Source organism: Geotrypetes seraphini, chromosome 6 (assembly GCF_902459505.1).
Source record: "Geotrypetes seraphini chromosome 6, aGeoSer1.1, whole genome shotgun sequence".
NCBI lineage: Eukaryota > Metazoa > Chordata > Amphibia > Gymnophiona > Dermophiidae > Geotrypetes > Geotrypetes seraphini.
In genome coordinates, this window is record NC_047089.1 from 13427582 (window position 1) to 13715939 (window position 288358).

General features: G+C 43.0%; 2 protein-coding genes across 2 annotated transcripts; both read left to right on the plus strand.

Moving 5' to 3' along the window:
• Positions 1-10279: 10279 nt before the first annotated feature.
• DGAT2 (diacylglycerol O-acyltransferase 2) lies at positions 10280-70227 on the plus strand. Its single transcript, XM_033950127.1, has 8 exons — positions 10280-10430; positions 23458-23586; positions 35036-35143; positions 44235-44305; positions 51905-52109; positions 57681-57855; positions 62964-63166; positions 67797-70227. The coding sequence occupies exons 1-8, from the start codon at positions 10391-10393 to the stop codon at positions 67949-67951; spliced, it is 1086 nt and encodes a 361-aa protein (XP_033806018.1). The 5' UTR covers positions 10280-10390; the 3' UTR covers positions 67952-70227.
• An 18258-nt stretch (positions 70228-88485) lies between these two features.
• On the plus strand, positions 88486-225260 carry UVRAG (UV radiation resistance associated). The gene is made up of 15 exons (XM_033948900.1): positions 88486-89072; positions 98062-98179; positions 110005-110039; positions 112505-112666; positions 125065-125139; positions 136218-136303; positions 144867-144972; positions 157693-157819; positions 172461-172545; positions 172835-172922; positions 182492-182552; positions 192477-192642; positions 204382-204460; positions 213189-213280; positions 221211-225260. Exons 1-15 carry the CDS (start codon positions 88950-88952, stop codon positions 221908-221910), a joined length of 2103 nt encoding a protein of 700 aa, XP_033804791.1. The 5' UTR covers positions 88486-88949; the 3' UTR covers positions 221911-225260.
• The last annotated feature ends 63098 nt before the right edge of the window (positions 225261-288358 follow it).

The window sequence follows — 288358 nt, forward strand, 5'->3', positions numbered from 1 at the left end:
GGAAATTGCAATATTGTTAATTACCTAAGAACAGTAAAATGGTCACATTAAGAGCACAAGTTAAAAACATAAGACTAGGCTTACTGGGTCAGACCAATGGTCCATCAAGCCCAGTAGCCTGTTCTCAGGGTGGCCAATCCAGGTCCCTAGTACCCGGCCAAAACTCAAAGAGTAGCAACATTCCATACAGAACCTCAAAGAATAGCAAGATTCCGGAACCCCAAAGAGTAACAAGATTCTAGAATCCTAAAGGGTAGCAACATTCCATGCTCCCGATCCAGGGCAAGCAATGGCTTCCCCCATGACTACGGACATTTCCTCCAGGAACTTGTCCAAACCTTTCTTAAAACCAGCTACACTATCCGCTTTTACCACATCCTCTGGGAACACGTTCCAGAGCTGAACTATTCTCCGAGTGAAAAAAAAAAAAATTTCCTCCTATTGGTTTTAAACAGCACAAACTGAATTGACGATACCGCATGCTTTCTGCATTTATTTGTAAAGATCTGATTTTTTTTCTTTAAAGTAGAATCACCTAAGGAGTTATTTAGAATTGTAAAAGGACTCCCAGGTTTACCACTTGTATAGCACTATTCATTATTCCTGCTAAGCTGAGCAAGAGTTCTCCAACTGCACTGTTGTCAACATGGAGGGGGTGGGGGGAGTGCGGTGCTTCAATATTATATTTTCATCAGTTAGGGACAGGCAAGTTCCCTACAGCGCCCTCCATTGGCAGGACTGTATGTGGAAGACTCCTGCTTAGCGTAGAGCAGTGGTCTCCAACTCAAACCCTTTGCAGGGCCACATTTTGGATTTGTATGTACTTGGAGGGGCTCAGGAAAAAAAAAAATAGTTAATGTCTTAGTAAAGAAATGAGAGTGAACAAAAAAGAAGAAACAAAGCCTCAACATTCTATAAGAAAAACAGCAAAAAGAGGCACTGGAGACGTCACATCCAGCGAGAGAATACAAGTCTTTTATTATGTTGAAGTCATTAAAATGTATAAAAAACAAATGAAATCCCTAAAGAAATGACAATTTTGCATGAGGTAAAACTCTTTATAGTTTATAAATCTTTCCTTTTTTCCAAGTATTAATAACAATATTGTCATTTATAGCTAAAGAGACAGATGATCAAGAAACTGTTTTATTTCACTTTTGTGATTATGATAAACATACCGAAGGCCTCAAAATAGGACCTGGCAAGTTTTAGACCACTGGGGGCTCTCAATCTAAAGTGCGTGGGTGGATGGGTGGGTGTGGGGGGTCGGTGGGTTGTACCTGGGACGATGGAGGGTCACAAGGAGCTGCAATGCAAACTGAACCCAGTTCCCCAAGAATCTCAGCTGACTGTGCCAATCATTATGCTACTCTTTCACTCCAGCAAAAACCAAGAAAAAACAGCAGACGATATGGACAAGATGCAGGCTGTGTTTATTATATCACTCCAGGCCATTTAGAAAATTCGGCAATTTCACAAAAGGGAGAATCTGATAAATTAGACTCCTATTTTTGTAAAAAAAAAAAAAAAAAAAAATTATTGGCTTTAAAAGAGTTTAGGGAGTTAGTGATGCTTACATAGACAATTTTTAGCTTAACTGTGGAAGTTGATAATCCTAACTGGGCAGAGGTAGAGTCAATGGAGATGACAGAAAATGTACTGATTACTATCATGGAAGTATTTTAAAATTGGTTAAAGAGCGCTCACACCAGGGGCATAGCCATGAGGTGGGCCTGACCCACCCAGTATGGGCTCAGGCCCGCCTACCCAGTAGCCGCAGGCATGGGCTGAGGGAGGGGGAGGGAAAGAAAGAGAGAGGCTGTACAGGCTGAGGGGAGGTGGGAAGGGAGGGAAAGGCCCACCCAAAATTGGCTGTATGGCTACATCACTGGCCCACATAACTTTTTATGTTCCTTAGATCCAGTTCCTGTATGGTTATTTCATAACTGTTCAGGATCTAAGTTATCTTGCATTTTGGTAATGATTAATGCCTCATGTGCATTTGGTAATGATTAATGGCTTTATGTGCATTTAAAAGAAGCTGTGGTTATGCCTACCCTGAAGGAGGAAGGTCTGGATGAGAATATTTTGGCAAATTATCATCCTGTTTCATTGTTTGAAATTTGCAGTTCATGGCTAAGCTGATAGAAAAAGTGGCTGCCTCAATTGATAATGTTTTTGGAAGAATATGAATATTTGGATAAGGTGCAGGCAGGATTTCAGAATAATAGCGGTACTGAACCTAAGTTGGTATCAGTGATAGATTATACTTCTTTTTGGATGGATAAGAATGTTTTTCTTCATATGACACTTCATTTATCCTAATCTAAGGCTTGGCTTTATATACAGAGTCATCATTCTAAGAAAGCTCGACTCGGTTTACAATAGTTAATTTACCAGCTAAAAACCATAAGAAATAGAGGCTGAATTTCAGAAAAAATAATTTTCAAAATGTTTAACAAATAAAGTGGTTTTTAAAGATTTACGAAAAATTGAAGCGAACCAGAACTCCTTAAAAGAAGCGGAAGATCATTCCAAAGTCGAGAAAACTTAAAAATCAAAGATTGGCTAAAACTCTCGACTCCTTTAATCCCTTCCCTTTGCATCCGATTTGACTGAATGTGCAATGTTAAGCATTATCCCAGATAACCCTAACTGGATTTGACCTTTTCTTACAGAGGGGTCTTTCTGTGGGGCTCCTTTTATGAAGGTGAGCTAGCCGACTTAGCGTACGCGAAGGGCTCCTTTTATCAAGCCGCGCTAGCAGGGTTGACAAGCGTTTCATCAAGCGTTAACCCTCACGCTGGCCTAAACACTGCCTGCTCAAGGGAGGCGTTAGCGGCTAGAGCGGCTGGCGGTTTAGCGTGCAGTATTACGCGTGTTAAACCGCTAGCGCAGCTTGATAAAAGGAGCCCTAAATGCTAAGGCGTCCATAGCGCCAAATTGGTTAGTACACCTTAATGAAGGTGACAGGTCAAAAGCGCGCAACGACAACCCAGCGCAGACAACTGAGCGCAAGGCGGAAGCGCACCGAAGAAAAACTGTATTTTAAGGGGCTCCGACGGGGGGTATTGGTGGGGAACCCCCCCACTTTACTTAACAGTGATCGCACCGGCGTTGTGGGGGGTTTGGGGGGTTGTAACCCCCCACATTATACTGAAAACTTCACTTTTTCCCTAAAATAGAGTGAAAAAGTGAAGTTTCCAGTAAATGAGGGGGGTTACAACCCCCCAAACCCCCCACAACGCCGGCGCGATCTCTATTAAGTAAAGTGGGGGGGTTCCCCACCAATACCCCCCGTCGGAGCTCCTTAAAATACTGTTTTTCTTCGGTGCGCTTCCGCCTTGCGCTCAGTTGTCTGTGCTGGGTTGTCGGCGCGCCTTTGTCGTCACGCGCTTTTGTCTATGAACCCTTAATGAAAGGACCCCTATGTTTGACATAAAGCTGGTTGGGCTCAAAACTACCTATGAAATGGGGTGTACCCTAGGAATCACTTTTGTCCTTGTCCCTTTTTAATGTGTATCTTCAATCTTTAGAGAATTTAATCTGAAACTATGATAATTAACATTTTTTATGCACACTGATTAAATTCAATTGTTGTTCCCATTAGAAAGAAGTTAAAATTCTGTAATCATTCCGTTAAATAACTGTCTGGCTAAACTGGATAATTGGCTAAAATACAATATAATCTTTATTTTTATACCACCAATAGAAGTTCACAGCGGTTTACAGCCATTAAACCTAGTGGCCTTGTGGTTAATGTGAGTAAAATAACTTGTTTGGGTATTGATAACGTCTCTCCAGCTGACTTAAGGATGCTACTCTGGGTCACATATTGGTTTGGCAGCAATGTGTGAGGGGTTTAGGGGGTCACATTAGGGCACGATGGGATTGGGAATCAAATTTCAAGTTTAATTAAATTCTGATATACTGACCATCGGCATGCACCTGGCCGGTTTGCAAATAATAAAATAATGTTAAAATAAATTTTAGAAGGGGGGTAGGAGGAGAAAATGTGAACATTCAATACAGATTACAAATACGAACATGAGCTGAGGGCAAAGAGAGAGGAAAGTTAATAATTACATCATTGAAACAAATTAATTAGGGGGTCACATTAGGGCACGATGGGATTGGGAATCATCATTTGTCTTGCGGAAAGCTCATTTCAAATTAAAAAGACAGTACCGGCCACCCTTTTGTTGTCTTGTGGATTATTTTAATGTCTTATACAGTGGTGCCTCACACAACGAACTTAATTCGTTCCAGGAGCAAGTTTGTTATGCGAAAAGTTCGTTATGTGAAACGCGTTTTCCCATAACAATACATGTTAAAAAAAATAATTCGTTCTGCAGCATAAAATATGCTAAGATGACATAAAAAAAGATAAATTTGTCAAAATGGTGAAAATGGTGGTCTTGCTGAGGCCAAACTCGTTGACGAGGTCACACTGTTTTACCCCACATTCACTCCTTCTAATTATTTCCCGTTTCATTTCAACAGAAATCACCTTCCTGCTTTTTTTAGAAGCCATGATATATAAAAAATATTGAGTTTATCTTAAAAGGACGACTGTATACAGTGAGAGAGGGCAGTTAAGCGCAGTGACTAACGACTGCCTGCAGTGCCTGCGCGGAAGGATGCAATACATCGGCAGCTCGGGCGACTTCGTTGTGTGAAACGAAGTTCGTTGTGTGAAATGAAGTTCGTTGTGTGAAGTTCGTTGTGTGAAACGAAGTTCGTTGTGTGAATCAAGATATGAAGTTCGTTGTGTGCAGCGTTCGTTGTGTGAGGCGTTCGTTATGCGAGGCACCACTGTATATGGGTTTGCATGCAAACTTGGTAGCGCATCAATCGCTCGTCCAAAATCGGCCAACAATCCAGTCGGTATTACCGATTATCTTTACTACATCCAGGCCTAAACGCTAAGAATCCTATTCTATACCTATGGGCTTCCTAGTATTTAGCATGCACTGTTTGACCTAATTTGCATGCTCTTTGCAGTAGTTTGTCACCCATATTATCTCCTACGCAATAGGTTCTCAAAATTGGCCCCGGTATACATTACTAATAATAATAACTTTTGCAATGTATGTGTGCCTTGGTGTCAGCTGAAGGATCTCTCAGTGGCATCCAGCAGTCGAGCACATGCAATACAGTAACTGTTGCAACTGTCCTTATTTTTTTTTTGCAACAGAAGCCAAACAGTCCCTGGCAATTTCCCAGGAATTAGCACACCATCTGCTTATACGAGTGACTATTAGTCAGGTCTGGAACTGGAGAAAGACAAGCCAAAAGTCCTATATACAAATCTCATTAAACATACAGTCAAACCTTAGAGAGCGAGTAACGTGGTTTGCGAGTGTTTCGCAAGACGAGCAAAACCTTTTTATCAAATTTTAACTAAATAAACGAGCGTCGTCTTGTAGTACGAGCACGTATACGCGTGCCATGTCAAAACATACGCACAATATACGCGTCGCATCTCAGATCGCATTGCTGAGCAAGGCTGAACGTAATACAAGCCCCCCCGCAGTTCAAGTGCGCACAACATACGCGCATCTCATGCTGAATGTAATAAAAGCATCGCGCCCAATTTACCCGCCGTGTAGTGACTGTGCAAAACAAGCGAGGTCTTGCAATACAAGTACGTGTTCAAGTTTTTGGGTTGGGGAACTTCCATTATTATTCTGAGCTTCCATTATTTCCTATGGGTAAATTCGCTTTATATACGAGTGCTTTGGCTTTCGAGCATGCTTCCGGAACAAATTTTGCTTGCAAACCAAGGTTTTATTGTGTTTGTATAGATAGATAGATTGATAAGTTCTTAAGCATACCAGCCCATGGGCATTTGGGCCATTAATCAATTGTACATTGATGATGCATTCCTGGACTTCTCAGATATCAATAAGTCCTATGGTTTGGACTCTACACATCATTATGAATGGTTGCAACTGAAACATTGCTTGAGCGCCCATTTTAGGAAAAACAGTTTGTCCTCGGAATTACCTACTGTAATTACATGGGCTACCCTGATTGCTTCAAAATCTGGACAAGCGTCATCCTGGTACAAATTGTTACACAAACAGAAATATACTCCACCTTTGACATTAGAACCTAACGGATGTAGCGGTATATAAGAAATAAATTACATTACATTACATTATATGGAATATGGGCACAGGAAGCCCTGGTATCGGAAGACGAGTTCAATTGGGAAGAGACTTGGTTATCTTCCTTCAAAGCTTTGAAATCCTCTAATATGTTACATTCTGTTCTCTTCCTATATCACCGAGCATACTGGACACCTCTCAAATTGTCTAAAGTTGGGCCTTCTTTGTCGAATAAATGTTGGTCATGTGCTACTGAAGTGGGTACCCTAGCTCATATGATATATTATTGTAATCAGTTGTTGCCATTTTGGTCTGAAGTGTGGGATACAATTAGGCAGATATTACATTTAAATGAAGACTTATCTATTGCCATTATTATCTATGGGTCAAGTGCCCTGAAGAGTTGTATATTAGATAAGTATGAAGCTAGATTACTCAAATGCCTAACTCTTATTGCAATCAAAACTATCTTATCACATTGGAAGGATTTTTCATCTATACATTATAACTATTGGTGGAATACTGTATGCTTGGTTTCTAAATACGAACTAATTGCTGCTGAAAAAACTAATTCATGCTCTACTTATCACAAAGTATGGTCTTCTGTACTGGACTATTGCAAATCGGTTTAATAAGTCAATGTTGTGTACAGGACCAAGTGAACCTATGACTTGGTGTTTAGATGATCACTCAAATTTAGCCTATCTTTCGATGATTGTTACACTTTTATGCCTGCATGATTGTACTACTGCAATGCATAATTTGTTGTTATTGGTTTGCTGTTTTTGTAATATTTACAAACTTTAATAAAAAAGATTGAACTTAAAAAAAAGCATACCAGCCCATGGGAATGCCCAGGCCAATTCTTGTTGTAAACCGCCTAGAACTGAAAGGTATTGGCGGGATAGATGACACCAATGTAATGTAATGTAATAAGCATGTCTGTAGCCCCATTTTAGACAGGTCGTAGAGGAAGAAATTGAGACACAGGTCAGCACATCTCAATTTTCACCTGTATTTTAGAACAGAGTCTGCCGATGTAGTCTGCCCTAGAACCCCTTCGTTGTCAGGTTATTATATTTTGCAATTACAGTGTTCCCCTGCGAATTCGCAGTTCACGAATCGCAGTCTTGCGAATTCGCGGTCTGCTCCGACCGCCGTATCCTGTAGTAATGCTGGGCTATAACCAATCAGGAGCTGTCAAAGCAGCTCCTGATTGGTGTAGCTTGACTTTACTACAGGAAGAGGAAGTGGTGTCAAAGTCCCTCCTCGTGGGGCCACAATCCAGTCGGGTTTTCAGGATTTCGCCATGAACATGCATAAGATCTATTTGCACGCACCGCTTTCATTGTATGCTAATAGATCTCATGCATATTCATGGGGGAAATCCTGAAAACCTAACTGGATTGCGGCCCTTGAGGAGGGACTTTGACACCCCTGCATTAGAGCTTAAGATGTAAATGGGATGAAATTAAGTTTGCAGCATGTTAGAACTGCAGCATCAATGATATCTATGGCTGGGGTAGAATTATGGAATGCCCTGCCTGGTATCTTGCGATTCTGAATTGGGAGGATGAATTTTAAGAAAATGCAATTATTTGCTAATGCCTTTCTATGCTAATGCCTATTCCATCTGATAACTTCCTCTTTAGATTTCACTGACAGTAATATATGATTTAAAGCCTGTCTATATTTTTGAATTGATTGAATTAGACTTGTTTTGCATGCAAAAGTGAATTGGTTTGGCTACTAACTTTGGAATTGATCATTTGATCTGACGTTTGTTTATTTTTTTTTATTTGGTGAATTTTGTTTTGACTTGATATAATGATATTTTAATTTTGGGGGGGGGATGTTTATGAGGTTGTTGAGACATGTCTACGTTATATGTGGAAATCGTAGGGAAACAAGATTTTATGTATGTGATATGGAAACCGCATGAAGCATAGAAATTTTCTATTAAATAAATTCATGTTTTCCTTTCAGCTCTTTCCTCCATTTATTTATTTTCTTTTAACTCAAATTATACCCTCCTCACCCTCAAATCTCCCTTTTTTTTTACTTTCACCTTGAAAGTATCTGTCTCCTTCTTAACCCATCTCAATCTGTCTCCTTCTTAACCCATCTCCCCATTCTTACCCTCTCCTCAGTCCTCTCGTTCCATCTTACTCATTCCTCCCATTTCGACCCGCTGTACTCTCTTCCCTCCCCAACCATCATCATCCTTTCTGTCTCTCTCCTCCAATCATTAGCACCAGTTCCTCCTATGTCACTCTTATTTTGCATTACCTTAATCATATTTGAGTTCACAAACAGAACACCTGAAGGGGCATTTTTGATAGAACCTCTAAGTCTGAATTTGGACATATCCTGCTAAACCTCCAAATTCAGGAGTAGAGAGACATCCATTTTCAAACAGGATGTCCAAATTTTTTTTTTTTTTAAATCACCAAAGACATCTACTTTATAACATTTTATTGAAGAAATGCAACAAATACACAATAATACAACACAGCAAAATAGTCATTACATTTAAATTGACCATATTAACTTATAATAAATGTTTATCATTCCTTCAAAATAAATTTTGCATGCCTCTCACTTCCATTATATGCAAATCTCTCTCATGCATATTCATTAGGGCTAGGCTGAAAACCCGATTGGTCTGGTGGTCCTCCAGGACAGGGTTGGGAACCACTGATCTAGACTGTCAAGACAGTTATTTGCCATTTTCGACCAGAAAAACGTCCAAGTAAAAAACGTATGTATGGACTTATTTAGGGCTCGTTTACTAAGGTGCCCTAGCGTTTTTAGCGCACACAGGAAATTACTGCGCGCTACACTTCTAGAACTAACGCCAGCTCAATGCTGGCATTAAGGTATTGCCAGAGGTTGCGATAAGAGCAGATAGCGTAGCTCAGGGCTGCCCAAGTCCGGTCCTCGAGATCTACTGGCAGGCCAGGTTTTCAGGATATCCACAATGAATATGTATGAGAGAGAGATCTGCATACCAAGAAGGCAGTGCAGGCAAATCTCTCTCCTGCATATTCATTGTGGATATCCTGAAAACCTGGCCTGCCAGTAGATCTCAAGGACCGGACTTGGGCAGTCCTGGCGTAGCTAGTTTTAAGAAAGGTTTGGACAAATTCCTGGAGGAAAAGTCCATAGTCTGTTATTGAAAAAAACATAAGGGATGTCACTGGTTGCCCTGGATCGGTAGCATGGAATATTGCTACTCGTTGGGTTTTGGCCAGGTACTAGTGATCTGGATTGGCCACCGTGAGAACGGGCTACTGGGCTTGATGGACCATTGGTCTGACCCAGTATGGCTGTTATGTTCTAATGTGTGCCAAGTATAAGACAATCAAGCCATTGTGACATCACTGCTGAAGTTGGCTCTGAGGCACTGTGGAATGAGGCATTATGACATCACAATCTCAGCTCTGGAATGCTGCTCTCTTTGGGGTTCCAAAATTTTGCTATTCTTTGAGATGCTGGAATGTTGCTACTCTTTGGGTTTGGGCCAGGTACTAGTGATCTGGATTGGCCACCGTGAGAACGGGCTACTGGGCTTGATGGACCATTGGTCTGACCCAGTAAGGCTGTTCTTATCTGTCCCTTCTGCACCCCAGCAAGGCATATAGTGAGGCATTTTTTCTCTCCCCTGCCTACTTTTTCCACCTCCCCTTTGCACCTTGTCTAGCTCCTCCCCCTATCTATAGGCGCCAACATTTCAAAATGATCGGGGGGGGGGGGCAGATGCAATACACATTATTAGACATCCCTGGGCCTGGGCAAAATGAAAGGGGTACTTGACACCCACAGAGCTGCGACTTCTATGCCGGGGGGGGGGGCATTATCTCACTTTTTTCTTTTTCTTTTGCATTTTGAGCTATTTTCCTCTTTCGCAGCGCATATTGAATGCTCGAGGCGTCTGGTGCGCGGGGGCAGTCTGGAGCCCGAAAGCCCCCCCCCCCCGAAACGAAGCGTTCAGCCCAAACCATTTGGCCCTGGAAACGGGGGAGAAGAAGCTTCAAACTACGACAACAAACGAAGAGAAAGCACCTGGCCTTCTCCTAAGCTCAGGCTCACGCGCCGCCGCCCCCTTCGCAGCGCCCGCCCTTCCTCCCTCGAGCCGCCCCCCTCCCCTCCCCCCTCCGGCGGCTCTATAAGTGCGGGGCTGACAGGCGAGCGCCCTTCACCTGGCTGCCGGGGTAGAGAGGGCGCGAGGCGAGCGCGCCAGCCCCAGAGCCCGCCCGGCGCGAGCGCTTCTAGCCATGAAGACTCTCATTGCCGCCTATTCGGGGGTCCTGCGAGGTGAGTGAGGCCTTTCTGGTCGGTAGGACTTTTTCCTGTGCGATGGAGGAGGGGGAGGGTGACAAAAAAAAAAATAAATCCTGCTCTTTTACTGTGTGGGGGGTTGTGCACTTGGAGGGGGGGGGGGACGCTCAAGAGCCCAGGTTAGTGTTACGGAATGCATGGCTGCATGGCTTGAAAATTATCTTTTCTGTTATGGGGGGGGGGGGGGGTGAGAAAAAAAAATTCTGCTCTTCTCCTGTGTGTGTGTGTGTGGGGGGGGGGGGTTGTGCACTTTCACCTGTTATGGGATGCATGGCTTGAAAATCATCTTTTCTGTTATGGGGGGGGGGTGAGAAAAAAATTCTGCTCTTCTCCTGTGTGTGTGTGTGTTGGGGGGGGGGGTTGTGCACTTGGGGGGATGCACAGGAGCCTGGGTCAGTGTTATGGGATGCATGGCTTGAAAATCATCTTTTCTCTTATTTTGGGGGGGGGGTGAGAAAAAAATTCTGCTCTTCTCCTGTGTGTGTGGGGGGGGGGGGTTGTGCACTTGGGGGGACGCACAGGAGCCTGGGTCAGTGTTATGGGATGCATGGCTTGAAAATCATGTTTTCTGTTATGGGGGGGAGTTATCGGTGCTTTTTAAGTTGGGGGTGAGCGTGCATGGCTAGGGTGCTCTCTGCTACCCCCCCCAAAAAAAAAAAAAGCTAGAATCTGATTCCAACCCAATGGATCCAGGGAAGAGGAACTATTGCTCTCAATGTGCACCTTGAGTTTCTAAACCAGGGGTCTCCAACTCCGACCCTTTGCGGGGCCACACTTTGGATTTGTCGGTTCTTGAAGGGCCGCAGAAAAAAATAGTTAATGTCTTATTAAAGAAATGACAATTTTGCATGAGGTAAAACGCTTTATAGTTTATAAAGCTTGCCTTTTGGCTACGGGCTGCTTTTACAAAGCTGCGCTAGCGGTTTTAGCGCACACTAGACGCTAACGCCAACATTGAGCCGACATTAGTTCTAGCCACGTAGCGCGGGTTTAGCGCAAGCTAAAATACTGCATGCGCTAAAAATGCTATCGCAGCTTTGTAAAAGGAGCCCTAAGTCTTAATAATATTGTCATTTATAGTTAGAGACATATGATGAAGAAACTGCTTTATTTTACTTTTGTGTTTATGCTAAACATACCGAGGGCCTCAAAATAGTACCTGGCGGGCTGCATGTGACCCCCGGGCCGCAAGTTTGAGACCGCTGACCTACGCTATCCGCTCTTACCACATCCCCTGGCAATGCGTTCCAGAGCTTAACTATGCTCTGAGTGAAAAAAAAATGTCCTTTGACGTGTTCCACAATTTTATTTTTTAGAATTATATATTAAAAGGAAATGAAATGACATAAAATGAAAAATTGTCTTTATAGTTTATAAAGCTTTCCTTTTGGCTAAGGGCTCCTTTTACAAAGCAGCGCACGCGCTATACGTTGACGCCAGCATTGAGCTGGCGTTAGTTCTAGCCGCAAGTGGTGTGCCGCGAGTTTGAGACCACTATTTTAAAAGGTCTAAAATCAAATGAGGAGCAAAGAAGAGATTCATTTGCGCTATGGGTGTAACTTGAGTTCAAAATTTGCAGTCTTTTGCTTGTTTTGATAATTGCATTGTGCTAAAGAACATTTCATTTTGGCTTTTCGGAGGATGCAGTACCTAGAGGCAACTTACGGCGATGAGCATGGAAATTTTTGGACCAGGATAGTGGTACCCAAAACAATGAATTCTGTATTTCCTACATTATTATTATTTTTTTATTGTACAGAATAGTAGTTTGGTGTAGACACTTCAGTTGCAAATGTGATTCTTTTCTTTTATGGCTCTTGTATTCTCTCTTTTTGCATCAAGTCTTGCCAATTGGGACTTGGCTTGTGCAAATGAATACAAGATCAGCCCCTGCGTGTTTGTATGGCTTCTGTTTTGGCTTAGCAGTATCCTAAATTGCGTTTTCAATTTATATACTGGGATTGGCATTGGGTGCTGTTAGTTATACAGAGGGTTGTTTTGTTTTGTGCTTCTTTTGTTTCCATCACTCTTATTTAGATCCTTTATTCCATTAAAAGCCCTTGATCCTGGGGTTAGTACTTTCTGGAAAACTGCAATTATGGTTCTCAAATCTGACCACTAGGTGTCACTGTGCAATGATTGATTCCTTCCTCTTCAGGGATTATTAACCTTGTTTCCACAGTATCCCCAACTTCTTGGATGATGGAGGGCATATTTAACCTAGGAATTGACACTATAACTTGAATAGTTTAGTTGCCTTGAAAACTAGATATATTTTGGTATTTTTAAATATAGAAAAATAAAGGTCAAAATCACATGAGGCAGAATTCAACATGTGTTTGCTTTAGACCCCACTATATGGTTCTTTCGCACACAGTGGATCTAGTGGAAATTTTGATATGACATATCAAGAGCATGCATTAAATTTGACCTCGTAATAAGTTAAATCTAATCAAATTCTGATATTAAATATACAGAATCTATAGTATTTTTTTCACAAAACTAATTTGAATACATTTTTTTTTTTTTTTTTTTTAAGTCTGCCAAACAAAATTAACAAGCAAACCTTTTGAGAGATGTTCGTTCCCTTGTATTAGAGAATGACACAGGGACATATTTTTCCCAGTCCCTAAAGGAACTCATTTTCCCATCCTGTCCCCATGAGTTCTTTTCCTGTCCCTGTCCAGTTCCTGCAAACTCTGTCCTCATCTGCATGAGTCTCAAACACTTTAAAATCCTAAGTAGCAACATTCTAGAGCTCAGCTTGTGATGTCATAATGCCTCATTCCACCAATGCCTAAGCTCTGTCCTCATCTGCATGAGTCTCAAACACTTTAAAATCCTAAGTAGCAACATTCTGGAGCTCAGCTTGTGACGTCATAATGCCTCATTCCACCAATGCCTAAGCTCTGTCCTCATCTGCACGAGTCTCAAACACTTTAAAATCCTAAGTAGCAACATTCTGGAGCTCAGCTTGTGACATCATAATGTCTCATTCCACCAATGCCTAAGCTCCGTCCTCATCTGCACAAGCCTTAAACTCTTTAAAATCCTAAGTAGCAATATTCAAGAGCTCAGCTTGTGACGTCATAATGCCTCATTCCACCAATGCCTAAGCTCTGTCCTCATCTGCACAAGCCTTAAACTCTTTAAAATCCTAAGTAGCAATATTCAAGAGCTCAGCTTGTGACGTCATAATGCCTCATTCCACCAATGCCTAAGCTCTGTCCTCATCTGCACAAGCCTTAAACTCTTTAAAATCCTAAGTAGCAATATTCTAGAGCTCAGCTTGTGATGTCATAATGCCTCATTCCACCAATGCCTAAGCTCTGTCCTCATCTGTATAAGCCTCAAACACTTTCAAATCATAAGTGCTCGAGGCTTGTGCGGTTAAGGCAGAGTTTATAGGAATGGTACGGGGACAGGATGGGGAAAAATTTGTCCCTGTCATTCTCTACCTTGTATGTCATTTATGCCTTCCTGACCAGTTATAGGAACTACAGCAAATTCTGCTTTTTAAAGCCAGTCTTTTTGCTAATACTGTATTAAACTTCTGTGAAGCCAATAGACAAGTATGTCCAGTTACATACCTCTTTATGTCCTCAACTGTAGAATTCAGAATGATTGACTGATTTGATATTTAAAAAGTTCTGCTAAAGGGCTATTTAAAATTTTTCTGGAGCAAGAGCTGATTAAGTCCCCCTTTTTTTTTTTTTTTTTTTAAGTTCAAAGATTTTAATATACAATAAGTACAATGAGGAAAATGTCCCTATTACTGTTATGCTTCACGGCTTAATTTATATTAGTCTGTTTCATGTGGATCTGCTCTGTTGCTATGTATATGCAAAGTACTGATTTCTTTGCACGTGGAGTAGCCCTAACCAGCATGAGTCACAGCATGCATTTTATTAGGTACATTAGTTTATATGTAGTGACACTAGTGTTCTGGTGTTTGCTATATGTAAGCAGCTCACGTGTACATTGGTGAGATTTCTTCACAAGAATGTGTGCTTTTGCATGAGGAAACAGTGGACTCTAATGCAAGGGTGATGGCTTGGCTTGTTGCCTTGGTAATTGTATGCTTCCACTTCAGCCTTCCCCCCTGGCCTTTCTCCCTCCTTCATTTTTGAAAAGATAATCACTGAATGTCTAGTAAGTGGCACATCTGTTTAGCGGAGTAGCCTAATGGCTGGGGAGCTGATTTGTTTCCAACTCCAGCTTATGACCCTGGGCATGTCACTTACCACATACTCGAATATAAACCGAGATTTTGGGGCCTCAAAAACAGGGCTCTCAGTTTATATTCGGGTCAGTGCTGACCCTCCTCCTCCCAAACCTGTTGCAGGTTTCTGCCAGGCCTGCCATGAGACCTGGTGGTCCAGCGGTGGCCGGACCAGGAGGGACCCTCCTGCATCCTATCCTGTCCAAGCCAATCTCCCTGCCGCCGCCCCTGTGTACCTTTTATTATCCCTGGTGGTCGAGCGGTGAACCACAGCAGAAGCGACCTTCTTTACTCTTGCCCGTGCAGAGCTGCTACCTGATTGGCTGCCGTGAGAACTTGAGGCAACCTATCGCCTAGCAGCTCTACATGGGCAGGAGTGAAGGAAGGTCGCTCTTGCTGCGATTCACCGCTGGACCACCACGGATACTAAAAGTGTGCGGGGCAGGCGGGAGGGAGGTAAAAATTCTTAGAATCGGCTGGGACAGGAAGCAGGAAGGATCCCTCTGATCCTGGTCACCTCTAGAGCACCAGATCTCGCGGCAGGCCTGGTAGAAGCCTGCAAGTCATTGGGAGGTAGGGGGGGGACAAGGTACAGAACCTGGGAAGGAGGGGGGCTAGATGCAGAGCCTGGCAGAGCAGTGACTGGGGGGGGAACAGGGTGCAGTGCTAGGCAAGTTTATATGAGAGTCAACCAGTTTCCTTTTTTTTTTTTTCTTTTTTTTTTGGGGGGGGGAAGGTTACCTCTGTTTATATTAGAGTATATATGATAACCCTTGCTGCCAAGTTGCCTCAAATACAAAAACGGAGTCGGGTAGGGACAGAAAGCCTGTATATATTACGTAAACCAACTTGGTTGTACTAAAGAAAGGCGGTATATCAAAACGCAATAGCCTTGCTCTTTTTACCCTACAGCATATGCAGGGGCTAGTTAACGGTGGTTAGCCTTTGTTGAACCCTTGAGCAGCGTGGAGCAGCCGTGGTTTGACCAACTGACTGGCGGTTGCCTACAGAATGCGCATCCACTAACCTCGTGCTCAGTTGAAGCAATCGTTAAGAGCTTCCGAGGTCAAGGACACCAAGCATCAGCGAGGATCAGACGGGCCTCGCACTCAAGTCTGGTGCTCTGCAAACAAAAGTCTGGTTTTCAGGGTTATCTAACAAATGGTTAAGTGGCTTATTAATGCAGTTCTTCAACTATTTGTTGTGACTGTCCTGACAACCACTTGCTGTATTTTCAGAAGCCCCCCCCCCCCCCCTTCCGCTTTCCAGCAATGACATCTGATTTCTGTAAATAGCAATGCTGTATATTCAATGCATGTACAATGACCGTGGGACTTGTCCCAGGAGTCGCTTTTATAATCTATTCAGCCGGAAAAACATAAGGCACAGCAGCATGAGGCCATATATTCATTGGGGATATACTGAAAAACTGAATCCAGGATAAGTTTGGGAAGTTATGAGCTAGATTTTAAGACACAGGTGTCAAAGTCGGTCCTCGAGGGCCAGAATCCAGTTGGGTTTTCAGGATTTCCCCAATGAATCTGCACGAGATCTATTTGCATGCACTGCTTTCAATGCATATTCATTGGGGAAATCCAGAAAACCCGACTGGATTCCGGCCCTCGAGGACCGACTTTGACACCCCTGTTTTAAGAAATGGGGGCTCTCGTTATCGCCCTACTGGGACAGACCGAAGGTCCATTAAGCCCAGTATCCTGTTCCCAACAGTGGTCAATATAGGTCCCGAGCACCTAGCTAGATCCCAAGCAGCAAATCGGATTTCATGCTGCTTATCCTAGGAATAAGCAGTGGATTTCCCCAAGCCGTCTCAATGGCCTATGGACTTCTCTTTTAGGAAACTATTTATAACCTTTTTTTTACCACATTCTCTGGCAACGAATTCCAGAGTTTAATTACACGTTGAGTGAAGAAATATTTTCTCCAGTTTGTTTTAAATCTTCTTACTTAGTATCTTCATTGCATATCCCCCTAGTCCTAGAAAGAGTAAACGAGCGATTCACATCTACCCTTTCCACGCCACTCATCATGTTATAGACCTGTATCACAAGGGTGCCCACACTTTTTTTTGGCTTGCGAGCTACTTTTAAAATGACCAAGTCAAAATGATCTACCAACAATAAAATTTAAAAAAAAAACACAAAGCACACTGTACGCAAAGAAAATGTTAATTATCATTTGTATTCCGGGGGGGGGGGGGGGGGGGGGGGTTCAGAGGTCAAGGCAAATGACTTTAAAATATGCAATGTTACCTGAGTAACAACTATACAAAAATAGACAAATATACCCCCTCCCCTTTTGCTAAACTGCAATAGCGGTTTTTAGCGCAGGGAGCTGTGCTGAATGCCCCTCGCAGCTCCCGACGCTCATAGGTTCCCTGAGCTAAATACCACTATTGCGGTTTAGTAAAAGGGGGCCATAGTGCAAAATATTGGCAGCAGATATAAATTCTCAAAACAGACGCATTTTGATCACTAAATTGAAATAAAATCCTACCCTTTTTTGTCTGGTGATTTCATGAGTCTCTGGTTGCACTTCTTCTGACTGTAAATCCAATATTTCTTTTTTTTCTGCCTTTCTTTCTTTCTGCCCCTGCCCCTCTTTATTTCTGTCTTTCTCTCTCTCTGCCCCTCCCAAGCCACCACGCCAATTTCTCCCTGCTTCCCCGAGCCAGGCCTGGCACGTACAAGCGCCGGACCCACAAGCCTTCACCTCTGACGTCAGTTCTGATGTCGGAGAGGAAGTTTCAGGCCAGCCAGGCCAATCAAAGTGGAATCGGGGGTTGTATGCCATTGGAAAAGCCATGAATTTATTTTTTTCCTTGCAATTTTAAAGACAAACCTGTAACAAGAAAATGCCAGAGCCATGAAATAAAAAGCACCATTTCTTGTGCTTTCAAGTTGAGCCAACCAGGGTCCAGGTAAAACCATACAATACTAATTTTAAGAGACTAGAGTATTTGAGGAGGCAAATAAGGAACCGTGACTGGGGTCCAGTGGGCTGGAGCGATGCCCACTTGTTCCTGCCCCTCGTGGCTCTTAAGCTCTGACCAAAAAATGGTTGCTACAACCTTTAGTGGCTATCTTGCAAGTTCTAGTTTGGTGTTTTGTTTTGTTTTTTTAATTTAATATACTGCAAATATAAAACCAAAGTTAAAATCTAAATAGTTTACAATGTAATAAATATATAGAAAGGGGAGGGGCGACAAAAGAAAAAGAATAAATCAATACATAGTAATAACTATTTCTTCTATATTGCCATAATCTTACGACTTCTAGGCGGTTCACAGTGAAGAGAGCTGGACAGTCAGCGAATTACAGAATACAAATGGCGAGGATGATATAGTACAGTCTGTGAATTACAGATTACAATTAGTAAAATACAATACGATACAATACAGTTAGTACAGTACATGTATTTCTCAAGTTATCAGCATGGAGTTAATCGTTTAGAACTGGTAACTGATTAGGAGATAAATCTTTCCGAAATGCGACATAGGTCAGCCTAATGTGTCAAGTTTTGAGAATTTTTATCTGCTGTCTACATTTTGCACTATGGCCCCTTTTTACTAAACCGCAATAGCGGTTTTTAGCGCAGGGAGCCTATGAGCATCGAGAGCAGTGCAGGGCATTCAGCGCAGCTCCCTGCGCTAAAAACCGCTATCGTGGTTTAGGAAAAAGGGAGGGGGTATATTTGTCTATTTTTGTATAGTTATTACTGAGGTGACGTTGCATTTTTTTTTAAAGTCATCTGCCTTGACCTCTTTGAAAAAAGCCCGGAATATAAATAATTAACACGGTGTGCTTTGTGTTTTTTTAAATTTTATTGTTGGTAGATCATCTTGACTTGGTCATTTTAAAAGTAGCTCGCAAGCCCAAAAAGTGTGGGCACCCCTGTGCTATGCCACGCACACTTCCCCACTCTTTTTGCAAAGTCTGCTTTTTCTAAGCTGTCTAAATCCATACAGCATGAACTTTTCTTGTAGCTTTGGTCTTTGACTCAAGCAGGAGTTCAGCCTCTCCAGCTTGCTGAACTCCTGGAGCCTTGCATGTTTAGCTTGGATCAGCAGTTCGGGCTGAAAAGTTTACTTTTATGTTAAGTGTTTTTTAATTTTGTAAACATGCTTTCAAACTTCCGTAATGCCAAACCTTTGATAGCTGCTAATTTACTTCAGCCTACAGTAGGCATACACTGGGCTGTTAATTATGGAGGACCCGGTACAGTAAATTGAACTACACAACATGCCTTAGTTCTATAAGCTTGACTACACAATTTCACGGTTTTAATCTATAACCTGTGCATTGTCAGTTACTTGAGTAACTTAATTATGGCAAATTATTGGCAACTGCACTAATTAGTAGTTACACTTGTCTGCTCTTAGTTGGGATGCCACAAATTGTGCATGCAACTTCATGGGGGTGGGGGACTTGGGAGGGGCATGCCTAGCGCTTGTACACGTGGTTTATAGAACACTATTGGTTACACCTCTAACCGATAGCAGCTAGGTGGGAGCATTTACAGCAGCCTTTCAGCTAGTGCAGAGGTAGGCGATTCCAGTCTTCGAGAGCCACCGGCAGGTCAGGTTTTCAGGATATCCACAATGAATATGCATGAGAGATTTGCATCTCAAGGAGGCAGTGCATGCAAATCCATCTTGTGTGTGTGTGTGTCCGCCATGCCCCTTGTTTAAAAGCAGACTGAAAACCCACCTTTCTGATATAGCTTTCAATCCATAACCCTACTCCCCACTGCCCTCCAACCCAGCCAGAAGATTAACCGATCCCCTCAACTGTATTCATGACATGTTTGTCTTGTCTGTTTAGACCAGGGGTGTCCAACCTTTTGGCTTCCCTGGGCCGCATTGGCAGAAAAATTGTTTCTGGGGCCGCACAAACGTTGCAGCAAGACAGAGGAGGGAGCCGGTAAGACGGTAAACACCCGGGGGCAGCAGAGGAAAACACTATCGTCCTTGACTGGGGCCACACAAAATACTTCACGGGGCCGCATGTGGCCCTCGGGCCACAGGTTGGATACCCCTGGTTTAGAGTAAGCTCTTTCGAGCGGGGACTATCTTCTTTGACTCTGTACAGGGCTGCGTCCGTCTGGTAGCACTATAGAAATGGTAATAGTAGAAACTTAGGACTTGTATGACAAGTCATTATAGAAAAGAATATAATTGCCAATAGAATCACTTAGCATGCATCATGCTAGTACCATTAGGTGATTATGAGAATTAGCCCCCCGTTATAAAATGACCACAGCAAAAACAGCTTCCTATCTTGGGTTTTAGCTCATAAAACCACTTCTACGTTGCATCTGATCTTAGTTTAACCCTATAATTGGCAGATGGTGAAACGGCTGCTTTACGTAACTTGATGCTGAGCGAGACCAAACCGTGCCAAGGAACGGTCGTTGGGGCGATGCAGATCTCCCGTAAGAGCCGTAGAAATCAACGTTGCTTCTGAGCAGCAAGGCCAAATAAAGGGTTAAAATGTGGGAAAAAAAATCAGTCGTCGAACAAGCGGTGTGCCCTCGGCCAGTCTTTATTAGTATCCTAATTGGCTTTCTCTATCCAGTTGGGGCTAGATTTTTAACTAGTGCTGAGAAACCGCTGAGCGCTCTTCTATAAACAGGACTTACAAAAAAGGGGTCCTTTTACTAAGGCGTGCTAGCCGTTTTAGCGCACGCTAACGGTGGAACTCCCTGACACAACACATTAAAAACGAAAAAGATATCCTTTCTTTTAAAAAAATCCTTAAACGCACCGTTTTAAAGATGCTTTTAACATTTAAAATAGAGAATGACACGGTGACAAAATTCATCACCGTCCCCGTCCCCGCGGATAACCGCGGGAAATAATCCCATGTCATTTTCTAGTGTCTATTTCAACCTCGGTCCTTCTACACCAGCATTCTTCAAAGCAAAGCTTGCGGGTCAGTGGTTGTGCCCAATTATACTCTGATTCTTCCCTCTCTCCTTAAAGAATGACATGAACATGTGTTTCCCGCGGGGACGGGAACGGTGATGAATTTTGTCACCGTGTCATTCTCTAATTTAAAATTCTTCTGACTTAAGATACTTAAACTTTTAACTACCCTGCTTCCTTTTGTTTTTCCCTTATTTGTTTTTCTTGATATAACAGATGTAACTTTTTACCCCCTTCCCTTCCAATTAAAGTCTGTCCTGTCTTAATTTTAATGTTCATGAATTGTATATTTTTATTATCTTACTCTATTTTATAATTATGTACATCGCTTTGTAATCAGATTTAGCGATTCATCAAATACTAATAAACCTTGAACGTGTTGGCGTTTAGCGTGCGCTTAGTAAAAGGACCCCCCGAAGTTAGGCATATAGAATGGTGCATCCTCTTGCGCCAACTGAAATGTGTAAATCCTTGCGCCTAAATTAGGTGGGGTTACCCCTTCTGCAACTACGAGCCAAAATCTAAGAAACGCACCCAGTCCGCCTGTGACCTCGCTTCCACACCCCGCTCTAGACTCGCATGTAACCTTCTTAAAGTTAAAACTAAAACTAAGTAGCGCCACTAATGGCTCATTAAGATTCCAATTGATGTTAATTGGCTCATTCAATTAAATTGCACCTACCCAAATTTGCGCACATTCGCTCTCTATAGAATTCAAGGGTTGCCGTCCAGTTCCTTTTTAATGAAACTTATTTTTGCTGAGTTAACAGTGCTTGAGAGACCCTGTGGAGTGTGGCTCGTCTTGAGTGCTGGAGGCTCCCGGAGGCCTTTGTGCCATAGAGTTGAGCTCAAATGTTCGTGGAGCCTGCTGGAGCGGACCGTCCTCCCTCTTCTTGGGATCCCTTGTTCTGTGCGTGTTGTCGCCTGTTTCTATGGCGTTTGTGATGTCACACAGAATTGGAATACTACCAGACTGGTGAAGCAAGAGTAGACTTGACTGAATGTCTAGTTTAGTGAAACAGAGATTTGGGGGGAAAGGACGTGCCCCCAAAAAGTCATGAATCCTAACCTCTAAAACATGTCGGGCAATGCCTGTGAAGACTACTTCTGATGTATAGATCTGAGTTTTTAGAACTGTTCGCAGAAGTGAGGCTTCATCTACCATGCAAGTATTGGACTTGATAATCTTGTGAGGGCAAAGAATTCGTAAGTACAACAGGGTCCAGTTGCTAGTGGTCTTCCAAAACATCTGCTGACCACCCTTTCACACATTTTTATTTATGGTTTGTGTAGAATACTGTACTGCCTTTCACTAGCAAATAGCAAAGCAGTTCACAGTAAACTCTATAAAAAAACAGGACAGAAGTAGCAATCCTTCAAATATAAGATAAAATGTTTAGTAATCTGCATATAAACAAATGTGCATGCACTTAAAAAAACTTTTTGTGTAGGATGTTGTTGCTGCTATTGGAGGGAGAAATTGATCTGTGTCTCAACTGGTCGCGTGTGAGCTTTATAATGAATTTTATTTAAGATACGGTTTAGCTCGCAATATCTTAAAAATCCATGCAGGTCGCATCACACACACCACATTACAATTTTAAAACTAAAAATCAGTCCATCAAATAAGTAAAATAAGCATAAAATCAAAATGTCCTTTACAAAAGCAGCAATTGAAATTCAGGACAAATGATTATATGGCAGCCGGAACACTCCAGCTTTCATCGACAGGCTATTGAGTCCTTATTCAACATTGCAACCTTTACGACCTTCCCAACAAAAATCTTCCCTCGATTTCCCCCCCCCTCCCCCGCTTGGCCACGTATTTTACGGCCTTCCCAACAAAACTCCATGGGGGAAAAGCAGTTCCAACAGCTGCAGCATAGTATTTCCCTTATCTGCTTCCCAATTTTACAAAAAAATTGTAAATGTATGCACAGACATACATGTCTATTTTGTTTGTGCATATGAGAGACAACACAGACACCGGGGGGGGGGAAGAGTGGTGCAGTGGTTGGAACTACAGCCTCTACATCCTGAGGTTGTGGGTTCGAATCAAATCCACGCTGCTCCTTGTAACCCTGGGCAAGTAACTTAATCCCCCCCCCCATTGCCCCAGGTACATTAGACAGATTGTGAGCCCACCAGGACAGACGGGGAAAAATGCTTGAGTACTGAGTAAATTAAAGAAAATTGAATGAATAAATAAGTGTGAATATCTAGAGCAGTGTTTTTCAACCTTTTTACACCTATGGACCGGCAGAAATAAAAAAAAATTATTCTGTGGACCAGCATCGGTCCGTGGACCGGCGGTTGAAGAACACTGGGCTAAGTCGTGGGCCAGACCCCGCCCATCTCTACCCAATCTCCACCCCAGAACCCACCCCCCATAATAGTACGAATTGCACCTTGCACGTCCCTTGCCTCATCTGGAAGCCTTCCCTCTGACATCAGAGAGAAGGCTTCCAATTCAGGCGCAGGATGCCCGTAGGAGCCACGGCCCGTGACTTTGTGCACAGTTAGGAAGAGGGAGCTGGCTCGAAGATAACGCCGCATCGATCGCACTGTGGACCGGCGGTTGAAGAACACTGTTTTGGGCTTGATGCATGTGCTGGCCCTGTGGACCGGCACTGGTCCATGGACCGGTGGTTGAATACTGATCTAAAGGACTTTTGAGTTCTCTGCATGCTTTACCCACATCTTACTAAACCAGCTAGGAAGCCTGGCAGCCTCTCGCATCAAACCACCTAGTATTTGAGCCACTGCGGTTTTGAAATCTAGCACTGATGTGTAAAGCACACGTATACTAACTCTCTCTTCTGGATTTTTTTTGGCAGGCACCGGTGCAAGTTTCCTGTCTGCTCTGAAAGAAATACCATCTCTTCCATGGCTGTCCAAGTCCCAAATACAGAAGCAACTACAGATTATCTCGGTTTTGCAATGGGTTCTTAGTTTTCTTGCTATGGGTAAGTCGTTTCAGTGAAGTCTGACTTGAACATTGTCATCCTGAATCTGACAATCTCTGGAACTACGTCTGTATTCTGTGCCGAGTGAAATGATGTACTGTAATTGGGTGGTGGTGTAGGTTTCAAGGTTTTATTAAAGTTTGATTTAATCGCTTATCTAATTTCTAAGCGAGTTTATAATATATATATAAAAAAGAGCATGAACATACTAAAAATGCCATTAATAATACCATTAATACTTATAAAAAGAAAGCAATTACAAAAAATCAACTAATTGGCATATTAAAAAGGGATAAACAAGACAGGAGACAAAAGGAAATAAGGTTAGAAATACAACTTGGATGAGTTAAAGGATACTGTAAAAATTTAAATCAGATGTTAAGCTACTTTAAATAAATGACTCTTGAGTAGGCTTTTGAAACGTTTGAGATTAGCTTCTTCTCTAACAAGAGCTGGTAGGATATTCCAGAGTTGAGGGGCTTCGACTGAGAAAATGTCAGGCCTTTTGATTCCTATTATATGATGGGAGGGGACTGTCAGCAATTTACGATTAGATCTAAGACTGCGGGGTGGCTCATACGAGAAGATATTTATCAATAAATTGGGGCAATTTAGAATGAATTGTTTTAAATGTTATGAGAGAGATTTTGTAAGAAATTCTTTGATTAATTGGCAGCCAATGGACATTTTGAAGTAGGGGGGGGCATAACATGGTCGTATTTTCTAGATTTTGTTAATTTTATTGCAGCATTTTGAATTATTTGTAAGTTTTAATTCTTTCTGGGTAAATAAAGCTATTACAGTAATCTAATTTCGTAATGATTAATGAATGTACCAGAATGTTAATAGGTTTTGTGTTTAAGAATTTAGAGACTGAGCGATTATCAGTCGCAGCTTGAAAAAACATGATTTAATTACAGAACTTGTATGGTTATGGAAGGTTAGTTTTTTATCAAGCTATGGGGGGGCGGGGGTGGTTGGGGGGGTTGCCAGCACTCATCCTCCTCTTTGCCTCTTCTGCTCCTTCCCCAACCCCCGTATCTAATGTTTGGGGTGTGAGCAGCAACCCCCAAACTGCTTCTCTCACCACTCTCCCTGGGCAGTGATGAATTCAGCCCCACAGTAGGTGTGTCAATCTGACGGTGCCCATCGGAGTGACGACACAACCTACTGTGTGGCTGAATGATCGACTGTCCACGGAGAGCTGCCGTTACAGGTAAGCGACTTCTGTGTGTCGGCCCTTCCTCTGACATCACTTCCTGGACCTGTGTCTAGGAAGTGACATCGGAGGAAGAGCCGACGTTGGTGCGAGCAGCGGGTTTGGGTTGCTGCTCACACACCAAATGTTAGAGGTATAAGAGAAGGGGGCGGGTGCGCAGCAGGAAGGGGTGGGGAAGGAGCAGATGAGGGTGGGGGAGGGGCATGGGACTGTCGTGCTTGCTTGAACTAATTGAAAATGAAGATGGATGAGGATTTAATAAAGTATGGAGCCCATTGACTGCATTTGTTAACATACAAATATAGAGATATCTTATTCTTAGATTTCCTTACACATCCAGGGTGAGGGGAGGGGAAAGTATTTGGAAGAGTTTAAAAATATTTAAATATAATATTGTAATAAATAATATGATTTAATATATTAATAATTGGGCAGAGGGGGGAAGTGGATGTTTTCTTTAATAATGTGTGTAATATGGTGTATTTTATGCAATCTGTTATATTAATTGTAATACACTGTCAAAGCTTGAAAATTAATAAGGAATTAAAAAAAAAAAGAAAATGAGGATGGCAATGAGTATGGGGGAAACTCCTCAGCCACAGGTGTCGGCCGTATACAGAGAGGGATAAGTTGGTTCCTGTGTCTGCTACAGGTCCAAAACCTGATACTGGAGGGTTTTTTTTGTCTTTTTGGCATATGCATTCCCTTTCTGATAAGGGCCTTCCTAGAATCCTGTGCTACGAGATGACTGAATGCATCATATTGGAAGCTGAACTGTGCAGCAACAAGCGTGTTAGGATAGCCCTGTCAAGAGTTCATGCCTTCCCATATTGCACCCAATACTTAAAAAAAAAAAAATAAAAAAATTCTGATCCCAGAATCTGCATGTGGGAACAGCCCCTCCATTTGTAATTGGGGGTAAAGAAATGATCTAAGATGACAATGTCAGGTTGTGGTACTTCTCCTTAATTGTGGCTGATTTAAAAAAAAAATAAGTTTTCCGGCTGTAGAGATTAATTACCTGCTCTACCAAGAACATAAGAATAGCCATACTGGGTCAGACCAATGGTCCATCAAGCCCATTAGCCTGTTCTCACGGTGGCTAATCCAGGTCACTAGTACCTGGCCAAAACCCAAGGTGTAGCAATATTCCATGCTACCGATCCAGGGCAAGCAGTGGCTTCCCCTGTGTCTTTCTCAATAGCAGACTATGGACTTTTCCTCCAGGAACCTGTCCAAACCTTTCTTAAAACCAGCTACGCTATCCGCTCTTACCACAACCTCTGTCGATGGCGCTTCATTGAATTAAGAGGTATTTGTGTTAGAAGCTAGTTCTGGGGATGTATGTGCAAAGATGGACAGCATAGTTTTAATGGGTAGCAAAATTTTTAAACTTCACTTGTTTTTAGACCAGTGTTTCTCAAGTCGGTCCCGGAGTACCTACTTGCCACTCGTCTTTTCAGGATATCCACAATGAATAGGCATGAAAGAAATTTGCATATGATTTGAGGCAATATATGCAAATCAAGTTTATGCATATTCACTGTGGATGTCCTGAAAACCTGACTGTCAAGGGGGGGTACTCCAGGACCGACTTGAGAAACACTGTTTTAGACCACTGTGGGTCAATATTAATAATAATCAATAATTATTATTAATAATTTATATGCCGCCATACTGGGGAGGTTCTAAGCGGCTCACAGCATGAGAAAACCAGTACATACATACATTTTTTCAATAAGAATCTCAATAAAATACAATAAAAGGCAGTAAATAACATTTCATTTTAATTCTTTATTCATTTTTACATCTTATAACAAGTGTCAAACATTTGAACACATACAATATCCCTTGTATATCATAATCAATTCATATTAATATTTAAACCCTCCCTCCCAATTCTTTCATATATAATTCTGTACATGTACTATAATATATATTTATTCTATTAAATTAAACATAACATTTCAATAAAAAATTGATCAAGACAAAAATGTAAACCATGTAGGTAAACATAAGAATAGAATGCAAACATGGTTGAAATAAGAGAAAATGTAAAACCATTACGATGTCAGCCTATTAAATAATTGAAATCTAAATAAGAAGCTTCTAACATCATTTTTCTGAGCCATGTGTTCATTTTAGCGGCCTGAAAAGAGTTTTCTTAAAAAACCTCTTATAACGGCAAGATTTTATAGAAGGATAAGTAAGTAACTGCACTCTCCGTGTATTTTTATTAAAATGACTCCAAGAAAAATGAGAGGACATAACCTGGTGACAAATGCGACTTTGTAACAAATACAAGAAAATTTAAACAATACCCTAGACCAGTGGTCTCAAATACGCGGCACGGGGGGCCACATGCGGCCCGCCAGGTACTATTTTGAGGCCCTCAGTATATTTATCATAATCACAAAAGTAAAATAAAACAGTTTATCCCAGGACAAGCAGGCAGCATATTCTTAACGTATGGGTGACGTCACCGACGGAGCCCCGGTACGGACCTTTTTAACTAGAAAGTTCTAGTTGGCCGCACCGCGCATGCGCGAGTGCCTTCCCGCCCGACGGAGGAGTGCGTGGTCCCCAGTTTCTTCGTTTCCGCGGAGCGAAGAAGTCATGTATTTCAACGGCCGCTGGCATATTTTTTCCGAATTTCTTCTTTTCCCTTTGGATTACTTATTTTTCCTTTAAAAAAAAAAAAAACTCATCGAGTTTTCTTTATTTTTTCGAGCCGGCCCCGGCGGGGCCTGTTGTCACCATACAGGCCTCCGGCTTTGATTTTGCGGAGGCCGTGTTTCCCTTCATGCCCCCTCAACCGGGTTTTAAGAAGTGCCAGCGGTGTGCACGCCCGATCTCTCTCACAGACCCACACAATTGGTGCCTCCAGTGCCTGGGTCCAGAGCATCGGGCTGACACCTGCACCCGCTGTGCTAAGCTTAAAAAGCGCACTTTGAAAAATAGGCAGATCCAGCAAAATATTTTGTTTGGTAATGGATCTGCCATGGAACCTGCCGCGACGTCGACGGCACCCCAAAAGTCGGCACCGACGACGTCGACACCACCGGACCCTTCCTCGGGGTCGTTGGGCCCAGGTAAGCCGGCTAAGAAGCCTTCCACTTCCCTCGAGCGCCCTCCTGCCACGGTTGCGACACCGGCCCTTCAGGCACCACACCGGCCCCGCAAACGCTCCGCTCCGATCTCGGTGAGTGCCTCATCGGCCTCATCGCCGGAGCGTAGAGCGGCACCTAAGGTACCGAAGAAGAAAAAAGCGGTACCGATGCCTCCCCTGGACGACCGCATTGCGGCCATACTCCAAACACAGTTACAGGAGCAGCTGCAACAACAACTCCAACAACTGTTGCCGGCGTTGCTGGCACCGCACCTTCCGGTACAGGACCGGTCCGAACCTCGCACTGTCCCATCGGTGTCGACCCCCTCGGTACCGATTAATACCTCCATGCCGGTGCTCTTGGCCGAAACACCTACAGTGCATACCCGTGCTACTGCCGACCCTGTCCGGTCCCAGGAACGACATCTGTTTTCCTCACCCGGTACCACCTCGGTGCGCTCAGGCAAATCTCTCTCAAAAGACCCGCCATGCCGAGCCCTCCACGCCAATGTCCAAACGTACGCACCCCGACGTTAGGGACCCAGACTTGTGGGAAGACTCCCCTCACGGTACCGAAGAGGACGCTTCGTCAACCGACTAAGAACCCTCCATGACCGACACCATCTCCAAACCAGAGCAATCCTCTTTCTCTAAATTCCTTAGGGAGATGTCAGCAGCTCTTTCCATCCCCTTAGAGTCCGACTCTAAGAAGTCTCAGGCTTTCCTCGATGCCCTAGACTTTGAGCAACCTCCCAAGGAATTTCTAAAGTTGCCCGTCCACGACATCTTACGGGAAACTTTCTATAAGAACTGGGAGACTCCCCTCACTGTTCCCGGAGCCCCTCGTAAATTGGATAGCTTGTACCGGGTTATCCCAATCCCAGGGTTTGACAAACCTCAATTGCCCCACGAGTCCCTCCTGGTGGAATCTACTTTGAAAAAATCTCAGGGTTCCAGTGTATATGCCTCCACCCTCCTGGCAGAGAGGGAAAAACCATGAATAAATTTGGTAAGCACCTTTTCCAAAATGCCATGCTAGCCAATAGAGCCAACAACTACACCTTCCACTTCTCCTTCTACATGAAGCATCTGGTGCAACAGCTCTCCTCCTTACAGAAATATCTTCCTGAACGTAAGGTCCCTCTGTTCCAGCAACAAATTTCCAGCCTCCTCCAACTCAGGAAATTTATGGTTCGCTCCATCTACGACTCATTTGAGCTGACCTCTCGCGCCTCTGCCATGGCGGTGGCCATGCGCCGTTTGGCATGGCTGAGAGTTTCTGACCTAGACATTAACCACCAGGACCGCCTGGCTAACGCACCTTGTCTGGGCGATGAACTCTTCGGAGAGTCCCTGGACTCAACAACCCAGAAACTCTCAGCACATGAGACCAGGTGGGACACTCTGATCAAATCTAAAAAGAAGACTCCACCTGCTCGTCCCTACAGACAACAGTCTTCTTACCAGCGTAGGTTCTCGGCCAGACCTCTCAACCCGCCTCAACAACAGTCTCGCCGTCCTCGCCACCAACATCAGACTCGGGCTCGCCCACAGACTCAACCTGCCAAGCCGCCTCTTTCATCTAAGCCGTCTCAACCCTTTTGACTCTTTTCTCCAGAGCATAGCCATTCTCCCACCATCGCTGCCTCTCCCTCAACCTATCGGAGGACGTCTTCAGCTTTTCCTCAGCCGTTGGGAGGTCATCACTTCGGACCAGTGGGTCCTCAACATCATTCGCCACGGCTACTCTCTCAACTTCCAGACTCTTCCACCAGACCATCCTCCCGTTGAGTCTGCTTCTCACTCCTCCCAAACTCCCCTCCTCCTGAGGGAGGTCCAATCCCTCCTTCTCCTCAATGCCATCGAAGAGGTACCTCCGGACCAAAGGGGTCAGGGATTCTACTCCCGCTACTTCCTGGTTCCCAAAAAAACAGGAGACCTTCGTCCCATCCTCGATCTCAGGGACCTCAACAAGTGTCTAGTCAAAGAGAAGTTCAGAATGCTCTCCCTAGCCACGCTTTACCCTCTTCTCTCCCACCATGACTGGCTATGCTCCCTAGACCTCAAGGAGGCCTACACTCACATCCCAATCCATCCGACTTCACGTCGCTATCTACGGTTCCAGATACAGCACCATCACTATCAGTACAAAGTGCTACCCTTTGGCCTCGCATCATCGCCCAGAGTGTTCACCAAGTGCCTTATTGTGGTGGCGGCCTTCCTCAGGTCTCACGACCTTCAGGTGTTCCCCTACTTGGACGATTGGCTGGTGAAAGCACCTACGTCTCCGCTTGTACTACAAGCCACTCATCACACCATCTCGTTTCTCCATCTCTTGGGTTTCGAGATCAACTACCCCAAGTCGCATCTACTTCCCACACAGCGACTTCAGTTCATTGGAGCAGTTCTCGACACCACTCTAATGAGGGCATTTCTCCCCTCCGACCGCCATCGAACTCTGCTCCACCTCTGCTGTCAGGTGCTCCTTCATCACTCCATCCCAGCTCGACAGATGATGATCCTCCTGGGCCACATGGCCTCGACGGTCCATGTACTTCCTCTGGCGCGACTCCACCTCAGGACACCTCAGTGGACTCTGGCCAACCAATGGTCACAGACCACCGATCCTCTTTCTCATCCCATCTCTGTGACATCGTCTCTTCGGCAATCTCTTCAATGGTGGTTGAACTCCTCCAATCTTTCCAGGGGTCTACTCTTTCATCTACCCCCTCACTCCATGATCATAACCACAGATGCCTCCCCTTATGCGTGGGGAGCCCACCTGGGAGATCTTCGCACCCAGGGACTCTGGACCCCCTCAGGAGCGTCAGCATCACATCAATTTCCTGGAACTCAGAGCCATGTTCTATGCTCTCAAAGCCTTCCAGCACCTTCTCTACCCTCAGGTCCTTCTCCTGTGCACAGACAACCAAGTCGCCATGTACTACATAAACAAGCAAGGCGGCACCGGATCTCCCCTCCTCTGTCAGGAGGCCACCCGCATCTGGACCTGGGCCACGGCCCACAGTCTCTTCCTCAAGGCTGTCTATATCCAGGGCGAACAGAATTCCCTGGCCAACAATCTCAGCCGCATCCTTCAACCTCACGAGTGGACCCTGGACCCTCCCATGCTCCGCTCCATCTTTGCTCGCTGGGGCACTCCGCAAGTGGACCTCTTTGCAGCTCCTCACAACCATCAGCTGCCCCAGTTCTGTTCCAGACTCTTCTCCCCTCATCGTCTAGCCCCGGATGCATTCCTGCTCGACTGGACGGATCGGTTCCTATATGCCTTTCCTCCGCTACCTCTGATGTTGCGGACGTTGTCCAAACTCCGCAGGGACAGAGCCACCATGATTCTCATCGCTCCTCGGTGGCCTCGCCAACACTGGTTCTCCCTCCTGCTTCAGCTCAACTCCAGGGAGCCCATTCCTCTTCCTGTGTTTCCTACTCTACTTACACAGCAGCATCAGTCTCTACTACATCCCAATCTGTCCTCGCTCCACCTGACAGCTTGGTTTCTCTCAGGCTGACCTCTCCAGAGAATCTGTCTCAGCCTGTCTGTCGTATTTTGGATGCTTCCAGGAAACCGGCCACCCTCCAATGTTACCATCAGAAGTGGACCCGGTTCTCCTCTTGGTGTCTCCTTCATCATCATGATCCCACCTCATTGGCGGTGGAAACTGTACTGGACTATTTGCTCTCTCTCTCCGACGCTGGCCTCAAGTCGACCTCAATCAGAGTCCACCTCAGTGCCATCACTGCGTTTCATGAGCCTATCCTCGGAAAACCTCTTACGGCTCATCCCCTGGTTTCCCGGTTCATGAGAGGCCTCTTCAATGTCAAACCACCTCTGAAGCCTCCTCCAGTCGTCTGGGACCTGAATGTGGTTCTGTCAGCCCTCATGAAACCTCCGTTTGAGCCTCTTGCTACAACTTCACTCAAATTTCTTACGTGGAAGGTGCTTTTCCTCATTGCCATCACCTCTGCCAGGAGGGTTAGTGAGCTGCATGCACTAGTTGCCGACCCACCTTTCACTGTTTTTCACCATGACAAGGTGGTTCTGCGTACCCATCCTAAATTTCTGCCTAAGGTGGTCTCGGACTTCCACCTCAACCAGTCCATTGTATTGCCTGTCTTCTTCCCTAAGCCCCATTCCCATCCTGGGGAACAGGCGTTACACACGCTGGATTGTAAGCGTGCCCTTGCATACTACCTTGATCGTACCAGGGCTCACCGCTCGTCTCCTCAGCTCTTTCTGACCTTCGATCCTAACCGTCTAGGTCGTCCTGTCTCTAAACGGACGCTTTCCAACTGGCTTACTGCCTGCATTGCGTTCTGTTATGCTCGGGCCGGTCTCTCACTGGAAGGTGCTGTCACGGCCCACAGGGTCAGAGCTATGGCTGCTTCTGTGGCTTTCCTCCGCTCCACGCCCATCGAAGAAATCTGCAAGGCTGCCACTTGGTCCTCAGTTCACACGTTCACTACTCACTACTGTCTGGATGCCTTCTCCAGACGGGATGGACACTTCGGCCAATCTGTGTTACAAAATTTATTTTCCTAATGGCCAACCATCCCTCCTCCCTCTCTGTTAGCTTGGAGGTCACCCATACGTTAAGAATATGCTGCCTGCTTGTCCTGGGATAAAGCACAGTTACTTACCGTAACAGGTGTTATCCAGGGACAGCAGGCAGATATTCTTACGTCCCACCCTCCTCCCCGGGTTGGCTTCTTAGCTGGCTTATCTTAACTGGGGACCACGCACTCCTCCGTCAGGCGGGAAGGCACTCGCGCATGCGCGGTGCGGCCAACTAGAACTTTCTAGTTAAAAAGGTCCGTACACGGGCTCCGTCGGTGACGTCACCCATACGTTAAGAATATCTGCCTGCTGTCCCTGGATAACACCTGTTACGGTAAGTAACTGTGCTTTCTTGATCATATGTCTCTTTAGCTATAAATGACAATATTATTATTGGAGACTTGGCCAAAAGGAAAGATTTATACTCTATGAAGAGTCTTACCTCATGCAAAGTTGTCATTTCTTTAATAAGATATTAACTATTTTTTCTGCGGCCCTCCAAGTACCTACAAAGCCAAAATGTGGCCCTTCAGAGGGTTTGAGTTTGAGACCACTGCCCTAGACCAGTGTTCTTCAACCACCGGTCCTTGGACCGGTGCCGGTGTGCAAAAATCTCCCGGTTCGCGAAGGACCAGCATGTCCCCCCCCCCCCCCCCCCCACAAGCACCAAGTTAAAAAAGTGGTTCACTGCAAATGCCTTGTAGACCACCCAGGCAAAAACACCAGTGCAGCCATCCTCCAAGCAGCGCCGGGGCCGCCAATGGGGAGCTTGCACGTACTTGGTGCAGTGACCGATGGGCAACTCTGGGTCAAAGGCCATTGGAGAGCTGGAGGTGGGCCAAGTGGCGAGTCCGCTGCCTAAAGGCATCCGCTGTGCATGCACAGAAAGCCACCGCCTCTCCGGCCTGCGCTCTCCTCTCGGTCCTCCCGCTGCCAGACCCAGCCAAAAAGGGATGAAGGTCCCACTGCTGCAACACGTGGCATAGAACCGGAGCAGCAAGACAGAGCGCGAGACGCGACCTCCAGAGCCCCTGGGTAGGCAGAGGAGAAGCCTCCTAATAGGAAAAGTCACTCTCCCTTGGCAGTCCAGTAGCGGCACCCAAGTCCACACCAGCACTCCTCAACCGCCGGTTCTCAAAACAATTCCTCCATTTCTGCCGGTCCATAGGTACAAAAAGGTTGGACAACACTGCTCTAGACTCCACTGGTAGCCAGTGCAGTTTATGATAGAAGGGAGTGATATGCTTTTTTTTTTTTTTTTTTAATACCAAAGATGAGGCGAACATGAAGCAGAAATATAATGTTACATGGAGAAGGTTGGATGGCTTTTTTTTTTTTTTAATGAGGATTGTAATGAGCAGAGGCCATCCTTTTGTGCTTTTTTTAGTTATGCAAAATCAAAGTCCAGTGATTGTTTTCAGTGTTTTTGTATTTTTATTTGACTTGGTTGAAACTGAGGGCAAAAGCATATTAAAAGGCTGGTAGATATCGCTAATCGGAGCACCCTGTATAACAGTGGTCTCAAACTCAAATCCTTTGCAGGGCCACATTTTGGATTTGAAGGTACTTGGAGGGCCTCTGAAAAAATAGTTCATGTGTTATTAAATAATTGACAATTTTGCATGAGGTAAAACTCTTTATAGTTTATAAATCTTTCCTTTTGGCTAAGTCTTAATAATAATATTGTCATTTATAGCTAAAGACATATGATCACGAAACTGTTATTTTACTTTTGTGATTATGATAGACATACTGAAGGCCTCAAAATAGTACCTGGTGGGCCGCATGTGGCCCCCCGGGCCGCGTGTTTGAGACCACTGCTGCCCCCCATCACATCTCCTCTACTGCAAGGAAATTGTTAAAACTGGAGTGATCTAGAAATTAACATAGAAACCCTTCTTTTAGAAACCAAACCTATGCCAGCTGAGACCCCCCCAGGTATTGCAAAGGTGGGTTGCTTACTAATGTGTCATCAACTGGTAACATTTTATTATTTTTATTTTATTTTATTTTTTTATTTTATTTTATTTATTTTTATTTTATTTTTATTTTATTTTATTGGAGTTTCTATACCGTTTAAAACTAAACGGTTTACATAATTTACATACATAATTTTAAAAACAAACATGATAAAATCAACATACAAAAATCCCCAGAAATCATGCCAACAAAATACCATAGCTTACATAGTAAAGATCATGAATAATTCAACTCTGCCAGAAAGGAAAATTTTGGGCTGGAAAAAGGCATCTGCAAATAACTGCATCTCAAGTAGTTTTCTAAACATGCCCTTTTCACGGCAATTTCGTATCTGACCCACCAAGGAGTTCATATCTTAACTGCTGCACAACAAAAAATCATTTTCCTAGTCTCGACAAGCCTTGGATTCACAGTAAAGCTAGATTCGCAGAGCGCAATGATCTGTAAATCAGGTGTAGGTGGGATTAAAAGTATCTGCATTTTGTTCCTTGAAAAACATGTATCTGTGCCAGCGACCTCTGTTTACTATATTAGACTTCTAATAGAGCTTCTCTCCCCACCACAGGTATCACTTCCACGATAATTCTTTTGTACGTATTTTGCACGGACTGTTGGCTGATTGCAGCACTCTACCTTGCGTGGCTGGTGTTCGACTGGAATACTCCAACAAAAGGTTAGGTTTGTTTCCTTGTCGACATTTTAGCCTGTGTGGCTCACTGATTAGAGCTGCTGCCTCTGTACCCAGAGGTTGCGAGATCAAATCCCGGCACTGCTCCATGTAACCCTGGGCAAGTCACTTAATTCTCCAATGCCTACTGCTTTGAACGTAAGCTTTGAAAATGCCAAAGCCACAAAAAGGGTGATATACGTCCCTCCTTTTCCCCTCAAATTCTGCATCAGGGAGGCAATAGGCGCATGCCTTTTTATTATCTTTCATATAAAGTGCAAAAATTAAGCCATTAACAGTCTAAGGTCATACTTCTAAAAAAAAAAAAAGCATTGCCGGGGTCTATTTCTACCTGGTTTGGTCTTGAGCCAGTTGAGTTTGAAACTATATTTGGAAAGGGGGATGAGATTCGATATACTGCCTCTCTGTGGTCACAATCGGTAGTTTACATATTATATACAGGTTTAGATATCTTGCACCTGTGGCACAGTGGAGGGTTAAGTGACTTGCTCAATCGCAAGGTGCTGCAGTGGGAATCTTTCTGATTGTACAGGAACCCCTGCGAATGTTGAAAAACCGCGAATATGGTATTTAGCTGGGGAGGCAGGAGAGGGCAGCCGGAGTGCCGGCAAGTTGAAGGAAGTCACTCCTCTTCCTCTTCCTGCACTGAAGTCGGGCCTCAACCAATCAGGAGCTGCATGTCAAAGCAGCTCCTGATTGGCGATGTCCAACTTTAGTGCAGGAAGAGTCAGTCGGAGTATACCGCAAGTAATTTCCTTCACTTTCCTGCCTCTCCGGCTGCTCTCTCCTGCCCGGTCATTCGCGGTCGGAAAATACCGCGAATGACTGCGACCGTGAATGACCAGGGGAGCACTGCACTACTATTCATTCAGTCATGTCTGACCCTCGGATACTCTAGAGACCAGTCCTCGCCATGCTTCCCCGTTTTCCATGGCTTCATTCAGTTGCTTGATGATCATTCCCATGTCTGAATGCAGTGACCTTGATACCTACGAGATATTTAGCCTGTAAATAACCTCTATCCTGTATTAGAAACTCTGATCTCCTGACCAGATTTTAAGAGTATTACTTCCCATATCTGCCTTGTCAGCTCTTCTCTGAGTAAACAGCTGTAAAGAGATTTTTTCCCCATCTGTATTTCTTTAGACCCTTGCTTTGTCCTCTCCTCCTATACACCCTACTTTTTTTTTTAAACACTTTCTTTAGAAGCCCATTTTTTTTTTTTACACTTTTCTTGCAAATATAAAGCAGGTATTTACACTTGCTTGATCATTCGGTGTGCACTAGCTTCGCCCTTTTGCTCGCCCATCAACTAAAAATTGGATTCTTATTGGTAAACCTTGACAGGGGAAATTCTATATAACGAACTTATATTTAGGCCTTTACTCCATGCAGGAAAACGGGCACCTACTTACCTTTATAGACTACTAGTATAATAGGTGAAATGTGCTTATTCAGTTACATGATTTTATTAACTCAAACGGCATATAATGTAATACAGCCTTAATGAAAGGGGCTATTATCTCACTGACTCCAAAGTATACGGTGTATATACCATATACCTCCACACCTCAATCATTCAAATTTTTCAAGGCCATTCAATCCTCGGCGAGGCCACCTCCCCACTCAATGTATATTCATAGTGGGTGGCTTTACACCTCAAATCGTTATTGGATCCTTTATACTTCTATGTCTTTCATTTTATTTTAAATGTTCCGTTAATTTTCTTGTTTCCTTATAAAATGAAAGACATAGAAGTATAAAGGATCCAATAACGATTTGAGGTGTAAAGCCACCCACTATGAATATACATTGAGTGGGGAGGTGGCCTCGCCGAGGATTGAATGGCCTTGAAAAATTTGAATGATTGAGGTGTGGAGGTATATGGTATATACACCGTATACTTTGGAGTCAGTTTTTCAGTTACATGAACACACGAGTCGGCCATAAAGGTGGTTTAGGTTACATGCATGTGTCCCACTCAGATCTACCTGGAAAATACATACTTTGTAAAATATGCACATCTGCATTCAAAGTACTTGGGGTGGAATTTGTGCATACATGCACATCTGCAGTCAAAGTACTTGGGGGGGGAATTTGTGCATACATGCACATCTGCAGTCAAAGTACTTGGGGGGGGAATTTGTGCATACATGCACATCTGCAGTCAAAGTACTTGGGGGGGAATTCGTGCATACATGCACATCTGCAGTCAAAGTACTTGGGGGGGAATTTGTGCATACATGCACATCTGCAGTCAAAGTACTTGGGGTGGGAATTTGTGCATACATGCACATCTGCAGTCAAAGTACTTGGGGTGGGAATTTGTGCATACATGCACATCTGCAGTCAAAGTACTTGGGGTGGGAATTTGTGCATACATGCACATCTGCAGTCAAAGTACTTGGGGTGGGAATTTGTGCATACATGCACATCTGCAGTCAAAGTACTTGGGGTGGGAATTTGTGCATACATGCACATCTGCAGTCAAAGTACTTGGGGTGGGAATTTGTGCATACATGCACATCTGCAGTCAAAGTACTTGGGGTGGGAATTTGTGCATACATGCACATCTGCAGTCAAAGTACTTGGGGTGGGAATTTGTGCATACATGCACATCTGCAGTCAAAGTACTTGGGGTGGGAATTTGTGCATACATGCACATCTGCAGTCAAAGTACTTGGGGTGGGAATTTGTGCATACATGCACATCTGCAGTCAAAGTACTTGGGGTGGGAATTTGTGCATACATGCACATCTGCAGTCAAAGTACTTGGGGTGGGAATTTGTGCATACATGCACATCTGCAGTCAAAGTACTTGGGGTGGGAATTTGTGCATACATGCACATCTGCAGTCAAAGTACTTGGGGTGGGAATTTGTGCATACATGCACATCTGCAGTCAAAGTACTTGGGTGGAATTCGTGCACCCTCGTTTATTGACAGACTCTTGATCCCATATGAAACTTTGTGATCATCACAACAATATCCTCTTAACAGTCCCCTCTGACAATTATTCTACAATACAACACGCAAGACTATTTATTCAGCCGTTGCACCCACATTATGGAACGCCCTCCCTATTGCCTTGCGACAGGAAACAACTCCAATAGCTTCAACTCCAGCCTTAAAACTTTTTTCTTTAAAGATGCCTATGAGATTTAGATATAGGGTCAAACGCATACGAGACTAGGACAAAAGGCATATTCCAGACACTCCCCTTCTCCCTTTCATTCTTGCCATTTCCCTCTCTTTATTTTTAAATGTAATCCCACTCATTTCCCTTTTGTACCATGTCTCGTCAGTAGTATCTTGTGGTTGGTATTTTCATTTCCCTGTTTTACTTAAATTTTAAGTTTTTGTACGATAACGCTTCAAGTTTGTCAAGCCTCAAACTTGAAACTTGATATGCCTTTATTCTAAACGCAAATGTCATAAGTGTTTTTCTACTGAAACATCTTTGCACTGGAATAAATTTGATAACTTCCTTAGTGATTACACAAACCACTCTTTGCCTCGTGCTTTCCCCCTTCTAAGCACAGGCATCAAAAGATGTACTAAGCCATGTCTAAGTGTGAACCATTAGGAATAATTGGTTATTGATCTGAAAGAGATGTTCTGCTAATGTTAACTGAGGAATGTAACTTTTTTTTTATAATGGCTTATCTTAAGTTCAAATGGACGTATTCACCTATTTTGAGTTTTCTGTGAAGACATAGGCGTCTGTCAGTTTCTGCTCCATGTCTTGGGATTTACTATGACTTAAAACTTTTTTATAGTGCTGAAAGGCGTATGCAGCGCTGTACTTAATAATATTTAATATACAGACAGATATCTCAGAGTTGGACTTTCTGGTAGAAGGAATGATACAGTGGTTATCAGTGTTCCCTCTAAGCGGGCGGGTGTTGTGAGCAAACTTTTTTCACTGTGAGCTAAAAATATCGGACGCCAGCAAGTTATGAGCCAAATAAATATGTTGCTTTCTACCACAGAACTTCCTTACGTTTGTATGGAATCTATCCCCTTTCAACTTTAGAGAGTGCCCTCTCGTTCTCCCTGCCTTAGCTACTAAGTCTATTCCCTTCAGTACCTTGAATGTTTCTATCATGTCCCCTCTCAATCTCCTCTGCTCAAGGGAGAAGAGGCCCAGTTTCTCTAATCTTTCGCTGTACGGCAACTCCTCCAGCCCCTTAACCATTTTAGTTGCTCTTCTCTGGATCCTTTCGAGTAGTACCGTGTCCTTCTTAAAGTACCAGTGCTGGACGCAGTACTCCAGGTGAGGGCGTACCATGGCCCGGTACAGCAGCATGATAACCTTCTCTGTCTCTTCAGTCCAGCATCTGCCCCTTCCATTCACTGTCTGTCTTTCCCTGCCATCTCTCCTCCTGCCCCCCCCCCCCAATTTGGTCTAGCATCCATCATCTTCCTTCTGTTCCCCTCATGGTCTGGCATCTCTATCCTTCCCTCCCCCCTGTGGTTTTTAGCATATCTCTCTTCTCATTTCCTCCACTCAGATCTGATCATTCTCTGCTCTCTCTTCCCTTTTCTTCTCTGGTCTTCCTTCTCTATTTTCTGCCTCCATCTAAATTAAATTCTTTCTTACTATTTAGTCCCGTTTCCCTCTTTTCACTGTGTCTACACACAGCTTGTCACCCCTTTCCCTCACCCCTCCATTATCTTACTATTTTCTTCCCCCTTTATTTATCTCCTCCTTCCATCCAGTATGTGTTCTTTCCCCACTTCCATTCAGCATCTGCTCTCCCTTCTCAACTGACATCCATCTGCCTTCTGCTCTCTCTCCCTTCTTCTCACTTCCATCATCTGTCCCCTTCTCTCTCTCTCTCATCTCCTCCATTCCATCATCTGCCCCTTCTCTCTCTCTCTCTCCCCCCCCCCCCAACTTCCATCATCTGCCCCCCTTCCCCTCACCTTTGTGGGTCACTTTCGTTCCCCTGAGGGTGGCTCAAGTCACAGGGGAAGCTTTGGCCGAGCAGAACCGCTTGATTGACAGTGGAACTTACTTGATTGATGTCGATGCTGGGGCCCGTTGCCGTTTGAAGGAAAAAAAAAAAGGTGGAAAAAAGGAACCTGTAAAGGCGAGAGGAAGGGAAACCTCCAGGACAGCTGCTTTTTGCCCTCCTTCAGCGGCCCAAGAGTTCAGACCAGCAGCGGCAGCTCTGTATGCTTTTAACTTCGGCACAGAGCTGCCCCTAATCAATAGTTTAGCGCGGTTTCATGAGGCAGCCTCGGGGCCTTTGATAGCCGGCCCGCTTCGATGATGCGATGTGGGCCGGCCTAGCAAAGGCCCCGAGGCTGCCTTATGAAACCGCGCTAAACTATTGATTAGGGGCAGCTCTGTGCCGAAGTTAAAAGCATACACAGCTGCCGCTGCTGGTCTGGAGGTGCGGAGACAAGGCAGGAGGCAAACGCGGTGGAAGGCAGGAGTCCCGGCGAAGGCAGGAGTCCCGGCACAGCGACTGCAACAGGAAGTTGCAAGTCAGCTGACGCCGGCCTTTCGTTGCGGCGGGGACCGAATCCTTCGCGGACCGGCAAGATTTTGTTTGCGGACCGGCGGTTGAAGAACTGTGCTCTACACTGTGTGCGCTGTGACGAGAAACTTGTGCGCTGCGAGGTAATATTTTGTGCGTCAGCGCACCCCAGCGCAGCTTAGCGGGAACACTGAAAGGTATCTACAATGAGTGGGAATTAAGAGTTGAAAGCGGCTTCAGACAAGAGCTTTTTAGCTTGGATTTGAATACCGCTAGAGACAAAGCAGGGCCGTGGATTGTTGGGAGCAATCTTGGGTGGAATTAAAGTTGATTTTTGATACTGGAATCAGAATAGTTTTGGGGATTTTTTTTGGGGGGAGGGAGGGTGTCTAACTTCAAATATGTTTGTAGTTCTAAAAAAAATATCCTATGTTTTGTAAATTTTTTTTTTTTTACTGTTTATCATAGGAGTCAGAGTCATAAGGTAGAAAAGCAGAGTTACTGGGAGTCATTTTTGAAAGTTTGGTGTACAAATGCTACATCCTACTCTTCAAAAAATACATAAAACCAATATAACACAACCAGACATGTCCCAAACTATCCACTCCTTAGCAAATTAGAAAATGTTCAGACTATTCCTTATGTACCGTATTTTCACGCAAATAACGCGCACCCGTATAAAACGCGCACACGGGTATAGCGCGCAGAAATCACGATGATATGTACAAAAACTTTGGTATACCGCGCTCACGGGTATACCGCGCATGCTGCCCGACGCTCCTTTCGCCCGCCCTAACTTTCCGACTCTCCGTTCACCCCCCCTGACTTCCGTGCACTGTCCCCCCTTGAAGGTCTGTCCCCATCCTGAAAGCCTGATGCCCCCCCCCCGACGTCCGATACATCCCTCCCCCCCGAAGGACCGCCGACTCCCCAACAATATCGGGCCAGGAGGGAGCCCAAATCCTCCTGGCCACGGCGACCCCCTAACCCCACCCCGCACTACATTACGGGCAGGAGGGATCCCAAGCCCTCCTACCCTCGACGCAAACCCCCCTCCCTCCAACGACTGTCCCCCCCAAGAACCTCCGCCCGCTCCCCCAGCCGACCCGCGACCCCCCTGGCGACCCCCACGACCCCCCCACCCCCCTTCCCCGTACCTTTGGTAGTTGGCCGGACAGACGGGAGCCAAACCCGCCTGTCCGGCAGGCAGCCAACGAAGGAATGAGGCCGGATTGGCCCATCCATCCTAAAGCTCCGCCTACTGGTGGGGCCTAAGGCGCGTGGGCCAATCAGAATAGGCCCTGGAGCCTTAGGTCCCACCTGGGGGCGCGGCCTGAGGCACATGGTCGGGTTGGGCCCATGTGCCTCAGGCCGCGCCCCCAGGTGGGACTTAAGGCTCCAGGGCCTATTCTGATTGGCCCACGCGCCTTAGGCCCCACCAGTAGGCGGAGCTTTAGGATGGATGGGCCAATCCGGCCTCATTCCTTCGTTGGCTGCCTGCCGGACAGGCGGGTTTGGCTCCCGTCTGTCCGGCCAACTACCAAAGGTACGGGGAAGGGGGGTGGGGGGGTCGTGGGGGTCGCCAGGGGGATCGCGGGTCGGCTGGGGGGCGGTCGGAGGTTCTTGGGGGGGGGGCGGTCGTTGGGGGGGGGGGGGGTTTGCGTCGAGGGCAGGAGGGCCTGGGATCCCTCCTGCCCGTAATGTAGTGCGGGGTGGGGTTAGGGGGTCGCCGTGGCCAGGAGGGTTTGGGCTCCCTTCTGGCCCGATATTGTCGGGAAGTCGGCGGTCCTTCGGGGTGGGGGTGCGAGTGGTCCTGCCGGGGGGGGGGATGTATCGGACGCGGGGAGTCGGCCGGGCAAGAGGGCTTGGGCTCCCTCTTGCTCCGATCGTGGATGCGGGTGCGGGTGGGAGCGCGTGCGAGCGGTCGTTCGGGGTGGGGGTGCGAGTGGTCCTGCCGGGGGGGGGGGATGTATCGGACGTCGGGGAGTCGGCCGGGCAAGAGGGCTTGGGCTCCCTCTTGCTCCGATCGTGGGTGCGGGTGGGAGCGCGTGCGAGCGGTCGTTCGGGGTGGGGGTGCGAGTGGTCCTGCCGGGGGGGGGGGGATGTATCGGACGTCGGGGAGTCGGCCGGGCAAGAGGGCTTGGGCTCCCTCTTGCTCCGATCGTGGGTGCGGGTGGGAGCGCGTGCGAGCGGTCGTTCGGGGTGGGGGTGCGAGCGGTCCTGCTGGGGGGGGTGAATCGGGCGTCGGGCGGGGTGGGAACTATGTTTTAAAACTTTTGTATACCGCGCTCACGCATATAACGCGCGAGGGGTATGCGCGGTAGGTAAAAACGCGTATAACGCGCGCGTTATATGCGTGAAAATACGGTACTTCTTATTATCATAGTTCTTATGTAATCCACCTTGAACTGCAAGGTAATAGCAGAATAGAAATCACTAATGTAATGTAATCCCTACGTTAAGATCAGAGCCAAATGCGTTTACCTGCTGGGGAGCAGGTATAAAAAGGATTCAGCCGACGTATGTGTAGGTGTACGGTAGTTCATAACCTCTGCATGCAATATATAACGCAGCCCACCCGCCCCCAGATTTTTAGCGGATGCCCTACGGCAGGGGGTCCCAAAGTCCCTCCTTGAGGACCGTAATCCAGTCGGGTTTTCAGGATTTCCCCAATGAATATGCATGAGATCTATGTGCATGCACTGCTTTCAAAGCATATTCATTGGGGAAATCCTGGAAACCCGACTGGATTGCAACCCTCAAGGAGGGACTTTTGAGATCCCTGCCCTACGGCGACAAGAGGGCATCCGCGAGAAATTTCATAGTGACACTAGGAAAGTACTTCTTCACCGAAAGGATGGTTGACCGTTGGAATGATCTTCCACGTCAGGTAGTTGAGGCCAGTAACGTGACTGACTTTAACCCTTTCAGGACCATAAGGATCGTAGGCCAATTTTTGTGGTTTTTGACGACATTTTTATGGTAAAAAGGGCTTGCAGATGCCAAAAAATTGATTTTTTTTTTTTTGTGAAATATCATTATTTTTATTTAAAAAATCACACTTCTGGCTTATGGACAGTGTGGCAAGTGAATCTTCTCGTCAATCTGGCAACGACGCTAATGAATGAATGTCGGAACCAGTTTGTTTACATAAAGGCAGTATCATATGGAATCCGTACATATCAAATTTAGAACTGTAGACTATCCCAATCAAAATTTATAGGATTTTAAAGTTATGGGACAAATATGTCCCTTGGTCCTGAAAGGGTTAAGAACAAATGGGATCAACACGTGGCCTCACTTCAAAGAAGAACTTAGGGGGGAGGGTTATTTGAGTGGGCAGACTTGTTGGGCCGAAGGCTGTCCTATGCTTCCTCTCATGACTGATTTTGTTTGATAGTACACTAGGAACTATTTTAATTAGTACTTTTAAAAACGGTTCAAAAGTGACTTCGTACCATAATTGTGCCTCTCGTGTGTTGTGCTTAGAATGAGAAGCAGATCAGATGTGCGTTACAATTTCTAATCTCAGTCTGGTTTTCATGCGCATGTTCTTCTGTAATCCTTTGACTCTTAATATTTAAACAGGCGGAAGGAGGTCTATGTGGGTTCGTAACTGGGCAGTGTGGAGGTACTACAGAGACTACTTTCCCATACGAGTGAGTACTGATCCCCACGCATTTAATTTTTTTGACGGCACGTCTTTTCAGAAGGCGCGTCGCATTCACTGGCAGCAAGAACGGCAAAAGTTGTACAGTATGGAAAATGGCTGTAACCTTTTCAGGATAAACGCTATAGTTCTATGATTTTAGAATCTATGCTCTATAAGACTAGGCTAGGTGTACCAACCTCCTTTTTTTTTTCCCTTTGATTGTCAAACTTTGACAGTGCAAGACAATTAACTGAACATAAAACACTGCATAAAACCCACTATTAAATACACAAGTAATACATAAAACAATCTTTCTCCCACCCTCCTCCCAATTATTAATACAATAAGACATATGATGTGATTACAATATTACAATTAAGTAATTTAAATCCTCAAAATACATTTCCCTCCCCCCCACTCACCCACCCTGGATGTGTAAGGAAATCTAAGAAAAGGAAAGATACATGACCCTTATTGCGAGGTAACAAATGTAGTCGACCTCCTGATCATTTTGGGAAGGTGGACAAAAACTTAGTTTATGATGCAGATCTATAGGTAGTTCTGTGGTGGGCAACCTTAGTCTTTGGGCAGGGGGCTGCAACCTGTTTGGGTTTTCAGAATTTCTCCCGTGAATATGGATGAGATCTTTTTGTCAGTGGCACAATGAGGATGAGAAGCACCCGGGGCAGTGTCATGTCTCGTTCCTCTGACTCTGCCTGCCAGGCGCGCCCCCCCCCTTCCCTTCCCCTATACCTCTAGTTGAAGCTGTTGCTCACAGCGGTCAACAAAGTGCTCCTTATGACCCCCATCAATCCTCCACCTGATGTCACTTCCTGTGTGGGGCACCCCGAAGTGACGGCGGGAGAGTCGACAGGGTCGCATGGAGCATGTTGACTGCCGCAAACAACTTCGGCTAGAGCAGGGGTGTCAAATGTCTTGTCTCCAAGGGCCGCAATCCAGTCAGGGTTTCAGGATTTCCCCAATGAATATGCATGAGATCCATTAGCATACAATGAAAGCAGTGCGTGCAAATAGATCTCATGCATATTCATTGGGGAAATCCTGAAACCCTGACTGGATTGCTGCCCTCGAAGGCAGACATTTTGACACCCTTAAACTAGAGGTATGGTGGAATAGGAAGAGGAGGAGGGGTGCCGGTGCCCTCACCAATAAGGCACCCTGGGCAGACTGCCTCCCGCCTCCTCCCCCACTATACCACTGCTCTTTTTGCATACAATGGAGGGCAGTGCCTGCAAATCTCATCCATAGTCATTGGGGAAATCCTGAAGTCTTGACTGGATTGCGGCCTTCAAGGACTGAGGTTGCCCACCCCTTCTCTAATTTGTGAAGCAAGTACGTCTGTTAGGTGCACCAGTTTAGAAAGAGAAAGCGTTGCATCTTTCCCTTCCAAAACTACACATATACATCTGACTGCACAAAATTCACGAACACTCGTATGGTTCATACCCTTGAAAAGGCAAAGATATGTGCTAAATTAATGCTTTTTTTTTTTTTTGTGCGAGTACTTCCACCTGCGAACACGGTTCTGTTAAGCTAAGCATCCACGTGTTTCTGGAGTGTGGAACTAGCATACAAATGGAACTGGGTTATGAGAGATGAGAGCATGTGTAGAACATCTGAGATAGGACTGTTTCTGTGTTTGTTATGGTGACTATATAACGTGACTTTTAATGATATCTTAAAACTTTTGGCTGCTTTATAAGTACAGTAACAGGGGCAGGATCTGAGCCTCTTTTTGTTGACAGGCTAAAGTGTTTGAGGGAATTTTGACTAGGTCACCCCAGACCTTTTATTGAACCTTTCTGGCCTGGATTTGAGAAGAGTGCTTCATAAACCCCTCCTGGTCAGCATACATAATTGAACACAACTTTCAGGCTTGTAGTTGGTTATATACAATTTTAAAATCCAGATTTTCAAAGAGCTGAAAAGGAAATTCAGTGGAAAATGCTTACCATGCAGAACGACTTGCTCATTAAAGATTTTATGCAGGTAGGCGCCATGCCAGTGGGAGACAGGTGTCTCTTTCCTTGTAGCCCCAGTTGGATAACATGCACACGCAAAGAGACTTTGGTCTTCCAACCATCTCCCGTGTGTGCACAGCAGTGATGTCAGTTTGGCCAGGCTGATGTTGCAGGTAGGAGCCTGGATTCATTGCTTTGAACTTTGTCTCTTGAGATTCTCTGGCTAGAATGAGCAGAGCTTAGGTGTGGATGCTTCTTAGGGTCAGCCATCTAATCCCGGTACATTTGCTTATCTCTTTACTGCCATTCAGATAATAAATCTGCAAGAGGTAGAAGTTTTGAAGAAGATAGTAGTAGTCAAAACTTGTGCTCTAGAATGGCCCCAAATAGCTGAACACAAACTAATTCCTGAGTTATGATAGCTGGTTTTATTTATAACCTGCTTAAACATACATGCAATAAAATGAACACAACAATCGTGATACAGAAGAGAATTTTAATGAAAAGTATCCTACTGAAATAGCTCTTATTTTGGAGTGGTCTAACTGTCCCAAATTTTTACTTCAGGCAAATGCTTTAAAGAAATGCATTTTAAAGTAATTTCCTAAATTGTAACATTCTTACACAGTCTAATTATTGCTAATGTACTATTCCACAAAAGTGAGCCTGCGACAGGAAAAGGATGATGTATTTCCTTCATGAAGATTAGATGTGCTAGATTTAGGAGAAATAAGGTAGCAACTTTGGGACAGCAGGTAATACAGATGCTTAAAGGTTTGTACATACAGTGGTACCTCGGATTACGAGCATAATCCGTTCCAGGAGCATGCTCGTAATCCAAAATGCTCGTTTATCAAAACAAAGTTCCCCATAGACAATAGTGGCAACAGCAACGATTGGTTCCAGAACCCGGGGTCTGTACCTGTCGGGGCCGGGTGCTGCAGCGCCGTCTCCTCCGTCTGCCTCCTCCATCCGTCATCGGAAGAAGAACCCGACAGTGCCGCTTCGGGGGGGGGGGGGATGCCAGCCGCCGAGGACCCCACAGTGCCGCTTCGGGGGGGATGCCAGCCGCCGGAGAACCTTGCAGTGCCTTCAGAGGGTTGCCTCCATCCGCCGGCCAGCCCTCCACATCAGATGCCCCTCGCATGCTGGAGAGCCCCACCTGAGCCCACACAGCCGAGCGCCGCCCCACCCACCACGCATGACACGCACAACGCTGATGATTGATCGACGCTGTGCGCGTCACACGCAATGCACAGGAGGGACAGCACCCGGCCGCGCAGGCCCAGACAGAGGTCCTCCAACCTGCGGAAGGCTGGCCGGAAGAGGAATCCCCTGTAAGTGCTCGTTGATAGGGGCAGTGCTCGGTTTGCAAGTCAAGTTTGCTGAGTTTGGGTCGTCTTGCAAAAAACTCGCAAACCGGATTACTCGCAAACTGAGGTACCACTGTATTTCTGCCTGGTAAATTACCAACATTTATTTGGGAGAGGGCACACAAGTGGCAGAAATAAATCAATAGTGTGCATGTTGATAGTGAGCAGATAAGCATGTACGTGGCCACACACTTCTAATGATTTCTGTAGCACTGCACTGTACATTAATGTGTAATAGACCAGTGTTTTTCAACCTTTTTTGGGCAAAGGCACACTTGTTTCATGAAAAAAATCACGAGGCACACCACCATTAGAAAACGTTAAAAAATTTAACTCTGTACCTATATTGACTATATATAAAGTAATTCTCTTGAATAGGAATCAAATAAACACAAAGAAAGTATTTTATAATTACTTTATTATGAAATATTAAGTAAACAGAATAGTGAAAAATTATAAAATACTTTATTCAGTGCGAAACCTGGGCCTGTTTGGCTGAACACAAAGCTGATATTCTGGCTGGAATCTAAGAAAGACACACACGTAGCTCTTCGTCAACAGCTCTCAGTCCCTCTCTGTATTTGGTTTTTATAGCATACAAAAATAGACAAATATACCCTCCATCCTTTTTATTAAACCACAATAGCAGTTTTTAGCGCAGGGAGCTGCGCTGAATGCCCAGCGCTGCTCTTGACGCTCATAGGCTCCCTGCGCTAAAAACCACTATTGCAGTTTAGTAAAAGGTGACCATATTGTAAAATATAGACAGCAGATATAAATTCAGAACTGTGCATAGTAAGTGAAGGGAAGTTTTCATCTCTGGGAATTTACCCAGTTAACTTAAGTTATTTGGGCAAATTCCTTTGAAAACTGTGGTAATACTGCTTCCACTTTGCTAAATTTAAAATAAAATCATTTTTCCAACCTTGTCTGGTGATTTCTGGTTGCACTTTCTTCTTCTGACTGTGCATCCAATCTTTCTTCCCTTCTATCAGCCTGTATGCTTTCTCTCCTCCACACCTCATTCCCTCCCCCAACTTTTTCTTCCTCTCTCCCTGACCTTTCTTTCTTTTTTTCTGTTTCTCTTCTTTCCTTCTGTTTCCCTGCCTGCCCCCTTTCTTTCTTTCTCCCTGCCATTCCCCAAGCCACTGCCATCGGGGAACAGGACCCACCAATGGATAACAGGCCCCAAAGCCGACGCCGACGCATGCTCTCCCTGATGTCAATTCTGCAATCGGAGAGGAAGTTCCGCCCAGCCAGGCAGCGATTGGCTGGCCCGAACTTCCTCTCCGACTGCAGAATTGACGTCGGGGAGAAGAAGACTTATCGGCTCGATAGATTAGATCGCCAAGACAAAGTGAGTCCTGGGTGATCGACTCACTTTGCCTTGGCGAGCTACTGGCGCCCCTGCCTCGGGCCCCCTGTCAGCTCCAGGCCCCTGAATGCAGGACTGGTAGTACTGCCCTGATGGCGGCCCTGCGGCACACCAGGCAACATCTCGCGGCACACTAGTGTGCCGCGGAACAGCGGTTGAAAAACCCTGTAATAGACAATCCCTGCTCAATAGAACTCTCCCGCCAAAATTCAAATTCATGACCAACACACGTCCCTGTTCTCAATCGGGTCAGCCCAACAAACGTTCCCGCCCAAAATTCAAATTTCTCAACCCACAGATTGCCCTGTTCTCAATCAGGTCCGTGAACCGACTATACTGTAAATAAAGACATTGCAGACCTCGGGCTACCCTGAAGAAAGCCACAGCGTGGCTGAAACGTCTGTTCTTTCTACACGGATGTGGCAAGACCCGGAAACCTGCTGCAATCATGACGCCAGGCATGGAAGCTTAAGAGAAACCTGCTCAATAGAGCTTACAATCTAATTTAAAACAAACGAGAGATGGGGGGTTAAGGAATTTCTCACAGAGGGAATGATGGAACAAGACATGGGTACTTAAGTGAGTGTTGAAATATCAGCTGAGCATAGTAAATCTTGTATTCTTGCTGGAGTCGTGCTATTAGGTCATATTCACGCATGAAGAATTGTTATGGTTGAGGTATGTTATACTTCTGATTTCTAGGAGTGGGAGTCGCAGCGTGAAACGGCTCTTATGCTTCATTCTTTGACACCCTCCCCCCTACAAGATCAGTCATAGTTAAGCATTATGCCATTCATTAGATAAACTGTGAATTGTTCATATGTTATGAGGGTTGATTTTCATAGACCGTGGCTTGAGAAATCCCAGGTTACCATGGCAACTAGAAATTGACTTCTGGTGCCTGGGATTTTTCTGGCCCTCTGAAATCCTTTTTTTTTGCCACTCCTGCTGCAACCAGAGCAGGAGCTCATTCTCCCAGCCCGAAGCCAGTGAATGAGCTCCTGCAATGAACAACTTGGACTCTTTCAGCCACATAGTACCAGTAGAAAGAAGCTCCTGCCAGAACTCCCGGGGTCTGAAGATGGTTTGGGCTTTCAGCAACCATATACAGTGAAATCTTGGGTTTGCGAGCATAATTTGTTCCAGAAGCATGTTTGTAATCCAAAGCACTCGTATATCAAAGCGAATTTCCCCCATAGGAAATAATGGAAACTCAGAGACGATTTGTTCCACAACCCCAAAACTTTAATACAAAATTATATACGTACTTGTATTGCAAGACCTCGCTCATTTAGAACAGTCGCTACACTCCCGCAGCGTCAGTGTGGTGATGTGAACAGTACTATTGCTATTTACTACTATTTATTATTTCTAAAGCGCTGAAAAGTGTAAGCAGTGCTGTACATTTTAACATACAAATAAGACTACACTCCTGCAGCGTCATCAGCTCTGTTGTGATGCGACACGTATACTGTATGTACTTGTATTGCAAGACATCGCTTGTATATCAAGTTAAAATTTAATAAAATGTTTTGCTTGTCTTGCAAAACACTTGCATACCAAGTTACTTGCAATCCAAGGTTTTACTGCATGTTGTCTTATATAATCTAATCTTCGGTTTATATACCGGGTCATCTGCCAGTGGAACTCAACTCGGTTTACATATAATTAAGACTAGAGTACATAGCAGAAAACATAAGAGAAGAAAGAACTAATTAAAACCATAAAGTACATAAAAGCATAAGAAAAATAACTTATTTCATTGAGGCTATAGTTGAACCATTTAAAAATTGCAAAAACGACAAAAGTTTTTCAGGAATTTACAAAATTGCAGCTGGTCTAAAAGCCTAATAGAGTCTGGAAGTTCATTCCAGATCTCTACAAACTTGAAAACAAAAGATCGACTGAGCTTCCCAGCAGATTTAATTCCCTTAAAGCAGGGGTGTCAAAGTCCCTCCTCGAGGGCCGCAATCCAGTCGGGTTTTCAGGATTTCCCCAATGAATATGCATGAGATCTATTAGCATACAATGAAAGCAGTGCATGCAAATAGATCTCATGCGTATTCATTGGGGAAATCCTGAAAACCCGACTGGATTGCGGCCCTCGAGGAGGGACTTTGACACCCCTGCCTTAAAGGAAGGGAAGGCTAACATATCTTTATGTGTTTCTCAAATGGCAAAGTCTAAGGCTAGGGTGTCCAACCTGCGGCCCAAGGGCCGCATGTGGCCCTGTGAAGTATTTTGTGCGGCCCCGGTCGAGAGCGATGCAGTGTTTTCCTGTGCTGCCCCCAAGGTGTTTACCATCTTGCCGGTTCCCTCCTCTGTCTTGCTGCAGAGTTTGCGCTTTTGTGCGGCCCCCAGAAAATTTTTTTTCGGCCAATGCGGCCCAGGGAAGCCGAAAGGTTGGACAACCCTGGTCTAAGGATATTCCAACATAAGGGGATAAAAGATCAAATATTCCATAGAGAAGCTTGAAGATTATGCGTGCGCATTTAAACCGGATCCTAAAGCGAACTGGGAGCCAGTGAAGCTTTATCAACAAAGGGGGAACATGATCACACTTGTTTCCCAAAAATGAGCTTAGCTGCAGTATTCTGTATTAACTGAAGTCTGCTTAATGCACAGATAAACTGAGCTACAATAATCTAGCTGAGAAAGCCCAGTGGATAGTACCAATACTGAGAAATGTTCTTGATGGAATAGTGATCTGACCTTCCTCAACATGCGCAGACTAAAAAAACTTGTTAAAAGGCATTTATCTGTTCATGAAATGTAAGTGATGAATCCAAGACGACACCCAGGACTCAAATGTGTGATCTTTTTAATCAAAAGGACATAAGCTTGAAAATGCCGCAATGCTTTTTTTTGTTTTTCAGTTGGTTAAAACGCACAACCTGCTTCCTAGTAGGAATTACATCTTTGGTTACCATCCTCATGGAATTATGTGTTTGGGTGCATTTTGCAACTTTGGTACTGAAGCCACTGGGTTTGCCAAGAAGTTTCCTGGCATCAGACCTCATCTTGCAACGTTGGCAGGGAATTTCAGAGTACCTGTTCTTAGAGACTACTTGATGTCAGGAGGTAAGGATACAGATTGCTCTGATCCCTTTTGGCCTGCCTCAGCCTCTCTCAGTCAGGGTGACTAAGAAACCAAAGACTATAGTTTACCAGCTACTAAACTGAAGAATTATGGGTAGTTTGCTATGAGATTAAGTGCTTCCCATCTTCTATTTTTGGTGGTTCAACACTCGCAAGCATATATATTTTTTTAAAAAAAATATTGGGTGGAGATGACATGCAAAAATCAATTCCAAGAAAAGATGGGATAACCATAGCACAGAGGTAGGCAATTCCGGTCCTCAAGAGCTGGAGCCAGGTCAGGTTTTCAGGATATCCACAATGGATTTGCATGCACTGCCTCCTTGAGATGCAAATCTATCTCATGCATATTTATTGTGGATATCCTGAAAACCTGACCTGGCTCCGGCTCTCAAGGACTGGCATTGCCTACCCCTGGCATAGCAGATTCTTTGATACCAGGGTAAGGGTAAAGCCTGAGACGGAGGCTTTCTAGTTTTGCATTGGGGACAGGTAGATGGGTTTTGCAGTGCTTATAACACCATGACTGCTCGTCTGCATTGGTGTCACTTCCCTCCTATTTCTGCCCCTTCTGTTTGGGTATAGTGCCAAGCTAGGAACTCCAAATTAGAGAATGTGACATGGGGACAATTTTTTTTTTTCCCCCGTCCCCACAGGAACTCATTGTCCTGTCCCAGAATTCTTTTCCTATCCCTGCCCCATTTCTGCTGCAAGCTCTGTCCATCTGCACAAGCCTCAAACACTTTAAAATCATACGTGCTCGAGGCTTGTGCAGTTAAGGTAGAGCATAAGGAATGGGACGGGAAAACTGAGTTGTGTGGGGATGTGGAAAAATTTGTCCCCATGTCAATTCTCTACTCCAAATCCCAGTCCCGTGTACATCACTACCACCCAAGTCTCAAACCCAGCCACTATATAGAATCTTCTTACCAAACCATCTAATGGGTCCTGAAATCTTGTTTTGCATGTGGACCTTCAAAAAGACTTGGGTCGGCCATAGAAAAGGAGCAGAAGAAAGGTGTAAATCTGTTCAGCAATTTTCTCTACATGAAAAAGTAATGTTGCACTGAGTTTGAGGTCTTTAATATTTGAGGGGAGGTTGCAAGTCACTGTCTGCTATAAAGGACTCTTATGTCTTCATTCTATATAGCTCAGATCCCTAAAAGATGCCAACAGGTGTCTTCTGAAGTATTGTGTTAAAAGTGCATTGGCATCGTGTTTAGATAAAAACATCAAACCAAATTTTGAGGTCTCCAAGTGGAACATAATTGTCATCGATTTGACAAGACTTGATTGTGAAACTAGAGCCTCTTAGAAGGCCCTAAGATTATACAGTGACCATAAACCATTTGGCCACCTGTTTGTGGGTGGGCACACCGCCTAGATTCTCACGTGGGTTCTTTACTGTGGTCCAGAGATCCTGCTGTAAACGGCTTGGACCCACATTGACTGCACTTAAGAGATTGGAAGGCTCCAGCGACCAGTCAAAGGTTACTTTTTAAATGCAGCTCTGTCTTGTTAAAAGCTGTAAACTGAGACACTCTTTGAGTCCCCACAGAAAACAGAACACAGTCCAGGATGTTTGTCTTGAGTGGGGATCTGTCAGTGACCAGACTAATTTTTTTAGGATTTTCTCATGGCATGCACTTCCTTCCCCCCCCCCCCCCACAGTATTTATAGCCTTGCTAAACTAGGGCATGTGAGGTAGCTTGTTTAAAACAGCAAAAAAAATAAAAATCCAATTGTCTTCTGTGCACTTAACACTTGCTGACCTTTATTTAATCTAGCAGGCTTTTCTGTGGTTTTGGTCTTCTAGTTTGGCTGGAAACACTCATCACTGTTTGCATGCTTGTTTTTGTAGACTACCCAGGGCCTTGTTTTTTTAAAGGCTAACCTACACTGTAAGCCTTTGGGCAGTGAAATACCTGCTGCACTCAACACAACCGAGCTCGGCTCTGTTTTTAAAAAACATTTAAAAGATTTAAATTTAATTATTTGATCAACCGGTAGGTAACAAGATGGTGGTCCATTCTTAAAGTGCCAAAGTAACATAGATCATGGCAGACAAAGACTTAAATGTTCCATCCAGTTTGCCCAACAAGATAAAAATACCTACATCGTGAGCTGTCCCTGACATTTTCACAGCAGATTGTAGAAGTCTCTCTTGGCTCTGGCCTTACTTCCCAACCGGATTTGCCAATTCAGCATGGCTCAGTTGTTGGATTTCATTCTCTTTCCATAAAAATCACTAGTTTTGTCTTGCACATTCTTAATTATATTACCCATTTTTGTCTCCCCCGCCACAGGAGGGCAGTCCAGTCATCCACCACCCTCTTCAAAATCTTCTGCAGGGGTACTGTTCAGAATTGTACTTGTGAAATACCTCACGTGGGCAACTTTTCAACCTTTTTAAAATAGGTGTGCAATGTGGGTTGGTTGGTGTTCTTGTTTTTTGTTTTGTTTTTTAGGGAATGTCAGTTCCCTGTAAATAACCACCAATGGCACAATTCAACATAAATTAACCAAAAAGCCCCTTTTTTGTTTGCCTTCTACCTTCATGCTGATTGACTTCACTAGGTGTAAATGAGCCATTTCTCTGGGATTTTGGATACATTTTAGGAAGCAACCGCAAGCAATAAGATTTCTGGTTTATAACCTAAATCAGGGGTGCCCACACTTTTTGGGCTTGCGAGCTACTTTTAAAATGACCAAGTCAAAATGATCTACCAACAATAAAAAAATTTTAAAACCCCCACAAAGCACACTGAAAGGCAGAGAAAATGTTAATTATCATTCATATTCCGGGTTTTTTTCAAAGAGGTCAAGGCAGATGACTCTATGCAATGTCATCTCAATAACAACCATACAAAAATAGACAAATATACCACCTCCCTTTTTATTAAACCACATAGCAGTTTTTAGCGCAGGGAGTTGCGCTGAATGCCCCACGCTGCTCTCGACGCTCATAGGCTCCCTGCGCTAAAAACCGCTATTGTGGTTTAGTAAAAGGGAGCCATAGTGCAAAATATAGACAGCAGATATAAATTCTCAAAACAGACACATTTTGATCACTAAATTGAAAATAAAATCATTTTTCCTACTTTTGTTTGATGATTTCATGAGTCTCTGGTTGCACTTTCTTCTTCTGACTTCTTCTCACTTCACTCTGGCTGCACTTCTTCTGACATCTTCTGATTTCAGCCCACTCCTTCTTTCAGCCTCCTATATGCTTTCTCTCTTCCATACCTCATTCTCTCCCCCAACTTTTTCTTTCTTTCTCCCTGCCTCCTGTTCTTTCTTTCTCTCTCTCTCTCCATGCCCACTTTCTTTCTGTCTCCCTGCTTGCCCCCTTTGTTTCTTTCTCCCTTCCCTCCCCCAAGCCACTAGGTTTGCTGTCGCCACCGGGGAACAGGCCTCCAAGCCACCGCCCCCCAAGCTCTGCATGCAGAAGCCTTGCACTGACCAGCATTCTGCTCCCCTTCAATTCTTACATCGGAGAGGAAGTTCTGGGCCAGCCAGGCAGCGATTGGCTGGCCCAGAAATTCCTCTCCGATGTAAGAATTGATGTCGGGGAGAGGAATGCTGGTCAGCGTTAGGCTTCTGCAGGCCCAAATCTCTGGATCCCCAGGGCCGAGGAAAAGAAAAGAAAAAAAGCCAGTCTTCCATGAGAGCCGTTCCAGTCTCTTTTTAGCACAACACTCAACTTCCCATTTTCAGGCTCAAGACGTCAGAGCAGCAGCAGCAGCTCCGGCATTTTTGGGCAGAGCACCTCCTGCTCCCGACCGCCTTTCTCCAGTCTGGCTTGTCAATTCCGCCAGGGGCAGCCGGCGCTCAGCTCTCAAGGGTCGTGACTTCCCTAGACCTCCCTCCCGCCTTCTCCCGAAGGAAGTGACTTCCTCCCCCAGTCGGAAGATGCAGTCGGGCAGGAAGGGCGCAGCAAGAATGAGTGTGCGTGGGGAACCTTGGGGAGATTCCGGTGGGGAACCTTGGGGAGAGGAAGGCTGATCGGCCGGCCGATTGGAACGGCAACACGAGATCGACTGGCGTTGCCTTCCCGATCGACCGGTCGATCGCGATCGACGTGTTGGGCACCCCTGACCTAAATGCATACAAGCAGTCCTGGGCTAAGAACGAGTTCTACTTTTTTTAAACAGTTAAGCTGAATTTGTATGTTACTCAGATCCTGTACAGTACAGTCTATAAAACATTAAAGAAATAGTCCTCAAAATAAAGTACTGTAGTTAATCTTCTATACCGCCATAACCGGATAATTTCTAGGTGGTTTACACTGAAGAAGGCTGGACAATCGGCAAAATAAGAAATATTTTGTACTTTTTAAACTAATTCGTAAATACAATACAAACTTTTACTTAAAATACAATTCATTAATGATAATTCACATTAGGAAATGAATCTATTAAAACAACGTCATCTTAATTACTTTCCGAAATGTACAGTGGGACGATATGGCTTGACAGATACATTTGCCCAACCAAGACTGCTGCTTACCTGCTTGAAATGCAAGGGTCTTATCCGAAAAAGTCTTGTATCTACAACCATTAATTTACACCTTTTTCATCCCACTGTTCCCTCTCATCACTACATCCAACATTTCTCCCTCATCTCTTCCCCATGCATCTCTACCTCACACCTCTCCCACCACCATGTCAAATATTGTTGTCCTTCCCTATGCCCAACAATTCACCTCTTCATTTCCCCATGTACACATCATTCCCTCTCCACTTCAGCATCTTTCCCTCTTCCTCTATTCTTCCATGCTATGTCTCAAGTTCATGCTCCCTCCCTTCTGTGTTCCAACGTGACCCTCTTTCTCCCTTCCTTCCTGCCGTGCTGTGTCCCAAATTTGTGCTTCCCTGCCTTCTGCAGGTGTTTAAACCTCATCTGGCTAGTTCCCTCCACCCAGTCACACTTGTCTTCACAAAGCCACAACCATGGCTGTCCCAGGAGCCATCCTTCTGACTTCAGAGGGAAGGCTTCCGGGTCAGCCAGAAGTGCAGCTGGGAGGAGGGAGCCAGCTAGATGAGGTAAACACTTGAGGGAGGCATGAATTTGGGACACAGCACAGCGGGAGGGAAGGATGATGAGTCGCACTGGGACATGGAAGAGAGGAAGAAGGGCACACTGGCACAGGAAGGAAGAAGACCCCAGTCATATATACGACATACGTTAACTCAGTCTGCCTCTACTGGCATTGGGGTTGATATTAAGCTATGAACTGGGTGATACGAGTTCAGCATTTAAACCTGGTTGAACTTGTTACCCTGATCGATTGTGTATTATTCAAAGCACAGGACTTCAAAGCTCGTCAGTTCTACTCATGTTTTAGTAGACAGAACAGCATGCCTCATGGTCCAGAGAATAAAACTGGTTCACACATCAAAAGTGGATTAATGTGTGCATGAAAGCATCATCCATCCTTCCCAGCCTCTCAGCTTAACACCTTTTGACTTCTTGACTCTTTTTTTTTTTTTTTTTTTTTTTTACATACTGCATTAACCTATAACTCATTGCTTCACTTCTTCATACATTTAGGTATATGTCCTGTGAATCGTGACAGTATCGACTACATCCTCTCTAGAAATGGTACTGGAAATGCTGTGGTGATTGTTGTTGGAGGAGCTGCCGAGTCACTGGATTGCAAACCAGGGAAGAATTCTGTCACTTTAAAAAACAGAAAAGGATTTGTGAAGCTGGCTCTACGACATGGGTAAGAAGCATGCGCCTTGGCTTTACTATCTTTCAAGGACAGTATAGATAAAACAAATTTGTTACAAATGCATTCTCGTTTATATGCTGCATGTTTTTAAACTAAAGTATTGGCTTACTGTACTTTATTTGTAAACAAGTGAGATAGAAACATAGAAAGATGACGGCAGAAAAGGGCTACAGCCCACCAAGTCTGCCCACTCTACTGACCCACCCCATTAAGTCTGAGTGCTAATGACCCAGCTCCTTAACTTGACCCTCGCAGGGATCCCACGTGGATGTCCCATTTATTCTTAAAGTCGAGCACGCTGGTGGCTCTGATCACCTGCTCCGGAAGTTTGTTCCACTGATCCACCACCCTTTCTGTGAAGAAATACTTCCTGGTGTCACCACCAAATTTCCCTCCTGAGTTTGAGCGGGTGCCCCCTTGTGACCGAGGGTCCCTTGGGAAAGAATGTCATTTTCCACCTCGACACGACCTGTGACGTACTTAAATGTCTCTATCATGTCACCCCTTTCCCTGCGCTCTTCTAGAGTATAGAGCTGCAATTTGCCCAGTCTTTCTTCGTATGAGAGACCCTTGAGTCCGGAGACCATCCTAGTGGCCATCCGCTGGACCGACTCAGCTCGAAGCACTTCTTTACGGTAATGTGGCTTCCAGAATTGCACACAGTATTCCAGATGAGGTGTCACCATGGTTCTGTAAAGTGGCATTATGACTTCAGGTTTGCGGCTAACGAAGCTTCTATTGATACATCCCATCATTTGCCTTGCCTTGGATGAGGCCTTCTCTACCTGTTTGGCAGCCTTCATGTCTGCACTGATGATTACTCCCAAGTCCCGTTCTTCTGAAGTCCTAGCTAGTGTTTCTCCATTCAAGGTGTATGTTCTGCATGGATTTCTGCTGCCGAGATGCATGACCTTACACTTCTTAGCATTGAAGCCCAGCTGCCATATCGAGGACCAGTTTTCCAACGTGATCAGATCATGCGTCATGCTATCCTTGAGGTTGCTTTCGCTTACTGTATTACACAGTTTGGCATCGTCGGCAAACAGTGCTACTTTACCCTGAAGCCCTCGGGTCAAGTCCCTTATGAATATGTTGAAAAGGGATGGTCCCAGGACTGAGCCTTGCGGCACTCCGCTGGTCACCTCCGAAGTCTCAGAGAGGGTGCTGTTGACCATCACCCTCTGAAGTCTTCCACTCAGCCAATCATTGACCCATGCAGTTAGTTTCTCACCTAACCCCATCGATTTCATCTTGTTTAATAGTCTACGGTGTGGGACACTGTCAAAAGCTTTACTGAAATCCAAGTACACTATGTCCAGAGACTCTCCCGAGTCTAATCTTTGGAAGCTTTAGAGCCAGGAGAATCCCTGAACAACTTAATTTGCTGAAAATTTAAGGCACGAGGCAGCCTACAAGATAATGTTTTGCCATCAGCTCCCTCTCCTTGTGCCATTTGGACTGGGAATGGATGTAAATCTAATTTGCTGTCTCCAGTAAGTTCTAGAAATTTTATAGTTTAGATCAGGGGTGTCCAACCTTTTGGCTTCCCTGGACTGCATTGGCTGGAAAAAAATGTTTCTGGGGCTGAGCAAATGTGCAAACACTGCAGCAAGACAGAGGAGGGAGCCGGCAAGATGGTAAAACACCTAGGGGGCAGCAGAGGAAAATGCTGCATCGCCCTTGACCGGAGCCGCACAAAATACTTCATGGGGCCGCATGCGGCCCTCGGACCGCAGGTTGTACACCCCTGGTTTAGATGGTCAGGGCAGAGGCCTTTTAACTCTGCTAATGATCCCTCTTGGGAGTGGCCAGGTGCATGAACAACATGTCCTAAAAGCCAACAACTTTTGATCTCAGTGTTTAGCAATGCATTTCTGTATATAGCATCAAAAAAAATCACATATGGTAATTGATTTGGTTTAATTTTTTTATACAGACACTCATCACTTAACGACCAAGCTCTGTCCCTAGGACTAGAAGTAAACTGGTGAATAAGCAAGGAGCCGCCGCTTATTCATCCATTCCCAGTACAATATAGTACTTGCCCACATCTCCCCAGCCTGTGCAACATCTTTCTTTCCCTCCCTCAGACCTTGCAGCATCTTTCTTTCTTTCCCTCCCCCATCCCATGCAGCATCTTTCTTTCTCTCCCTTTCTAGGGCTCCTGTGGGGAGTGTACTTTTTTTGTTTCTCTGTTCAGCTGCACTTCTGTCTCATCAAAGGCTGTCAGCAGCTCTCCTTAACACACTACTTCTGACACGTTTTGCATCCGAAGGCTTCCGGGTCAGCCACCGGCAGCATGTAGGGAGAGCTGCTGGTGGCCTTTGAAGAGACAGAGCAGTGTGGCTGAATGGAGAGAAAAAAAAAGGTACACTTCTGTTGGAGCCCTGGAAAAATAAATTTTCATCCCCTGGTTGGAGAGCTGGTCATAAATCCGTGCAGTCGTTAAACAGGTAGGTCGTTAATTGAGGTTGATCTGTAGGGTTTTTTTAGTTTTGTTTGAAGGTTGGGTCAGTTTCCCTCCCCACCCACAAAATATTTTTATTTTTATAAGATAATTAACAAGGTATACAAGAAACACATATCAAAGATAAAGCAACAATAAAACAATATTACTATTCAAATCATGGGTGGTATATACAAAGCAAAACAAAACCAAGCTAAACAATAATAAATAAATAAATAAATTTTCCAAACAAGTAAATAAGTAAACAAATAAATATACATGTATATGTATATACATAGGCATATATAGTAGGGTCAGTACAAATTATCATTGAAGGTATATATGTGAGCTTGTACTAAGATTTTCCAGAAGCATTACATATTGACTTGATCTAAAAAAAAAAATTAATGAAAGCCGCTGGAGTGTACGTGCAGTAGTCACGTGCGTGTGTGGGCAGAAGCTTATCTGACGCAACTTCTGGTTGCGTTGGAGGAGAAGCTTCCGCCCACATAAGCGACTGCTTTTAACAAGTCTGAAACCTTAAAACGCGCCGAGAAGGTAAGAGGGAGGGAGATGCATAGACCGCGCGAGGGGTGCCGAAGGACAGTGAGGTGGCGAGAGGGAAGGGTGGATGCTGCGGGGACGGGGGACTGGGCGGTGAAGGGGATGGTGGTGCAGTGATGGGGACAGATTTTTTTTCCCCCCTGTCATTCTCTAATTCTAATCACTTCCACGCATACTTTGCACATAAGTGTTTAATGCCTTATTTGTGGAATTAATTTCTATTGAAAAAATGAATTAGGAGTATAGTCCAGGAAGTTCCACTAATGTACATTGTTGTATATGGTTCTTAAGGCCTTGTTTTTGTATTGAGGGTTCTTCTAGCTTCCTAAAAGTTTAGTAGGGAATAGGTGTTTTTGTTTTGGTTTTTTTTGTTTTAATTCTTTATTCATTTTGAAGACTTACAGCAAGCGTACAGGAATATATCATTAGTAACAACAATAACACTTGTAATTCTCATAATTATAAAAACATAAATTATATCCCGTCCCACCCACCTTCTTTCAAATATTATAATCAATTATATCATAAATATAATACAAACATATATAATTTAGTGAAATTTCCAGAAAAACTCCCCCCCAATGTGTACATATATTCATCCAAGGAAAATGATGTTTACTCGTTACAATATCGTTCCAAAGGCCCCCAGATCTTTATAAAATTATTATAGTTCCCTTTCTGTATTGCAATTGCTCTTTCCATCTTAAAAATATGGCATACCGAATTCCACCAAAATGTATAATTAAGATTAGTATAATTTTTCCAGTTATTGGTAATATGCTGAATAGCAACCCCAGTCAAGATTAATAATAGTTTAAGTGTTGATATTTGACTTTTTTCCCTCATAGACATGCCAAACAGAATAGTATTATACGATAATTCAACATAGTTTTCTGTGTGTTCCCCCTCCCCCCCTCGTGTGTATGTTGGAGGTATTCTATTCTAGTGGTATGTAACTTGAGATTTTCAGTCCTGCCAACAGCCTTTTAGCTTCTGATTGCTTTTCTCCAATAGATTAAAATGTCAGTGTCTTTCTACGAGGGTAAGACTTAAAAAGGTGAATTAAATGATCTAGCCATACAATAGCGTCGGTGTATGTAATTGATTTTGCGGTGAACATCATAAGATGTTATATAAAACCATGGTTTGAGCAGTGAAAGGTTACTTTTCATGGATTGCTACCTTTCTTTGATAATTTGCAGTTGTCTTTCAGTATTCCATGAAAAGTAAACTTGAATGCCATACACAGGATCTTTTGTATTTTATAAACAGACCTATCTGCTTTTGTTCTGATGGAACTTATGGACAGTATGTATTACACTTGTCTGTCTGTCCTCTCCATCATTTTCGGGGACTGGAAAGGCTTAAAACAATACCTCGTGGGCAGCACAGGTTCTTGTTCCGGGTTTTTAAAAAATTTTTTACCCTAGATTTCTAAAACTGGAACGCTTGAGCAAAAACAGGATATGACCAGCTCCCCGGTGCAAGAGCATTGAGCAGTTGTCTGCGGCCTGAATTCCCAGGTATTAGACAACCTGGAGTACTGCTGCCTATTCCCCAGGAGGTGGGGTGTTTAAGGACGGCTTTGTCAACCTGTTCTGGAGGGCTCGCAGCCATGGTCAGGATACCTTTAACATTTAAAACCAGCTTTCTGGGTGCTGATCACCCCCAATATTGAGCAAAATGACCGATTCCAGACCCTCCCTTCAGTGTTTCATTCCTGAGGAGGATATTGTAGGTGCTTGGCCACTGCGTATGGATATATGGAGCTATGCTGATCTTCCAATGCGAGTAAATACAACAGGTGCTTGAAGCAGCCCAATAGTGGGTGAAATGTAGACTGTTGGGTACTTTTCCCATGGGGCTTTATGTGAAAACTGTATAAGATCTTCTGTTTATCACCTGCATAGCTTGCAGATCTGAAGTCTCTCATTGTACTGTAGAAATAAAACATTAACTAGGTTAAAACTGGTGAATTTTAGGAACATGGGGAAGCTGTATCCAATCATGACTAAATATTTAAAGGGGATGAAACCGTCTGTCATTTGTGCAAGAAAATTATGTGCCTTTTTTTTTTTTTTTTTGCTAGGGCTGATTTGGTTCCTGTGTACTCGTTTGGTGAAAATGAGGTTTATAAGCAGGTGACTTTTGAAGAGGGCTCCTGGGGTCGCTGGGTACAGAGAAAATTCCAGAAATACATTGGATTCGCTCCGTGTGTGTTTCATGGCTGTGGCATCTTCTCACCTAACAGCTGGGGTTTAGTACCTTATTCTAGACCCATCAATACAGTTGGTAAGTAAGGACTCCTAGGCAGGCACCATTTTCGACTAGTACAGGGGTGTCAAAGTCCCTCCTCGAGGGCCGGAATCCAGTCGGGTTTTCTGGATTTCCCCAATGAATATGCATTGAAAGCAGTGCATGCAAATAGATCTCATGCAGATTCATTGGGGAAATCCTGAAAACCCGACTGGATTCTGGCCCTCGAGGACCGACTTTGACACCTGTGGACTAGTATAATGCTTCTAAATGCACATAATTTCATTAAAACATTTTGCACTGTTCAAAGACTTGGGAAGTCTTGCAAGACACCTTTGCTTTTTCATCTTCAAAAATTTTCCTGAAAAAAAAATTATAAAAGACGGCACTGTTTAAGATAACTAACGTAATAAATGGCAGCAGATTAAAGACCTCAATGGACCGTCTAGTCCAGGGGTAGGGAACTCCGGTCCTCGAGAGCCGTATTCCAGTCGGGTTTTCAAGATTTCCCCAATGAATATGCATTGAAAGCAGTGCATGCAAATAGATCTCATGCATATTCATTGGGGAAATCCTGAAAAACCTTTCAATGCATATTCATTGGGGAAATCCTGAAAACCCAACTGGAATACTACCCCTGGTCTAGTCTGCCCAACAGTTATGCTCGTGATCAATTCATAATTAAATCAACAATGAATGTGATCAAATACTTGGGCAAAAAGAAACATAAATTTTCACATGTAGCGTCAGAGGCCAAAAAAGAGTGGCAACAAAACAGTATTGGGATCAGACAAGAAAATATCTGTCCCAATACGTCAGGGGTAGGCAATTCCAGTGACACAGTACAGACAAGTCTTCATCTTTCTGGTTCTAGAAAGGATTTGAGATGAATTTGTCGGCTTTTCCACCAAGTCTGAAGAGTGTCTGTGCTTTATTCCCTTTGAAACGTGCCCCGTGAATTTTTGCACTTTTTTTTTTTGGCTTATCTAGACTTCATAAAGAAATGACAGTATGTTAATCATTTGGAACTCATTCAAGGTGGTTGACATTAAGAAATTAGTGATGTATATGTTTGGCAAGGAAATGTGTTGTGAAAGATTAATTTCATACTCAAAATAAACCCATTCATATTCCCAAAGCATTAACTCGTATGGTAGAGGTTCTTTTCTCAGAATTTGCTGTATAGCGACTGTTAATACTGTTTCAATAATAATCTATGAAAGTTACTGTGCCAAAAGTGGGAGAAGACAGAGGAGTATGTGGGATCTTCAACAACAACAACGGAGAAAAAAATATTAAAGCAGCTCGTCGCTGTGCTAGAGAAATTTTGCTGTCACAAGTTTTGAGCCCATCACAGGCGTAAACTCCGCTCACAAAATACCATGCATATCTCACAAGAGAACATCCCCCCCCTAGTGCGCATGATGCCAAAAATAAACAAAACCTTAGCTGTGGGTTGAATTCTTCAAACATTCCCCAAAGAACAATGCTGATGCCGTCACGCTTTTCGGCCCTCTGTTTGGGGGGGTTTTTGTTTTTTCAAACTCCATCTTTATAAGCCTAACTAAGAAAAACCTCTATAGACTTCAGCTAATTCAGAACGCCGCGGCTAAGCTCATTTTCGCAAGAGGCAAGTTCGACCACGTCTCTCCACTTCTGTCCAAGCTTCACTGGCTTCCAGTACATTCCAGAGTCCTCTTTAAATGCGCCTGCTTAGCGTTCAAGATCCTACACGGCATCCTTCCTCCCGTTATTCCACTCCTTTGGAACGCCTCAAACCCTAACGCCTCCAGATCCTCCCAAAAACTGAAACTTATCATTCCCCTCTACAAAAGGTATATCCCGCGCAGGAAAACTAGGAACGTCTCTCCCCTTTAGAACCACAGAACTCTGGAACAACCTCACCTCCCCGCTCAAATTCAAACTCCCTCCAACTCTTCCGCAAACAACCTGAAAACTTGGGCTCTTTTCAAAAATCTAACACCTCCCGCTATCTGGTACCTTGACCCCTCTCTACCCTCTTAGTTCCTTTCCTATCGCCCTTCTTCTTCTGGGAGTTCCTTTCTATCCTAATTCTGTAAACCGTGCCGCGCTCCACGCTTGCGGAGATGACGCGTTATACAAACATAAGGTTTAGTTTAGTTTCTTCAGCTCAATTTTCCAACGCAAATTTTACATAATCTCCCAACACGAGTCTTGTTTCGCCGGCTGCATCCGGGGGAAATTGCTGCTCGATGCACTAATGGCTCATAGCAAGCACCGCGTTTTAAGAAATGCCAGTTTAATCCCTTTCCGATGTTCCTGCTCGTTTCTGGTGTGCAAACTCGAGCTGAATTACCGTATTCTTTCAAAAACACACCGGTCAATCCGCTGATTCAACCCTTTGGGCCAAATAGTATCCCATCCAAAGACCCACTTCTGCTCAAACTGATATAGTTTTCTTTAAGGGCTCCTTTTACTAAGGTGCATTAGGACCTTAATGCACCTTAGTAAAATGGCATTATTCTAGAAGCATACCATACAGTTTAGCGCGTAATAATTTTTTGCATGTGCTAAATGCTAGCGCACCTTAGTAAAAGGAGACCTAAATCTCTCCGTCGCTGAGAAGCTGCAATGTGGTCACCGGACAACGAAAATCTTTAAAGGCATATTTGGTAAGAATACAATGTCTTGTCAAAGCATCCACTTCCCGCTGATGATCAGTGTTGTGCCTATGTTCAAACAATCTTGTCTTCAAGGGTCTAGAGGCGTGACCAATGTAACACACATTACATGGACACCTTTGAAAATCTCATCGTGCAAGATATTTCTTAATTTGGGCGTTCTACTGCTTGTGGCCTAATGCAAGAGGGGGTTGAAGCTAAAATTTCTGAACAGAAGACACTAAGGGCCTCTTTTACTAAGGTATGCTAGCGGTTTTTAGCGTGTGTGCTAAACGCTAACGCCTCCATAGAGCTTGCGTTAGTATTTTTCATTTAGCGTGTGCTAAAAACGCTAACGCACCTTAGTAAAAGGAGCCCTAAGTTTGAAATTTGACTTTTCACTACTATGAATCAGGGCCGTGGAGTCTGAGTCGGAGGAAATTTTGGGTACCTGGAGTCGGAGTCAGAAGTACAAAAAACTGAGGAGTCGGAGTCGGAACATTTATCTACAGACTCCATTTTTGAACTTGGCATACCAATCACGAGCAATTCTTTCAGCTATAGCACCCACTATATACACAGCACAAATGTTGCGAGCATCTTCTGCGGCCTTAGAACCTTGATTAAAAGCAAAAAGAAGGTGGTGTCGAAAATGCTCATTTCTCTCAACTTGACATTCCATTTTAACGATCTGAAAATTAACCAGTGCTGTGGAGTCGGAGGAAATTTCAGGTACCTGGAGTCGGAATCTGAAGTACAAAAAACTGAGGAGTCAGTCGGAACATTTATCTACCGACTCCACAGCCCTGCTATGAATGTCATCTACTGTATTGAGGTGTCCATGTAATTTGTGTTGCATTGGTCACGCCTGTAGATCCTTGAAGACGAGATTTGTTTGTTCGTAGGTACAACATTGATCATCAGGAAGTGGATGTTTTGACAAGACATTGTATTCTTACCAAACATGCCTTGCTGCGAGTCGTTGGTGCATTGAATAACAATGTCCCCTGATGCAACCAGTATTCGCTGGCGAAACAAGATTCTTGTTGGGAGACTATATAAAACTTTGTGTTGGAAAATTGAGCTGAAGTTTGTTTTTTTAAAAATCAGCGTGTTTAGAAGCGTGATATCGGCATTGAACTTGGGGTAAGCAAACGGGGCAATTGCCCTGGGCCCCCATGTCACTGAGAACCCTAAACCTGCCTGAAGTTAAAAGAAATACAAGCTGCAAGCGAGCTTTTGGGGATCCCATCATGACTAGCAGGAGACTTGGGCTCTTAGGCTTGTACCTGTTTACCTCACTAGTCTACCATTCTTGACTACATTAGTTAGCTATTAGCAAGCTAGTATAATGCTTCCAAATGCATATAGTTTCATTAAATAACATTCCACACTTGTTTTCAAGCTCCAAAGAACTGGAAGAGTCTTGCCCCTTTGCTTTTTCAGCTTTTATAATTTTTAAAGGAAAATTTTGAAAATGGCACTGTTTAGAGATTAGTATTATACTGAGATTATCCTAAATTTGAGGATGAAATGTAATTCCCAAATATAGATATCTTGGTCTCTTTGAATTATATAGTGCTACTACTGTCGCGTTCAAAGTGATTTACAAGTATGATTGTACTGTATTGTCCTCATTTGTGTCTATATAGCTGTGAAAACAGATTTTCCTTTGGCCTTAGTCAGCTCTTAACATGTATACGTATTCTGCTGAGAAGGTTTTTATAATTGGCCTCCAGCAGGAAACACTAGGATGCCCTTCTGTAAGTGTATTCAATCTCTCCCTTGTGCCCCCTCCCAACATTATCCCACAATACAATTTAGGCTGTGGCTTCAGAAATAATACCACAGATTTGAAATATTCCTTGGCGTAAAACATAGCAATTTTTGTCACCAATAGGTTTATGTCATATAAACATGTGGAGAGTAACAGATTAATAGAAACCTCCTTCTAGAAAGATGACTGGAGCATGTACAAAGTCTGAATAACATATATATATATATTTTTTTATTTTTTTTTTCAGTTGGGGAGCCAATCACCATTCCTAAAATGGAAAACCCAAGCCAGAAAGAAGTGGATCTGTATCACAGCATGTACGTGAACTCTTTGGTCAAACTCTTCGACAAGTACAAGACGAAGTTTGGCCTTCTTGAAACTGAGATCCTGGAAGTCAACTAAAGGACATGTCAACAGCGGTTTACTGGCAGCTCTTCAGGAACTAGAATCTTTTTTAAAAAAAAAAAGATTTAGTCCTCTTGTAAACTTTCCTTTGGATATGAGCAGTGAAAAATATTCAACTAGCTGGACCTATTACACTGAATGTATCCTCTGTGAACCGACATTCCAAGGCAACGAGAGGGGAATATCCCATGTTGCATATTTTAAAACTATCCCTCCCCCACTTCTGAAAGCAAGTTTAGAATTTTTGTTTTTTCAGAAACCTTGCTAGAACAACTGCTCTGGAAGAACTTGTAGACGGCACATATTTATGACTAAATAAAGCACTTATTCAATGTGGTTGTGGTTTTCCCTACAAGAACTGCCTTCAAGAAGAATTTGTAGGTTTAGAATTACCTGTCTTTCAATTTTCTAAGTATTAATGCGGGAGGGAGATAACTTTTTTTTTTTTTTTAATTGTACTAGAAATCTTAATGCTTTTCTGTTCCCTTGTCTTGCTTGCAGGATAATAGGAGGTGCCTTATCCTTTTTTTTTTTACTTTTTTTTCTCAAAAGATCAGTTTTATCAACTGGTCTTTCTGCAAACAATTCTCCTTTTTAATGTTGCTCACTGTGGTGGAATCACTTTGCACTTTGTTTCTGAAGGAACTGTCTGTGCCACTGGAAGCAACTGAGCTCTTTCTGTGGTCCATATGTGAAGATGCAGGGGGTGAACATTAAGCCAGAGGCTGTATTCTCCTTGTACAGTAACTTATTGACAAGAGTATTGGAGGGGCTAGAGCTGGCAATACCTATGTGCAACTTTCCACAGCTGCTCAGTGATTAGTAATTGAACAGCAGGTTAGTCTTTTTCCTTTTGAAAAAAATTCTACTAAGCTGCGCTAGCGTTTTTAGCGCGCACTGCAGATAAGCTTGCGCTAACCCTGCTGTGGTAGCGTTTTTAGCGCGCACTGCAGATAAGCTTGCGCTAATTCTGCTGTGGTAGCGTTTTTAGCACGCACTGCAGATAAGCTTGCGCTAACCCTGCTGTGGTAGCGTTTTTAGCGCGCACTGCAGATAAGCTTGCGCTAACCCTGCAGTACGCGCCAAAAACTAACACCAGCTCAATGGTGGCGTTAGCGTCTAGTGCGTACAGCAATGTAGCGTGCACTAAAACCGCTAGCGCAGCTTAGTAAAAGGAGCCCTGTTATTTCATGTTCCCCCCCCCCCAAAAAAAAAAAAAAATTAAAAAAAATGTAGACAGCAAAGGGAAAGAGTTTGGTAGGAAAAACTGCACATTATCCCTCCAAAAAAAAAAAATCTTTTAGGGAATAAGGTTTTCACATTGCTGGTGCACATGTAAGGCTTGAAAAGGGAAGCGGACATTCTCGTTCGCATGTCAGTTATTACTGTATCCTGGACCTGGGGTTAGTAGCACAAGGGCTTTTTTTTCTCTAACAGAAAAGCTCCCTTTTAAAGCACAAGCAATGCAATGTTGGTGGACTGCCCCATATTTTTAATAATTTTTTAATATGTGGGTCGGAAACCACAAAGTATGTAGCCAACATAATGCTCACGTCATATTTTTTTTCTCCCCATTTTTGTTTTCCTATGAATTTTATATATTGTGCTTTTTTCATGCTCTCTACTTATCGACTGTTTAGAACAGGGATGGGCAACTCCAGTCCTCGAGGGCCTGAATCCAGTCGGGTTTTCAGAATTTCCCCAATGAATAGGCATTGAAAGCAGTGCATATTCATTGAGGAAATCCTGAAAACCCCCCTGGATTCCGGCCCTCGAGGACCGGAATTGCCCACCCCTGGTAGAGAAGATGTTAATGTATGGATTTGGACACTGAAAAGTGTTGAGGGTGAAGTGGATGTGGTACGCCGCTTGCAATACTTGGGCAAAAATTGATAGTATTGGGAGGTGCAATTTTTATTTGAATATGAGGAGACGTGAAACGTGTAGACTAGATAATACTTCTGTATTAAAATCTTCCAGATGAATGTAAAATGGGCTTCCTGCACAAGCTATACATTTTTGACTTTACCATTTGTGAAATGTTTACATGAATATGTATAGTGCTTAAACGATTATAGATAATCTAACTGCAGATCTTGGTACCTGCATGTATAATTTTACCTGTTCAACATTTTGTGTCTTATCTACACTGTGCCTTTGCAGCCCTGTTTTGTTTTGTTTTTCCTGTGGAAGAAAAAAAGAACCATTTCAGAATTAAATTGTACCATGTCTTTTTGCACACATTTATGAAAATAAATGTCTATTAAAATGGGCTTGTTGCTTGGTATCTACTTTAATGTAATTGGAGGTATCACCTGTCATAGGCATGCATTACATTAGTCTACAAAAAACTATTTCCCTCACCTCGTCCCCATTTTTGTAGGAACGCTGTTCTGAATCGGGATGAAGTCAGCACACTGACTTCCCAGCCCCTGTGACAGAATACTGAATCATTCCCTCTCCCCCTTCCTTGTCACAAATTAACCCTTACCTTATTTATGTAGTCCTTATATGGAAAGATACATCAGCGGACAGGCATTGACTATGTGCTGAGTTTGAGGGTGATCACAATGTAAATGCATGTAACTTTGTATCCACCAATCTTTAGATATGTGAACAAGGGAGTTACCCTGATGTAATTAGCATAGAAACACAATAAAAAGGCTCAGCGCTCTCTACAAGAGAACGTCTCCGCCCAACTCGAACCCTGTGTGTGCTGTGTCATCCCTACACATTTTGACTGGTTAATGAAGATCCTTATTTTAGTGGTGAACATTTAACTTGTAGGGAAAATGCCTCCGTTGACAGTCCAGCTTATGAGGAAACAGCATCACAGAAATGGTCCTTGTCGCTCGGTATTTCTAAGCAATTCTTGAAATTGTAATCCAACTCCCTTTTAGAGACCTGATCCAGAAAGTCAACTGGACAGCATTTAACGTGGCAGTTTCTGATTATAAAACTGCCACAGAGCTGATCTTTAATTGAAGATGGTCGTCGGCACAGATCTATTTGCATCGCTAATTTCAAAAATAATCTCAACACAACTGAACATCTTTCTGTTACCAACTTGCAATACCATAGATGCATACTTGATGCTTGACTTAATGTAGTTTGATTAGCTTTCAAGGTACTTTTTTCCTTTTTATGTTTTGGTTTCTACATATCTTGAAGAGTGGACTAACCTGGCCACCACACCATTTTACTCAAGCTAAAACTAACCAATAAGCACTTAAACCTGCCAAAGTCTGGCGTAAAATGCTCACACCCAAATTGAGTCTAATCCAGACATTTCTGTTCCACTTAACTAGATCAAGGTGGATTACATTAAGATCAGATAACAAAATATATTTTTTTAAACATTATATAATTACTGATAAGTTTTCTGTTTTTTTCCTTATCCCATAAGTAACTGCTTTTGTAAAAGAGAGAACGGTGCATATCTCTAATTTCACACAGTAACAGATTTCAAAGCTGCAGACCAACACCTGGTAACTTCCTCACTGAGGTGTTTTATAACAAGTTGAAGCTGAAGGAAGTGTCCAATTTTGCTAGATCTTAAATTTCTGAGTGCAACATATAAGCTTGTCTGACAGCAGTTGTGAGCAAAACCCTGTAGCATCTTAAACAGAGTTGTATTCAAAATATAAATTCTAGTGAGATTTGGGAAGGAAGATTCAAATACTAACAATAAAAACAAGATGAGATCTTACCAAGTTTTTTTTTGGTCTGGTAACCCCCTTAATATTCACCAATATTAATCAAATGGGCCAAATTCCATAAAGAATTCGAGACGCATCTCCATTAAAGTCTAAACTTTATCATAGGTCCGCTCGGGAAACAGGCTAGAGCGAAAAAAACACCAGTCTTGTCTTCTACCAGTCAAGTGACTATTGTAATCCTTTCCGTGTTTAAAGCTGAATGTCTTACAAAATCCAGTTCACCAGGTCACACCAAATAATCTCAAGAGCCCCTGCAGGCCCAAGCTGTGTCAGGAGAAAACCTCTCACATTACATTATTAAACTATTTGGCCTGGTTTTTTGGCTAGAGACTTTTTCTCCCTCGATGAAGAGTAGGGCGTTTTTTCTCTATAGCCTGTTTCCGGAGCGGACCTATGATTTTAAAAAAAAAAAAAGTTTAGGAGATGTGTTTAACCCTTTCAGGACCAAGGGACATATTTGTCCCATAACTTTAAAATCCTATAAATTTTGATTGGGATAGTCTACAGTTCTAAATTTGATATGTACGGATTCCATATGATACTGCCTTTATGTAAACAAACTGGTTCCGACATTCATTCATTAGCGTCGTTGCCAGATTGACGAGAAGATTCACTTGCCACACTGTCCATAAGCCAGAAGTGTGATTTTTTAAATAAAAATAATGATATTTCACAAAAAAAAAAATCAATTTTTTGGCATCTGCAAGCCCTTTTTACCATAAAAATGTCGTCAAAACCACAAAAATTGGCCTACGATCCTTATGGTCCTGAAAGGGTTAAGTCTTGGTTCATTTATGGAAGTTGAGGCCCATTTGTGAATAATGAAGGGGTTACCGAACACAATGTTAGTTTTAAAAATGAATATTCTGCTTTTGACTGGCAGTCGGTACAGCTTTTATAGGCAATCGGTTTCTGCAACCCCCCAGTAGTAATTTCACAGCTGCATTTTGAATTTGACTTGTTGAAGAATTCTAGAAACGCAAGCCTAAATCCAGGAGCACCCCAATCTACCCATGCCCTGGCCACACATTCTTTGGAGTTGCGTATGAGAAGTAAGCTACTTGGGCCTCATTTTCAAAGCACTTAGACACACAAAGTACCACAGGTTAAGAAGGATATGGTGTTACTCGAGAGAGTTCAGAGGAGAGCGACACGACTGATTAAGGGGATGGAAAACCTTTCATACGCTGAGAGATTGGAGAAACTGGGTCTCTTTTCCCTGGAGAAGAGAAGACTTAGTGGGGATATGTTAGAGACTTACAAGATCATGAAGGGCATAGAGAGAGTAAAGAGGGACAGATTCTTCAAACTTTCAGAACATAAAAAAACAAGAGGGCATTCGGAAAAGTTGGAAGGGGACAGATTCAAAACAAATGCTAGGAAGTTCTTCTTTACCCAACGTGTGGTGGACACCTGGAATGCGCTTCCAGAGGACGTTATAGGGCAGCGAACGGTACTGGGGTTTAAGAAAGGATTGGACAATTTCCTGCTGGAAAAGGGGATAGAGGGGTATAGATAAAAGATTACTGCACAGGTCCTGGACCTGATGGGCCGCCGCGTGAGCGGACTGCTGGGCGCGATGGACCTTAGGTCTGACCCAGCGGAGGCATTTCTTATGTTCTTATGTTCTTAAGTGCTTTGAAAATGAATCTCCTGGGCTTATAGAATAGGGGTGTACAACACATTGTGGGTAACTGACTGTCAGTGAGGTGATATTACTAAGTGCTATTATCTAATTACATGCCCAGAATTGCTGACTTAACATTTGGTGACGTAAACAGAATCTGGTAAGATACGCCTCCTGTTTTTCCCACAACTAGCTGCATTTTACTTTGAATAGTGTGGCCCAGTGGTTAAAGTTGTGGAGGGGCATAATCGAAAGGGATGTCTAAGTCCATTTACATCCATCTCGCAAGTCGTCCAAAGTAAAAAAAAAAAAACAGCTTAAAACATTTTCAAAAAATACATCCAACTTTTTTTTTCGTTTCAAAAAATCGTCTAATTATACATCCTGCCGATCTGATCGTCCATCTTTATATCACATTTCCGTCCAACTTTCCAGTTCAATAATTTTTATTAAGTATTTTAAAGGATACAAGAATCATTTAAAGTACATAGAAACAAATTAAAGCTTTCTGTATATAAAATATATAAATCTATGTTTAACTGTATAGGAGCAACTTTCCATCCAAGTCCAAAACGCCTAGAACAAGCCCTGTTGGATGTGGGAGGGGTCTGCAAAGTGATGGACTGAACACCCAGACATGCCACCTAAATAGTGGGGTACCTTACAGGGCACTGCTGTGAACTTCACAAAAAGGGTGCCATGTCTTCTTCTCACTACAGCTCCCTTATAGGTCACGGTGATCCTCCCCCTGCCCAAACCACCTCCAGAATCCCTTAGACCAGGGGTCTCAAAGTCCCTCCTTGAGGGCCGCAATCCAGTCGGGTTTTCAGGAATATGCATGAGATCTATGTGCATGCACTGCTTTCAATGCATATTCATTGGGGAAATCCTGAAAACCTGACTGGATTGCGGCCTTCAAAGAGGGACTTTGAGATCCCTGCCCTAGACCCACTTATCTACTACCCTAATAGCCCTTATGGCTGCAGGAGCCACTTATATGCCAGTAAAAAAGGGTTTTGGGGGTGTATAGGGGAGTGCACATGTTTTAAGTATCAATGCAGTGATTACAGAGGCTTGTGGGCATGGGTCCTTCTCTCTATCGGTCCCTAACCCACCCCCAAGATGATTTAAGCCGCCTCTGTGCTGGACTGCTAGGCTTTCCTATGCCCGGCTGCCAGGTGATGATGGTCTGGAGACTGAATTTTAAAGGTGTGATTAATATTTTATTGGGGGGGGGGGTCAGTGATCACTGGGGCAGTGTGTGGGGATCTTTTAGTATCTGCAGTGTTTATCCGGTGACTTTAGGTGGGTTTTTGTGACTTAGGCCATGTTTTACGTGGTCTAAGTCACAACATCCAAGTTCCGTCAATCGTGGGCTGTATAACTTTTGTTATACATGCTGTACGACTAAGTCTAAGCCAGCCCACATCCCGCCCACGAAACTCCTCCCAAAACGCCCCGTTTAGCTTTGGTCATTCAGCGGCACTATGAAGGCCTAGGTCATTTAGAAATAGGTCCAAAACCCGTTTTTAGTATCGGCACTTGGATGTTTTTGAGAAATGTTCATCCAAGTGCCGACTTAGGCCGGTTTTTGGACGTATTTCTCTTTTGATTATGAGCCCCATAGTTTGCACCCTGAGGCTACTCCTTGTGAGCTCGGGCAAGTCGCCTAATCTCCACCTTGCCCCAGGTACATTAGATTGTGAGCCCACCAGGACAGATGGGGAAGAATGCTTAAGTACCTGAATAAATTCATGTAAACAGTTCTGAGCTACCTTGGGAGAATAGTGTGAAAGGCCTCTGGTAACTAGAGCTGGCATTGTGATGTCATAATGACTCATTCCACCAATGCTTAACCTTTTCCTATCGTGTGTCCCGGATGACGGGACATTCCAAAAAATGTCGTTGCCATTGTATGTCCCATGGCATGGGACATACAGTACACCTTCTACCTATCATTTGTCCCATCTATTGGGCCATTGTGTTTACAATAGCCGTGAATGATAACGGTGAATAATACAAAACTTTGCTAAAATAATTACAATTGGAACCAGCGTAATGTACAATTTATTACGATAGGAAAAGGTTAAGAGCCAACCTCATCAATGATGTCACAATGGCTTGATTGTCCTTTACTTGGCTCACTTTTAATACCTTTTGATTTCTAGAGTGGCACAGTGAGAGGTTGTTAATGGTTTAAGGCAGTGGTTCCAACTGTGTCCTGGGGAAGAGAGAGTGGGGAGAAGACGCTGATTTATAAATTGACAATTGTACAGAATATTTTTTCTTTTTATACTTTAATATAATAAGTTGTGTGGATGGAATCAGGTGGTTTGCAGGGATGGGGACTGAGCTTACGGGGATTAGTCCAATAAAATGATATTTTCTTATTTCTCATTATTTTATTTTTATTTGTTAATTTGTAAAGTGGTGATTGTTATGTATCAGTTTTTTTTCAAATTTACATCTACTGTCTTTATATTTTGCACAGTATTAGAGGACATGTATTACTGGTGTTGTGGTGTTGCATTGTGTGCAGAGTCTGGTTTCTTGGCGGTTCAGTTTAACTTTTGTCTACATATTTCTATTTTTAGTTTGTGATTATTCCATATTGGGCGAGGGTATATCTGTCTGTGTGTATGAAAGGGACATGGCTTTCTGATAGCATCGACTGTACAGGATCAATTGATTGTGCAGTTTAGTTTTACAATGTATGTGTTGGTGTTCTAGTGCTCACTGTAGTGTTTAAGATGCTGCCTTTTCCTAGGTACACTCTTGGTGTGCGATATGCAGATTGTTACTAAAAATCATATTTTTCATATAGATTGGGGGGGGGGAGTGTCAAAAAATGATGGGCCCCGGGTGTCACATATGCTTAGGTACGCCACTGAAGGAACCCTAAATGTTTACAAGTAAACTCAGTATAGAATTCAGCTCTTGCAAAATACTGCAGCTAGACTGAGTGGGCTAAAACAACTTGACAGACAAACTCCTGCACTATCTTTCTTTCTTTATTCAATTTTCTATACCATTCTCCCAGGGGAGCTTAGAACAGTTTACATGAATTTATTCAGGCACTCAAGCATTTTTACCTGTCTGTCCTGGTGGGCTCACAATCTATCTAATGTACCTGGGGCAATGGGGGGATTAAGTGACTTGCCCAGGGTCACAAGGAGCAGTGAGATTTGAACCCACAACCTCAGGGTGCTGAGGCTGTAGCTTTAACCACTGTGCCACATTCTATATGATATGCTCTGGCTACCAGCAGAATATAGGATCAAATTCAAAATTTGCTTGCATTATTTTTAAGGCACTGCTTGGTCAAAGTTCATCATCATTAAGCAAGCTGTCTTCTAGTTCATAACGTAGGCACCATGAGACTTCACAAAAGCTAAATCTTACTCTACCCATCATTAAAATCTGTCAAACGATAAAAGAGTTCACGAACACACCTTTCAATACCTGGGTGCTAAAATCTGGACTGATCCCGAGAGAGGTGGTGGAGAGTAAAACTGTGACAGAGTTCAAAGTAGCGTGGGATGAACACAGAAGATTTAGAATCAGAAAATAATATTAAAGATTGAACTAGGCCAGTTACTGGGCAGACTTGCAGGTCTGTGTCTGTGCATGGCCGTTTGGAGGAGGATGGGCAGGGGAGGGCTTCAATGGCTGGGAGGGTGTAGACGGGCTGGAGTAAGTCTTAACAGAGATTTCGGCAGTTGGAACCCAAGCACAGTACCGGGTAAAGATTTGGATTCTCGCCCAGAAATAGCTAAGAAGAAAAAAAAAAAAAATTAAATTGAATCAGGTTGGGCAGACTGGATGGACCATTCGGGTCTTTATCTGCCGTCATCTACTATGTTACTATGTTACTATGATCTTCCAATGGTGATTAGAACTATGCCTACCTATTGCATATTTTGTAAATTACTGAAAACCTCTCTCTTTTGAGCAATGGGCTTCACTCAAACCGTGATGTTGAGCAATATTATTTATACTTTTAATTATTTTTGTTCTTAATCAACCTTTGTCAATTTCTGTAATCCACTTTGAATCCAGTAGGAGATATAGTGGTATATAAGACACCATTAGCATTAGCAAGTATGGATTCTGGCCCTTCCTTTTGCTGCTGTTTGCTGTATTACAAACAGTTGGTATAATTAAGAGGTGAGGTAAAAGGCTATTAGAACTAAAGTATCCACACAAAACAGCAAACAGTATAACCGCCTATTAGTTACATGGAAGGCACAGAGCAGGAAGGAAAATACAAAAAGAAGCTTGCCATAGAGGCAAAAACTCATAACCTTTCTAGGTACATTTGGAAGGGAGAAGCTTTTGTGAGAGCAGATTGGACAATTAGATGATCAAGGGACAAAGGGGCACTCAGCTGAAATACTAAGGGTTGTTTGTTTTTGCTGCAGGTTCAGAATGGTAGCTGTGACCTTTAGTGATATTCTCACAAGAGTACAACTAGAGGTCGTGGCTGCCATTTTGAAGACAGTCAGCACAGCAGCAACTGGCAATTGCTGCCACCATTGCTACCATACCCCACCCTACCCTAAGCCACCAGGGCAACTTTCAGGTAGGTGTAGAGGTGATCTTCATGAGGGATGCTCTCCAGGGTGTGGGGGCCTTTCAAGAAGGATATAGATAGTCTTAGGGATTCTTTAGGGAGAGGGGGGGGGGGTGGATTTGGATATAAATGTTCAATGCAGCTCACTACAGACAGCATATATGAACACCGTGGGCTGTAAGTGTATTTCCTAATCGCTGCTAACGTGTGCATTAATTACAGTGCTAATGGTGAAAGACAAGACATTTGATCCACATCATATCTTGCCAAATTGGTGGTGTGAAAGTAGTAAAATAGTGGTTGAAAGCCAGTTGCACTGTTCGGGTTTAGGGGTTGCAAAATTTGGTACCTGTGTCGGGGTGTAAGGTCGGTGAGGCTGCTCCAGTCTTGGGAAGGTCTTTTTTTGGGCTGCATGGGTTTGCGGCGGTTTTCCCGTGATGGAGCTTTGTTCCGGCATTTTATATATTCTTCTTGTCTAGTGCCTGCTTCACGGTTTAGGAATGGCCAAACTAATTGCAATTATGATCCAAACATGTAAACAGAAGCAATCCGGATAATCAGCGTCCTAGTGTATTACCTTTACATACTGAATCGGAGAACAAGTAGCATTTGCTGCCATCACATGGCAGTTCATGGTATAACAAGCACACGCAACACAAAATGGTGAACTTCCAACATGACACAAATGTGTTGTATTTATTTATTAATTTTCTATCCCGTTTCCCCCCCAAAGAGCTCAGAACGGGTTACAGTTGACTCCACCTATGTGCATGTCGGTTAAGCGCACACTTCGGTTACCCGCACCCTACCACCACAGTCCCGGTTTTTTTAACATTAAAGTCAATGGACGTAAACTCCGGATATTTGCAATTCAGATAAACACACCATCCGCTCATGCGCGCTGATGCCATAGGTCTCCCCTCTATTATTTCACGTTACGTTCACTCCGCTTAGATGCAATCACGTTCTGACTGGGAATGGCTAGGCTTTACACAGCAGCTTAAGCGCTGAGACAGCTGGGAAAGGGAGTGCTCTGCTTCCACTCAAGCTGTAGGGCTTAGCTTTCCTGTACTTTAGGCTCCAGCAGCCCACGTGCCATATTTAAACTGAGCGGGCTTAGCTACAGCCTCCCCCACCCCTATTCCTATTAAGCGCACACTCCATTTAAGCGAACATGGTGACCCAGTCCGAGGGGCGTGCACTTAAGCGGAGTCAAGGATCTCCCGTATGAAGAACGGCTAAATAAATTACAGCTATACTCGCTCGAGGAGCGCAGAGAGAGGGGAGACATGATCGAGACGTTCAAGTATCTCACGGGCCGCATCGAGGCTGAGGAAGATATCTTCTTTTTCAAGGGTCCCACGGCAACAAGAGGGCATCCGTTGAAAATCAGGGGCGGGAAACTACGAGGTGACACCAGGAAATTCTTTTTCACTGAAAGGGTGGTTGATCGCTGGAATAGTCTTCCACTGCAGGTGATTGAGGCCAGCAGCGTGCCTGATCTATTAAAAATGAAACAATTAGTAAGACGACTAGAAAGGATCTGGAATAAAACGGGAGAAATATCAGACCGGGACAATTGGAGATCCAACATAAAGAACTTCAAACAATTGATAAAAGAAAAATGAAAAGCATTCTACTCATCCAAAATTAATACATCCAATACAAGTTCGAAAGGAATCAACACTAAAGAACTGTTCAACTTGGTAACTAATTTATTTGACACCACACGCCACAATCAATCCATGTACGATACGAAACTACTGTCAGCAAACGATCTAGCACAGCATTTTGATTCAAAAATTATAAACCTAAGAAACAACTGTTCGACAAACAACATACGCGCACATCCAATAACCAAAATACACGGAAATGAAATACCAGAGGACATGATTTGGAACTCCTTTCGGGATCTAGAATGGAATAATTTCATCAAACTCTATAACAAGTATACTAAATCACACTGCATTCTAGATCCCTGTCCCCCTAACATTATGAAAGCATCCCCATTAGACTTTAAACTAACACTGTGGAACTATCTGACCGATAATTTTAAAAATGGAAAATTCCTAACTAATAACGGTCACATTATAATCACCCCAATTCCAAAAAATCATAAACAATCCTTAACATCAGTAACCAACTATAGACCGATAGCATCCATTCCATTCTTCGTAACAATAATGGAAGGTCTAGTACATATCCAGTTGATGGACTACCTCGATCAGTTCTCTCTACTACATGAAACCCAATCTGGCTTCAGACCTCTCTTTAGCACCGAGACAGTAATTGCGGCGACCCTAGATTACTTACGCTCCTTATTTAGCAAGGGCCATAACGCCCTAATCAAGCAATTTGACATGAGCTCGGCCTTTGACTTGGTGGGTCATGAGAAATTGCTACAATGCTTAGACACAATCGGCATCAGAGGAGAGATATTTGACTGGTTCTGAGGATTCCTTATGTCCCGCACCTATCAAGTATGTTTCAATCACAACCTCTCTAATACCTGGAGAAACCCATCTGGCATTCCACAAGGGTCACCATTATCCCCACTGCTCTTCAACGTTTACATGTCATCACTAGGCATGCAGCTGGCCCAGTGGGGTATAAAATTATTCAGTTATGCAGATGACTTTACAATCATTATCCCGTTCACTACTTCTCCCTCAGAAACTACCTACATGGCAACAGAAGCATTAAACTTGATGGAATAATGGACAACAGAATTCAGACTGAAGCTTAATTCAGAAAAAACTAAATTCTTCGTAGCCTCGCCACACCCACCTGTTGCTACAACACCACTATGCATCAACAAACTCAGCTACCCTATTCAACCTACAATGAAGGTTCTGGGGGTAATACTGGACCAAGGCCTAACCATGAAAGACCAAGTGGACTCCCTAGTCAGAAAGGATTTCTTTACTCTTTGGAAACTTAGATCCATTAAAGCATACTTCGATGCTTCATCATTCAGAATTCTGGTACAATCCCTAATACTAAGCCATCTCGATTATTGAAACATTGCCCATCTGGCAATCTCCCAGAAGAACATGCAGAGACTGCAATTGGTACAAAATGCAACTAACAAACACACGGATCATTACCCAAAATATCCAACCCACAAAATTATCAATCAAGAAGAAAAGGGGGTATAAAGGATAAGTAATACAAAAATTATTTTAATAAATTTTATCTTTGTTTTTATTTTGTACTTGACTTCGTTTGTGAAATGATCTATTGTTACTAATAATCCACACTTACCATATAAAACCTTATTTTAAGCATACACTTTTACCCTAATGTATAAATAAATTCATCAAATTTAATTTAATTTGATTTAAGAGGCTGAAGTATCATAATGAATGCATTATTCTCAGTACAGAGATCTCTTATAACTTAGATGTTATTTCAAGTCTTCATCCTGAATGCATGTGATGTAATCATTTACTTCAAACCTCCTTCCTACCTTTAAAGATTTTTATTTTTTATATATATTTAATCGGTTAATTAAATTAGAAAATTGTCAACTAACTAACTAAGAGTGCATAATTTAATTTCATAACTTAAAATAACTTTATTAAGCATATCAAAATTTTTAATGTTAGTTAGTTGACAGTTTTCTATGCTGGGATGTGAGTGAACTTGCATCTTATCATAGGTTTCTTTGTGTATCTTCTATAATAATTAAGACCTGAAAAGTTACCTCTTGTGACTCTCTGCCTGAGAGAGAGAGAACTGGACTTTAAACAGATCTGGATTCCATCACATAAAGGAAACCTTTGCTGCCAACCTAATTTACAGCTGGACCAGTGGCTGATGAACTCTTGTTCTTGTACCAAGGGAATTCATATCTTTCGTGCTGAGAAGAATAATTCTGTCTCCCGGGCTAAGGCCTAATTGGATTGTGAGAATAAGGAACTTATCTATCTTATCAGCTGGGGTTAGATAAAAGTATTCCATTTGTTGTATAGGATAAAGGATTTGTATAGCTACTCTTGGTGATAAACTGTAATAGATTGCTGCTAATCAGGAATTATTATTATAAAGAATTATTTAGAGTGTAAGAATTAGTTTTACTCATTTATCTAGTAAGTGTGGTGTGATAATTATGTACTGAGTTTCATATATGTATTCGGATATTTTGTGAACAATAATTAGTTATTGCTACTGGCTTATGAACTATATTTTTCTATTTTTATAATAAAAGTATTTCTCATTAGCCTGGGTTTCTGTGTCGTGTAAGTAAGCAAAGCTAGCTGAACCTGGATGAGATATTATAGTCTTCCCTAGAAAACTAACAGGCATGTATTTGTTTATGTAACTGATTAGTACAACCATAAATCTTTCTACAGTAAACCGCATAGAACTTCACGGCCCTAAGGTATATAAACTGTTATTATTATTATTTACGTCAGTAAAATCCGGACCCCCTAGACCCGCCCTCCAGTTCCACCTATCCCCGCCCTAGCTCCGCCCTCAGCTCCAGCCCCAGTCCCGCCTCCTGTTGCCTTTTCCTTTCAAAACCCAAAGTGCCAGGTTTTGAAAAGCCGTCCGGATCCCCAGACATGTCCTCAAAAGAATGACATGTCTGGGGAAATCCAGATGTCTGGTAACCCTAGTTACGGGCTCATATGCTAACTGGTTAGCATGTGTGGTAATGAAACTGCCTACTCTCTGCCCCCAGACCACTAATGAACGTCTGCAGCTTAGTTAGTTTCACTTTTGATTGAAACCAATTTAGCTGTGATTCCATGTCCTTAAACGCTACAGCAGAGGTGTCCAACCTTTTGGCTGAAAAAAAATGTTTCTGGGGCCGCACAAACGTGTAAACGCTGCAGCAAGACATAGGAGGGAGCCAGCAAGACGGTTAAACAATCGAGAGCAGCAGAGGAAAACACTGCATTGCCCTCGACCGGGGCCGCACAAAATACTTCACAGTGCTGCAGGTTGGACACCCCTGCGCTACAGCATAACTCTCTTCACCCTGATGGATTTAAAAACGAGATTGTTTTTTGATCACTTGGGAATCTACTTCATTATTTAATCTTCCTGTTGTTTCAATTAGAAGTAACATTAAATCATAGGAACATTTTGTAAGAATTAAATCCTACCAAGTTATAAAATTCATATTAAACATAAGAACATAAGCATCGCCTCTGCCGGGTCAGACCAGAGGTCCATCGTGCCCAGCAGTCCGCTCACACAGCAGCCCCCCAGGTCCAAGACCTGCAAGTGATCCTTTACCTAAATCTTTTATTCTCTAATCATTTAATATCCTGTATAGTAACCCTCTATCTATACCCTTCAATCCCCTTCTCCTTCAGGAAATCATCCAATCCCTTTTTGAAACCCAATATCGTACTCTGTCCTGTCACCTCTTCTGGAAGCGCATTCCAGGTGTCCACCACCCTCTGAGTGAAGAAGAACTTCCCAGCATTTGTTCTGAATCTGTCTCCTTTCAATTTTTCTGAATGCCCTCTTGTTTTTGTTGACCCCGCTAGTCTGAAGAATCTGTCCCTCTCCACCGTCTCTGTGCCTTTCATGATCGTATAAGTCTCTATCATGTCCCCTCTAGGTCTCCGCTTTTCCAGGTACTTATCTCACAACACAGTAACGTGGATATTATAGCGAGTAGTCCATCATTCGTGCTGCAATTAAAGGCTCTACAGAGCTCCGTTTTGGAGGGAAACCTCCTTCCTTGGGAGTGGTGGCACTGAAACGTCTCAAAGTTGTTACGGGAAGCTTGGAGACACAGAAAGTTGAGCTGAATCCCAAGTAGAAAATGGCACTTCGGCCTCTTTTTTTTTCCAGCAGTTTTAGAAAGTATGCATATACTGTATGGGTATATAATGTGCCCTGCATGAGGTACAAACAATTTTAACTGAGTCAATTTCACTTGCAGTGCAGGGTCAAATGACAATTTTCAATCATACAATCAACACAAAAACATTAATTTTTCTAAAATTCCAAAAAAGTGAGTGAGTATTAAAAAAAACAACATATATCCAATAATATTCATATATTAAATGTATGGCTCCTCATAAATTCATAAACCGTGAGAGAAATGTTTTTTCCTGACAATATTCCTTCACATTGTCAGTGGGTAAATCAGCTCAAATCAGTCATTAATGTAGAGACAGTACTTTTCCCTACCAAGTTTCATCATGAGTCATATTATTATGACCAAAAAGATAGTTTCCTGATAGCAAACAGGAGAAAGCAGTGTTACTGCAGCTGTGCAGAATAATGAGATCTTCATTGCTATTTAGGGTTACCACATGGCTCCAGGAAAAGGAGAATGGATCGAGACGTTCGGGTTTTACTTCCATTGAAAGCGGGTGCCTGGTGGTCACCGGTCGCGCCCAGCCTGACTTTGGTGGCCCGAATGTTGGATGACTGGTGGGCCCTTTATAAACTCACAGCAATGAAATATCAGAGATTGGGACGATTCTCCAGGAATTGGACGCGTTTTAAATTTTGGTGCTGAATTTTACTCAGGTACAATTACATAAAGTGGGAGGCATCGATTCTCCTCTCTGTCTGAAATGTGGCCGAGATCCCAATACCTTTGCTCACTCTTTTTGGGACTGTTGGACCGTACAAGCTTTTTGGCAGTCCATCGTCCATTATCTTCAGAGCTTATTTTTGGGTCCCCTTTCAGGCACTGTAGAACACAGTTCTTCAACCGCCGGTCCACAGACCGGTGCCGGTCCACAGAAAATTCTTGCCGGTCTGCACAGGACCGGCGAGATCAACATCTTCAATTTCCTGCCAGTCCGCGCAGGACCGGCAAGATCGATGAGCTGTAGTCTGCGCAGGGCCGGAGAGATAATGGGGAGCCTCAGACAGTGTGCTTTTCCCCTCCCAGCGGCTCTCCTTACTTACCAGCGCAGAGATTCAGGAAGGCAGCCTTGGGGCTTTTGCTGAGTCACGGCTGCCTCTGATGATGCAACTTCCGCTTTCCCCAGAGGCAGTGCGACCCAACAAAGGACCCGAGGCTGCCTTCCTGAATCGCTGCGCTGGCAAGTAAGGAGAGTTGCTGGGAGGGGAGAAAAATAGAAGCTGGGAAGCTGCTGGGCAAGGAGAAAAAGGGACAGCTGCTACTGGACCTAGAGAGGGATGAGAGATGCTGCTGGGAGGGGAGGAGGGAAAGGAGTCTGGGAAGCTGCTGGGCAAGGGGAAAAAGGGACAGCTGCTACTGGACCTGGAGAGGGATAAGGAGAGATGCTGTTGGGAGGGGAGGAGGGAAAGGAGTCTGGGAAGCTGCTGGGCAAGGGGAAAAAAGGGTCAGCTGCTACTGGACCTGGAAAGAGATAAGGAGAGATGCTGCTGGGAGGGGAGGAGGGAAAGGGAAGGGAAGAGAGTTACTGCTGGACAGGGGGATGAGGGAAGGGAGAAGAAAAAAGGAAGGAAACAGCTGGCAGGGAGATTAGAGGAGGGGAAGGGGAGAGACAGTAAGGAGATGGGAAGGGGGGTCAGCAGAGAAATTGAAAGGGACAAAGATGCTAGATCTGGTGTAGGAGAGATAAAATTGAAGAGAGCAGTGAAGCTGAAATGAATCAAGTAAAAAGGAGAGAGGAGCATAGGCTGGATGGAAAGGGGAGAAGGGCATAGAAAGAAGACAAATACCATATAGAAGGAGGAGAGGTCAGACAGTAGATGGAAGGGGCAGATGCTGGATGGAAGGGGCAGATGCTGGATTGAAGAGACAGAGAGGGCAGACGCTGGAAGGAAGAGAGTGAAAAGAAGATGAAAGCAGAAATCAGAGACAACAAAAGGTAGAAACAAATAATTTTATTTCTATTTTGTGATTAGAATATATCAGATTTGAAATATATATCCTGCTAGAGCTGGTGTTAGACATAACTGAAGACTGCAAAGTCCAGGCAGTGGCTTAGGGCTCTCTCTGACCAGGGGGGCAGTTGCCCTAGTTGCACTCCCCTAACCCTATTCCTGCTATGTGTGACTGCGGTATTCTGTTAGCATGATATTTCTGTGTAGCATTCTGTAATAATTTGGCTTATTCAGTTTTCTTGATAGTAGAGGGGATATACGTGAAGGGGAGGGGAGACAGGGGTTTTGTTGATCCTTGCTCTGTATTATTTGTATTTATAAAATGACAATTGTACAGAATATTGTTTCTTTTTATACTTTAATGAAATACATTCAGTATAAAATCATAACTGAGGCTTGTGCAGATGGGATCAGATGGTTTGCGAGGACCGAGCTCCCGGAGACGGGGCAGAAATGGGGTTTTTAAATTTCAATCCTAGTAGTTTGCCGGTCCACAAAATAATTTTTTTTTTCCCGCTGGTCCATAGGTATAAAAAGGTTGAAGAACACTGCTGTAGAGAACTTGGTTTTAGATCTTCCTGGGATTTTCCGCAGCCTTCCCAAGGTGGGTCCCCAATGGTGTTGTAAGGTGTGTCTCCTTGCTCGTAAGTGCATTTTGAAATCTTGGACTGTTTCTGAGCCTCCCTCTTATTGGACTTGGAGATCTCTGGTACATACTTTGGCTGCCTGGGAGGCTGAGAGGCGTCTGGTCGCCCTCGACGGCGGCGCACCTACCTGCAAATTTGGGGTGCCTATTTGGATTCTTTACCTCCTAGAGGTCGTAGCCTCCTTTTGAATTCTCTTGCTTAGCTTTACTAGTGTTCCTTGTGCTTGCTTCCCTGGTCAATCACTGCCTATCTCTCCTTCTTTTGTTTGTTTGTTTTGGGGGGGTTTCCTCTTGATACAGCCCATGGGCCTCAAGAGTACGGGCCTTTGGCATTTGAGAAACTTTTGTTTATGTATATTGCTGGTGGGGGAGCCCGGAGGGGTAGTTGCTTTGGGTGGGGGGTTGGGTTTGCTCTTTGACTTGTTTATGAAAATTGAGTATTGCTGGATGTTGATTCCTTTGTTCTTGTTCTGTTTCTTGCTGTTTTTTTTTTAAATCACATTCGCAATAAAACTGATTTGAACATAAATTTTGGTGCTGATCACATTCTTTGTGAATTTGGGGTGGGGGTTGGGGTTCTTGGTAATAGTTTTCAGCTAGATTATGATGTTAGATAGTAGTTTCAGGTATATTGTGTTTGTTCTGGGTTCATTGGCGACATTGTCTTCTTGTATTGTTTCTGCTTGCTTTATGATGCTATGAGATGTGTTTTGCCTGACACATCAATAAAACTATTCTTTTTTTTAAGAAAGCAATGGAAGTAAGGAAGACAGACTGAGACATCTGGGTTTTACTTCCATTGAAAGCAACATGTTTCTTTCCTTTCCCCACTCAAAGCTGTAACTTTAAAAGATAGCTTGGATGATTGTTTTTTTTGTACAAGGGTTTCCCCCCTCCCCCCATTTCTACGTTGTGTGCCCGTTAACTTCAAATTCTTTACTTAAAAAAAATGTGAAAACAATTCAGAAGAGTGGACGCACCTGCCCAAAATGACCACTTTGCTTATTATTATTTGCAATTTAAACACACGCCGGCTCAATAAGAACGTGTCTACTAAATAAATTTCTGTCCAAACAGATGGATAAGAACTTTACAAAAACCTTGTTCCCCATGTTTAATGCTTCTGAAATATAGCTTTCAATCCTTAACCCTACTACTCTGCCCTCCAACCCAGCCCGCTGATTAACCATTCCCCTTAACTGTATCCATGACATCCTGTTTGTCTGTCCTGCCTGTTTAGATTGTAAGCTCTTTGGAGCAGGGATGGTCTTCTTTGTGACTCTGTACAGCGCTGCGTGCATCTGGTAGTGCTATAGAAATAATTCATAGTAGTGTGAAGAGTTTCAGTCTTTGGGAAGCAGAGCTGAGACTGTGATGTCATAACGCCTCATTCCACCAATAAGAGCCAACCTCATCAGTGATGTCACAATGGCTGGATTGTCCTGTACTCCCCCCTGCCCTCCAACCCAGCCAGCTGATTAACCATTCCCCTTAACTGTATCCATGACATCCTGTTTGTCTGTCTTGCATGTTTAGATTGTAAGCTCTTTGGAGCAGGGACCGTCTTCTTTGTGACTCTGTACAGTGCTGCGTGCGTCTGGTAGCGCTATAGAAATAATTCATAGTACTAGTGTGAAGAGTTTTAGTCTTTGGGAAGCAGAGCTGAGACTGTGATGTCATAATGCCTCATTCCACCAATAAGAGCCAACCTCATCAGTGATGTCACAATGGCTCGATTGTCCTGGACTCCCCTCTGCCCTCCAACCCAGCCAGCAGATTAACTGTTCCCCTTGATATCCTGTTTGGCTGTTTAGATTGTAAGCTCTTTAGAGCAGGGACTGTCTTCTTTGTGACTCTGTACAGCGCTGTGTACATCTGGTAGCGCTATAGAAATAATAGTAGTAAATCAGTCCCCTGGAATGCAACAGGCACATGACGCGCAGCACTTCACGTGACAATCTCTCTCTCCCCTACTTTGCATGTCCTAGACGTGTTTTTTTAATGATAACCAATCAGGAGCCGCAGCACTCACGTTCGCCCCGCCCCATTTCGGAGCCGTCGCCACTGAAATGCCTCGTGGGGGCTGGTCCGCCCGCCGATGGCTTCTGTTGCCATTTCTCAATCCCCACCCCCTAAGCTTTGTCGTTCGTTTGACAGGCCCGCGCACTTTGCGTTTCCCTCCCTCCCCTCGCTCCAACCCCGGCACGAGCAACCTCGGAGACCAATCGGCAGCCGCGACTCCCGGCCTCGTCGAGCGCGGACCAATCGGAAGGCAGCGGCGCGCCGGCGCGTGCGCAGTAACAATGCGGTACTATTATGGACCCTTTAGATTTCCATCTGCGCTTGTGGTGCGCGCGTCGGGGTTTCTCCGAGCGTAACAACAGCAACAAATTAGCGGCGGTTTGAAAGCAACCAACAAACAATTGTGCCCCTCCCCCACTCTCTCTCTCTCTTTTTTTTTCCCCTACGCCGGAGGTTCTCTGGTTTCTGACGTCAGGCCGCGCGCGGGCGCCGACCACTTTGTCAGCGGCCGGAGTCTCGTGCCGGGCGGGTAACGGCTGTCGCGCGTCAGCTGCTCCCTTGGATTAGAGGGCGGGAAGCGCCGTCGCCAACTCGGCAGCCGCTTTGGGGGGATGAGTTCCGCGGCTGCCGGCGGTAGAGACGGTATGGCGGCGGGCTCGGCTCCCGGGGTGGCCGTGGCGACGGCGCCCGGCTCGGCGGCTCGAGCTCTTCACGTCGAGCTGCCCTCGCAGCAGGTAAGGCGACGCATGAACGGGGGGGGGGGGGGGGGGGGCGGGGGGGGGTAGCTCTTGTCAGTCCAGCGTTTCTCCTGAGTTAGGGCTACAGCCTCAGAACCCTGAGGTTGTGGGTTCAAATCCCACGCTGCTCCTTGTGACACCCTAGGCAAGCCAGGTACATTAATAGATTGTGAACCAACAGGACAGACAGGGGGAAAATGCTTTAAAAATGCCTGTACATAAACCGCTTTGAGTGTGGTTGTAAAACTAGAAAAAGTGCTATATAATCCCTTTCCCTGATGTCATAATGCCTGGCAGAAACCCAAAGAGTAGCAACATTCCAGAACTCGTATTGTGATGTCATAATGCTTCATTCCCCCAATGCCTAAGAGCCAACCTCAGCAGTGATGTCACAATGGCTCACTTCTGATGTACTGGAGGAGAGTCTGGCACAGTGGTTAGAGCTACAGCCTCAGCACCCTGAGGTTGTGGGTTCAAATCCCACACTGCTCCTTGTGACACCCTAGGCAAGCCAGGTACATTAATAGATTGTGAACCAACAGGACAGACAGGGGGAAAATGCTTTAAAAGTGCCTGTACATAAACCGCTTTGAGTGTGGTTGTAAAACTAGAAAAAGTGCTATATAATCCCTTTCCCTGATGTCATAATGCCTGGCAGAAACCCAAAGAGTAGCAACATTCCAGAACTCGTATTGTGATGTCATAATGCCTCATTCCACCAATGCCTAAGAGCCAACCTCAGCAGTGATGTCACAATGGCTCACTTCTGATGTACTGGAGGAGAGTCTGGCACAGTGGTTAGAGCTACAGCCTCAGCACCCTGAGGTTGTGGGTTCAAATCCCACACTGCTCCTTGTGACACCCTAGGCAAGCCAGGTACATTAATAGATTGTGAACCAACAGGACAGACAGGGGGAAAATGCTTTAAAAATGCCTGTACATAAACCGCTTTGAGTGTGGTTGTAAAACTAGAAAAAGTGCTATATAATCCCTTTCCCTGATGTCATAATGCCTGGCAGAAACCCAAAGAGTAGCAACATTCCAGAACTCGTATTGTGATGTCATAATGCTTCATTCCCCCAATGCCTAAGAGCCAACCTCAGCAGTGATGTCACAATGGCTCACTTCTGATGTACTGGAGGAGAGTCTGGCACAGTGGTTAGAGCTACAGCCTCAGCACCCTGAGGTTGTGGGTTCAAATCCCACACTGCTCCTTGTGACACCCTAGGCAAGCCAGGTACATTAATAGATTGTGAACCAACAGGACAGACAGGGGGAAAATGCTTTAAAAGTGCCTGTACATAAACCGCTTTGAGTGTGGTTGTAAAACTAGAAAAAGTGCTATATAATCCCTTTCCCTGATGTCATAATGCCTGGCAGAAACCCAAAGAGTAGCAACATTCCAGAACTCGTATTGTGATGTCATAATGCCTCATTCCACCAATGCCTAAGAGCCAACCTCAGCAGTGATGTCACAATGGCTCACTTCTGATGTACTGGAGGAGAGTCTGGCACAGTGGTTAGAGCTACAGCCTCAGCACCCTGAGGTTGTGGGTTCAAATCCCACACTGCTCCTTGTGACACCCTAGGCAAGCCAGGTACATTAATAGATTGTGAACCAACAGGACAGACAGGGGGAAAATGCTTTAAAAATGCCTGTACATAAACCGCTTTGAGTGTGGTTGTAAAACTAGAAAAAGTGCTATATAATCCCTTTCCCTGATGTCATAATGCCTGGCAGAAACCCAAAGAGTAGCAACATTCCAGAACTCGTATTGTGATGTCATAATGCTTCATTCCCCCAATGCCTAAGAGCCAACCTCAGCAGTGATGTCACAATGGCTCACTTCTGATGTACTGGAGGAGAGTCTGGCACAGTGGTTAGAGCTACAGCCTCAGCACCCTGAGGTTGTGGGTTCAAATCCCACACTGCTCCTTGTGACACCCTAGGCAAGCCAGGTACATTAATAGATTGTGAACCAACAGGACAGACAGGGGGAAAATGCTTTAAAAGTGCCTGTACATAAACCGCTTTGAGTGTGGTTGTAAAACTAGAAAAAGTGCTATATAATCCCTTTCCCTGATGTCATAATGCCTGGCAGAAACCCAAAGAGTAGCAACATTCCAGAACTCGTATTGTGATGTCATAATGCCTCATTCCACCAATGCCTAAGAGCCAACCTCAGCAGTGATGTCACAATGGCTCACTTCTGATGTACTGGAGGAGAGTCTGGCACAGTGGTTAGAGCTACAGCCTCAGCACCCTGAGGTTGTGGGTTCAAATCCCACACTGCTCCTTGTGACACCCTAGGCAAGCCAGGTATATTAATAGATTGTGAACCAACAGGACAGACAGGGGGAAAATGCTTTAAAAATGCCTGTACATAAACCGCTTTGATTGTAAAACTTTGATTGTAAAACTTTGATTGTAAAACTAGAAAAAGTGCTATATAATCCCTTTCCCTGATGTCATAATGCCTGGCAGAAACCCAAAGAGTAGCAACATTCCAGAACTTGTATTGTGATGTCATAATGCCTCATTCCACCAATGCCTAAGAGCCAACCTCAGCAGTGATGTCACAATGGGTTGACTGACCTATACTTGGCTCACTTCTGATGTTGAACTGGAGGAGAGTCTGGCACAGTGGTTAAAGCTACAGCCTCAGCACCCTGAGGTTGTGGGTTCAAATCCCACAGGAAATTCTACTTTACGGAGAGGGTGGTGGATGCCTGGAATGCGCTCCCGAGAGAGGTGGTGGAGAGTAAAACTGTGACTGAGTTCAAAGAAGCGTGGGATGAACACAGAAGATTTAGAATCAGAAAATAATATTAAAGATTGAACTAGGCCAGTTACTGGGCAGACTTGTACGGTCTGCGTCTATGTATGGCCGTTTGGAGGAGGATGGGCAGGGGAGGGCTTCAATGGCTGGGAGGGTGTAGATGGGCTGGAGTAAGTCTTAACAGAGAATTCGGCAGTTGGAACCCAAGCACAGTACCGGGAAAAGCTTTGGATTCTCGCCCAGAAATAGCTAAGAAGAAAAAAAAAAAAAAATTTAAATTGAATCAGGTTGGGCAGACTGGATGGACCATTCGGGTCTTTATCTGCCGCCATCTACTATGTTACTATGTAGTAGTAGTAGTAAAAACAAGTGGAATTGTCCAATAAGAAAAGGTGCAATAAATAAAGGTGTCTTTCAACTCATCTGGTTCGGTTTATTAAAGTATATGTTGTTTTGCATTGTTTAAAGAAACTTTTATATGTAATTTGCTGTTTCTTTTTAATATTTTGAATGTTTTTAATGTTTTTACTACCACATATTTTCATTTTATTATTATAGTGTTTATATGTTTCTATATGTGTTTATATGATTTTATACATTGTCTATAGACTCCTGACGCAGGCCGTAGGGCCGAAACATGTACATGTCGGGTCGAGTATTTTTGGAAGAATAAAGAATAACCTGATTATCCAGATGAGTTGAAAGACATCTTTATTTATTGCACCTTTTCTTATTGGACAATTCCACTTGTTTTTACTATTCTGTTTCCTGTGGATTTGTTTCCCCTGTGTTTTGCGTTGCACTATGTTACTGTGTGACACCCTAGGCAAGCCAGGTACATTAATAAATAGAGTGTGAGCCCACCAGGACAGAGAGGGAAAATGCTTGAAGTACCTGTACGTAAACCGCTTTGAGTGCGGTTGTAAAACTAGAAAAAGTGCTATATAATCCCTTTCCCTGATGTCATAATGCCTGGCAGAAACCCAAAGTGTAGCAACATTCCAGAGCTCGTATTGTGATGTCATAATGCCTCATTCCCCCAATGCCTAAGGGCCAACCTCAGCAGTGATGTCACAATGGCTTGACTGACCTATACTTGGCTCACTTCTGATGTTCTGGAGGAGAGTCTGGCACAGTGGTTAGAGCTACAGCCTCAGCACCCTGAGGTTGTGGGTTCAAATCCCATGCTGCTCCTCTTGACCCTTGGGAAGTCACTTAATCCCCCTATTGCCCTAGATACATTAATAGAGTGTGAGCCCACCAGGACAGAGAGGGAAAATGCTTGAAGTACCTGTATGTCAACTGCTTTGAGTGTGGTTGTATAACTACAAAAAGGCCGTATACAAGTTCCAGTCCCTTTTCTTGATGTCATAATGCCTGACAGAAACCCAAATACTAGTAACATTCCAGAGCTCATATTGTGATGTCATAATGCTATGATTTGCATTATTCTTTGCAATTGCATCACCTTGAATTTGTCACATTAAATTTAATCTGTCATTTGGATGCCCAATTCTCCAATATCATAAGGTCTTTCTTCAATTTTTCACTCTGTGCACTTTATTAGGACTTTTTGTAGTTTGTTTATTTATTTAATTTATGGTATAGAAGTAAACTTGTGGAGATGTTTTTTGATTATTGAATAGTTTTGTGCCATCTGCAAATTTAATTACCTCACTTGTTGACCCAATTTTCAGATCATTTATAAATAAGTAGTACCGGTCCCAGTACAGAATCCTGCAGCACTTCACTTGAGAAAATGGCTAACCATAACCTGTGTTAACATAGTGATGTCCTGTGTGTGTTTTATGCCACACATCATTTAGTGTTTTGGTCTCATTAAACTAAAAAGCATGTGGCTTTTCTTCAGGGAGTTCTTGCCACGTTCACTTTCATGTGATGTTTTAAAGTAATCTTAACTGTTAAACATTCAGCATTGTCTGGAGCAGACTTGTCCAACCATTTTCTATCAGGAGCTACATTTTATATTTTGTAACATTCAGAGGACCAAAATACGCATGTGCAAACAAACTGTCTAAGAATCACACACTCTGAGAACACACAGAACAAAATTTGAATTATACTTTATTTATTTATACAAATGTGTACACCCATTCTAGATGGTGGACTCGGGGAGAAATATATTCCTTCCACCTCCTCCTCCCACACCCTTGTGCATTAAGCTTAATACCTATTGTTGTCAGGGATGCCAAAGCTCCACCAGCCAAAAAAAAACTCCCTATTGAGCTGCTCCTGTCATCAGCAGCTGGAAGCACCCCACCAACTTTCACCAGGAAGAGGGGAGCAACTCGGCAGGGAATTCTTTTTACTGATGAAGCTTTGGAATCCCTGCTAGCCATATAATGGGTTTAATGCAGGTTTGGAGAAATATGATTATGTAAGTCTACTGCTAATACCAGGAGAAAAGCCATCAGAATATATAGAGGAGGAAGATACCAAGGATCATGTAACATAGTAGATGACGGCAGATAAAGACCCGAACAGTCCATCCAGTCTGCCCAACCTGATTCAATTTAAATTTTTTTCTTCTTAGCTATTTCTGGGCAAGAATCCAAAGCTCTACCCAGTACTGTGCTTGGGTTCCTACTGCCGAAATCTCTGTTAAAACCTACTCCAGCCCATATAAAACAGGATTGAACTTTGTACACAACCAAAGTCAGGGACCTTCAGACTTGCAGCCTTTTTTTCCTTCTTAGAATAACTTGTGGCTGGGAATAATTCATCTGCTGCAATCTATTCAACTGTTGTACAAGGAAATTAGATTCTTTCCATAATGAAAATTTTAATACTTGGCGTTATATGATTTTACTAGTCTTATAGCCCGTTACATAAACGGGTGCTAGATTATATATGTGTGTGTGTCTGTCTTTATTTCTTTCTTTCTCTCTCTCTCTTTCTCCTTAGCCGCTTTCTGTATTTCTGTCTTTCTTTTTCTGTCTTTCTTTTTTCTCTGCTGTCCACCCATTCTCCCTTCCTTTTACCTTTCCTGTGTCCACCACCACCCCTTCACTGCTCCCCTTAACCAGCAACAGCCTTTCTCCCTTTTTTTAATCTCACCCCTGTCCAGCAGCACCTCTTTCCTGTCCCCCTGTCCAGCAGTAAGCCTCCTTTTCTTTTTTCCCCCCGTCTCTTCCCCGTCCATCAGCACCTCTTTCCTGCTCCCACGTCCAGCAGTAGGCCTCTCTTCCTAAAAAAAGCCTCCCCCGACAAAGCGCTCCCTCCCTTCCCCCCTCCCTGAACCCCAAAAAATGGCAGAAGGAATGCAGACTCCCTCCTACCATCAGCGCTCCCACCCCATAGCGCTCTAAAATATGGCTGGAGGGATGCCGACTTCCTCCTGCCATCGGGCCAACTCCTTTCCCCCCCCCCCCAAAAAAAAAACAAACAACAACACAGGAGGGATGCCCACTCCCTCCTGCCACTTGACGTGGACCCCCCGCTTTCCCTCCCCTTACCTCTAAAAGTTGGGAGCAGGAAGGGTGCTCAGTCCCTCTTGCTCCTCTGACGAACTGCGGGCCTTAGGTCCCGCCCCAGTTCATCATGTGCTTTCTGCCCTCCGCCGACAGCCGCGGCGGCCTGCAGGCGCCGACAGCCGTGGCGGCCAACAGCCTCCGCGCCACCTGAAGCCAATAAAACCCTAAGCCGCGCATGCGCACTCCTACCTGCGGGTCCTACAGTGCACGGAAAACGGGAGCACGCAGTTATGAGTGCGCATGTGCGGCTTAGGCTTTTATTATATTAGATGTTGCCAAACATTTTCCTCCTCTTGCAGGTATGTCAAGTTAAGATTCATTAAGAGATCCAGAGATAAAATCTGGGGAAAAAATGAAATACATATTAAAATGTTCACTTTTTACCCCCACCTGCCTCTTGTTCCCTCACCTGATTGCTGGGATGCCTGCCTCTCTTCCAGGTGTTCTGCCTCCCAGCCACAATGTTTGCATTGATCCTCCATCCCTGCCACAAAGATTTGATGGCTCCTTCTTCCCTGCCATGAGAGCCCCGTGAAGTCCTCCAGTGAAATCGTTGCTTCTCTGCCACGACTGGTCACCACAACATTGAGCTGTGCTTTACTGGAAATTGGTTCATATTATTAGGTTTTGTGAGACTTAATACCGTGGGACCAGCCTCATTTTCTGGAATCCTGCGGCTCAAGTTCCTGGCAAGACTAGTCACAGTATGGAAGCAAGGATCCCATTGTAGGACTTTAGAGCTTCTGTCGGCCAAGTTCTGGGCCGTGGATTTAACAAGCTTGGTGTAGAGTGTCATCCAGAGGTCTCTAGTTTTTCAAAATAATCTTAGATCTCACATTGACTTTCTAGGCTACTGGAGGATTTTCCAGATCAAGGCAATTTCTTGGTTGTGCCAAACTGTTTCCAATTTATAGTGATGAACCTGAAAGCACACCAGAAGATATTCAAATATACTAAACTTTTAGCATTTCTCCAGCCTGTAGCTTTGGATAACTTTCAGTAGCTCTGTGCTTAGCATGTTTAGACTTTTGCTTTATATTCACTTCAAATGACAGAAATTGCTTGATTCTTCTTGTAAGCTAACATACCATGATAGGTCACAGCTGGACTCTATTTAATTTCTTATGGACCTTTGTTAAGGCAGCTTTTAGAAATGGAATTACTGTACTTTGGGTTTGTTATGTTAAAACATGTGAAGACTTCTCAGAAATTTTTAGTTTTCTATTCTTAAATACTGTTTGAATATTTTTATAGCTGTTTGTTCACATTGAAAGTGTAACTTATTCAAGGATTCAAATTGGCGGTTTTAAGATTGTCTGGAAACATTGGATAATTGCAGGTATCAGAACTTTAAATGATGTAATTACTAATGGTAAGCTGCTGGATTTTACACAATTGCAACATAAATTTGGGCTTCACAAATCGCAATTTTTTCGTTAGTTGCAATTGAAGCAGGCCATTCAGGCAGGGTTCCCTGAATGGAAAAATTTGAATAATCAACCTAGCATAGAATTTTTATGTTTTCAGGCGGACTTTCTGGGACATCAGGCCGCACACTGGTATAAAACTATTAGTGAATTGGTTAAAAAAAAGCCTAAAAATACTCTTAGGGATATTTGGAGCATTGAGATTAAGCATGATATTTCAGCATCTCAATGGCCACAAATTTGGTCTTGGAGAATGAGATGTACAATGTCAGCATCTATGAAACAAACTTGGTTTTTTTTGTTACATAGAGCTTTTTGGACCCCAGTTAGATTGCAAAAGTTAAATAGTTCTTTGTCTAATAGATGCTGGCATTGTAATCTGGATATAGGGACTTTAGATCATCTTTTGTTCTATTGTCCCCATATCTTAGCCTTTTGGAACTCAATCTGGGATCAAGTAAATTGTTTATTGGAAAATCACGTAGCATTAACTTATGATACTGTACTTTTTGGTATGTCTATGAGAAAAAAGAGTCAGATATCAATGTGTAATAACAAACTTTTATTGATTTTGACCGGAGTAGCCATTCAACATATTACTAATAACTGGAAAGAGCATAGTAGGCTCAATTTTAAATTTTGGTGGAATTCAGTTTGCCACATATACAGAATGGAAAGATCAATAGCGGTACAGAATGGAAATTATAAAAACTTCATTAAAATTTGGGAACCATTAACGTCCTTTTGTCATGATTGATGCCATTTTCCTAATATTTCTATATTTAATATGTAAGATAAGGGTGGGGTGGGGGAGGGTTTCTATTACATGAAAAATAAAAATTACTAAAAGGATTTCAGGATGGGAGAGGGAGGGTTATATTTACAACTAAGTTATAATGATAAGATGTACAAGTGGTTAAATCTATGTTATTGTGTTGCAATTTTTGTACACTTGATGAAAGTTTTAAAATGAATAAAGAATTATAAAAAAAGAAAGTGTAACTTGCAAATTAATGAAATAACACCTTTAATACACTCTGAATTGTATTTTTTTAGAGAGCAGAAAGTAAAACAATGTATGTGGTTGTGAAGTCTTTAGTGAGGATATGCATTTTATGACTGTTTGTGTTTTGCTTGGGTGAGAGTGATACATTAAGATGGATATGTTCATATACTGTGCTAATTTCTCAAGCCCAATGGATATAGGTGTATAATTTTACTAACCATTAAAGCCTGATTAAGATAAATACTATTGTCTAATGTTCATTGTATATTTATTTTTTAGCGCCGCCTTCGTCACCTGCGTAACATTGCAGCACGAAATATTATTAATAAGAATGGTTATCAACTCCTTGATACTTACTACACGCTTCACCTCTGTGATGATAGAAAGATATATAAAGGTAGGTGCAAAGTTTAATGGTTAGGCATTTCTCATAGTAACATAGTAGATGACGGCAGATAAAGACCCGAATGGTCCATCCAGTCTGCCCAACCTGATTCAATTTAAATTTTTACATTTTTTCTTCTTAGCTATTTCTGGGCAAGAATCCAAAGCTCTACCCGGTACTGTGCTTGGGTTCCTACTGCTGAAATCTCTGTTAAAACCTACTCCAGCCCATCTACACCCTCCCAGCCACTGAAGCCCTCCCCAGCCCATTCCCCCACCAAATGGTCATACACAGACACAGACCTTGCAAGTCTGCCCAGTACTGGCCTTAGTTCAATTTTTAATATTATTTTCTGATTCTAGATCCTCTGTGCTCATCCCACGCTTCTTTGAACTCAGTCACCTCTCCACCACCTCTCTCATGAGCGCATTCCAGGCATCCACCACCCTCTCCGTAAAGTAGAATTTCCTAACATTGCCTTTGAATCTACCACCCCTCAACCTCAAATTATGTCCTCTGGTTTTACCATTTTCCTTTCTCTGGAAAATATTTTGTTCTATGTTAATACCCTTCAAGTATTTGAATGTCTGAATCATATCTCCCCTTTATCCCAGGACAAGCAGGCATGATATTCTCACATGTGGGTGACGTCATCTACGGAGCCCCAGCGCGGACAGCTTTTCAAGCAAACTTGCTAGAAGTTTCAAGTTTGCACACTGCACCACGCACGTGCATGCCTTCTCGCCCACTAGAGGGCGCATCCCACCTCGTGGTCCTCAGTTCAATTTTTTCCGCGGAGCCAGAAAGCCCTGTGGATCTGAGCTCCAGTTGTATTGCCTTCTAGCTGCCGCGTTTCGTGGTTTTCTTTGATTTTTGATCGATTCGCGGTGCTGCTTTCTTTTTTCCTTTCGTAAAAAAAAAAAAAAAAAAAATTTTATTTTTCGTTAGGCTCCGGGGGCTCCCGGCAGCCGTGGCCGCGGGACGTCGGTCGTTCCCGGCCTTCTTTTTCGTTGATGTCCCGTCCTGTTACGGGATTTAAGAAGTGCAGCCGGTGTGAGAGGTTACTTTCCATCACTGACCCTCACCGGTGGTGCATTGTCTGTCTTGGGCCGGATCATCCGACAGCTTCGTGTGATCGCTGTGCGACTTTTCAAAACAGAGCCCTCCGTCGCCGTAAGGCCAGAATGGCGGAATTGTTCGCCGTGGACGCGCCGCCCAAGGCCTCGACGTCGGCCTCGGCCTCGGCCCCGGCCTTGACCTCGGCCTCGGCGTCCTCGGGGGCCTCGGCTTCGCCTCGGCCCTCGTCTTCGAAGGCGTCTTCAGGAAAACCTGCTTCGGGTAAGTCCTCTGTTCCATCCCCTTCAGCAAAGAAGCCGTCCTCTACTCCGGCTAAGGCGGGTGGGTCGACCCCGGCCCCGCCTCGGACCTCGACTTCGCACACCCCGAGGGAATACTCGAGACCGAGGTCGCCCTCCAGGGAGTGTGCTCCGGACTCGGAACTCCCCACCTTCGTGGGGATTCCGGCCTTCCAGGATCTCCTTCGAGCCCTGATTTCATCCGAGCTGTCGGGGGCCCTGGAAGTGTTGCAGCGGGCTGCAGTTCCGGCTGCCTCGACCTCGGCCGGGGCGCCCTCGGCCTCGGAGGCTCCGGCCTCGGCTCCCTCGACCTCGGGAGCCCCGGCCTCGGTGACCTCGGTCTCGGGTACTGTGGCCCCCTTAACCTTGGTCCCGGCCCTGCCCTCGACCTCGACCTCGGGGGGGCCGCCTGAGCGGAGTGTGAGGCCCAAGGAAAAGTTGCGCAGAGTGCGCCGTATTTCCTCCTCCTCCTCGGGCTCTTCCCGGGACGCCTCGCCCTCGACGCGACCTCGGACGGGGCGCCGATCGAGGAAGTCTAAGCGGCCGCGGGGCTCGCCTCGGAGGCACGATCGTTCCTCGCCGCTCGGGGGCGAGGCGCTGCAGGTGTCGGAGTTACGCCTCGACAATCCGAGGCTCCTCCGTTCACCTCATGGGAAGTCTTCCCGTGCTGCCTCGCCGAGGAAGGGGGAGAGTGTCCCCCGGACCCCGGGGTCCTCACCCAAGGTTTCTGCGAGGCGGAGAATTTCTCCTTCCCCCTCGAGGGCCTTGGAGAGGGGATCCTGGGACTCGGGGTCAGTAAGGGATCCTCATTATTCCCATGAGGCCTCTCCCCTCTCCTCGGTGGGGAGGTCGAGAACCCCGTCTCCCCCGGCCAGGCCGTCCTCTTTTACATCCTTTGTTCAGGACATGGCCCGAGCCCTGGGGTTAGACCTGATGGTCGGTTCTCAATATTCCAAAGAATTTTTGGAGGAGCAGGACCTTCCCACTCCCCCTAGAGAGGTGCCTAGGCTCCCCCTCAACAGAGTCCTTCTACAGACCTGGTTGAAGAACTTGTCGAACCCTCTTACAGTCACGTCTGTGCCTTCAAAAATGGAAGCGAAGTATAGGACGGTGCCCCCTAAAGGGTTCGAAAAGGCGCAGCTCTCCCACCAGTCTCTTCTGGTGGAGTCTGCCCTTAAGAAATCACAGCCCTCACGGGTTTCTGCGGCGGTTCCACCCGGCAGGGAGGGGCGGACCCTGGACAAGTTTGGCCGTCGCCTCTATTCAAATTCCCTGATGGCCACCAGGGTTCTAAATTATGCCTTCACCTTTTCCTCCTATTTGCGTGGCATGGTGAAGGACCTTCCTCAATATCGGGACTCCTTACCGGACTCCCAAAGGGCAGGATTCGATAAGTTTATGTCCAACCTGTCTCAATTGCGGTTGTACCTATTTCATGCGGTGTACGACGCATTTGAGCTGGTTTCGAGGGTGTCGGCCTTCGCAGTGGCCATGCGCCGCCTGGCCTGGCTTCGCACCCTCGACATGGACCCAAACCTGCAGGAACGTCTTGCAGACTTGCCTTGTGTGGGGTCCGAGTTATTTGACGAGTCCTTAGATGCGGCGACCAAGCGGTTGTCTGAGCAGGAGCGCTCGTTAGCATCCCTGGTCCGCCCCAAACCTAGGCCCCCGCCGCAGAAACCTTTCCGTCCTCCGCCGCGCCGATATCCTCAGAAGTCGACCCCGGCTTTTTCGAGGCCACCTCCGAGGCGTCCGTCTCAGAGAGGCAGAGGGGGACAGACCCAAGCCCCGGCGCAGGGTCCTTCTAAGCCTGCGCCTTCCTTTTGACGGGCTGAGCGGACGGGGCGGGTTCCCCTCCGCGAAATCACAGGAATCCCTTCCTATCGGGGGGCGTCTTCAGTTCTTCCGGGAGGCATGGACCGAGATAACCTCAGACGCTTGGGTGCTCCGGATCGTCTCCGAGGGCTACTCGCTCAACTTTGTGTCCTCGCCACCGGACCATCCCCCAAGTCTAGCCTCTTGCAACCGATCGCAGCTACCGACCCTTCTGGCCGAGGCCAGGTCCCTATTGGTGCTTCGGGCGGTCGAACCGGTCCCCAAGGACCAGCGGGGTACGGGGTTTTACTCCCGTTACTTTTTGGTCCCCAAAAAGACCGGGGACCTGCGCCCCATACTGGACCTCAGGAAGCTCAACAAATTCCTGGTCCGGGAGAAGTTTCGAATGCTGTCTCTCCCGGTTTTATATCTCCTCTTGGAGGAAGGGGACTGGATGTGCTCCCTCGACTTGAAGGAAGCATATACCCATGTTCCGGTGCACCCCGCCTTCCGAAGATTTTTACGATTCTAGGTGGGGGACCTACACCTCCAGTACAGGGTCCTACCCTTCGGCCTGGCCATGTCCCCACGAGTCTTCACGAAGTGCATGGTGGTGGTTGCGGCAGCCCTGAGGTCTCGTGGGCTTCATGTGTTCCCTTACCTGGACGATTGGCTCATCAAAGCCCCGACCAGGGAGGGGGTTATCTCAGCGACCCGACAGTCTATTGCCTTCCTGCAAAGCCTCGGGTTCGAGATAAACTTTCCGAAATCCCAGTTGAGCCCGGCTCAGTCTCTTCAATTTATAGGTGCGGTGCTGGACACGGTGCACCTGCGCTCCTACCTCCCGCCCCAACGGTTGGAAGCCTTGGTGCGGATGGGCCGTCAGGTCTCTCAACTGTCGGTGGTGTCGGCCCAGCGCATGATGATGCTGCTCGGTCATATGGCATCGACGGTTCACGTCACTCCGTTTGCAAGGCTGCATCTGAGGATTCCTCAGTGGACCCTCGCTTCCCAGTGGCGTCAGGAGTACGATCCGGTGTCTCGCCTCATTTCGGTGACTCCGCTTTTGCGGAAGTCGCTGCGTTGGTGGACAGACTCTTCAAATCTGTCCATGGGTCTACTGTTTCTCACCCCTCCTTTTCGCAAGGTTCTGACCACAGACTCCTCGGAGTACGCGTGGGGAGCCCACCTCGACGGTCTTCGCACGCAGGGCCTGTGGTCTACCGAGGACCGTCGGTGTCACATCAACGTGCTAGAGCTTCGGGCCATCTTTCTAGCACTTCGAGCTTTCGTTCACATATTGCAGAATCAGGTTGTCCTCGTCCGCACGGACAATCAAGTGGCAATGTACTATGTGAACAAGCAGGGTGGAACGGGGTCTTGGCCCCTCTGCTCGGAGGCTCTTCGCCTTTGGGAGTGGGCGGTCTCCCGGAACATCTTCCTTCGGGCGGTCTACATCCAAGGAGAACTGAATTGTCTGGCAGACAAACTCAGTCGACTTCTGCAACCGCACGAGTGGACTCTACACTCCGCAGTTCTGCGCGAGGTTTTCGCTCGCTGGGGAACGCCACAGGTGGATCTGTTTGCCTCTCCGGAGACCCACAAACTGCCCCTGTATTGTTCTCGGATGTACTCACGGGACCGTCTGGAGGCCGATGCCTTTCTTCTAGATTGGGAGGGGAGGTTCCTGTATGCGTTCCCTCCCTTTCCTCTGATCATGCGAACGTTAGTACATCTCAAATCGTCCACGGCCACGATGATTCTCATTGCACCTCGGTGGCCGCGTCAGCACTGGTTCTCCCTGCTGCTTCAGCTCAGTGCCAGGGAGCCTCTTCTTCTGCCTGTGTTTCCTTCTCTGCTGTCTCAGAGTCAAGGATCCATGTTACATCCCAATCTGCAGTCATTGCACCTGACAGCTTGGTTTCTTGCTCCCTAATTCCTCCGGATCTGTCTCAATCGGTGCGGGAGGTGTTGGAAGCCTCTCGCAAGATTTCGACGAGGCTTTGTTATTCGCAGAAATGGACCAGGTTTTCCACCTGGTGTTCGTCTTTTCACCTGGATCCGATATCGGTTCCGGTTTCCTCAGTTTTGGACTATTTATTCCATCTGTCGCACTCTGGCCTGAAAACCACTTCGGTGCGTGTTCATCTTAGTGCGATTTCTGCTTTCCACCAACATCTGGATGGACGCCCTCTGTCGCTCCATCCTTTGGTAACACGCTTCATGAAAGGGTTACTCAGGGTTTGTCCCCCTCTTAAGCCTCCTTCTGTCGTGTGGAATTTGAATGTGGTCTTAGCTCAACTGATGAAACCCCCTTTTGAGCCACTCAACGAGTCTCTCTTGAAATTTCTGACTTGGAAGGTGGTGTTTCTGATTGCCCTCACCTCCGCTAGGCGGATTGGGGAGTTGCAAGCCTTGGTTGCGGACCCTCCTTTCACTGTCTTCCATCATGACAAGGTGGTTCTCCGCACCCATCCTAAGTTTGTACCTAAGGTTGTTTCTGATTTCCACCTCAATCAGTCCATTGTCCTTCCTGTGTTCTTTCCTAAGCCCCACTCCCATCCTGGCGAGACGGCGCTTCACACGCTTGACTGTAAGAGGGCGTTGGCATATTACCTTCAACGCACCAGGTCTCATCGGAAGGTTCCTCAATTGTTTTTGTCCTTCGATCCCAATCGATTAGGGCATCCAGTTTCCAAGCGCACTCTGTCTAACTGGTTGGCTGCTTGCATTTCCTTTTGCTATGCTAAGGCTGGACTTCCGCCCCCGGGTCGAGTCACGGGGCATAAGGTCCGAGCGATGGCAGCTTCGATAGCTTTCCTCCGATCCACTCCTATGGAGGACATATGTAAAGCTGCCACTTGGTCTTCGGTTCATACATTCACCTCTCATTACTGTCTGGACACTTTATCCAGGAGTGACGGCCGGTTTGGCCAGTCAGTTTTGCAAAATCTGTTTTCCTAAATTGCCATCCTCCCACCTGCCCTTTTTTTTTGGTTGGCTTGGAGGTCACCCACATGTGAGAATATCATGCCTGCTTGTCCTGGGATAAAGCACAGTTACTTACCGTAACAGGTGTTATCCAGGGACAGCAGGCATATATTCTCACAACCCGCCCGCCTCCCCGGGGATGGCTTCTTTGCTAGTTATGGAACTGAGGACCACGAGGTGGGATGCGCCCTCTAGTGGGCGAGAAGGCATGCACGTGCGTGGTGCAGTGTGCAAACTTGAAACTTCTAGCAAGTTTGCTTGAAAAGCTGTCCGCGCTGGGGCTCCGTAGATGACGTCACCCACATGTGAGAATATATGCCTGCTGTCCCTGGATAACACCTGTTACGGTAAGTAACTGTGCTGTCCCTCCTTTTCTCTAGGATATACATATTCAGGGCTTCCAGTCTCTCCTCATACGTCTTCTGGCGCAAGCCTCCTATCATTTTTGTCGCCTTCCTCTGGACCGCTTCAAGTCTTCTTACGTCCTTTACCAGATACGGTCTCCAAAACTGAACATAATACTCCAAGAACATGGCCTTACTAATGACCTGTACAGGGGCATCAACACCTTCTTCCTTCTACTGGCTACATACAGCCCAGCATCCTTCTGGCAGCCACTGCCTTGTCACATTGTTTTTTCGCCTTTAGATCTTCGGACACTATCACCCCAAGGTCCCTCTCGTCCATGCATATCAGCTTCTCACCCCCCTGCATATACGGTTCCTTCCGATTATTAATCCCCAAATGCATTACTCTGCATTGAATTTTAGTTGCCAGGCATTAGACCATTCCTTTAACTTTTGCAGATCCTTTTTCATATTTTCCATTCCCTCTTTCAAGTCTACTCTGTTACAATTCTTGGTATCATCTGCAAAAAGGCACACTTTTCCTTCTAACCCTTCAGCAATGCCACTTACAAACATATTGAACAGGATTGGCCCCAGCACTGAACCCTGAGGGACTCCACTACTCACCTTTCCTTTCTCTGAGTGACTTCCATTAACCACCACCCTCTGGCGTCTGTCTGACAGCCAGTTTCTGACCCAGTTCACCATTTTGGGTCCTAACTTCAGCCTTTCAAGTTCGTTCAACAGCCTCCTATGAGGAACTGTATCAAAGGCTTTGCTGAAAACCAAGTAAATTACATCTAGCATATGTCCTCGATCCAGCTCTCTGGTCACCCAATCAAAAAATTCAATCAGGTTCGTTTGGCACGATTTACCTTTTGTAAAGCCATGTTGCCTCGGATCCTGTAACTCATTAGATTCAAGGAAGCACACTATCCTTTTTTTCAGCAATTTTCCAACAACTGAAGTGAGGCTCACCGGCCTGTAGTTTCCTGCTTCATCCCTGTGACCATTTTTATGAATAGGGACCACATCCGCTCTCTTCCAATTCCCAGGAATAGAAACATAGAAACATAGAAAGATGACGGCAGAAAAGGGCTACAGCCCATCAAGTCTGCCCACTCCATTTACCCACCCTATTAAGTCTGAGTGCTAATGACCTAGTTCCTTAACTCGACCGTCTTAGGGATCCCACGTGGATGTCCCATTTATTCTTAAAGTCGAGCACACTGGTGGCCTTGATCACCTGCACTGGAAGTTTGTTCCAGTGATCTACCACCCTTTCTGTGAAGAAATACTTCCTGATGTCACCACTAAATTTCCCTCCTCTGAGTTTGAGCGGGTGCCCCCTTGTGACCGAGGGTCCCTTGGGAAAGAATATATCGTTTTCCACCTCTACACGACCTGTGACGTACTTGAATGTCTCAATCATGTCACCCCTTTCCCTGCGCTCCTCTAGGGTATAGAGCTGCAGTTTGCCCAGTCTTTCTTCGTATGAGAGACCCTTGAGTCCGGCGACCATCCTAGTGGCCATCCGCTGGACCGACTCAGCTCGAAGCACATCTTTCCGGTAATGTGGCCTCCAGAACTGCACACAGTATTCCAGATGAGGTCTCACCATGGTTCTGTAGAGTGGCATTATGACTTCAGGTTTACGGCTGATGAAGCTTCTATTGATACATCCCATCATTTGCCTTGCCTTGGATGAGGCCTTCTCTACTTGTTTAGCAGTCTTCATGTCTGCGCTGATGATCACTCCCAAGTCCCGTTCTTCTGAAGTCCCGTCTCCAGAGATTTGTTGAACAAATCTTTAATAGGACTCGCCAGAACCTCTCTGAGCTCCCTTAGTATCCTGGGATGGATCCCGTCTGGTTCCATCGCTTTGTCCACCTTCAGTTTTTCAAGTTGCTCATAAACACCCTCCTCCGTGAACGGCACAGAATCTACTCATTTTCTCGTGTAACTTTGCCAGTCAATCTCGGTCCTTCTCCAGGATTTTCTTCTGTGAACACAGAACAGAAGTATTTGTTTAGCACATTTGCTTTTTCCTCATCACTCTCCATATATCGGTTCCCAGCATTTTTTAGTTTAGCAATTCCATTTTTCATCTTCCTCCTTTCACTAATATATCTGAAAAAAATTTTGTCTCCTTTTTTTTACATTTTTAGCCATTTCTTCTTCCGCCTGTGCTTTCGCCAGATGTATCCCTCTCTTGGCTTCTTTCAGTTTCACCCTGTAGTCCTTTCTGCACTCCTCTTCTTAGGTTTTTTTTATATTTCACGAACGCCAACTCTTTTGCCTTTATTTTCTCCGCCACTAGTTTGGAAAACCATATTGGCTTCCTTTTTCTCTTGTTTTTATTGATTTTCTTCACATAAAGGTCCGTAGCCATTTTTATCGCTCCTTTCAGCTTAGACCACTGTCTTTCCACTTCTCTTATGTCCTCCCATCCTAACAGCTCTTTCTTCAGGTACTCTCCCATTGCATTAAAGTCCGTACGTTTGAAATCTAGGACTTTAAGTAATGTGCGGCCGCTCTCCACTTTAGCCGTTATATCAAACCAAACCGTTTGATGATCGCTACTTCCCAGATGAGCACCCATTCGAACATTAGAGATACTCTCTCCATTTGTGAGGACCAGATCCAATATCGCTTTTTCCCTTGTGGGTTCCATCACCATTTGTCTGAGCAGAGCCTCTTGAAAGGCATCCACAATCTCCCTACTTCTTTCCGATTCCGCTGACGGAGCATTCCAGTTCGCATCCAGCAGGTTGAAATCTCCCAACAGCAGAACCTCCTCTTTCCTTCCAAACTTTTGGATATCCACAATCAGATCCTTATCAATTTTCTGCGATTGAGTCGGCGGTATGTAAACTACACCCACGTAGATAGAAGTTCCATCTTCTCTTTTCAGAGCGATCCATATCGCTTCTTCCTTTCCCCAGGTCCCTTGCATTTCGGTCGCTTGGATATTGATCTTTACATAGAGAGCTACTGTTCAGCCACTTATTTCTGTCAGATGGGATGATCAGTGACTCGGAAAAGCACACAGACAATATAAAAGCATAGACAATAACCCTTTTATTTATATATATATATATATATATATATATATATATATATATATATATATATATATATATATATGAATAAAATAGCTTCACCATGATCCCAGGCAACTACCATCCTTCACAATTGGGAATCCCTGCAATTGATAGGTGGGTGGACCAAAGGAGAGACTGTCCCATGGTTGTAACGTCTTGGATTCTAATGTTAGGGGCAAAGCCCCGTTCTTATATAGGGTGAAAACTGCTGAGTTCATAGTTATCCAAGCAGATCCTGAAGTAACCAGCGTCCTTCTTCTGTTCTTTGTTTTGGCAACACCCAGGTCACTGAGGTCAGGATAGCAGATAAGCAGACTTGTTGCAGAAACCAGCTGTCTTCACTCGGACACCTGGTCAACCTGGTTTTACTGTCCTTTGTTCTTTGTTTTGGCAACACCCAGGTCACTGAGGTCAGGATAGCAGATAAGAAGATTTGAGGAGACATATGTAATGTAATGTAATTTATTTCTTATATACCGCTACATCCGTTAGGTTCTAAGCGGTTTGAAGAAAATATACATTAAGATTATAAATGAGAAGTAAGAAGGTACTTAAAAAATTCCCTTACTGTCCCGAAGGCTCACAATCTAACTATCACGTAGTATGCTGAGTTTCAGTTACCCCCTGGCCATAGGCATAACAGCTACTCCTCCACCTTTATGACCATCTCTGTCCTTCCTAAAAAGATTATATCCCGGTATGTTTGCATCCCATCCATGTGATTCACTGAACCATGGCTCTGTGATAGCAACAATATCTAGATCTGTCTCTAACATCAGGGCTTGCAGATCATGAATTTTGTTGCTTAGACTGCGAGCATTTGTGGTCATCGCTTTCCAGCTATTTTTCAGCGATAATCTCCTTTTTCGTATGGATTTTTGTGTCGTTTCACTTTCCGTTGCAATACTAAGAAATGAGTTGCTGATATTGCTTATGTTGCAGCCTTTACTACTATCGCATCTTTTCTTTTGCCGGGGGTGGTCTCTATAATTGTCCTTCGTACATACACCACCCCCACCTTCTAGTTTAAATGCCTAGAAAAATATTGTCTAAATTTCTCTGCAAGGTTTCTTTTTCCTGCTGTAGTAATATGTAGCCCATCAGCGCAATATAGCTTCTTGTCCTTCCATGTATTTCCCCATCCTCCTATGTACCTGAAGCTTTCTTGATGACACCAGGCTCTGAGCCATCTATTAAAGTCCTCTGTGTTTTTCACTCTTTGCTCTCCCTTTCCATATGCAGGCAGTATTTCAGAAAAAGCTAAAGTCTTTACAAAAGGTTTCACGCCCTCACCAAGCTCCCGAAAAGCTTTCTGTGCTGCAAGTGTGGAGTTGTTGGCCAGGTCATTTGTTCCCAGATGGATAACAACATCAGTGTTAAAATCCTTAGTTTCTTCCTTAATTATAGTCAGTATTTGCCTGGAACTCCTGGTAGCTGAGGATCCTGGAAGACATTTCACTATTTTGGTCTCCTCGCCCTGTGTTCCAAGGTTAATGCCTCTGTCCTTATCTGCACAAGCCTCAAACACTTTAAAATCATAAGTGTTTAAGGCTTGTGTGGTTAAGGCAGAGCTTGCAGGAACGGGACAGCAACAAAACTCGCAGGGACGGGGAAATTGAGTTCTGCGGAGACTAGGCAAATTTGTCCCCATGTAATTCTCTACTTGGGTGCATAGGGAGAGGTATGGCCAGTAGGAAAAAAATAGTTTCGATGTCCCTGTATAAGACTCTGGTGAGACCTCATTAAGAATATTGTGTGCAATTCTGGAGACAGCATCTTCAAAAAGATATGATAAGGATGGAGTTGGTCTAGAGGAAGGCTACTAAAAGGGTGCGTGGTCTTATCATAGGGCGTATGGGGACAGATTTAAAGATCACTTTGGAGGATGAAGTTAAGATGTGATAGGCTCAGGAGTAATCTAAGGAAATAATTGTTCAGAAAGGGTGGTAGATGTGTGGAACAATCTCCTGGAAGAGGTGGTGGAGACATGTCTAAATTCAAGAAAACATGGGATCTCTTAGAGAGAGGAAGAGATAAATGGTTACTGTGGATGGGCAGATTGGATGGGCCATTTGGCCTTTATCAGCCATCATGTTTCTATGTTCATTAGGGATATCCTGAAAAACCTGGCCTGCACTCAAGGCTTACTTTATATTCTTAATGTTTGTGTTTATAAATGAAAAATTAATAATTATTCTATTTTCCTTCATCTTATTTATTTTTAGAGTTTTACAGAAGTGAAGTGGTCAAAGATTCTCTGGTGAGTTTTCAGTCTCTAGCACTGTTTATAGTTCAGGTTTAATTTGGTTTTTATACTGTTGTAAGTTCTCATTTCAGACATTTTTGCAGATTACAAAAATTTAAGCTCCTTGTAATGTAATGTAATTTATTTCTTATATACCGCTACATCCGTTAGGTTCTAAGCGGTTTACAGAAAATATACATTAAGATTAGAAATAAGAAAGGTACTTGAAAAATTCCCTTACTGTCCCGAAGGCTCACAATCTAACTAAAGTACCTGGAGGGTAATAGAGAAGTGAAAAGTAGAGTTAGAGGAAAAATAAAAATAAAATAAACATTTTAACAAGACAGCATTGATCTAAATACTTTGGAAGGTAGAAGAGAGGAGAGAAAGGAATAGAAGCAGAAGGGGGAGCCATTGAACAGTAGAATTCTGGAGAAATTTAAATGATAGAAATAGAACAAAACAAAGACAAAAGGCAAAACAATAGATAAGATTAAAGATAAATCATAAGCTGGAAAGAAAAATAAAATAAAACTTTGTCTTCAATCCCGACCATGTGCCTCAGGCCGCGCCCCCAGGTGGGACCTAAGGTTCCAGGGCCTATTCTGATTGGCCCACGCGCCTTAGGCCCCACCAGTAGGCGGAGCTTTGGGACGGATGGGCCAATCCGGCCTCATTCCGTCGTTGGCTGCCTGCCGGACAGGCGGGTTTGGCTCCCGTCTGTCCGGCCAACTACCAAAGGTACGGGGAAGGGGGGTGGGGGTGTCGTGGGGGTCGGCCAGGGGGGTCGCGGGTCGGCTGGGGGGGGCGGTCGGAGGTTCTTGGGGGGGGCGGTCGTTGGAGGGAGGGGGGTTTGCGTCGAGGGCAGGAGGGCCTGGGATCCCTCCTGCCCGTAATGTAGTGCGGGGTGGGGGTAGGGGGTCGCTGTGGCCAGGAGGGTTTGGGCTCCCTCCTGGCCCGATATTGTCGGGGAGTCGGCCGGGCAAGAGGGCTTGGGCTCCCTCTTGCTCCGATCGCGGGTGCGGGTGGGAGCGCGTGCGAGCGGTCGTTCGGGGTGGGGGTGCGAGCGGTCCTGCTGGGGGGGTGAATCGGGCGTCGGGCGGAGTGGGAACTATGTAGAAAAACTTTTGTATCTCGTGGGCTCTTATTAGACTCTCTGCTGTGTCTTCCAGAAGGGAGGATATTTAGTGGGCAAGCCATAAGCTTCTAATAAAATCATTTATGAGGGGGCGGTCGGAGGTTATTGGGGGGGGGGGGCGGTCGTTGGAGGGAGGGGGGTTTGCGTCGAGGGCAGGAGGGCCTGGGATCCCTCCTGCCCGTAATGTAGTGCGGGGTGGGGGTAGGGGGTCGCCGTGGCCAGGAGGGTTTGGGCTCCCTTCTGGCCCGATATTGTCGGGGAGTCTGCGGTCCTTCTGGGTGGGGGTGCGAGTGGTCCTGCCGGGGGGGGGGCAGGGCAGGGCGGGTAAACGGAGAGTCGGGACAGCGCACGGAGAGTCAGGGAGGGCGAAAGGAGAGTCGGGGTGGCCAGAGGAGAGTCGGGGCGGGCGAAAGGAGAGTCGGGGTGGCCAGAGGAGAGTCGGGGCGGGCGAAAGGACAGTCGGGCAGCATGCGCGTTATACCCGTGTGCGCGTTATACACGGGTGCGCGTTATCTGCGTGAAAATACGGTAATTTTGGAGTTCCTCAAACCCCGCCTTCTGTTGTCTTTTTCTATAGGGCTGTCGCCAGCTTTGGTACGAATTGAAGAGGGCAGCAGAGACGGTAGGAGGCGTTGAAAAGCTGATTGATGTCTTCTGCAGAATGCTCATAAGCAGGCATGGACAACCTTATGGTTTAGTATACTATTCCTATCTACTAGAAAAGATATTCTACTGGAAAAGATAATCTCTTTTTGTGATTCAATTTATTGGACAAGTATCCATACTTTTTGCTTGTGTTTTAAATAATTTCATTTTGCTCCCCTAAGTTTCCAGCCTCCTCCTGTTAGGCTACAGTTTCATAAATATTCATTTGCAGCTGACTTTTGTTTTTTCTTACCTACTTTCATATCCTCCTTTCAACTCGTTTAAATGATTGCAGCCAAGAACCACAAATGATCTCTCAAAAAAGCTAATTTTGTGATTCTTTGATTTAGTTTTTACCTATAAGCAAATTATTAAATGTACTTGCATAAACTCTTTTGATTAACAGGAAAAATTTGATTTGTTGTCCCTTGGATTTTGTTTTACTCTTAACTGTTGAAAAATATTCCTTGTATATTAACTATTTCATTCCTTTGTCTGTTTTGTCTTCCTGAAAAAATACAAAAGTTTTCCCAGTTTGAAACATCCCCATTCTGAAAATGTCTTAAGTTTTTTTACTTTGTTCTACTATATTAAGCTGGTTTATCTGGGTATCCAGTCTCCAGCTCTGCTTCATGTAAATTGTAGAAGGTTGACACTGTATATTATAGCTAACGTTTTGCTTATTTAAAATCTACAGAATCCAACGTGGAGAAGTCTTGATTTTGGAATAATGCCTGATCGACTAGATACCTCAGTATCATGTTTTGTAATAAGGATTTGGGGTGGAAAGAAGGATCTCTATCAAATGCTGATTGAGTGGAAAGTAAATCTAGATGGACTAAAGTATTTGGGGCAACAGGTAAAGTAGTTTTGTATAATGAACAATTCATTGTTTGTTTTTTGGTCCCCCCCCCCACACACCTTTCCTTAGGACAAGGTTTCTCAGTTCATTCCTGGAATACCCCATTGCCAGTCATGTTTTCAGAATATCCACAATGAATATTCATAAACCAAAGAGGCAATGCACACAATCTCATATATTTTCCTTATGGATATCCTGAAAACCTGACTAGCTTGGTGCATCCTGAGGACTGGATTGAGAAGCACTGTTCTAGCTGGGGTGCCCTTATAGCAGGAATGAATGTCTGCCTTTCTGTCCTAGAATAGCACCACTCCACTATTCTACATCTTGTTGACTCTCAAAAACAGGATATTACAATTTTGGCTTTGACCCTGCAGAAAACGCTGGTTAAAAAGAAAGTGTTTAGCATTGATTTGGTCCAGCATTACCGTACATACGTGCTACAGTGTACTTTGCAGTAGTATAAGTCTTAGTATTTATTTTATTAACTGTTTGATCTCTTAAATTTTAGAAGAATCAAAAAAAAAAACCCAACCCCAAAATACTATAAATGCCTCAAACTACCACCTTATTTTTAATGGTTTTATCTGTGGTTTATATACTGCCCAAACTGTTTCCAGTGGCATAAGTTCAAATGCTAGGCTCCCAAGAATTTGCTGATACCCCTCATTGTGTGAGGAGAGGGGACTAGATTTCCTTTCCTTCCCCTAATAAAGCCTTACTCTTCTATTGAGACTAGCAGGGGGTGAGCATAGTAAATACCGAACTTACCTCTAACAGTGTTACTGTTGCTTCCAAAAATACCTTCCATTAACCATTTCCACTTGACTGTCCCATCTGGTGGGCCATTGTGATTTGCTTCCACTCTGTGGGCCAGTTTACACTAGGTTATTGTGATCACATTACTGTTCTATGGCAGCATATGTGGCAGGAGTGGACAATGTGCAAGATCTTCTTCACCCAGAGAGTGGTAGAAAACTGGAACGCTCTTCCCGAGGCTGTTATAGGGGAAAACACCCTCCAGGGATTCAAGACAAAGTTATACAAGTTCCTGCTGAACCAGAACGTACGCAGGTAAGGCTAGACTCAGTTAGGACCGGTCTTTGACATAAGGGCCGCCGCGTGAGCGGACCTCTGGACATGATGGACCACTGGTCTGACCCAGCAGTAGCAATTCTTATGTTCTCATCCAGAAGACCTTGGATCTTGGGGAGTGGTCACCATTAGAGAATGACACAGGGACGGGTTCCCATAGACTAACCTCATTTGCCGCTTGCACTCTGTCCACTCCTGCCACATGTGCCGCTGAGAATGTTAAGAGATGGGCTTCTGCCCATCGAAAAAGCATCTGGGCTTTCAAGTGTAGAGGAGCACTCTTGGTGGCCCCTGGTAATTGACATAGGCAAAACTGGAAGTTACATCAAGAAGGGACTTGTTGGCAGAAGGAAGACCTCAGAGCAGACCTCTGAAGATTTTTCAGTTTGGGGGCGGTTTTACCTGAAGGAGCCAGCTGTGCCGATAATGAAAAATCTTCAGAGGCCTGTTCATCAACTTCCTTCTGCCAATGAGTCCCTCTTTGATGTAACTTCGGTTTGTTTTCCAGAGCCGTTTTTGCTTTATGAAGCACTTATATAATTTGTGATTTGGTATTGCTTTATTGGCATTGACTAACTTCATCCTGGACTCCTGATGCAGGCTCACTCGCCAAAACACGGCCTGTGTCATATAGATCAGTGTTCTTCAACCTTTTTACACCCGTGGACCGGCAGAAATAAAAGAATTATTTTGTGGACCGGCAAATTAATAGGACTAAAATTAAAAAACCCCATTTACGCTCCATTTCCGTGAGCTCGGTCCCCGCAAACCATCTGATCCCATCTGCACAAGCTGCAATTATGATTTTATATTGAACGTATTTTATTAAAGTATAAAAAGAAACAATATTCTGAACAATTGTGATTTTATAAATACAAATATACAGAGCGTGGCTTGGACGCGAATGCTGACGGTTGGGTGAAGGAGAAGCTCCGTACAAACAAGCTTATTTTACAGAAATTACTACAAAAAAGAAATCAGCAAACATTAACAGAAGATGACATCTAAAAAACAAAACAAGTGCGATTCAGAAGCTAGTGGATCCGGTATCAGCAGCAGCAATAAAAGATCAAAACCAGAGCCAAATAATACACCTTCAAAAGTTCCGTTGCCATCGGATGAAAGCCCCGACGTCATGGAAGAATTGAGACAAATCAAAGAAATAGTATTAGACAGCAACAAAAAACTAAAAAAAGCAATTGAAGATGCTGCACTTCTTACCAAAAGAGTGGATATAGTTGAAAACAGAATAAATGACCTGGAAAACAATACAGAGCAACTGAATACAGACATGAGAAAATCTAAAATAATATGGAAAGAAGTTGAAGAAATTAAAAGAGACTTGGAAGACAGCCGAAATCGAGAAAGAAGAAATAATTTAAGGATCATCGGGATTCCGGAAGGGGTAGAAAAAAATGACCCTATAACATTCCTGGAACAATTTCTACCTAAAATATTACCTTTAAAATTCAAAGCTGCATTAGAAATTGAAAGAGCACACAGAATACCAACACAAAATAAAAACCTTCAATCAAGACCAAGAACTTTAATATTTAAACTTTTGAGACACCAACAAGCAGTAGAAATCTGCCAACTTGCAAAGGAAAACAAAAACCTCAAATGTCAGGATGCAAGAATCCACATTGTCCCTGACTTTGCAAAAGAGACTGCAATGCGAAGAAAACAATTCCTGGACATGAGACCCCAACTGCGAGCTCTAGGGGCTAGATATGGCCTTCTTTATCCAGCAGTAATGAAAATTACCATTGCTAACAAAACTCAAAACTTTTCAGATCCTACAAAACTTCAAGATTTCATCGATCAATGTGAACAGCCAATGACCTCTTAAACAAGAACTTATTATCGAATAATATATTTGTGTTTATATTTATATTTATATTTAAATTAATAAACATAAAGATTAAATATGAAATACAGATATAAAGTTCGATACAGAAACAGAACTTTTAACTTCAACTGAAAGGAATTGGAAGAACATGGAATTGTGATTTGAACTGCAGGAACATTCTAAACAACGAAAGGGAAAAAAATCTTCAGCACATGTTTAAAGATATATACAAAAACTTACATGTGGAACTCTGAGCCAGGAAGTATTCCGATGGTGAGACTGTGGAATTGCGCAGTATTGGACTTTTATTTACTCATGACCTTACATTAAGAGAGTCGCTGATTGGATAAGGAAAGCAAGGGGCGTCAAAATTAAAAAAGGCACCAATCGCTTTGACAAATGTAGGATATTGAGTAAAACGAATTCGTATTGGATAAAAGTAAAATTTCCTTTCAATGAATAAACTTCCGGTTACTTTGCGTTTCAAAGCACACAGGACAGGAGTCCATGTCGGAAGGAACCGACATGTTGTCTTGTCATGCTGCTGGGAGACGAGATACGAGCGAACTTGAGACAAACGGAGGATTGGGTCAATGACAAAGAAGGGAGATGGATGCAAATTGAAAATTGTCGGAGATAGCAATGGACATGAACAGCTTGGGACGCAAAATGGGACAGGAGGTTTGTGAAAACTGAGAATAATTTCCTGAAGTGCTTTTGATTAAACCCCTCCACATCTTAAGTCAAAAAAAAAAAAAAAAAAAAAAAACCATAGAATTTCAATTAGATACCTTTATTGAATTCATAGGAAATTCTACCTACATCTTCCTTTGATAAAGTATGGCACTGAGTTGTCTCGAGTGATACCACCGGAATGATATTTGTTTGTTGAGCCTTTTTGCAGGACCGGGACGCGATTTTTTTGGCGACGGCCATGACAGTGACAGACACTCAGAAATGTTATGGCCACGGCTTGCACTGAAGGCCGCGCGACGGTTTTGTAAAGAGAGGGAATGCTCTTCTGGATGTGATAGTTTCCTACTCTTTGATTTGATATTCTAAAAGTGCAACTAATAACTATTTTGAAGGGAAAAGATTAAAGTTAATCTCCTGAAGGTTGGACTGAGGAGATGTCTACTCATCCTTTGTGACTGCCTTCAAACATATACCTAAGCCTTAAAAATATAAGTTATAATATTTTAAATACAATTATTCATCATTTTGAATTAATTTATATCTAACTGAACTTGTGATTTACATTGTTGTCATATGTAATAATTTCCTTAAAGAATAGGGAAAGAATATAATTCATACTTAATATTTAAAAATGAAAACATTTCTTGACACCACTTAGAATTTACTGTTAGAAAACATTTACTTTATTATACAATACAAACCAAAACATAATAATAAACTTAAAAAAAAAAAATAAATAAATAAATTATACATTGGGAATTTATAATAGAATAAAATAAATTAAAACATCTCTAAAGGGAGAAATATAATTAAAAAAAAAAAGATAAAATAAATAATAATGGTAGTAAATATAGTTATATATTGTAATAGCTTGTAGGAGTTATATACACCTAACCTCAATATGCGTATCCAAGTGGTCATATTAAAATGGGGAGGGAAGGGAGGGAAGGGAAGGGGGAAATATAATGGAGAATGGGGTAAAGAAGAAAAAGGGGATATTCTAAAATATTTTAAATACTGGGAAAAAAAAATTAAGGAAAACAAATCATATAATTTTAAGGAAAATATATCAAAAATGCATAAATGGATCTTAAAATAATATCCTTAAACGTTAATGGTCTAAATCATATGATAAAAAAGAAAAAAGCACTATTATTTTTAAAAAGGCAAGATGCGGATTTATGCTTTATACAAGAGACCCACCTCTCAAATATTGAATCTAGTAAACTACAAGGAGGTTGGGTCAAACATTGTTTTTTCTCACCAGCTACAAAGAAAAAAGCAGGAGTTGCTATTCTGGTAAATAAAAAATGTAATGCTACATTCAAATTAAAGGCAACAGATATTAATGGAAGATGGATAATTGTGGAAATGAATATGGGAAATACTACCATGACGTTGTTTAATATATACGCCCCTAATTCGAACCAAAATGAATTTTTAAAAACTCTTCAACAACTGATATTACCACTGGCTACTTCAAATCTAATAGTAGCTGGGGATTTTAATGCTGTTATGGATCCTCTATTGGACAAAAACCCAAGTAGATATATGAAATCAATGGGATTAGATAATTTAATACAAACTTGTGATTTAATAGATATTTGGCGAATACTTCGTTTTAATGGACGGGAATTTTCATTCTGTTCTCATGTTCACAATTCCTTTTCAAGAATAGATTATATATTTATATCAAAACACCTAGCACATCAAGTAACAAAAGCTGCCATTGATCCAATTATTTTATCAGATCATGGTGGGGTATGGATTGAAATTAAAATCACAGATCAAAATACAAATAGAACAATATGGAAGTTTGATAATACATTGCTTGCTGATCCAATATTCTGTGAAAATTTTCAAATAAAAATGAAAGATTTTTTTCAAATAAATGATAAAGATGAGATCTCTAGAGAAATATTATGGGATGCATTTAAAGCATCAATAAGAGGACAAATTATTTCTTATTCGGCTTATCTTAATAAACAAAATAGAAAACAATACTCTAATTTAGAAAAAGAAATTAAAAATTTAGAATTAAAATTAATAGGAAAATGGGAATATTCTACACAACAAGAATTGTTAAAACTCAAAGGTAAATACAATGAAATATCATCAAAAATGATAAGGAAAGATTTATTTTCTCAGCAGGCGTTGTATTATGGAAACTCAAATAAGTCGGGAAGAATACTGGCAAATTATCTAAAAGTGAAAAAAAAGAAAACAAAAATAATTGCTATAAAAGATGAAAATGGTGAAACACTTACACAAATTGAACCAATCTTAAAACAATTTCTAAAATTCTATAAATCTCTTTATTCTTCCGAGACTTATTTAAATAAAGAAAAGGAAGGTTTAGAATTCTTGAAACTATTAGAGGGTCCAAAAGTTCCTGAACATATAAAACGAAGTATGGAAGAACCAATATCAATAAAAGAATTAGAAACAGCTTTGAAATCCCTTAGAGTTGGATCCGCTCCAGGTGGTGATGGTTATACAGTGGAATTTTATAAAACATTTCAAAACTCTTTATTACCCTATTTATTAAATCTTTTTCAATATCAACTTAATAAAGGTTGTACAAATGGCACTATGGCAGAATCACTAACAATAGTTTTGCCAAAGCCAAATAAAGATCCCACTTTGGTATCGAACTATAGACCAATTTCTTTAATAAATGTAGATGGAAAATTATTAGCAAAAATCCTTGCGTTAAGATTGGCTAAAGCTCTCCCACATATTATAAGTATGTCTCAAACAGGATTTGTTGCTCAAAGACATTCATCTCATAACACTAGATTAGCATTCCATATGTTATACTTAACAAAGAAAATGAATGAGCCCACTTTTGCTGTTTCTTTAGATGCAGAAAAGGCTTTTGATAGAATAGAATGGACATTTATGTATCAAGCAATGGAATGGTTTGGTATAGGTCCTGGATTCACACAAATGATACAAACATTATATAGCTCCCCTTCTGCTAGATTATACATTAATAATACATTTTCAGAAAAATTTAATCTACAAAGAGGAGTCAGACAAGGTTGTCCTTTGTCTCCTTTACTGTTTGATATAGTTTTAGAACCCTTAATATTAGCAATCCAACAAGTGAAGGAGATACAAGGTATAACTCATTCAGATAAAGAATACAAAATATCAGCTTATGCTGATGATTTACTATTATATTTGAGGAATCCAGAATCTACCATTCCATATTTACTTGAACTAATAGAAAAATTCGGAAAATTTTCAGGATATAAAATAAACTGGAATAAATCAGAAATACTTCCATTAAATATACATTGTACAAAAAGTTTATTTAATTCATTCTCTTTTGTTTGGAAGGAAGATGCTATTAAATATCTTGGAATTTGGATTACAAAAAATTTAGAAGATACAATGAAAATTAATGAAAAAAATTTATTACAAAAAGTGACAGAGATGTGTGAGCAATGGAACCCTTTACACTTATCTTGGTGGGGAAGAATACAAACTGTTAAAATGATGATATTACCTATAGTCTGTTACCAAATGGGAATGATACCAGTTTTCTTCCAAAATTCTTTTTATAAAAAATTAAATAAGATATTAACAAAATTTATTTGGCTTGGAAAAAACCCCAGAATTGCATTAGTGTCATTGCAAAGACCAATTGCGGAGGGAGGGGTAAATTTTCCCAACTTTTATAGGTATCATCAAGCCTATATTTTACGTCAAGGTATGTATTGGATCCTCCCAGAGCCCACTGTAAATATTCCAGATTGGTATTGGCTAGAATGGAGACTTATGTTTCCATTACGTCTTAGTCATGTAGTTAGTATCAAGATGCCAAGGCTATACAAAGAACATAAAATATTCATGGATACATGGAAAACTTTAAGATATATAAGTAATCTAACTCCTATTCCAATTAGTAAATCAACAACTCAAACGATTTGGTTAAACCCCAAGATCAAAATAGGCGGTTTCAAAATAATCTGGAAAAACTGGATGATAGCAGGTATTCGTATTCTAGACGACATAATAAAAAATGGTAAAATGCTGGAGTTTTCACAATTGCAACATAAATTTGATCTTAATAAAACACAATATTTTAGATGGTTGCAATTGAAGCAATCCATTCAGGTAGGGTTCCCTGAATGGAAAAATCTTACTAATTATCACAGCTTGGAATTCTTGTGTTTCCAGATAAATTCAATAGGACATGAAGCTGCACAGTGGTATAAATTAATATCCGGATATATAAATAAAAAACCAAAAAATGGTCTTAGAGACATTTGGAGCATTGAGATAAAGCACCAAATTAGTGCATCTCAATGGCCACGAATTTGGTCTTGGAGGTTAAAATGTACGGTGTCAGCATCTATGAGACAAACTTGGTTTTTTCTTTTACATAGAGCTTTATGGACCCCTACACGTTTACATAGAATTGATAGCTCTAAATCTAATAGATGCTGGCACTGTCATGTTGAAATTGGGACATTAGACCATCTTTTATTCTTTTGTCCATTCATATTAACATTCTGGAAATCAATTTGGCCTCAAATAAATAGGATGTTGGAAAACCCAGTAGCCTTGACATATGATACTATATTATTTGGAACAACAATGAGAACAAAAAGTCAAATAACATCAAATAATAATAAACTTTTGTTTATTTTAACTGGAATAGCAATACAACAAATCACATTTAATTGGAAAAGACATGACAGATTAAATTACACTTTCTGGTGGAATTCTGTTTGTCATATATATAAAATGGAGCTTACCATAGCAACACAAAAAGGATATATTAATAAATTTCAAAAGATATGGAGACCATTAACAGATTTTTGTAATGAATGATTAACTTTTCCCATGAAAAAAAAAAAAAATTGATTGGAGGGGAATGGGGAGGGATTTTGTTTTTGATTTTTACACACTATGTCAATGTTGAATGAATTTACAATAAAGTTGTTTTTAAATATTATTGATTGAAAGGGAGGGAGGGAGGGGGGATTATTGCGTTCAAGAGAAATTATATAGATTTAGATTTACTGCATAATATTATAAATTTTGTATAAAATTAATTTTCTAAAAAATGTTAAACTGGATGATGATAGGTGTGTTTATCAAGTGTGTATATTTAAGTTTCTAATAAGTTTATATGAAACACTTGTTGTAACAAAAGAAAATGAATAAAGATTATAAAATAAAAAAAAAAAAAATACACTTCTCCCTCCAAAAAAAAAAAAAAAATATACAGAGCACGGACCAACAAAACCCCTGTCTCCCCTCCCCTTTACATATATCCCCTCTACTATCAAGAAAACTGAACAAGCCAAGTTCATAGAAATATCATGCTAACAGAATACTGCAGTCCCCAGTTATGTCTCTAGCAGGATATATATTTCAAATCTGATATATTCTAATCACAAAATAGAAATAAAATTCTTTGTTTCTACCTTTTGTTGTCTCTGGTTTCTGCTTTCATCTTCTTTTCACTCTCTTCCTTCCAGCGTCTGCCCTCTCTGTCTCTTCAATCTAGCATCAGCCCCTTCCATCTACTGTCTGACTTCTTCCCCTTCCATATGGTATTTGTCTTCTTTCTATGCCCCTCTCTCCTTTTTACACGATTCACTCCAGCTTCACTGCTCTCTTCATTTTTATCTCTCCTACACCAGATCTAGCATCTTTGTCCCTCTCAATTTCTCTGCTGACCCTCCCTTCCCATCTTATTCCTATCTCTCCCTTTCCCCTCCTCTAATCTCCCTGCAAGCTGTTTCATTCCTTTTTTCTTCTCCCTTCCCTCCTCCCCCTGTCCAGCAGTAACTCTCTTCCTTTTCCTTTCCCTCCTCCCCTCCCAGCAGCATCTCTCCTCCCTCCCTCTCCAGGTCCAGTAGCAGCTGTCCCTTTTTCCCCCTTACCCAGCAGCTTCCCAGACTCCTTTCCCTCCCCCCTCCCAGCAGCATCTCTCCTTCTCCCTCTCCAGGTCCAGTAGCAGCTGTCCCTTTTTCCCCCTTACCCAGCAGCTTCCCAGACTCCTTTCCCTCCCCCCTCCCAGCAGCATCTCTCCTCCCTCTCCAGGTCCAGTAGCAGCTGTCCCTTTTCCCCCCTTACCCAGCAGCTTCCCAGACTCCTTTCCCTCCCCCCTCCCAGCAGCATCTCTCCTTCTCCTTTTTGCATGGAGGATCCTGATCGCTTTACTCTTACGGTCTGGCTCTAGAGCACAAAGGGTATTCAGATGTAGTCATTGCCACCCTTCTCAAGTCCAAGAAGTCGACTACAGTTTTCGCCAACGCTAAGGCGTGGAAGACTTTCCAACACTGGTGCTCTCAGGATCTTAATGTGGTTCTACGGAGGCTCACTAAGGCTTCGTTGAAGCTGCTCGAAGAAGTATCTACTGGATTTAACAATCAACGCTCTTTTTCTGGTGGCTGTGACATCAGCAAGGCAAGTTCGGAGCTTCAAGCTCTCTCTTGTGTAGAGAGTCTTTCCTGAAAATCTCAAACACTGGAGTTTCTCTGTGCACTGTCCCTTTTCTGCCAAAAGTGGTTTTGATGTTCCATGTCAATCAAGAGGTCCGCTTACCTGCATTCTAGTCCTTTGGTTCTGAGAGACAGGACCGGATTTTGAAGAAGTTGGACAGAAGAAGAGTTCTTCGGTATTTTGAGGTCACCAATGATTTTAGGCTTTCTGGCCATCTGTTTGTGTTGACCCAATCGACCAAGCAAGGCGCACCAGCTTTCAAAGCCATGATTTCCAGATGGATCTGTAAGGCCTTTTCGCCAACTTATCTGTGGGAAATGGTCTCCTGTTTCCCTCAAGGCGTATTCCAACAAGAGTGTAGCTTAATCATGGTCCGAAGCTAGGGCAGTCTCTAAGGAGATTTGTAGGGTGGCAACTTATAATAATAATAATAATAACTTTATTTTTGTATACCGCCATACCCCGAAGAGTTCTAGGCGGTTCACATTAGTTAGACAGAGATTATAAGTGGTTACATATCAAATTGATCATAGAGTTTAGTTCTGTGAATGTGTCCACTGTACATACATTTGCCAAATTTTACATGGCAGTTTTTTCTTAATAACATACCAATCAGTATGGTACCCTCAATTAAAATTCTTGGGGTACTTATAGATGATAAACTAACCTACCACAAACATGTTTCTTCTACTGTTAAAAATTGTTTTATTAAATTACGGCAGATAAGATCTATCGCCAAATTTCTTAACACATCATCTTTAAAGATATTAATCCACTCCTTCATCATAGCAAAAATCGACTACTGCAACGCCTTACTTATAAACATTACCCAAAAAGAAAAAAGAAGACTTCAAATTATCCAAAACACGGCCATAAAACTAATTTACAACGCTAAAAAATTAGATCACGTAACCCCATTATTAATAGATGCACATTGGCTACCTATTAGTCATAGGATCCTGTATAAACTTATGTTTCTAATCTTTAAGACCTTAGCATCCAATGAACCGCAATTTATATCTAAATCATTAATCCCTTATAAAACCCAACGATCTCTGCGTTCATCTGACCAAAGCTTATTAACTGTACCTTCTTTAAAAATTATAGGGACGAGAAGAGCAGATATGTTCACTGTTGCGGGACCACAATGGTGGAACACCCTCCCTCAGTATATTAGAACAGAACGCGATATTGTAACATTCAAAAACTTTTTAAAAACTTATCTATTTAAGGATGCTTTTAACCTCTAGAATCTTTTTATCTGTTTAATTAATGCTTACGAAGTGTGCTTTGGTAAACTTTTATCCTACCTTTTGTTTTTTTCTTTTTACTTACCATACCCTATATTGTAACTTTACCCGCTCTCCTTTCTCTCATGTTAGTCATAATAGGAATTTATTGTTACTATGTTAAGTTTCTTTACTGTATTTTATTATAATATGTACATCGCCTAGAAATTGAAATAGGCGATCTATCAAAAGCAAAAATAAACTTGAAACTTAATTCATTAGCACGTGCTAAATCCTTCAGCACACCTTACAGTGAAAAGGATCTCTATAGTTATAGACTAATCTGTATTCCATGTTAAAGAAAATATTCAGCATGCAATCCTACGAGATTGGTCTTTCCTGATCCCGGAGGTATTAAGTCTGTAAAAATCCTTTTGTCATTTCCTCATTAAGCAGCTAAAGCTTGGAATTTACTGTCTATGAAGACCATATGATGCTTTTAGAAGAGCTGTAAAACTATTTTATTTGTATGTCCTATATAAACCCCCCCACACACAAAAAACCTGTAGCTTACCATCTATTGCTTTTTCAGGTCCTTGGTTTTCAGATCTTTTTAAATTCTTATTCTTTTGGATGAAAATGTTCTTTCTGGATGAATTGTAAATTCCTAGATGTATTCTAGCTCTTTGTAATCTGCTTTGAACTTCACAGTATAATGTACTCTGTAAGATCTATTAGACCTGTTTTATATGTGCCTATCTCTTGTATAAGTGAATAGTAGTCTTGTTTCTTCCTTGGATTGCATTGAGTTAAAACACATTCACAGAACTAAACTACATGTGATGTGTTTTACTGCAGATGTAACCTGAGGACGAAATGTGCCTGTCAGATCTTACCTTCAAAACATTGATTTTAACATCTTTGTCTATGGAATATTGATCTTTGGTCTTTGTATATTATCCAGCCTCTGTGCTTTATTACTAAGTAAATAGTGAATGATTTTTACAAGTACCATGATGTCGTATGGTGATGAATTTTTATTTTTTACCTTCTTGCAGATACATGCACAAAATCCAAATGAAATTATTTTTGGGCTAAATGATGGTTATTATGGCGCTTCATTTGAACACAAGGTAAGATTATCTAGCAACATAGTAAGCCATTTATTTATATTTTAAATATTCCCATATCATTAAATAAAAACCGCCAGAAGCCAAACGCTCAGCCATGGTACTCTAATACTGTACCAAAAACTTGACCAATTTTTGAGTAAGAGCTTTTCTCTGAGGACAAGCAAAATAAGTCCTTAAATGATAATAGAAGCCACTAACAGAACCTGGCACAGGAATGCTTCTCCAGCTGTATTAACTGGGAAGTTTTTAAGAGAGCTTACCATGCACACATATCATTTCTAGCCTGCCACTTTTGGGACCACTAAGGGCTGCTTTTACTAAGGTGCGCTAGCGTTTTTAGCGCATGCAGGATATTACCGCGCGCTACGCGGCTAGAACTAACGCCAGCTCAGTGCTGGCGTTAAGGTCTAGCGCGGGGGGCAATTCAGCGTGTTAATGCCCTAACGCACCTTAGTAAAAGGAGCCCTAAGTCTTCATCTTTCCACAGAGCAGGTGGAATGCATCACCACAACTCCCTGTTGAGACTTATATTTTGAATTGTTCACATTTTTTCATAGTCCTATCACTGCTGTGTGGTTCCTGGTACCATGATATTTTTTAGGTTACCAGCTGGTTTTACGTTTTATGTGTCTCTTTTGGTGTTCACAAGTATAGGCCTCTAGCAGTGAGACTTTACAAGCCTAGATTTGATCATGCCACTCCATTGTTGAGAGTTACATTGGCTCCCAGTAGAAAAATGAATTTAAATTATGCTGTTTAACTATAAATCCCTAAATGGAGATGTTCCAAATAGTTTCTCCAGATTCACTGAACTACTAGACAGAACTATAAATCACTGAAACTCTGACAATCTGACTTTATTCTTTCCATCTCTAAAAGGAATAAAATACAAACAATTCACTGCAAATTATTTAGCCATCGAATCATGAAAATCTGGAACTCACTTCCCATAGGAATCCGGACTTCTAATTATACCCAGTTCAGGAAAGACCAGAAAACATGGCTTTTTCATAAATTTCTGTCAAAAATTTAGCTCAGCCTCATCTTGCACTATATATCTATATATATAAAATCGGAGGTATGTATGTGTGTATGTATGTGTGTATGTGCCGAGATCACGCAAAAACGGCTTGACCGATTTGAACGAAACTTGGTATGCAGATCCCTCACTACCTGGGATGATATGTTCTGGGGGTATCGCGGCCCACCTGCACACGTGGGCGGAGCTACAAATAGAAAATCAGATTTCACCCATTCATGTCAATGGAAAAAATGTAAAAAGCTGCTATTCTCACAGTAATTAAAAAATGGCTTGACCGATTTGAACGAAACTTGGAATGCTGATCCCTCACTACCTGGGGTGATATGTTCTGGGGGTCTCGCGGCCCACCTGCACACGTGGGCGGAGCTACAAACAGAAAATCACATTTCACCCATTCATGTCAATGGAAAAAATGTAAAAAGCTGCCATTCTCACAGTAATTCAAAACCGGCTTGACCGATTTTAACGAAACTTGGTATGCAGATCCCTCACTACCTACTACTATATGTTCTGGGGGTCTCGCGGCCCACCTGCACACGTGGGCGGAGCTACAAACAGAAAATCAGATTTCACCCATTCATGTCAATGGAAAAAATGTTAAAAGCTGCCATTCTCACTGTAATTCAAAAACGGCTTGACCGATTTGAACGAAACTTGGTATGCAGATCCCTCACTACCTGGGGTGATATGTTCTGGGGGTCTCTCGGCCCACAACTCTATGTTGCTTGCTCAAGGGTGGGTTCTCCAAACAATTTATATGTTCTTGCTCCAGGAGGTGAAACTAAAAATTTTGTTTATAATCACGTTTTGCGTTAGTTGTATTGTATTCATTTTGTCAAATATTTCACATTATAATTTGAATATTGTACTTTTTATAAAGCTGTAAAAAAATAATTTCATTCACCACTATAAAGTATCTTTATTTGAATCAATTTACAGTGTTATTGATATAATTAAATACCCGTGCAACGCCGGGGCATCAGCTAGTTGTTATATAACAATAATGCTGCTTATGATCCAGATCTAGAAACTGCACTAAACTGTCAAGATCCTGAGACTACTTTTGACATTGCACTGTACTATTATGTAATGATAATTACTACCGATTGCAACCCACCTTGAACTCCACTTAGTGAGGATTTAGTGGGATATACCACCACATGTAATATTTGAAGGCGTTTGGTATACCATTCTGGTACATTTTCAAAATTGAGTTGATTTTACTGCAGATGTACTTCTTTGTGACATATCATAGAAAAAACTCCTAGTGGCTTTTCAGAAGCTCACCCAGTGTGCAAGACCATATCATGACAGATACTTGTAACTGATGTTGGAACCTGATTCTGAATATACCTGGATGTGATGTGTGTTAAAGATTTTGGCAAGATCTTCAAGGTTGAGAGAAGCTGCATGTAGAGATATTTGAGTCTTCAAAGAATGGCTCATCGGTACGGGAGGGATCAGTCTCTATGGATCCAAGAGCTGTATTGAATGGATGAGTCACCTTCAACAATGAGTATCAACAGGAGACCATTGAGATTGGACATGCAGCTTTTTCTTGGTGTTTGTCAGGTAACTCCTAGCCTGCTTAATGTCAGGTGATGAGCAGGGGGTTATGCTGGTCATCTTTTCTCAGGTTATAGTCTGAACTTTCTCATTGCGCTTGGATGACACCCAGAGGTTCTGGGTCCTTCATTCCACCAGCTCAGGTGATACCTGGTGGTTCTGGATTCCTTCCCTCTCCTTCCAGCTCCACTCATGACCTTGGAGGTGACTTTAGAGTGTGAAATGAAGCAAAAGTGTATTGGAACATCTGTGTGTGTGGCAGTCTTCTGGAGAGCACAAATATATATTTACTCTTCTCTGGAGACAAGCAGGGTTGATGCAGGCACACTTGTTGGTGGTGAAGTTCTCTGACTGATCTGTGTGTCGGTGCTTTCATAAGAGTTGCCATACTCGGACAGACTGAAGGTCCATTAAGCCCAGTATTCTGTTTCCAACAGTGGCCAACCCAGGTCATAGGTACCTGGCAACATCCAAGAAGTAAAACCGATTTTATGCTGCTTACCCTAGGAATAAGCAGTGGATTCTCCCAAGCCAGCTGAACAATGGCTTATGAACTTTGTTTAGGAAATTAGCCAAACCTTTTTTAAACCTTGCTGAGCTAACTGCTTTCACCACATTCTTCGACAACGAATTTGAGTTTAATTACATGTTTGAGTGAAGAAATATTTTCTCCAGATTCCTTACCATCGAACTACCGCCCCATAGCAAACATCCCTCTTTTAACAAAACTTCTAGAGACCATAGTCGCTACTCAGCTCTCTTCTTACCTAAAGAGATTCTCCATTCTCCAACACTACCAATACGGATTTAGGCCCAATTTCAGCACCGAGTCCCTCCTAGTTTCCTTAATTTCAAAGGTGCAACAACTACACGCCCGAAACAAATTTGCCGTTCTCCTACAGTTCGATCTCTCCGCGGCTTTCGACGTCGTGCACCATGACATACTAATCTACCAACTTTCTGAGATAGGAATAGACTCCTTTGTCCTAAAGTGGTTCTCGTGTCTGACTGGTCACAGTATGCAGGTTGTGGGCATTCCTAAAAGTTAGCCACACTGCTATAGAACACGTCCGATGCACGTACAACTTAGGGGCAGGCTTTTAAGCCTAATTTTTATTGACATAAATGGCTGTACCTAAATGTTAGTCAAGCAGACAGATGTCTAACTCTGGAGCTGGTTTATAGAATAGCGCTAAGCGTAGATTTTTCTGCCACCATTTATAGAATTTACCCTTTAGTATGCCCTAATCATTACACGCTTTAAACTTCCTTCGCGCTCGTTCCTACATTGTCAACACAAACGGCTCCAAATCCGCTTCGTGGACACCATCCTGTGGTGTCCCACAGGGCTCTCCCCTATCCCCTATTCTCTTCAACATGTATATGACCTCCCTGAAGCTCCTCAAACTATCCCCCCTTGAAACAATTTACACATATGCAGACGATATCCTTTTCCTCCTCGAAACAGATCAAAACCTTACAAACCTCCAAGAGAACATCACTTCTTGCATAATGAGACTTCACGCCTGGTCCCTCTCTGTACAGATGAAATTAAATGAATCAAAAACAAAATTACTCTGGCTCGGCCCTAAATTAGCACACCTGCCCACCCTCTTCATTCTACCCACAGGCCCTGCTCTGCACCTTGAGTTCTCAAGCAAGGTCCTCGGCATCACTATCGACTCCTCCCTTTCCCTCAACGATCACCTGAATTCCTTGGCAAAATCTTGTTTTTTCAGCCTCCACATGCTGAGGAAAGTCAGATCCTACTTTCACCAAAAACATTTCACCGTCCTTGTACAATCCATCATCCTATCCAAACTCGATTATTGTAATGCCATCTATTTATGCCTAACAAAAAAAAGTCTTTGCAGACTCCAGCTTATCCAGAATACTGCGGCCAAGCTGATTTTTGCTAAACGCAAATCTGACCATGTCTCCCCACTACTTACCAACCTTCACTGGCTCCCAGTACTTCCCAGAATTCATTTCAAATGCTCCTGCCTGGCTTTCAAGATCATTCATGGCATCCTTCCGCCCCCTAATCCCTCTATTCTTCCTCGCCCTGATGCCTGCTAACACCAGATCAGCCCACAGACATAAACTATCCTTCCCTCTCTACACGGCATCCTCCACGCAGGCAAACTGGGAAGATCCCTCCTCTCCAAAATCACGGGCCTTTGGAACGATCTCACTGTCCCGCTGCGGAACCTGGGCTCCCTCCAACCATTCCGAAAACAACTGAAAACCTGGCTTTTCTCTAGCATATAACATCTCTTCTCCTGTTTACATCCCTCTTTTTACATGCTTTTATAAATCCTTCTCCTCTCTCTTCCTATATTTTTATGCTTTGTAAACCGTGTCGAGCTCCACTTCCGTGGAGATGATGCGGTATATAAACTTAAGGCTTAGTTTAGTTTAGTTTAATTGAAAGGTTTATTGAATTTTTATATAAAACAATAACATATCAACTCCCACAATGCAGAAAACAGTTACAGATCATCTATAACATAAGTAGGTGATGTGGTTCCTTCACTGCACCCACTTTAAACTCTTTCCAGTCCCACTCTCCTCCTCCTCCCCCCCCCCTTGGTTCTAGACATAGTAATCCTCTTCCATGCCTCAAATTGTTCCCAGTTTCGAGCAAAGCTTCTCATTCTTGAATATTTCAAAGCCTTAAGTTTATACTGAAAAATGATTAATGTCCATTCAGGTCTCACTTGCTGCTTCCTGACTACCGCTAGCACTAGTCTAGCAGCAGTAAAGAACAGTTTATAAAAAACACTTCCCCCGCATCCAAGTCAGGCTTATAATGATTCAAAAATACCAGCTCCATTCAGGCCTCTTTTGTGTCCCAAAATTTGAGAGCATCTATTGAAGGTCTCAGACCAAAACCCCTGAATCATTATGCAATCCCACCACATATGCAAATAGGTTCTCACTCTTCCACAACCTCTCCAACATTGAGTGTTTGATGTCAATTGGACAGGTAATATATTAAAATGGTTTCAGGGCTTTTTGACTAAACGATCGTATCAAGTCAACAGTGATAATAAACAATCCAGTGGATGGGTAAACTCTTGCGGAGTGCCGCAGGGCTCCCCCCTTTCCCCAACACTGTTTAACATTTACCTCGCCTCAATGGGGAACTTACTGCAAAGCTTAAGAGTCAAATTCTACATCTACGCAGACAACATCACTATAGTCATCCCCCTTACATCCCTGTCGTCTGAAACAAAGAATCACCTGTCATTTATTTTAAATCAGATCGGATTATGGATGACCGAATTCAAACTAAAACTCAACTCGGACAAAACCAAATTTTTCTTAGCAAGCCCAAATGACAAAATTAAAGCCTCAACAATTTTTGTGAACGGCCAGGCCTTCCCTATTGAAGATTCCATAAAGATTCTGAGAGTGACTCTGGACCGACACCTTACCTTAAATGTACACACGGACTTTTTGGTTAGGAAATGCTTCTCGATCTTATGGAAACTCAAAACCATCAGAAAATATTTTGACGCAGTATTATTCCGCTTATTGGTTCTTTTTCACTGAAAGGGTGGTTGATCGCTGGAATAGTCTTCCACTTCAGGTGATTGAGGCCAGCAGCATGCCTGATTTTAAGGCCAAATGGGATAGACACAGAATTGAAAGTGATATCATAACATTTAAAAAGCTTTTAAAATCTTATTTATTTAAGGACGCCTTTGATTTATAATATAACTAAAGGACGCCCTTAAACAATTTTAATGCATAAATTTTTTACGCATAAATTTTTATTCATAAATTTTACCCTACCTTTTGTTCTTTCCTGGTTTTTTGTTTTTTTCTTCTCCCACATTGTAACTTTACCCTCCTTCCCTATCTTTCATGTGAGTCTTAATTGATTTTGTAATTTGGTTAAAGTTTCTATATTATATTATTATGTACATCGCCTAGAATTTCGAAATAGGCGATCCATCAAATGTGAAATAAAACTTGAAAACTTGAAACTTGAAACTAGATCTATTCACAGAGAAAGGTAGGGAAGGGTCATTGGGGTGGACAGACTAGATGGGCCATGGCCCTTATCTGCCGTCTATTTCTATGTTTCTAATCTTCCATTCTAAGCACACTTGACTACTTCAACATCATTTATTTGGGTACCTTCAAAAAAACCCTACAAAGACTCCGAATCATCCAAAATTCAGTGGTTCGACTGATCTTTGGGTTGAGAAAATGGGAACACATCAGTCCCTACTATCAAAAACTTCACTGGCTGCCCTTGGAAGCACAAGTTTTGTTTAAATTTTTTTGCCTTTGCTATAAATCAATTTTTGGCCTGGCCCCTATGTACCTGGTTTCTCAATTTAATCTGGACAGTTCCATTAGGTCCACATGCAGAATTCATTTGTCCTCCTTTCTATCATTAAAGGACTGCCGCTACAAAAGATTCCTGGACAGAGCTTTTGCCTCCCAGGCAGGTAAATGGAACGACTGGCTGGCTAATGTCATCATCCACTCCTCATCTTACCTCAATTTTAGAAAATCAATAAAAACAAATTTGTTTAACTGCTTGTAACCTATGAATTTAGTATTATCACTCCTCCCAGGCAGGACCAAAAAGGCAAGATGGGAGTCAAGATGGTGGTATGAGAAGCCGCTGAGAACACGGAGTTAACTGTCTCTGTCTCTTTATTTCCACTATCTTGAGCAAGGTTGCTGTTTGTTGTTGACTATTTTTCTAGCTTTGGAGGAATTTTGGGCTTTTCCCTGCTCACTTTGAACTTGCTAAAATGCCGCATACAAAGAGGAAAGGGGCGATTAGAGCTGCACCCTTGCCAGCACTTACCTCCACCCCGGCACAGCAGACAGGGGACTGCTTCTTTGCAGTTTTGCCGGCAGCTGCAGGAAATACCGGAGAAGTTATCCTGGCTTTAGGGAGAGGCATTGAAGAGCCTTTCTCCCTATCGGGAATGGAAACATCTCTCTCCCCTCCAGGGCCCTTCGACCTTCTGTGCCCAGCCACTACAAGCGCACTGGAGCAAGAGCCCCTGGAACCCGGAAGGATTTCTAAGGGGTTTCTCAGTGGGGGCACAGCAGCTGAAATAGTAGAGCTAGGGAATCCAGCTGAGAGTGCAGGAGGATTATCTGCTCCCACGGAGGCTTCATTGAAGGATATTTGGGTGCTTCTTCAACGTTTTGAAGCTACACAGGAGTTATCTAAAATTTCCTCTCAATTAGATATATTAACTAAATCTGTAGACTCCATGAAAAAAGACTTTTCTGACCAAACCAAGCGAGTACAGGAGGATATAAAAAATCTCCAGTTTAAGGAAGCAACAATTAAAGACAGTATTTGAATTCATAGACAATTGGAACAGATGGAGAACTATAATCATAGGTTGAACCTTCAGCTCTTGAATTTTCCTCTTGTTCCCCGGACTATGCCTGTTGATCTCTTTAAGAGGTACTTGATTGAAAATTTAACTATGTCCTCAAATAATGTTACCCCAATTAATAAGATTTATTACCTGCTAAGTAAAAAGATTTCCACAGAAAGAATGGAAGGGGCCAAACAGATGGACGTCAGAAATATAACGGCTTTATTAGAACAAACTATGACAGCTGAAACAGAAAGAACCACTCTTGTGGTATCCTTTGTATTTGAGCAGGATGTCAATATGATTTTAAAGTTATATTTCAGAAATGCTCAAAAATTATTTGGAGAACAAAAAGTTTGGATATACCCTAACGTTTCTAAGACAACTCAAGAGCGAAGGAAAGATTTTCTTTCAATGCGACAGGACACCATTAAATTGGGTGCTATGTTTTTTTTTTTAGCGTGTCCCTGTAAATGCTTGGTAAGGTATTTGGGAACCAAATATACATTTTTTTCTCCAGAACACCTGAAGGAATTCCTGTCAGTCAAGAAAATCATCAAGGATTGATTAGAAGGGCTTTAGTTTAATGTTTGCAGCTGCTTTTATATTAAGCCTTTTCTTTAAAATTAATACCACCTTCTCTTCAGTTTAAATATTTGACTCTCCTTGTAATGTAGTGGTCTAAGAAAGGGTTTAGTTTTTACTTTTTTGATGGGAAGTTGTGTGTTTTCCCTTGCTGTTTAGTTGTTTTGCTTTCCTGTATTTCTGTAGCAAGAATTATTCTTGTGATGTTGTTTGAAAATTCATAAAGGAAATAAATAAACTCCATAATTTTTTTTTTTTTTTTTTTAAGAGAGTCGAGCACCTTTCTATCTATCCAGATCAGGAGAATCTAAAATAGAAATAACAGTTGTGGTAAAATCATCATTTTAACGATTTTAATATGCCCTACCCAAGAGAAGCATAAAGACTGCCATCTATCCAACTCTAGCCGGGCACTACACAAACTAGGTGTATAATTTAAATCATATAGAGACTGTCCTGGGACTCCCAAATACAGCATCAGTCACCCAACGGAACAGGAAAATTGGTTTAAAAGCCTCAATCCTCTTGAGCCCTAGAGTATCATTCAAAATATCTGACTTTTTCATATTAACTTAAAAGCCTGAAAGCCTGCCATATTTGAGAAGTTCTGTCACAGTCGCCTCCCATAGATCCCTCTGGATCCATCAGAGTGATTAAAAGATCATCAACAAAAAGGTTCAACTTGTATTCTCTCCCATTGACCTTTTCCCCCTCCCCCTTGAATAATAGAATTTCTCCTCTTGTTCTTGGCCAATGGCTCAATTACTAGTGCAAATAATATTGGAGATTGTGGGCATCCCTGTTGTGTTCCCCTGTAAAGTTGGAAAGGGGCTGAATAACTTCCATTAACTTTTAATACATTCTAAAGGCCCATTTTAGAATATATTAGTCCAATCCAACATATGGGGTCCTAGTGCCATCCGCTCCAACACTTTAAACATAAAGGGCTAGGAGACCCTATTGAAAGCCTTTTTGATGTCAACCGACAACATAAGCATCTCCTGACTCTTTTTCAACGCAACCTCCCTCATACCCACCACCCTGCAAATATTATCTCCCATTTGTTACCCAGCAATGAACCCAGATTGATCTGGATGGATCAGCCTTGGGACCCAACTCATCACTTACGGAAAGGTTTGACCCCTGTACAGAGAGTCCTACTGCCGTTGGCGCTTTGCCCTGTCCCTCCAGGCAAACCTGCAAGCAGCGTATATTCCGGGACACTCAAACATGATAGCAGACTCACTCAGCTGCAAACTTGATCCTCATGTGAATGATCCCTCAATAAGGCTTCTTAAGTTTTGGTGGAATTCAGTATGTCACATATATAGAATGGAAAGATCAATAGCGGTACAGAATGGAAATTATAAAAATTTTATTAAAATTTGGGAGCCATTAACGTCCTTTTGTCATGATTGATGCCATTTTTCTGGTATTTTTCTATTAATTATGTAAGATTTAGGGTTGGGTGGGGGGTGGGTTTCCATTATATGAAAATATAATAAGTAGAGGGATTCGAGGGTGGGAGGGGGAGGGTTATATTTTTAATTATAAGATATAATGATAAGATGCACAAGTGCTTAGATTTATTTTATTATAAATTTTTGTACACTTGATGAAAGTTTTAAAATGAATAAAGAATAAAAAAAAAATAAGGCTTCTTAACATAGAGAATTGATATTACAAATTAAAAAAGAAAAAAAATTCTTAATTAAATTAGAAGTGCTCAGTGAAAAAGCCAACAAGCTTAAGGTATAGGAGCAACAGGACCCCACCAGCTCGGACTTCAAGACATCAAAGCATCAGATGTCTTAAACACATGATTAGTCTATATTTGGGTTAGGGTGGGAAACAGGTATAATATGTTCATGGAAATATTGATAATATGGGGGGATATTTATTTGTTATATTTATAAGAACATATGTTTGTAATCACAAGTGATATGGTGAAAATTGTTGTATTATTTTTTAAGTACACTTGTAAGAATTAAAAAGGAATAAAGAATTTTTTTTTTTTTTTAAAAAAAGCATCCATCCTGATGTGATATAGTATAAGTTCAAATGTTAATTTCTAATGCACTTGTTGTAAGTTATAAAAATGAATAAAGATTTTTTAAAATAAAAGCACCCATCCTGCCTTTCTATAGTTTTTCTTACTCTTGCTATTCTCAGTTATAGACTACTTTGCCTCACATGACAATGAAAAGTGTCTACAGTATTTTTTCAATTATGAGCTTGTTAAAGCTCATAATTGAAACCAACTTTTTGACTGTTAGTCAACTAACTTTAGATGCCTGTTTAGTTAGGTGCTTATTTTTAGGCGCCTTTTATAGAATTTCCCCCTAAGACTCTAGTGCATGCACATTTCTCACTGATGTTCATTATGAATATTCTAAAAACTGAATTGATTGTGGGATTACCAGGACAGATTTGAAAAATCCTAATCAGTATACTAACCTGTTTTCTTTCTTATTTAAAAAATGTTTTTTGCTTATTTTTATACACTTCTTTTCTCGCAGGATCATGCAGATACACAGCGAAACAGTCATCTTCAGGTTGATCAGAACTCTGTTCGAAGTTCCTATGATGTCTTTTCTTTACTTAGGTAAGACTTGATTATTCTGAGATTCTTTAGGATGTAAATATCTTGCTTAAGCTTGTATTATACAAGACCCTCTATATTTTTAAGGAAACATGCACAAATTGTCAGCGTTGATTAGAGATGTACAGTCAGACCAGAGGAATGCTGAACTAATTTTGCAATTTGAGTTCTAAAGGGTCTTTTTGTAGTCTCAAATCCATGTCCCATCTTTGGCTAATGCTTGTGTTTTTCTTCGGGCTGCTAGAACTTGTAGCTGTGTCCATTGACCAGGAGAAGGAGGCAGAGAAAGAAAGGTGTTCTGTGTGATTTGCCCCTTGAGGGGACTCGGCAGCTGAAGAGTATTTATTTATTTTATTTATTTAGCCCGTCTTCCCAAAAGGAGCCCAGAATGGGTTACAAGATTCAGTATTTTCTCTGTCTCCAAGGGGATGGAACAGTGAGCCCTGTAGCTCTAGTCTGCATAGTTCTCACATGCTACTCAACACGTTTTTTCTAGTGCAGTTGAACAAATCTTCTTTTCTGTAAAACACTGTAGCTGAATTTAAAGTTAGGAAATACTTGGAAGGGATCCAACTGCTTTTTTTCTTCTTTTTCCCATTCCCTGAAAGGTACTTTGTTGCTGGAGAAAGAAACCAGGGGAATTGAAGAAATGTATCTGGTACAAATGGTACAGGAGTCTTGATAAGTGGATTATCTATCCCCACCCGCAAGTTTGTGTAGAAGGAGTTAAACTTTTTTGGCTCTACCTCCTGTTCTGGGCTATACTTTAGCTCCTCCTTAGTTCTTTCTACACGCGAGTTGGAAGGTGGTTTTCTGATCTGCTGTGAGATCATTTCTATTATTTCGGTACTGCAGAGGTTCCCAGTGCTTCTGGGACAGCTCTGACTGCGAGAGGACAGACTGTGGCTCGAGTTTGTAACTAGCAGGGAACCTGCCTAGCCAGCCTGTACTAACAATTTGGAGGCTCAGGGAACATTCCCCCTTATAGGAGAGCTAGCTCATGGTGATCCAGGGCTTGAGCGAAGACTGTGTAGCCCTGTGCCAGTCCTGAGGGCTTTACAGTGTCAACTGCGTTTCCCTCACCCCCCTCCCCCCATCAACGTGTGTGGAGCTAAGGGGTTTGAGATCTGTCACATTTATTGGTTTGACTGGCAGCTTGAAGATACAAACTTATGGAGCCTCTTACACGCTTGTCTGAGGCAGAAATCTTTTCTGTACTTCAGCTGGAGTCCCACCTAAAGCAGTCTCGGCATCAGTAGTAACTTTGAGTAGCCTATTTGAGACATCAGGGAATGGTTTTAAATTGCATTTTTGAGAATTCCTAGGGCTTCCTTTAGGGTCCTCCACCTCTAAAACCTCTTCCCGGATTTTTTTTTTTTAAGCTGCAATTTTGCTCTCCCGGTTGCCACAGCGTCCATCTTCAAATTTTTAGTCAAACTCAATTTGCCTCCATCTGTCACCTCAATTTGGTTTAAAATCAATACAGATGGACTCTTCAGGAAGTTTTACCACATATCATACCAGATTTGTGCAGGATGACCAAAAGAGAGTTAATGTGGAGCATGTGAGGGGGGCGAGATTCATGAGCTTAACTCCCTCTGATCCCTTCAGGGCCCTCTGGATTTACAAAATGGCTCAGAATTCCTCCCAGAGCCTGGAAATAGTGACTTGAAACCTGTGGCAATGTGCTATTGCGCGACTGCCCTTGAGCCCTCAAAGAATTGAAGACAATCCCTGCCTGGGTCCTTCCCTGTACAGGGATTTGCCCCTGATTTTGTGAGTCTGATGTTCGAAACCTATTAAATTATAGGGGTCTGAGAGCACGCCAGGACTTGCGCAGCAGGTTGAACACTCAAAGAGCATAGTGTCCCCTTTGCAGTTTCAAGCACATGATCCAGAGGTTCAGTCGTAAAAGGACTGGGAAGAATGGGGCTCGGAGTTGATTCGTTTGAATCCAAAAATGAATCTTCAAGGTTGGAGGATTCAGGGTGTCAGGTGGAAGGCAGTCAGGAGACACTGGCAGCCCTGGATTAAGGGGAGGATCTGACAGTGCGCCCCCTCCCCCCTTTTTTTAAGCCAGTAGATTTGCTGGAGATTACAGAATCTTTGTGAGATCTAGAGCTAGAACCTTGCAGATCCAGGAAGTAGAGAATAACACGGGGACAAATTTTTCCCTGTCCCTACAGGAACTCAATTTCCCCGTCCTGCCCCTGCAAGTTTTGTCATTGTCCCTGGCCCATTCCTGTAAGCTGTGCCTTAACCACACAAGCCCTTAAACACTTATGATTTTAAAGTGTTTGAGGCTTGTGCAGATGAAGATGGAGCTTGCATGAATGGGGCAGGGACAGGAAAAGAACTTACGGGGACGGGATGGGAAAATGAGTTCCCGTGGGGACGGGGAAAAATTTGTCCCCGTGTCATTCTCTATCAGGAAGTTCAATGTTCTGTCATGAGCAGTTCTAAAGATCAGAATTTCCCTCATATCTTTATATTACCACAATGCTGATGGAGCAATGGGAGGCCCCGGAGGGACCCTTGCAGATTACCAAGTCCATGCATCCAATGGTTCCTGACTTTTAGCAGATGTTTGTCCATCCTAAGGTGGATTCCTTGGTAGCGCAGGTTACCAACAGGATTTTGCTCCCTAGTGAAGGGCGAGTGATATTTAAAGAGATGTGCAGGATAACATGGTGGATTTAGTCCTCTAAAGGTAGTTTGAGACCTTGGCTTTGGGTCTGAAGGCGGCATCAGCGGCTTTCTATGTTGCCCTTGCCTGCCATACCAGATTACAATGGAGTCCTTCATTGATTGACGATCCCAGTTATTTATTGACAGGATGGACTATGTGGCAGACTCTCTATATGACATTTTTAGAGTCATGAGCATATTCAGTCTCTGCCTGCAGAATGCTCTGGATTAGGCAGTGGGCAGGAGATTCAGTTTCCAAGGCCACTTTGAGCAGGCTACCTTTTAAAGGGCCAAATTCTCTTTAGCAAAGGATTAGACAACTCGTGGCCAGTATGTCAGCTTGTCAACCTAAGTTTTTACCAGACAGTAGACCTTGGACCTCGAGAGGGTCAGGTGGTAATTTTTGAGGTTCCCTTGACGAGTTCCTCTGCTCAGAAATCATATTACAGCTCATGGCAGAGATATAGCAGTTCCAAGCGGGCTCAGCCTGCTGGTTCCCGCCCAGCAGCCTCCTAAAAGGCCCAGTGACACCAGATCTGTAGCCGCATTTCCATATTGAAAATAGCACGAAGGCATTGGGTTGTAGCTGTTATTTCAAGAAGCATTCGGTGATATGGGTGTTGGATAATTTGTTTCTTAAAAAAAATATGGTACATGTTTACTCAGGTTCCATTTGTTAATACTACATTTATTTAAAGATCAGAAATCATTCAGTATAACATACATGCAATAATGGGTAATCAGGTGGTGGTGAGGGGACTTTTTCATATCACTTTACATGCCACCTTATATTTATCTGCCCAAGGTGGTAGAGAAACAGAGAGGAGGTTGTCTGGACAGATTTGGGTGTATCACTTGGTATTTATTAGCTATCATATATCATTATGTTGCTATTATCTGCTTTGTTGTGTTTCTCCCTTCTCTGCCTATGGAGTAATGCTTAGGGAAACAGGCTTTATGTGTGTTCAAGGAATCTACACACTTTACCACAAGATGTCGCTGCTGCTCTTCAGAAATTTAATTGAATGCATAATTGTATTTCCAATGCAATAGGTGAGACATTCTAGACAGTAAGGTTATTTCCCTTTAGCCGCATGATTGCAGAAGGGATCCATTCTGGATTTTTCACTCTGCCTCTGATAGTACTGTAGCTCCCTCTACAGTTTTTTCCTTCTGCATGCATATGTGCTGCTCTCCCCATTTTATTGTTTTAATTTGCTGTAATTTTGCTCCCTTTTCAGGTGAATTAGTGCATGGAACGATTTTTGAAGCTCTGTCTGCTTGAGAATCCAGACTTCGGTCTGTAGCTGACAGGCCGATCCCTCTGGGTACCTATTGGCCAGTCTGCATAGTTTTCTCTGGCGCTCAAGGCCATCCCTGAGGTGGTCACACCTTTTGAACACAGGCTGATAAGCACCGTAAGGAGACTCGGCAGTGTCTCGCAGGGTGCCAACTGTGTTGTCACAATTCTGTTGTGAATTTTGTGACAGTGGCCATCTTGGATTTTTAATGATTTTATTTTCTAATGCTCCCTGATTCTTCAAAACTGCAAATTTTGCCTGGAAAGTTGCTGGAATGGAGTCCTTGGGTTCTCCTCTTCTGGATTCGTGCCAGGATTGTTCTATTTTAACGCTTTTAGAGTGTCTTTGTGCCATGTGGCACAGCCGAGGGGATGAGGGGTGGGTGTGGCTACAGGGTTCAGCTTAGCTGCTCTCCTGCAGAAGCAGGTGCCCAAGTGCTCAGATAGCAAGGTGGGGCGGCTTTCGTGCTTTCAGGGCTCGGCATGGCTAGTACTTCTGTCTGTCAAACTACGGACTGCGCTGCTTTTGAAAGGCTTAGTTTAGTCACCTTAAGGTGATCTATGCCCTAGGAGCCGGACACCTTTTCATGATTTTTGAAATTTTGGTGTTCTGAATTTCGGGTCTCTGTGTTCTCCGCCTGCATAGTGTCTATCAATGGCACTTCTCCTTTGGACACATCCTAGATTCTTCCTGCCACTTTGCTTGCGCTGCTTGACCTTGATCCGGGAGTGTCCGATTGCTTGCTAACCCCGTCTTTACAGGTGCAGTGCTTCCCAGGACAGGGATCATGGCCTGTGTGCTGGATCTGTGGATTTCTCTGGGGTTTGAGGAGCCTGGACATGCTCTCACAAGCCTGTGCCTCTTGGATTTTGGGGTTTTACCCGACCTTGGTTTTTGAATCTTTACAGGAGGTTTTTTTTTTTTTTTTTTTTTTACTCAGCTGGCTCTGTCCACTTCTTCCTGGCTTTGTGGTGTGTGCTTGCAGTTTACTTCCTTCCCCTGGTTCCCTAATATGCTCTGAATATTGCTAGAGCTCTGCCATGCTGGGATTTGCTGGCAAAGGAGTGTCAGCAACTTTTGGATCAACCTAGGGTGGATTTTTGGTGGTGCAGGTGACAAATGTACCTTTCTCCACAATGTGGGTGGTTTAGTATTGGAAGTTATGCAGGACTACCATGTGGAGATGGTCCTCAGGAAGCTCTTTGACGCAGTTGCTCTAGGCATTTTTTTTTTTTTTTTAATTCTTTATTCATTTTTCCATCTTACAACAAGTGCACAATACTACATCATATTTTTTTTTAATTTTTATTTATTGATTTTTGAATTCTTACAACAAGTGAATTAAACATATTATAATCAATTATAATCAATATATCAATTATACTACATCTTTTACATATCACTTGATATTCATACAATTATGATTTTACATACATGAATTTATTCCCCCCATCCACACTTCCCACAAGTAATTTAATTTAAAATATTATTTATATATTATATTTCAATCTATTAATCAGACCTTTAAAAGAACTATTTACCCTACCCCTTCCCCCTACATGTAAATGTACTTTCATTAGGAAAATGATGTCTTTAGGCATTAAAGCTGCTTTGAAGACGTCTTGTGTCATACGCGCCTGTCATGCTCAAAAGCACACTCTGGAAAGTGAGGCGGTGGTTCCCTATCCTCAACTTTTTGGGCAGGCACAGTTTCTATGCCGGATGCGTTGTATGCCCTTATGCGAGTTTGACTGGGTCCTAGAAGTTATTCAGAACAGTTATGCTCTGGAATTTTCTTGACCTTTGCCAGATCGTGTCTTATCCTTGTCAGGCAAGTTGGAAAAGGAGGGCTTTTTGGCAGACACTGCTCATGTTCTTAGACCTCAAAGTGGTAGTCCCAGTGCCTCCTCACGAGATTCACACCAGCAAGTTTGCCATTTACTTTGTGGTGCCCAAGAAAGAGGGGGTCTTTTCAGCCCATTTTGGATCTCAAAGGTGTTAACAGAACAATTGAGATTCCATCTTTTCGTATGGAAACAATGAAGTCCGTAATTCTGGCTATTCAACCTAAGGAATTTCTGACTTGTCTCGATCTAATAGAGGCTTATCTGCATGTTCCCATTTGGGTCTCCCATCAATGTTTCCTTCGCTTTGCGATTTTGGGAGAGCATTATCAGTTTTGTGTGCTTTCCTTTTGGTCTAGCTACGGCACCACGTACCTTCCACAAAATTATGGTTGTAGTGGCACGGGCTTTGCGCAAGAAGGGCATTTCTGGTGCACCCCTATGTGGATGATTAGTTGATTCGAGCAAAGTCATTGCAGGGGAGTTCCCGAGATATGGCTCAGGTTGTGGAGTTTCTGCAGTCCCTGGGCTAGGTGATCAACCTCTCCAAAAGCCAGTTGACTCCTTCTCAGCTCTCAGTGCTTGGAGTATCTCGATACCAGCTTGGGGGGGGGGGGTTTACTTCCAAAGGCCAAGGTGTGCAAATTGCAGATGCAGATTCGCTTTCTGATGGATTCCCGATCTGCTGGCACAAGACTTTCTGCAGGTCTTGGAGTCCATGACAGCCTCCTTGGAAGTGGTTCTGTGGGCTCGGGCTCACATGTGTCCTCTTCAGTATACGTTTCTTCGGCGGTGGTTGCCACAGATTCACAATCTGGACTCTCTGCTCCCTCTTCGGGGATTAGTTTGTCACAGCCTACGCTGGTGACTCCAGTCTTCCAATCTGGTTCAGGGAGTGAGTCTCGATCAGCCCCAGTGGAGAGTGCTTCTCACTGATGCCAGTCTCCTCTGTTGGGGAGTTCAATGTCTCGGTCGCTCAGCTCAGGGCTGCTGGTCACTGGTGGAGGCATTAATGTTGATCAGTGTTCTGAAGACCAGAGCCAATGCTGCTAGCATTGGTGGAATTCCAGTCCTTACTGGAGGGCAAGTCAGCTCCAGTTCTCTCAGACAGTGCCACAGCGGTGGCCTATGTCAATCATCAGGGGCACCAAGAGTCATCTGGTGATGCTGGAGACCTCTCTGTTCATGGAACGGGCAGAGGCGCATCGTCAAGACATCTCGGATTCCCACATTGCCGGTGTGGATAATGTCCAGGTGGATTTTCTCAGTCATGTACTGGATCCCAGCGAGTGGTGTCTTGGGCTGGAAGCCTTCGAGTTGATTGTTCAGTTCTGGAGTCAGCCGATCATGGATATCATGACCATGAGAGTCAACGACAAAGTGCCAAGGTTCCTCAGTTGGTGCAGGGATTGCCAGTCCAAAGACCTGGTTTCTCTGATGCGAGCTTGGCCGACGGACAGCCTGCTGTATGTCTTTCTGCCCTGTCCTCTGGTGGGCAGAGTTCTCCTTCAGATTGCCTGGCATGCAGGCCACATGATTGTTGTGGCTCCAGACTGGCTCAGATACCCATGGTATGTGGATCTGGTTCATCTGCTATTGGCAGATCCTCTCTCACGGTCCCTCTCGCCTGATCTTTTGACTCGGGGTCCCATTCCAATGTTTGATCCGGGTCCCTTTTGTCTTATAGCTTGGCTTTTGAAAGGGCTCTCCTAAGGAAGAAGGGATATTTGGATAACATGATCTCTACTCAGGTTCTCAGAGACTTTCCACCTCTCGGGCTTATGTGCGTGTTTGGCATCTTTTTGAAGAGTGGTGTCCAAGCATGGCTTGGTTCCCCTTTGTTATGCTTTGCTTCACATCTTGGAGTTTCTGCAGGATGGCCTGGAGGGAGGCCTTGCCTGGTCCTCCCTTCACATGCAGATTGCCACTATATCTTCTTTTTGCGGTCTTTTGCATGGTAGGCGTTTGGCCTCTTTTCCGTTTGCGATTTGATTCTTGAGAGCTGCGAAACTGCTCCATCTACCAGTTTGGTCGTTGGTTTCTGCTTGGGATCTCAATGTGGTTCTATCTGTGCTCGTTCATCCTCTGTTTGAGCCTCTCGATGCCTGTACATGCCTATATGGTTTCCTGGTGACCATTACTTCTGTGAGATGCATTTCAAAACTGCAGGCCTTCTCTTGTAGGCCATCTTTCCTGGAGTTCTCCAAGGAGTGGGTCATGCTGCGGCCTGTTCCCTCTTCCGAAGGTGGTCTCGCCGTTTCATGCCAACCAGTCTGTGGTCCTCCCGGTCTTAGAGCAGAGGCAGTTGCGCAAGTTGGATGTCTGCCCTGTCGTTTTGTTTGGTGTTTTTTGCAAAGAGTACGTTGTTTTTTTTTCTACGGGAGTTGTTGGTTTGGTTGTTAGGGGAATTTAAAAGAGCAACAACATTTGGTTTGGCTGGTTTAGCTGGCGAACCTAGGTTGTTTCTGAAAGGTTCTTGTTCTAATCAGTATCCAACAGCGTTTTCCTTGTTTTCTCCATGTGAGCCTAGTTATTTTCTGCTTGGCTATTCGTTAAGACTGATTGTAATAGGGACTGCACAGCCCACTTGTACTGAAGGCAAAAGTTAGTATCTCAGTCTCCACCTGTTTGTAGAGGAGCATAAACGCATCCATTTCTATGCCTGTCTAAAGGGACTAAAAGAAAGAAAATTAGCAGGTAAAGACCTAATTTCTCCTTTTCTTAAATTTTCAGATTACATAGAACCCAATGTGCAATTAAACAGACTCAGGTAACTGTTCAGAAAATAGGAAGACAGATAGAAGAAAAATTGAGACTTACTTCCACAAGCAATGAACTAGTAAGTATATTTTTAGTGCTTTATTTCTATTGGTTGTATTCCAGATTTTTATTTTTATATTACGATTTACCTAATATATAACCCCTATGGCTGATTTTAGCTCTCTGTTAATGTATTGTGAGATCTATCACAGGTAGGTTAACTACAGAGAAATGAGAGTAGAGCTCTCAGAGAATTCCGTTCCTCAGATAAGTCGCTCTTCTACAATGCCAATTCCAGACTTCGTTCCTTTCATCTAGCTTCCCCCTATGCCTGGAATAAATTACCCGAGTTTGTCCGACAAGCCCCTTCTTCCCTTGTTTAAAACCCACCTTTTTGATATAGCTTTCAATCCTTAACCCTACTCCTCTGCCCTCCAACCCAGCCCGCTGATTAACCGTTCCCCTTAACTGTATCAATGACATCCTGATTGTCTTTCTTGGCTGTTTAGATTGTAAGCTCTTTCAAGCAGGGGCTTTTTTTTTTTTCTTTCTGTCTCTGCAGTGCTGTGTGCATCTGGTAGCGCTATAGAAATAATTAATAGTAGTAATAATAATAATAACTTTAGCTATATATACCGCAATACCACAAATAGTTCAGAGCGGTTTACAGAGGAGGAGAATGTATAAAGACAGCGATGATACAAAAAACTTTCAAAATTACATTAGCATGCTAAGATGAATCGAGTTTATCTGGGAGTGTTTTAGGATTGCATCAAGGCAGAAATGGAGTCAGAAATTTGTCAAAGAGATAAATTTTGATTGACTTTCTGAAAGTTTGATAAGAAAGTGTGTTTGAAATAAAGTTGGTTAAACATTTGTTCCATTTGCCTGCTTGGAATGTAGATGCAGCCCTTCAAGGATGGAAAAGGGAATAAGTAAGCACTTTAGCCCGGATTCTGTATAGGACGACCCAGGAGAGGTGTCCTATACAGAATCGGGCCTACACTAAACCCCGATTCTGTAACCGGCGTCCATGTTACAGGCGTCGGTTACAGAATCGGGTTAGAGTAGACGCGGCCGCTATACTTATTACGGCAAGGGATCTCTCTGCCACTATAAGTAAAGCGGCCGTGGCCGCCTGTCCGATTGCCGGCAGGAGGGTGCCCAAACCCTCCTGCCGAAAGATGCCCCCCCCTCCCCCCGACACTACCGATCACCAGCAGGAGGGTGCCCAATCCCTCCTGCCCGAAGACACCCCCCTGCGCTAACAGCCCCCAAACCTCCCCCCCAGCAAACTAACCTTTAATTGTTGGCCAGACGGGTCTTGCCTGTCCATCCGGCAGGCCCACCTCGTCGAAATGAGGCGGGCCCGCCCCTTTCCGACCCATCCTGCAAAGCCTAAGGCCTGATTGGCCCAAGCTCTAGAAGCCTGGACCAATCAGGCCTTAGGCATAGCGGGTCCGCCCATCCCCACTAAGCCTAAGGCCTGATTGGATATCAGTCAACAAATTGCAACTAAACACCTCTAAGACAGAACTTCTTTGGATCCGCAAAGAACACTTATCGCTCCTGTCCCTAACTGCACTGGGACTCAACTGCTATAACCGCAAAAGACCAATTGCGCAACCTAGGAATAATCCTTGACTGCAACCTATTGCTTTCCAACCATATCTCTCAGGTGGTATCTTCCTAATTTTACTACCTGTGACAACTCCAAAAAATAAAGAACTACTTTTCTGAGTCTGAATTTACAAACTACTTTATGCCTTAGTACTCTCCCACATGGATTACTGGAATGTGCTATTCAATGGTCTCATGGCAAAAAATTTACATCGCCTCCAGCTTGTACAAAACAAGGAAATCAGACTTTTTAAAAAAACCTCCATGCCTGTGACCCTGTCTTCCAGACTGTATTGTCAGCTAACGGGCTGCCTGTAGCCAAATGTTATGTCTTCAAGGGCCTGATGCTAGCGTTGAAATCCTTGGTCAAGCTTCCTCCGTACGTGTCAAACAGGTCCTTCTGCTCCCAGGATGAAATATGCCTCAAAACGCCCCCCTTGTCTTGCCCATCGACTGAAAACCTCTAAATGACGCTTCTATTCCCACTTCATACTGAGCCACTGGAACCAACTACTCCCACAGATCAGACCCCTTGATTGGCTCCTCAACTTTAGGAAAGCAATAAAAACTTACCTCTTCACCTAACTTCCCTGCCCATGGCCATACAAAGAAATGTTTCTGTTTTTCTACTAGATCCTGCCTTTCTCAGTTTTACCAGGAGTGGACTCACATGTTCTTGGATAAATGGGTGCTGGACATCATTCAGGAGGGGCACTGTCTGTACTGGGCTCCGTGGATGTCATCACCCACTTATGAGAATATCTGCCTACTGTCCTTGGATAATACCTGTTACGGTAATTAACTGTGCTTTCTCTCCCTTCTTCCATCCAGCATCTACCCCTTCTATACGTCTGCCTCCTCTCCCCCTTTCTATCCAGCATCTCCACACTCTCTCTCTTCGTCCATCAGTATCCCTCCTCTGCCTCTTCCCCCTTCCATACAGTCTGCCCCTTCTCTTCCCGTTCACTTTCCCCTTCCATCATCTTCCTCCTGCCACCATGCTTCAGTCTCCCTCCTTCTATACCGCTTATTCCCTCTCCACCCAATATCTCCCCTCTCTACCTTTCCATCATTATTTCCATCCTCTTTGTATCTCTCTCCTTCCATATAATGTTCGCTTCCTCTCTCCCCCTCACCTTCTATCCAGCACCTCTCCTTTCATTTTCCCCGTTCCATCATCTCCCTCCTCTCTGTACTCCCTTCCCCCCCCCAAACTGCTTGAGTACCTGAATAAATGCATGTAAACCGTTCTGAGCTCCCCTGGGAGAACGGCATAGAAAATTGAATAAATAAAATAAATAAATAAATTTCCACCAACTGAGGGGGCGTGGCTTGGACACGCAAGCAAATGGTCGGGTGATAGACGAGCTCCGTGTCAAAGAAGCTCTTATTTCAAAATAAAAAGCTCCAATACCGATATTTTGCTGAAAAAAAGTTGTGGATCGCAAGAAAATGGCATCAGGCAAACAAAATAAAAACGAAGCAGGAGCTGGAGGATCGGGTACAAGCAGTAACAAAAGATCAAAACCGGAACTTGGGACACCTTCAAAAGTGCCGTTGCCTTCAGAAGGAGATCAAGATATGATGGCAGAAATAAAACAGATCAAAGATATCATACTCGAAATCAAAAAACAACTTCAAAAGGCAATTGATGATGTTGCCATACTTACAAAAAGAGTTGATTTAATTGATAACAAAATAACACACTTGGAAGAAAAATCGGAAGAGGTACATACTGAAGTTATATAAAACAAAAAAGCCTGGAAAGAGATGGAAATAATAAAGAGAGATCTGGAAGACTGCTTGAATAGAGAAAAAAGAAATAATTTAAGGATCATTGGGATGCCGGAAGGAGTGGAAAAAAATGATCCCATTACTTTCTTAGAACAATTCCTTCCAAAAATACTGCCTTTAAAATCCAAGGTGCCTCTTGAAATAGAAAGAACGCACAGAATACCGGGACAAAAAACAACTACACAAAAAGGACCAAGAACTTTTATTTTTAAATTATTAAGATATCAACATGTTGTTGAAATTTGTCAGCTGGCTAAAGAAAACAAAAATCTAAGATGTCAGGATGCACGTATACATATTGTACCAGACTTTGCCAGAGAAACTGCCCTAAAAAGAAAACAACTACTTGATTTAAGACCCCAACTACGAGCACTAGGGGCTAGATATGGACTTCTCTACCCAGCGGTGATGAAACTAACTCTAGGAAATAAAACACAGAACTTCACTGATTCTAAAAAATTAGCAGAATATCTTGAACAATGTGAACAACCAATGACTTCTTAAAGAAAAACTGGGATTAATCAAATACTTCGATAGGAATGTTTTGATATCAAATACTTTTTACTTTGACTTATTTCATTTTAAGTTACTTTTTAATACAAAAGAATTCTGAATATATATAAAAATGAATACACCGTTTAGAACGATGGAATTTTCATCTTACTTTAAAAAACAACAATAATTACATTCACGAGCGTGGAACAGAACTGGAGTATATGCAAACACGTCAATGGCTGAATGACGTGGAGGAAAGACGAAACATTGACTTACCTAGAAGATTCTTATATATGAGAAACTGGAAGATAAACTGAGACAATCTTTTAAAATATATCCTCAATGCCTTTGTTTCTATGTTCTCCAGAGAAAAAAAAAAAAAGGAAAGAAAAGAAAGGAAAATGCGCTGGAAATACAGCGGACGCTGAGTCAAAAATAAAAATCTGCGCGAAAACAGGAAGTCTTTCTCCTCAATAGATGATCGCACCGGAAATAAAGAAGATTGGCTGCTTCCACGTTTTACGTCGACGGAGAGTGAGAAGGAAACTCGAGAAGAAAGCTAAAAATAAGGCGTTCATGTTACCAGAAGAACACGGAAGTAAAGACTCTTATATATAAGGACATAAATAGAATAAAATAAACGATTCTAAAGTGAAAACTAATAGTTTATGTTTAAAGAAATATATTTATTGAAAGATTATAGAAAGTATATTTGTCCCATTTTATGGCAAATTTCAGTTTTTAACAGGAAAAAAGAGAAAGGTATATTGATATATCTATCAAATATTCTGTATGATTGATTTAGAAATACAAATAAGTATGTTAGTGAGAATGAGTTATAAAAATTTTTATTTATATTTTGTTTTTAATATTCTCTTATTTTCTAATTTATAACTTTTATAGAAATAATTTCTATGAATGGAATTAAAAATGCATATGTAGATTGATTTAAGTTAATTAAAAGATTCTAATATCTATAGAATATATATTAAAAAAAAAGGATTGATTTAAAAATATAAGTAAATATGATTGTGAAAATGAATAGAAAAGAAAGCAAAGATATAGAAATTTTAAATTCTGTTAGCAATATATTATGATATTAATATGGAGCAATAATCATAAAATTTATAATCTTTTAGCTTGTGATGGAGTAATGTCAGACCTGATCTAATTTGCGTTTCCAAGTGTTCGTATATATATATGGGGTGGGGAGGGAGGGAATGGGAGGGTATTAAACTTTAATGGTTTAAGTAAAGTAGGCAATTTTTGGAATTATCTTATATATGGGAAAATAGAGATCATAAGGAAGATTGAAGATAACATTGTTATATTACAAATTATAATAGTATATGATGGATCTAAAAATTATATCTCTAAATGTTAATGGTCTCAATCACCCGATTAAAAGAAAAAAAGCATTATTACTTTTAAAAAGACAGAACGCTGATATATGCTGCATACAAGAGACCCATCTTTCAAATAACGAATCTATAAAGCTAAAAGGTGATTGGGTCAAACAATGTTACTTTTCTTCAGCAATAGAAAAAAAAGCTGGTGTTGCTATATTAATAAATAAAAAATGTTCTGCTTCATTTAAATTTAAGGCAGCTGATCCTCTTGGAAGATGGATATATGTGGAAATGGACATGGGAAATACCACCATGACGCTCTTCAATATATATGCCCCTAATTCGAACCAGAATGAATCTTTTAAAACTCTGCAACAATTAATTCTTCCACTTGCTACTTCAAATCTAGTAGTAGCAGGGGATTTCAATGCTGTTATGGATCCACTGATGGATAAAAATCCGAGAAGATTTATAAAATCATTAGGCCTTGATAATTTGGTACAATCTTGTGATTTAAAAGATATTTGGCGTATTCTTCATTTTGATGGTCGGGAATTTTCGTTTTGCTCACAGGTTCATAATTCTTTTTCTAGAATAGATTACATTTTTGTTTCTAATCAATTAGTACATCAAGTCACACAGGCTGTCATTGATCCAATTATACTATCTGATCATGCCGGAGTGTGGATTGAAATTAAAATAATAGATCAGAATGGAAATAGACCTATATGGAGATTAAATAATACATTGCTCACAGATACTGATTTTTGTGAAAATCTTTTAGAAAAAATAAAAGATTATTTTCAAATTAATGATACAGAAGAAATTTCAATAGAGACTTTGTGGGATGCTTTTAAAGCATATATTAGAGGACAAATTATTTCTTATTCAGCATTGCAAATAAAAAAAGAAAAAAAACAATTTACAGAATTGGAAAAAGTGGTGAAGTCTCTAGAATCAAAATTAATTGAAAAATGGGATTATTTGACACAACAAGAACTTTTAAAAGCTAAAGGTAAATATAATGAAATTTCTTCAAAAATTATTAGAAAAGATTTATTTGTACAGCAAGCTTTGTATTATGGAAATTCGAATAAGGCAGGAAGAATGCTAGCAAATTATCTTAAAGCGAAAAAAAGAAAAACAAAAATAATTGCTATTCAAAATGATAATGGTGAAATTTTATCTCAAATTGATCCCATTATAAAACAATTTTTAAAATATTATAAAGATTTGTATTCTTCTGAGCCTTATTCGAAAAAGGAAAAGGATGGTTTAGATTTTTTAAAGTTAATAAAAGGACCAAAAATTCCTGAACATATAAAACGAAGTTTAGAAGAACCAATATCCTTAAAAGAATTAGATACAGCTTTGAAATCCCTTAGGGTTGGATCCGCTCCAGGTGGAGATGGTTATACAGTGGAGTTTTATAAATCATTTCAAAACATTATAATGCCCTATTTATTAAAACTATATCAGACACAACTAAATAAAGGTTGTATTACAGGTACTATGGCTGAATCAATAACTATAGTTTTACCTAAGCCAAATAAAGATCCCACTTTGGTTTCAAATTATAGACCATTTTCTTTAATAAATGTGGATGGAAAAATTCTAACTAAGGCATTAGCATTAAGATTGGCTAAAGCTCTCCCTTTCATTATAGATATGCATCAGACAGGTTTCGTTGCTCAAAGATACTCATCTCATAATACTAGACTGGCACATCACATGTTATATTTGACAAAATCCATTAATGACCCACCATTCTCTATTTCATTAGATGCTGAAAAAGCTTTTGATAGAGCGGAATGGATCTTCATGTTTCAGGCAATGGAATGGTTTGGAATAGGATCCGGATTTATACAAATAATAAAAGCATTGTATAGCTCCCCTGCTGCTAGATTATATATCAATAACAATTTTTCAGAAAGATTTATTTTACAAAGGGGGGTTAGACAAGGATGCCCACTATCTCCTTTGCTTTTTGATATCGTTTTAGAACCCTTATTATTAGCTATAGAACAGGTAAGGGAGATACAGGGTATTCCGCATTCAGATAGAGAATATAAGTTATCAGCATATGCGGATGATATTTTACTTTATTTGAGAAATCCGGAAACAACTATTCCAAATTTGCTTGAATTAATTGAAAAATTTGGAAAATTTTCAGGTTATAAAATAAACTGGAATAAATCAGAAGTGCTTCCACTCAATGTACATTGTACAAAAAGTTTATTTAACTCATTTTCTTTTATTTGGAAAGAAGAAGGATTAAAATACTTAGGAATTTGGATTACAAAAACTGTGGATGAGACTATGAAAATTAATGAAAAAAATTTATTACAAAAAGTGTCAGAAATGTGTGAACAATGGAATCCTTTATGCATATCTTGGTGGGGGAGAATACAAACTGTAAAAATGATGATATTACCAGTAGTTTGTTACCAAATGGGTATGATACCAATTTTTTTTCAGAGGTCATTTTACAAAAACTTGGATAAGATGTTAACAAAATTTATTTGGCTTGGAAAAAACCCCAGAATTGCTCTAGTATCTTTACAAAGACCAATTGCGGAGGGAGGGGTAAATTTTCCAAATATTTATAGGTACCATCAAGCCTATATTATGCGTCAGGGTATGTATTGGATCCTCCCAGAGCCCATTGAAAATATACCTGATTGGTTCTGGTTAGAATGGAGACTAATGTTTCCTTTACATCTGAGCCATGTTATCAGTATTCAGATGCCAAGGTTATATAAGGAACACAAAATATTTGTTGATACCTGGAAAACTATAAGGTATATAAGTAACCTAACTCCTATTCCAATAACTAAATCAACGACTCAAACAATATGGCTAAATCCAAAGATCAAGGTTGGCGGTTTTAAAATTATCTGGAAACATTGGATGATTGCTGGAATTCATATTTTAGAGGATGTAATGAATAAAGGTAAACTGCTTGAGTTTTCACAATTGCAAAATAAATTTGGTTTAAATAAATCACAATATTTCAGATGGATGCAATTGAAGCAGGCCATTCAGATAGGGTTCTCTGAATGGAAAAACCTTAATAACTATCATAGTATGGAATTCTTATGTTTTCAGATAGATTCCATGGGTCACCAGGCCGCAATGTGGTATAAATTGATATCTGGATTCGTACATAAAAAGAAAAAAAATGGTCTTAGAGATATTTGGAGCATTGAGATTAAGCATCAGATTAATGCATCTCAATGGCCACGACTTTGGTCTTGGAGGTTAAGATGTACACTGTCAGCTTCTATGAGACAAACTTGGTTTTTTATTTTACATAGAGCTTTATGGACCCCCACACGTTTACATAGAATTGATAGCTCTAAGTCTAATAGATGCTGGCATTGTCATCTTGAAGCAGGGACATTAGATCATCTTTTATTCTATTGTCCATTCATATTAATATTTTGGAAATCAATTTGGCCTCAAATTAATAGGATGTTAGAAAATCCGGTAGCCTTGACATATGATCCGATTTTGTTTGGTACTGCAATGAGAGCTCGAAGTCAAATTTCATCAAATAACAATAAACTTTTATTTATATTGACTGGAGTAGCAGTTCAACAAATTACACATAACTGGAAAAATTGCGACAGGTTAAACTATAATTTTTGGTGGAACTCAGTTTGCCATATATATAAGATGGAGCGTACATTTGCAACACAAAAAGGATATATGGATAAGTTCAAGAGGATTTGGGGACCATTAACAGATTATTGCAATGAATGATTTTAATTTTTTCCCATAATAAGATAATGGTTAAAGAAGGGAGGGAGGGAAGGGGTAAAGATTTATTCTCATTATTATACATTATAAATAATATATTATAATGAATGATAATCTTAGGTGAAATTAATGTAATAAAGGGAGGGAAAAGGGTTTATAATTAAATAATAATTGATAAAATTATTATAATATATATGTTATATAAATTTATAAGAAGAATAATATAAAATATGGTTTATATAAAGTACATTATAGAGATATCAAGTGTATTGTTAAGACAATGTATGGAAAATTTATAACACTTGTTGATATATGAAAAAATCAATAAAAAACTTAACCAAAAAGTATAAAAAAAAAAATTTCCACCAACTTCTGTCTCTTCTCTCTCCCCCACCTCCCTTCTACCAGTGTCTACGCCTCTCTCCTTTGCCCCTTTTTCACCAGAATCTGCCCCTTCTTCTCAACCCACATCCACTAGCATCTGCCCTCTTTCCCACCCACCACACATCCACCAGTGTCTGTTCCCTCTTTCCCACCCACCACACATCTACTAGCATTTGCCTCCTAGCACCCCACCTCTACTGCTGCTTTCCTGAAGCAGCAGCAAACTAAAACAAACCTGCTGTGAGACCTTCCCATACATATCTGCAGCTGCCCTTCTCTTCAACTGCCAACTCCAGACTCAGTCTCTTCTACCTTGCTGCGCAATGTGCTTGGAACAAACTGCCAGAATCCCTACGGCGGGCCCCCTCTTTGGCAGTGTTCAAGGCTCAGTTAAAAGCCCACTTTCAACTCCTAACTCCTCTCACCTTGGGTTCTGCTTCCCCAACCCTATCTGTCATGTCTGTCTGTCCAAGTTAGATTGTAAGCTCTTCTGAGAAGGGACTGTCTATAAATGTCGCTGTGTACGCCTTTCAGGACTATATAAGTGATAAATAGTAGTAGTAGTAGTAGAAAATTGACATCAGAGAGGGCGGGCCAGCAGACGTGGGTATGTATGGGAAGGTCCTGCAGCAGTTTGTTTGTTTGGTGGTGCTTTGAGAATGCAACCACAGCGGCACAAAATGGAAGAGTAAATATTGGAGGGATGCTGGTCCTGACTCCACCGGCTGTGCGGTGGAGCTGACTGGCTACACAGTCTCCTGTTAAAAAGGTGCGTAGCTGTACATCTTAGAGAGAACATTTCATGTGACCTCTGATCTGTCCACTGTGCATATAAAACTTCTGGGACTAAAGCTAGGTTGATTTGTTACAGGGTTTCTGGAGGACTTTTGGAATTTCCCCTTTTGCCATGTTGCTTTAGTGAGTTTGATATATTTGGAGAATATTTACTGGTGAATTATTTTATAGATTTATACAGCACTATTAGCCTAGAGAGAAGTGCGCTGGTTGTTCTTCTCTACGTATATAATGAAAATCTGCTCTAAATAACGTACCACACTGAACACAATATTCTATCCACCTAGTATTACCACTTGCCTTTTAGTATTGACTCTGGTAGTTTTTCTGTTGATTTAATAGGAAGGCATTGGTCTATATTATTGTTTCAAGATACAGTACTTGTGATTTCATTTCACTGTGCACTCCTATTTTTACTGCTATGTTTTTTTCCATGATATGTATGAGTCTTTTATGGTTGTTCATGTATGTTTTTATATACAGTATGCATGACTTTAAATAATTTAACACATATATGCATGGCTTTTATGTGGATTTATGATTTATTAAATATATTTATAATTTTATTGATATTTATTTCTCTTCTGCCCTACAGTTTGTTGCCTCTGATGTAGTCTTTGAACGAAATGTGGCAATGTCAGGCACATATGATATATATATATATTTATTTTTTCTTTGTTTTGTTGGTCTGATGTTTGTCCTTTTGCTTTGCGCTAATGTTGACATTAGTGTGAGATTAAAATAAATTAGCTCATGAGCACTTATGGACACCTATTTTGTAGGCATTAAGGGCTCATGCTCTATAACTGCGTTAATCAGTGTGGTAATATAGCTGTGCTAACTCGGTGCAGATGTGCCTACTCTTTGCCCTTGACATGCCCCTCCATGGAAATAATAAAAACACAAATTACAAACAATTGGAAGAATTGGACAAGGCTTAATTATAGTTTTTTGTGGAATTCATTGTGTCATATGTATAAAATGGAAAGAATTTTAGCCATTCAGAAAGGGAATTTTAAGACATTTCAGGAGATTTGGGAGCCATTAGCAAAATATTGTAATGTTTAATTATTGTTTTTCCCTATAACATGCACATCTGGGAGGGGGGAGGTTGGGGGTCTGATAGATTAATGAATTTAGATATATGGAGTTCATTATAGAAATTTTATGTGATGGGCATTGTGATTGTTTAGGGGGGGGACTAATTCTGAAATTAATATTAATGGAATATTAAGTGTCTCACTGATGTATGAAATGTGGTATTTATTGTTACACTTAACTGTAAGTTTTGAAAATAATAAAGAATTGGGGAAAAAAAATACTTTTTCTTTAGCGCCTCTCCAGATCGGCACAGTTTACTGACCAGCAGGTAGAGACTAAGACAACTTTTGGCTGTAGTACAAGTGGCTGTTCTGTTCCCCAATACAAACAGTCTGTTCTCAGTCTCCAGCAGTTGTGGTAAGTCTTCCCTTGGTTAGTCGGGAGGGCTTGGTAGAGCAGAGGCTGTTGCGCAAGTTGAATGTCGGGTCTTTTACTCTTATGTTCAACAGACCCAGGACTTCCGGAAGTCGGCCCATCTTTTTGTCCTCTTAGTTGGTCTTCGTAAGGGGGACAGTGCTTCCAAGGCTACCATTGCTCGCTGGATCAAGGAGACAATCGCTTCCACATACCTTCTTCAGAAGAAGCCTGTTGTGGAATTTCTCAAGGCTCATTCCACTGGGGGGTCAGGCAGCTTCTTGGGCTGAGTCTTCTCTTGTGCCTCCAGTGGATATCTAAAGCTGCGATTTGGTCTTCCCTCCATTCCCTTGTGCATCACTACTGTGTAGACGTTCAGGCGCATTGGGATGCAGTGTTCGGTGAGTGTGTTCTGGTGGCGGCCTTCCGGGGATCCCACTCATGAAGGGTACTGCTTTGTTACATCCCATCAGTGAACTGTGCTGGCATGGAGAGGCGCTAAAGAAGGAGAAATTAGGTTCTTACCTGCTAATTTTTTTTCTTTTATACTCTCCAGACTGGCACAGTTCCTACCCTGTCTGTCTGTTGTTCTTGTGGGATTCATGTGAAGAGTGTGTTTTTTTTTGGGGGGAGGGTTTTCTGCGGGTTTTCGTGTTTTTAGTAGGGTCAGGGAGATTAAAAGAACAGCGGCTTTGGTTTAGCTGGTGAGCTGTGGGGACGTTTGCTGAAGGGGCTTCTTCTATGCAATTTCCAACAGTATGGCTCTGTTAGTTGTTGCTTCTGTTGGGGCTGTTGCTGTTATGATTAGCACTTCTTAGTTTATTAGTTCTGCTTGGCTATTGGGCAGACTGTTTGTATTGGGGGGACTGCATAGCCACTTGTACTACAGCCAAAAGTTTGTCTCAGTCTCCACCTGCTGGTCATGGTGAGCAATTACCCATCAGTAAACTGTGCCAGTCTGGAGAGTCAAAAAGAAAGAAAATTAGCAGGTAAGAAGCTAGTTTTTCCTTAGTGCGCAGTTTTTCTGCACTAAACTTACTGTAGGACGCCTGAGCATGTTCTGCAGTAAGCACGCACTAGTGCATAAATGGACTCCATAGTTTTATTTTAATAAGTATTAATGAAGACTTTTTTATTTATATTAGAAAAAGGAGAGTGAATGTTTACAGCTGAAGATCTTGGTGCTTCAGAATGAACTGGAGAGGCAGAAAAAGGCTTTGGTGCGTGAAGTAGAGTTGTTGCATAAGGAACACAAAACCTTGCAGGTTAAAGGTGAGTTTGCAAGTTAAAAATACTCCCACCAGCACTATGTAGAACTGTGTGCATGTTTAGAAGTATTTTAAGTATGCCAAAAATATTTATTAGACACCCCCTCTACTTATCTATGTTGATCAAGACTCAACTGTATGCTCTAAATAACTACATGAACAGGCTTCATACCCCCTCAGTTCTTTCTTCATCTCTAGAGGAGGCCAAGGAAAATATTACCAGACACAAAAGTGTAGTTTAAACCTTCAAGGCCTTGGGAGTTTTTGACTACCTACTAACTGGTAGGGAACCAACCAAAAATCTCCCCAAATTACAAGTGACAGGCCACTTTAATGGTATTATGATATCATCAATTAATTCATTATTAAACATACATAGTTGGTCCATCTTCCAATTAAAGTACAATTGCATCATTAAAATCCAATGATAAACTGCATACTCCAGTAATGTTCTGTTGGTTCTATTCAAGTCACATGGTTTTTGGTTAATCATACTTCATTAGTAATTTTCCCTAGCACCAATAATGACTTAGATATCACATGCTATTGAATCACTAGACAACCCAGCAGACCCCGTGCGCAATACCAGAGGCAAATACTGGGGATCTCAAGGTAAACAGCTAAGTTTTGCTTCCCAAGCATTGTTAAGGGAACAGGGTGATATTATCAGGTCAGTTTGACCTCTAGCCTGTTTTTCTGTTAGTTATAAGTTCTTTATGACTTTTGCTAGAGCCCACTGTTATGTTATGATTGCCACATCCTCAGTTTTGTTTCCAGACATTAGACATTGACCAATATCGGATATTTCTTTTTGCTTCACTGGTGACAGAAAAACCTATACTCAGCATGCGATGTTCAATCTCTGAAACATTTCTATCTATCTAATATATATATATATATTTCGGATGGGAAGGTTTCAGGACCCGCAGCCCTTGCCGGACCCGACGCGAGCTCTGGGTTTTTTTGGGTTTTTTACGCAGGCTCAGCCGGAGCAGGAGGAGAAGCCTGGGAGCCAGAAATTAAAGTCCGTTGGGGGAGGGGAGGAGAGCAGCTCCTCTCCCTTCCAGCTCCGGTCCGGCCCCTGCTGACATCGCCCTGGCTAGTTCATACTCTGAAGCTGCGGCAGACACGGCACTGTATGACCTCTTCTTTCTGCTGCCACGAGCATGGGCCGCGCGCATGCGCACTCCTACCTGCGGGTCCCTACAGCGCACGGAAAACGGGAGCACGTAGGTGGGAGTGCACATGCGCGCTTAGGGCTTTATTATATTAGATATATAAAGATATAGATACCCTGTTTCCCCAAAAATAAGCCCTAGTCGGGATTTGCCGGCATCGCTCCCCGCCTCCCTACATCGCGCAGTCATCGTTCCCTCCCATCCAAACCGCCGACCACAAGCAAGCCCTACATACCGGTACTTCCCTCCAAATCAGTGTTGGGCTGGCAGCACTCTAAACAGGCTGCTTCGGCCTTGTCCACTGGTGAATTCTCTCTGCCACGTTACTGATGACATCAGTGACGCGGCAGAGGGAATCCATGTCATCATTAACGCGGCAGAGAGAATTCACTGGCGGACAAGGCCGAAGCAGCCTGTTTAGAGTGCTGCCAGCCTGACGCTGATTTGGAGGGAGGTACCGGTATTGTAGGGCTTGTTCGTGGTTGGCGGGGTTCGGATGGGAAGGATGGAGGGTCAGCGGGGGTTCAGCTGTGCGGCGGACAGGCAGTGCTCAAGGGTTCTGCTGTATGAGGGATGGGAGGGAGGGAGGGAAGGATGGAAGCTGGGTAAGGGTTCTGCTGCACGGGGATGGGAGCAAGGGGAAGAAAGATGCTGCACATGTGTGGGAGAGAAAGGAAAGAGGAAGAATTGGGGTGAAGGAGAGGAAGGGAGAGATGATCATGTACATACCCCGAAAATAAGATCTAGTGTGTTTTTTGGGCCCAAAATTAATATAAGATGCTGTCGTAGATCTTATTTTTTGGGGAAACACGGTGTATGTGCATATATATTAGTGTCTTCAAATTCCCAAGCAAGGAGTGTCTCATACATATTGGGTTTTGCCCCTCCCCCTTATATCCTACTTAATACAGTTATTGCTATCACAACAAATCCCAGGCTCCAGGTAGCTATGGTGCATAAAAATTATACTCTGGTTAGCGAATCTGGAAGGCGCTTTCTTTTAGTGGCCTTAGGAATCACAAAGAAACTTATTCTTCGCCATTGGATTGGTACTACGCGGCCAACGGTGCAACAGTGGCGGGCTAATATGTCTCTGATGGCTGGGTGGGAGCGGCAGCACCGTCGGGGGGCTGTGAGCTGGAAATCTAAGACCTATTTGGATTATTGGAGTTCCTTTTAGGGCTGGTTAGAGATCATGGGTGCACAGGGAGGGTGGGGGGGAGGGGCTGGAGGGCTGGAGGGGGGGGGGGTTTCATTTAAAAAATTGGATCTGCATGGGGGAGGATATGTTGTGGACGTATCGACGTTTGTTCTTTTTACCTGCACCCTTGATTGTTGTATATGATGTCTTTCTTGTAAGGTCACAATTTGTATTTTCTCGTATGCATTGATCCTTTAATAAACATATTTTCAAAAAAAAAAAAATTATACTCTGGTGCCTGGGATTTTATGCCATCAAAGAGTATTTTTTTACTCTGATGCTTCAGTAAAACAGCATGTTTCCTACTAGAGAATGACACGGGGAAAAAATCTGTCCCTGTCACTGCACTGTCCCCGGCCCACCATCCTCTGCACCACTCCGTCACCGCCGTTCCCTTCACTGCCCCGTCACCGTCACCGCCATCCCTTTCACCGCCCCGTCACCGCCACTGCCATCCCATTCACCGCCCCGTCACCGTCCCCGTCTAGCACCCATCTTCTTCCCTCCGCTCCCCCATAGTCTGGCATCTGTCTTCTTCCCTTCCAGTGTCTTCTCCCCACTCTGCCTTCCACATTTCCTTTCAGGGTCTGTTCCTCTCTACCCTCTTTCAATGTCTGTTCTATTCCTTTCCACCACCACCCTTCCCTCCCTCCTTTACCATCTGTTCCTTTCTACCACCCTTCTTTCATATCTTCTATCAGTCCCCCCACCATCACTAGCAGTCTCTCTTCTCCCTTACCATGAGCAAATAGAACTTCTGAAAATTGTATTGCTGAGGCATTATTTCTAGTACGCCTTTTTTTCCAGATGGATAATGACATCAATTTTATAATTCTTACTGTCTGCTCTGATTTCATTCACAATTTGGTTTGTGTTTTGTACCTGAGGATTCCATGAGGCATTTAACCTTTTCCTGTCTCTTCTGTGATTTCAAGTTGATTCCTTCAATAATGGAGTCTCAAGGCAGTAGCAGTTTTCTATTTTGGGCTCTTTTGACATTGTTTAAGGGATTTCTTGTACATTTGGTGCTGGTCTTCTTTGATGAGGTCACTTCAGAATCTATTTCCAAGGAAGAGAAACTTTTTCCCTTTCACCCCCTCCTTCCTTGTGTGAGCTGGAACACACGGTCCCCGCAAGCAAGTAATTTTATATCATTTTCATTCTATTCATTCATAGAAATTAAAGTCTAGATAATGCCAGTCACATAACAAAACATGATTTTACAAAAATAATTCCCTGCACAGTCAAGCCTGCAAGGATTACTAGATGTCTTTCAGCAGCTCCCCTCCCTCCCTCCCCCTTACCTTTGTGGCCAAGTCAAAATGATCTACCAACAATAAAATTTTAAAAACACAAAGCACGCTGTATGCAGAGAAAATGTTAATTATCATTTATATTCCGCGGGTTTTCAAAGAGGTCAAGGCAGATGACTTTATGCAATGTCACCTCAGTAACAACTATACAAAAATAGACAAATATTCCCCCTCCCTTTTTACTAAACTGCGATAGCGGTTTTTAGCGCAGGGAGCTGCGCTGATGCCCCACGCTGCTCTCGACGCTCATAGGCTCCCTGCGCTAAAAACCGCTATTGCGTTTTAATAAAAGGGGGCCATAGTGCAAAATATAGACAGCAGATATAAATTCTCAAAACGGACAAATTTTGATCACTAAGTTCAAAATAAAATCATTTTTCCTACCTTTTTGTCTGGTGATTTCATGAGTCTCTGGTCCTTCTTCTTTCTTCTCCTCCCCCCCCTCTTTCTTTCTCTCTCCCCCTGGCTCCTCTCTTTATTTCTGCCTTTCTTTCTCTCTCCCCCTGGCCTCCCTCTTTATTTCTCTCTCCCCCTGGCCCTCCTCTTTCTTTCTGCCTTTCTTTCTCTCCCCCTTGACCCCCTCTTTATTTCTGCCTTTCTTTCTCTCTCCCTCTGGCCCCCCTCTTTATTTCTGCCTTTCTTTCTCTCTTCCCCTGGCCTCCCTCTTTATTTCTCTCTCCCCCTGGCCCTCCTCTTTCTTTCTGCCTTTCTTTCTCTCCCTCTTGACCCCCTCTTTCTTTCTGCCTTTCTTTCTCTCTCCCCTTGGTCCCCCTCTTTCTTTCTGCCTTTCTTTCTCTCTCCCCCTGGCCCCCCCTCTTTATTTTTTCCTTTCTTTCTCTCTCCCCCTAGCCCCCACAAAGCCATCGTGCCAATTTCTCCACTTCCACAATTCTTTCCCTACCCTCACCCCCAAGCCAGCAGCCGATTTCTCCTTGCTCCTTCCCCGATGTCCTGAACTTCATCGGGCAGCAGCAGCATTCACAATTCACTACTGTTGCCCGCTTCAGGCCTTCCTCTCTGTCGGGTCCTGTCTTCATGAAAACAGGAAGTAGGCAGGACCCCGCAGAGAACAAGGCCTGAAGCCGGCAACAGCAGCGAATTGTAAACGCTGCTGCTGCCCGAAGAAGGTAATGGAGCACCGAGGCAGACCGCTTCTCCCCCCTCCCAGCCGAACACCCGCTGACCCTCCTATCTCCCCCCCCATGACCTTTCCGACCCTCCCATCGAGAGCAGCAAACCTCCTTCGCGGCTTTATCCTCCCTCTGCCGCGTCACTGATGACATCATCAGTGATGCGGCAGAGGGAGGAGAAAGCCGACGCTACTGGAGGGAGGCTTGCTGCTTTCGCTGGGAGGGTCGGAAAGGTTCACTTGGGAGGGGGGGAGAGATAAGAGGGTCAGCGGGGGTTTGGCTGGGAGGGGGGATAAGCGGTCTGCCTCGGTGCTCCAAGGCCTGGCGCCATTACCTTTATCACCCTTCCCGCCCCCCCCCTTTGGTACGCTATTGCTCTCCAGCTCTCCTTAGTTTGCCGGTTTTCTTTTTCGGCGACCGGCACGCTTTCAAAGAGCCGCACACTCGCAGCTACTCAAAGTTCAATCTTCTGCTCTGCTGCAACTTCCTGTTTCCGGTTGGGTCAGAGCAGAAGATTGAATACTGAGCAGCCGCGCGTGCACGGCTCTTTTGAAAGCATTCCGGTCGCTGAAAAAGAAAGCCGGCAAACTAAGGTGAGGTGGAGAGAGGAAGCTGGTTAAACGATCGAGCCGGCGTGCGGGTGGGCGGGTGGGGGCTGTGGGGACCGCACGATCCTTTATGCCTCACTGCGGTGACAAGACCATTCACCGCTCCACGGGGCGGTGATGGCCTTGTCCCCGTCCCCGCAGAGGCTGCTAATTTTCATTCCCCGTTTTTGGCGGGTTACCCGCGGCTAAACGCGGTAGCTGCGGGTAAACCGCCACCGTGTCATTCTCTATTTCCTACCTCCCTCCTGTGACTTAGATCTGTAAGCTTAGAGCTGTGCCGTGCAGAAAATTTGAGAACTTTCATGGTTTCAAGTCTTATGAGACTCGAAACTACGAGGCCAACCTAAATTTCCTGTACTACATGGATTAAGTTTACAGAGAGCAAAGTAGTAGTGGGTAAGCAGGAAATATGCTGTTTCTTCTGCAGCTGAAGCCAACCGGATGAGGGCAATAGAGTACAGACGTTAAAAAAGGTGCTGGGTTAAAGCTGGGGGCGGGGGTTAGTAAATGAGAAGGAAACTAATGGGGACCAAAGCTGTGCGATACGTAAAACTAAGAGGCAATCTCCTCTTTGTATCATCTATCAAGGTGATACAGCTGACAGAATGTTTTGGGACGGGAGATTGCTGGCTTCTGCCATTCATTTGCAGAAGCAACATAAAACACAGATCTACTAAAGTTCTTTCTTCACAGACACAATAGAAAAGAGCCTTTCTTAAAAAAAGAAAAGCTACTGCTGATCTGGATGGGGATTCTTCCTGTGCCCCCTCTTCAGAAAAAAAAAAAAAAAAAAGTCATGGCAGACATTATTGGAACGGTGGAGAAGGAGAAATGAGAGATGTCTGCTGGTTCCTAGATATAATTAAAATTTGTTGAAGTCTGATATAGATAATACATGCATTCTTTATCCCAGGACAAGCAGGCAGCATATTCTCACATGTGGATGATGTCATCCACGAAGCCCCGGTACGGACAGCTTTAAAAGTGTATCGTCACTTTAAGAACTTAAAGTTCATGAACTGCCCACACCGCGCATGCGCGAGTGCCTTCCCGCCCGACGCAGGTTCACCGCTTCTCAGTTCTAGTTTTCCGCGGCACTAAGTCCGTCTCTAAACGTTGTTCAGTTTTTTGCCATTTGCCTTCACGCTCACACGTTTTTTCTTTTGTTCTTAACTTATTTTTAAGTTTACTTCTTTTTAAAAGAAAAAAAAGGAACATTTTTTTCCTCTTTCCTCGGGGGCTTCAGCTGCTAAGGCCTTCATTTTTCCTCAGCCACTGAAGTCGATTTGGCTGAGGTGGTCTTTTCAACCATTCCAGGCTGCTAACTGGCTAAAAAAAAAGTACTGCAGGTGCCCAAGGCCAATCTCTCTTCCTGACAGTTAGTGCTTCCAGTCACGTAGCCCAGAATACCGGGTGGAACTTGTGCCTGGTGTTCTACCCTGCAGAAATATTTGATAATCAGCCAGAAACTTCTACACAAAAGATTGTTCGGGACCAGCATGGGCATCGATCAGATTTCGCAACCTTCGTCGTCAAAGACATTGACACTGGCGTCAAGAGACATCACTTCGTTTGGTAAGCAACTCAGAGGCCACCAGCTTCCCAATCGGCATCGCAGGTCACTTTGCATCGAGTCTCTTGATGTCGACCAAGCAGCGATAACCACCTTCCGGCTTGCTTCAACCTCAAGGTGTGCATCCTCATTGAGGTCATCTTCTTTGGGGCAAGCCACAGCACCGATAACTGGCAGATAAATCAGAGGTATCGGTGCTTTCCTTCTGGGTACAGCTTATTTAGGTGATGCATGTAAACTGCTTACTCCAGTATCGACTTCCTCGGCACCGGCCCAACCTAAGTACGTGGCTAACCGGCAGATAAGTCAGAGGTACCGGTGCTTTCCTTCTGGGTACAGCTTATTTAGGTGATGCATGTAAACTGCTTACTCCAATATCAACTTCCTCGGCACCGGCCCAACCTAAGTACGTGACTAACCGGCAGATAAGTCAGAGGTACCGGTGCTTTCCTTCTGGGTACAGCTTATTTAGGTGATGCATGTAAACTGCTTACTCCAATATCAACTTCCTCGGCACCGGCCCAACCTAAGTACGTGGCTAACTGGCAGATAAGTCAGAGGTACTGGTGCTTTCCTTCTGGGTACAGCTTATTTAGGTGATGCATGTAAACTGCTTACTCCTGTATCGACTTCCTCGGTACCGGCCCAACCTAAGTACGTGGCTAACCGGCAGATAAGTCAGAGGTACTGGTGCTTTCCTTCTGGGTACAGCTTATTTAGGTGATGCATGTAAACTGCTTACTCCAGTATCGACTTCCTCGGTACCAGCCCAACCTAAGTACGCGGCTACCAGGTCCTACGATACAGCAGCTGGTTCTCCGGAGCAACATCAACGTTCCATGTCTAAGTATCGATCCTCTCACCACCAGTCCAGTTCTTCATCGCATTTCTTCGCCAAGGTCTTCATATCCCTCTGACTTACAATCTGATTCAATTGACTTCTCCGAGTCTACAACAGAGCTTTACAACACTCCTTTGGAAAAGTCTCTACACAAGTGTCCACCAATGACTAAATCTTCTTGTGAAAGACTTTCTTTCACTATATTTGTTAGGTAGTTGGGGAAAGAGCTAGAAGCTGATTCTGCTTACAGTGCTGAAGTTTCAAGTTTATTAATTTTTAATATAACGACTATCTTCGGGAATCTAGCCGGTTTACAATACATGGAGGACTTAGATATGATCAGTCTCCTAAAGAACTTCTCAAAGAGACTCTTCATAAGAACTAAGAAACGCCCCTTACCATTATAGGGGCTTCCAGAAACTTTGACTCTCTATATAAATACCAGTCACTAGTGGTAGAGTTGACTTTGAAAAAAGCTACTCCATCGAGAGACTATGCCTCAGTGCCACCAGTGTGTGAAAGGTGCACTATGGGCACATTTGGATATCCCTTGTATCAAAACTCCATGTTGGCGAACAGAGTACCAAATTACAATTTCTATATCTCCTGCTATGTGAAACATCTTGTTCGGAAATTGCTTTCTTTTGCTGGATACCTTCCTTCTCAACATCTACAGGGATTTCATCATATCTCTCAATCCTTTCCCCTACCTAGAATGTATCGGGCTGGATCTGCTTTATCTCTAGTTTAAGGAGGAATCTAACATGGGTGTAGAGTTTGTAAAGTTGGATTCCTAAACATGGTATTCAGCAAGCAACTTGATATGCATCAAATGAGTTGTGACTTGCTTCAGGATTCCACCATGAAACATAGACCCTGTAAGGTGGCTCTTTCCTGTTGTTTCAATGCAATTATAACATGAAATGGCGAGATCTAACATTACATTACATTTCGGATTTCTATTCCGCCTATACCTTGCAGTTCAAGGCGGATTACAAAAGATTTGTCTGGACATTTTCCAGTGAAGATACAGTTTTTTGTTTTTTTTTTAACATATGGGAGATAGCTGGATAGAATTCTATGGGAACTTAAGGGATGGATATTAAACTGACAGTGCAGAACTGTGTGAAAAAGACAAATGGAATACAGTTAGAGAGGGTAAGATTGCAATCTATTTATGGGGTTTGTTTACTTGGAAGGTGTTTAGGTGGGTAATTTGGGGGAGAATTATCTAGAGGTAGGTGAATCTTCTGGAGGTAAGAGAGGAGGGGTTAAGATATTTGGATGAATTTTTTGAAAAGCAGGGTTTTGATTTCTTTTCGGAATGTTTTGATGTTGTCTGTTATTGTCATCAGGTTGGAGATGGAATGGTTGAGTTTTGCTGCTTGTGTTACCAGAAGGTTGTCAAACATTTTCTTGCGTTGTGTGCCTTTGAGTGGGGGGAAGGCAAAAGGGTTCGAGGTTCTTCTGTGTCTTGAGGTGGAGATCTGGTTTAAGTGGTTATTTAGATAGGAGGGGGAAGAGCCGTGTAACGCTTTGAATACTAGGCAGTGGAATTTGAATTGAATTCGTGCTTGTATGGGTAGCCAGTGAGAGTCTAAGAAGGCAGTTGTTAAGTGATCGTATTTTTTAAGTGAATAGATCAGTCTGAGGGCGGTGTTTTGTATGGTCTGGAGTTGTTTTATCATAGTGGCTGGACATGGAAGATATAGGGAGTTGCAGTAATCCAGCAGACCTAAGACTAGGGATTGGACGATTAGTCTGAATTGTGCTTGGTTGAAGAATTTTCTGATTTTACGTAGATTTCTCATGGTTAGAAAAGCTTTCTGGGTCGTCTTATTGATCTGGGACTGCATTGTGCAACATCTGTCTATCGTAACTCCTAGGAGTTTTAGTTCGGGTTGTATTGGGTATTTGGTGTTTTTGATTTCTAGTTCGGTGATGGTAGGAGTTTGGGCCTTTTCGAGCAAAAGGAATTTTGTTTTTTCTGGGTTCAGTTTTAGTTTGTGATCCATCATCCATTTTTCTACTGTATCTAAGGTTGTTTCTAGCTTTGTTGTGGTGGTGGTCTCTGATGGGTCGAAAGGGAGGAGTATGGTGATGTCGTCTGCGTAGCTGAAGGATGTGACATCTAGGGTATCAAGAGTGGCTCCTAGGGAGGAGATAAAGAGGTTGAAGAGCGTAGGTGAAAGAGGTGATCCTTGTGGAACTCCGCAGGGATTTGCCCATGGCTCTGACTTGATATCATTGTATTTTACCCTGTAGGTTCTAGATTTAAGGAACCCTTGAAACCATTTGTAGACCTTGCCTGAGATTCCTATGGCGTCGAGAATCTGTGGTAATAAGGTGTGGTCAACTAGGTCAAATGCTGCGGAGAGGTCTAGTTGTATTAATATCATTTTTTTACCTTTGCTAATGTGTAGCCGTGCTGTATCTAGTAATGTGACAAGTAGTGTTTCTGTACTATGGTTAGTTCGGAATCCTGATTGTGATGGGTGGAGTAGGTTATGTTTTTCCAGGTATTCGGTGAGGTATTGAGCAACTAGGCCTTCTATTATTTTAACGTACATTGGTATTGAAGCGATAGGTCTATAGTTGGAGGGGCTATCTATTGGGCCTTTGTGATCTTTTATGATTGGGGTGATTAAGATCTCTCCTAGGTCCTGTGGGAATTGGCCTTCTGTCAATGTGGTTTGAATCCATAGCATGAAGTTGGTTTTGAATGTGGTGGAGGCATTTGATAACAGGTAGGTGGGGCAATTATTTAGGTCGCTGGAAGCATGGCTGTATTTATTGTAGAGTCGGTTCATATCCGACCAGAGTAGGATTGGGAAGTCGGACCAGCTTCTGTCTGCTACGATGGCTTCGCCTGTTGAGGGGTTTGTTGTTATCTTTTCTAGATGGGTGTGTGTGTTGATGAATGTGGATCTGATATTGGTGATCTTGTTTTTGAAATGGTCGGCTAGGTGGATGGCTGTTGGTGGGTGGATACCTTGGGTGGAAAGGTAAGGTTTGGTATCAGTGAGGTTCTTTACTAGGTTAAATAGCTTTTTTGTGTCTGGGGTTTTTGTGCCTATCATTTTGGAATAGTAGGCTTTTCGTTTTAACAGGGGTGTAGAACCTATAAATTAGATTCTCGCCATCTTAAAACCTTCCACTCGAAGCAGGATCAACCAGGTTTATTTCTTGCAACATGTCTTCCACTGTTCCATCAATGTTTATACAGTACCTTCTAAAACAGTAGTTCCCAACTCTGTCCTGGAGGACTACCAGGCTAGATCATTTTCTTGAGCGCTCGACCCCTCCCTCCCCCCCACCAGGTGAACCTTAGGATCCGGTAACTATGATTTGAATTATTCTTCCCAATATGCATTATTTTGCATTTGTCCACATTAAATTTCATCTGCCTGGGATGTATACCATCTGGTCCAGGTGACTTATCACTCTTTAATTTGTTGATTTGGCTTAGTAAGTTTTCCAGTTTCACCGAGATTTCTTTCAATTCCTCCGCCTCATCACCCTTGAAAACCATTTCTGGTTCTGGAAGATTTCTTACATCTTTCGTAAAGACCGAAGCATTCAGTCTCTCCGCTATGGCTTTATCCTCAGTGAGTGTACCTTTTACTCCTTGCTCATCCAACAGTCCCACGGATTCCCTCACAAGTTTTCTGCTTTTGATGTACCTAAAGAAATTGTTACTATGAGTTTTTGCCTCCTTGGAAAGTTCTTCATATTCTTGTTTAGATTTCTTCATCAATGTTTTGCATCTAACTTGCCAGTGTTTGTCTCTTTTTATTTTCTTCATTGGGATCCTTTTTCCATTATTTAAAGTATGTTTTCTTGGTTGTAATAGCCTCTTTCACTTCACATTTTTAACCACGCCATCTTTCGTTTTCTTTTCTTTCCAAATTGGTATTAGTTTTCTTGATCAATGCATCAGTGGTAGCCTGTGTCTATCGCCAGGGGAGCACAAAAAGTGCCCCCCTAAACTTGGAATCCCAAGTGCTGTGTTGATGGGCAGAAGCCCATCTTCTAGCACTCTCAGCGACGCGTGTCATAGAAGTGACAATGTACAAGTGAATTTCCTGAGCCAGAAGACCCTGGATCCTGGGGAATGGTCACTGTCTCAGGAGGCCTTCACTTACATAGTGAAATGGTGGGGCGCCTTTAATTTGACCAGATGGCATCAGCCACCAACAAGAAGGCAGACCGTTTCTTTAGTCAAAGATGTGAGGAGGGAAGCAAAGGTCTGGATGCCCTAGTTCAACCCTGACCAAATGCAGGTCTTTATGCCTTCTCTCCATGACCCACGATAGGCTGACATCTGCGCAGAATCATGCCTCACCAGGGAATTGTCATTCTAGTGGTGCCAGACTGGCCGAGATGCCTGTGATATGCAGACCTGGTGCATCTGCAGCAGGGTCAGAGTCTCAAACTTCCCTGTCATCCACGGTTTCTCATGCAGGGCCCAATTGCCCTTCAGGATCCGGAATACTTTGGTCTTACGGCATGGCTCTTGAATAAGCAGCAATAGTGTGCAAATGCTACTTGGATAGAGTGGTTTCCACCATTCTGAGGTGTACGTAAAAGTCACTAGAAGCGAATACAAACGCCTGGAAGTGTTTCCAGACTTGGTGTGCTCAGATCTGGGCTCGGCTTCGATCTTGGTGATAACGCAACTTTCTCCAAGAAGGTCTAGGAAAGGACCTAGCCGTTGGCTCCCTTAGAGTTTAGATAGCCATGCTCTCCTGTTTTGGACCCATGATCAATAGAAGCACCCTTGCTGCTCATCCTGATGTAGTCAGATTTTTAAAAGGTATGTTAAGGCTCCATCCTCCAGTACGATGGCCTTTTCTGACATGGAATCTTAATCTGGTTCTCTGGGTGCTAGCGAGTCTCCCCTTTGAGCCTCTGGACCAAGCTTCCATGCTGGACCTTACTATCAAAAGACGGTGTTTTTGGTAGCAATTACCTCTGCCTAAAGAGTGATGGAACTTTAGTTTTTGTCCTGCAGAGATCCTTTTCTTAGGATTACGGATTCAGGCGTGACCTTGCGCACAGTCCTGTCTTTCTTGCCGAAAGTGATTTGCAGCTTCCACACCAGTCAGGAAGCACGAGTGCCTGCCCTAGGGTTTGAGAAACCAGGATAGGGTGTTAAAATCTTTGGATGTGCGCAGGCTCTTGCTACGGTACCTAGAAGTTACAAACAAATTTTGATTGTCAGATCTGTTTGTTCTGGCTGGAGTAGCCCTTTAAGGTTGGCTAGCATCAAAAGCAATGATTTCAAGGTGGATCTGTATGGACATTTCTTCCACCTGTATCAGAAGTGAAAAGTGTCCACCTATATCTGTGAAGGCACATTCTATGTGAAGCGTTGCTTCCTCTTGGGCAGAATCCTCTACAGCAGGGGTGTCCAACCTTTTGGCTTCCCTGAGCCGCATTGGCCGAAAAATATTTTTCTGGGGCCGCACAAACGCTGCAGCAAGACAGAGGAGGGAGCCAGCAAGATGGTAAACATCCAGGGCCAGCAGAGGAAAACACTGCATTGCCCTCAACTGGGGCCGCACAAAATACTTCATGGGGCCGCATGCAGGTTGGACACCCTTGCTCTACAGTTTCCTCGGAAGAGATCTGTAGAGCTGTCACTTGGTCTTCTCTGTATACATTCACAAAGTTTTACAGAGTAGATTTGGCAGCCAAACAGGACTCCACATTTGGATCTTCAATTCAGACAGCAGGCTTATCTGTCCTACCCTAAGCTTCAGGGACTTCTCTGTTATGTGCCACAGGTTCAGGAATAGAGTGTCTGTCGTACTAGAAGGAAAGATTAGGTTCTTACCTCAATAATCTTTCTAGTAGAGAGACACTTTATTCCTGAAGCCCGCCCTCTCAGCTGTGAATTCGCCTGTTTTCTGTCTCAATATGATCTAACAATTCGAACATCTTGTTTCTTCAGTCCCACCTTGAAAAGAATAGAGTCAGTAGCTACCATACTATATTATCCTGGGGGTATCCATGCATATGTCCCACACTCTTAGTGTAGGTTGTGCTCAAGTTGGTGACTTGTTTGTTTTTCACCCTGTTATGTATTGCAAATGTTTGAATTTGATTATCTGTTATATATGTTTTCCAATATGTTCCATGATATGAGCAGAACAGACATGTTTCTTGGGGATGTCCCTGTACCCCTCCCTCTTCTGTTTCCTCTCCAGGGCTGACTGTCTGCTTTGTTACACACTGAGGAGTTGGATAGCCCAGAGGTAAGGGAGGAGGAGCAAAAAATATGCAAATGAAGCTCCCTACAAGAGCTCTCATGAGAAGAGGTTAACTACCCAAAGGTTCAGGAATAGAGTATGTCTACTAGAAAGATTATCTAGGTAAGAACCTAATCTTTCCTTGCCCCAGATATAATAACTTAGATTGTGAGCCCACTAGGGACAAAGAAACTACCTGCATATTATAAATGTAAACCACTTTGGTTGTACCAAAAAAGATGATATATTAAATCCATGACCCTTCCCTCTTTTGTAGCCGGTTTCAGTACAAAGTCTTAGCTCGCTGGCTCACTGGTTGAGCTGCTGCCTCTGCACCCAGAGGTTATGAGATCAAATCTCAATGCTGCTCCTTGTGACCATGGGCAAGTCACTTAATCCTCCTGTGCCCATCACTTTGAATGTCGGCTTTGAAACGCCAAAGCGATAAAAAGGCAGTCCCCATTCCCTTTCCCTTTTTTATATTACAGAATCCCAAAATAAATCTATAAAATGTTTTCCGTTTAATAAGTATCTTTATATTTTATAGGAAATGCTTTTGCGGGAGAGTATCAGAGACTACAAATGCAAAAGGAATCTTTAAATGAGCAAAGAAAAGAATGTACTGCTAAGAGGTAAATTTGCTCCATACTGAGCTTCCTTTGTTAATTTTGCTCAATTGTGGTTTGAGATTGAAAACTGAGGAAGGAATGAGAAACAGACGAAACAGGAGAGGAAAGGCATTTTGTGAAAATCCAAAATAAAATGTTTCTTTTATTAATTAGTACATTTGACCTTTATTACTGCTTTATATAGTTTAGGCTCTGCTTTTATTTGGTAGGTGGTGGTTTTGATGGAGGCTTAAATTTGTTGAGGCTCTGAGAAATCACAAACTCTAATTATAATAAATGTTTGTATTAACAGGGAGTTGTTTTTGAAGACCAATGCACAGTTGACAATTCGATGCAGACAGCTATTGTCTGAGCTTTCATATATTTATCCCAGTGATGTGGTAAGTTCAGTCAGTTAAAGCAATACTACTAGCATAAATTCTCAAAATAACAAGTATCTCAACTTTTTTCCCATCTTATTCTTATCTTTTATTAGACCTTAATATTAATCAAAGATTTTGGCCACCAGTCTTTATTCTCTATTAAGTCAAAAATTAGCCAAATGGCCATATATTTAATAAATGCATCAAACATGTGACGGGGTGATTGGTTGTAGAAGAAGATAGGATAAGAGAGAGGAAGAGTAGGAAAGAAATGAACAAATAGGTAGGAAACAACTCTGCTGAGTATGAATAAAGAAGCAAAGGGAACAGGCTGCAGCAAAGAAAGAGAAGGTTGACTGATAAATTTGGGAATTACGTATATTTAGTTAAAATTAATCTTTATTTGGTGTCTATCCAAGTCACCAAGTTTAAGAAACTAGATAGAACACTCAAGAGAAGAGGTGAACAAATAATTAAAGAGAAGAAAATGATGTAATAAAGAGGCATATGACAAAAATCTTGTGGTCAGAAACTTAATAAAATTGTTCTGTTATTCCTGGTAGCTGATAACTGTATGCTGTAGCTGAATTAAATATGATGGCATATATTCTGTTTCAGTTCAATGGCCTGTTTTTATCATGAGTGATATCATTACATTACATTAGGGATTTCTATTCCGCCATTACCTTGCAGTAATGATAATCTCTATGATCTCTTTTTTAATGACCCATACAATAATAATTCAGGGTTCATTTATTACTTCTTAAATCAGGGGCAGGCAACTCCGGACCTCAAGGGCCAGAATCCAGTCGGGTTTTCAGGATTTCCCCAATGAATATGCATTGAAAGCAGTGCATGCAAATAGATCTCATGCATATTCATTGGGGAAATCCTGAAAACCCAACTGGATTTCTGCCCTTGAGGACCGGAGTTGCCCATCCCTGTCTTAAACCTTCTATATCTGTCATGAACTTCAGTGGTGTCACAGGGCTCAAATATCTCTCATAGCCCTAAGCTTTATATACCCTCTTCATCACTTCACTGAACCTTTTAGCCCAGGGGTTTCAAAGTCCCTCCTATGCCCAGCAGTCTGCTCACGTGGCGGCCCTCTGGTCAAAGACCAGAGCCCAACTGAGACTATCCCTACCTGCAGGAACTTGTCTAACTTTGTCTTGAATCCCTGGAGGGTGTCTTCCCCTATGACAGACTCCGGAAGAGTATTAGTGTATAGAGAAGTAACATCCAAAGTTGCCAACCACATTGTTCTAACGGATCCCTGAAATTGTTCCAACTCTCTTAAAAAATGAGATGAGATACTTTTTTAGCTTTCTTCCCTCGAAAAACCATCAACAAATTTCAATAATAGTTCTAGACAAGAATCTCATATTTACTATAGGACAAGCAGGTGGATTCTGTAACCTCTTATGTATTTTTGGAACAAAATATATTTTTGGATATTTCTCAACAAGGAATTGATTTTCTTTATATGTTAACAGCTTTTGTTCATATTGTTCTATAAGAAATGAATGTATAGACTTCATCAAACCAGGAGTGGGATCTTCCTTTGTTTCCAATATGCTTTCACATCTCCTAGTTGACATTCAGCCTCCTTCTCATGAGTGTCCCTATCATGGGCTACACTAGCCCTACCTTTATCCGCTTTCACAATCACCATTTCTTTTTGACGACTCAAAACCATTAAAGCTGCTTGTTAGTCTTTTGTTTGTTTTTTGTAATGAGGCATATTTAGTACTGTTCTCTTTAGGCTAGACAAGGATGCTCAAGGTTTCATTTAAGTGAAGAAGTGACCTTAGAGCGCCAAGCTGACAGCCAAGAAAGCCCGATTCAGATCCTGTTGCTGCTGTTTGAAATCCCTGGGCAAGTCACTTAACCCTCCATTGCCTCAGGTACAAGCTTAAAATTGTAATCCTTTCAGGGACAGGGAAATACCTACTGTAATATACTTGAATATAACTCATCTTGAGCTGCTTCTGAAAAACGTGTGATCTAAATAAATTTATCCTAGGACAAGCAGGCAGCATAATCTCACATGTGGGGTGATGTCATACAAGGAGCTTGATACGGACAAGTGTATTGCCACTTTAGTTTTTAGAAACTTTGCGACTGCCCACACTGCATGCGCGATTGCCTTCCTGCCCAACGCCAGCTCACGGTACCTCAGTTCTTTGTTTTCCTTGGACCGAAGAAGTGCTTTTTCAGGATTCTGTCCAGTGCGATTGTTGCCTTCCTGTTAACCTCTCTTTTTTTTGTCTTGGCTTTCGCCAGGTTCTTTTCATTGTATCTTATTTTATATTTGGTTTACAAAAAACCAATTCTAATAATTTTGGTGTGTTTCTCATTTTCTACAGACTGGCCTTTGGCCCTCTTGTTTTTCTCTCTTGGCAGGCTTTCTTTTTCTGTCACCAGAATTGAGTTTAACCTCGCCACTGAGATTTTCCTGTCCATGTCAAAACTATTGAGCAGAGCAGGTTTTTTTAAAATTCTTTATTCCTTTTTAATCATTCAACAAGTGTACAAAAAAAAAACCCCCATACATCAAGACAAACAACAATTGTATATATATAAACCCATAACCCACCCTCCCTTCCCCAACATTATTTTTCTTTATTCATTTTTAACCTCTCATCAGGTTTAAGAAGTGCTGTCGGTGTCAGTGCCCTATTTCCATCACTGACTCGCATAGTTGGTGTTATCCCAGGACAAGCAGGCAGCATATTCTTACGAATGGGTGGCATCACCTGCTATGGACCACTTTAAAAGTGCATCGCCACTTTAAGTCTTTAGAAAGTTTGTGATAGCCCGAACCGCACATGTTCGAGTGCCTTCCTGCCCGACGTAGGGCGCGCGGTCCCTTAGTTTCTGCGGAGCTAAGAAGTTGCTCATCAACATCTGTTGCTATTTTTCGCTGCCTTTTCGCTCTCGCAGTTTTCTTTTCTGACTTTTTAGTCGTCATTTCTTTTTCTTTCTTGATTTTGTTTCTCTTTTTTTAAAATTAAAAAAAAATAATTTTTACTTTTTCTCTTTTGCGGGTTTGGCCTGGCGGGGCCTGTTCCACTTCCTCATCCTCGACCTTTGATTTTGCTGAGGCAGTTTTTACCTCAATGTTCCGACCTCAAACGGGCTTTAGAAAGTGCGGTCGCTGTGCTCTCCCTATTTCCATCACAGACCCGCACCGCTGGTCTCCAGTGTCTGGGGCCGAAGCACAGGGCTGAGGCTTGTACTCGTTGCTCCTCTCTTCAAAAGCGAACATTAGAGCTGCTGTAAATTGGAGGGTACATAAATAGCTGCTTACAGAATAAGTGGTAGCCCCACCTATGTCCTAGTCCAGCATATGCCCCTTACAAATACATGCTATGCAATTTAACTGCATATTTGCAGAATAGCACCTAAGTGCTCTTCTAACATTTACACTGATATGTGTACATAACGATCATAAGTACTGTCATTGTAACATATGTAAATGTGGGAACCGGGATTATAGAATTGCCCTTATAATGCCAAGCTATAGTAGAGAACTGTTTATGCTGCGAGGACATTATCCCAGGACAAGCAGGCAGCATATTCTTAACACATGGGTGACGTCACCGACGGAGCCCTCGGTACGGACCTTTTTAACTAGAAGTTTCTAGTTGGCCGCACCGCGCGTGCGCGAGTGCCTTCCCGCCCGACGGAGGAGTGCGTGGTCCCCAGTTTCTTCGTTTCCGCGGAGCGAAGAAGACGCGTGTGTTTTTTCAACGGCCGTTGAAACCACTTTTTTGCCTTCCCGCTCGCGCTTTTTTCCTTATTTTTTCTCTCTTTACCTTCGGGTTTATTTTTCTTTGATTTGCAAAACAAAAAACAAAAACTTTGCTTTTTCGCCTTTTTTCTTTCGTTTTTGCCCCGGCGGGGCCTGTTGCCAATATACAGGCCTCGGGCTTCGATTTTGCGGAGGCTATCTTCCCCTTCATGCCCCCGCAGGTCGGTTTTAAGAAGTGCCAGCGGTGTGCACGCCCGATCTCCATAACTGACCCACACAATTGGTGTTTGCAGTGTCTGGGTCCGGAGCATCGGGCGGACTCCTGCACCCGCTGTGCCACTCTTCAAAAGAGAACCCTTAAAAACCGAAGAATTCAACAAACTCTTCTCTTCGGCACCGAGTCGGCGATGGACTCCTCACCTTCAACGGCGGTACCTCAGAAATCGGCACCGTCGACCTCGACACCGACCGACCCCACATCGGCGTCGCTGGCGCCAGGTAAGCCGGCTAAGAAGCCTTCCTCTTCCCTCGAGCGCCCTCCAGCTACGGTGGCGACACCGTCCCTACCGGTATCGCACCGGTCCCGCAAACGCTCCGCCCCGATCTCGGTGAGTGCCTCGTCATCGGCCTCCTCATCGCCGGGGCGTGGAGCGGCATCCAAGGAACCGAAGAAAAAGAAAGCGGTTCCGATGCCACCCCTAGATGACCGTATCTCGGCCATCTTAAAGGCTCAACTCCAGGAGCAGTTGAAGAAACAACTTGAACAACTGTTGCCCACTATCCTGGCGCCGCTCCTTCCGGTACCAGACCGGCCCGAGCCCCGTACCGAGCCCCCGGTGTCCACCCCTTCGGTACCGGTGAACACCTCCATGCCGATCCTTTCGGCCCAACAACTTCAGGGCGATCCGGTGGTTCATTCTCAGGCCACACTGGATCCTCCTCGGCACCAGGCGGTACGGCATTCTTCTCGGGACCGAGATCGACGCCGGTCGTCCTCCCCTGGTACCGTTTCGGTGCGCTCTGGCAAGTCTTTGTCCAAGACTCGCCATACCGCGCCCTCCACCCCGGTGTCTCGACATGCACCAGAGGTCAGGGACCCTGATTTATGGGAGGAAACTCCTCTCGGTACCGAGGAGGATCCCTCCTCATCTGATGAGGAACCATCGGCACCCGATGCCACCTCTAAACCAGAGCAGTCCTCATTTTCTAAATTTCTAAGAGAAATGTCTGCTGCCCTGTCCCTTCCACTAGAATCTGACTCAAAGAAGTCTCAAGCCTTTTTAGAGGCTTTAGACTTTGAGCAGCCTCCTAAGGAGTTCCTCAAGCTTCCCGTGCATGACATCCTGCGGGAAACATTTTACAAAAACTTGGAAAGTCCCCTCACGGTACCGGGAGCCCCCCGTAAGCTGGACAACCTTTACCGTGTCATCCCTATTCCTGGATTCGACAAATCTCAATTGCCCCATGAGTCCCTTTTGGTTGAATCCACCTTAAAAAAGACTCAGGGCTCCAGTGTCTATGCCTCTACCCCTCCTGGCAGAGAAGGTAAGACCATGGACAAGTTTGGCAAGAGGCTTTACCAGAATGCCATGCTTGCAAACAGGGCAAACAACTATTCCTTCCATTTTTCCTTCTATCTGAAACATTTGGTCCAACAACTGTCTGCCCTCCAGAAGTACCTCCCTGAGCGCAAGGTCCCGCTATTCCAACAACACATCTCTGGCCTTCTCCAAATGCGCAAGTATATGGTCCGCTCGATATACGACTCCTTCGAGCTCACCTCTCGGGCCTCTGCCATGGCCGTAGCCATGCGTCGTTTGGCCTGGCTCAGAGTCTCCGACCTGGACATCAACCACCAGGATCGTTTGGCCAACGCCCCCTGTCTCGGGGATGAACTTTTTGGAGAGTCGCTGGATTCCACCACCCAGAAACTCTCTGCCCATGAGACCAGGTGGGACACCCTGATCAAGCCGAAAAAGAAGGCTCCGCCTGCCCGACCCTATCGACCTCAAACATCTTATCAACGGAGGTTCTCAGCCAGACCACTCAACCCGCCTCCCCAGCAATCTCGGCGACCCCGTCAACAGCAACATCATGCCCAGGCTCGATCTCAGGCCACTCAACCCTCTAAGCCTCCTCAGCCTGCTAAACAATCTCAGCCCTTTTGACTCTTCTCTCCAGGGCATAGCCAGTCATCCACCCTTGCTACCTCTTCCACAGCCCATCGGGGGTCGTCTCACCATTTTCTCCAGCCGTTGGGAAGTCATCACGTCGGACCAGTGGGTCCTCAACATCATCCGCCACGGCTACTCTCTCAACTTCCAGACTCTGCCTCCGGACAACCTTCCCGTAGAGTCTGCTTCACACTCATCTCAAACCCCCCTCCTCCTGAGGGAGGTTCAATCCCTCCTCCTTCTCAATGCCATCGAAGAAGTACCTCCAGATCAAAGGGGTCAGGGATTCTACTCCCGCTACTTCCTGGTTCCCAAAAAGACGGGAGACCTCCGTCCCATTCTCGATCTAAGGGACCTCAACAAGTGTCTGGTCAAGGAGAAATTCAGAATGCTCTCCCTTGCCACGCTTTACCCTCTTCTTTCTCAACACGACTGGCTATGTTCCCTGGACCTCAAAGAGGCCTACACTCACATCTCCATCAATCAGAATTCTCGCCGCTACCTGCGGTTCCAGGTACTGCACCACCACTATCAGTACAAGGTGCTACCGTTCGGCCTCGCTTCCTCACCCAGGGTCTTCACCAAGTGCCTTATAGTGGTAGCGGCCTTCCTCAGGTCTCACAACCTCCAGGTGTTCCCCTACTTGGACGATTGGTTGGTGAAAGCACCTTCATCTCAACTCGTGCTACAAGCCACTCATCACACCATCTCTCTCCTCCACCTCCTGGGGTTCGAGATCAACTACCCCAAGTCGCACCTGCTTCCCACCCAGCGACTTCAATTCATTGGAGCAGTTCTGGACACCACGCTAATGAGGGCCTTTCTCCCCTCCGATCGCCAGCGGACCCTGCTCCATCTCTGCCGTCAGGTACTCATGCACCCCTCCATTCCTGCCCGACAGATGATGGTCCTACTGGGTCACATGGCCTCGACGGTGCATGTCCTTCCTCTGGCACGTCTCCACCTTCGTACGCCTCAGTGGACTCTCGCCAACCAATGGTCACAGACTACGGATCTTCTTTCTCATCCCATCTCTGTGACATCATCTCTTCAGCAATCTCTCCAATGGTGGTTGAACTCCTCAAATCTTTCCAGGGGTCTACTTTTTCATCTGCCCCCCCACTCTATGATCATCACCACAGATGCGTCCCCCTACGCGTGGGGAGCTCACCTAGGAGATCTACGCACCCAGGGACTTTGGACCCCACAGGAGCGTCGTCATCACATCAATTTCCTGGAACTCAGAGCCATGTTCTACGCCCTCAAGGCTTTCCAACATCTTCTCTGCCCTCAAGTCCTCCTCCTGTGCACAGACAATCAAGTCGCCATGTACTACATAAACAAGCAAGGCGGCACCGGATCTCGCCCCCTTTGTTTGGAGGCTCTGCGCATCTGGACCTGGGCCACGGACCGCAATCTCTTTCTCAGGGCGGTCTATATCCAGGGCGAACAGAACTCTCTGGCCGACAATCTCAGCCGCATCCTTCAACCTCACGAGTGGACTTTGGACCCTCCGACTCTGCTCTCCATCTTTGCTCGATGGGGCACTCCGCAGGTGGACCTCTTTGCAGCACCTCACAATCATCAGCTGCCCCAATTCTGCTCCAGACTCTTCTCTCCTCACCGTCTGGCCCCGGATGCATTCCTGCTCGATTGGAGGGATCGGTTCCTGTATGCCTTCCCTCCACTTCCTCTGATGTTGCGGACCTTGTCCAAACTCCGCAAGGACCACGCCACCATGATTCTTATCGCACCTCGGTGGCCTTGCCAACACTGGTTCTCACTCCTGCTCCAACTCAGCTCCAGGGAACCCATTCTACTTCCTGTGTTTCCTACTCTACTTACGCAACAGCATCAGTCTCTACTACATCCCAATCTGTCTTCGCTCCACCTGACAGCTTGGTTTCTCTCGGGCTGACCTCTCCGGAGAATCTATCTCAACCGGTCCGCCTCATTTTGGACGCCTCCAGGAAACCGGCCACTCTCTAATGTTACCATCAGAAGTGGACCAGATTTTCCTCCTGGTGTCTCCGGCATCATCAGGAACCCACCTCCTTAGCGGTGGAAACTGTCTTGGAATATTTGCTCTCACTGTCCAATGCTGGCCTCAAAACTACCTCCATCAGAGTCCACCTCAGTGCCATCACTGCGTTTCATGAGCCTATTCTCGGAAAACCCCTCACGGCTCATCCTCTGGTTTCCAGATTTATGAGAGGACTCTTCAATATCAAACCGCCTCTCAAGCCTCCTCCTGTCGTCTGGGACCTGAATGTGGTTCTCTCAGCTCTCATGAAACCTCCGTTTGAGCCTCTTGCCACAACTTCACTCAGGCTTCTTACCTGGAAGGTGCTTTTCCTCATTGCCATCACCTCTGCCAGGAGGGTTAGCGAACTGCATGCACTGGTTGCCGACCCACCTTTCACTGTTTTTCACCATGACAAGGTTGTTCTGCGTACCCACCCTAAATTCCTTCCCAAGGTGGTCTCAGCTTTTCACCTCAACCAGTCCATTGTGCTGCCCGTCTTCTTCCCTAAGCCTCACTCGCATCCTGGGGAACAGGCGTTGCACACGCTGGATTGTAAGCGTGCCCTTGCTTACTATCTTGATCGTACCAGAGCTCACCGAACATCCCCTCAGCTCTTTTTGTCTTTCGACCCCAACCGTTTGGGTCGTCCTGTCTCCAAACGGACACTTTCAAATTGGCTTGCTGCCTGTATTGCTTTCTGCTACGCTCGGGCCGGTCTCTCACTGGAAGGAACTGTCACGGCCCACAGAGTCCGAGCTATGGCTGCTTCCGTAGCTTTCCTCCGCTCCACGCCCATCGAGGAAATCTGCAAGGCGGCCACTTGGTCCTCAGTTCACACATTCACTACCCACTACTGTCTGGATGCGTTCTCCAGACGGGATGGACACTTCGGCCAATCTGTGTTACAAAATTTATTTTCCTAATGGCCAACCATCCCACCTCCCTCTTTGTTAGCTTGGAGGTCACCCATGTGTTAAGAATATGCTGCCTGCTTGTCCTGGGATAAAGCACAGTTACTTACCGTAACAGGTGTTATCCAGGGACAGCAGGCAGATATTCTTACGTCCCACCCACCTCCCCGGGTTGGCTTCTTAGCTGGCTTATACTAACTGGGGACCACGCACTCCTCCGTCGGGCGGGAAGGCACTCGCGCACGCGCGGTACGGCCAACTAGAAACTTCTAGTTAAAAAGGTCCGTACCGAGGGCTCCGTCGGTGACGTCACCCATGTGTTAAGAATATCTGCCTGCTGTCCCTGGATAACACCTGTTACGGTAAGTAACTGTGCTTTTCTGAATATACACAGTGGTTTATGTCTAAAAATGGTCTCCTGAAAATTGTCTTCCCTGAGCACATGTAAACATATGTGCAGCTAGGGGAGGCATTCCTCTGGTCAGTATTGACACCTTAGCATGCACATTTTGCAATTTCAAAAGGAAAATGTTACTTTAAAAATTGTCAAGTCTGCAGGCAAAACATACTTGCAGATTTTACACTTTTGTACACTTCTAAAAGTTGACCTACTATTGAACCGGATTCTTAGCCATTTTCTTTATATTTCAAATGTGATAAACTCTTTCTAATTTCTAATAATGGTTATTAACTGCCATGTTTTGCTCTTAAATGTACAGAATGATCAAAAGGATTATTTTATTTGTGGAGTGAAGCTTCCTAATTCTGAAGATTTTCAAGGTATTTGACTCTTTCCTTCTCTCTTCATGTTACTATATTACAGTGTTCTTTATTGCAAGGCCTGCAAGCCACTGGTGGTCCGTGGAGACCTTCTGGGTGGCCCACACTGCAGTTTGGGGTTCTACACACACTTCCTTTGGATTCAACATTTCTTCTTCCCAGCACCTGCTCTTTCATTCTTTGGGCTGTCGGCAGCATGAGTGAGGTAAACACGCTGCCTCTGGCAGCCCAGAAGCTTTCCCTCTGCTACTACTTCCGATCCCTGCATAGGCAGGAAGAAGTAGAAGAGGGAAAGCTTCCGGGCCGCTGAAGGCAGCATATTTACTTCACTCATGCTTCCAGCGGCCCGAAGAATGCAAGAGCAGCTGCCGGGAATAAGTAGGATGAAGAACTACTGGATCCTGTGGATGGGAAGAATGTAGTGGGAGTGGTTACTAGAGAGATACTGGACTACGAGGAAAAAGAGATGCCAGACCTCCAGGGGAAGGAAGGGGAGGAAAGAGATGCCAGACCATGGTAGGGAGGAGGAGGGGAAGGGAAGGAGAGAAGAGATACATTACATTTGTGACTTCTATTCCGCTCGTACCTTGCAGTTCTAGGCGGATTACTAAAAGCTAACTGATACCAGACAACAAGAAGGGAGAAAGGGAAGGAGAGAAAACTCAGACTACTGGAGGGGGGAGGGAAGGAGGGGAGAAAGATTCCAGACTAAGGGAAGGAGGAGAGAGAAATACCAGACCACAAGAAGGTTGAAAAGGAAGGCGGGAGATGGGCTACTAGAGGGGGAATGAAAAGATGTCGGACTACTGGAGGGAGAGGAAAGGAGAGAGGGCAGACAGTGGATGGAGAGTGATGAGAAGGTGAGGGGAGCAGATGAGATGATGAGGGGAGCAGAAATCAGAGATGACAAAAGTAGAAAAAATATATATTTCTTTTATTTATTATTTTGTTTTAGGATAAAGTAGTATTGTAGTTGTGTTGATAAATGTTTATAAATAGAAATAAGGTGATCTAAACTGGTCTTAGGGATATTTGGAGCACTGAGATTAAGCATCAAATTTCTGCATCTCAATGGCCACGAATATGGACTTGGAGGTTGAGATGTACAATATCAGGATCTATGAGACAAACTTGTGTTTTTCTGTTACATAGAGCACTATGTTAGATTACAAAAGCCCCAAATTAATTGTTTATTAGAAAACCCGGTGGTATTGACCTATGATACTATATTATTTGGTATGTCAATGAGAGCAAAAAGCCAAATATCATCTAAGAACAACAGACTTTTATTGATAATGACAGGAGTTGCCATACAACAAATTATGAGCAATTGGAAGAATTGGAGCCGGCTTAATTATAGCTTTTGGTGGAATTCATTGTGTCATATGTATAAAATGGAACGAACATTAGCCATCCAGAAAGGGAATTTTAAGAGATTTCAAGAGACTTGGAAGCCATTAGCAAAGTATTGTAGCGTCTAAGTACCGTATTTTCGCGGATATAACGCGCGCGTTATACGTGATTTTACGTACCGCGCATACCCCTCGCGCGTTATATGCCTGAGCGCGGTATACAAAAGTTTTTAAACATAGTTCCCACCCCGCCCGATGCCCGATTCACCCCCCCAGCAGGACCGCTCGCACCCCCACCCCGAACGACCGCTCGCACGCGCTCCCACCCGCACCCGCATCCACGATCGGAGCAAGAGGGAGCCCAAGCCCTCTTGCCCGGCCGACTCCCCGACGTCCGATACATCCCCCCCCCGGCAGGACCACTCGCACCCTCACCCCGAAGGACCGCCGACTCCCCAACAATATCGGGCCAGGAGGGAGCCCAAACCCTCCTGGCCACGGCGACCCCCCTAACCCCACCCCGCACTACATTACGGGCAGGAGGGATCCCAGGCCCTCCTGCCCTCGACGCAAACCCCCCCCCCCCAACGACCGCCCCCCCCCCCAAGAACCTCCGCCCGTCCCCCAGCCGACCCGCGACCAGTGTTCCCGCTAAGCTGCGTTGGCCTGCGCTCACGCACAAAATATTACATCGCAGCGCAAAGTTTCTCTTCACAGCGCACACACGCGTCGGTAAGGTAAGGGGACGCATTGGGGGGATTGCACTTCCCCACAATTGCCATGCTTCGGTTCCTCTTCTTCCTTCCTTCCTCCCCCCCCCCCCCCCGCGGGACCCTGCGGCACCATCAACTCTTACTCCCTCTAATGTCGGCCCTGCAGCTCCAGACTTCCTCGCACCTTCTCCCCTCCCCCTTTGGATCGCTATTATTTTAAATGTTATAGCCGCGGAGCTGTATCCATCAGTGGAGATGTCTAACCTCGGCCTGCCCCGGAACTCTTACTGCAACAGTGACTTCCTGTTCCTGCCTAGACGGGCGGCTGCTGCAGTAAGAGTTCCGGGGCAGGCCGAGGTTAGACATCTCCACTGATGGATACAGCTCCGCGGCTATAACATTTAAAATAATAGCGATCCAAAGGGGGAGGGGAGAAGGTGCGAGGAAGTCTGGAGCTGCAGGGCCGACATTAGAGGGAGTAAGAGTTGATGGTGCCGCAGGATCCCGCGGGGGGGGGGGGGAGGAAGGAAGGAAGAAGAGGAACCGAAGCATGGCAATTGTGGGGAAGTGCAGAGCTGCAGGGAAGAGTGTTGCGGTACCCAGCTGGAGGGAGAAGGAAGATGAGGGAGGGAATTAAAGGAGATGCCAGGGCTTGGAGCGTAGGAGGAAGGTATGCCAGTCTAAGGGAAAAGGAAGGGGGAGATGTGAGAGCATGGAGGGGGAGCGAAAGATGGAAGAAAAGGAAAGGAGAGAGATGCCAGAGAATCAGGGAAGGGGAGATACCAGACTATGAGGAGAGGTGTGGGAGAGGGAAGGCGAGGAGAGAGATGCCAGACCAATGGGGTGAAAGGAGAGATGGAAGGGGGAGGCATACAGTTTCTGGAAGGGGCATAGAAGGAGAGAAGATGCCATATAGGGGAAGAGAGACGGCAGACAGTGGATGGAAGGAAGAGAGTTACAAGAAGATGAGGAAAGGAGAAACCACAGAAGACAAAGGTAGAAAAAAATTTCTATTTATTTATTGCTTTAGGAGACATGTGTCACTGTTTCTGTGAAGCATTGTATGCAGAGTCCAGCTTCTTGCTGGTTCAATTTAACCTTTGTCTATGTATTTTTATTTTATCCCCCCTTTTACAAAACTGTGAAGCATTTTTAGCACCAGCCTTGGTGGTAGCAGCTCTGATGCTCAGAATTTTATGAGCATCAGAGCTGTTACCTCCGTAGCTAAAATCCACACTACAGTTTTGTAAAAGAGGGAGGGGTTAGTTTGTGATTACATATTCCTTACTAGGCGAAGGTGTTTTCTGTGTTCTGTGTGTTCGAAAGACATGGTTTTCTGTTAGGATTGACGGTGTAGGATTGATCTGTGCTGGTCTGGCTTGTTTAGTTTTACAATGGGTGTATTGATGTACTGCTCACTGCAATATGTAAGATGCTGCCTTTTCCTAGGTACTCATGTGTGACGTGTGGTTTGTTACTAAAAATCATGTTTTTCTTACAGATGGGGGGGGGGGGTGCCAAAAAATGATGGGCCCCGGATGTTACATATGCTAGGTACGCCACTGTATGTAAAGATACCAGAAAGCTGGCGTAGCAAAAACTTCTAAGTTTTGAGTATTTAACCCTCCCACAATCTCACGGGCACTCGTTTCAAGTTTATTGAGATTTTGATTTAAACGCAATATCAAATATTTTCAATGCGTATAACAAAAATAAATTTTGGGAAATAAATAAAACCATTTGAACCAGTGTTCCCGCTAAGCTGTGCTGGCGTGCGCTGGCGCACAAAATATTACATCGCAGCGCACACGTTTCTCGTCACAGCGCACGATCGGAAGAGGCGTACGGCAGATGGCAGGGCGGCGAGAGGAGAATCGGGCGAGTTGGCTCATAACTTGCTGGCGCCCGATATTTTTGGCTCACGGTGAAAAAAGTTTGCTCACAACACCCGCCCGCTTAGAGGGAACACTGCCCGCGACCCCCCTGGCCGACCCCCACGACACCCCCACCCGCCTTCCCCGTACTTTGTGTAGTTGGGCCAGAAGGGAGCCCAAACCCTCCTGGCCACGGCGACCCCCTAACCCCACCCCGCACTACATTACGGGCAGGAGGGATCCCAGGCCCTCCTGCCCTCGACGCAAACCCCCCTCCCCCCCAGCCGACCCGCGACCCCCCTGGCCGACCCCCACGACCCCCCCACCCCCCTTCCCCGTACCTTTGGAAGTTGGCCGGACAGACGGGAGCCAAACCCGCCTGTCCGGCAGGCAGCCAACGAAGGAATGAGGCCGGATTGGCCCATCCGTCCTAAAGCTCCGCCTACTGGTGGGGCCTAAGGCGCGTGGGCCAATCAGAATAGGCCCTGGAGCCTTAGGTCCCACCTGGGGGCGCGGCCTGAGGCACATGGGCCAAACCCGACCATGTGTCTCAGGCCGCGCCCCCAGGTGGGACCTAAGGCTCCAGGGCCTATTCTGATTGGCCCACGCGCCTTAGGCCCCACCAGTAGGCGGAGCTTTAGGACGGATGGGCCAATCCGGCCTCATTCCTTCGTTGGCTGCCTGCCGGACAGGCGGGTTTGGCTCCCGTCTGTCCGGCCAACTTCCAAAGGTACGGGGAAGGGGGGTGGGGGGGTCGGCCAGGGGGGTCGCGGGTCGGCTGGGGGGGAGGGGGGTTTGCGTCGAGGGCAGGAGGGCCTGGGATCCCTCCTGCCCGTAATGTAGTGCGGGGTGGGGTTAGGGGGTCGCCGTGGCCAGGAGGGTTTGGGCTCCCTTCTGGCCCAACTACACAAAGTACGGGGAAGGCGGGTGGGGGTGTCGTGGGGGTCGGCCAGGGGGGTCGCGGGTCAGCTGGGGGACGGCCGGAGGTTCTTGGGGGGGGGCGGTCGTTGGGGGGAGGGGGTTTGCGTCGAGGGCAGGAGGGCCTGGGATCCCTCCTGCCCGTAATGTAGTGCGGGGTGGGGTTAGGGGGTCGCCGTGGCCAGGAGGATTTGGGCTCCCTCCTGGCCCAATATTGTCGGGGAGTCGGCGGTCCTTTGGGGGTGGGGGTGCGAGTGGTCCTGCCGAGGGGGGAGAAGAATCGGACGTCGAGGGGGGGCATCAGGCTTTCAGGATGGGGACAGGACTTCAAGGGGGGACAGGCAGATCTTCAAGGGGGACAGGCACGGAGAGGCGGGGCAGTGCACCGAAAGTCAGGGCGGGTGAACGGTGAGTCGGGGCAACCAGAGGAGAGTCGGGGCAGTGCACCGAAAGTCAGGGTGAGTCGGGGCAACCAGAGGAGAGTCGGGGAGGGCGAAAGGAGAGTCGGGGTGGCCAGAGGAGAGTCGGGCAGCATGCGCGTTATATGCCTGAGCGCGGTATAGAAAAGTTTTTGTACATATCATCGTGATTTCTGCGCGCTATACCCCTGTGCGCGTTTTACAATGGTGCGCGTTATATCCGCGAAAATACGGTACTATTTTCCCCTATAAACAAGCACATCCGGGAGGGGGGAGGGTGGAAATCTGTTAGGATAATGAATTTAAATATAATGTACTGAAGTTTATTATATAAATTTTATATGTTGGGCATTATGATTGTTTAGGAGGGGGGGGACTAATTCTGAAATGGATATTGAAGTCTAAAATGTTGTATTTATTGTAACACTTACTGTAAGATTGAAAATAATAAAGAATTGAGGAAAAAAAGAAATAATGTGAACCTTTTATTGGACTAATTTTAATACATGATTGACTAATTTAGAGACCAAAACCCCCTTTAGGTCAGGACAGGATACCATAATAGCAGTATAGTTTGACCTATGGAAAGAGGTTTTGGCCTCTGAAAGCTAACTGAAAAATATATTAGTCCAAAATGATATTATATTGTTTTCCCTTTTTTTTTTGTTTTATTTTTCTTTATTAATTCGTAAAGTGATGATTGCTATTTCTCAGTTTTTTCAAATTTACCTTATTTTCACGTAGATAACGCGCACACGGGTATAGCGCGCGGGAAACCGAAATATATGTTAAAAAAAATTTTGTATACCGCGCACACCCGTATACTGCACATGCTGCCCCAACTCTCCCATCGCCGCCCGACTCTCCTTTCGCCCGCCCCGACTCTCCTCTCGCCCGCCCCGACTCTCCTCTGGCCACCCCGAATCTCCTTTTGCCCGCCCCGACTCTCCTCTCCCCCTTGAAGTCCTGTCCCCACCCTGAAAGCTTGATGCCCCCCCCCCCGACGTCCGATTCACCCACCCGCAGGACCGCTCATACCCCCACCTCGAAGGACCGCTCGCACGCACTCCCACCCCCACCCTGAAGGACCGCTCGCACCCCCACAGCCTCCCGACTCCCCCCCCATCATGTAGACGCTCCTACCGGTGTCCTGCTGCTTCCTCTTGGCGGTCCCGGCCCATCTGTGAGCCCTGCGCCTGCGCTGCTTCCTCTTCTGGCGGTCCCGCCCTTTCTCTGACGTCAGAGAACTATCTGATTGCAGGTCACCCTCTTCGCCTGGTTCCTTCGATCTTCCCAAACATGATGTACTTCTCAAATGATCTTTTCCTTTTGACAGTCTGACCAAAATAAGACAGTTGTAACTTCATCATTTGCATTTCGAGTGACATAGCTGGTTTTATCTCTTCAAGAATCATTTTGTTAGTTCTTTTGGCAGTCCACAGCATGCATAAAATCCTTCTCCAACACCAAACTCAAATGAGTCAATCTTCTTTCTGTCTTGTTTCCATAGTGTCCAGCTTTCACATCCATAACTGACCACTGAGAAAATGTGTATGGTCAAGTATGATCTTCGTTTGAAGTGTTATTTCCTTGCCTTTGAATACTTTGTTGAGAACCTTCATTGAAGAGCGACCAAGTATTATTCTGCAGAGTATTTCTTCCCTGCTAATTGCTTCTTTGTTTACCACAGAGCCTGGGAGATTGAAATCCTTTACAACTTCTATTCTGTTGCCTTCAAGCTCAGAATCATCTTTTTCCGTGTTCATGATTTTCCATTTCATCTTGTCTATGTTCAGTTATAATCCAATGTTATGACTTTCAACTTTGACCTCTCTCAGTAGATACAGCATGTCTTTGCTGCTGCTGATGAGCGTTGTATCATCTGCATAGCGCAGCTTGTTTATATTTCAGCCACCAACTTTGAAGCCAATGCTCTTTTCTTCCAAATTTACTTTTCTGAAGATCGCATTGCCATAAAAGTTGAACAGTTAAGATGACAAGATGCATTCTTGCCTGACGCCATGTTTTATTGGAAACCAATCAGTGTTGCCATGTTCTCTACACCTGACAGCTTGGTACCTCTCAACATAACCCCTCTTCAGTTTTCTCAACCTGTAAGAGCTGTTTTAGAAGCCTCTAGGAAGCCTACCACTAGACAGTGCTATCACCAAAAGTGGACTAGATTTTCTACGTGGTGTTTTTCTCATCATAAGGAGCCTCAGCATTCCTCCTTATCTTCTGTTTTGGACTATCTTTTGCACTTATCTAATTCTGGCCTCAAATCTACATCTATCCGAGTCCATCTCAGTGCAATTGCGGCTTTCCATCAGACTATTGAAGGGAAACCCCTCTCTGCTCATCCGGTGGTTTCCAGATTCATGAAAGGACTTTTCAATGTCAAACCTCCTCTCAAACCGCCTCCTGTGGTTTGGGACCTCAATGTTGTCCTTTCTCAACTCATGAAGCCTCCATTTGAACCAATTGATAAGGCTTATCTGAAGTATCTCACTTGGAAAGTGGTGTTTCTCATAGCCCTCACTTCTGCTCGACGAGTTAGTGAGCTGCAAGCTTCAGTTGCTGACCCACCTTTCACAGTGTTCCATCATGACAAAGTAGTTCTTCGTATTCATCCTAAATTCCTCCCTAAAGTGATCTCGGAATTTTATCTCAACCAATCCATTGTTCTTCCAGTGTTTTTTCCAAAGCCTCATTCTCATCCTGGAGAAGTTGCTCTTCATACTGTAGACTGTAAACGTGCTTTGGCCTTCTATTTAGAACGCACCAAACCACACAGAACTGCTCCTCAACTTTTTGTCTCCTTCGATCCCAATAAGTTGGGGAGGGAGTTAGGGGGTGGGACATTGGTATGGGCAGACTAGATGGGCCTTGGCCCTTTTCTGCTGTCAGTGTCTATGTTTCTATCCTATTTCTAAGCGTGCCATCTCCAACTGGCGGCTTGTATCTCATTCTGCTATACCCAGGCTGGATTACCCCTTCACAGTAAAGTCACAGCCCATAAGGTTAGAGCTATGGCAGCTTCAGTAGCTTTCCTCAGATCTACACCTATTGAGGAAATTTGTAGAGCTGCTACTTGGTCCTCGGTTCATACCTTCACTTCTCACTATTGTCTGGATACTTTCTCCAGATGGGATGGACAGTTTGGCCAGACTATATTACAAAATTTATTCTCCTAACTTGCCAACACTTCCACCATCCCATTCTGGCTAGCTTGGAGGTCACCCATATGTAAGAATACCTGCCTGCTTGTCCTGGGATAAAGCACAGTTACTTACCATAACAGGTGTTATCCAGTGACACAGGCAGCTATTCTCACAACCCACCCACCTCCCCTGGTTGGCTTCTCTGCTAGCTATCTGAACTGAGGAGACGCGCCCTACACTGGGCGGGAAGGCACTCACTCGCGCATGCGCGGTGCGGGCGACTCGAAACTTCGAGTTTCTTCAAGCAAGTCTGCTTGTGAGGCATCCGCATCCGGGCTCCGTCGATGACGTCACCCATATGTGAGAATAGCTGCCTGCTGTCCCTGGATAACACCTGTTACGTGTAAGATATTAAACGTCTCCCTCCGTATCCGCGGGGGTTAGGTGCAGAGCCAGACTGCGAAGTGTGAAAAACCGCAAATAACTTCTCGGCTGGCTCAGACCCATCCCTGCCTCCCTTCCGCCTTCCCCCCGGCATCCCGGACCTTACCAGGGGGTCTAGCAGGCTTTCGGTGGCAGGAGCGATCTTCCTACGCTCCTGCCCCATGCAGATCACTCATAGGAAATGGCTGCCTTGATCTCCCGTAGTCTCTCGAGACTACAACGGGAACTCTTTGCAATCATTTTCTAAGAGTGATCTGCATGAGGCAGGAGCATAGGAAGATTGCTCCTGCCCCGAAAACCCACTAGACCACCAGGTAAAAATAGGTGAAAAAATTAAAATCGCCCCCCCCCCAAAAAAAAAAAAAATCGAGAATAACCGAATCCATGAATTTGGAGGGAGAAGTGAATTCCATAATTCTTGAGGCTCTCTACCTCCTATATCAAGATAAGCAAATCTGTTGTCTAGTTTTATCCAGTAGTCTGATGGAATATTTTCAATGTCATATTTTTGGAGGTCTCTAATCTTGCAAGCTTTACTTTGATCTTGCATGTCAAAAGCTTGTGATCGCTTCCACAGTCAGCTCCTGGTTTAGTCTTTGCAGCCAAGAACTGCAGATTTCCATATCTGTAATATGCAGATGTAGTCAATTTGATTTTGATACATACCATTTGGAGAGATCCATGCGTACTGGCAACGTTTGTGGTGTTGTGGTGTGATTTGTAGAAAGTGACATTTTGTTTCCAATTTGATCTCTGTTTTATTCTAATCATTAAGCTAAGTTCATTGAGTGGGTTTTTGACTACGCACTCTTAGAAACCTTTATGGGACTATTTTACCAGTACTAGCACATCTGACTAGGTCATGCAGCTTGTATGTATGTCTCAGGTAAACTGTTGCTATTGAAGAACAAACATTTAAAGTAAATTTCATGATTTTGTTCAGTCCTAACAGACTTGTTTTAATTTGCAAAAAATTTAATGTTAGTATATATATATATGCAAATGAAAGCAAAGTAATAACTGCTTGTGTTTACATTTAACAGCAAAAGATGATGGAAGCATTGCAGTTGCCCTTGGCTACACTGCTCACCTTGTCTCAATGATTTCCTTTTTCCTGCAAGTGCCACTCAGGTATCCTATAATTCACAAGGGTTCCAGATCTGCTATCAAAGATAATATAAATGACAAATTGACAGAGAAAGAAAGAGAGTAAGTATTTAGAAGATGTTTCTCTAAGATCACCGTGCATTTAACGATGGCGCTAAACTGTTGTTAAATGCACGGATTTTACTGCCCGATAATTAAATTGGCTCACCGTGGTTTTTTCCGTGCTTTCTGGCAGCCTCTGATTGTACTTTGCAAATGTAATTCAATGAGGTCATTAATATTAAAACTGAACTCTCGCTCATAGGTCTGACTTCAAAAATTTTATATCATCTTGATCACCATCAATCTGTATTACTCATTTCTTTAGATCTTTCTTCGGCTTTCAACACGATTGATCATAAACTTCTCTTGGAGCGCCTCCAAGACATTGGTATCACCGATTAAGTGTTGGATTGGTTTACCTCTTTCTTCTCAGAACGCACCTCTAAAGTAATCTTCAATTCTGCATTTTCTGAATCTTTTACAAACAAGCACGGTATACCTCAGAGTTCTATATTATCTCCTTTACTCTTTTACAAACAAGCACGGTATACCTCAGGGTTCTATATTATCTCCTTTACTCTTGACCTTAGGTCAGTCTATCGGTGTTACAGTGTTTGCCTACGCTGATGATGTGCAGCTTATCTTATAGATCTGAACAATTCATGTGAGGTAATTATCATTAATGAAAAACTTGAGAAAATTAAACTCTGATTGGACTCACACATTTTATCCTTAAACGTTGATAAGTCTAAAGTCATGATTTCCCATTCAAAGATGGATTATCCATACAGGCTCCTTTGATACTTGATTCATCACCCATCAAATCTGCATCTTCATTACAACTGTTAGGGATCTCACTCCAACCCCTTAACCATCTTAGTTGCTCTTTTCTAGACCCTTTCGAGTAGTACCATGTCCTTCTTCATGTACGGCGACCAGTATTTGACTGCGGGCATTTGTCTTGTGCGAATTTGACTTGCCACAGTTTACTCAATACAGTTTATAAGTAAAATACAATAAATTACCAGATATCTGGGGTGAGGGTGGTGGTGGATGGGGGGAGGGGCTGGGGGCATGGCACCGTTGTTTTGTATCTGGGCTTCTTTGTTGTCGGTCCCTAGTTGATTGTATTGTGTTGGTTGTGTATTCTCATTGAAAATAAAAATTGTTTACACCTTAAAAAAAAAAAAAAAAGGATCACTTTAGAGAGCAAACTTTCTTTTCTTTTTTTTTTTTGGCTCTCAGCCATTAACATCTTTATTTCCAGACTCCACTGCACTGTGTTACCTCACAGGACATTCATACAATACAACTGGTTTATCTATCAAAAGTAAACACTCTCCTCAGTAGGCCTATGAGACTTGGCCAACTTCTTTGGTACTCGTGCAGTGCTGGGGCTTGTGGGACCAGCTTTTGCTGGGTTGGCTCTGCTGCCATACTTTGCCGGTGAAGTTCCCACTTGAGCTCCAGGAACATGTCGGTATTGGGCAGCTTGGCTCTCGTGGTTTGAGGAATTTGCATCATGACAAAAGCGAGTCGTGGGTGTACCAACTCTTGATGGGTCCTCAGAGGCCTTCTCAGAGCCTGAAGTCTATCGGAGTGGTGCCTCTCTTTCTCCTGATTCTTCTTCCAGCGGTCCATGAGGCCCTGGTCCCCCTCCTCTATGGAGGTGAATGTCTTTCGGGAAATCACCATCTCTCCTGTTCGGTTGTTGGTCATCTTGTCAATCTTCCTGTGGCTGAAAATAGTGGCGTTGCCCACTTTTCTCTCCTTATGCTCCTCATTGTGGTAATTGGGGGGGAGCTGGTTGAAGTCCACCGAATAATCAAAGGATTGTTCATTGTCTGTTCCTTCTTGATCGTCCTCCAGGAACTGTCCGAGGTCCCGAAACAGGCTTTCCATGGCTTGAATGGGCCGCGGCAGGAGAGCCGGGCTGCAGCAGGACCGGGACCCGAGCAGCACCAGCCCCAAACAGTGCAGCAGCAGCAGCAGCAGCAGCATCCCGGGGGGGCGGGGGTGGAGAGGTCCCAGAGCTGAGCAGAGGAGAGGAGAGCAGTGAGCGCGAGGCAAAGAGCACAGCCGGAAGCCCCGCCTACCCCGCCACGAAAGCCCCGCCCCCTGGGTTATCTCAGCGCATTGGGAGCCTCCCCCTCCCTCCTTCTCAGGGGATCCCTCCCTCCTTCCTCCCCTCCCTCTCCTTACTGGGGTACCCTCACAGCCCCCTCCCCCTTATTCAGAGAGCAAACTTTCTAATCATCTAAACTAAACTAAACCTTAAGTTTGTATACCGCATCATCTCCACAAAAGTGGAGCACGACAGTTTACAGGAATTAATATAGAAAGGAACTCCAATGGAAAGAAGGGCTTAGTAAAAAGAAAGAAAGAGGGACTTAGTATAATGGAGAGGGAGGGAGTAGTTACATTTTAGAGAAAAGCCAAGTTTTCAAATGTTTTCGGAAGCGTTGGAGGGAGGTCGAACTCCGAAGAGGGGCAGTAAAGCTGTTCCACAGCTCGGTGATCCTGAAGAGGAGGGATGTCCCAAGTTCTCCTGTATGGGATATGCCTTTTTAAAGAGGGGAAGGATAATTTGAATTTTTGAGTGGATCTGGTGGAGTTAGGATTCGAGGAGAGCCAAGATAGTGGAAAGAGGGGAGGAAGGATGCCGTGTAGAGACTTGAAGGCTAGACAGGCGCATTTGTAGTGAACCCTGAGGATAACTCCATATTAGTACGGTTGTCCAGTAATGTTTTCATCGGCTAAGAATGATTAGATCAATTTCTAAACTTGGATTCCGCATCTTTGAACATCCTAATTCATTCCCTTGTTATTTCATGTATAGATTACTGCAATGCCCTCTTTAAAGGAATAACAAAAAAAGAACTTAGGGGACTTCAGATTGTGCAGAAAACAGCAGTAAAAATCATTTATAACGCAAAGAAATATGATCACGTTTCTCCTCTTCTGCTTAAGGCACATTGGCTACCCATCAAGCACCGAATCAGTTACAAACTTCTTCTTTTAACCTTTAAAACTCGATTATACAATCAACCAGAATTTATTGATAAACTACTTATTCCATAAAGCCCATCCAGATCTCTCCATTCTGCAGCTCACAATCTCCTTAACATTCCATCCTTAAAATATATTAATACTTTAAGATCCAATAATTTTGCTGTGACAGCACCTTTCCTTTGGAATTCCATTCCCAACTATATAAGGGAAGAAACTTCCATAGGCCCTTTCAAGATTAAGGGCTCCTTTTACGAAGGTGCGCTAGTGTTTTTAGTGCACGCACCGAATTAGCGCGCGCTAGCTGAAAAACTACCACCTGCTCAGGAGGCGGTAGTGACTAGCGCGTGGGGCATTTTAGCGTGCACTATTCCACACGTTAAGGCCCTAACGCGCCTTCGTAAAAGGAGCCCTAAGTTGAAGACTTTCCTATTCATAGATGCTTTTGAGACATAACTGCCCTTGTTAGGGCAACAATTTTTTCATTATTTTTCAGGTCTGCCCTTTCCTTATTGTTCTTCCCTTATTTGTTCTTTTCTTTACTGATTGTAGTTCTCCCCTTCTTCCTCTTGTTACTTTTGTTTGTCTGGTGTATGTATGTTTGTTTTTACTGACATATCCCCTGTAATGATATGTTCTGTTTTTAATCAACTGTCTTTATGTCATTGTATGCTGACATAAGAACATAAGTATGGGTCAGACCAGCGGTTCATCATGCCCAGCAGTCCGCTCACGCGGTGGCCCTCTGGTCAAAGACCAGCACCCTAACTGAGACTAACCCTACCTCTGTACGTCCGTGTTCAGCAGGAACTTATCTAGCTTTGCCTTGAATCCCTGGAGGGTGTTTTCCCCTATGACAGACTCCGGAAGAACGCTCCAGCTCTCCACCACTCTCTGGGTGAAGAAGAACTTCCTTACGTTTGTACGGAATTACATTACATTAGGGACTTCTATTTCTATCCCCTTTCAACTTTAGAGAGTGCCCTCTTGTTCTCCCTACCTTGGAGAGGGTGAACAACCTGTCCTTGTCTACTAAGTCTATCCCCTTCAGTACCTTGAATGTTTCGATCATGTTCCCTCTCAATCTCCTCTGTTCGAGGGAGAAGAGGCCCAGTTTCTCTAATCTTTCGCTGTACGGCAACTCCTTTAACCCTTTAACCATCTTAGTTGCTCTTCTCTGGACCCTTTCGAGTAGTACCATGTTCTTCTTCATGTACGGCGACCAGTGCTGTACGCAGTACTTTAGGTGAGGGCGCACCATGGCCCGGTACAGTGGCATGATAACCTTCTCCGATCTGTTCATGATCCCCTTCTTTATCATTGCTAGCATTCTGTTCAACCTTTTCGTCGCCGCCACACATTGCGCGGACGGCTTCATTGACTTGTCGATCAGAACTTTCCTGGGAGGTCTCTCCAAGTACCGCCCCAGACATCCTGTATTTGTGCAGGAGATTTTTGTTACCGACATGCATCACTTTACACTTATCCACGTTGAACCTCATCTGCCATGTTGATGCCCATTCCTCGAGCCTGATTATGTCACGTTGCAGATCTTTGCAATCCCCCTGCGTCTTCACTACTCTGAATAACTTTGTATCGTCCACGAATTTAATTACCTCGCTTGTCGTACCTATGTCCAGATCATTTATAAAGATGTTGAAGAGCACGGGTCCAAGCACCAAGCCCTGCGGCACTCCACTGGTGACAGTCCTAGTATTGTCCATTTACCCCCACTCTCTGTTTCCTGACAATGAATTTTATTGTACACCGCTTTGAATTTCAGATTAAGCGGTATAATAAATTTTTAATAAACCTTGAAACCTTGTCATTAATATTAAAATGACCTCTCTGGGTGATTCTTAAAAAGGAATGCCCCTCCATTTTACGAGGAATCGGGACCAATATTTAGCAGCAGGGTCTGAGCTGTCGTAGCCTTAATCTCCTGTCGGTGCCTGAGTGCTGATTGACTGAGGCACTGACTGAAAATAAAGCAGCTCAGACCCCTCCTCATACCTTTATTTGAATACTTTTTACCTTTTCAAAGATCTCATACCTTTTTGTGGTTGGGGAAGGAGTCTTGCTGCTGGTGAGTATCAGGGGAGGGAAGCTTGCTGTGGGGGGATGTTTGGGGGGATTATAGGCCAAAAAATTGAACCCTCCATATTCTGGGATAAAGCAGACCACGCCACCACCAACATAGCTCCCAACGAATTTATATCCCAATGGAGATCCATAAGCGAAACCATTCTAAATGAGCTAGCCCCAGAAAAACTAAAATTCAAAATCTGCAGACCTTCTGATAAATGGTTCGACGCCGAACTTCTCCAATCTAAAAAGCTCTGCAGACAACTAGAAAGATTCTGGGGAAAAAACAAGAGTTTAGAACACACTAAAACTGCATGGAGATACCAAATTAATCAATACAAAACCAAACTCAAGGAAAAACGAAAAGCCTACTACTCCAATATGATAGGCAAAAAAACCCCAGACACAAAAAAAGCTATTTAATCTAGTAAAGAACCTCACAGATACCAAACCTTACCTCTCCACCCAAGGTATCCACCCACCAACAGCCATCCACCTAGCAGACCATTTCAAAAACAAGATCACCAATATCAGATCTACATTCATCAACAACACACCCATCTAGAAAAGATAACAACAAACCCATCAACTAGCGACATCGTAGCAGACAGAAGCTGGTCTGATTTCCCAATTCTAGTCTGGTCGGATATGAACCGACTCTACAATAAATACAGCCATGCTTCCAGTGCCCTAAATAATTGCCCCACCTACATATTATCAAACGCCTCCACCACATTCAAAACCAACTTCATGCTATGGATTCAAACCACATTGACAGAAGGCCAATTCCCACAGGACCTAGGAGAGATCTTAATCACTCCAATCATAAAGGATCACAAAGGCCCAATAGATAGCCCCTCCAACTACAGACCTATCGCTTCAATACCATTGTACGTTAAAATAATAGAAGGCCTAGTGGCACAATACCTCACCGAATATCTGGAAAAACATAACCTACTCCACCCCTCACAATCAGGATTCCGAACTAACCATAGTACAGAAACATTACTTGTCACATTACTAGATACAGCCCGACAACACATCAGTAAAGGAAAAAAAATGATATTAATACAATTAAACCTCTCCGCAGCATTTGACCTAGTTGACCACACCTTATTACTACAAATTCTCGACGCCATAGGAATCTCAGGCAAGGTCTACAAATGGTTTCAGGGGTTCCTCAAATCTAGAACCTACAGGGTAAAATACAATGATATCAAATCAGAACCATGGACAAATCCCTGCGGAGTTCCACAAGGATCACCTCTCTCACCTACGCTCTTCAACCTCTTTATCTCCTCCCTAGGAGCCACTTTAGATACCCTAGATGTCACATCTTTCAGCTATGCTGATGACATCACCATAATCCTCCCCTTCGATCCATCAGAGACCACCACCACAACAAAGCTAGAAACAACCTTAGACACAGTAGAAAAATGGATGATGGATCACAAACTAAAACTAAATTCTGAAAAAACAAAATTCCTTTTACTCGAAAAAGCCCAAACTCCTACCATCACTGAACTGAAAATCAAAAATACCAAATACCCAATACAACCCGAACTAAAACTCCTAGGAGTTACGATAGACAGATGTTGCACAATGCAGCCCCAGATCAACAAAACAACCCAGAAAGCTTTTCTAACCATGAGAAATCTCCATAAAATCAGAAAATTCTTTGACCAAGCACAATTTAGACTAATCGTCCAATCCCTAGTCTTAGGTCTGCTGGATTATTGCAACTCCCTATATCTTCCTTGTCCAGCCACTATGATAAAACAACTCCAGACCATACAAAACACCACCCTCAGATTGATCTACTCACTCAAAAAATATGATCACATAACAACTGCCTTCTTAGACTCTCACTGGCTACCCATACAAGCACGAATCCAATTCAAATTCCACTGCCTGATATTCAAAGTATTACACGGCTCTTCCCCCTCCTATCTAAACAACCGCTTAAACCAAATCTCCACCTCAAGACACAGAAGAACCTCGAACCCTTTCGCCTTCCCCCCACTCAAAGGCACACAACGCAAGAAAATGTTTGACAACCTTCTGACAACACAAGCAGCAAAAATCAACCATTCCATCTCCAATCTTATGACAATATCAGACAACTTCAAAACATTCAGAAAAGAAATCAAAACCCTGCTTTTCAAAAAATTCATCCAAATATCTTAACCCCTCCTCTTTTACCTCCAGAAGATTCACCTACCTTCAGATAACCTTCCCCCAAATTACCCTCCTTAACACCTTCCAATTAAACAAATACCATAAATAGATTGTAACCTACCCTCTCTAACTGCATTCCATATGTATTTTTCATACAGTTCTTCACTGTCAGTTTAATTTCCATCCTATAAGTTCACATAGAATTTTTCTTTTTTCAACCATCTTTATTTTCTCTTCTTTATTAATTTCCAGATACTTTAGTTAGATTGTGAGCCTTCGGGACAGTAAGGGAATTTTTTAAAGTACCTTCTTACTTCTCATTTATAATCTTAATGTATATTTTCTTCAAACCGCTTAGAACCTAACGGATGTAGCGGTATATAAGAAATAAATTACATTACATTACATTCTTGAATATGGCTAAAACAACTGCTCATCTTCCCACCTAAACTCACCTCTCTGCTTCCCTCATTCTCTGCCTCTGTGGACAGCACTCTCATCCTTCCTGTTGTGTCTGCTCGTAATCTCGGGTTCAACTTTGACTCCTCTCTCTCCTTCAGCTGCCCCTCACTATCTCTCATCACTTATCTTCTCCTATGATCCTCCCCCCCCCCCCCCCCGTGAGGTCTGCTCAGTTGGTAAGTCCTGCCTATCTGTGCCCTTCTCTTCGACTGCCAATTCCAAACTCCATCCATTTGAAGCAATTTAAAAACAAAAAAATTGGCCTCCCGATTCGGTGACTGACCCTCCCCCTTCGCCCCCTAAAGCAGGATCGGCAGCACTGCGTCTTGCTGACCGGCCGCTGCCGCTCCTGCTTTAGAGGGCGAGGGGAGAAGGCCAGTCGGGAAGTGCTGCAGTGCCTGTCTTCCCCCTGACCTCCCGCACATCCATTTACCTAATGTCAGCATCGGAGCAGCCTGCAGAGAGGATCGCCGATACTTTAGCAATCCTTGCAGGTTGCCATAGACCTCAGGAGCTGTCTTCCCTTTGCCGCGATCCTGCCTCTGATGTCAGAGAAGGGGCGGGACCGCGGCAGAGGGAAGATAGCTCCAGAGGCCTATGGCAACCTGCAAGGATCACTAAAGTACCGGTGATCTTCTCTGCGGCTGCTCTGCTGCTGGCATTAGGTAAATGGATGTGCGGGAGGTCAGGGGGGAACACGCAGGCCTTCCGGTGGGGGAGAGGGGACAGGCCTTTAGGGAGTAGTGCAGGTTCAGGAGTGGAGTGTAGGCCTTTAGGGGGGATAGTGCAGGCCTGCGGGGGGGGGGGGGGGGGGAAGCCCTGGTGTAGAACTACACAGAGGGGTGAAGGGAGTTCAAAGAGACGTGCATATGCCGGACTTTATGGGGAAGAAATAATGGATCTAAAAACAGGAGAGGGAGAGAGATGGTGCAAATGGTATTTAGAGAGGGAAGAAACAGAAAGGGAGAGAAGTTGGACACAAGGGATGGTGTGGAGGGGGGATAGAGATACTCGATAGGAGGGTAGTTGGAAAGAGAAAGGGAGAGATGGTGGACCCTGGGGTGATGGGGAAGGAGGGTGAGATGAAGGATGAAAGGGTAGTTGAGAAAAGGTGGATCTGGGGATGGAGACAAAAAAAATGAAAGATGCCAGACCTCCGGGGGAAGGAAGGGAAAAGGAAGGGGAGGACAGAGATGGAAGATGGATGGGTAGCACGGAGAAAGAAGTCAATGACAAATGGGCAGGAGACCCTGGCAAGCAAGTTATCAGAAGACAACCAGAGCCTGGGACCAAAATGATTTGAATAATGAATGACCAGACAACAAAAGGTAGAAAAAATAATTTTATTTTCTGTTTTGTGATTACAGTATGTCAGATTTGAAATGTGTATCCTGCCAGAGATGGTGTTAGACCGCGAACGTGAGCTAAGATTAACAGAGAGAGGAAAAGTCTTTTTTGCTTGTTTATTTTGTTTACACCACAGTGCCAGTGTGGCTAGGAGAGGGCAAAGGGGGTGAAGAGGCTATAAAATAAACCTACCGGGATGTTTAAAAAAAACAAAACACCCACTTGGGCAGGAAAATCGATTCGAAAAATCGATTCAATAGGCTGAATCAAATCAAAATTTATTTTTCCTGAATCGGGCAGCACTACCCCTCAGTTCTTATCTCTATCTCCAGAGGAGGCCAAAGAAAAACTATCAGATGCAAAAGTGTAGTTTAAACATTCAAGGCCTTGAAAGTGTATTTGGCATCCTAGTAACTGGTAGGACAACATCCTACTTCCAGTAGTTTGGGATCTCAATGTTATTTTCTCTAGACTTATGAAGTCTTCTTTCGAACCAGTGTCCTCGGCTTATCTAAAATACCTCACTTGGACAGTGTGTTTTTCTCATCCTTGTAAGTCTCCTCTATGTATTTCCCTATCTCTCTCAGTTCCTCCAAGTCTACTACTCTAGCCTCAAGGGAACAAACTCATTCTCTAAGAGCTGGGAGCTCTTTGCAGCGAGCACACACACATAACTTCTCACCAACTGGGAGATAATCTTGCATGCGACACTCAGTGCAAAAAACTGGATAGCAGTTCTTTTGCTGCCAGACTACTGTCTGCATCTTATGATTGAGCTAATTTATTAAACCCTATTAAGGTACTAGGACTATATTAGACTAGTATAGAGAGCCTTAGGATTACATTACTGTATATGCTTTATTTAGTGTTGGATTCTTAGCAGGTAATGAAATGTAGTAAGAATATGTAAAAGATTTCTCCTGTTGTCCTAATTAGAATAGTTGACTATAAATTGACTATAAGTAAAGAAATGAGCTAGGGTTGGGTGGGAATGAAGACTAAGCCAAACCCTGCTCTTCCTGCCAGAGACTTAACTGTAGCAGAAAGTTTCAAGTATAAAAACTGTAAAACTATGTAGGGATTTTATTCTATGGAGACTAGCTAAGTAAAGTTTGCTGTTTTAAGGTCTAAACTGTCTATATAAAGAAAACTACAATTTAGCTTTTATTCCCCAAATTATCAAAGCTCCAAGCAAAATAATGTATACTTACCCAGAGATATGTCTTCTGCTCTTCTCTCAGAAATATGTCCTCTCCTCTCAGAAAGAGAATGTTCTCTTCCCTCTTTTCTCTCCTCTCAAAAAGAATGTTACCTTGGACTTTTCCTCTCTTTATATAGATTTGATTTTTAGGGGACCAGAGATATGTCTTCTCCTCTCCTCTCAGAAAGAGAATGTCCTCTTCCCTCTTTTCTCTCCTCTCAGAAACTCATATATATACGCAATGTTCTCCTTAACTTAGATGCTATCAGCTGTTTTAAATGTGGAATAAACTAAATTTTTCCTTGCAACTCCCAATGACAAGATCAAAGAATCAATGATACATGTGAACAGTTTGGACTATAATATTGAACAATCTATAAAAATACTGGGAGTGACTTTAGATAAACATCTGACATTGGAACAACATACTGATTTAATATTTAAGAAATGCATCTTGGTGCTTTGGAAGCTTTGCACCATTAAGAAATACTTTGAAGTCTCTTTTCGTTTGGTGGTACAGTCCTCTATCTTAAGTATTTTTGATTACTGTAATATTATATATTTAGGTGCTTATTAGAAAATTCTCAAAAGATTGAGAGTGGTTCAGAATACTGCTGTCCGCCTCATTTTTGGTTTGAAAAAATGGGAGCATATTTCCCTTTTTTATCAGAAACTCAATTGGTTGCCGATAAGAGTCCAGAATTTTGTTTAAATTTTCATGTGTTTGTTATAAAGCAGTCTTTGGTATGTCACCAGGTTATCTTGTTTCTCACTTCTCTCTGAGCCATCCTATTAAGAGTACACGTAGAGTGCATATGTTTACATATCCCTCCATAAAATCTTATCTCTACAAGAGGTTCTTTGAGAGAACCCTTTCGTTTCAGGCCGCTAAACTGAATGTATGGCTTGGAAAAATCACGTTAGAGGTTCCTTCTTATTCTGATTTTAGAAAATTGTTAGACACAACTTTTTGATAGGCTGGTATCCTATTGCATCCTGTTTCTAACTTTTAACTGTTTTTCTTTTACTTTCTGATGTATTTTATCTGTATTATATGTATTAGTTCTATTGCTGTGAACTGCCTAGAACCTCTCGGTATGGCGGTATATAAGAATAAATCACAAAAATTGGGAGTTATTACTTGTATTGCTGGATAATATGTTCAGATATTATCTAAAATCTCAGCTTTATTAATTTTCTTAGTTAAAAACAATACCAAAATTTTTTTTTAATATTCATAAATTAGTAAAGTGCTCAGTCCGTATAACCTTTAGTGCAATGATAACATGCTGCAGTGGTTAATCTGGGGCCCCAGTGCATGTTATCATTGCACTAAAGGTTATACGGACTGAGCACTTTACTAATTTATGAATATTCAAAAAAAAATTTTGTATTGTTTTTAACTAAGAAAATTAATAAAGCGGAGATTTTAGATAATATCGGTATATAAGAATAAAATTATTATTATTATAGTTCCTGAACTTCATAAATTAAAATACCTTATTTTCTTTCCTCAGATTTCCTTTGTATCCTAAAGGAGGGGAAAAGCTACAGTTTGATTATGGTGTGTACCTTTTGAACAAAAATATAGCACAGGTATTTATCATAGTCTATTCCCTTCTGCTTCTAAAGCTAAGCATGTATAATTTGTTAAAGATATGTCAGGAAAACTGCTTCCAGATTTGAAAACATTTTGAATATTTGCTACAAAATTTATATTTTATAATATGATTGTATTTTTGAATACTATAAAACAGAATTTTCCTTTGAGGTATTATATCAGTTGTCCAGTTTTTAAAGTGTTGTCAACTGGACAAGTTTGAGTCCTCCTTATAAAATATAAGACATTATAGTGTGTCCTATTAATGTTTGGATGGTACATCTCAAAGCCTGCTGTGTTTCAGCCTCAAATGTCCCCTAACTTAAACACATCAATTGCTGAAAATAATTACAGTTTGTACTAAAACACTTATACATTTACAAGATTATCTGAAAATCATAATAGATGTGAGTTACTTCATTGTGCTTGGTACTGAATAGACAGCTATTTGTAGTTTTTTAGTCTTGAGGGCTTGCTATTTTGCAATTCTTTTAACCTCTTGCCAAAAACAACTTATTTCCTATACTGTATATGTTTATGGAAATTAAGTTTCCCTTTCTGAACATTTGGCATAGGATTTTTTTCTTTCCATATCACAGGCATTTTAATAGTCTGTTCTACAATTGTTCTAAGTTCCTCATTATATCAGAAAATCAGATATGAGGCCTCAGTTTCTGTCCCAAGTATACAATGCCTGTCGATCATTGTGAAGATAATTTACTATAGACAATTTTAGAAAATTTAAGGAAATCTGGGAGCCATTAATAAAATATTGTAATGAGTGAATATTATTTTTCTCCTTAAATATGCATGTCCAAGGTGGGGGGAGGGAGGGAGGATTTTTTTTTGTTTGTTTATTAAAGTAATGGTATATAGGAATGGGGTGTATGGTAGGATTTCTTGAATTTAAAGAATGATATTGAATAGGGGGGAGAGGGGATAAACTCTAGGCTACTGAAAATGACCCAACACGGCTTCTGCAAAGGAAGGTCGTGTCAAACGAACTTACTACACTTCTTTGAAGAGATAAACAGACAGAAGAGATTCCATAGACATCATTTATCTGGACTTCCAAAAAGCCTTTGACAAGGTACCCCATGAGTGGCTGCGGAAGCTGTGGAACCACGGGGTGGAAGGCGACGTACACAGATGGGTTAAGCACTGGTTGGCAGGCAGGAAGCAGAGGGTGGGAGTGAAGGGCCACTACTCAGACTGGAGAGAGGTCACAAGCGGTGTTCCGCAGGGGTCAGTACTCGGACCGCTGCTGTTCAATGTATTTATTAATGACTTGGAAACAGGGACGAAGTGTGAAGTTATAAAATTTGTGGATGACACTAAACTCTGTAGCAGGGTAGGAACAGTAGAGGAATGCAAAGAATTACAAAGGGATCTGAACAAGCTGGAGGAGTGGGCTAATAAATGGCAGATGAGCTTCAGTGTGGTGAAATGCAAGGTCATGCATGTGGGGAAAAAGAACCCGAGGTTCTACAAAATGGGGGGGTTGGTACTGGGGGAAAGCAACCTTGAAAAAGACTTGGGAGTGCTGGTGGACACCACAATGAAGCCATCGGCACAATGTGCAGCGGCCTCAAGGAAAGCTAACAGAATGTTGGGTATCATCAAGAAGGGTATTGCAACCAGAACAAAGGAAGTTATCCTGCCGCTGTATTGAGCGATGGTGCGACCACATCTGGAGTACTGTGTTCATTACTGGTCGCCGTACCTAAAGAAGGATATGGCGATACTTGAGAGGGTCCAGAGAAGAGCTACATGTGTGATAAAGGGCATGGAAAACCATTCATACACAGACAGGCTAGGGAAACAGGGGCTCTTCTCCCTGGAAAAGCGGAAACTCAGAGGAGACATGATAGAGACATATAAGATCATGAAGGGCATTGAGAATGTGGAGAGGGACAGATTCTTCAGCCTACCGGGAACTACAAGAACAAGGGGGCACTCGGAGAAACTAAAAGGGGACAGGTTTAGAACCAATGCCAGAAAGTACTTCTTTACTCAGGGGGTGGTGGATACCTGGAATGCACTTCCGGAGGGTGTGATAGGACAGAGTACTTTACAGGTTTCAAAGAGAAATTGGATAAATTCTTGAAAGAAGTTATTGAAGGATATAGATAGGGAAGATATAGGATGAAGAAGGGTACAGTTAGAAGGATAGAGATAAGGTAGGATAAAAAAAAGGATTGAAGGGATAGAGGGGTACAGATAGAGGACTACTACACAGGTCCTAGACCTGATGGGCCGCCGCGCGAGCGGACTGCTGAGAACGATGGACCTCTGGTCTGACCCAGCAGAGGCACTTCTTATGTTCTTATGTGTTGTGTCTAAGTTTAAAATGTTATATATACTGTTACACTTATTGTAAGTTTTCACAAAATGAATAAAGAATCGGGAAAAATAATTTGTTATAGACATCTTCATATTTGTGTTTGATTTCAGCCATAATTCAAGGGAAGCATTTCCAGAGGCATATTTTAATTGGAGGAAATAAAATATACATATTTATGGCATTTTGAAAGTGAAAGTCATTCTCTTTCAGCAAAATTAGAATGGATGAATAACCCAGAGGTTAGAAGACTGTGAGGCAGAACAACCAGGATTCAAAGTGATGCTTCTTGCTCTTTAACATTTCTTGACAAGCCACTTTACCCTCTGTTGCCTCAGATACCACTTATAATGGGCAGAGAGACAACTATAGTACTTGAATTGAAATTTGCTTTGATGTAACTCTCATGATGTGCTTCAGTTCAGTCTTATCAATGGTTGCAGGCTAGAAGGATCCTGCAGAATATGACTTCAGTCACCACACCTATTTTCCTTTCTTGCAACGATATCGAACAATTCCATTCCCCATCCTCCTTTTCTTTGCTAAATGTCTTGCAGGTTCCCCCTGGTTACCAACATATCTCTTGAGAAATGTGCTTCCCCTTACTATCTTGTACTGTCTCGTTTCATTTTTCAAGATTTATCAGAGTTCTTTCACAGCCTTCATGGGAACCATTTTTTAAATGGGGCTTTCTTCCCAGTATGTCACTATTTCATTCTAATTCTATACTCCATAGTACCTAGGATGTTTAACCCTACCCTCTGTTTTCTGTCCAATAACCAGTTCTTAATCCACAATTGAACATTACCTCCTGACTCTTTAATTTTCTCAGGAGCCTCTCATAAGGAACTTTATCAAAAGCCTTCTGGAAACACTATATCAGCCAGTTCACATGAGCTTCTGTAATGGTGCTACCATACAGAGTTGAGTGTTTCTGTGATGGTTTTCCAAACATGAGCTTCTGGAGTGATGTTATAATACATTTACGTATCTTTTACATTGTCTTTTTGACTGTGTATACAGTATAGAATCATGTGTAGGTGATGCTCTGTTGGAACCAGTTCAGTGCTTCTATTGTCACACATTTTATATGAATACATGATGAGCAATTTTATAATTGTGTGACTAGTCTACTTTATAAATGTATATAGGTGCAACACATGCACATGTGTATCTTTTTGTAAAATAGCCTCCCTGAAAGCTTCCACAGTTGCTCTTGCTTAGAAACAATTGTAACTTTTCATCTAACATAGCATGATTGTGTTTATGTACATGTATCTCAGAGCTCTGCCCCTGGGGATACTTAACTGTAGAACGCATAAAAGTACATACCAGGGCTGGCTTTACATTTAGGCAGACAGTGTCTACCTAGAGCAGCACAATTTTGGGGTGGCACAAAAGCAACTATTAGCTTGTTTAAAGAACACCCATTGCTGCCAGTATTAGTATGTAATCGTGAGCATCCATGCGTGCTCAAGGCCTCTTTCATTCTTGTGAAGCAGATAGAATAAAAATAAGGCAGCAGCACAGCAGATGATATTCTAGGGAACTCATGTGCATAGTACTGGGTCTCTGTGATGTTGTCCAGTGTTGATATCCTCCCTCTAAAGTTCCTCTGCTCCATAGTGTCTGTTCATTTTATCCTCATCTTCTGGTTTGTCTAATAGATGTCCTTTTAATCAGTACTGTAAGAGCTTCTACTAGTGAAATTTAGGATTATCAAAACCAACTGCCACGGAATTAGTATTGTCATCCTCAAAGCAGTCATCAAAGGGACAGAACTCAGCCTAAGTAAAAAGAGTGCCTTCTTCACCAAAGCAACAGTCTTCCTTTTGACTATGATCTATCTCAGTAGTTGTAATATCTCCGCGAAATATATCCTGTTCTTTAAGGGTTCAGGTTGATTGTTTTTTCCAAGCTTGACAGATCATCTTCATTATGGATTGTTATCTCCCATTAAGTAAAAAAAATTAAGTCAAATCCAATATTCCAATGCATTAGGGGATGGTATGCTGAACCATAAGGTTATCTATATGTTTGGATAGTCAATCACAGCTTTTCAACTCTTCCTCATTCTCCATGGTCTCTGCTGCCCCCATCAATTCTTCCTTCTGCAGGCGAGCATTAATGTAGTGGTCTGATCTGCTTCATTTATTTCTTTATTGTTGCATTGTCTTTTCAGTTTTCTGGCTTGTTCATGTTTTGCAAGGCTTCTAAGAACTGCTTTGCCTGCTTGGAGAGGAGCAGATGTTTAAGTCTGCAACTGGCAGGTGTACAGCCAGCATGCTGAAGATTATGGAGCTCAGGGTTCTGAACCCTCAGCACTTGCTTGCTTCCTGGACTTGGTCATGAGCTTGAGCACAGGCTGTTATGCACCAATAGCGGTCCTTCAGGGCGCTCATGGTGCTGGTTGCTTCTTTGCCTACCCCCTCTCTTTTACTCCTGCAAGCCCTCCCCCCCCCCCGGGTGGGGGTGCTGGAGGATCAGTCTGAATAAGGTCTGACTAGCAGCCTGAAGATCCCGGCATGGCAGCTGACCGGTGGCTTGAGGCAGAGAATACCTCCATTTCCATTTCTCCAGCACAGGCTATGACAGTCTGCTCTAAATAACTACATGAACTGGTTGCATACCTCCTCAGCCCTTTCTTCCATCTCTGGAGGAGGCCAAGGAAATAATTACCAGATTCAAAAGTGTAGTTTAAACATTCAAGGCCTTGGAAGTTTTTGGTGTCCTACTAACTTCCAAAAATAATAAACTTTTACTAATTCTGACAGGAGTTGCCATTCAGCAGATAACGTATAATTGGAAAAATTGGAACAGATTGAATTATATTTTTTGGTGGAGATCAGTGTGTCATATTTATAAAATGGAAAGAGCATTAGCTGTTCAAAAAGGATATTTTAATAAATTTCAGGATGTGTAATGAATAGATATCATTTTTCCCTGATTAACATAAATGAAATAATGGGGAGGGGGAGTGGGTTTTTGATTTTTATTATTTGTTATGAAGGGAAGGAAATAATTTATTATATTATATGTATTATTTGATATTAGAATGGTGGGAGGGAAGGGGATAAATCTTATTTAATGAGGAAATTTGTGGAATTTCAAATGTATTCTTTTTTTTTTATAAATCTTTATTCATTTTCAAAAAATTACAACAAATGTACAACAATCATTCAGAAATACCTTAATTCATCACTTGACATTCTTATTTGTTTTACTCCAAATAAATAATTATATAAGAAACCCATCCCTCCCACCCATATACCAATAAATAACAATTAACAATTATTATCCTTCAGAATCCCACCCCCTTATCTTATTCAATATTTTGGTGTTTAAGATGTCTGATCATTAGAATAAATCGCCAATGGCCCCCAAATCTTTTTAAACTTATTATAATTACCTTGTTGCAGAGCAAATACCCTTTCCATCTTATAAATATGGCACACTGAATTCCACCAAAAAGTATAATTTAATTTAGTATAATCTTTCCAATTCCCTATAATCTGCTGAATGGCAACCCCTGTTAAAATTAATTAAAATTTATTATTATTAGCTGAAATTTGGCTTTTAAATCTCATTGAAGTACCAAATAATATAGTGTCATGTGAAAGGGCAACATGATTTTCTAACAGTGAATTAATTTGTTATTAAAGTTATAAGTTAAAATGTTGTTACTTTCTGTGCACTTGATGTAAAATATAAAATGAATAAAGAATTTTTTATTTATTTATTTTTTTTTTTTAAAAGATACCAACCAAGAATCTTCCCGAATTACAAGTGACTGGCCATTTTATTGGGTTTGACATCACTAAAGGAAATAATTAAACATACGTAGTTTGTATATCTTCCAATTGAATTATAATTGCTTCATTAAGGTCCAATGATAAATTGCATACTCCAGCAGTGTTCTGTTGGTTAGTTTCAAGTCTCATGGTTTCTTGTTAATCATATTTCATTAGTAATTTTCCCTAGCAACAATAATGACTTAGTTATCATATGCTATTGGTTTTACTGTAACTCTGAAGCATTTCTATCCTTCAGCTTCATCTTTATATATATATATATATATATTAGTGGCTTTTCAGGTTTCCCAAGCAAGGGGTGTCTCATACATATTAGGTTATGGCCTCCCTTATATCCTGCTTAATACAATTATTGGGGGGGGGGTCTTGAAAACTGTGTTTTGACTGTTTCTGCAGTTAGGTCTTTGGTCCCCCTCCTCTAAAAACATGTTCTTTGAGTTTTCCAAATAGTAGCAAGTATCCAAACTAACAGGAGATACTGTAAGTGACGTTTGAATTTAGTATTCATGTGTTTTGGGCAGCTGTCTGAGCAAAAATAATTAGAATTCCCATGGTGAGATATCAGCTTTTTTCAAAGTGGTAATGTTAAAATTGCTGATGGATTGTGCATAGAGGAAAGAGGCAATTAGATTTTGTTAATTGTAGCCCTTAAAATAAAACATAATTGGAAGAACAGTAATCGGTTAGATGTAAATTAATAATAATAATTTTATTCTTATATACCGCCATACCCAGCGAGTTCTAGGCGGTTTACATCAGTTAGATTAGGATCCGCGTTGACAGCGGATTTACAACAATTTATCAGCTATATAACAAATTTAACCGAACTTGATAGAGGAGGGAGGGAGATTGGGGGGAGGTCGGGAAAAGAGAAGCTATCGTGGAGGAGGGTAAGAGCCGGGGGGGAATTAGGGGGGCGAAGAGTAATGACAATTGGGGGTTCCTTAGGGTTAAGTAAAAAGGTAAGTTTTAAGTGATTTTCTGAAGCCGAGGTAAGTGGGGGCCTCGAGAATCATTTGGGCAAGCCATGAGTTCAGCTTGGCTGCTTGGAAGGCGAAGGTTTTGTCTAGGAATCCTTTGGAGTGACAAAGTTTTAGCGAGGGGAAGGCAAACAGCTGAATTCTACGGGATTTCTTGTTTGTGTAGTACCGGTTAAAATGAGGATTGATGTAACTTGGAGAAGAACCATTTACCGATTTGTAGCAGAAGCAAGCAAATTTAAAAATGACTCTAGATTCGAATGGCAGCCAGTGAAGTTGGTGGTAAAAGGGGGTGACGTGTTCCCATTTCTTTAGGCCGAAGATGAGACGCACGGCGGTATTTTGGATTATTTTTAGTCTCCTGGTAGTTTTCTTTGTGGCGTTAAGATAAATGATGTTGCAGTAGTCAAGAATGCTGAGGATGAAAGATTGTACAAGTAGACGGAAAGAAGTGTCGTCGAAGTATTTTTTTATGGTGCGTAGCTTCCAGAGTACGGAGAAGCTTTTCCTGACCGTGATGTCAGTGTGGTTTTCTAAGGATAAGTTTTTGTCGAGTGTGACTCCCAGAATTTTTAGGGTTGGTTCGAGGGGGTAAGTTGTTCCTTTCAGTTGAATAGTAGTGTCCTTGATTTTGTCATTGGGGGTGGCTAAGAAGAATTTAGATTTGTCGGGATTAAGTTTCAGTCTGAAGGATAGCATCCAGAGTTCAATTTGGTTGAGAATGTTTGTAATGTAGTCAAGAAGTTCTTGTGAGAAATTGGTTAGGGGGATGGTTATTGTGATGTCATCTGCGTATATGAAAAATTTGAGCTTGAGGTTATGTAGGAGGTTACCTAGGGAGGCCAGGTAGATATTGAACAGAGTGGGTGATAGGGGGGAGCCCTGAGGGACCCCGCAGGTGTTGTCCCAGCTGTATGAGAAGGAATGGTTGTCCCAGCTGTATGAGAAGGAATGGTGAAATACTACTATGCTTAAGTCAAAAATATGAAGGAGTAGTGATTAAAAAAACAAGGACAGTTATACAATTTAGTGAATGAGAAAAATTACTTATACCTACACACACTGAATTCTCAAAGGTAAATTCTCATAGTAATCTTCAGGCCGCAATATAACCTATGATTTTTGTTCTTTGCCTTAATTATTGTTAGTTGTATGTTTAAATTGGATAAAGAAATTTGAACTCAAATGGGCATATACATATATCAGTTCCTGGTGAACATATAAGTCATATATATAAGAACATATATTTGCTTTTTCATATTCAAGTGTCAGACCAAAAATCCTTCTAATCTGCTGGATTCTGTATAGTGAAGAATGGAAAGGTGGAGCTACTATCTAGCTAGATTAGGTCTGGCAGATCTGAACTAAACAGACAGTCACAATAGTGACCACACAATACATATATATTCAACAGTGTTAATATAAACTATAACCCTTGAATGCCAGTCCCATTATTGACAGGCTGGCTACAAATTGCATTAAACAAAAACAAATAAAACTATGGAGTATATTATGTCTTTTCTTGAAATATATTAGGGAGCTTCTCTGGTGCTGTATAACAGACATTTTTACTTGCTTTTTATCTTTTTAGCTTAGGTACCAACATGGACTGGGTACTCCTGATCTACGTCAGACTCTTCCTAACCTGAAAAATTTTATGGAACATGGTCTTCTAGTCAGGTGGTAAGTAATTATGTTTTCCCAAGAGCTGGAAGTATAGATGATAGAAATATACCGTAGTTAATCAAATTCTATTAGTCCTTTGCATGGGAAGAAAGAAGATATATAACGATTCAGTTTAATTTGCAAAGGATATGTTGAGAGGTTATAAAATCTGGCAAGAATTTAAATAAATGCAGAATACATAAGAAACAGTGTCTTATTTCATAAATTGTAATTTGCTCCTGAATCTGGCAGAAGAAAAGAATCTGCCAGGTATTTATTCAATATTTTATAAATGTATTACAGAAACACACTGTAGACTGTCAAGGATATTGGTGAAATTGCTTTGACTATCTTCATCTTGCAATACACTTAGGTCCATATTCTATAAATGGTGCCTAAGATTAGGTGCCTAACTTAAGTGCAAAATACCATTTAAAAAAATGTAGGTGCCTACCAGCGCCTAAAAAAAAGGCACCTGCATCATGGCTATGGAGATGTTTTACGATGCCTACGCCATTGTAGGCATGGCTAAAACCAGAAGTGGTGTTAGGTATTGTAAAGCACCTCCAAAGCCGTGATTCTTGTGTAAGGTAGGCATTGGAAATGTAGTCCTTGAAAACCCTGACCTACGTTTCCAGCGCCTACCTTTCACGAAGCCACAATTCTTCAAACGGCACCAGTGCGTGATTTACATCCCAATCTGCAGTCGTTACACCTAACAGTTTGGAACCTTTCGGCATGACCTCAACAGTCAATCATCTTTCTGCTCATGTCAGAGCCATTTTAGATGCATCCAGAAAATCTTCTACTCAGCAATGTTACTAGCAGAAGTAGGCATGGTTTTCAGCGTGGTGTGCTCTTCATCATGCTTTATCCTCCTCCGTTTCGTCAGTGTTGGAATATCTTCTACATCTATCCAACTCGGATCTTAAAACTAATTCAGTCCAAGTTCATTTTAGTGCTATCGGTGTGTTCCATATTCAGATCAACAACAAATCTCTGGCTTTGCATCCTCTTGTTTCTAGATTTATGAAAGGTCTATTCAACGTCAAACAGCCCCTGGCAGCTTGGGATCTTAATGTTGTTCTCTCTAAGCTAATGAAGGCCCCCCCCCCCCCCATTTTAACTAATGTCGTCGTCTCATCTTGAATTCCTCACGTGGAAAGTGGTCTTTTTAATCTTCATCACTTCTGCATGTTGCGTGAGTGAGCTTCAAGCCTTGATATCGGACCCACCTTTTATAGTTTTTCACCATGATAAGGTTCTCCACATTCATCCAAAATTCCTACTAAAGGTGGTCTCAGAGTTTCATCTCAACTAGTCTATCGTGTTAACAGTTTTCTTTCCAAAACCTCATTCACACCCTAGTGAGGCAGCTCTTCATACCTTGGATTGCAAACAAGCTCTGGCTTATTATTTAGAAAGGACTGAATCTCACAGAACATCTCCTCAACTATTCATCTCCTTTGACCCAAACAGACTGGGCAAGCCTATAAGCAAAAGAACTGTTTCCTCATGGCTGTATTTCTTGTTGCTATGCTTGTGCTGGGCTGCAGCTATGGGGCCATGTTACGGCGCATAAAGTCCAAGCTATGGCAGCTTCAGTTGCTTTTTTTTGTGCTCCACTCACATTGATGAAATCTACAAAGCAGCCACTTGGTCCTCAGTTCATACCTTCACCTCTCACTACTGTCTGGAATCTTTTTCCAGACATGATGCTCACTTCGGCCAAGCAGTTTTACAAAATTTATTCTCTTAATTGGCCAACTCTCCCTTCATCCCATCTCAGTAAGCTAGGAAGTCCCATATGTGAGAATATCCTAGGATTGTCCTAGGATAAAACACAGTTACTTACTATAACAGGTATTATCCGGGGACAGCAGGGAGATATTCTCACATCCCACTCACCTCCCCTGGTTAGCTTTTTAGCTTGCTTATTATATTCTTTATTCTATTCTTATCTACTTTGAACCACTGTTGGTGGGAGTTGGCAAAATACAAGAGCTAGATAACATAACATAATATAATAAAATCATCAGTATCTTGATGCCCTAGGCCAAAGCCTGAACCTGTGACTGGTAGGTCAAGAAAATGCAGAAATTCAAATATTTTCACTGGGATACTGAAGAGGAGTCCCCAGGAGTGCTGCCCGATGGGATACTGAAGAGGAGTCCCCAGGAGTGCTACCCGATTCACCAATTTGAATCGATTCATTTTCTTAAAAAAAAAAATCAGACTCAATTCAGTGAGTCCTGAGTCTCCTGACATAACGTCCGGGTCTTGGCCGGCGGGTAGAGGCAGTGTGGTGAATAGGCTGCTCTTGGCCTGCCCCACCAGGGCCTTCCCTCTGCTGCATCACTGATGACATCATTGATGATGCGGCAGAGGGAAGCCCTGGCGGAGTAGGCTGTGAGTAGCCAATTCACAGTACTACCTCTGCCACCGCTGCTGCTATCAGATCTCACGGTGGGGGGGAGGGTCAATCGGGAAGTGCTGCACATGGGTATGGGAGGGAGGGATAGAAAACTGCTGCACAGGAAGATGGGAGGGAGGGAGGGAAAGCTGCTGCACATGGAAGGGGAGAGGAGAAAGGAAGAATTGTTGGACATGGAGTGGAGGAGTTGAAGAGAGAGATGCAACAAAGAGAAAGTGGTAAGATGGAGAAATCCTGCATATGGTGTAGGGGAGGGAGACATGCATGGAGAAGAAAAAGAAATGTTGGACGTAGGGCAGGGGGAGGTGGTACATGGGAAGAGAGAAAGAAATGTTGCTCATGATAATGGAGGGAAGGAAGGGAGTGATGTTGCATGGAGGAGACTAGAGAAGTTTGACCCAGGGCACAAGGCAGGGAGAGAGAGAGAGAGAGAGATGGTAGCAGTGGGAAAGAAACAGAAATGTTGGATATGGAAGTGGAAGGGAAGATACAGAGATGGAAGATGGATGGTGAGCATGGAGAAAGAAGAAAACGTCAAATGGGCAGGAGATCCTGGTGAGCGAGTTAACAGAAGACAAACAGAAACCAGAGTCTGGAACCAACATGATTTGAATAATAAAATGGCCAGTCAACTAAAGATAGAAAAAATAATTGTGCATTATGTTTTGTGAGTACAGTATATCAGATTTGAAATGTGTATTCTGCCAGAGCTGGTGTTAGATAGCGAGCATGAGCTAGGATCTAACAGAAAGAGGAAAAGTCTTTTTTTTGTTTTGTTTACAATTTATACTATAGCACTAGAGGGGGAGTGGAGGATGAAGAGGCTACAAAAATAAACCCACCAGGCTGTTTGGAAAAAATAAAAATAAAACACCCGATTGGGCAGGAAAAGTGAATCAAATCGAAAAATCAATTCAATAGGTCAAATCGAATCAAAATGTTTCGCTGAATTGGTCAGGTCTATTTCAGATCCCTCCCCACTTCATAAGAGGTGTAAATTCTTTTCACTGAGTTTGTCAGAGAGAGGGATCATTCCGTCCCATCTAAGTTAGAAATAGAGGAGCAGTCCAGAGAAGACATGTTGGATAATTTCCAATTCCTTGACCCATCCAAGGAGGGTGTGACAGTCCAAGTTTCCAAGTTTATTAAAAAGTTTGTTATACCGCTTATACAAATTTCTAGGCGGTGTACAGCAATAATAAAAAGGGGAAATCATTAAAAATTACAAAAACGATAAACCACTGGAGACAGAAAAGTAAACTCCACACAAATAGGGAAAAGGGTAGAACTACAATATTTAAGATAAAGTACATTTAAAAGGGAAAAACAGTAGGAAGGGAAAGACTAACAATTGTTTAGGCCTAAAAAGGACAGTTTTATCCAAAAGCATCCTCAAATAAAAAAGTTTTGAGTTTAGCTTTAAATTGTTTAAGAGAGGGTTCCATCCGCAAATGGGGAGGCAATGAGTTCCAAAGGGTAGGAGCAGTAACAGCAAAATTATTGGATCTCAAAGTGTTGATTGATTCTGAATCCTGAACGAGGTTTAGATGAGAATTGGGGAAACTTCCTCCCTCTCCCATTCTATTATCAAGAAGGTTGACTGTCTGTGACGTATATAGCTAATGAATGACAGGCAGAAGGATACCACAAATGCAAACTTTAACACAAGGGGTACGTAGTTAGAACCACATACTGATGTAGGAACAAATAAAACTAAAATACTGCTTCTAAAGTGTGTAGTTTTATTTAATGGTATACAGGCAGGGTTTTTTTTGGCACATTCTGCAACTCATTACTGTGCATTAGTTATGAAGTAATCTCTAATAAGGTGAAAATACATTATAGCTTTTTTTAAAAATTTCAGTTGACATGATGTTGGCTGAAATCTTTACCTTGAACTTCAGGCATTTGAAATGGCTATAAACCAACTTAAACACATCTAGTTGGAGTTCTTACTGTCATGAGGTCATACTTTGAAAGAGAGTAAGAGAGCAAATGGTGTGTTAGTTATTTTTTAGCATGTTCTCATGCTGTAGATTAATTGGCCAGCCTCCAGATCCTCAAGATTTACTATTTTGGACAGCTATGATCTAGCAATATTATACAAAGAAACATTTTGAAGGGAAAGAGATGTATTTGAGACTATGAATTATGCATCATCTTCTGCAATCCTTGATAGTTTTATTAGGCTGTGCTTCAGACAGTTTAAATAATTTCATGCATATTTGGCAGGAAGAAAATAGTAAAGTTACCATCTTGGTATAAGAAAAATTTATTTGTGAAAATGAGCGTTAATGCAAAATTAAGGCACTGAGTATAACATAGTAATTACTTGAGTCCCTATGGAGCACGTGATCAGACTGAGGTACATTCAGATAATTACATTACATTACAGATTTCTATTCCGCCAATACCTTGCGGTTCAAGGTGGATTACAAAAGAGTTAAAGAAGGTGGGTTACAAGCGAAGGTCATCGGTCATTTCTAGTAACAGTAAAGAGTAGATCAGGTAGTATCAGAGTTGGGAGGAGGAAGATAAAGAGTAGATCAAGTAGTTTCGGTGAGTCGGCAAAGAGGATGGGAAGAAGAAGGTATTCGTGGTGTTTTTTTGTTTTTTTTATTCATTTTTCATATAACAAGAAGTGTATCATAAAAATTCATACAATTCGTGGTGTTAAGACCCCTGTTTGTTTACAAAAATTGGATTGCTCTAAGTCTGATAGATGTTGGCATTGTCATCTCGAAGCTGGAACTTTAGATCATTTATTGTTTTATTGTCCATTCATTAAGGCTTTTTGGCAGTCTATTTGGGATCAAATAAATTGCTTGTTAGAAAATCATGTAGCATTGTCATATGACACAATTTTATTTGGCATGTATATGAGAGCTAAATGTCAAATATCTGCTAATAATAGCAAGCTTTTGATGATATTGACAGGAGTTGCCATTCAACAAATAACATATTATTGGAAGGATTGTAAAAGACTGAATTATTGTGTCTGGTGGAATCCAGTTTGTCACGTGTATAAAATGGAAAGAGCGTTGGCAGTTCAAAAAGGTTACTATAAAAAATTATAATGAATAATTTACACTTTTCCCAATTTTAATACACATGTGGATTTGGAGGGGGGGTTCTTGGTTTTCCACTAATATATATATGAATGACATAAGATATTATTTTCATGTGGTATATTTTAGTTGTATATGAATTTGGGAGGGGGTGGGGGTTAAATATTCTTGTTGTATGATATTGTAGATTTTCAAGTAACGTTGTACTATAATTGTTTGATATTTACTGTACACTTGATGTAAGTTATAAAATGAATAAAGAAATTTAAAAAAAAGACTTTTTCAGGGCTTTCTTGAGTATAGTTTTTAATTATTTTCCAAACATCTTGTAGTCTGGGGTTGTTATCAGTAGATTGGAGATTTGGTTATCTAGTTTTGCTGCTTGAGGGCCAGGAGGCCATCGTATAGTTTTTTCCATTTTACTTCTTTGATTGGAGGTGAGTGAATGGAATGTGTGTTTTTCTGTGTCTAGTTGAGGTAGATTGGATGAGGCAGTTGTTCAGGTAGGTTGGGCCATTGCCATTTATAGTTTTAAATAGTATGCAGTAGAACTTAAATAGTACTCTTTCTTGAATTGGGAGCCAGTGGGAGTTGAGGTATGCCTCTGTAATGTGGTCGTGTTTCCTCAATTAGTAAACAAGTCTCAGAGCTGTATTTTGAATTGTTTGTAATTGTTTAATCATTGCTGTAGGGCAGGGAAGATAGAAGATGTTACAATAGTCTAGTAGACCTAGGATTAGGGATTGTACTATGAGTTGGAATTGTGTTCTTTCGAAGAATTTTCGGACTTGTCTTAGGTTTCTCATAACTGTGAAGGATTTCTGTACTGTTTTATTTATTTATATGATGATGTTGTTAAAAGAGAAAATTAAAAGTAGCACTCCATTAATATATTTCTTGAACAGTTCAGAGGGTAAAAGAAAGTGAGTAATAGAGAAATTTACAGTCTAGCACTATTTTCTACAGTTTCCAAGTGTAAATGCATCTTTAAACAATCCTTTGTAATAACTGCTAAAGCTGACCAATAATGAACTGTTTTGTTTTCCATATGAGAAATCCTGATCAGTAAACTTATGGGCAGTCTCTTCAGTAAATTTACTAAATTTAATAAGATTGTCTTGTAAACTTTTGTCCATCCTGGACACCAGTTCAAAAACATTTTTCAAAGAAATATCTTGTTGCTCAGGAGAGACTGATGTAGACTAAGATAAATTATATAAGAAAGACACAGCTATTGGTACCTGGACGATAGTTGATCCATCTCCAACTTTAGAGTCTTCCACAGCCACTGAAGAAACTGGTGACAAGTTCTTGCACTGCAGATTATTTCTCTTGGATGTAGTATCAATATCCCAAGCTGCATCTCTTAAGATTGCAACTAATCCGGTCAGTTGTGGAATAACTGCAGCAGAAAAAACGATTAATGTTGGTCATCAACAAAAGACTGGATAATATATTGATAGTTGTTATTTATTGATATATGGGTGGGAGGGATGGGTTTCTTATATAATTATTTGGAATAATACAAATAAGAATGTCAAGTGATGAATTAAGGTATTTCTGAATGAATGTTGTACACTTGTTGTAATTTTTTTTTTTCCCCAAATCTTTATTCATTTTAACATTTACATCAAGTGTACAATAAATATAACTCATCATATTACATTATCTCTTGAAATTCCATAACAATATATTTCCAAAAAATTTTAATCCCACCCCCTTTCATATCTATACATATATATTATACTTCCTATGTGTATTATTCAGTTAAAATATGCAAATATTTATGCAAATATTTATTTAAATTATCATAACCCCCCCCCTCCCACTCCTTCAAATTATCACATAAGGAAAAAGAATAGTAAATTAACCTTAATCATTATAATAATCTATTATTGGCCTCCACACATCCTGGAACCTTTTAAAATGTCCATTTTGTACTGCAAGTAGTCTTTCCATTTTGTACAGATGACAAACTGAGTTCCACCAGAAGCTGTAGTTTAGTCTGGATCTTGTTGTTGTAATTTTTGAAAATGAATAAAGATTTAAAAAAAACCCCAAAAGACTGGAAACTGCATCTGGCTCTGTGACATAATGAAGCAGCAAAACACACAGACTTTCTAGATCTGTGTGGATGTAGCAAGAAAACAGTAGTAAAGTCCTACTTGGATTTGAAACAAATAAATTGCTATGATAGGGTAATGCAAAAATTTAATTTGTAGCTAAAAGATGTTCATGAACCTTCAGGTGATCTGGTTTCAGGGCTGTCAAGTGACTTGCTACAAAGCCTTGTTTTTACATTTTATTTTCATTAAAAAAGCCATGTTCATCTTGTTCTGAAGGCAGAAGTGCCTTCAGTTTGCTGCAATTAAATACCATCAGTATTGGTTAAGCAGTTACAGTATAGAGAATCTGATAATGTTCTTGTTTTTTTTTTTTATTTTAGTGACAGACATCATAGCTCCAGTGCAATTCCTGTTCCAAGACGACATCAGAGTTCTACATATGGTGGTATAGATATTGGCTTTTCTATTGGAATGTCTTCCCCAGATAAAGGACTCCGCAAACGGGCCAGTTCTGAGAATGAAAAACAATATAAAACACCCCCACCTAGTTACAACTCAGCAGTAGCTCAACCAATTACCATTTTAGCCTCTTCAAGAGACTCGAGTACAAAGCCGGGATCCTCATCTTTGGATGCTTCATTAGACTTTTCAAAAGAACATGACAAAGATTTGTGTGAAGATTTGAATGGAGAAAGCCCAAACAAGATTTTATCTGTGAATAGTGATCAGGATGAGCAGGATCCATCTTGTCAACTCTGTAGTGCAATAAATGGAACTTTTCTGGCCAGCGAATGCACCGACATTGCAAGGCAGGGCCATCCTTGTGATTTCCATCTTCTGCGATCCAGTGATGTTTGTTGTACTGTTGAGCAAGCAGAGGAGATCATTGGCATGGAAGCAACAGGACTTAGCACAGGTGACCAGTTAGAAGCATTTAGCTGTATACCTGTGGACCATGCTGTGGCAGTGGAATGTGATGAGCAAGTCCTAGGAGAGTTTGAAGAGTTCTCACGAAGAATTTATGCACTGAATGAAAACATGTCTAGCTTTTGCAGACCACGCAAAAGTTCAGATAAGTGAATAATAGTGATTGATGTTAATTCCCAAGGAAAATTGGTGGGAAAGACAAAGAAATTTGTTTTTCCCATCCTTTATCAATTATGGTAATAAATTATGATTGAGGCTGTTCCTATGGTGCTGGAAAACTGACTTTTGAATCAAGCAAATTAGGGTTATGTGCTTACTGTGATTGGACTTCCAACTCTGTTTTAGCCATTTTCATTATGACCCCCCCCCCCCAAAAAAAAAAAAAAAAAATAGCCTGACATATCACAAATACACTTTGTTTTCCTTTTAGGCAAGCTGTTAGAGAAGATCAGGCACTTAAGCTTTTGATGTCTGAATCCTGTTTGTATATTTACCATTGTATTTGCTTATTTTCGTTTTTGAGAAGGAATTCAATTTAGGTTAAAAAATATTTAAGTTGTGGAGGCTCATTTTCAAAGCACATAGACTTACAAAGTTCCATATATTACTATGGAACTTTGTAAGGCTTATGTCAGGGGTGTCTAGCTTTGGCCCTCACCAGGGTGGGTTTTCAGGATTTCCCAAATGAATATGCATGAGATCCATTTGATACAATGGAAGCAATGCATGCAAATAGATCTCATGCAAATTCATTGGAGAAATCCTGAAAGTCTGACTGGATGGACAACTCCAGACTATGTGGTTTGAAAATGAGCATCTAAAGGTTTCTATTTTCCCATCCAGTCATTAATAATTATCATAGGCAGTGAGGGTACTAAAGCAGCAAAATGACTTTGAATTCAGTACTACTGAAAAATACTCGATTTAGCCCCATCTCCAAAACTGATTTCATTTATTATGTTTTAACTTTATTATAGAGCAGGCAATCAATTGTCGGCTTTAGAAGTTTCCATTAATTCTATGTATCCCCAACAGATTTATTTGCCTGTATATTACTAACACAGCTCATGAGCCTGAAGTACTACCAATATGTGTCTGAGCACTTACAGACTTCTCTAGTGTCATATGTAAAAGTTTTATAGCAAAGAAAAGGCAAATATTTTGGTAAATCTTATTACATACAGCAGTTATCTGCATCCTTTCCCTATTAAAATGCTCAGAGAGACAGGTTTTTAGAAAGCCGTAGCATAGTAAACAAATATGTTTCTCCAAGTTTTCAGATCCTATTTTTAGATAAGTCATCGAATCCATTTTAAAAGAACCTATTCATCGATACAGACATTTGACTTGTATGGAAAACATATCACTTAATATTAGATCCATTATTGCAATGAACATTTTCTAGAACAGTTGACTATGAGGTCCTTAAACTCAAAATATTTTGGCAATTTGGGGTGATATAGTTTTCAGCTACACTAGTGTAAAATTAGATTTGGGAGGCTACTTATAAGTCCTGGTCTTCAGTTTGTTCATATTTCATTAGTCTTTCTTGCTTCATTCTGATCCCAGTAATGTAGTTTAGAATTTTTTACTGCGGAAAGAAAGAGGAATAATATTTTTGTCATGCCTGGTGGGTTTTTTTTTTTTCAGTTCCTGTATTTCTTGGTAACTTCTGGAACTGTTCCAGTATGCTGCTTTCTGACTTCACCATAAGAATAGCCTGTGGAAACTGTGGAATATGTATAATGCAAAGCAACCTTGGGTTTTGTTCCATTAGTGCTATTTTGTGTGTTTAAACAGACACACACATGTGGCCCTTGTACCATTATGTAACGGTAACATTCTTTGGACAGAAACATTTTAACAGTGCAATGTATTGAGATCACACTTCATTTTGCAATGAGCTTGCTCCTTTGAGTTTCAGCCTAAGGGTCATTTTTATGCAGTATTTTCCCATAGAGATTGACATGGGAGAAACCCTTCAGTAGACAGATCCCAGCCTGTTACATTCATTTTTTTATTCTTTTTAAGGCTGTTCATTAAATAAAATGGTATATATGGTAAGAATGTTAAATGACTTTTTTAAAGGCTGTTTTTAACTTCATTAAATATGCATTCCTTACATTATATACCCATAATTTTGTGGGGAAGAGAACTGTTAAATGATAGGTATATCCCAAAGATTCATTATTTTATTATTTAATATGACATGCAAGCACCAACAATTAGCTTAAAAATGGATAAAATGTGATGCATGACATGTCAATGTTAGTCATATATTCCTGTCTGTTTTTGAATTGCTCAGGTTTCATCCAACCAAAGCGTTGATTGCTTTTGCTGCTCTTTCTTTTTACCATCATATTGTAGAGTTGCATGAATGTCGAAGTCACACCCATTAAATATAATGGGGAAGGGTCATTGTAGTACTTTGCCTTCTGAAAAAAATGTATCTTTTATTGTAAAAATAAATGACTTTCTACTTGTTCCTCACTTCCACACTGTACTGTATATCCAGTTTTCAGAAGTTATTGCTCTGCCTTTTGATATTGCGAAGTACATTGTTGTCATTTGTAAGTACTTTAACCTTTCCTTTTCACCCAGATTGAAATTTAGATTACAGCTGATTTGCAGAGCTCAAGAAACTAATATAAGATTAGAATTTCTAACTGATATACTAAAAAAGAGAAAAGACTTCTTTGTAATGGGCTTACAAAATACCCATGGAGACAGATATCAGAAGCCAAGTATTATACTGATTTATGGTGCTCAAATAATCTTTCCTTTGTGAACAGTTTTTCTTTATTCAAGATGTATTATGACTTCCTCAAAGGGATGTGAAATTCCAGGCAAAACATTCCAGAGTTAAATATATTTGTAACACAGGGAGGCAGTGCTCAGTCACTAAAACAAACTGAAAGCAGGGTTCTAGCAGTGAAAATAAACTCTTTCTGTCTGGGGACCTATCTGATAATATAAGTTTTCCAATCAAAGTGGCCAAAATTTATTTCCTGTTACTTTAAAACTCTACATTGGAAAGTTTGCCTAATAATCAAATTGTTCTTGATTGTCTTATTTTAGAAATAAATATTTTGATCATATTCAATCTTCCCTGTCATGCAACTTTTCTCTCTTCATCTTCAAAGCAGGCTGAGGAAGTATGCAGGAATTAACAATAAAATATTAATGCTAACACTGTGCATTTCAGCTGCCAAGAATCCCTTTATTTTCAGGTTGCTTTGACACTGTTGAAAAATTTGTATTCTTTCATAACAAATGTAGTATTGCCTTTTCCCTTAAAAATAACCTATTTTCAGAGTATTTGTTTTGGACGATAACACTTAGCTATATTTTTATAGCAAGCCTAACAGTATCTGCTTGTTCTGGCTTAATAATTATCTAAACATAATAAAAGTGTAATTGATGGCACGTTACAGTGTTCTTTTGGTTATAAGGAATGAGCACTTGGCATCTGTATTTATAAAATAAAATGAACTAGTACCTACTTTGAAAGCATTGGTGTATATTTTCTGATGTGAAGAGTCTCTTCTTCTGTAGTTTGTCTGTTGTTAGATGTCATACATAGTTAAGAAATCAAGTACTGAAAGTTCTACATTACTCTGAAACGTATAGCTACTTTATAGATTAAAGCTTTTATACCCATTAATTTGTTTAGTTTCTATGGGGAAGATATCCAAAATCTCAGTGAAAGATAGATAGATATATATGAAGTAGCATCTTAGATCAAGACCACACTAAAGTACAGAAAAAAGGTTGAAAACATTATCCTTCATTTTAATCTCTTCTGAATATATGGAATTCTTGGCCAAAGACACCTGAAAGGTCTTCACCCCAGCACACATCTCACTACAGTGTTCTCACCCCTAAAAAACTAAGTTTTGACCCACTTATTCCCATGCAGCCGAGTCTATATCTCATTTCCACACTTTTTCACAGCCTGCAAACAATCCAGCCAAAAAAAATACATTTTATATATATATATGTTATATTAGTTATATATATTAGTTCTCAGATTCAAAGATGGATTATTGGAAAAATTTGAGGCATATAATCTTGAGTTTTTCCAAAATGTATTTTAAATAGTATATTCAATAGCTCAAAACACAGCAGAGCTTTACAGCATAGATTTCACTAGCTTTCTTATGCAAAAGCTCTGTTGTGTTTTAAGCTATTGAATATACTATTTAAAATACATTTTGGAAAAACTCAAGATTATATGCCTCAAATTTTTCCAATAATCCATCTTTGAATCTGAGAACTGACACTTTTTGGTAGCCAGTCATTATGAAATAACATACATTAGATCTTTTAACTCCACATAGGCTTATCAAGCAGCAAAACTTTGGAAAACTTTACCCAACTACCGTAATATTAACCAGCAATCTAACTTTTTTTTTTAATCATTTTTACTAACTTTGCAAAGATAAAGTTGCATTCCAACAAAATAAGAATGCAAAGAATAAAAAAAAACAGTTAAGAAAACAAATCTCAGAATCGACACAATCGGCGAGAGGGAGAATTAGAAGGCCTTGAGCATGCGCAGATGTATGCTCAAGGCTGGCAGAGCAGGAAGATCTTCTAGCGGCACCAGCACATCCTGTGGGCTGTGTATTGGTGCCAGATGGACGTGGGGGGTAGGGGTGGGAACGTATCAAAGCGAGTTTCCATTATTTCCTATGGGGAAACTCGCTTTGATATACAAGTATTTTGGCTTATGAGCATGCTTCTGGAACGAATTATGCTCGTAAACCAAGGTACCACTGTATATCTAAATTAGTCCAGCCTTTATCTGTCCTTAACTTAGAATAAGACAGCAAAGTACCGTCATCAGTGAGTAGTTGATACAAATAAGATATATCTTATCTCCTAGCAGTCAAAAAACAAGTTTCCCTGTATGTAACCACTAAGGGCTACATACACTAAAGTCAGTTGGTAATACCGATTGGATCACTGTTGGCCGATTTGTGAACCAGCGATTGATGCACTACCAAGTTTACATGCAAATGATTTGCACGGAGATGCAAATCATTTGCATGCAAACCCAACAGATCAATCATGCTCATTGAGTGATTGACCCATGCGCAGAGCCCTAATAGCAGTGACAGGGGAAGCAGTCTCCTGTCATTGATGTTAGGGCTTCTTTTTTTCAGTGGCACAGATTTACGTGCGTTACACACACACAATCTGCCCCATTAAAAGAAGAAAGCCCCCTCCCCCCCCCCAGGTGCTGATGGCCCACCCAAGACAGCAAAAATGGCAGGAATGATGCCTACTCACTCCTGCCTGGCTGAAAACCCTCACGCAATGCACCCACCTGGTCCTGGACCCCTGCCCCATCGACTCCTATCCTTCCCCCTGCACAATCTTGACATCATTGTGACATCATCAATATGCACCTAGATGGCAGGAACCCCTGCCTAAATGAAAGCTCCTCTAGCTCAGTGGTTAAAGGCACTTCTATCTTCCTCAGGTCTTGTGTTCAAATCCTCCCTCCCCCATACCTTAACACAGGGGTAGGGAACTCCGGTCCTCGAGAGCCGTATTACAGTTGGGTTTTCAGGATTTCCCCAATGAATATGCATTGAAAGCAGTGCATGCAAATAGATCTCATGCATATTCATTAGGGAAATCTTGAAAATCCGACAGGAATACGGCTCTAGAGGACCAGAGTTCCCTACACCTGCCTTCACAGTTTCTTTTTGGTCTCATAAGAGAGTATGAGTTTATATTTGCACTCTGTCGTTTCCAGGATCCAGAGGGAAACATTTGTTCCCTGAGATGGCTATGATCTAAAGCAGGGGTCTCAAAGTCCCTCCTTGAGGGCTGCAATCCAGTCGGGTTTTCAGGATTTCCCCAATGAATATGCATGAGATCTATGTACATGCACTGTTTTCAATGCATATTCATTGGGGAAATCCTGAAAACCCGACTGGATTGCGGCCCTCAAAAAGGGACTTTGAGATCCCTGATCTAAAGTATCATCTCAATTGGCAGGAACCCCTGCCTAAAAGAAGCCTCCTGTGGCTCAGTGGTTAAAGGCACTTCTTCCATCTTCCCAAGGTGATGGGTTCAAATCCCTAGTATGTTCAGGAACCCCAGCACATATTCCTTTTTTTTTTTAGTGGCAATCTTCCATCTAGGTGCATATTAATGATGTCAACATTGTGCATAAGACGTTTTCTTTTTCTATTATTATCAAAGAGAAGTCCTTTTTACCCCCCCAAAATGGTTTAGTAAGCAACATATATATATTTTTTCATGTGCTTTGCTTAAGTAATGCATTATTAAACATCTTTTCACCTTAATATCAAACTGGAGTCCTCTATACCTCAAAAAATAGAAGCCCCATTCACCTATATGCTGACGCCTCCAGCACACCTAAGTCGCATCAAAAAGCAACAAAAATGGCAGACCCAGTAGCCCACAGTAAAAACAACCCAAACGATAAAAGGAAGACTGTAGACAATGATGTTCCAAAAGATGATTTATATATTACTTCTTTCAAAAATGTAAACACAAATAAAATGGTCCACATAAGTAATCATACAAGACCCTGGCCCGGCGAACATGCCTTCCTCAGGGGTCCAGTTGAATAAAATGATCGCAGAAAATAAAAGTGGTCTAAAACCAGTATGGGCTCCTTTTACAAAAGTGTGCTAGCATTTTTAGCGCATGCACCGGATTAGCGTGCGCTATAGCACGCGCTACCCGAAAAACTACCGCCTACTTAAGGAGGCGGTAGTGGCTAGCGCACGCTATTCCGCGCGTTATGGCCCTAACGCACCTTTGTAAAAGGAGCCCTATGAGTGTCTTTAAATAACTCTCTCAATCATAGTGATACGAATGGACTGTCGCCAAAAATAACACTGGATTGTTTTATGTTTATAGTGATGTTTGTCCTGGATGCAACGTGTATGTTATATGCCATTTTATATTCCGTATGTAAGTATGTACCTCGCCCTGGAAAAGGGTGGGAGATAAACAGTATAAATACATTTTCTGTTCCCTCTTTCCATTTTAAAATATACTAAGATGTGGACAGAGAATCTGTTTTGAGCTCTTTTGCTTGTCTGTTTATTTTTCCAAATATGGTAGCTTATTTTACTGTGCAAGAGCATATTTCTTGTATTTATTTTTTAGGGATAACTTAAAAGAGCATCAGTGAATTGGTTTTGTCAGGCCCTACTACCTGGATTCCTGAAGCATCACTGACTGAAGAAGAAAAGCCTGGAAACCTACAACAACCACAATGCCAGCTACGGAAACCCTGAGAGAACATCTAGACACACGTTGTAAATGGGAAATCAAATTAGAAGACTTTAAAACTGCTTTTTTTTTTTTGCCTTGCTCTGATTGAGATAAACCCTACATAGACAACATTTATGTTCTATACACTTCTTCCTCCGTATTCGCTCTGATAGGGGATTAATAGAACCGCAAATACAGAAAAACCGCGAATAACTTTTTCATATGTTATTCGCTGTTTTCTCTTAAAAACCATTGTGAATATAGTGAAACTGCAAATAACATGGTGGGAGATCTGGTCTGTTCCTGAAGGAGAGGCAAAACACGGTGAAGAAAGTGCTGGGAATTAGAGAATGGCACGGTGGTTGCTAGCCGCGGGTAACCCGCCAAAACGGTGGGAGAAAGGAAGTGGTCGACGCAGGTACGGGGAGAAGACCATTCACCGCCCCGTGGAGCGGTAAATGGCCTTGTCTCTGCAGTGAAGGGAGGGAACATGACCGGTCACCGATCGTGCTCTCTCCCTCCATTCTGATAGCCGCCGCCGAAGCATCTCCCTCTCTCCAATCTGATCGCCGCCTGAACCTGATCACCGCCCAAGCATCTCCCTCCCTCCATCCTGATCGCCACTGCCTGAGCCCGATCACATCTCCCTCCCTGCCTTACCTTCGTGGCAGGGAATTTCTCTAAATGTGCTTCTTTACCAGCAGCCGGAGCATTGAAATCACGTGTGGCTACCGTAAAGGTCATCTTTGACGCAACCGGAAGTTGCATCAGAGACGACCTTTCCTGCAGCCACTTGCGATTTCAACGCTGGTTGCTGGTAGGAAACATATTTAGAAATTGCCTGCAGTGAAGAAGATAAGGTATTCGATCCGGCGGCTCTGGTTTCCCAACCATGTATATTTTGGGTTTACGGTTATCTTGTATGCTCCTGGATTTCATGTAGATATTTATTGGTCTGTTTTCTTGCGTTGGGCCAAGGCTTCTTTATGTTTACTCGGTCAGATATGGACTGATCAGGGAATTTTGCACTGGAAGGAATTACAGGAACAGTTTGGTTTGCCGAATTCTGTACCGGGCCATGGTACGCCCTCACCTAGAATACTGCGTCCAGCACTGGTCGCCGTACATGAAGAAGGACATGGCACTACTCGAAAGGGTCCAGAGAAGAGCAACTAAAATGGTTAAGGGGTTGGAGGAGCTGCCGTACAATGAGAGATTAGAGAAGCTGGGCCTATTCTCCCTTGAAAAGAGGAGATTGAGAGGGGACATGATCGAAACATTCAAGATAATGAAGGGATTAGATTCAGTAGATAAAGATAGATTGTTCGCCCTCTCCAAGGCAGAGAGGACGAGAGGGCACTCTCTAAAGTTAAAAGGGGATAGATTCCGTACAAACGTAAGGAAGTTCTTCTTCACCCAGAGAGTGGTGGAGAGCTGGAATGCTCTTCCAGAGGCTGTTATAAGGGAAAACACCCTCCAGGGATTCAAGACAAGGTTGGACAAGTTCTTGCTGAACCAGAACGAGCGCAGGTGGGATTGGTCTCGGTTAGGGCACAGGTCTTTGACCTGGGGGCTGCCGCGTGAGCGGACTGCTGGCCGCGATGGACCGCTGGTCTGACCCAGCAGCGGCAATTCTTATGTTCTTATGTTCTTATGTTTTGTTACACTCAGCTCAGAACTTTTTTGTATAAAAAAGCTAGAGATGAACTCTCTTCCATCTCCATATTTAGAACAAGTTTTACAGCAGCCTCCACGTCGAGGTTTGTTATCTTCCTTCTGTCGGGTACTTCTGATGCGGACGGATCCTGTACAACATTATAAAATTCAATGGGAAACAGATTTGGGAGTTACCCTGACACCTGAGCAATGGGGTAGAAGTTTTAGGATTCACATTTGCTCTTTCCCAGTTCTAACCAGGACTTTTAGCCTGAAACCTGAACCACCTGGAATCCTACACCCCCATGGGAACTAGAGGAGGCCAAGCCCATGGCTCCCATGTGGCATGTAGAACACAGATGGTCCTTGGCCCACCATGCAGCACAAATATGGCATGAATCTCAAGCATCCTGGCCTGAGGAGAATGCTAGGGATGATTAAGAAAGGGGATCACAAACAGATCGGAGAAGGTTATCATGATGCTGTACCGGGCCATGGTATGCACTCACCTGGAATACTGCATCCAGCACTGGTCGCCGTACATGAAGAAGGACACGGTACTACTCGAAAGGGTCCAAAGAAGAGCGACTAAATGGATAAGGGGTTGGAGGAGTTGCCGTACAGTGAGAGATTAGAGAAGCTGGGCCTATTTTCTCTTGAAAAGAGGAGACTGAGGGGGAACATGATCGAAACGTTCAAGATAATGAAGGGAATAGACAGGTTGTTCACCCTCTCCAAGGAAGGGAGAACGAGAGGGCACTCTCTAAAGTTAAAAGGGGACAGATTCCGTATTAATGTAAGGAAGTTCTTCTTCACCCAGAGAGTGGTGAAAAACTGGAACGCTCTTCCAGAGTCTGTCATAGGGGGAAACACCCTCCAGGGATTCAAGACAAAGTTAGATAAGTTCCTGCTGAACCAGAACGTACGCAGGTAAGGCTAAACTCAATTAGGGTACTGGTCTTTGACCTGGGGGGCCGCCGCGTGAACGGACTGCTGGGCACGATGGACCACTGGTCTGACCCAGCAGCGGCAATTACTTCTTTATCCAGTAACCTGAATGAAAATGGGCATAAAATATTGTATAAATGATATTATACTCCCCAGCGACTACATAAGATTTATAGTGATGATAGTGATGTGGGGGATTTTTTACATATATGGTGGAAATGCCCCATTATTCATAGGTTTTGGGTTCGTTTGCTTTTTACTTACCATCTTGTTACTGGGGATCTTTATCCGCAGGATCCTATTTATTGTTTATTACATGTGAAGCCTCCACATGTGTCTAAAGCCCGACACACTTTAGCTTATTATTTTTTTGCATCTGGCAAGTTGCTCATAGCATCCCACTGGAAGAAGAATTATGCACCTACTGTGACCCATTTGTTGCGGAAATTGTACTTTGTGTAATGTTGAAATTGACTGTCTCCAAATATGGACGTTTACAAGCGTTTCATAAAGTTTGGGACATTTATTTGCAATGGAGAGACTCTGAATCTTCAACTTCTTAATATTTCTATGTATATATATCTACATATATCCATTTATTTATTTATTTTTTAGTTGTACCCGTTTAATATTTTTTTTCTTGTATGATACTGTGACTGATATGATCATGGGCGATCTTTTTATATAATTTTATATTTTGGGTAGGGGGATTATGGTGTTTTTGTATTGCTGTATTATGTGCCTGGAGATTTGTATATTTACTTATTTTTTTTCTTTTGTTGGCTTTTGTTAAATTGAAAATAAAACATTTCAAAAAAAGAAAGTTGGACCTGGGGGCTGGGTAGGAGGGAGAGAGAGTTGGGCTGGTGGGTGAGGGAGAGAGTTGGTCCTGGGGATTTGGGGAGTGGGGAGAGAAAAAGAGTTGGACCTGGAGATTGGTAGGGGAAGGAGAGAGAGTGGGTCCTGTGGGGTGGGAGAAAGGAAGATATGGGGGGGGCATCAGAGTCCTGGCCCCCCTCCTTTGTGCTCAGTCACTCTCCAAAGCTGCCGTACCATTTCAATAGTGACGGTTAACTGAAGCCTCATCATCCGAAGAAATCTGCTGCCCGAGTTGCCCCCTTCATCCTCATAAGTCAGTGGCATGCCTCCTGCCTCTGACAATTGCACTTCCCAAACATGCTTGGGAAGTGCCAGCACCAGCGTTGGGAGGAAGGAAGCAGCTTTGGCAATGGATTTCTTCAGCTGGCGGGGCTTTGGTCTCCCCACCAGCAAATGTGGGCAGGAAATGCATGGTCCCTTTCTGTGCTCCACCCAATGGGCTGTTGGCTATGCCCTATCTTTAATTGCACAATTAATTGTGATTACTGTAATTTTAATTGAAATGCAGCCCTATATTTTTCTGTTTGACAATTGCAATGCTGAGAGTGCTGCTAGAGCAGCAGAGAAAAATGGACAGGGAGTAACATGAAGAAAAGGAGAGTGTGTATTTTGGGCTTTAGGGTTAGCCACAAACAGCCAGAGAAGCTGGTAAATTTAAAAGTGGCAAACAATTAAATCTGGGAGGCTGTTTCTTAATTGAAGGGCAGGGGAAGAGTGTATTTCTGAACTTCAGAGTAAGCTAAAGGCTGCAGAGTGCTGACAAGCTGGGAGTTTGGTTAAAGCAAGGTGTGTGAAAGCAGTGCAATGAACTGAGAAGCAACTTCTAAAGCAGGAGCTGCTCAGTGAGAGGGAAAGGTGAAACCACAAATTTGCCACTGAGCTAGTGGAACAGTAGGAAAAAAAGGAGCCGGTCCAGAGTACCAAGGGGAGCCGGAGCTGCAGGTGCTGTTTCTATTGCTAAGAGGCTGGCCTTGGAGATGGCAGAGCAGGGAGAGTACAAGAAGCTGGGGCCAGAGCTAAAAGCTGCTGCAACAAACGTGGAAAACCTTGAGTGGGGTAGCGCTTTGTGCCAAGGTCTCTGTATGCACAGCCAGGACATCAGTGCTGTACCTACATAGGAGTAAGGAAACAAGACTCAAGATAGTGGGGGGGAGGGGGGGCAGAACCTGGAGCCTGATGTGAACAGATGCATGAAACGAAGGCTTCTCAGGAAGATCGTTGAGTTCAATTATCGTAGCCAAATTGATTGCAATATGTAGGGTTACCATATGGCCCCAGAAAAAAGAGTTTTCCTACTTTTCCATTGAATATTGATGATAATAAACCCACCTAAAAAGCTACCTATTTATCTTATCAGTAATACTAGGTGGAAAATTGCCTCAGACTTAGAACATCTATAACAGGGGTGGGCAACTCCGGTCCTCGAGGGCCGCAATCCAGTCAGGTTTTCAGGATTTTCCCAATGAATATGCATGAGATCTATTTGCATGCACTGCTTTCATTGTATGCTAATAGATCTCATGCATATTCATTGGGGGAAACCCGACTGGATTGCGGCCCTCAAGGAGGGACTTTGACACCCCTGCCCTACGTTCTTCTCCAGGAACTGCTGTGGTTCACTCGGGAGGGCTTCAGGGTCCACACCACAGACCGTGGCCCTCCATTTGAGTAGCTCTGATCTGTTTGTTATTGAGTATAGGAGAAAATGCATTTCTAGTTCTCTTTCTCAGTGTTGCAATGTATGACTTCTAGAAGTTTCTAGTTCAATTTATATATCTCCATTCGTCTTGTATTTGAGGAAGGTTTAGTTTATGGTGCATGGTTTGGAGAAAGGTATCTTTTAAAAGTATCACCAAAGCGTGCCAGATTTTAAGGGTAAATGGGATGCCCATGTGGGATCCCTGAGAGGGTGAATGTAAGGATGGTTCATTTGGAGCGGGGGCTCTAGAGCAGACTTAGGGGGTGGGTCTGTGGAGTGGGCAGACTTGATGGGCTATAGCCCTTATCTGCCTTCATTTTTCTATGTTTCTATGTTTCTAAAGCAGGGAAGATAGGACATCCCAATAGCAATGTTGCAATAGAGACCATAGCAGGCCAGGTGTCACAGAGCAGACAGATTTTAAAGATTGTAAAGTGCCACTATCAATGGCTGATCATATAGTAAATAGAAATAATAAACATAAGAATAGCCATGCTGGGTCAGACCAGTGGTCCTTCTGGCCCAGTATCCAATTTTCCCGTTGGCCAATCCAGGTCAGAAGTACCTGGCCAAAACCCAAAGAGTAGCAACATTCCATGCTACCGATCGAGGGCAAGCAGTGGTTTCCCCCATGTCTTTCTCAATAACAGACTATGGACTTTTCCTCCAGGAACTTGTCCAAACCTTTCTTAAAACCAGCTACACTATCCGCTCTTACGAGTTCCAGAACATAAGAATAGCCTTACTGGGTCAGACCAATGGTCCATCAAGCTCAGTAGCCCGTTCTCAGGGTGGCCAATCCAGGTCCCTAGTACCTGGCCAAAACCCAAAGAGTAGCAACATTCCATGCTACCGATCGAGGGCAAGCAGTGGCATCCCCCACGTCTCCCTCAATAGCAGACTATGGATTTTTCCTCCAGGAACTCGTCCAAACCTTGTTTGAAATGTCTGTATGCAAATGCCAGAAAACCTAAGAAACAAGATGGAAGAGTTCCAATTTGTTGGCCTTCGCCACACTGCCTTGTCTTAAGGGAGCCGGGATTTGTCTAGTACTTTACTCCACTTGTAGCTTGCAGAAATCCAAATACTGAAGAAGCTTTGAGTGTCTGGAATGTTCCTGGCTTCGTGCAGTACTTTCTCTCCTTCCGATGCTGTCGTATAGAGAAATGGTTCCTGAGCTGTCAACCATCACATCTGGTTACTTTCAGGTAAGAGTTTTTGACAGCTTTCTCAAGAGCGCATTCCTGGTCTTGCTATTGATTTAAGGGTGGTAGTTTGTGTGTAGGTGTAATAAATTCAGAACATCTTAGAGCAATTTACTTGTTAAACTGAGACATAAGTGGTGAGATCACCAATCTGTAATATGTCTAAAATGAAGTAGTTTGGTCAGATTACGTAAATACAGGTTCAAGCAACAGCTATTGCGTTGTAATCTCTCCATTTATGAATTAGGTTTATACACAGAATTATTTTAACAGGGAAGTGTGTGGCGCAGTGGTTAAAGCTACAGCCTCAGCACCCTAGGGTTTTGGGTTCAAATCCACGCTGCTCCTTGTGACCCTGGGCAAGTCACTTAATCCCCCTCATTGCTCCAGGTACATTAAACAGATTGTGAGCCCACCAGGACAGACATGGAAAAATGCTTGAGTACCTGAATAAATTCATGTAAACCATTCTGAGCTCTCCTGGGAGAATGGTATAGAAAATTGAGTAAATAGTGTGAAAGGTTTCAGCCTCTGATAACCAGAGCTGGAATTGTGATGTCATAATGCCTCATTCCACCAATGCCTCATCAGTGATGTCACAATGGCTTCACTGTACTATAATCAACTCACTTTTGCTACATTTTGATTTCTAGAGTGACGCAGTGGTTAAAGCTACCTAGTGGTTGTGGGTTCAAACCCACGCTGCTCCTTGTGACCCTGGGCAAGTCACTTAATCCCCCCATTGCCCCAGGTACATGAGATAGATTGTGAGCCCACCAGGACAGACAGGGAAAAATGCTTCAGTACCTGAATAAATTCATGTAAACCGTTCTGAGCTCCCCTGGGAGAATGGTATAGAAAATTGAATGAATAAATAAATTTGTGTATTTTTGTGAAGAAGGTTTGTATGCAGCTGTATATTTCAACTTTATTTGCCAAAGGAGGCTTTGTAGCTTTGTGCATAGTAGAGAATGACACGGGGACAAATATTTCCCCCATCTCGGCAAGTTCTTTTCCTGTCCCTGTCCCGTTCCTGCAAGCGCTGGCCTCATTTGCACAAGTCTCAAACACTTTAAAATCATAAGTATTTGATGCTTGAGCAGTTAAGGCAGAGCTTACAAGAATGGAGCAGGGACAGCAACAAAACATGCAGGGACGGGATGGGGAAATTGAGTTCCTGCGGGGATGGGGACAAATTTGTCCCCGTGTCATTCTCTACTCCACATCATTCTCTTCTTGGCTGGGCTGAGAACCTTTCAGTGGCACCTTGTATTGTGATGTCATAATGCCTCATTCCACCAATGCCTAAGCTCCGCCCTCATCTGCACAAGCCTCAAACACGTTAAAATCATACGTAGCAACATTCTAGAGCTCAGATTGTGATGTCATAATGCCTCATTCCACCAATGCCTAAGCTCCGCCCTCATCTGCACAAGCCTCAAACACGTTAAAATCATACGTAGCAACATTCTAGAGCTCAGATTGTGATGTCATAATGCCTCATTCCACCAATGCCTAAGCTCCGCCCTCATCTGCACAAGCCTCAAACACGTTAAAATCATACGTAGCAACATTCTAGAGCTCAGATTGTGATGTCATAATGCCTCATTCCACCAATGCCTAAGCTCCGCCCTCATCTGCACAAGCCTCAAACCCTTTAAAATCCTAAGTAGCAACATTCTAGAGCTCAGATTGTGATGTCATAATGCCTCATTCCACCAATGCCTAAGCTCCGTCCTCATCTGCACAAGTCTCAAACACTTTAAAATCATAAGTGTTTGATTCTTGAGCAGTTAAGGCAGAGTTTACAGGAATGGGGCAGGGGCAGGACGGGATGGGGAAATTGAGTTCCTGCAGGGTGGGGACAAATTTGTCCCCATGTTATTCTCTACTCTGAGCTATGGGAGAGTCGTTCTGCCCCAGCACTGTTGAATGACATCACCTACTTGAGTGCCTTCTCAATCCTCGTGTCATTCTCTACGCCACATCATTTTCTTCTTGGTTGGGCTGGGAACTTTTCAGCGGCCCCTCCTATTGTGATGTCATAATGCCTGATTCCACCAATGCCTAAGAGCCAACCTCATCGGTGATGTCACAATGGCTTGGTTTTCCCTAGACTTGGGCCCATTTACTAGATGCATTTGCCTCACTGAAATGAAGTGTGGAATATCTTGTAAGTTTCATGGCTCCACATTAGAGAGTGACACGGGGACAAATTTTTCCCCGTCCCCACAGGAACTCTTTTCCCCATCCTGGCGAGTCTTGTCCCCACTCCATTCCTGCAAGTTCCGACCCCGTGACAAAATTCGTGGGAACGGGATGGGAAAATTGAGTTCCTGCAGGAACGGGGCCAAATTTGTCCCCTTCTCATTCTCTAGTGCACAGGTGTCAAAGTCGGTCCTCGAGGGCCAGAATCCAGTCGGGTTTTCAGGATTTCCCCAATGAATATGCATGAGATCTATGTGCATGCACTGCTTTCAATGCATATTCATTGGGGAAATCCTGAAAACCCGACTGGATTACGGCCCTCGAGGAGGGACTTTGACACCCCTGCTCTAGTGTATAGCCATGCACCAGTCCCACAAAGTATTTCAGATGAGCCCCAAAGATTCATATGGAACGTTATACTGATGACAGAAATTTGGGCCATGACATTTATCATTAATTACAGAGTATAAAATAGCATATTCAACAGAGAATATTGTAGTTATTACCATAGTGCAGGGGACACAGAATCCCTGTTCGCAAGGGCAGCCATCAACTCTACATAGTTACCAAAATATGCAATTTAACCTACTGTGTTTCCCTGAAAATAAGCCCTAGCATGATTTTTAAAGGTGCTCCTAATATAAGCTCTACCCCAGAAATAAGCCCTAATTAAGATTGACCCCCGAAGTCCCTCCCGAATGTCCCCAACACTCCCCAACGCCATCCCTGACACACGGGATGCTTCGCAGCCTTCCCCGCCAGGGCCTTTCCTCTGCCGCATCACTCATGATGTCATCAGTGATGTGGCAGAGGGAATGCCATTGTGAAGAATGCCGTGAAGCAGCCCGTTCAGAGCGCTGCCGCTGTTGCTGTTTTTGGAGGCCTCGTAGCAGAAGTGTGTCAGTCTCGCGATGGGAAGGCCAGCAGGGTTCTGCTGCACAGGGTGATGGGAGGGAGGGATAGAAAGATGCTGCACATGGTGGGGGGAGAAAGGAAAGAGGAACAATTGGGGTGGACAAGAGGAAGGGAGAGATGATTGTTGTACATGAACATAAGAACTGCCGCTGCTGGGTCAGACCAGTGGTCCATCATGCCTAGCGGTCCGCTCACGCGGCGGCCCTTAGGTCAAAGACCAGTGCCCTAACTGAGACTAGCCTTACCTGCGTATACTCCAGTTTAGCAGGAACTTATCCAACTTTGTCTTGAATCCCTGGAGGGTGTTTTTCCCTATAACAGCCTCCGGAAGAGCGTTCCAGTTTTCCACCACTCTCTGGGTAAAGAAGAACTTCCTTACGTTTGTACGGAATCTATCTCCTTTCAACTTTAGAGAGTGCCCTCTCGTTCTCCCTACCTTGGAGAGGGTGAACAACCTGTCCTTATCTACTAAGTCTATTCCCTTCATTATCTTGAATGTTTCGATCATGTTCCCTCTCAGTCTCCTCTTGTCAGGGGAGAAGAGGCCCAGTTTTTCTAATCTCTCACTGTACAGCAACTCCTCCAGCCCCTTAACCATTTTAGTTGCTCTTCTCTGGACCCTTTCGAGTAGTACCGTGTCCTTCTTTGTGTACGGTGACCAGTGCTGGATGCAGTACGCCAGGTGAAGGCGTACCATGGCCCGGTACAGCGGCTTGATAACCTTCTCCGGTCTGTTCGTGATCTCCTTCTTAATCATTCCTAGCATTCTGTTCGCCCTTTTTGCCGCTGTCGCACATTACGAAGACAGCTTCATCGACTAGTACTCTCAAGTCTCTTTCCTGGGGGGGGTCTCTCTGATTTACATGAATTTATCCAGGTACTTAAGCATTTTTCCCCATCTGTCCCGGCGGGCTCACATAACATAGTAACATAGTAACATAGTAGATGACGGCAGATAAAGACCCGAATGGTCCATCCAGTCTGCCCAACCTGATTCAATTAAAATTTTTTTTTTTTTTTTTTTTTCTTCTTAGCTATTTCTGGGCAAGAATCCAAAGCTTTACCCGGTACTATGCTTGGGTTCCAACTCAATCTATCTAATGTACCTGGGGCAATGGGGAGATTAAGTGACTTGCCCAGAGCCACAAGGAGCAGTGTGGATTTGAACCCACAACCCCAGGATGCTGAGGCTGTAGCTTTAACTACTTCGCTACACTCTCTCCGAGTACTGCACCGGACATCCTGTATTCGTGTATAAGATTTATGTTACCGACATGCATCACCTTACACTTTTCCACGTTAAACCTCATTTGCCATGTCGCGGTCCATTTCTCGAGCATGTTTATGTCATGTTGCAGGTCTTCGCAATCCTTCTGCGTCTTCACTACTCTGAATAACTTCGTATCGTCTGCAAATTTAATCACCTCGCTCGTCGTACCAATTTCCAGGTCGTTGATGAATATGTTGAAGAGCACGGGTCCGAGCACAGAACCCTGCGGCACTCCACGCGTGACGCTTTTCCAGTCCGAGACATCCCTGAAAATAAGCCCTAGTGTGGTTTTTTTGGACCCAAAATTAATGACACTGTCTTATTTGTGGGAAAACGTGGTAGTCCAAGTGCCTCAAAGTGGTGGGGGGGAGGGGCAGATATGATTTATCATTTTATAAAACTGCCACCATTTGGAAAATTATCACTGTATTTAAAATATACAAGATTATCTTCTTTATTAATCAGATTAGCAGTTTATCTGATTTTAGTAAACCTTTACACTGTTGATCTTTTATTGAGCACAAGAGATTTGCTTCATGGCAGCCATAAATCAAGCAGGTTACAAATATGCAGTGGCGTACCTAGGGTGTGTGGCACCCGGGGCCCATCATTTTTTGACACCCCCTCATCTATATAAAAAATATGATTTTTAGTAACAATCCACATATCGCACAACAAGAGTATACCTAGGAAAAGGCAGCATCTTAAACACTGCAGTGAGCACTAGAACATCAACACATACATTGTAAAACTAAACAAGCCAGATCCCGCACAGTCAATTGATCCTGTAGTCAATGCCAACTGAAAACTATGTTCTTTTCATACACACAGAACAGAGATACACCTTCGCCCACTATAGAATAATCACAAACTAAAAATAGAAATATGTAGACAAAAGTTAAACTGAACCGCCAAGAAACCAGACCCTGGATACAATGCAACACCACAAAAACAGTAACACATGTCCTCTAATACAGTGCAAAATATAAAGACAGTAGATGTAAATTTGAAAAAACTGATACATAACAATCACCACTTTACAAATTAACAAATAAAAATAAAACAAATAATGAGAAATAAAAAAATACCATTTTATTGGACTAATCCCCGTAAGCTCGGTCCCCATCCCTGCAAACCACCTGATTCCATCCACACAAGCCTTGAATTGTTTATATTAAAGTATAAAAAGAAACAATATTCTGTACAATTGTCAATTTATAAATCAGCGTCTTCTCCCCACTCTCTTCCCCATTTCCTTTCAGCATCCTCAGCCCACTCTCTCTCCACTTTCCTTCAGAGCACGCACATAAAAACAAGCAAGTAATTTTATATCATTTTCATTCTATTCATTCATAGAAATTAAAGTCTAGATAATGCCAGTCACATAACAAAACATGATTTTACAAAAATAATTCCCTGCACAGTCAAGCCTGCAAGGATTACTAGATGTCTTTCAGCAGCTCCCCTCCCTCCCTCCCCTTACCTTTGTTGCCAAGTCAAAATGATCTACCAACAATAAAATTTTAAAAACACAAAGCACGCTGTACGCAGAGAAAATGTTAATTATCATTTATATTCCGCGGGTTTTCAAAGAGGTCAAGGCAGATGACTTTATGCAATGTCACCTCAGTAACAACTATACAAAAATAGACAAATATTCCCCCTCCCTTTTTACTAAACCTCGATAGCGGTTTTTAGCGCAGGGAGCTGCGCTAAATGCCCCACGCTGCTCTCTACGCTCATAGGCTTCCTGCGCTAAAAAACGCTATTGCGGTTTAGTAAAAGGGGGCCATAGTGAAAAATATAGACAGCAGATATAAATTCTCAAAACGGACACATTTTGATCACTAAGTTGAAAATAAAATCATTTTTCCTACCTTTTTGTCTGGTGATTTCATGAGTCTCTGGTCCTTCTTCTGGTCCTTCTTCTTTCTTCTCCTGCCCCCCCCCCCTCTTTCTTTCTCTCTCCCCCTGGCTCCCCTCTTTATTTCTGCCTTTCTTTCTCTCTCCCCTGGCCCCCCTCTTTATTTCTCTCTCCCCCGGCCCTCCTCTTTCTTTCTGCCTTTCTATTTCTCCCCCTTGACCCCCTCTTTATTTCTGCCTTTCTTTCTCTCTCCCCCTGGTCCCCCTCTTTCTTTCTGCCTTTCTTTCTCTCTCCCCCTGACCCCCTCTTTATTTCTGCCTTTCTTTCTCTCTCCCCCTGACCCCCTCTTTATTTCTGCCTTTCTTTCTCTCTCCCCCTGCCCCCCCTCTTTATTTCTGCCTTTCTTTCTCTCTCCCCTGGCCCCCCCCCTCTTTATTTCTCTCTCCCCTGGCCCTCCTCTTTCTTTCTGCTTTTCTATTTCTCCTCCTTGACCCCCTCTTTATTTCTGCCTTTCTTTTTCTCTCCCCCTGGTCCCCCTCTTTCTTTCTGCCTTTCTTTTTCTCTCCCCCTGACCCCCTCTTTATTTCTGCCTTTCTTTCTCTCTCCCCCTAGCCCCCACAAAGCCATGGTGCCAATTTCTCCACTGCCACGATTCTTTCCCTACCCTCACCCCCAAGCCAGCAGCCGATTTCTCCCTGCTCCTTCCCCCATGTCCTGATGTCCTGAACTTCATCGGGCAGCAGCAGCATTCACAATTCACTGCTGTTGCCCGCTTCAGGCCTTCCTCTCTGTCGGGTCCTGTCTTCATGAAAACAGGAAGTAGGCAGGACCCAGCAGAGAGGAAGGCCTGAAGCCAGCAATAGCAGCGAATTGTAAAAGCTGCTGCTGCCCGAAGAAGGTAATGGAGCACCGAGGCAGACCGCTTCCCCCCTCCCAGCCGAACCCCGCTGACCCTACGATCTCCCCCCCAGTGAATCTTTCCAACCCTCACAGCGAGAGCAGCAAACCTCCTTCCAGTAGCGTCGGCTGCTTCTCGGCTTTCTCCTCCCTCTGCCGCGTCACTGATGACGTCATCAGTGATGCGGCAGAGGGAGGAGAAAGCAGAGAAGCAGCCGACGCTACTGGACGGAGGTTTCCTGCTTTCGCTGGGAGGGTCAGAAAGGTTCACTCGGGGGGGCGAGAGATAGGAGGGTCAGAGGGGAGTCGGCTGGGAGGGGGGGAAGTTGTCTGCCTCGGTGCTCCAAGGCCTGGCGCCATTACCTTTTTCGGTAATGGCGCCGATGCTGCTTTCACTGGGAGGGTGGAAGCGCGATAGGGACCCAGCCAGCTGTGCACCCCCCCTAAGGCTGCACCCGTGGCGGACTTCCCCCCCTTGGTACGCTACTGCAAATATGTTTCATACAAGTGCATTAATAGCTTCTGCAGCCAGCAGAAAATCATTCAGAATAGAAGTGCCTCCTGTCTACATAACCCCTTTCTGTTGCTAGTGATGACACTTGATAATTACCAGCCAGTGGAGTCGACTCCACTCCATATGGGCCTTATTCCTGTCTATATGAGGGGCGCTTAATTTATTTACCCGAGTGTGAACAAAAGTAGCAAGTGTATTGAAATAAGTCTGTGCATATTGTGACATGTCTCAAGGTTAAAATTTGATATTACAAATCTTGCAGAAGTTCTAAGCAGTTTACATATAAAATACAAGGTTAAAACTAAGAAGAATTCCATGCCATAAAGAAAAGACCTAAGCGCCTCATTCAAATCTAAGATACAATCTAGCATTCCAAGGGTTGTTTAGTGGCGGGAGAGTGGGCATCTCGCCCACTGCTTGATTTTGGCAGCTCAATTTGTTGTTGGGTGGGCTTTTTATTTTGTTTTTGCGTTTGTTCTGCGCATGTGCCCATCGCTATCGCCATTGATGGGCACATGCATATTTAGCGAATCTTTGCTGCTCTCCGCCAACCTCATTGCATGAGCATTTTTTGAGCGAAGGCCTCACTTTTTAAAAAAATTGCTACTATAATGGCTGCGATAGCAGCCGTCGGTTTTTAACTTAGCTTTTTGAGAGTCTAGGCCTCAGTCGTTTTACATCATCTGCAAAATAAAAAGCAAGTTTATTGTCGCCGACAGTGGTAAGGTTCTTGACCAACTTAAACAGCTCCTTCCAGTGTCAAGAGTAGGATAATATTGGTTACCTATCGAGCATAGAATCTTATTAACTTTTAAGTGAAAAACAAATAACCAACCAGAATTTATCAATAATTTACTTATACCATACTCTCCCCGCAGGTCTCTTCGTTCTACCTCACACAATATTCATGTTATTCCATCACTGAGACACATATACACGCGTCTTAGTATATCCTCAGTCACTGCCCCTTCTCTATGGAACTCCACCCCAGGTTACTTAAGAGAAGAATTAACTTTAAACCGTTTCAAGTCAAAATTAAAAACTTTTTTTTATTTAATGACGCATTTGGAACATAACTGTCCTTGTTAGGACAACAGGAAGATCAGTCTCCCCCTCCCCCCACTTTTGTTTTTTCCTTTCTTGTTCTTTATCTTCAAAGATTGTAGTTCTTCCCATACTCCATGTGTTTCTGTATGTCATGTCTCGTATCTAGACCCCCGAGTATTTGTATTTTGTTAATTTTAAATAGTTACATGTATTTTATATTGTACACCGCCTAGAATTTTGATTACATAAGTACATAAGTATTGCCTCTGCTGGGTCAGACCAGGGGTCCATCGCGCCCAGCAGTCCGCTCCCGCGACGGCCCCCCAGGTCCGTGACCTGTAATTGGTCCTTATCTAAATTATTCGTCCCCTGTGCATTTAGTACCTGTACCTATACCCTTCAATCCCCTTCTCCTTCAGGAAGTCATCCAATCCTTTTTTGAAGCCCAATATTGTACTCTGCCCTATCACCTCCTCTGGGAGCGCATTCCAGGTGTCTACCACCCTCTGAGTGAAGAAGAACTTCCTAGCATTCGTTTTGAATCTGTCTCCCTTCAGTTTTTCTGAATGCCCTCTTGTTTTTGTTGACCCCGCTAGTCTGAAGAATCTGTCCCTCTCCACCTTCTCTATGCCTTTCATGATCTATTAAGTCTCTATCATATCCCCTCCAAGTCTACGCTTCTCCAGGGTAAAGAGCCCCAGCTTCTCCAACCTTTCAGCATACGAAAGGTTTTCCATGCCCTTTATCATCCATTTTGTTCAAAATATTACTGCTAGTTTTCAAATCTATGACCCATAATGAACCCTAGTTCATCACTAGACTGCTCATTCCATACAACGTTTCACGGACCCTCCGATCAGCTTCAAACAATCTGTTAACAGTTCCATCCCTGAAAATAATTGGAACTAGAAGACAAGACATGTTTTCAATTATTGCCCCTCTTTTGTGGAACTCTATGCCCCAGTACATAAAAGACATAAAGTACCTATTTTCTTTTAAAAGAGCTTTAAAAACCTATTTTTTTAAGGATGCTTTTAATATATGACCCCCAGACATAGAAGTTTTTTGTCCTAGGCTTGACATCCTACAATTTTTTTTTTTCTCTTTTTTTTCTTCTTTTACCCTTCCCTGAGTTATTTTCCCTTTGATGTATTTTTTCTTCTACAAACATATTGTAACTTTCCCCCCCAATCCTCACGATTCATGTATGTCTACCCAGTATGTTTTATTTAAAGTCATTGTTTTTGTCTTTCTATTTTATTTGAATTGTACATCGCTTAGATATTCAATAAGCGATTTATCAAGCACTAATAAAACTTGAAACTTGTCGCTCTTCTCTGGACCCTCTCGAGAATCGCCATGTCCTTCTTAAGGTACGGCGACCAGTACTGGACACAGTACTCCAGATGTGGGCGGTTAATCAAATTTTAAACAAACTTGGAAATTTTTATCCAAGATCTCATTTTCATACAAACAAATCTGATGCATCCAACTTGCTGTATCCAAATCGCTGCTAGATTTGGGTCACGTTCTCTCAAGCCTATGGCCGTCCCGCTTATAAGAACATAATTGTGGAGAATACCAAGAGGAAGACTTGGCTTTGCAAGATTACTTTCAGTAAATAGTATTACTAAGGGCTCCTTTTACTTAGGTGCGCTAGCGTTTTTAGCGCACGCATGAAATTACCACGCGGTACGCTTCTAGAATAACGCCAGCTCAATGCTGGCGTTAAGGTCTAGCACGCAGGGCAATTTAGCGCGTTAAGGACCTTAGTAAAAGGAGCCCTAAGTTTTATTAGTCATTGTCTTGCGTGTAAACCAATTCTTGCCTCTTTAAAACCAAATGTTTAAAGGAAGATCAAGCCTTCAAAGAATGGAAAAAGGATCCGAATGCTGAAAATAAAAAGTAGTAAAGGCACCGGCAAGTTAGATGCAAAGCACTGATGAAGAGAATATGAAAAGCAACTTACCACAGAGACGACAACTCACAATAACAACTTTTTCAGGTACATCAGAAGTAGAAAGGCTGTGAGGGAATCTGTGGGCTCGTTGGACCATGAAGGAGCAAAAGAGGCACTCGGGGAGGACAAAGCCATAGCGGAGAGACTGAATGAGTTCTTTGCTTCGGTCTTTATAGAGGAAGATAGAAAAGATCTACATAAAGCAGAAATGGTTTTCAAGGGTGATAATGCGGAGTAACTGAAAGAAATCTGGGTGAACCTGGAAGACATAATTAGCCTAATCAACATAGTAAACAGTAGCAAATCACCTGGACTGGATGGCATGCACCTTAAGGTACTGAAAAAACTCAAATCTTAAACTGCTGACCTGCTGTTAGTTACATATCTGTCACCTGTTGCTATAATTGTCTGTGGTACATGAAGGTTGGAGGGTGGCAAATGTAATACTGATTTTTAAAAAGGGTTCCAAGGGTGATCTGGGAAATCTACAGACTGGTAAATTTGACTTCAGTCCTGGGCAAAATAGTGGAAACTATTATAAAGAATAAAATTAAAGAACATATGGACAAACATGATTTAATGGGACAGAGTGAGCATGGATTCAGCTAAGGAAAGTCCTGCCTCACCAATTTCCTTCACTTCTTTTGAAGGCGAGAATAAACATGTCGATGAAGCCAGTTTTTAAGAAAGCCTTTGACAAGGTTACTCATGAGAGACTTCTGAGAAAGTTAGTCATGGGATAGGAGGCAATATTCTGTTCCGGATTAGGAATGTGTTATTGAACAAAAACGGAGGCAGGCTTAAATGGCCATTTTTCTCAGTAGAGAAGGGTGAATATTTGAAGGGCTGCAGGGATATATACTGGGACCGGTGCTATTTAACATTTATAAATAACCTGGTAATCATAACAAGTGAGGTGATTAAGGCCCCCTTTTATTAAGCTGCGTTAGGTTTTTTTAAATTATTATTATTATTGCTGGTTGCTACGGTAAAAGCTCCCACATTCATAGAATTCCTATGAGTGTCGGAACTTTTACCACAGCTGCCGGTGATTAAAAAAACAAAAACAAAAACCCTACCGCCACTTAAAGGGGGGCGGGCAGTTAAATTTGCAGATGACACAAAACTATTCAAAGTTGTTAAAACATAGAAACATGATGACAGATAAAGGCCAAATGGGCCCATCCAGTCTCCCATCTGCAGCATCCACTGTCTCCTCCTCTCCCTATTGGCTAAGGCTCTTAACATTTGCATCTCCTCTTCCTATTGGCTAAGGCTCTTTACACCTGCATTGTGAGGTCATAGAGCTTTATAGTTATAGAAACATGATGGCAGATAAAGGCCAAATGGGCCCATCCAGTCTCCCATCTGCAGCATCCACTGTCTCCTCCTCTCCCTATTGGCTAAGGCTCTTAACATTTGCATCTCCTCTTCCTATAGGCTAAGGCTCTGTGCACCTGCATTGTGAGGTCATAGAGCTGCCCATCTGCAGTAACCATTATCTCTTTCTCTCTCTGAGAGATCCCACGTGCCTATCCCAGGCCCTTTTGAATCCAGACACAGTCTCTGTCTCCACCACCTCTTCCAGGAGACTGTTCCACGCATCTACCACCCTTTCCGTAAAAAAGTATTTCCTCAGATGACTCCGGAGCCTATCACCCCTTAATTTCATCCTATGCCCTCTCATTGCAGAGTTTCCTTTCAAATGAGAGACTCGACTCATGTACATTTACACCATGTAGGTATTTAAACGTCCCTATCATATTTCCCCTCTCCCGCCTTTCCTCCAAAGTATACAGATTGAGATCTTTAAGTCTGTCCCCATACGCCTTATGACAAAGACCACACATCATTTTGGTAGCCTTCCTCTGGACCGACTCCATCCTATTTATATCTTTTTGAAGGTGCGGCCTCCAGAATTGTGCACAATATTCTAAATGAAGTCTCACCAGAGTCCTATATAGGGGCATCAGTACCTCCTTTTTCCTACTGGACATACCTCTCCCTATGCAACCTAGCATCCTTCTAGCTTTCGCCGTCACCTTTTCAACCTGTTTAGCCACCTTAAGATCATCACATACAATCACACCCAAGTCCCGCTCTTCCATCGTGCACATAAGTTCATCCCCTAAACTGTACCCATCCCTCGGGTTTTTGCAGCCCAAATTCATGACCTTGCGTTTCTTAGCATTAAATTTTAGCTGCCAAAGTTCAGACCATTCTTCAAGCTTCGCCAGGTCTTTCTTCATGTTATTCACACCATCCTGGGTGTCTACTCTATTGCAGATTTTAGTATCATCTGCAAAGAGGCAAATCTTACCCGAAAACCCTTCAGCAATATTGTTTATAAAAATGTTAAAAAGAACAGGCCCAAGAACAGAAACTTGAGGCACACCACTGGTAACATCCCTTTCCTCAGAGCGATCTCCATTGATCATTACCCTCTGTCGCCTTCCACTCAACCAGTTCTTGATCCAGCATGTCACTTTGGGACCCATCTCGAGGGCACTCCGTTTATTTATTAGACGTATATGTGGAAAATCTAAATACACCACATCTAGCGCACATCCTCTAATTCTCTGGTCACCCAGTCAAGGAAATTGATCAGATTTGTCCGACAAGACCTACCTCTAGTGAATCCATATTGCCTCCGGTGCTGTAATTCACAGGATTTGCAGGAAAACCTTAGGAAATTGAAAGACTGGGTATCCAACTGACAGATGAAATTTAATGTGAGAAGAATAATTTGACTGCTAAGGTCCACTTTGGGAGTCAGCACCCAAGAAAAAGATTCAGGTGTCAATATAGACAATAAGTTGAAATCTTCTGCCCAGTATGCAGTGGCTGCCGAAAAACAGGATGCTAGAAATTATTAGGAAAGGATTGTAAATAAGACCAAGAATACTATAACATCTCTGTATTGGTCCATGGTGTGAAAGCCATGGAGGAAGCCACTGCTTGCCCTGGATCAGTAGCATGGAATGTTGCTACTCCTTGGGTATAGGACAATCAAGCCATTATGACATCACTGATGAGGTTGGCTCTGAGACACTGTGGAATGAGGCATTATGACATCACAATCTCAGCTCTGGAATGTTGCTCTCATTGGGGTTCCGGAATCTTGCTCTTCTTTGAGATGCTGGAATGTTGCTACTCTTTGGGTTTGGGCTACTGGGCTTGATGGACCCAGTAAGGCTATTGTTATGTTTTTATGCATTCAATTCTGGTTGCCATATGTCAAAAAGATATAATAGAGTTTGAAAAGATTCAAAGAATATCATCGAAATTGATAAAGGGAATGGAACTCCTCTCATATGAGGAAAGCCTAAAGAGGTAAAGGGAAATAGGACTTGTATACCGCTTTTTTGTGGTCACACATTCAAAGCGATTTACATATATACAGGTACTTATTTGTACCTGGGGCAATGGAGGATGAAGTGGCTTTCCCAGGATCACAGGGAGGTTAGAGCTCGTCAGCTTGGAAAAAGAAACAGCTGAAGAAAGGTATGAATAAGGTCCACAAAATTCTGAGTCGAGGGTAAAAGTGAATCAATGGTTTACGCTTTCAAAAAGTACAAAGACTAGGGGGCACTCAATGAAGTTAAATGGAAGTACTTTTAAAACAAATAGGAGGAAATATTTTATCACTCGATGAATAGTTAAGCTCTGGAACTTGTTGCCAGAGGATGTGGTAACAGCGGTTAATGTATCTGGGCTTTAAAAAAAAAGGTTTGGACAAGTTTCTGGAGGAAAAGTCTGCTATTGAGACACACATGGGGGAAGCCACTGTTTGGCCTGAGATTGGTAGCATGGAATGTTGTTACTATTGGGATTTTTTGCCAGGTACTTGGGACCTGGATTGGTTACTATTGGAAATAGGACACTGGGCTAGGGGGACCTTTGTTCTGATCCAGTATGCCTGTTCCTATGTTCTTTTGTAAGCCTAGTAAGAATCTTATAGCCTGGAACTAAGAAAACAGTTCATGTAACGCTTCAATATTTCAGAAGACATGCAAGATTTTGTTATATAGGACAGTGTTTAATTGAGATATATTTTCGTGGAGAGTTGTTTTCTTTTGTATTAGATTCTTGATATGCTACTTTTTTGTGGTACGACCAAAGTGGTCCCTAGTGGGTTCACAGTCTGTTTCCATTGTACTGGAGCAATGCTATGTGTTGTGTTTTACGCTTTCAAAAAGTACAAAGACTAGGGGGCACTCAATGAAGTTAAATGGAAGTACTTTTAAAACAAATAGGAGGAAATATTTTATCACTCGATGAATAGTTAAGCTCTGGAACTTGTTGCCAGAGGATGTGGTAACAGCGGTTAATGTATCTGGGCTTTAAAAAAAAAGGTTTGGACAAGTTTCTGGAGGAAAAGTCTGCTATTGAGACACACATGGGGGAAGCCACTGTTTGGCCTGAGATTGGTAGCATGGAATGTTGTTACTATTGGGATTTTTTGCCAGGTACTTGGGACCTGGATTGGTTACTATTGGAAATAGGACACTGGGCTAGGGGGACCTTTGTTCTGATCCAGTATGCCTGTTCCTATGTTCTTTTGTAAGCCTAGTAAGAATCTTATAGCCTGGAACTAAGAAAACAGTTCATGTAACGCTTCAATATTTCAGAAGACATGCAAGATTTTGTTATATAGGACAGTGTTTAATTGAGATATATTTTCGTGGAGAGTTGTTTTCTTTTGTATTAGATTCTTGATATGCTACTTTTTTGTGGTACGACCAAAGTGGTCCCTAGTGGGTTCACAGTCTGTTTCCATTGTACTGGAGCAATGCTATGTGTTGTGTTTTATTGTATGTTATAAAGCAGTGTTCTTCAACCACCGGTCCGTGGACCGGTGCCAGTCCACAGAAATTTCCTGCCAGTCCACAGGTCCAGCACGTGCATCAGGCCCAAAACAGTGTTCTTCAACTGCTGGTCCGCGGTGCAATTGATGTGGCGTTATCTTTGAGCCGGCTCCCTCTTCCTCACTGATTCAGCGCACAAAGACACGGGCAGTGGCTCCTACGCGCGTCCTGCGCCTGAACCGGAAGCCTTCTCTCTGACGTCGCAATGTCAGAGGTTAGGCTTCCAGATGAGGCACGGGACGCGCAAGGAGCCGCTGCCCGCAGCTTTGTGCACTGCATCAGTGAGGAAGAGGGAGCCGGCCTGAAGATAACACCGGGGGCGGCATAAACTGGCCAGGCGGGAGCAGGCCAGAAGGTAAGGCATAGCACGGAGGGAGGGAGACAACAAAGGTAGGGGGGAATGATTTTATTTTTGCATTTAGTGATTGAATTATGTCAATTTTGAGAATTTACATCTACTGTCAGTGTGCTTTGTGTAGTTTAATTTTGTGGTTAACCATTATGTGTTGTTAATAAGATTGTATTGTGTTCTTCAACAAAATAATTATTTTATTTCTGCCGGTCCATAGGTGTAAAAAGGTTGAAAAACACTGTTATAAAGGTTTCAGTCTATGTTGTAAGCTGTTTTATAAACTTAATTATGAGGACAGGGTGGCATTAAAAAAAAAACCAACCTGATAAATAGATGCTTTAATGCCTTAGATGCTTTAATGCCTTATGTTATCAATCCAGGTATGAAGACAGAGCCAGAGCTCCTATATAGAAAAGCACATGCAATATGATCATCAGAAAATTAACACGGAAGTAGCCTCCTATGTCCTCATGCTCCCAGTAGGATAGAATACAATTGCAAGGAGAAAGATGTTTCAGCTCTATTTTTGCTTTTGGTTAAGCTAGTAAATGTTGAGTCTTGTCTTGGGTCTGAAGATGATTATGACAGAGCATTTACGAAATTGGAGGGTTCCTTTGAACTAGAAACGAATGAGGCCTTTGAAAGACATTTGTTTAGGCAATAAATGAGTCCCGTGAAAGACATTTGTTTAAGCAAGTGAATTAAGAATGATTTTAGAGCGTTCAGCAGTACGAAGCATTTTCCCCATCGGCACAAAATAGCAAAAACTCTCTAATGCACATGGCCCTGACGACTGTGTATGGGAATTTTGTAAAAGAAAATAGATGGAAAAACACGAGGAAAGGAACATCTGGAATATGTATGCAATGAAACCTCTCTGCATCTGGAACTCTTAAAAGCAGGCTAGTGGATCCAATCCCAGGATTATGGGGTCCATTTTATAATCCCGATGTTTACACTTTGGTGGTGATTTTTTTTTGTGATGCCTCCACATGTTGCAGATCAGCTGTTAACCTTCTCTTGAGTGGGTCGGGAAGCTTTTGAACTCCCCGAGGTCTTCCTGCTTCTGCTATGGAGTCGGGAGACTGCAGGAACTATGTAACCATGGATGCTCACAGGTAGCTGGCTCCGTTCACTCTTTAGCTTGGTATAATCAAAAAGGGTATTACAGCCAAAACGAAAGAAGTTATCCTGCCGTTGTATCGGGCCATTTAGTGGCTTGGCAAGATCGGAGAAGTCGGAGAGTCAGGAGGCATATCGAGGTCAGAGAGGGGGGCAGGGAAGGGAGAAGTTAGAGGAATTTGTCAAAGAGATAGGTTTTGACTGACTTCCTGAACAATTGGTAGGGCGGGGAATTAGAAATGAGGGCCGCTTGGAATGCTAGGGATCTATCGAGGAATCTCTTGTAGAGGCAGCCCTTTAGAGAGGGAAAGATGAACAGGTAAGCGTTTCGTGTGCGAGAGGGGCGTACGCAAGAGTCTGTCAATGTTATGAGCGTCTGTGTGCGTAAGGATACAACCGCCCAGCCCAGCATCGTTCTTTGACGTGATTGGTCCTTGAAAACTAACGGCAAGTCATTTTATTCTTATTTTTTATGCAGTAGTTATCCTGACTTGAGCAACAAATCCTGGTACCTAGTTGAAGGCAACTGAATGTGAAAATCCAAATAGTCCATAACATTGTACCTAATTTCTGGAAATGCCCCTGACCCTTTTTGAGTTGCATGCTATGAAATCTAGGCGTGCATGTTATAGAATAGCGATTAGACCAGATGTGCACACAAATATAAATTGATTCCAATTAACTCCATTATGACACCTCACTAACTCATTCATTTGTGTACACATCTGGTCCACATATCCAAATTTAGGCACCCAACTGGGAGACCTTTATAGAATCCAGGAGAATTGTATCTTATTGCATTTGATGTTTGTGATTTGTAATGATTTTGCAATTTTTTAGGGGTGGGGTTTTTTTGGGGTTTTTTTTTTAGATTCTGTTCAAAGATTTGTATAGTTTGTATTTTGTAAACCCTTTTCTTCAAATTCACTGAGCTTTGGAATAACCTCCCTACCCCACTGCGAAACCTAGGCTCATTCCAATTATTCCGAAAGCATCTGAAAACCTGGCTTTTCTCCAAAATGTAAAGCTATCTATTGAAAATGTAAAGCTAGCTATCCTCTTCATAACCTCTAATGTCTTATTATGTCCTTCCTTCATTTATTGAATTACCTGTAAACCGTGCTGAGCTCTATCTTTATGAAGATAATAATAATAATAATTTATTTCTTATATACCGCTATACCGTGAAGTTCGAAGCGGTATACAAACTTAAGGTTTAGTTTAAGTTCTCTTCCTCTCTCTCTCTTTTCTTTCTCTCTCTTCCTCTCTTTTTTTTCTCTCTCTCTTCCTCTCTTTTTTCTCACTCTTCTTTCTCTCTCTCTCTCTCCCTCTCTTTTTTCTCTCTTCCTCTCTTTATTCTCTCTCTTCCTCTCTCTCTTTTTTTTTCTCTCTCTCTTCCTCTCTCTTTTTCTCTCTCTCCTTTTTTTCTCTCTCTTCCTCTCTCTTTTTCTCTCTCTCTCCTTTTTTTCTCTCTCTTTTCCTCTCTTCCTCTCTCTTTTATATCTCTCTTTCTTTTTTTCTCTCTCTTCCTCTCTCTTTTTTTTCCTCTCTCTCTTTTTTTTCTCTCTTTCTCATTAAAAGGCATCATGTATGCAGATAAATTAGGGAAATCCCTTTTCTTCAAATTCACTGAGCTTTAGAATAACCTCCCTGCCCCGCTACGGAACCTAGGCTCATTCCAATTATTCCGAAAGCATCTGAAAACCTGGGTTTTCTCCAAAACGTAAAGCTATCTATTGAAAATGTAAAGCTAGCTATCCTCTTCATAACCTCTAATTTCTTATTATGGCCTTCCCTCATTTATTGAATTACCTGTAAACCGTGCCGAGCTCTATCTTTATGGAGATGATGCGCTATACAAACTTAAGGTTTAATTTAGTTTTTCTTCCTCTCTCTCTCTCCTTTTTGCTCTCTCTCTCTTCTTTCTCTCTGTCTTGTGTTTTTCTCTCTCTCTCTTCTTTTTTCTCTTTCTCATTAAAAGGTGTCAAATATGCATGTAAATTAGGGAAATCCCTTTTCTTCCAATTCACTGAGCTTTGGAACAACCTCCCTGCCCTGCTGCGGAACCTAGGCTCATTCCAATTATTCCGAAAGCATCTGAAAACCTGGCTTTTCTCCAAAACGTAAAGCTATCTCTTTAAAATGTAAAGCTAGCTATCCTCTTCATAACCTCTAATTTCTTATTATGGCCTTCCCTCATTTATTGAATTACCTGTAAACCGTGCCGAGCTCTATCTTTATGGAGATGATGCAGTATACAAACTTAGGGTTTAGTCTAGTTTAGTTTCTCTTTTTCTCTATCTCTCTTCCTCTCTTTTTTTTCTCTCTCTCTCTCTTTTTTTCACTCTCTCTTCCTCTTTTTTTCTCTCTCTTTTCCTCTTTTTTCTCTCTTTTCCTCTCTTTTTTTCTCTCTCTTCCTCTCTCTCTCTCTTTTTTCTCTCTCTCTCTTCCTCTCTTTTTTTTCTCTCTCTCTTTCTATTCCTCTCTCTCTTCCTCTCTCTTTCTTTTTTTTCTCTCTCTCTTTTCCTCTCTTTTTTTCTCTCTCTCTTCTTTTTTTCTCTCTTTCTCTTTCTCATTCTCATTAAAAGGCATCATGTATGCAGGTAAATTAGGGAAATCCTTTTTCTTAAAATTCACTGAGCTTTGGAATAACCTCCCTGCCCCGCTGCGGAACGTAGGCTCATTCCAATTATTCCGAAAGCATCTGAAAACCTGGCTTTTCTCCAAAATGTAAAGCTAGCTTTCCTCTTCATAACCTCTAATTTCTTATTATGGCCTTCCCTCATTTATTGAATTACCTGTAAACCGTGCCGAGCTCTATCTTTATGGAGATGATGCGCTATACAAGCTTAAGGTTTAATTTAGTTTTTCTTCCTCTCTCTCTCTCCTTTTTGCTCTCTCTCTCTTCTTTCTCTCTGTCTTGTGTTTTTCTCTCTCTCTCTTCTTTTTTCTCTTTCTCATTAAAAGGTGTCAAATATGCATGTAAATTAGGGAAATCCCTTTTCTTCCAATTCACTGAGCTTTGGAACAACCTCCCTGCCCTGCTGCGGAACCTAGGCTCATTCCAATTATTCCGAAAGCATCTGTTCAATATATTTATAAACGATCTGGAGACGGGGACAAAATGTGAGGTTATCAAATTTGCTGATGACACCAAACTCTGCAGCAGGGTTAGAAACACGGAAGACTGTGAAGACCTGCAAAGGGACCTAACGAGACTGGAAGACTGGGCAAACAAGTGGCAAATGAGTTTTAACATACAGAAATGCAAGGTCATGCATGTGGGGAAAAAGAACCCGATGTTCAGCTACAAAATGGGGGGAACACTGCTAGGGGTGAGTAACCTTGAAAGGGACCTGGGGGTGATGGTAGACACATCATTGAAACCATCGGCGCAGTGTGCAACAGCCTCAAAGAAAGCAAACAGAATGCTGGGCATCATCAAAAAGGTTATCACAACCAGGACAAAAGAAGTCATCATGCCGCTATATCGCGCAATGGTGCGCCCGCACCTGGAGTACTGTGTGCAGTACTGGGCGCCGTACCACAAGAAGGACATGGCGGTACTCGAGGGAGTGTAGAGGAGGGCGACTAAACTGATAAAAGGTATGGAAAATTTTTCATACACTGACAGGTTAAAAATGCTGGGTCTGTTCTCCCTGGAGAAGAGGAGACTTAGAGGGGACATGATAGAAACCTTCAAAATCCTAAAGGGCATAGAGAAAGTAAATAAGGACAGATTCTTCAAACTGTGGGGAGCCACAAACACTAGGGGTCACTCGAAGAAATTGAAAGGGGACAGGTTTAAAACAAACGCTAGGAAGTTCTTTTTTACCCAGAGGGTGGTGGACACATGGAACAAGCTTCCGGAGGATGTGATAGGCCAGAATTCTGTACAAGGGTTCAAGGAGGGTTTGGATAGGTTCCTGGAGGATAAGGGGATAGAGGGGTACAGATAGAACTTGAGGTAGGTTGTAGAGGTGTTCAGAAGCCACTTCACAGGTCGTGGACCTGATGGGCCGCCGCGGGTGCGGACCGCTGGCCAAAATGGACCTTTGGTCTGACCCAGTGGAGGCAACTTCTTATGTTCTTATCTGAAAACCTGGCTTTTCTCCAAAACGTAAAGCTATCTCTTTAAAATGTAAAGCTAGCTATCCTCTTCATAACCTCTAATTTCTTATTATGTCCTTCCTCATTTATTGAATTTACCTGTAAACCGTGTCGAGCTCTATCTTTATGGAGATGATGCGGTATACAAACTTAAGCTTTAGTTTAGTTTAGTAAGCCTCCTTGATCAATATTAGTTGTAATGATGTCCTATGAGAACAGCAACAGAAGAGACCAGAGAGACGTCTATTCCAACTTAGTTACGCTTATTTAAAATGTCAACAAATGTCTTAACATAAGTCTTTAAAAAGTATACAGTATATGGTCCCAAAATAGGAATCCAAGGAAAGTCCCAACTTGGATCCAAGTTTCAGCAATGAAAATTGCCTTCTTCAGGGGACAGCAAATAGACTCAACTAAGCAGAATGTCTAGAAGATGAAGTCAAGGCATGTACTGGGATCACTTCTTCGCCTTGATGACACCTTCTAGACATTCTGCTTGCTTGAGGCGTCTAACAGCACCTAAGGCCTCTTCTAGCAATCACTACGCCTACGGTGGCTGAAGGCACCACAAGGCGCCTCCTTAATTGTGACAGCGGCCACCAATTTTGGAGGTGCTTGTAGGTGCCTCCATTTTTTAAATTCAAAAATTGAATTTTTTTAAAATTCAAATAAAATGGTTGAGTGGATTAGACGAGCGCTAGAGAGACACTGAGGCGAAAACGAATGTCTGCCATGTTAAAAATGATAGAATAAGTGAGTATGAGATTTGGTATAGATATTTATATGGTACACCGATGAAAGCGCGCAGAACATTGGTGCGCCAACATCTGCACGCAGGACCAATACGCGCAGGTTCCACCGCTTTCACTCTTTACCGTTAGCGTTTTGAAGGAGTGGGGGGAACCCCCTAGTATACTCAGAACTGGTCGCGCTCACATTGGGGGAGGGTGAACCCCCAGTACACTCAAAATACCCATTCTCTCGCTGTTCGACAATTTTCAGTGTAATGGGGGGTTTCCCCCTCCACCACCCCCAGTGGGAGCGCAAGCAGTTATAAGTGTAGTAGGGGTTTCCCCCCCTTAGAACGCTAACGATAAGGTGTGAAGGCGGCGGAACCGGCGGCACGTGTTGGTCCTGGGTGCAGATGTCGGCACGGGATTGTCGGCGTGCCAATGTCCGACGTGCTTTTGATGTGCCGCTTATTTATATATATCTTTTTAACAATATGGAGATATAACATTGATGAATGTTTGTTTTATAGCCTATCGCTCCCTGTAGCATATTGTGTTACATGCAAATGAATTGTATGATTGGTCCATGTTTTCATTGGCATTTTAATTGGTTTTTAATCGCCAAAGTCAATTACTGCACCGATTTAACCAATTAGAACAAGTTATATGGTGGTAGGGCACCAACAGCTGCCTAATTTACAATGCTGTTATTAGAATCGGGGTCTAAGGGGCTGAATTAATGGCATAACAAAGGGGGTGGACTGCCCCGGGCGCCATTTTGGTTGGAGCACTGGCACCTCTCCGCCCACCTATGCCACGCTTGTGTTCTCCCTTCCTCGTCTCCCTCCCCCCAGTACCTGTTTAAAATCTTTGCCAGCGTGAGCAACTACTCGTGCAGGCCTGGCTCTCTTTGAAATTACTTCCGGGTCGTGGGGCCAGGAAGTGACATCAGAGGGAAAGCCAGCACAAGTAGCAGGCAGAGAAGTTGCTCGCTTTGGAGAAGATCTAGCAGTACGGGGGTTGGAAGGGATGGCGCAAATGTAGTATGGGGGGGGTTCTACCACCCAAGCACCTCCCACCCTTGCTATGCCACTAGGCTGAATATCAGCATGTAACCTGACTCCACCCCAGAATGCCCATAAGTTATCTGCGTTTGAATTCAGCGCTAAGTGGTCTTTTTCAGCAAAGATAACTGGTTACGTGCTGCTGAAAATGACTGGATAGCTGCGGACAAGCGATTTAACCAGTTGGCAGCCATTTTGAATATACTGATCGGTTGGCATTTTCACTTTAGGCACTGGAGCCCTTTAATGTGGAACAGCCTGAGTTTTACGTCTTTGATTTTCTCTGACTGCCGCTGAAAGAAAACGATCCAGATTCGATAACACCATCGAACCTTTGCGCTATCTGAAAATCGCCGTTGAGCTATGCATGGACATTAGGTGTGCTCAGGCCCTGCTTGTGACTGCTGATGTGTGCCTTACTCATCGTAACCCTCCTCATTTCTACATTTACAAACACATTCCCCCTAAAAAAACAACAAAAAAACCGTCTAAGCAAAAATTAAAAGAGATTTCTCATAGTCATGTCTATGTATAAGATATAAAGATTTCTCAGCATAGACCAAAGCACTGTTTCCAGACAGGTCTCATGGCAGTATCGAGCCTTTTGGCTAAGCGCACTTCCCTGAGCTCTGCTGATGTTTATTGAAGCTGGTTAGGCAGGAAATTCCATGTGTGTACGCTCAGCATCGTCCCACATGCTTCTCTCTAATAAATGTGTTATTTATTTTACCCATATGTATAGGATTCTCATAAGGGTATGATAGCAGAAGCTCCTCCTTCAAATATTAACGGAGCAATTTCTAAATGTCTGCTGGTACTTTTAACATTCAAAACACTCCGTAACAACCAGCCAGAATTCTTAAACCATTTTCTAATTCCCTACACCCCAGCTAGAACACTGGGATCGCCATCGCAAAATCTCTCCATATTAGCACTACACGAATAACAAACTTCTCCGTCACAGCCCCATCTCTTTGGAACTCATTACCCCGGAGCTACGGGATGAATCCACGCTGGATCGTTTCAAAGGAAAACTAAAAGTGTTTCCTTTTAAAGATGCGTTCAACCTCTAATGCACTTACCTTATGAAACATTATCTTCATTTCTGCTTTGGTTATCAGATGGGATCCCCCTTCCTTTTGTATTTCCCCTATATGGCTCTCTCTCCTATTTTATAATATAATTCTTTATCTTAATCCTGTCATTCCAGTAGGTCCTGTATGTTTTAATGTATTTTAATATTTTTATTATATACAAACCGCTTAGAAGACTGATAGGCATTATATCAAATTTTCATTAAACTTGAAATTTGGTAACAGTTTACAAAAATTCCCATTTAAACCTGTTTTTTTTTTTTTTTAGGTATGGTAACTAAATATTAGGACACGACCTTGTATCGTAAACTTGTACTGTAATTAAGTCATATTGTAACCGTGATCTCCGCTCAACAGGCGAGCCCCTCTTATCTGTACCCTTCTCTTCAACTGCCAACTCCAGACACCGTCCCTTTTTTCTTGCGGCGCCATAGGCCTGGAACAGGCTGCCTGAATCAGTACGTCGTGCTCCGTCCCTGGCAGTGTTCAAATCCAAGCTAAAGGCCCACTTTTTTGAAACTGCTTTCAACTCTTAAACTACCCCCTCACTGCTGTCAGATACCTAGACCCGCTATAACCTCCCCAACCCTGAAATGTCCTGTCTAAATTAGATTGTAAGCTCTTCTGAGCAGGGACTGTCTGTTGTATATTAAAATGGACATGTGCGCTATACAAATAATAAATAGTAATAGTAATAACCCGTTCTGCGCTGTTTGGGGAAAACAGGATAGAAAACGAATTAATTAAAATAAATAAATTTATGTTCTGGGTGATGTCATTGTGAGTGATAATCTTCTGCTCCACTAGAGGGCAGACAAGTCCTTCACTATACCAGAAAATGTACATAAAACCCCCACAAAATTCTGGCTATCTGCTACCATGAGATGGAAAAATACCCCTCTATCCTTGATGGTTATTGAAATAATTTAAGACAAGATCCTTTATGGTTTTCATAATGGAGGCTCGAGTATTTTAAAATAACATTTTTAATGTGTGTTTGGAGCAAGCCAAGTTTAGCAGGATACGTTTTATGTGTGGTAGTATTGATTTTACCTGCTGTATGACTACCTGAAGTCTATGGAAAGGTTGTCACAGACCTGAGAAAATAACCCTCCCATGAGGCAGAAAAGGTATATAATGTATACAGCATATAAGGAATACCTCCTTAAGATTAAATGGATCAGACTACCCAATTAATTCTACAATCAAAATCCTTGGTGTCATCCTGGATCGAAGCCTGACTTATGAAGATCACAGTAACGCTCAAGTTAAAAAAAAAATGCTTTTTCACTTTATGGAAACTTCGTACCATTAAACATTATTTCGATTTTGTCTCCTTTCGACTGCTGGTTCAATCCTGCTGGAATTTGTTGCTGGAGAATGTGCTGAAAGCAGTTAGCATAACAGGATTTTAAAAAGGCTTGGCTAGCTTCCAAAAGGAGAAGTCCAAAAGCCATTATTAAGATGGAAAGGGGGAAAACCACTGCTTATTCCTGTGAAAAGCAGCATAAAATTTGTTTTACTCCTTGGAATCTTGTCAGATACTTGTGATCTGGATTGACCACTGTTGGAACCAGAAAATTGGGCTCCCTGGCGTAGCGAAGGTAGGAGGCGCCCAGTGAAGTGACCCTCCCCACCTTCTCTCCCCCCTTCTCCCACTGTACATTCCCGCTCTCCTTTCTAAATCTTCGCCAGCACGAATGGCTTCTCCAGCCTGCCACTTGCACCAGCATTGTGTTTACTTCTGACATCACTTCCTGGCCCCCGTGACCCAGAAGTGATTCAGAGGGGAACCAGGTAGGAGACGATGCTTGCCTTGGGGAAGATCTACAGAGGTTCGGGGTGGGGGGGAAGGATGGCGCAAGCGTGGCGTGATGTGGCAGGGCAGAGAGGTGCCGGCGCTCCCATTGAGACGTCACCTGTGGTGGTCCGCAGCCCCTCCCCCCCCTGGGTTTGATGAACCTGCGGTTTGTCCCAGTATGACAGCTCTTATATTCTGATAGCTAGTGTAAGTGTGGGTGCCTGAGTGTTAGATATGCCAGTAATGAAACATGCTGATCAAGTGCCAGGGGTTCTGCTGTAGAGAATGACACGGTGACAAAATTCATCACAGTTACCGTCCCCGCGGATAACCATGGGAAACCATCTTCATGTCATTCTTTAAGGAGAGAGGGAAGAATCAGAGTATGAATGGCCACAACCACTGACCCGCAAGCTTTGCTCTGAAGAATGCTGGTATAGAAGGACTGAGGTTGAAACAGACACTACAGAATGACAGTCTCTGGTATCCAGAGCAGATATTGTGATGTCATAATGCCTCATTCCACCAGTGCCTAAGAGCCAGTCACATCAGTGATGTCACAATGGCTTCATTATCCTTGGCTCCCATAAGAATCAGAGTATGAATGGCCACAACCACTGAACCGCAAGCTTTGCTTTGAAGAATGCTGGTGTAGAAGGACCGAGGTTGAAATAGACACTAGAAAATGACATGGGATTATTTCCCGCGGTTATCCGAGGGGAAGGGAACGGTGATGAATTTTGTCACCGTGTCATTCTCTATAAATCTGCTGGCTTGTAGTTTACAGATTTTACCACATCTTCTCAGCCACTTCTTTACTTACCAAACTGTCCAAAACTTTGACTAATAACATTCACTTTCTTTCTCCACTGTCCCTGTCAGGAAAATCAAGCAGTTGGAATCAGTCCCCAGGCAACACAACGTACATTGAAGGGAATGTGTGTTTCTGAGAATCTCTGACTGGAGGGTTCACTGCGATCTTGTTAATGAAAGATATGCCCTATATAAACCAACGATTAGTTTTATTAAATGGAGCTGTGGGAAAAGAGTAGACCGGGCCAAAGTAAAGCCTTTACTGGGATTTGAGCTCCAAGCCGTACTTCTGTGGCCTTTATTTGCGCACCCTTTCGGCTAATATAATCCAGCACTCTTGTGGAAATACTTCACATCAGGGCTGCATTTTTGTCGTGAGCGTAGATCAAACGAGAGAAAAAAGGAGAAAGTCTACAGTCTTCAGCAAGCTCCAATTGTGCAGCCAGTTTCGTGAATGCAGTTAGTGAAACGTTCCTTAATTTTGCTTTCGTAAATCCACCAACAGGGACAGCAAGTGAGTAGAGAGCTAACAGAGAGGAAATCGAAGCCCGGGTGTGGAATGGTTATAAACGGCTGTGTCCACAGTGAGAGCTTCAGCGAGTGAAAAGAAATGGTAATCTCAATCTTTTCTGACGAGCTTCTTCAAAGTCGGTCCTCGAGGGCCGCAATCCGGTCGGGTTTTCAGGATTTCCCCAGTGAATATGCATGAGATCTATTTGCATGCACTGCTTTCATTGTATTCTAATAGATCTCATGCATATTCATTGATAAACAAAAAGAACTATGTATCTGTCACAGATATTATAATTCCATAAATTATCACAAATCAATCATTCACAATTTTTATTACATTATATTGTTTTTTTTAAAAATATCACATTAACCACAAGTGTACTTCTAATTCATATCATTTAAATATATCTGAACCTTTAACAACCAACCCATTAAAAGTTCATATCAAAAAAGTCTTCAATCCTGTGCAATCTTTTCACTTTATAGGTTAGTTCTTCCAATAAACTCTTTCTTCATGCTCCATGCACCATTCTTCTCCACAAACTGAACAAATACGCCCAACACAAGGCAGGGGCTATAGGTTGTTCTCAGCTTCAATTTTATAATAGATTCTTGTCATTCATCATACATTGCATATGAGCTAGAGAATGACACGGTGACAAAATTCATCACCGTTCCCGTCCCCGCGGATAACCGTGGGAAATAATCCCATGTCATTTTCTAGTGTCTATTTCAACCTCGGTCCATCTTCAAAGCAAAGCTTGCGGGTCAGTGGTTGTGGCCATTCATACTCTGATTCTTATGTGAGCCAAGGATAATGAAGCCATTGTGACATCACTGATGTGACTGGCTCTTAGGCACTGGTGGAATGAGGCATTATGACATCACAATATCTGCTCTGGATACCAGAGACTGTCATTCTGTAGTGTCTGTTTCAACCTCGGTCCTTCTACACCAGCATTCTTCAAAGCAAAGCTTGCGGGTCAGTGGTTGTGGCCATTCATACTCTGATTCTTATGTGAGCCAAGGATAATGAAGCCATTGTGACATCACTGATGTGATTGGCTCTTAGGCACTGGTGGAATGAGGCATTATGACATCACAATATCTGCTCTGGATACCAGAGACTGTCATTCTGTAGTGTCTGTTTCAACCTCGGTCCTTCTACACCAGCATTCTTCAAAGCAAAGCTTGCGGGTCAGTGGTTGTGGCCATTCATACTCTGATTCTTATGTGAGCCAAGGATAATGAAGCCATTGTGACATCACTGATGTGACTGGCTCTTAGGCACTGGTGGAATGAGGCATTATGACATCACAATATCTGCTCTGGATACCAGAGACTGTCATTCTGTAGTGTCTGTTTCAACCTCGGTCCTTCTACACCAGCATTCTTCAAAGCAAAGCTTGCGGGTCAGTGGTTGTGACCTTTTATACTCCAATTCTATCCTCTCTCCTTAAAGAATGACATGAAGATGGTTTCCCGCGGTTATCCGCGGGGATGGGAACGGTGATGAATTTTGTCACCGTGTCATTCTCTAATATGAGCCTCACACCATTGAGAAAATTCCAAACCAGGAACTCTCTCTGCAAAGGCTATTAAATTGATATTATAAATCCCGTTGTTGCTTAGAGATACATATTCATTGGGGATATCCTGAAAACCCGGCTGAATTGCGGCCCTCGAGGACCGACTTTGACGCCTGTAAGCTGACTGTTCACTCATATTGTAGATACTAAGGGGGACCACTTAGATGTTAGGGTTGCTACCTTATTCAAGACAACCCAGAAAGGCCAATCCAGTTCAGGTTTTGCCCCATTGCTTGTATGAAGCTGTAGTTTGGATTTTCGAGTAAAAAGGGGAAGAGGGAATCGCATCTCTATGCCTGCGATAAAGCAAAACTAAGGCTGAACGAACTTCTCCAGGTTGTCATCAGCAGTGCAAGGTAAAGGTAATTCCAGCAATATCGTGTCTGCTGATTCTACATTTAAAACAGGGGTAGGGAACTCCGGTCCTCGAGAGCCGTATTCCAGTCGGGTTTTCAAGATTTCCCGAATGAATATGCATGAGATCTATGTGCATGCACTGCTTTCAATGCATATTCATTGGGGAAATCCTGAAAACCCCGACTGGATTTGGCCCTCATAGAGGGACTTTGGGGACCCCTGCTCTAGTAGATGGAACCTAAGCGCACTACTGGGCAGGGCTCTGGGTTTCTGGCCCAGAAATATCTAAGAAAAAGGACCATTTAAACTAAATTAATTTATGGAGCATGTATGACTGGATGGACCACTCAGGTCTTTATCTGCCGCCATTTACTATGTAAACAAAATATGGGTCTGGACAGAGAGCTACTGAAGCCCTATCCTAGGGGTAGTGAACTCCGGTCCTCGAGAGCCGTATTCCAGTTGGGTTTTCAGGATTTCCCCAGTGATTATGCATGAAATCTATTTGCATGCACTGCTTTCAATGCATATTCATTGGGGAAATCCTGAAAACCCCGACTGGAATATGGCTCTCGAGGACCGGAGTTCCCTACCCCTGATTTAAAAGGTACCCTAACAAAATAGCAAAGTGTCAAACATATGCAAAGCAAGATAATATCTTTTTCTTTTGAACAAATTCCACTTTCCTTTCTAAGCACGGTAGTGTCTATTGTCAAGTTTCATCCATCTGCTGCTCCATCCTTATGCAAGCTTGTTTAAGCATGCACAAACATTTGCAAAGGGCAGCAGAATGGTGTGATTACTATTTTGCTGTGGTCAACTTGGCTCAGTTAGTTGACTGATCTCATGTTTGATTAGACCACAGGTGTCAAACTCAAGGCCCGCGGAGTGAATCCGGCCCGCCTGACTGTTTTCTGCGGCCCGGTGTTACCTTGTGGGCGGCTCCCTCCTCCTCACAGCCACAGTGTGCACGAAGCTGCTTGCAGCAGCTCCTCACGGGTCCCGCGCCTTATCCAGAAGCATTCCCTCTGACACTGCGATGGCTTCCAGTTCAGGTGCAGAACGCGTGAGGAGCCACTGCGTCTGTGAGGAGAAGGGAGCCGGCCACAAGATAACACTGGGGGCATCGGACCACAGACTGCATAAAACGGCCAGGTGGGAGCCGGCCAGAAGGTGAGACACCCGCTGAAGGGAGGCACAGCATAGAGGGAGGAAGACAACAAAGGTAGGGGGGGGGGAATGGTTTTATTTTCAATTTAGTGATTGAATTGTGTCAATTTTGATAATTTTCATCTGCTGTCTATATTTTGCACTGTTGAGGAAGAAATGATTTTTTCTATTTCTCTGGGGTTGTACTGCATGCAGAGTCTTGAATCTTAGGGTTTCGTTTGTATATATTAGTACTTTTAGTTTTTGGTCCTGTATTTGCATAGGGGTTATCTGTGTTCTGGTAGGAATGAATGTTGAGAAGCATAAGTACAGTGTGCTTTGTGTAGTTTAATTTTGTGGTAAACCATTATGTGTTGTTAATAAGATTATATTGTGTATATATATATATATATATATATAAATGGAAAAAATGGTATTACATTTAGTACTATTATGGGTCTGGGGGTCTGGGGTGGAGATGGGCAGGGTCTGGCCTGAGACTTAGCCTGTGTTTTGGATTTCGGCCCCTTAATGCAATTGAGTTTGACACCCCTGGATTAGACCATGGTCCTTTACAGTCCTTGGGAGGTGAATTATTCTGATAACTGTCCAACCATAATTGAAAATAACTATTAGTTAAAGAGTGCCTGAGCCATATTCATTTAGGGCAGACTAGATTCAGCCTTGACATCTTACCAGAGAGTGACACGGTAACCATTCCTGCAGGAATTCCGCAGCTACCATTTACAAGTTTGCCCAGTATTACCGCGGCGGCGGATAACCAGTTGTGGCAGTGCTGTGGGAGTGGGAAGTCTCAGCAGCTATTCTGAAGGTCTTCAGACCGGCAGTTCTAGCAGTGTCAGGAGTAGAGAATGACACGGGGAGCGATCCCCGCAGCGAACCGCTGCGTGGCTGCGGTTTGGCTGCGGGTTATGGTGACCTCATTAGCAAATCGCCGCAGATGCGGGGACAAATCCTTTCACCGACCGCAAAAACGGTGAATAGATTTGTCCCCGCAGGCCAATGTCCCCCCTTCTAGGAACCGCTATTTACCTGTGTTTTCACCGTGCTCTTCATTTGTCAGATCAACCCTTCCTGCCAATAGAACCCGCCCCCCCCCCCCCGGACGATCGCCCTCACTGGTAGGAGGGTGCCCAACCCCTCCTGCCGGCACCCCCAACGGCCCCCTATATCGCCAATAGGAGGGTGCCCAACCCCTCCTGCCGGTCCCTCCCCCAACAAACCCCGCCATCCCGAAACACCACCCTTAGTCTTACTTTCCAAGTTGGACCGGACAGCTCCTCGCTCGTCTGGCCAGCAGGCCTGCCTCCGTCCAAATGAGGCGGGCCCGCCCCTCCCCTCCCCTGCCTAACCCACAGGATCCTAGGGCCTGATTGGCCCAAGCACCTAAGGCCCCTCCTATAGCGGGAGTGGCTTTAGGTGCCTAGACCAATCAGGCCCTAGGATCCTGTGGGTTGGGCAGGGTAGGGGCGGGCCCGCCTCATTTGGACGGAGGCAAGCCTGCTGGCCATACGTGTGAGGAGCCATCCGGTCCAACTTGGAAAGTAAGACTAAGGGGGTTCCGGGGTGGGAGGGTTCGTTGGGGGGGGGGGTCCAGCAGGAGGGGTTGGGTACCCTCCTGCCGGCGATCTTAGGGGAGGCCATTGGGAGGACCGGCAGGAGGGGTTGGGTACCCTTCTGCTGCGATTGTCGGGAGGGCCGTTGGGGGGGTCTACAGGAGGGGTTGGGTGCCCTCCTGCCGTGATCGCTGGGGGGAGGGGAGACTTGCAGCCGTAGCCGCGGTCACTATGCTAATCACGGCAGGGAGATCTTTGCCGCGATTAGGTACAGCGGCCGCGTCTACTTACCATATAGGCTAACATTGTAAGCATTTAAAGTACATGTCGTGTTTGTTTTTGCATTGCTAGCCCCAGGGGTGGTGGAAGATTAGTGATTGAAAAACTGTATGAAAAATAACTATTTTAAATTTAGTGATCAAAATGTGTCAGTTTTGAGAATTTATATTAATTAATTTTTTCTCTGCGTGTTTTGTTTTTGTATAGTTATTAACTAATATTTAACTAAGTTTTAAAGTTTTAAAGAATGTTTCCTTTATACGTAAATAAAGAAAAGTGAATGGGATTGCAGTGGCGGTGACGGGGCGGTGAATGGGGTGGCAGTGGCGGTGACGGGGCGGTGAAGAGGATGGTGAGACGGGGACGGGGCGGTGACGGGGATGGTGAGACGGGGACGGGGCGGTGACGGGGATGGTGAGACGGGGACGGGGCGGTGACGGGGACCAATTTTTTCACCGTGTCATTCTCTAGTCAGGAGCAGGAAAGTGTTGAGCTCTTTCCTGCTCCCGATGAAGCCACTAGACCATTGGGGACATAAAAGGTAGGGTTGGGGAGGGTGCCCTCAGTCCCCATTGCCACTAGACCACTGGGGCCATTAATAGGTAGGGCACGGGGGGGGGGGCAGGTCCATGTTGGACCGGGGGGGGGGGGGGGAGAGAGACGGATAGCAGGGGAGGGGAGATACAGACCGATGGCAGGCACAGCAGGGAGGGTGAGATGGCACAAGATGGGGGCCAGGGGTGTATACATGGGTGGGCCTAGCTGTGCCCATGCCCCCCCCACCCCACCCCATTACCTCCTCACTGACATCGGAGACACATGGTCCCTGTACCTTCCTCTCTTCACTCAGCTGGCCGGCTTCAATGGGTCAGCAGCGATTGCTAAAGGCTACTTGCCAGTAACTCAGAAGCCTCTCCTCTGCCACTATTTACAACTTCCTGTATTGGGGCACAACATGGCAGAGGAGAGGCTTCCGGGATAGAGACATGCAGCCTGTAGTGACTGCTGCTGCTGACTCTGACCCGTTGAAACTGGAGAATGAAGAGAGGGAGGTGCAGGAGCCAGCAAGAGAGACAGTTAGCTGTAAGTGTGGTGTGGAGGGGGGGGGGGGAAGGATAGGAAAGAAAGATGCTGCACCGGGTTGAAAAGACAGGAGAAGGATTATTGGACATGAGGAGGAAGGGAGAGGTACTGCAAATGGGTAGAGAGGGGCAAGAAAGGAAAAATGTTACATATGTGTAGAGGGGAAGGAGACAGGCTGCAAGGAGAGGGCTAATAGAGGGAGAAATGTTGGGAATTGGGGTTCATGGGGAGAGAGGGAGAAATGTTAAAAATGATGTTGGAAAGGAGGAAGGGAGAGATGTTTGACTTGGGGCACAAATGAGGGGAAGTGAAAGATGGTGGATAGTGGGAGAGAGGCAGAGAAAAGGAGAAGAGAGATGTTGGACAAAGGATGCAAGGGAGGGAGAGAGAGAGATGTTGGTCAAAAGGTGCAAGGGAGGGAGAGAGAGAGAGACGTTGGACAAAGGGTGCAAGGGAGAGAGAGAGAGAGATGTTGGACCAAGGGTGCAAGGGAGAGAGAGAGAGAGATGTTGGATCAAAGGTGCAAGGGAGGGAGAGAGAGATGTTGAACCAAGGGTGCAAGAGAGAGAGAGAGAGAGATGTTGGACCAAGGGTGCAAGGGAGGAAGAGAGAGAGAGATGTTGGACCAAGGGTGCAAGGGAGGGAGAGAGAGAGATGTTGGACCAAGGGTGCAAGGGAGGGAGAGAGAGAGATGTTGGGCCAAGGGTGCAAGGGAGGCTTAAAACATTTATTTGCAATGCCCTCGGCTCATAAAATCATGTTTCTGCTTAGGGCAGGGAGATACAGGGAAGAAAATTAAGACTACGGGGATGTGGATGAAGAATGCACTTCACTGCGGGGCAGGGATGAAATTGTGTCCCCACGTCACTCTCTGTCTTACCTTACAAGAATGTACAAAGCTCACCAGAAAGAGCATGACTATCCTATCCAATGACTCGCTGCATGCCTTTGCCTCTCGGTTGCTTAGCTTAAGTCTTATGGCATACAGTGAGACATACTTTGTTTCCCCAAAAATAAGACCTACCCCATATAATAAGCCCTATTTTTGGGATTCGCCGGCAGTTCCCCTTCGCTCCTTCCCATCCCTTATGCAGCAAAACCCTTGAGTGAGCACCGCTCCTCCCCCCTGAGCAACCGCACATGCTTCCGTCGTGCAGCCAAACCCCCATCCTTCCCTCCTTCCCATCCAAACCCCGCCGACCACGAGCGAGCCCTAGTACATACCTCCTTAAGCAGCGTCAGGCTGGCAGCACTCTAAACAGGCTGCTACGGCCTTGTCCGACATCATCAGTAACGCGGTAGAGTGAATTCATGGGTGGACAAGGCTGAAGCGGCCTGTTTTAAAGTGCTACCGGCTGCTTTGGGAGGTATGTAGGGCTCGCTCGCGGTTGGCAGGATTTGAATGGGAGGGAGGGAAGGATGGGGGTTTGGCTGCAGGGGGCGGGTGCTCAGGGGACGGGGGGTGCTTGCTCAAGGGTCCTGCTACACAAGGGATGGAGGGAGAGAAGGGAAGCTGGGCAAGGGTCCTGCTGCACGAGGGATGGGAGGGAGGGGAGGAAAGATGGTGCACATGTGAGGGAGAGAAAGGAAAGAGGAAGAATTGGGGTGAAGGAGAGGAAATAAGACCTAGTGCATTTTTGGGGCCTAAAATTAATATAAGACACTGTCTTATTTTCGGGGAAACGCGGTATTACACAACAATTTATACAAAGGCACATTGACTATCTCAAAAATGTTGTTTTCTCTAAAAAGAAAATAAATAAATATATATACGGTATATACAATATTTGTCTGCTTCACCTTATAATAATCAAGGCAAATGTCCTCTGTGTTTCTGCAAGTTAAGACCAGCGGTGACAAAGTCTAGCATAGTTCATCAACGATTAGCCTGCCACGAAGAGGCTGGCCTCTGACCAACAAATACAGTTTTTGTCAGGCTCAGATAGAAGTTGAAGCTGATATAAGTCATTAATTAACACAGAGTTTTCAAATGTTATCATTAACATTTTTTTCGTTCCCCGCCTCCCCCTCCCTGGATAGACTGAAGTATCTCCGTAGTGAAGAGTTATGAGAATTTGTGTTTAGCGGGTGTTGAAAGAAGCCCGGCAATACATCTCGGGGAGGAGATAGCCAACATTTCTCCTCGGCCCCATTAGAATAGCTCTGCAGATACCGAGGTGCTCACGCAGACAAGGGGAACAGAGCTGACTTCTGTCCCACCTTCCCCCACGTAATCAGCTGGAGAATTACTTTGCTTTGCATGTTTAACTTGTGTCTTATGTTATCATCACCTAAAGGTGGAATGAAAAAAACAGTTTGTCCTAAGCTGCATTTTTTTGGGGCATGAGAACTCAGAAGGGTCTGAATTGAAACAACCCCCCCCCAAAAAAAAAAACACAAAAAAACCCAACAACAACCCAAAACAAAAGGAATCCATAACAACTAGATGAAACTAAACCAGCTTTTCATAACCTGTTCCAGAGAGTCATATCTGTTTTCACAAGATGCCGGTCCCTGCCCTTGGCACAACCTAGAGAGGAGAGAATTTCTTTGCACTGCCTTGGGTCTGAGAATCTAAATTGAAATAAAGCAGAGCACACTGGCACCAGCAGATCCTTTAACTCCTCGAGTCCTGACTCCACTAGACCCGCCCAAAGATATAAAATTTTGTCAATGGCTCCCAAATCTTCGAAACTTCTTATAATATCCCATGCCTTACTCAAATAAAGAACTAGAGGTTTTTAGAATTTTTAAAATTTATTAAGGGACCAAAAATTCCTAAGCATATAAAAGGAAGTCTTGAGGAGCCTATATTGTTGAAAGAATTAAAAACAGCGTTGAAGTCCCTTAGAGTTGGATCCGCTCCAGGTGGTGATGGCTTCACTGTAGAGTTTTACAAAGCATTTCAAAGTACCCTAATACCTCAGCTATTAAATTTATATCAAGTTCAACTGACTAAAGGTTGTGTTACAGGTGCTATGGCAGAATCTCTAACTATTGTTTTGTCGAAGTCAAATAAAGATCCTATGTTGGTTTCAAATTACAGGCCTATTTCTTTGATAAATGTAGATGGTAAACTTTTGGCTAAGTTATTGACTTTGCGCTTGGCCCAGGCTCTCCCTTATATTATTGATATGCACCAAACGGGGTTCGTTGCTCAAAGATATTCTTCAAATAACACCAGGCTGGCTTTTCATATGTTAAATTTAGCAAAAGCCATGGATGATCCAGCCTTCTCTGTATCCTTGGATGCGGAGAAGGCCTTTGATTGTGTGGAATGGACCTTAATGTATCAAGCAATGGATCGGTTTGGTATTGGTTCTGGATTTATTCTAATGATTCAAACCTTGTATAGTTCCCCTTATGCAAGATTATACATAAATAATACTTTTTCGGAGCGTTTCTGTCTGGAGAGGGGAGTTAGACAAGGATGTCCATTATTGACGAAGTTAAATCAGGGTGGGAGGGAGGGAATATTATAGAGAGACTTAACTTTAGAGAACAGAAGTGGATTTTTACCTTGAATTGTGTTAAGCCATTAGGGTTTAATGCCGAAATAGAGCGGATGACATTAATTTAGAACACCAGCCATGATCTTCCTTGCCACAGAAGGATTTGTCCTTTGGTGTTAGAACATGATGATTTACTACGTTAAATGACATCGGTACGTTGTTCTTTGAATTGAATAGAAATCAATAAAACGCGGCGGCCATGTTTCCAGATAGAATTAAACAATATGGATGACATGGAACCGAAAATCTAGAGGTATACTATGTATTTGTAGTGTGCTTTAAAGCTGTTTCTTTATCCAATCGAAATGTTGAGAGGAATATAGAGTATAAGAGTTTTAAGGTATTGATTATTTTTTTCTACATTTGTAGGGGGATTTCCTTGAAACAGCCTGTGGCGAAACATAGTCCTATGTCGGAATATGTACCCCTAGCTGTGTTTATGGGATGAGCATTTATTTATTTATTTAAAACTAAATAATTAAAAAAATTTAAGTACACTATTAAGCACCAGCACTTTAAAAGGAAAGGAAAAAGAATATTGGACCGATGAAGAAGTTGGTGGTCTTAATCTGTGTGTGGAGTTTGCTGTGCTCACAGTTATACCGCTCAGGTCTAAAAATAGCTCATTTAAGGTAGTTATTTATAGAATTAGTAGGCTCTCAGCATCCTAATGGTTAGGCGTCCCCCAATTTATGCCAGGGATTTCTTCACCTAAAATTAGGCACCGATATCGGAGCCTAATGGCACCTAATTCCAAAACACTCCCAGGAGCCGCTCCTACGTTTAGTGTAGGTGCTTTGGGCGAAGTGCCTACTTTTTATAGAATCGAGTTTTTTGAGTTAGGTACCTGTCCTTCAATTAAGCCCAATTAAAAGTCAATCGTGAGGTGTTGAGTGCCAGTATCAGCATTAATTAAGCCTATTGCCCAATTAACTTAAGCGCCGATATTGGTGCCTAACTTTTTTTTTAAAAAAATTCCTCGACAAAACCTACGCCTTCCAGGCCACCAAACTAAACCCTTGGCTAGCCCAAATGGTCCTCAAGGCCTACAACTACCTCGACTTTAGAAAACTACTCAAAACTCACCTATTTCGAGACCAAGACCCTTAATGCCCCTTTTCTATCCTCCTCCTCCCCCCTTCTGATCTACTCCCCTCCCCCATCTCCCTCCTCTCCCCCCTACTTCTCTCGTTGCTGTTCGCAACTCTACGATCAATTTGATATGTTAACCATTTGTAACTACTCTCTCCCTGCTGTTTGCAACTCTATGATCAATTTGATATGTAATCACTTGTAATCTCTGTCTAACTAATGTGAACCGCCTAGAACTCTTCGGGGTATGGCGGTATACAAAAATAAAGTTATTATTATTATTAGGTAGGCTTTATAGAATCAGGGCCTTTGGAGCTCATTTTCAAAGCACTTAGACACACAAGAAACCTATGGTACTAAGTGCTCTGAAAATTAGCCCCCATATAGGGTTACCAGATTTTCTAAATGGAAAATCTGGACCCCCTAGGCCCAGCCAGTTCCTTATGAAACAATGAAGTGGAATTGCATCACTTCCACCTTCATTTTTGTATTCCCGTTTCCGTGTGTAACAAGAGAGTGATCGATTGATTTTAATTGGTACATATAACGAGTTTGAATTTGAAGGTACAAAACAGCTCTGTGTGAGGGTCAGCTGAGTTTCATTTTTAAAGCATAACCTTTTGTATAATTTACGACTGTTATTTTATTTTAAATGCTATACAGTTTTGAACGCACTATAGTCTTTAAATACATAAAACGTGGATGCAATTCATGATTTTATTGGAGTCTGGAGCACTTTGATGCAAAACTTTCATAATATGAAGCCTCAAATTTTTTTCCCAACATTGTCCCATTCTCCTACTTTGTATTGCTGTATCAGGGTTGGGTATAAGCCAACATTCCTGGTATGGGTCTTGAACTCATGACCATGAGACACAAATACTACCAACTGAGCTGTGTTGACACTGATGTATGTATATATAGCAAAAATTAATGTGGGACCTTGCAGGAGTTAGGTTTCTAAATAATTCAGAAACTGATGAAATCTCTTGTCAGAGTTCAGAGGGTAAATGTCAAAGGCAAGGGGGCTTAACTTATTGCATGTATGTCAGTCTAGTGAATTTCATTTTTGGCAATAAATGGCATTGGCAGTAGCTGAAGTTAATTTGGCTTAAATTCAGCCCTTTCTAAGACTGTTGCTAAAATAAAATCACGTTTCAGGATATTTCCAGCATATTTTTCTCTGTTAGCTAGCTGAGTTTGATGTGTGCTACTGAGATGTAATATTTAATATTTATTTGCATTAAAATTATACTAGTAAAAAGTGTTAAGACTAAGATCCATCAGAAAATTCTTCAAAATAGAGGTTTTCTGAATCTTTGTGCAATCCCTAATCCTATCTCGATTAGACTACTGTAATGTAACATTAGTTCTTTAATCTAAAACATTGCTATCATGATTACAACTAGTTCAAAATGCAGCGGTAAGACTCGTATACGGACTATGGAAACTGGAACACCTACAACCCTACTATATGAAACTACATTGGCTGTCCATAACCGCGAGGATCAAGTTTAAATTGGGCATCACTGCCTTTAAGATCCTGACAGGCAATGTCCCCAGCTACCTAACAGAGTTGGCCATCCTACTCTAGGGCACCTCCAATAGATATTTCACTAGACAGCCTTTCCACTTAAAATTCCCAGCATGCAACAATATAAAGTCTACCAGACAAATCCAATATCAATTAGCAAAATGCCAGAACCAACCACCACTTACACTACGATCTTGTGATCACTATCTCAGGTTCAGAAAACTTTTAAAGGCACTTCTGTACCAAGACAGGGAGCCACCCCCGAAGTAACTGAAATGGTAATTGCAAAAGCCCATTTCTAAACGGTCTAATGCAACTCCTGGAATATAACAATGAGTCAACAGTGACCTACTTGAACTTGTAACTATGTATTTCTAACTATGACCTAACTGCCCCCTCCTTACTAATGCATAGCGTGGGTTTTAGCTCCGGCAGTGGCGGTAACTGTTCCGACGCTCATAGAAATTCTATGAGTGTCGGAGCAGTTACCGCCGCTGCCGGAGCTAAAACCCACTCTCCGTGTTAGTAAAATAAGAACATAAGACTAGCTTTACTGGGTCAGACCAATGGTCCATCAAGCCCAGTAGCCCGTTCTCACGTTGGCCAATCCGGGACACTAGTACCTGGCCAAAACCCAAGGAGTAGCAACATTCCACCATCTCAAAGAATAGCAAGATTCCGGAACCCCAATGAGAACAACATTCCAGAGCTGAGAATGTGATGTCATAATGCCTCATTCCACAGTGCCTCAGAGCCAACCTTAGCACTGATGTCACAATGGCTTGATTGTCCTATACTTGGCACATGTTGGAACATAAGAATAGCCTTATCAGGTCAGACCAATGGTCCATAAAGCCCAGTAGCCCATTCTCACGGTGGCCAATCCAGGTCCCTAGTGCCTGGCCAAAACCCAAGGAGTAGCAACATTCCACCATCTCAAAGAATAGCAAGATTCCGGAACCCCAATGAGAACAACATTCCAGAGCTGAGAATGTGATGTCATAATGCCTCATTCCACAGTGCCTCAGAGCCAACCTTAGCACTGATGTCACAATGGCTTGATTGTCCTATACTTGGCACATGTTGGAACATAAGAATAGCCTTATCAGGTCAGACCAATGGTCCATAAAGCCCAGTAGCCCATTCTCACGGTGGCCAATCCAGGTCCCTAGTGCCTGGCCAAAACCCAAGGAGTAGCAACATTCCAGCATCTCAAAGAATAGCAAGATTCCGGAACCCCAATGAGAGCAACATTCCAGAGCTGAGATTGTGATGTTATTTATTTTAAAATTTATAAACCGTATAAAAACTATGCAGTTTACAAAGTTTACATGCATACATATTAAAAATACTAAAACGTGTTTCGACAGAACAAAAACAACAACATTAACTAACCGTATCATTTTCAAATTCATCCAACAAGATGGAAAGACAAAATCCCATAAAAACATTTTCAGGACAGTAAGGCTTCAGCAGCAAATAGCATTAGCCCATGAAGGCATTAACATTTTCTTAAAATTCAGTCTCCCGTCACAAAATCGCAGAATACCAGGCAGCGCATTCCAAACCTTGGCACCTGCTACAGACATCATTGTTGCCCCAATGTTAATATGAGAGACTAACATCTTACCCTCCAAATTCAACTTCACACCATTTTCAGATCTCAAACATTTTCTGGGTTGATAGATTTCAAAAAACTCCTTTAGTGCCCTTGGGGAAATGTGATATAAGATTTGCCTCATTCCACAGTGCCTCAGAGCCAACATCAGCAGTGATGTTACAATGGCTTGATTGTCCTATACTTGGCACATGTAAGAGCATAAGAACAGCCATACTGGGTCAGACCAATGGTCCATCAAGCCCAGTAGCACATTCTCGTGGTGGCCAATCCAGGTCACTAATACCTGGCCAAAACCCAAAGAGTAGCAACATTCCAACATCTCAAAGAATAGCAAGATTCAGGAACTCCAATGAGAGCAACATTCCAGAGCCGAGATTGTGATGTCATAATGCCTCATTCCACAGTGCCTCAGAGCCATCCTCAGCAGTGATGTTACAATGGCTTGATTGTCCTATACTTGGCACATGTAAGAGGATAAGAACAGCCATACTGGGTCAGACCAATGGTTCATCAACCCTAGTAGCCCGCTCTCACGGTGGCCAATCCAGGACCCTAGTACCTGGCCAAAACCCAAGAAGTAACATTCCATGCTACCGATCTAGGGCAAGCAGTGGCTTCCCCCATGTCTTTCTCAATAACAGACTATGGGTTTTTCCTCCAGGAACTTGTCCAGAGGGCGTATAAGTAACCATACTGATCTACCTGCACTAGCAACTCTATTGAATGTCCACGTCAAACTGCCCATTGTAACTTCTTGGGTAATTGACCCAACCTCTTGTAATGTAATCCAACCTTGAACTGAATAGCTAAAAGTGAAATAGAAAACCTGTCTTAACATATATATTAAGAATATAAATACCACATGAGCATTGAACCCACCATTTTGTCTCCAACAGTGGCCAATCCAAGTTGGTTGGCAGAAATACCCACTCAATCCCAATGAATATGCATGAGATCTATTTGCATGCATTGCTTTCATTGTATGCTGATAGATCTCATGCATATTCATTGAGAAAATCCTGAAACCCCGACTGGATTGCGGCCCTCGAGGAGGGACTTTGACACCCCTGACCTAAGGGCTGTCTTTTCCTCCTCCCATTTAATTTGTAACTGTTTCTATGACTTTGCTGTAACTTTGAATAAAAGAGTTACATATAAAGAGACATTTTTTTCTGTGAGCTTTATATCTACATGTCCCTATTTATATAAGATCTGAGCTTGATCAGCCTTGATATTTGGGGTTATTTGGTAACAAATTTCACAACTTGAAAATGAAGGCAATTAAAAAACAAACAAACAAACCTACCAGGTCTATCCAGGAGGAGCGTGTGGTGCAGTGGTTTGGCACTACAGCCTCAGCTCCCTGGGGTTGTGGGTTCAAATCCAACTTTGCTCCTTGTGACCCTGGGCAAGTCACTCAGTCCTCCATAGCCCCCAGGTACGTTAGATAGATGGTGAGCCCACCGGAACAGACAGGGAAAATGTTTGAGCACCTGATTGTAAAACCACTTAGATAACCTTGATAGGCGGTATATAAAAACCTAATAAACTTGAAACATTCTGCATTCTAGCTGCCAAACACAAAACCTGGAGCCCTGCACCGTTTATTGTTATCCAGAACAGACTCTTGCTTTCTCCTTCCTTCTCCGCCATCTTGGGTAGAGTCTATGGGCAGGAATCCTGCAGTCTATGCCCAGCCGACTTTGACTGCAGCATCATTGGGAAAGACTGCTTTGACAGGTAGGCTCTTAGGCCAGGATTCACCAACCTGCCAGATCGGGCCCGATCCTGGCAGGTCTGACCAATTCCTAAAACAAAAATAGGCGGTCGTAGGAACGCCCCCATCTGCCTGCATGGATCGCGCATGCGTGGACCATAGGAGCAGCGATCTTTTTTTTAAAAAAAACTTTTTTGTACTTTGGGCAGCAGGACTTCGGGGAGACTGAACCAAACGCCGCCACCTCCACCGACCCCCCCCCCTCAACCCACGTGGCTCCCAGAAAGCTGGTCCCGCTCTTGCCAGCTGCCGCCCTCACTAATAATAAAAAGATAAATGGAGCCCGTGGTTTTAACCCGCTTAGAGCCCGCGGGTTAAAACCACGGGCCTGCACTGCGGGGAAGGGTGGGAGAGTCCAGGCAGACGGGAAATCATGGCAGTTCGGGGCAGGCAGGAGAACAGCATTGGAAAGACCAGCAGCAGGATATAAGAAGCAGGGCGGCATTCGGGGCGAGCAGACAGGAGAGACTGCAGGGCAGAGAGCAGGGTTTCCAGTCGGAAAGACGTTTTCGACTGGTCCCCAGCGGTCGCTTCTTTCAGGTGATCGACCAGCCCAGTCGGATCGAAAATTTAGTGTCTTGAATCACGTCGCTGTCCAATTTGCATGCGTTTCATCTCATTTGCACGCACGGATTCTAAGCGGGTCGCAGGAGAGGTAAGTGAATCAGGCCGGATGGAAATTTGATAGTAAAGGGGTCGCAAACCGATCGGTACACGAGCAGATTCCTTCCAGTGCTTACCTGTAAATCTCTGTGATCTGAATCTAATCTAATGCACAATCTCTGAATCACACTAATACCAAAGGGTTCAAAGTGATTTACTTAAAAAAAAAAAAAGCCCTAAACAATTATTTATTTATTCAGTTTTCTATGCCATTCTCCCAGGAGAGTTTATTCAGGTACTCAAGCATTATTCCCTGTCTGTCCTGGCCACACTCCTTCTAGTTCCTAATAGAAGTCTCTGAAAACCTCTTCTGTTATACAGCACAGTAGCTGCGGGAGAAGGAAAGACCGAGGAACCCAAACCTATAATGTTATAAAACTAAAAACCAAGAACCACGACTAAGGTTACCTGATTTCTTCTTTGAAAAAAGGAAGATGCCTGGCCCCGCCCCCTTCTGCCCCCAGTTCCGCCGCGTTCTGCCTCCAGCTCCCTCCCGTTCCTCCCCCAGCCCCGCCCCCACACGATGGCTGCATTCGGAAGCCTTTGCGCATGCATGCGTGCAAATGTTGTCATCACGGTGACGGGCTGCGCATGCGCAAAAGATTTTTCAGACGTGGCCTCTGAGCTCAGGCTTCCAAAACCCGGACAAACTGCTGGGTTTTGGAAATCCCTCCGGGCGTCCAGCCAGTCCTCTGGTAACCCTAACCATTACTCCTCAAGAAAAGCCAAATCAAAGCTTTTCCGTGCAAACACAGAACAGAGAAAATCTTCAGTTACTTCAGTATAATTTGATGCTTTCTTGGGGGGGGGGGGGGAGGTTTCTGGTTGGGTGAAATGTATTAGGTTTACATTTCCAGATTTTAGTATTACCATTATCACAGTTAAGCTAAAACTAATGACCTGTGAATGGTTTTGCAAACAATAAGGAAACACATTTTTCATTCTCCTACATGGTTACAAATGCCTGCATGGGATGAACATTATGGTTCCATGTGGTCTTTCCATTCCTCTTTGTTCTTAGCCTGACTCGATCCAAATGTTTGCCAGATTCAGCTTTTTACAGAGAGAACTGTGATTTGTGAGAAGAGTTAAAGGGGGATTTAGAGTGTCAAACCCCCACGGGGCCTTGTCAATGCCAGTCAAAATAACAGCTGTGTTGCCTTTCTGTGCTTCTGCCGGCTGTAAGCTACCTCTGGGAACACCCTCGCTATCAGCCAGTCCATAGCATTCATGTGAAGGACTTAGTTAAAAAGCATCGTTGGTTAAAGAAGTGAAGAATTGCATTTCCTACATATGGCAGAACAGTAAAAGCATTCGCTGTTGGTGTTTTATGAGGTTACAGGCCCTGGGAATATAGAATGTAGACTAATCTGTGAACGTGTTTGAAGTTATCATCCAGGAAAACAAATAGTACTTTGATTCTAGGATGCGAGGCTTTGGTCTTGTTGATGGATCTCCAGGTAAGGAGGAAATATTTTGGTGGCTTGGTGCCAGCCTACTATGATTAATGCTCCTTTTTATTCATTTGCATTTCAGATCTGACACAAAAAAAATCCATGTGAATGCAATAAGGCATGCAAGTGGATAATTGTATAAAAAAAAAAAAAAAAATAGCAATTTGGAAAAACATAAATATGAGACGGTGAAATACTGTATATATTGCCTCACAAGTAGTCCATGCAAAGAGAGCAGGAATCAAATAGAAAGCGAAGGGAATCTGGCAATCAAGATTTAAGGAAAAGTATTTGTCAGGTCAGGCTCATGTCATAAGTCCTTGGCTTTGTAAAGGAAATAAAAAACTCTGTGGAGATGGTGATGTTCAAGATGCAGGCTTTATTAAAAATGTGCAGTTTGGATAATCCACATAAAATATATCTAGGACCTAAACCATTGAGCGATGTGGACCCAACACGGTCTATGTTTCGACAATGCCGTCTTCCTCAGGGGCCCCTAAAAGTCCTGATATGAAAATACGTGGATTAAACAATGTTTAAATAGAAGGGGGTAGACAAATGCCATATATACTCAAATATAAACTGATCCAAATATAAATTGAGGTAACCTTTCCTCCCACCCACCCCCCAAAAAGGGGGGGGGGGAAAGTTGACTTGAATATAAACCGAGATTGGAAACTTGGGTTATCACTGTGAGTCGTCGGGCAGGGGTGCAAACAAGTGCAGATTAATGGGTAAGGAGGAGGTAGGCCTGAAGTGTCGGTCGGGGTGGGGTGGGGGGGGAAAAGTAATCTTTGGAGAGAGGGAGGGAGGGACAGAGGGAGAAAGCATGAAAGATCAAGGCTCAAATATAAACCGAGACCCCCCATCCGCAGCATCCATTATGTCCTCCTCTCCTTATTGGCTAAGGCTCTTAACATTTGCATCTCCTCTTCCTATAGGCTAAGGCTCTTTACACCTGCATTGTGATGTCATAGAGCTTTATGGTTATAGAAACGTAACATGATGGCAGATAAAGGCTAAATGGCCCATCCAGTCTGCCCATCCGCAGCAGCCACTATCTCCTCCTCTCTCTATTTGCATCTCCTCTTCCTATAGGCTCAGGCTCTTCACACCTGCATTGTGAAGTCATAGAGCTTTACACTTTCCCCTCCGTAGTCGCAGTTTCACCAATTGCAATATCGGTTATTTGCAGTGTTTCATTTGCAGGCTCCGCCCCCCCCCCCCCCCAAATTACATCAGAGAAAATCGCTGCACTTTCTTCACAGGAACAGGTCAGGTTATTCACGGTTTTAGCATGTACTCTAGGATTTTTAACAGAAACCCATGAATAACATACGAAAAGTTAGTTGCGGTTTTTCTGTATTCGCTGAGTTGTTTTTCCCCTATCACCGCGAATACGGAGGGGGACGTGTATAGTTATAGAAACAGAGAAACATGATGGCAGATAGAGGCCAAATGGCCCAGCCATTCTGCACACCCACAACTTCTTCTCCCTAAGAGATCCCACGTGCCTGTCCCATGCTATCTTGAATTCAGATACAGCCTTCATCTCCACCACCTCCACTGGGAGCCTATTCCACACATCTACCACCCTTTCTGTAAAGAAGTATTTCCTTAGATTACTCCTGAGCCTATCGCCTCTTAACTTCATCCTATGCCCTCTCCTTCCAGAGGTTTCCTTCATTTAAAAAAGACTCACCCCCTTGTACATTAACACTACGGAGATATTTAAAAATCTCTATCATATCCCCTCTCTCCCGTCTTTCCTCCAGAGTATACTTATTAAGGCCTCTAAGTCTGTCCCCATACAATTGATAGAAAAACAAAGAAACCCGAATTGCTATGAACTGAGCAGCACTTTTGCCAATGAAGTGTGGGGAAGGAATTCCACTATAAAACTAACACCAAAATAGTATAATAATAGTGAAGTATGTCCTCGGTGTGAGGTTGCAAGCTTGAGGCAGCCAAAAGTTGAAAAAGAACCACAGCCACCACGCTTAACCTTTCTGGGCTATTTCCAGAGTGAAGTAGAATCACATCATCAGAGGAACGTGTGAATAAATGTAGTGAATAAACTTATATAGTACAAATTACTCTTAGTATAATTCACAAAATAACTTCACACTGAACATAAGAATAGCCTCACTGGGTCAGATCAGTGGTTCATCAAGACCAGTAGCCCGTTCTCACGGTGGCCAATCCAGGTCCCTAGTACCAGGCCAAAACCCAAGGAGTAGCAACATTCCATACAGAACCTCAAAGAACAGAAAGATTCCGGAATCCCAAAGAGTAACAAGATTCTAGAATCCCAAAGAGTAGCAGCATTCCATGCTACCGATCCAGGTCAAGCAGTGGCTCCCCCCCATGTCTTTCTCAATAACAGACTATGGAACATGTCCAAACCTTTCTTAAACCCAGCTACGCTATCCGCTCTTACCACAACCTCTGGCAATGCGTTCCAGAGCTTAACTATTCTCCGAATGAAAAATATTTCCTCCTATTGGTTTTAAGAGTATTTCCCTGTAACTTCATCTAGTGTCCCCTAGTCTTTGTCATTTTTGACGGAGTGAAAAATCGATCCACTTGTACCCGTTCTGCTCCACTCAGGATTTTGTAGACTTCAATCCTATCTCCCCCTCAGCCGTCTCTTTTCCAAGCTGAAGAGCCCCAACCGTTTTAGTCTTTCCTCTTACGAGAGGAGTTCCATCCCCTTTATCATCTTGGTCGCTCTTCTTTGAACTGAGGACATATTTCACTATTATTATATTACAACAACAAAAAAAGAGGCACAGCAGATATCGAAACCAACCTTCAGTTGCATATATTTTATTGAGGGTATCACAAAAGTTCAAAAAGCAAGTCCTTGATATGCTATGTGAATATAGTCCCGACTAGGGTCCAGGTTTTGGCGACTGTGTCGTCTTCCTCAGGGGACAAGAAAGAACTTGTGGTACCCTGCTAATCTTGCATAGAAGCGCTTCGGCGTCTCGACTCGGGAAAGAAGCGCTTTGAGACTGGATTTAAATACTTCTACAGATGGAGCTTGACGTATCGAGTTTGTTGACGTTTGTTGACGTTTGTTCCAGAACTTTTTAGATTCCCCTCCAAAATACAGAAGAAGATACCCTCTGGTCAACTGAAGGAGCAACAGACCTAACCTCCATTCCCCCACAGTACACAGGGTCAGTTCAGCGGCAGGGACTCTAGAGCAGTGTTTTTCAAACTTTTCACACCTATGGACTGGCGGAAATAAAAGAATTATTTTGTGGACTGGCACCGGTCCGTGTGCCGGCGGTTGAAGAATACTGGGCCAGACCCCGCCCATCTCCGCCCAGACCCCGCCCCCATAATAGTACTAATTGTAACACTACCTTTTCCATTCATTTTTCATATATACACACAATATAATCTTTTTTTTAATAAATTCTTTATTCATTTTCAAAATTACATTAAATGAATATATATATTCAAACACATTAACAATAAATATATCATTTTTCCTTCTTTCATTTGTACAGTACATAAATTTTTATCCCTCCCCCTTCCCACCCCTCCCTACCATATATTCCATAATCTTATAAAAAACATATTAATAAAATATCCCTCACCCTATCCAAATTAATTGATACATTAAAGGGAAACATTTTCAACTAATCCTTACAAAATTCTGCTAATGGTTTCCAAACATCCTGAAATTTCTTGAAATACCCTCTTTGTACTGCAATAAATCTTTCCATTTTATAGATATGGCACAAAGAGTTCCACCAAAAACTGTAATTTAGTCTCTTCCAATCCTTCCAATTATATGTAATTTGTTGAATGGCAACCCCAGTCATTATAAGTAACAATTTATTGTTGTTCGCAGAAATCTGACTTTTTGCTCTCATTTCCATACCAAAAATCACAGTATCATAGGATAATGCCACTGGGTTATCTAATAAATTATTAATTTGGTCCCAAATTGATTTCCAAAAATTCATAATATATGGGCAATGAAACAATAAATGATCTAAAGTTCCTGCTTCTAGATGGCAGTGCCAACATCTATTAGACAAAGAACTATCCAATTTTTGCAATCTAACAGGGGTCCACAATGCTCTATGCATCAGAAAAAACCAATATAATCTTATTAACAACACATAATGGTTAACCACAAAATTAAACTACACAAAGCACACTGTACTTACGCTTCTCAACATTCATTCCTACCAGAACAGATAACCCCTATGCAAATACAGGACCAAAAACTAAAAGTACTAATATATACAAACGAAACCCTAAGATTCAAGACTCTGCATGCAGCACAACCCCAGAGAAATAGAAACAAATGCATTTCTCCCTGAACAGATGCAAAATATAGACAGCAGATGAAAATTCTCAAAATTGACACAATTCAATCACTAAATTAAAAAATAAAGTCATTCCCCCCTATCTTTGTTGCCTTCCTCCCTCCATGCAGCAAAATATATTGTATCTTACCACCAGGCAGGAGACGTAAGTTAACGAGAGACAAAATGACCCAGGGCCAGCACAGGAACATCAGCTTCAAATGAGTCAAGAAAATCAAATCATATCATTCTGTCTCCTCCTATTGTCATTTCTGTAGCAAATAACGTTTACTTTCCTACCATCATTCTATTTCTTCTCACCATTTCAATTTCTTGGAACACGTCTATTTTGGGATCTATTAACCGCCTTCCTACAAAAAAAAAATCCTATAAAACGTTGACAGTTAAGTATGAACCAACTTGAGTAGGAAACCCACAGGTACTATAGCGTCAATCCTTCTACAACGTGCTACCCAAGTCTCAATGGCCGTGCTCGCCATTCCGTGTTTACAATCCTCTCCTCTTCCCGCCAATTCCCATCCGCATTGTAATCCCCCTGCATCAGCCAGTTACCAGTCAGCTCAACGCCAACACGAAAGACTCAGCTATCCCATAGGTCGGCATTCGGTTTTCGAACGTCCCCAGGAGCTAATTGGCCAACATGCCCTGTCAATCAAGTCACAATACAGTCCGTTTGTTCTATGAATCATAACGTCCTGGGCCCGATGCACGTGCCAGCCCTGCGGACTGGCAGGAAATTTCTACGGACCGGCACTGGTCCACGGACCGGCAGTTGAAGAACACTGCCCTAGAACATTCTGTGTAACTAGAATATGTCAAAACCAAAGAAAATTGACCCCAAGATATCCACAGAGAAAAAAGTCCAGAAGAAACCAAAAAGAACCCTGTGGAGTGACGATATTCCTGAAATGGACTTTATTTACGTCAAAGTTCCAAAAGTACAATAAAGTAATCCACTTCTAACTAAAATATGTTCCTTACTTTCTTGATATAATGAACCTTTTCCACATTGTAGAAACAGATTTCCAGTGTTGAAACAGTTCTTAAAAAAAACCAAAAACCCAAAAAACATGCTTTGCAACCTGTTTAAACCAGATGTCTGTTTAAATCATTTGTACTCAGGATGGGGAGGGGGGAAAGACATTATTAATTGAATGCAAAAGACTAGAAAGAAAGATTTGCCCTGTGTGTGAACTACTGTATGTCAGAATAACAAAGTCATTGTCTGTGTTCAGACTTAAGAAACTTCGGGGAGAAAGGTCACTTAATATGTCACACCTGTGGCACTGAATTTGTAAAAAAAAAAAATAAAAAAATAAAAAATGTTTGACCTCTGACTCTACCCACCAGTTCAGGGTAAGACCATAATGTCTTAATAAGACACTTTAATGGCTGTAAGGGATTAGGTGGGCTCGCTCTCTGTATTTATCAAGCAAATATTTCAATGGTTAATAGTTCCTTTGCACTCAATCTTCCACCTTCTTCCGCTCTTTAGTCCTTGTCTCAGGCTTTTACCTCCATTGGGCTGGGGGCTCTTTCTTTTAAAGCCTGCTGACCTGATGTAGCGAACGGTTGGTGCCTCAGTGGCTTAGAGGGCTTTCATTGTTAAGCCTTTAAAGCCCTAATGAACAGAAATGCCCCAAGACAAAAACTCTCTATTTCCCCATTGTTTCTCTTTGCGCCTCTCTCTTCACTTTTGAGACACCCCAGCAGTGGAGACGTTGCGACCCCAATTGTTCTGTCAAAATCATCCAGTAAATATAATTCACTAAATATTAATTCTGGATTACATTAGTATTTCAAGAGTAGGGAATTTAATTCTGAAGATACCAGCAATACACAAAGTAGCAATCAGGAGTGCCCTTCTCCCTCCGTATTCGCTGTGATAGGGGATTAACAGACCCGCGAATACAGAAAACCGCAAATAACTTGTTCATATTTTATTCACTGCTTTCTATTAAAAACCATCGTGAATATGGTGAAACCGCGAACAACATGGCGGGAGACCTGGCCTGTTCCTGAAGGAGAGGCAAAACACAGTGCCGGGAATCAGTGATTTTTCTCTCTAAACGTTTGGAATTAGCGATTTCTCTATGCAAGCTGACATCATTTGGGGGGGGGGGAGGAGCCAGCAAGCTAGAAACCGCGAATAATCGAGACCGCGATTGCTGAAACTGCGAATACGGAGGGAGAAGTGCATTACTAACCTGTGCTTTGTGAATCATCGGCCAACAACCGTCAACGCATCCAATCATCGTGATTCAACCTGCATTAACACGGTATGGCTTTTGAGGGCCCAGCTGTAAGAGTTACACCAGGAAAATGTCTCCTCTACACCTTCGATTTTGGAGGAACACCAAATGATTCGTCACGCATCCCAAATGACCTTGGGGGCCCTCAAATCTTATGGAAGAAGCATTACACAAATATAGCTTTTAGGGTTTACCGGCTAATACCACTGATGGGAAGGGATAACGCTAAACGTATTAGCTCACCAAAAGTAAAAAAAAAAAAAAATTAAAAGTTCTCTGTGCAAACAAAAAGGCTGTCCATAAACCAGTGAAGAGATAAATAAGTACCGGTATACTTTATGGAGGAAAATGACCTCGGTGAAAGGGACAGACAGTAATATTGACCCATATCCGATTTCAATCATAGGTCAAAAAACCCTCCAGTGTCCTTAATTGTGTTTTAAATGAAAAAAACAGCGTTTATCTTAAGTCCCTATGGAGTGTCTCCGTTTCACCAACGGCTTCTTCATGGGAATGGAATGGCTGTAAATCCGGCTGTCTAACACCGACCCCCCCTTTCTTTTACTAATGCGTAGCGTGGGGTGTAACGCCGGCAGCAGCGGTAACTGCGCCGATGTTCACAGAATTCCTATGAGCGTCGGAGCAGTTGCCGGCGCTAAAACACGCACTGCGCGTTAGTAAAACAGGGGGGGACCGTGACAATTTCTGAAAGGAAAAAAAAAAAAAAAAAGAAAAGAAAATGAAACACTGAGAAAAACAAGACAAAAAGTCAATTTGCCTACAGGACGTTGTAAACTGTACTTATCGGCACGCTCCAATTCGGGCTAAAGTTTCCCCCGTGCTGAATAGCTAGAATTCCCAATCAATTCCTTTTTTTCAAAATGGTATCTTAGATAAGGTGAATCATGAAAGACACCCAAACTGTGAACTTGTTAAGACAGATAAATCTGATTGTCATTAAATGCGATGACTGAAGAAACGACCCAATAATCAGATCAGCTAAAAACCACGATCTCAATCTTCTTGATGTTCCAAGTGAGTCTTTTAGAAAACGCCCGTGAAGAAATTGATGCCAAAGAATACTGCAACTACTTAACTGCATCTGAAATATCAAATTATTTTTCCTTTGAGTATACTTTGGAGGAAAGGTGAGAGAAGAGAGATATGATAGACATTTAAGTACCTATGTAACATAGTAACATAGTAACATAGTAGATGACGGCAGATAAAGACCCGAATGGTTCATCCAGTCTGCCCAATCTGATTCAATTTAAATTATTATTTTTATTTTTCTTCTTAGCTATTTCTGGTCAAGAATCCAAAGCTTTACCCGGTACTGTGCTTGGGTTCTAACTGCCGAAATCTCTGTTAAGACTTACTCCAGCCCATCTACACCCTCCCAGCCATTGAAGCCCTCCCCTGCCCATCCTCCTCCAAACGGCCATACACAGACACAGACCGTACAAGTCTGCCCAATAACTGGCCTAGTTCAATCTTTAATATTATTTTCTGAT

Bases quoted from the DNA above. Each gene is read 5' to 3' on its own strand.
- UVRAG (XM_033948900.1), top strand. From the start codon at position 88,950: ATGAGTTCCGCGGCTGCCGGCGGTAGAGACGGTATGGCGGCGGGCTCG. The intron at 112,667-125,064 runs GTAAAGTAGTTT...ACCTTCTTGCAG, and splicing joins TAAAGTATTTGGGGCAACAG to ATACATGCACAAAATCCAAA. The intron at 125,140-136,217 runs GTAAGATTATCT...CTTTTCTCGCAG, and splicing joins GCGCTTCATTTGAACACAAG to GATCATGCAGATACACAGCG.
- DGAT2 (XM_033950127.1), top strand. From the start codon at position 10,391: ATGAAGACTCTCATTGCCGCCTATTCGGGGGTCCTGCGAG. The intron at 10,431-23,457 runs GTGAGTGAGGCC...TTTTTTTGGCAG, and splicing joins CTATTCGGGGGTCCTGCGAG to GCACCGGTGCAAGTTTCCTG. The intron at 63,167-67,796 runs GTAAGTAAGGAC...TTTTTTTTTCAG, and splicing joins TAGACCCATCAATACAGTTG to TTGGGGAGCCAATCACCATT.